The sequence below is a fragment of the Pleurodeles waltl genome, chromosome 4_2 (assembly GCF_031143425.1).
Source record: "Pleurodeles waltl isolate 20211129_DDA chromosome 4_2, aPleWal1.hap1.20221129, whole genome shotgun sequence".
Lineage (NCBI taxonomy): Eukaryota > Metazoa > Chordata > Amphibia > Caudata > Salamandridae > Pleurodeles > Pleurodeles waltl.
The window spans coordinates 127,865,331-128,153,688 of record NC_090443.1 but is presented as its reverse complement, the minus strand read 5'-3'; the positions used below and the strand labels follow the sequence as shown (position 1 = coordinate 128,153,688).

Genomic DNA, 288,358 nt, shown 5'->3' with positions numbered 1-288,358 from the left:
AGATGTCTTCTGCTAATGCTTAATCTAATCGCTGCTAAACTACAACAGACGACCCTTTCAGCATTAGCTGAAGACGTTCGTCTTTCTAGGATAATCTAAATATTAATCTTGTATATTTATGTTCATCATTTCAGCTATTTCCTTATCTAACATATGTTGTGCTTTCATTTCTGTAATATTTCTTTTGGTAGGCATACACGCAGTAAAACACATGGAGCAGAACATTGTACCACACTGAATACAGATACAGCATGTGAAAAATATTGCAATCATTACACACAGGATAGTCAGTAGTTTCCAGCCCCAGGCGGAAACAAGAGCCCAAAACCATCCAGAAAAAGTCCAAGTACCAGTCTCTGTGTGGATTTCTGCAGCAATTTTATGCAATTTAGATATTGCATCATATACTGAAGGTGAGTGATCAGGAATGAAAACACAGCAGCTACTACCGATGATGCGACATGCACCACCTCGGTCAGCTAATATCACATCTAGTACCATATGATTTTGGAGCGCTACAATCCTCGCAATTTGGAGCTCCTCAGTAATATTCCCAAGTGCCAGAGCTGCCTGATTGGTAACAGCTTCCACAACCCTTGTCAATCGTCTCACTTTCCTACTGTTTAATGCAGCACCCACAAAGGGGAACAACCCTAAATTAAAATCAACATATTGTTGCAGGCTAGTATCCGTTTGTTCTACCTCATTTGTACTTATTGCCCTTTTATATCAATTTTTAACGATGTAATTGAACAGTTTAAAATCTCGGTGATATGATGCAGGGGCCAAAAACACAGGGGGTAATAGAAAAGATACATAACACACACCTGACCACCCAACAGGTAGTTGGTAATATCCATAGTTACCACAAACAAAATATGTATTATGTGAAGCTGTAAAACTACTATTATTTACCACCCTCAATAGTTAAAATCAAGGTACAATCGCTTATCCCTACTGAAATTCGCCCAATGCTATGTATACATAAATCTGCTTTCGTTTTTGTAACAGAAATCACAGATTGTTCTTTCTTGTCAGAGTCTCTTATATTTGTGAAGACATATGGTATTGAAACATTGTCCGGTTGATACTCTTCCCATTCCCATTTAGTTCCTTTGGCTTGGGGATACCCATCTTTGTCTTGGTAGCATACTTTATTAAGGCGAAAAAGAAGTCCTCCCTCTGTACGTTTTCCAGATGCAAACAAAAGCGTGTACCAAGCTTGACAGGAGCCATTGTGTGAAACAGGAAGAGGAATGAAAGGTGTTCCTCCTTTCTTTTGATGCGCAGGTATCATTCCACATACTCAACAGTTAGTATTATTTGTAGCATTATGAGTATGATGCAACATCTGAATGAAAGTATTATTGAAGTACGATTGACGGTGCTTCTGCTCCTGATAGGGAAGCGTAAAGTAATAGTGATCCTCTGGTACTGGAATAGTGGCAACAAAAAACTCACGAGCAGGAGCCTTCTTTTCAACAAACCAAGTGATTGTTGCTGTAACCACCAAAACAACAACAAACCCCATAGTACTAATGATCAGTTTGTTATTCATTTTAGCAACAGTGATAATCGACCCTTTTAGAAATGAATTAAAAACAATCGTTGGAGCTCTTATCCCTGGGCAGCCGCTGATTTCTTCACCACAGGCCAAGACGGGTGTCACTACTCTAATGCATGGCTGATCCCCCCCCCTTGCCACATTGGCTCTCCGTTTCATTAACCCAGGGCGGTAGCTCAACCAGTTTTTCCCCAAAAAATTTCAGATTCTTTCCTCGGTCTCAAATTATATCGCGGCACTCTAGAAGTCGTATGGTCCGGGAAGACTTCTGCAGATTCGTCAGGTGATATAGCACGGCCTTTCTCCGTAGTCAAAATCTCTCGATGATCGGTCAGCACAGTAGGTTCCACCAAGGTAGGTAGCACTCTCTTGCAGTGAGTACTATAGACCCAATTCTTTCGGTTCATCACACGAACTGCTGGCCTTTTTCGCAAGGAGCACCTGTTCTGGGCCTCGCCACCTTGGTTCCAAGCTGCTTGATCTTTCAAAGGACTTAATCACCACCTGGTCACCAGGTCGGAGTTCATGGCGTTCACCTGTAGATCTGTCAGGAAGTGCTTCTCGAACCTGTTGATGAATAGAAACCAAATTGTCGGTTAACTGTGCCAAATAATCATTCATCAGGACACAAGGTACATCATATACAGAATTTGGCTTAGGAACTCCCCAAATATTCATTGGCCTCCCGAATACTATTTCATAGGGGGTCAGGCCTGTTCGAGAGTGTGGCACTGACCTAATAGACAATAATGCCAACGGTAATGCATCCGACCAAGTTAAGGATGTGGAAGCCTGTATCTTCGCTAACTTCAGCTTCAAAGTAGCATTATACCTTTCCACCAACCCTGCTGATTGTGGGTGGAAAACCGCATGGAACTTCTGTTTGATCCCTAATCCTTTCAGGACATACTTAATAACTTCCCCAACAAAATGAGGTCCGTTATCATTCCATAAAAGTCTGCAAACACCAAACCTAGGGAAAAATTCTTTCAAAAGCACCTTCGCTGTGGTAATGGCAGTATTATCCTTTGTGGGGTACGCCTCTATCCATTTACTGAAGGCACAAACCACCACCAAGACATACTTTACATTGTTGCAGCGTTCAAGCTGAATATAATCCATTTGTAGAACTTCAAAAGGTGCAGTTGGTGTAGCAAACCCTCCCGCAGGAGTACGTGTCCCTTTTCCAGGATTGTATTGTAAACAGATCAAACCAGACTGTACTACTCTCTTAGCTGTACTGGAAATTTCTGGATGCTCCCAAACTTGCGTAAGCAACTTCGTTATTGTTGAAGCTCCAACATGTGCCAGCCCATGTGCCATCTGAACCATAGGTTGTACAAAAGCTATAGGTAATTTCCATTTATCCATCTGCTTATTCCGCCGGCATCCCTCATCATCCAATTCTCCATCTTCAGACCATTGCTCACGTTCTTTCACAGAAGCAGATTTCTGTATATCTAATAAGTCTTGTCTAGCGTTATGCCAACGTTCAGCTTGTGACTTCACTACATACATAGAAGTAGTACTTTGCTGCATCCGCAAGAGCATTACCTTGCCCTATCTTATCGGTCACTTTCTTGTGTGCACTACATTTCACAATAGCTAGTTTCTTTGGATATGTCAATGCAGTCAAGAGGTTATGCACTAATTCTCTGTGCATTATCTGCATCCCGTGGGATGTGAGAAAGCCTCTCTCCTTTCAAAGCAAACCAAAATCATGAGCCACTCCAAAAGCATAGTGGCTGTCTGTATAAATGTTCACACATAAGTCAGTACTAAGCTCACATGCTCGTGTCAAAGCTATTAGTTCAGCTGCTTGAGCTGACTTCTGTGGTATACGAGCTGTCTCCACTACCGTGTGTATTGTGGTGATTGCATATGCAGCTGAGGTCATACCATCTGGCAACTTCAAACAAGACCCATCAACCCACAATTCCCCGTCTATATCTGGAAGGGGCGTATCTTGTAAATCAATACGACCCTTTGTCTGTTCTTCTGTAAGGAATATACAATCATGTGTTTCTTGTGACTGAGGCTGAGTCACCGGATATGGCAACAAAGTGGCTGGATTTAGTGTTGCACATCTCTTCATTGTAATGTGAGGAGCCAGCAATGTCAACTCATATCCTGTTATACGAGCGCTAGTTAAATGTTGTGTCTTTGTTTGATTTAAAAGAGCATCAACCGCATGGGGTACTAATACCAACAGCTTATGTGACAAAACTATCCCTTCACTCTGACGTATTGACACAGCTGTTGCGGCAACTGAACGAAAACACCCAGGCAACGCTCGAGCGACAGGATCAAGGGGCATATTTATACTCCGTTTGCGCCGAATTTGCGTCGTTTTTTTCGACACAAATTCGACGCAAAACTAACTCCATATTTATACTTTGGCGTTAGACGCGTCTAGCGCCAAAGTTCATGGAGTTAGCGTCATTTTTTTGCATGAACACCTTCCTTGCGTTAATGAGATGCAAGGTAGGCGTTCCCGTCTTAAAAAATGACTCCCAGGCATGTGCGTGGTATTTATACTCCCGGGCAAAAATGACGCCCGGGAGTGGGCGGGGCAAAAAACCCCGCATTTGCGCCTCTTTTTAACGCCTGGGTCAGGGCAGGCGTTAAGGGACCTGTGGGCTCAGAATGAGCCCAGAGGTGCCCTCCCCTGCCCCCAGGGACACCCCCTGCCACCCTTGCCCACCCCAGGAGGACACCCAAGGATGGAGGGACCCATCCCAGGGAAGAAAAGGTAAGTTGTGGTAAGTATTTTTTAAAAAAAATTTTTGTGGCATAGGGGGGCCTGATTTGTGCCCCCCTACATGCCACTATGCCCAATGACCATGCCCAGGGGACAGAAGTCCCCTGGGCATGGCCATTGGGCAAGGGGGCATGACTCCTGTCTTTGCTAAGACAGGAGTCATGTTAATGGCGTCTGGGCGCCAAAAAAAAATGGCGCAAATCGGGTTAAGACGATTTTTTTGCCTCAGCCTGACTTGCCCCATTTTTGGACGCCCAAACGCCATTTTTCCCTACGCCGGCGCTGCCTGGTGTATGTGGTTTTTTTTCCCGCACACCAGGCAGCGCCGGTCGGCTAACGCCATTCAATAAATACGGCGCCCGCATGGTGCTTCAGAATGGCGTTAGCCGGCGCTAATTTTTTTGGCGCAAAACTGCGTTAGCGCAGTTTTGCGTCAAAAAGTATAAATATGGCCCCAAGTACTGCTGAAAAATATGCACAGGGACGCTGCTTATCGCCATGTGTCTGTACTAAGACTGACAATGCACATCCATCTTTCTCATGTACGTAAAGTGCAAAAGGCTTCATGTAATCTGGAGTACCTAACACTGGTGCTGAACAAAGGGCTTGTCGCAGCTGCCGGAAAGCAGTCTCACATTCATCTGTCCATGGGAGGGGCATTGGAGTATCTTTAGTCAAAAGTGCTAGCAAAGGTTTGACAATGTGTGAAAACCCTAATATCCATTGCCTACAAAAAGAGGTAAGACCAAGGAATGCACGAACATCTTTCTGAGTAGAGGGTACTGGTGTGTCTAAAATTGCTTGAATACAATCTGATGTAAGTGCACGGCCCTCCTTAGACAAAAGGTGACCTAAATAGGTTACCTTTGGTCTACAATATTGCAATTTCTTTCGTGACCCTTTGGGGGTCATTCCGACCCTGGCGGTCATGGACCGCCAGGGCCGGGGACCGCGGATGCACTGCCAACAGGCTGGCGGTGCAGAAACGGGAAACCGGCGGTGTCCCGCCGGTTTCCCGCTGCCCTGAGGAATCCTCCATGGCGGCACTGCAGGCAGCGCCGCCATGGGGATTCCGACCCCCTTACCGCCAGCCTGGTCCTGGCGGTTTTGACCGCCAGATCCTGGCTGGCGGTAACGGGTGTCGTGGGGCCCCTGGGGGCCCCTGCAGTGCCCATGCCAATGGCATGGGCACTGCAGGGGCCCCCTAACAGGGCCCCACCAAGATTTTCAGTGTCTGCCATGCAGACACTGAAAATCGCGACGGGTGCAACTGCACCCGTCGCACCCTTCCCAGTCCGCCGGCTCCATTCGGAGCCGGCATCCTCGTGGGAAGGGGTTTCCCGCTGGGCGGGCGGCCTTCTGGCGGTCGCCCGCCCGCCCAGCAGGAAACTCAGAATAACCGCGGCGGTCTTTTGACCGCGCAGCGGTATTCTGGCGGTTCCCGTTTGGCTGGCGGCACCCGCCGCCAGCCAAACTCGGAATCACCCCCTTTATGATGGTGTGAAGCAAGAAAAGAAAGTAAGGACAAAGTGCACTTTTCACATTGCTCAGGGGTATCAGCCGCCAACAAAATATCATCAACATATTGTATGAGAGCCACACCTTCAGGCAAAACAAAAGAATCAAGTTGTTGTTTTAACGCTTGACTATAAATACTTGGTCTCTCCGTATAGCCTTGAGGAACTCTGCAAAATCTATAAGATCGTTTATTCAAAGTAAAACCAAACAAATATCGGCTGTCAGGATGAATAGGGATCGAAAAGAAAGCATTCTTCAAATCTATCACAGAGAACGTAGTTGCTGTCGGGGGAACCAAAGTAAGAAGTGTCGTGATGTCAGATACCACAGGATATTGTGGTATCACAATCTTATTGACTTCTCGTAAATCAATAATGAATCAGTAAATCCTAGTATCAGTATCATTTTTCAGAATAGGAAGAATCGGACTGTTACAAACATTATACAGAACTTCCTCAACAACTTCAACTGCAATAAGATCATGCACAATTCGTGTGAGTGCTTCTTCGCCCTCCTGTAATTTTTTGTATTGAGGCAAACGTGGCAATACAGCTCCCTCCTTGACACTAATATGTACCGGTAGAATAATAATTTGTCCCACATCAGTATCTGAAGTAGCCCACAAAGTACTAGGGAGTGAAGCTAATGCAATATCCTCTTTAACAAGACAAACTCTTTCCATCACAGGATGATTATCATTTAAAATAACATGCACCCCTTCAGGAGAGCATCGTATTGTAGCCCTGAAATACTTGAGCATATCAAGACCCACAATATTGTCTGGTGTATTTGGAGAAAGCAAAAATGGACATGGAGCAATAAATTTATCAACATAGAATGCAAGTGGTTGTGACAATGGGCTAGGGGAAGGTGTTCCATCAAAACCTATCGATGTAAGGGTTAAGCCAGTCAGGGGAGCCCTTGGAATCAATTGTTTAGACAAGGCGCTACGAGTAGCTCCTGTATCAACCAGAAACTGATCAGTAGAACCCAAAACATGTGCTGTAACATAGGGACCCCTCTGATCTACTGGAACTTCAACTGATTCCTTACCCCATCCTAGGCAATCCTATGTATAAGCAGAATCTTGGAAATCAGGCTGCACATGGTTAGACATCTGGTATTGGTTCCGTCTATCAAAAGTGTTAAACCCATCCTGCCCTCGTACATTAGCATCAAACCTAGCATGATCATTTGTGCTTCTTCTAGGTCCTGAATATCCTGAGCGATTTCTCATTTGTCCCCGACCACGTGAACACTGCTGAACACGTAGTGCTGGACAATCGGCAGCCCAATGCCCAAATTTCTTACAATACGCACACTGATCAACAGACAAATTCGAACGAGTGTAAAAAGAACCATAAGATCCACGTCTACCTCTATCACTACCTCTAAAAGGCGGACCATAAGCTTGAGCCAACATAACCTTCGTCTTTAATTCTTTAATCTTTTTATCCTCGCTACCTTTTGCTTCTAATTCCTGACGTTCATAATACTGAGCCATAGTCAAAAGAGAAACCAGAGTAGAGGTAGTCCATGAACTTTCACTAGCTTTTAGGCGACCAGCTATTCCTGGCAACAGATTTGTGACATATTTATCGACAAACAAATGTCTGCCCGTATCATCTGACAATAACTGGCCGCTAAAATCATGAAATGCTTCTTCAAAGCGTGTAATGAAATCAGAGACAGATTCATCTGCCTTTTGATTACAAGACGCTAAAACAGTCCAATCTATCTTTTTAGGGGGAATAATCGTTTTTAACTTAACTAATATGGCTGCAGGAAGATCTAGAATCAACTGATATGGCTTTTTCACAGGTTCCCTATCCCCGTCCATCTGTTCTAATTCTTTCCATGATGCCCCAAAAAGTGCACGATCATCAATTTTACGAATAGTTCTCCACATATCTGGTGGTAATATCAATCCAAAAAATAAATCAATGTCAGCCAAAGTCATAGTACAAGAACTAATTGCTCCCTCAACTTCCTCATAAAAGGCGGCTGGATTTTTCCCCGGGTCAGGTAATGATGTTTTAAGTGCCATTACATCTGCCCTGTTCCAAGGAGTATACACCCAATTATAAATAAAATAACCCTTAGCATCAACAGAAGTTTTATCATCACTTGTACCCAATCCATTAGGAGGAACATACAAAGGCGCGGCCTCCCGCATTGGTTTCGCGTGAACTATCATAGTCTTATCTGTTCCGAAGATGGAGATGTCCGTGTAACTACGTCCACTGCCCTTTTCTCCTCCTGCAAGCGGACTGCCGCAGCACATAATTTCACCAAACGCCTGATTGCATCAGCCACCTGGGAGAAAACAAAAAGACCATCACGCATTTGCTTGTAATCAGCTGCTACATCATCGGGCTCTAACTCATCAGAATATTTCCGATATAGTTCAATAACTTCTTAGCCAAATGCCTCAGTAAAATATAGCTGCTCCTTTTCCGTCCACCCTTTCATGTTGTCTAAAAGTTCAGAAGCAGAGACAACGCTACGAATTGTTTTACGAGCAATAGATCTAAACTCAGACGCACGGTCAGCAGGCAACATAGAGCGACTGTCTCGCATCTTCTGTTGCTCCGAACTGGAGACCTTAGCTAACTCATGAGGGGCAGAAGGAACGACATACGGAGGTGGAGGGCGATCTAATAACAATAAATCATCATGTGGTTTATTAAGGATAGGATAGAGAGGTTGCCTAACAGTGTATTGGCCAGTTACCTGTAATTTATGTTCTTTCTCTTCTAGCTCCTTTAAGTCATTTATTTCTTTCTTTCTCATTTCCAATGCTTTCACATATACATTCTTCCGCTGCTCTTTCTCAAGCAAGGCTTGCTCACGCATCACTCGTCCATGCACTTCTTTCTCCCACATTCGTACACAGTCAAACATATCTTGCCTAGACTTTCGCTTACACATACATTGTTCCACATACTCAATCTTTCGCAAATCAAATGACCCATGAATAGGCCAACGTAACTCAGGATCCGCACGGGTGTATTTATTCCATAATGTGCTGTACATTATAGAAGAAAGACCATGTTTAACATACATATCTCTATTGGGCGTCCCCTCAGGGGGTGCCGGTTGCGATTCTTCCAGTCTCAAATTGGTACCATTACAAAAGCAACACATCCTACGAAGTGCTCTAAAAACAGGCAAGCCAAAAATAGTGCAAAATATGCAATATTATAATCATAGTAGCACTTAAGGTGTCGCTCAAATCAAAATTAAATTGGAGAAAATTCTCCTCATTACCTGCTTATATAAATTGCAATTTATATATCAATTCAAAGTACACAAATTGACTAGTCACCCAAAACACGAGATCCACAGTAAGTAGTGCTAAACTACATTACCAAACAAAGGCATCAAAACCCACAGCAAGTGCCGTGAAACGGCTCTTACCAATCACAGGGTGTCCAGGTTCCAACTGCCAAGTTCTAAAATCGACCAAATGGTCACTGCATGACGAATGAACAAAAAGGATCTCAGTCGAGGACCGGCGCCACCTGGATGGTCAAATCAGAAAGAAGGGAAAAACGCTGTGGTTGCCAAGACTCGTGTCTCCTCAGGCATTGATCGTCTGCAGCGAGATCCCAATCCTTCGTCGCGACCAATCCGTTGGGCATCCGAGTCGCCGATGAGTCCCTGTTCGGGCGCCAATTTGTTGAAGTAAGCCTCAGCAAGGCCTACAAGTGCAAGAGGTTCACCTTTCTCTGCACAAAGTCCTCAGACCATGTAGGAAGAAGTTGGCACAGAAACTGAAATAAAAGACAAAGGGCCAGATGTAGGAAAAAAGCAATTTGCGACTTGCAAATTGCGAGTCCCTGCGACTCGCAATTTGCAAGTCGCAAATTGCTATGCAGTACGGTGTCTCAGACACCGACTGCAACTCGCAATGGGGTCGCAATGACCCACCTCATGAATATTCATGAGTTGGGTCGCAAATTGCGGCCCCATTTCGAGTATAGGCACTCGCTAACATGGAGGCCTGCTGACGTCAGCAGACCTCCATGTTAGCGACCTGCTTTTAAATAAAGCATTTTTTTTTTTTTGAAGTGTAGCCCGTTTTCCCTAAGGGAAAACGAGCTGCACTTAAAAAAAAAACGAAACCTTTAGTTTCGGTTTTTTTCAGGGCAGGGAGTGGTCCCTTGGACCACTCCCTGCCCTGAAAAAATATTTTGGGCTCCAGTCACAAACTGGAAGGGGTCCCATGGGGACCCCTTCCAATTTGCGATTGGGTTACCATCCACTTGAAGTGGATGTTAACTGCGATGCCATTTGCGACCGCATATGCGGTCGCAAATGGTATTGCATCCCAATGCGACTCGCAAATAGGAAGGGAACACCCCTTCCTATTTGCGAGTCTGAAATGCATTTTGCGAGTCGGTAACGACTCGCAAAATGCATTTCTGCATTGGGATACGCGTTTTGCGACTCGCAAACGGCAAATTTTGCCGTTTGCGAGTCGCAAAACGTTTGCTACATCTGGTCCAAAGTTTATTAACCTCATGAGGTGGTACTACAGTTCAAACAGCACCCTTCGGTAATGTTTGTAGTAGCACACTGAACTGAGAGAGCATGGTCCTTTTATACCCACGCAGGGGCTAAAAGGAGGTGGTACAATTATAGAAGCAAGACTTGCATACATGTAAGGTCATGTGGAAATGCACAGTCGACAGGTAGGAGGAGCTAACAGTTTTCAAGGACTAACAGCTGCAGACCTTACTGAGCATGTGCGAAAGTGGGAGATGCTAAATATAACTTGTCACTAGGCAGATTTTCAAGAGTAGTTAACAGAAAGGTAGGACAGAGCATATGGTGAGCACATGGCAGCATGTGGCAAAGAAAATGGCCGTCATGAATACAAAATGGATTCCGCGAAATGTTCACAATAGTTACTAAATACAAGATGTCTTCTGCTAATGCTTAATCTAATCGCTGCTAAACTACAACAACCGGGCCGGAGATATCAATCTCCAGCCCAGGGGCTGGCACAGTACTGCTGCCAACATTATGAGCCGGCCTACCGCCATGGTTTTTGTGGTTTTAGCAATGCCATGAAAACCATAGTGGTAGGCCCTACCAGTTACAGGGAATTATTTCCCTGTCATCGGTAGGCGGCTCCCCCACCCCAACACACACCTGACTTCCCCCCTCCATCCAAAACCCCCCATACACACACACACACCCTCCACCCCCTCCCGTCATCACACACACACCCCGAGCCCCTTCCGATCATCACACACACCCACAGACACGCACCACGCATACACCCAATTACTCACACTGGCATACACCCATTCATACACGCATACTTCCAGACATGCTTGCACATATTCTTACACACAATCACACTGACATGCAGACACGCACTCACTTCACCATTCTTACACGCATTCACTGACATGCATACATCAACGCAAACAACACAACACACACACTCACACACTCACACATTCACGCATACACTCAGACACACAAACAACAGACCCCTCCCTCCCACCCCTCTCTCCTGTTGGAAGCCGGACTTACATTGAGCAAGTAGGTGTTCCGTCATGGAACAGGAAGGAGCACTGCTACCGCCAGCAGCGCCCTGCCAGGCCGTATTACTTGTCATAATACTGCTGGCGGCGTTCTACTGGTGTGGCGTGGCGGTGCTGGTGATAGCAGCGCCACCTTCCCACCATCCGCCACCATGAACACAGCTGGATTTCCGCCCTTCTTGTGGCGGAAGTACGACAGTGCTCATAATATGGCGGACGGATGGTAGCCGCGTGCCGGTATTTTGGGGACAGTCACCGCACGGATAGGCGTTTTTTACCGCCAGTGTCAAAATGACCACCTAAGACTGTACACACCATTAGAAACTGTCAGCCAAATTCCTGGCTAGCTTACAGTGCCTCACCAAAACCCCTAAAACTACCAGAGTGGAAGGTGATTTTGCAACCTGAACGTGACACTCAGACTCCACGGGAAAGTCGTGGAAACAGATCACCTTTCGTTGTATTACTCATGCATGCCCACGTGAAGACACAGAAAAGATATATGAACTGAGTTTTCAATATATTTATTGAAACAAACACATTCTTGCATAAAGCTTATGAGCTACGATAATTAGAGGAAACAAAGCAAAGTTCCTACCTAACCCTAAGACTACACTGAGGGCATAGCAGGTGTACCTTCTGCCTGGCCCAATATAAGGGGTTAGCCCCAGCCCCATACCTAAAGACTGTGTCAAGAGTGGACTGCGGTGTAGATAGCAATCCTATTGGGAGCTGGTAGGTTATCACCAGCAGAGCTGCATGTAGAACATAAGAACACAGTATTCATCCCAGGACAGTCATGGCTGGAGTGCACTTCTGTGTCAGTGCAGTATTTATATAATAAAGCAATATTGCATTGGAAGTACAATTCTGATTCAGTGCTGTGTCTAGATGTTAGAAGATGTCTCCTGATCGAGCAGCACAAGAACTAGGAGATCATGTACAATGTTCCTAACCTTGAACAGAAAGTACTGATTACATGTTGTGCAAAGGATATCTAGACAAGCAACTCATATCATGCAAGAAATGTGTATTAAGTATCATTGCGAAAAGCAGTGCAGCTAAAAATGCATAAAATATGAAATATAAGGTGAAGCTAAAGGAAGGAGGAACCAACTCGGGTCCAAGAGTCCCCACGACACCCTCTCTTTGCCAGTGATAAAGATAGATTCTAAAATTAGACTCTTAAAACTATACTATATAAAACATTAAGGGATTAAAATGTTCACATCAACAAGTAGAGCAAACAAGCCATAACAATTAACCAATTAAAACATGTGAATTTGCTTTAAAAACAGTGGGCAAATTTAAAAGCCAGTGGAGGCCTCCATGATGTAATTGGTAATGGAATCCAGAATAGATCCCGCGTCCACAGACAACAGAACCCCAGAGCCTCCATGAGTAAGTCAAAATATCAGACATGTTCGAGAGCCTCAACCGCCACTGACGGAGCAGCATCCTGCAGTGAGTGAGCCAAACGGGGGAAATCCTGGAGCCGTAGCATTCAAATCCATGAAAGATGGCTCATAAAAGGCATCCTGAAGCAGTTGTAGTCTCATAGGACAAATCCGTAAATTAGCCTTCAACAGGAATGTTAGTAGGTTCATGTCAGTAGATAGTAACAATTGCATTGCAAGACACACATCCAGTGCACACTGAAAAGTCACCAGAGACAGGGGAACACATGCTGCACACAGTAGAACAATACTGCCCAGAAAGACAAAGACCAGTTGTCATGTAGTTCCTCCAACAAAGGTATGCCAAAGCACTTCGTCATGCGTTCATGACACAGCTGGATGTTCAGTAGTTCCATCACCATTTGGCTTTGAAATGGGACGTCCTTTGCAGAGAAGAAAGAGGACCAGCAAAATACCACCAATTAACAACAATACAAGCGGTATGCTTCCAAATACACCCAAGAACAAGAAGCGTACAAAAGATGGAATCACACCGAAAATGGTCTGTAAGGTGCTGACAAACCCAGACCTGATCATCCTAAAAAGTGCACAACACCCGCTGTGTTGGAAGCATTAAAAATATGACTCACAAGTTCACCGAAGTTGCTTGGAAAATTGGTGTTTAAAAGTGACTGTATTTTCAGAAGATGACCACACCACTTGTAATTTGGATTTGTCACGAGCAGATGTAAGCGACATATGTTTTTGAAACAATACTGCTTTCAAACTGCTCTGTTTGTCGAAGTAAAGGGTAGGAAAAGCAGACCACAAACTCGCAACCCCAATGTGATGTGTGAGGGAAGAATATGTTACCACACCACTATTTGAGAAACTGAAACCACAAAAGGTACACCTGCTCTCATCCCACAACAACCTTGATCATTCTGTATCAAGTAACTTAATTTTGAAAGTAATTGGCACTCAATAGACTGGAACTCACTTCAGTTAACATGCCAAATTTGCCACAGATGCATTACATCCCCTGTGTAATGTCACCTGTTTACCAAACATTGAGTGGCTTATAGAAGTTTCACAAATACTTTCGCTAAGAAAGACTTCCTTTTCCCCACTCATACATTTGGAATCAAAAGGTAATCTCATGTATACAACTCTCCCCTAAAGTCTCCAATCTGACTACTAGAAAATGTTTCAAACATGATGTAAACTGAAATGTTGAAATTGGCAGAGAGATAACTGTGTATTAGCCATACTGGTGTCGGTATTTTAGCCACTGTGAAAGGCAATTTTTCTAACTTTTCTTTGTTAAACATTGTGTATGTTGCATCCTTCTTTCCCATTATCCGTTCACTTGATGTTAAATTAAAAGGCAAGAATAACTCTTTTGACTTCACATTCTTCCAGGGCACACGATTCGATATAAGAATCTGCAATGCCCGACTCAACTGCAGAACAGATCTCAGTTGAGTGTCCATGCTTTAAAAAATATGTCATTTTGTATGATATCAATTGCAGAAGACACAATGTTGTTTAGTGTATAAATAGAACTGGACAACATGTTCATTCCCTTATCAACAGCAGACAATGCTTTCTCCAAATTAGCCTGATCTGTTTTCTTTAAACGAGCAGCAACTTCCATTTGAAAAAGCTTCCATATTTCATTGTAAATGTGGTATACAAGACTCTTTTCGAGCGTGGTGTTCTAGGACCTAACACGACCTAACAAGATGTCTTGCCAATCCATGTCATCAGAGAGGAGAGAAAGGAGCTCTTTTATAGCTGATAAAGTGGAATGGCATAGCCATTGCTAACATTACTTCCATATGCTGTAAGTAGTGACAACCACTGTGTATTGTATCGCGATATAACAAGAGGAGTTTATAAAACGTGCATGACAGCCATTTGTGTCCACTGGCCACAATAACCACATGTTGGGACCCAAAGTGCTGAATATAACGTACCATTCTAAACCAATCAATTGAGCTGCTCTTCTGTGTAATTTGCCAAGCTTTGCCAATTATTGTATCATGCAATTGAAGGGATATTGGCCACATTAATTTCCTTCATTTTTGGTAGAACTAGGCAAGTAGTCTGCTAAACTGTGTCATTCAGAAAAGTCATCTGTAATAGAAACAGAACACTTTAAATAAGACATCCATGTCCTGCACTTGTCAATTATTTGTTTCCCAAAATAATTTTAAATCAATTGTTTCTAACCAATATTCATAGCTTTTAATGGCTAGTTGGAAAACAACTAGCCATTTGAGTAAATACATTTGAGTATATTAATTAAGTAGCGGTCAGCATATTTTTCTTGCGTTTGTTGATGGTAATTTGAAATATTAGGATACCGGATTTGATGTATCATGCCCAGACAAATATGTGAATTTGTCTAAGTGTGTAGTTGGGCAATGTTCCCATTGTGTGTAACTAGAAATTGTACGTGGAGTATGTGTTGGTCTACTTTAAGATAAGAGGAAACTTTGCCAAAGAATGCAGCACTCTTAGTCTGAGTAATTAATGTATTAAGGCTCTTCCCAAATATCAAATAAAAGCACACAAAAATATGATCATCAGCATTTAACTTGAATGCAGTGTGTATATGCCAAAATACTCACAGCAGTTAAAGAATGATAAGCAGAAAATGTGCAATACATCAACTATGAATATATACAGTGAATATATATATAGTCAAGCTAAATAATTAATAATTAAAATTCTTCAGCATAGGGTGTGAATCCATCCTCCTTGTCAGCATCCAGCCGAGGAACCCTGAACAGCTTAGGCAGGAGGTCGTCCTCACAATTGGAATTTTTCCTGAACAGTGTGTCCACTTTCAGATGAGTTCCCTCCTCAGTGCCAAGTTTCCCCACCTTACATACCTTAAACCCAAGAGGAAGATTCTAGTACTCCCCCCTCCTTTTGGTTGTGAAATTCAAGCGCTGGCTGTACTCAGTCTGTGTCGAAAACACACAAAGGAACGGGCCCTGCCCCAATGCACATTCCAGAGACAGAGCTGTACTTTTCCTTGATGAAACCATCCCCAGCCTGAGACTCTTTTATCATGCCTACCTTCCACATCCCCCATGTTGTGTTCCAGTATGGTGTAACCCTGCACTGATAAGAAAAGTGCAAACTTGTGTGTGGAAAAATTATGCACCGCTGCTGTGACGGCACCTGAAGCTAAGCAGTCATTAGTTAAGATGGAGTCAGTGGTCAAATACACTTGGCATGACAGAGTAGTAATAGTGTGCATTATGATGGTAAAAAAACACATTTCACCATAATTAGCTGAGTCCATGTACATATCGTTATTTTCAAATACAGTATAATATTCAAGCTTAGTAAGTATTGACGAACCAGTTTTAACATCCAAATCATAGGTCACAACACCTGGTGTGATCACATCATCCATTGCAACCTTAAAAACTTATGGAATTTGAATAGTCTCTGTAGGACCAAAAAATATCATATGGAACCGTATCCCAAACAACCCCATCAAGAACTGACAGAGCAGAAATGTTCACCAGGGACATGTCTCGTCACACTTTGTGGGGAAACAAACAAGGCTTTAATACCTCATCTTCCAGTTCAACAGCAGAACGTTCACAAAGTGAATGACCATTAATAAACAAGAAGAAAACTGTCACAAATGCAACTCACAAGAAGAGAGCAAGCAAGGCAAGTGTAATCCACAAATAGGACAATGAACAGATCAGGTAGGTGTGTTTAAGCGGGTGAAAAAGCTTATGTATACCATGAAGAAAAGTGGTAGTTGAGTCTGAAGACACGTTATCAATGTCGACAAAGTACCTAGAAGCAGTCTGTGTAAAAACAGGAGCCTCAGAAGGTGAAAGAGAAGTGGTAGACACATCTAAAGGTTGTTCATCATAAACAACTCAGTTGCTTTGAGAAGTAGTAGAGAACTGTAGACTTACACCTGGTGTGTTTCTTGTTGTAGCTGTAATTGGAATAAAAAAGTTCATTCTCTGCCCTCCCCAACCTAGGGGAAGTGATGTTGGTGTGGCTCAGGCTTGAAGAGTTATTACCTTGTTAGTTGTGAGAGGAAATGGAAACTAGCCAGGAGTCCTTAAGGCCAACTCTGTAGGAGTGGCCATATGTTGAAGTTTAACTTGATCAACGGAGACAAACGTTTGTCTTTACAACCAGTTAAGCCGTGGCAAAATCACAGTTCTGGTACCTTGAATTCCAAGGACTTGCACCGGTGCACAGTATGATGGGCCAAATACTTTCTTCACCATAATCTTTTCTCAAACTGAATCCGTGACTTTCGGAATGCAGCTGGTAAGTGCTGGTCTGTCCCTCACTTCTGCAGTGGCAGCATAAGCAGTGGAATGCTCATCTCAAAAGTCTTGGAGTTTCTGTAAGACACTGAAGCGTTTATTTATGTCAAAAGGTATTTCTGCCGCCACTGTGCCAGGAATGACAAGATCTGGGACATACATTTAGATGCTAAACAAGACTAAATAATAGCCATCCAAAGATCTTCTAGGCAGATATTTTAGTGCTGTCTGGACTCCATAAAGGTGGTGGGCCCAACTGCGACCTGAGCTGAATACTCTAGGGGCCAGATGTATCAATGGACTTTGCATTCGCAAACAGTGCGAATCTGTAAATTCCACAGTTTGCGAATGCAAAATCTCCTTTTACGATGCATGAAAGGAATTCGCAGTGCAATTTTAAGGAATCGCTAAAATAGCGATTCCTTGCAACTGCGACGAGATAATGCGATTCGCATACTGCGATCCGCAAATAGCGAAGTGAATTTGCGTTCACAAATTATGAATATTCGCAGAATGTTTTTTTGCACGTGCAATTTACCACAAATTGAAATCAGGTGGTAAGTAGGTGCAAACTATATCAAGAGGCCCAGAATGACTCAGCCTCTTTCCCACAATGGCTGCACTCTGTTGTCATGGCGAGAAGGATGAGGATCCTGGTAGGTTTGAGGAGAGGGAGGAGGAGACAGGAGCGTATTTTCAGAGTGCACATTACCCTTTTTGACCAGATAGTGGGGAGATATATGATAAGTACAGGTTAAACTCAGCCATGATACTTGACCTGATAGCTGATCTACATCCCCTACTGCAGCGAAACACACACAGGACATACTCACCAATGTGCAGGTATTATGCTCCCTGCACCTATTAGCCTCAGGGAACTATCAAGGGGTCATAGCAGCAGCTGGAGGTGTCTCACAGAGTGTGCTTTCACACTTCTTCAATGCATTCCTCAATGCCATGCTTAGCAAAATCCATCAGCACATAAGATTCCTCAACACCCCTCAGGAATAGCTACAAACCAAATACAATTTCTACCAGATTGCCCAATTCCATGTCATTGGCTGCATCGATGGGACACATGTATCAGTCCACCATCGGCCACAGAGTATGTTTATCGGAACAGAAAGAGTACACATTCCATTAACATACAAGTCATAAGCAATGCCTCCAACGTTATAACGGACCTTGTGGCCAAATACCCAGGTAGCACACATGACTCCTACATCTTCAGGCACAGTGGAATACACACAAGACTACTTGCTGTGGAGTTTGTCGAAGGATACCTACTTGGTAATGTAATAGTTGACAATGTCGCTTTGATGTATATGTGATGTCACGGATAACAAATACTCATTTTACTCTCCTGTCATTCTAAGAGACAGTGCCTATGCAGTGCGCTCCTTCAGACTTACATCCTATCTGAATCCTGCCACACTAGGCAAAAGGAGGTACAATGCAGCACACAGGACAACATGCAACGTTGTAGAGAGGACCTTCGGCCTGCTGAAGAGCCGTTTCAGATGCCTGCACAAGAGTGGTGGTGCACAGCAATACAGCCCCGAAAACACCTGCAAAATTATGGCTACATGTGCTATGTTGCACAACATCGCAACAACAAGGGGCATACCAGTGGAACCTACAGAGCCTGACTCCGATGAGGATGACGATCCCTTGCCACCCCTTCAGCCAGCAGACAGAAGCTGTGCAGCAGAGGATAGACAAAGACGTGCTAAGATCACACGCAACTATTTCTGATGTAATTAGTGACAACACCATGTCAACATTTATGTATTGCTGTAGGTAGCATCTTTATTGCCTTGACTTCAGGTAATATATGTGTGATTAGGACATAGGTAAGCACTGTACACAAACATGTGCTAGTTACAGTGTCACACTATTAGCATCATAGTATCACTGCATTGCTACATGATATGCAAGTCCCCTGTACCTCTCAACATTGCTTTCTACGTCCATGCACTCCACTTGAGTGCTCAGTGGTCTCCGTGGCACCTCTTATTGTGGGTTCCAAGACATTACTGTGTCTGGTACTGCGATGCCTAGGATCCATCACGGGGGCTGTGAGACTGCTGGGGCTAGAGAGCTCCTCACTATCCCCACCACCCAGTCCGCTGTTTGTAGCACTCTGTGCTGTCTGCATTGTCTCCAAAACATTGGTGATATGCACCAATCCTTGTGCAACGTCCAGACTGCAATGTGCCATCTCCACTTGCATGCCCACAGCACGTTGTGATACCAAAGCAGTTGCTGTAGTGAGCTGATTGACAGATCTGCAGAACCCATCCAACCTGCCCATCAATTGGTGCCTATGGTGGCTGACATGCTCCTGCTGCATCACAGTGCAGAGTTCCCTAATGGCATTTGTCATCTCTTTTGCATGTTCTGCTGCTGTTTGCTGTTCCTCATGCAGCTGCACATCTTTTCATTGAGTGTCTCTAACTGCTTGTGAATTGATCCCATGTTTTCACTGAGTAACTCCAACTGCTTGTGCATTGATCCCATGTTGTCATTGTGAGACTCAAATGGCCTGTGCATTGCTCCCATGTGTTTACATTGCAGGCACTGCACTTTCAGCAAAGAAGCCTCAAGGCCACCAAACAGTGATGGGCCCTCACCTCCCTCTGTGCACTGTCTGCTTTCTTCGCGACACCTCCTGAGGGGAGTGGACTGAGACCGGGGCAGGGACTGCTGTCAGTGCATCCAGCCTCTGGGAGGGTGTGGGTACTTCATCCGGCCTTTCACCAGAGTCCAGGTTATACTCAGAGAGGGGTAGCACTCTTGCCCTGCATCTAGTTGGTGCTTGTATGAAGGACTCACTGGTGTTTGACTCAGACTGTGGCTGTCTTTCACTACCCCCCACATTTCCACCTTGTGCTGCGTCAGGGCCCAGAACATCTGCAACAGCAATGCGCAGCATGTAATTTTTGGATATGTACTCACACAGTTGTGTAATAGAATTAAATTTACCTGGCATAGTATCTCTGAGAGTCTTTTGGTCATGTATCTGTTTGGTCTTACATTATCTCGCTATTTATGTGGTAGTTACACTTTAGGGGTGTGGACTACCACGCCCATAATGCATCTTTGTGTTGTATGTAGGATGTGGCATGGACTACTTATCACACTGCATAGCGCCATAGCTATTTTCTAAGGGCCATTTGTACATGCACATATGGGGAAACACATCATTACTGCCCTTACCTTTGCTGGTGCTGGGTGTGCCTGAGGTCTCAATGTCAGTGACACCACTGACAGCTTCAAGAAACAGTGTGGACTCCACCATGTCTTCCATTGGTGTAGACGGTGTCTGGGTGGGTGGTCCTCCTCCGATGCTCCTTGCCTCCTTCAGCCTGCTTGCTAACCTCTCTTTGGCACATGAACGCAAGTCGTGCCAGCGCTTGCGGATCTCCTCGACAGAGCGGTGTGCAAACCTCACTGCGCATTTATTGGTCTGGATGTCTGACCACAGTTTTCTCTTCTCACTTTCAGGTACCTGTAGTGAGTGTTTTCCAAATAATTTGTCGTGGTTCCAGACCACCTCCTCAGTGAGCACCTCCAATTCCTGCTCACTGAATTTGAGTTTGCGCTTCCTCTCTCCTCTCTCCTTCACATTCCCATCAGTAGCCATTATCCTGTTTGGTCCTGGCTGACTCTCAAGACTGCCTCCCTGGTGCTTGGCTGGGTCCCTCTGCCTGCTCCTGTGGCTCCTGGAAACAGCATTCACTGACTCACTTCCTGTTTGTGATGTCGTCAGGCTTTTCCAGCCGTAACTCACAAATTGCGATTGCAATTTTTAAGAAATCGCTATTACCGACTTACAATTTTCATATATCCCATTTTGCATTTCTTAAATAGCAATTTCATGAAATTTGCTATGTAAGAAATGCAAACCGGGAGCTTGATACATCTGGCCCTAGATGTTAAGGATTGCTTAAGGATTCTTCCTCTCCACTATCGACTTCCCCCTCAGGATGATTAAGAGAAGAAAAATGCTCAGTTACACCAAGGGTTCCCATGTTATCACTGTATGCTTTAGAGGCAAAGGCAGGGCCTGAGTGGAAAGCAGCTTCTGCAACTGTCTTGATGAAGACTTGCAAATCTTTAAAAACAGTGCAACCGTCAGCCAGTCACTGTGGCCACACCCAGAGAAATCTGGAGCAAGAATCTACAGCAAGTAGGATGTATTTGAAAGCACCATCTGAATTTAGGGGGCTGCTGTGGTCTAGATATATACACTGCAGAAGCTTTTTGGAGACTAGGAGGGGTGTCTGCAGTAGGCGATTAACGGTGGAACCTTTAATTTGTTGGCATTGTCAGGCCCAATACCTATTGTAGGGGTGAAATGGACACAACGTAATTCCCTATTTCCCTGCAAACCAAACGGACTCTAGAGAAGTCACTCCTGACCCTCCGGGACGAAGGCACGAATCTTGACTAAGGACAACACCAGATTTCCACCTTGCGATGTCAGTCATCTTTTTCAGTTTCTAAAAACATGACAAACAAGCCTTAGAACTTAGAACATATACATTGTGACACCTTCTCAATTTATGTAACCCACTTCTGATTACCTAAAGTAAGGTTTGGTGAGTTAGATGTGGAAGCGGAGGGAAGAGCTTAGGCAGAGTTATTTAGAAGATGAAAGTAGTAGAATGGATTTGGGATGAGTCAGAGTGGGAATGGAGGATAGATTGATAGAGACATGACATATGGTGATGGGTAGATAAGTGTGATATAAGATGAAAGCAGGGATTCATAAGTATCTAGTATAATAACTTATCTAGGAGTTATGCAATGACCTATGAACATGTTAAGCACAGAATAACATATACACATATATATAAATTTATATATACACACACACATACATACACACATGAATACACACACATATGCACACATATATGTACATACATATACATATTTAAACCATGAGTAAATATACTTAGTCAAACAGGTTTAAAGAGTGTGTGTGTAGTTTATTGTTATGACATAGTAGAGATACATATTTTCTAAAAAACTATATATAACTAAAATATACACATAATCTGAAAAAAGGCATATGCAGTCCATAGTTGTTTGAATATGGTGGTTATGAAGGCTTCAACGCCTCGTCAGGGGTAGTAAGCGCTATATAAATACTATTACAATACAATACAATACCTAATGCCCCTTCTCCCTTTTTAGGTGCTGGTTCCTGGTAGGTTTGAATTCTTTAAGCTATAATATAGAAGATAGAACTCAAGACCATTAACCTAGTAGGTAAATTTCACACGTTATGTATAAGAATATAACAGTAATCTCATACACCTACCTACGTGTATAGTCTCTATGAATCAAGAAAGATAAATAAACATCAGTCCTTTTGACAGTGAATCAATGTTCATATAATGATTCTTAAGCTTAAATCAGCTTTCATCTCCTAAAATCATAAATGTACATAATGAAATCACTGCTCTTGCTATCAATCACTTTTCAATAATCAATGTCATGTGCGAGTAATATTATAATTACCTTAATATGAGACTCTGTTCAACTAGCAAAACTTGTACTGGAAATGAATAAATGTATTTCTTTCACGCTTGGAAGAACCAAGAAAATAGTTGAATTCACCAGTCGTTTCAACAAGACTCCATTAGATAAGTATTTTTTCCTTTGACCGTTGAACAATTCTTAAATGTTACCAGAATGCATAGATTGCAGCCTCAAAAATATCTTTTGTTTGTCTTTTGCAGGTTGTCAGTGGATACGGAGGTGCAGCACCAGGAGAACCGCGAACCCGATGGCAAGGAGGGACTTGCCGCAATTCCTGGTGAGGACGGCAAGCACTCGCAAAGTGATTCACGGAGAAAGCCAAAGGACGACGCTAACACGAACATCCAACAACAGGTGAGTACGGGAGGGGATGTGAACACTGACGACAAGCAGTCCTCATGGTGCAGTGTGTAACCTTAAAGTCTACGTGCTCCACCCTTAAAGGGGCCACTCACCACAATGCGTGCAGGGCGCCCGACAGGCATATGTCACAGCTAAGGACATACTGCTTTGTCTGTTTATACAGGCTATGCTGCCAATAGCGTTTTTCTAGCGACAAAAGTGTAGCCACCACACCAGCATGAGCAGACGCTACCCTTTTGTGTACTGCTGTAATTATTATTAACCTGCGGTCTTGGTTGGAGATCACCCACCCCTGGAATGGTTACATAAGGAATGTTTTGGGCACTTAAGTGGTAAGAGCATTTTGTTGGATTTGCTTTTGGTAAGGGGTGCTGTTAGCCAAAGCATTCACTGCAGTCAGTATTTCTTTATCCACCCTCATATGGGAACGAGTAATCGCAGCTACAGTAGCAGTAATAACTGTCGATTTGGCTGCTTCATCAGCCAGTGAATTCCCTGCAACGTGTATTTCAACATGTTGATGACTCAGGTGATCATTACGAGTTTGGCAGTCCCTGGACCATGGCGGTGATCCAAACAGAACACAGCCAATACACCACTAGTGCAGACGGACCGCCACAGACGGCAGTAGGTATCTCCAGGCCTGCGGAGACTATGGGGGTGATTCCAAGCGGGAACCGCCAGAAGACCGTACCGCGGTCAAAAGACCGCAGCGGTCATTCTGGGTTTCCCGCTGGGCTGGCGGGCGACCGCCAAAAGGCCGCCCGCCAGCCCAGCGGGAAACACCCTTCCACGAGGAAGCCGGCTCCGAATGGAGCCGGCAGAGTGGAAGGGGTGCGACGGGTGCAGTAGCACCCGTCGCGAATTTCAGTGTCTGCTAAGCAGACACTGAAATTCTAAGTGGGGCCCTCTTACGGGGGCCCCTGCAGTGCCCATGCCATTGGCATGGGCATTGCAGGGGCCCCCAGGGGCCCCACGACACCCCATACCGCCATCCTGTTCCTGGCGGCCGAAACCGCCAGGAACAGGATGGCGGTATTGGGGTCGGAATCCCCATGGCGGCGCAGCACGCTGCGCCGCCATGGAGGATTCCCCTGGGCAGCGGAAAGCCGGCGGTACACCGCCGACTTTCCGTTTCTGGCCGCGGCGGTAAGCACCGCCAGCCTGTTGGCGGTGCTCCCGCGGACCACGGCCCTGGCGGTTTTTACCGCCAGGGTCGTAATCAGGCCCAAAGTTTCTGTCAAACATATTACGAGGTTGCACACCAGCAGGATTTTCAGAGCGGTTGCACCGCCACGAAAAGCCTGGCATAAACGAACAATATAAAAGGAGACACTCACCTTCAGGAACACAGACACGTGTGCAGCCGCCATGGAACCCGAACTTGAAGTCTTCCCACTGCTCCTGCTGGCCGTACAACTCCAGAACCAGTGTTTGCGACTAGGCAACAACCATAAGTACACCCGCCTAACACACACTGGAGGGAAGGCTATTAGTACACACCCACACACAACACACACACCCGGCACACACACAGACAGAAACAACACACACCACAGCCAACATACACGAGCCATACACACACCGCACACACACACCCCACCGCCACTGTCAAACACATTCATACACAACACCACAGAGTCACAAAATGACAACACCATTGCAACCACACAAATGCATTGGCAGAGAGGCACTCCACACACCTTCACAGGAAAACACATAGTGGCAGCAACATGTAACAACAGCACACATCCAATCCAAACCAAAACACTGCCAAACTACGTGTCAGATCACATGCCACGTCCACCCAACACACAAAGCACATCACAGATGCATCACTACACACATGGACACACACACCACTACCACACAATGCCACACAACACCATCACAACACATCACAACTAGTCCATAGCACAAGTCCCCTACACAACTCATGCTGCTACACATCACATACAGAGAAGATACACACCAAATCACACAAATACAACCCATACATGTGGAAGGAAAGGCAGGACAGGTTGGTTACCCTCAACACCAACAGTTTTGTGGTGCAGATATATTCAAATAAATATGTCATTTGAAAAATAAACTATGAACAACATAGGCCTACTGGCCAGTCCAAACATTTTTAGTGCCACAGGCACACTGGGCAAAGTATCTGGCCCCAACTTGACTCCTGATTGCAAAGGGGCCTCCACAAGGCTGGGGCATCAATGGAGCAGGCAGGCAACCTGAGGGGTAAAGGCGGGGGATGCAGAGGTGGGGGCTTGGGTTTGGGAGGGGGTCCTTTGGCTTCATTTTTTTGTTGGGGGGTCTTTGGGTTTTGTTTTAGGCTTTGAGGGAGGGCCCTTGGCATTGGTTTTTTTGAGGGCTGACCTTCAGTTTGGTGGGGGTTGTATTTTTTACAGAGGCAGGGGCATGGGCAGTACCAGGGGGCCATGGGAGGACTGGGAGGTGAAAGGACTGGGTTTGGGGAGTGTAACCGGGTGCTTGGGAAACCACGGGCTGGGACAGTGGGAGGGAACAGGGAAAATTCATAAAGGAATCTTTTTTTTAGGGACACAAGGGCGGTCATGGGAAAAACGTGAGGAAGTGGATGTGAGATGTGTACATGTAGGTGTCTTGGGTGCAGGTGCCTGGGTATCTGTTGGGTGGGTGAGTGTGGGCGTTTAGGTGTCTTAGGAGGAGGGAGGAGGAGATGCAGGGTGGATGTGTGAGTGTATGTTGGGGTGGTACCTGCAGGTAAGGTGGATGTGCTGCATGTGGGAGTGTTGGTAGTCGTGGTGAGTGAGCATGTTGTGGATGTATGCAGGTCTGCAGTTGTGGTGACAGTGGGCATGAGGGGACTTGTGGCTGGATCTGAGAGTGTTGATATGGTGATAGCAGGTTTGAGTGATGTAGTGTCTGTGAGGGAGCAGGTGGTGGGGGAATCTGTGTAGGAAGTGGCTGTTGTGTCTGCCTATGTGTGTTGTCTGTGTGCATGGTGGTAGTGAGTCTTGTGGTGCCTGTGTTTGAGAACCGTGTCTGTTGAGGTGGATAAATGGTGGTCTGACTGTGTGCTCTGGATGGGTGTGGGGACAGGAGTGTGGGTCTGGGCACAGGTAGCTGGAGGGGGGATGGAAGATGAAGGGACACTGTCTGCCGTCAATGAGAAGGCCAGAGCCTGAAAGGATCTCTGCAGGGCAGTCAGGGCAAGGTGAATGCCTTCAAGGTCTGCTGCATCTGTACTGCCAGTCCCTGGATGGCATTCACGATGGTTGACTGTCCCACAGAGATGGACCTCAGGAGGTCAATAGTCTCCTCATGGAGGGCAGCAGGACTGACTGGGGCAGGGGCAGAGGTGCCTGTGGCGAAAGAGGCGCCCACCCTCCTGGGTGAGCAGGAACGGGCAACTGGGTGGGCAGCTAAGTGAGATTGGTGCTGATAAGGGGGGTGTGGCAGACAAGGATGGTGCTGGGCTTGTCCCAGATGGGTCCACCACCGCCAGGGAGCATCCGTCAGAAGAGGTATCAGGAGAGGATGTTGAACATCTGGTCTCCCCGTGGCACTCCCCTCGCCCTCTGTCCCACTGATCCTCTCGGCTCCGCTGGTGTCAGCCTCCTGGGTCCCATGGACTGCACCTTCCCCTCTCGCCAGTGCCCCTTCTCCTTTGCCTGATGATGCTGATGCACACAACACAGAGGAGGAAAGGGAGGGAGGGTGGGAGAGAAAGAAAGGGTGGAATGGGTCAATACCCACCCACCATTGACAGAGTAACAATGTATTTTGCTGCTGGTAAGCCCTGGCAGGGCATGCCTTTACATTGACATGCATAACTGTGGGAAATCATAGGGGAAACAACATCTATGCTGAAAAAACCTACTAATGTGGGAACATTGGCACTCATTGACTTGATGATGGGCCTAACAATGCACAGTTGCATAGAACTTGGCACATTCTCATGGCTGTTTACACAGACATATCCTGTATTCTTTACTCAACCGAATCCTACTTCGTAAAGTAGCATGCCCAAAAATCTTTTAACTATGTGGTCAGTAATTTCTTGGCCCTCTGCAGCCATCTTCACATTCTGTTAAAGGCAGCTGATTGAGAACTCACAAATTACCTCTGTCATAGTGACAGAGTAATACTGATGGCAGTGCCCTCACACCTCATGTATACTGATGCTGATGGAAGGAGCTGGTCTCTCAAAAGATGTGAAGGGTGTCCAGACACACCCATACATGGAATTAGTCTCTTCATAAGTCACTATCTGCATGGTATTGGTACACATAATCGATACAAATCCTGCCAGTGTGGCTGATACCCATAGTCCATGTGCATCTACAAATTCTCTACACTACATCTTTCCACTAGTAGGCTACCCAAACCCATACAAGCCTAACATAAACGAGGTGTGAGTGTGTACTTACCCCCTTGTGGGTGCTGTGCTGTCCTCAAGCACCCATCCACCTCAGGGTAGGCCACCGCCAAAATGCGGGCCATTACGGGGAGTCAGGGTTCAAAACAGGCACCCCTCCCTCTTTGGGAGGACGTCCCCAGCTGGGTCTCAGCGGTCTTATGGGCCCAACATCTCAGGTCCTACCACCGCTTTCTGCAGTGGGTGCTTTTCTGGCTATGGACCCATAGGGTCCACACTTGCTTGGCGATGGCACACCAAATCTCCTTCTTCTGGTGGGCGCTGAGCTGCATGGGTGACAGACAGAAAGAGAAAGTCATGTAGAGTGGCAACAAAGTAACAGCAGTGAACTTCACACATCGGACACATCTCATGCTCATACTAACGTGTCTTAACGGCACAAATGCACCAACTCTTTTGCCACCTACTTGCATCCACTACATGTGTGTCGTTCCAGTGCCTTTTAGCCTCTCACACACCACCATCAGACAGTACAGTAACATTGGTCTCACCTGCTGCTCTAGTGTCCCATACAACTGTCCGTACAGGGTTAGGACTCCGTACACTAGCTTCTCCAACTACTCCTGGGTGAAAGCAGGGGCCATATCTCCTGCAGGACGTAGCATTAAGGCTCCAAGAGGAAGTACACAGCAGCTCATGCAGTGGAGGTCTTGCTTGCACGAGTGTCAGGAGTCAAGTGAGCTATGCAACAGAAAATGTGGGTCACTACCGCTGCGTACATGACCGTCACCGCCGGCGGTGATTATCATTGGCTCCAGTCTCCCATAAGCAACAATGTTATCCAATGAGGAGTTGCACGGCGATTGCGACCTCCTACCGCCATGATGACTAACACCGGCGGAATGAGATACCTTCCATCTGTCCTGTACATGCAGGACAGGCGGCTGCCATTTTACATGTCGTTAGTTTATTGTAGGTGAATAATAAGTGCGTCATGGATGAATTGTAGTGACATGCATAGATCTTCACACATCAAAGCTGGGTTCACACGTGATATTCATGGACAGTGTAGTTAGATGGACTGATGACTATGACAGGACATGTGCAGTCACTTACTGCCTCGTAGATAGGCTAACCATATCTGTATGTTAAAAAGTAATATACACCTTATTACCTGGGGAAATAGGTTGTTGTTAAATGGAAGTGTCACATGTTTCGTGTGTGTGGCAAGATGTTTGTTTGGGGCTGCAACAGTAATCTACGATGGCATACACGTTTAGTCTACATGCCCAAATGGATTGTGTATACTTCAGCGTTATGTCCACAGTACTATTGTGTGCTACAAGTATAGTGTTAGGTAGCATGTGAACTGCTGACATCAACCTGTGGCTTTTCCTCTCCTATTCCTAGATACTAGACAGTGGTGAAAATGAGACATTCACCGGTGTACCGGCCCCTAGTCGACCTTGGTACCGTGGAAGAGAGACACATCATCCAGACCTATCGTCTGAACCGTCAGACCATCATAGAACTGTGTACCCAGTTGGAGCCGAATCCCTTGCCTGCCATACGTAATCCCTATGCCATCCCTCCCACAGTACAGGTCTTATCAGAGCTACACTTCCTTGCCTCAGGCTCGTTCCAGATTACAGTGGGTTTGGCAGCAGGGATGCACAGCCGATGTTCAGTACATAATTAAAGGATGTACAGTGTGCTTTACTCAAACACCTGGAAAGCTACATCAGGTTCCCCCAACATGCGGATTTGCCCACTGTTAAATGACTTCTATGATATGGGACATGCCCCTCAGGTTATAGGGGCCATAGATGGCACCCACATTTCTTTGGTACCTCTCAGGGCCAATGAACAAGTGAACAGGAAAAATGTTTACTTCATAAATGTGCAGGTGGTGTGTCTCGCTGACCAGTATATCTCCCAAGTGCAAGCCAAGTTTCCTGGATCTGTGCACGACTCCTACATTCTGAGGAACAGCAATGTCCCACACATGATGGCACAACTACAGAGAGAGAGGGCCTGGGTCATTGGTAAGTATCCAATAGTATGTGTGCAACTGTAATGTCGCCTCTCTTCACTTTCTGCCCAGTGCCTCTACCAGTATTGTGATAGGTCCAATCTTTGTGCACACAGGTAACTCTGGCTATCCTACCTTTCCATGGTTGCTGACACCAGTGAGATACTCAAAAACAGATGTTGAAAACCGCTTCAATGGGGCCACAGCAGGACGAGGCGTGTCATCGAGAGGACCTTTGGGCTACTGAAGGCCAGATTCCGGTGTCTACATATCTCAGGAGGTGCCCGGCTCAACAGACCACTCAAGGTCTGCCAGATCACTGTTGCCTGCTGCATGCTACACAATCTGGCCCTGAGATGTCACATACCATTACTGGATGTTGAGGAGGTGGCAGCTGGACAAGTGGCTGATGATGGTGACATAGAAAGTGATGAGGAGGCAGATGATGAGGATGCATGTGACTCTAGAACAGAGTTGATCTACCAATACTTCCAATGAAATTCAGGTATGTTTTAACTGCATTGTATGTGAACTGTACTCCTGTCTGCCTTGTGACATTGTTCCTCGTGGGGCATGTCATTATTGGAGGTGTTAAGTGCAGCTATCCCTTTGTGTGGGTTTGGGCCGAAAACATATTGCCCATCAGGAGAGATGTTACTATTCAAATGTCAGAACTGTTTACTATGTTGTTGGCAAGCATCACATCTGCAAAGGATTGAGCATGTTGTATGTTCCCAGTAATGCTATGTCAACTGCAAAAGGACTGCCAACCAAAGTAGTGTTATCAGCATTGCTACTTATCCTCACTGTACACAATGGACGAATATGGAACCTAACTTATACTGACAGTGGAACTTGCCTTTAGTTGGGTAATGTCAGCTGTGAGAGATCGACCATTGAGAATGCATGTCTTGACAATGTGGATCTGCCATGGTAATATGTTAACCTTCCACTTGCCAAGTCACAGTAGGGAGGATGACAATGTACTGCATGTGTGTTGAGTGGACAACATTGACTCCTATTGTGATGGTTGTCCCTGTCTTGGTCTATTTGCAGGTCAGTTAGGTGGTGCTACTCTGGTTCCTGGCTTGACCGGTGGCTGCCTTGACAAAGGATTTCAGAATATGTCAGTTCTACTATCATACTTCCTGCACATTGCTCCCACTTCTGTTCATACAGACCTTTGCTGGTCAATGGGTTAACTCGAATGACATTTTGTACTACAGAAATTGTACTTGTTCCAATAAACAAGCTGGTGGTGGTGGACTGACCAGTTGTCCCAGATGGGCCAGGTAAGTCGTCATTGTCCAGACATCCAGAGTAGTAGTCTTCACTAGGGCCTTCATCCTGGGGAGGTCTGTCTGTCTCTGGCATCCTCTGCAGGGTGGCAGTGGCAGGGGTACCTGTGAATGGAGAGGGAGAGAGTTATATTGTGGAGGTGTGCTTGTTTGTATCATAGTCTGATCCAATAAAGACATGTAAGCAGTAGCTGAGTTTAATGCTGTTTAATGTGATTTTCAAGTGCAGTGGGTGATGAGTGGGGTCATGGTGGATGAAATCATCTGAGCGGTTGGCCCAGCTGTAGGTAGTACAGGTCCAGTATCCAAAGGCCATGGGAAAATGGAGACATGACAGTGGACAGTCAACAGGGTGTGTCAGTGGCACACAAGGGAGAATGTTCAGGAGAGGGTCACTTCCTGGCAGTGGTTTTGGTCTTGGCATCAGGTCCTGCAGGATGTCTGGATGGATGCCCTACTTTGTGTGGGGGTTTCTCAGCTACAGAGGGAGGGGTGCTAGTGGCCTGTGGATCCTCTGGCAGGGCCTCCATTTCACTAGCTGCGACAGAAGTGGATGACTCAGTTGATATGTGGCTAGTGGAAGGGGCCTGTTGGTGGGTGGAGGACGCACGTAGGATGGTTGTTAGTTCCTTGAGCAACCCTGCAATAGAGGCCATGGTGGCATTGTGAGCCTGCCACTACTACATGCCCTCCTGGTGGTATTCCCTCTCGAGTCTGTGGTTCTCATGCATGGTGGACATCTGGCCCATCTTGTCCTGGGAATGCTGGTATGCTCCCAGGACTTGGGAGATGGCCTCCTGCCCAGTCATTTCCCTCGGAGGCCCCATCCCTTGCGCCACAGGTGCCCTCCCGCTGCTGCTGGCCCCCTGTTCCTGTGCCCCTGGCACGGTGTGCCCACTCCCAGTTATACCAGGACCTTCATCGTCTTGGGTGTGGGGGTTAGACTGGTCCCTGTACTGTGGGGCACACTGCTGATTGACCAGTCCTAGGGACACAGGTTTGGGGACGAAGGGTTGGCTGTGATGCTGCCACAGGGGTGGGGGCTCAGATGTGGGCAGGTTGAAGCTGGTGGTGGTGGACTGACCAGTTGTCCCAGATGGGCCAGGTAAGTCGTCATTGTCCAGACATCCAGAGTAGTAGTCTTCACTGGGGCCTTCATCCTGGGGAGGTCTGTCTGTCTCTGGCATCCTCTGCAGGGTGGCAGTGGCAGGGGTACCTGTGAATGGAGAGGGAGAGAGTTATATTGTGGAGGTGTGCTTGTTTGTATCATAGTCTGATCCATTCAGTGGCTTGACTTGCGCTGTTAGCCTTTTTTCGGTTCCACATACTCTTCTTGTCAGCGCTCTGACCATCCCGCTCTCTCTGGCCGTTTGTCGGATGAGTCCTGAAAGGAACAAGAAGGGCGTGTATCAGTAGTCTGATAGCTGTCACACTGTTTCAAATTATCATGGTTACATAAATGATAATGTTTTTCTGAACTCTTTGGCTGCGGAGATTCAACCTCTTATTTTATTTTATTTTTGTTTGTCCAACCGTTTTTTAGAAGACTCTTGTTCTTGCTTGATATTATCCATTTCAGAATTACCTTTGAACTGTGGCTTATTATCGTCTGGCCTCTCTGTTATTGCAACCTATGGATGCTTAGGTTTCGGTACCAAATTTTTGTAACTCATGCTCCTGATCTATTAAAGGAACTAGCGCAAGTTGTTGGCGAACTACCAATTCTGCTGATTTCTTTTTTATGTTTCCTAAATCAATTAAGGATACTGTGACAAAATTGCCAATTAATTTTGTCCCTAAGTCCAGAGTAATGGCAGCCCAGTGTGTCTAATGGGTGTATGTGTCTCAGGTGTCGGGTATTCGTACTGTTCAATGTGGTGATGGGTTCCGGTGGTGGTGATTTTTTGACTGCGGGGGTTTGCACCGCCAATGGCTTCTGCCATGCAATGACCACTGTGCTGATTTGTAAGTCGTAATATGGAGGGCGGAATGTTGTCGGCGTGGTGGTGATGGTGGTGGGACAGCCTCTCTCCTGCACTCGGTCGGCCTGGCATTCTTGGATTTGTGGCTGTTTTTGGGTGGTCTTCATTATGTGACTCGTAATACAATGGTTGGGATACCGCCAACACTGGCAGTCTTTAGGCGGCAGCCAACACAGTGGTCTTCCAAAAAGACTGAAAAACTCGGCCTCAGTGTATGTATTACATGAGCCCGTGGCAGACAATCTATGAGCTCTGCCACTTTCTGCCGCTTACGTATACCAGGAAGAGAAGTGGTATTTGAGTTTGAAGAAAAATGGTCAATGTCGATAAAATGCCCAGAAGCAGTATACATAAAAACATGAGCCGCAGCAGGTGAAAGAGAAGTGGTAGACTAATCTAAAGGTTGTTTATCATATACAACTCAGTTGTTTTGAGAAGTAGTAGAGAACTGCAGACTTAACGTCTGTTGTGTTTCTTGTTGTAGCTGTAATTGGAATCAATGGAAGTTCATTCTCCACCCTTCCCAACCTTGGGGACGTGATGTTGATGCTGTTCAGCACTTGAAGAGGTACTTCCTGTTTAGTTGTGAGAGGTCATAGAACCTACCCAGGAGTCCTCAAGGCTTACTGTTAGTTTAAAATAGAAAAGACTCTGCTCATTGGAACAGAGCCTCAATTTCTAATTCACCTCAACAATTGCTCAGCTTAGCCTACACCATGGAAAACTGGTTGGCGCAGTGGAGAATACTGACCGCTCTGTTTTAGTGCTAAGTGTTTGCAGCTTGTGATTAAAAGCTTAATGAATATGCACATTTTATATAAAGGTATTACACAGTACGAGATAGGCTGCCGCAGAACTTTAGTGTTCATTGTAAACCATCTGCTAATCTTCTATTTCAGCAGTCTTGCAGCAGTTTCAAGATACTTTTTAGAGCTTCTCAATGCTTAAAAGGGTATAATTTCTGGTGTTTATCTCTTTCTGTGCACATCATGCTTAGTTTCGCTTACAAAAAAGTGTCACTCTAAGTATTGCACATCTGGCAGATGAATGTCAATCAGAGGTGCACTGAAACCATGAAAATTTCACATGTAAGCGATCTAAAAACTAGGCAGCTAAGACTCGTATGCCAGGAACAGGACACTGAGAAAGGCAATTTTCTTTTCTTAAAATTGAATTTGTAGTCATGTTCTGCAAATCACAGAACAATGCAGTCTACTCTGGCAAAAGGAGTGTTTAAGTCATCATCCGTCAGATATATGTTATCAACATAGGGCAATGCTTCTGCATCAATACAATTTCATATTGATGGTACATGGGCAGATAACAGCCCTGGACTGTTCTTATAGCCCTAGGGGAGCTGGCAAAAACAGCATTGAGAGCCGGATGTGGAAAAAGCAGTTAGATTCCTGCTTTCAAGAGGTTTTTTTTCGCAGAACAACCTGTTGGGTATATTCAGGGTTGTTTTGTACCTTTCATGGACAATGTTGTTCATGAATGCTATACTGTGTGAATTTTGTGTGGCTATTTAAAGACTATTCTGTAGGAGTGATCCGGCTTAGCCACGGGGAACAAGGCGTTGTTCCTGATAGATACACAGGGTTCTATTTCTCTCTGGTACTCAAGCTGTGAGATAATTTTTCTCACTGGAGTTTTTGCTTAATGTTTTATTGGGTAATGTGGTTATACTTGCGGGCTGGACCTCATGGGTATTACAAGATAAGGCAAGTCATTATCCTTGCCCACATGGCTGCGGTATAGCGCAGGGCCTTGTGCAAGAGCCCAGTCTGCAGTGTATGCTTACTTTACTTGTACATCGTCCCCTTGTGGGAGAGTTCTAACAAACTCAGGTGGCCAATCTTTTTTAGCAATGAAAATGTCATAACTATGGCCCTCATTATGAACATGGCGGTAAACACCATTGACCGCTGTGGCGACGACGAACAGAAGACAGCCATTGGCGGTGAACAGAAACCCGCCATATAAAGATGAAAAAATCAGAAACCAACAAAAATCTCCCTGCCAGGACCTTGTCGGCGGAAATGCTGGACCTCCCACCTCACCACCGCCGAGCACACAAACACCTTGCCCTCCAAATAATGAAGCACAAATCACTGCAGCGGCCAGTGGGTGCCGAACAAACATTGGCGGTACAGATCACCACGGGGGGCAAGTGGACCCAACAACAAAAAATGCATACATTGGCAAGTTTGAAACTCACACATCTGACACACATCCACAACACTATAAAACACTCACAGACACATGCCACAATCCTTTGCAACGAAATTAGGCCAACTAATACAGAGAACCCCAGAAGCAGACACTGAATGCCACAATCCACAATACATACACCCAACCACACAAGTGCACCCTCACCTAGATTCACACAAGCCACCATTCACAACACTCACCATGACACCCCCCAAACACCCACACTTCACAGAAAGGGATCTAAGGACCATGGTTGATGAGATCCTAAAGGTCGAGCCACAATTATTCGGGGCACAGGTCCAGCACACACCCATCACCAGGAAGATGGAGCTATGGCAGACAATAGTCAACAAGGTCAATGCTGTGGGACACCATCCACGCACCAGGGACGACATCCGCAAAAGATGCATCGGCCTGCATGGGAAGGTGAGGTCCCCGGCATCCAGGCACCACATTGCAGTTCAGAAGACTGGGGGAGGACCTCCACCAACACCACCCAACTACACTGACTGGGAGGAAAAAGTACTGGCCATCCTGCACCCTGAGGGACTCACTGGACTCACTGGAGGAATGGATTTGAGTAAGTCATCTACAATTACCTCATATCCATCACACCTGGAATGGATGCACCACCTCACCCCTCCAACTACCACCACGACCACAACCCCACACAGGCCACAATCACTACATCCAGTCACCCTGCATGCCCACAAACCCACTAACAGGCCACACACCCCTGCAAGGAATCACAATGGCCTACAGCACCCACAATGCACCTCCATATCCTAAGCAAAAAGCAATGCTAACCTCACAAAAGCAACCTGCATTGTTCCAAAGTGTGAAAACCTGCACAAAACCGTCCAGTCCTGTGCACCCCATCCGATCATGCTAATGTAACAGACATGTCCATTCCCCCCAACAGGCACCACTACCCATGCCACCCTGACGGACAGGACAAGGAGTGGCAGTGCCCCACAGGGAGACAGAGGCACCTCCCAGGACACTGGGGATGGAACCCTGGACACTGACGATCACCCTGGCCCCTTACACTATCCTGGATTGTTACCATCCAGCAGCCCTACCAAGGATACCACTGACACCCCTACCACCCAGCCAACAACATCAGCCCAGGGCAACTGTCCCCACACCTGTGTATCCAGGCCACAGACTGGTGGAACACAAGTACAGAGGCCACAGTCACCCCCTACCAACAGGCAGGAAGACGATAGCCCCAGTACAAGTGTTACCGCCAGTCCTGTGCAGGGGACACAGGCACAGGGGGCTAGGCCCTGTGGGAGAGCATCAGTGGCCCAGGGCGGAGGCCACAGGATGGATGCTGCAGCCTAGGACGTGATCTCTGAGGTCCTGGGAGCTTATCACCATACCCAGAACAGATTGGCCCAGATAGTATCCACCCTGGAGCAGAGTCAAAGGATGCAGCTAGCACACCAACAAGAGGCCATGGAGCAGTGGAAACTGCACAATGCCACAATGGCCAGCATAGCAGGTGCGCTGCCGCACCTTGTCTCAACACAGCCTGAGGCCCACACAGACCAGGAAAGCCCCTACTACAGGCCAGGATACAGACCGGACAACAACAGCATCAGCAGCAACTGCACAAGTACCACCCTCTCAGGACACACAGGGGACATCCATCCCAACCTGTACCGGCCAACACCAGGTGCCCAAACAGACCCTCAGACCCAGATATGGCACAGGAACACCTGCCAAGACCAAGGCCCCCTCAAAGAAGTGACTCTGGCAAGAACTGTCCTCCAAGTGTCCCACTGAATCAACAACCAAACCGTGTGAAAACAACAACAAACTCTTGTAAACATAGATGGACCTACCAGTACTGCCAACAATGCTGCAACCATGTTGCCATATTGTACAACCACCAGTAGCCCACTCCCATCACTGTAATCTGCATGATTTAATCCTTGTACCAAATAAAACACTGTTTCACCTGTTACAATGTCCCCTGTCATTAAGTTTAAACAAAGTGAAGTATGGATGGAACTGTATGATAACTCTTTTATTATTATCTGAGTAGCAGGAAATGCACCACACGCATTACATGTTGTTGTGCCTACAGATGTGTTGAACTATTATACTACAGTATATTGTAACCTGTCCTATGCAGACCTGGTCACAGTGGCAATGAGTATTGACCCAACACCCCCCTAGATGACAAGGCACACTGACAGTATGATGCACAGACAGCAATCTCATCCATTTGTCCCACAAAGTTACTGGAAGTAGAGTTGTATCAGTTGGGTCCTGGTATTTACATCTTCCCCCTCCTCATCACCACCATCACTCTCATCCCCTCTCTGAGGAAGCTGGTCTGGTATACAGCACCTCCTCCTCCAAGAGGGGGATAGAATTTCTCACAGCCACGTTGTGCAGCATGCAGCAGGCCACCACTATTCTACACACCTTTTCAGGCCCATAGGCCAGGGAACCGCCAGAGATATGTAGGCAACGAAATCTAGCCTTCTGGAGACCTATTGTGTAGTCTATCACCCTCCTAGTAGGTCCAAGGGCCTCATTGTAATTCCTCTGTGCATCTGTTCCAGGATTCGTCACTGGTGTCAGGAGCCAATGCAAGTTGGGATAGCCAGAATCACCTAGAAAAAGGTGCAAAAGAGGACTGTCATTGACAAGCCTCAGAGGCAGACAGCCTGGCTGTCTGCTATGTGGCAATAAGTGTCAGAAACACCTACCTATGATCTACCCTCTGTCATCTTGTAGTTGTTCCATCTTGTGTGGCACACTACTGTTCCTCAGCACAAAGGAATCAAGGACTGAACCAGGGAACATGGCATTCACATTTGAGATGTACTGGTCTGCAGTACACACCAATTGAATGTTCATGGAATGAAAGTTCTTCCTGTTTCTGTACACCTGTTCACTGACTCTTGGGGGGATGATAGCTATGTGGGTGCCATTGATGGCACCTATCACATGGGGTATGTTGGCAAAGGCATAGAAGTCCGACTTAATGGCAGGGAGGTCAGCACTTTGGGGAAAACTCATATATGACTGTAGGTGTCGTACAAATGCATTCAGGAATCTTGACAGTATAATGCTAAACATTGGCTGTGAAAAACCAGCACCCATGCCCACTGTCACTTGCAGAGAGCACCTGTACTTCAGTAGGGATGGCATGCTGATTACGATTTGCTGGTGTCAGTGCTGGATCCAGTAACTAACAAAGTTCATGAATAGTTGCACAAGTGAATCTGTGTTTGATAATAATTTAACGCTTCACCATTATCTGCAAATCAACAAGTGGTCTGTACACAGGTGGGCCCTTCCTCGCCACAAGGGTCTGTACCTAGGAGGAGTTGAAAACACATGTGAGGAACACACATACATCTGCACACATTGTTTTTCATTCAGCACTGCTGGCATGATTGTCGACGACACAAATGCTTAGTGTGTGTGACATTACAGCAACATGACCACAGGACTGGTCAGGTGGGGTAATGTATATTGGTACATGTCTATGGGTGTTTAGGGGACAATAGGGCCTGCATTGTGCTGATGAGGTTTTTACAACTGCGTAGTTATGGCCAAAATGTCTGCTCCCTGTAATCCAGAAGTGTTGTGGTGGAAGTGACCTCATACCGCTAGCGGTTGACGTAATAGCGTAGGGCAGTGTTTACCACTGTGCGCAAAGTCATTGGTTAACATGGTTGTCAATGGGCATTCTTAGCGTATCATGATCGCTGGAGGCGGTGATGGTGCACATCGCCACAGTGCGTACGCGAAATTGTCACCCCAACTTCACTTGACTCCCTGATCTTGTGCATGCAGGTACTCCACTGAGTGTACTGCTGTGTCCTGCCTCTGGTCATGAAAATGGCACGTGTTACAGGGGAAAGGGCCCCGGCCTTCACCAACGAGGAATTGGAGAGGCTCTTGGACGGGGTCCTGCCCCTGTACGCCAAGCTCTATGGTCGGCCAGAGGTACAGGTGAGTAGGAGGATTAGGGGGGGCATGGATGTGTGTAGTGGTGGGTGTAGTCTGCATACATGTGTGCACTTGTGACACTGTATAGTCCAGGGTTCCTGACATGCTGCGTGTGTGTGCTGTTAGGCTGTTTGAAATGTCCGTCCCATAGTGGACGTATAGCCAGCTGTATTGGCCAGTGTCTGACCTCAGTGTTACTTTTCTTTGTGTCCCTTATAGGTAAGCACCCACCAGAAGAGGGGACTTTGGCATGCCATCGCCAAGGAAGTGCGGACCCTGGTGGTCTACAACCAGTGGAGCAGCCACAGCAGGAAGAGGTGGGAGGACCTGCGGTGCTGGGCGAGGAAGATCTGTGAGGCCCAGCTGTGGAAGTCCTCCCAACGAGGAAGAGGTGCCCATCGGGCACTGACCCCACTTATGCAACTCATCCTGGCGGTGGCGTACCCTGACCTTGATGGGCGCTTGAAGGCTGCACAGCAGTCACAAAGGGGTGAGTACATATACCATATTTTGGCTCCTTGATGGATGTGCGAGTTAGTATTTCTGCTATCTAGTGGCAGGGAATCTGACTGATGTCCATCTACATAATGGCCCTTGTGGGGAGTAGGGTGTTTGGGTCAAGTCTGCAGTTTGTCAGGTGTAGGAAAGTACCATCTTGCCTGGCATGTTACCCCCATTTTTCACTGTATATATGTTGTTTTAGTTGTATGTGTCACTGGGACCCTGGTAACCCAGGGCCCCAGTGCTCATAAGTGTGCCTGTATGTGTTACCTGTGTAGTGACTAACTGTCTCACTGAGGCTCTGCTAATCAGAACCTCAGTGGTTATGCTCTCTCATTGCTTTCCAAATTGTCACTGACAGGCTAGTGACCATTTTTACCAATTTACATTGGCTTACTGGAACACCCTTATAATCCCCTAGTATATGGTACTGAGGTACCCAGGGTATTGGGGTTCCAGGAGATCCCTATGGGCTGTAGCATTTCTTTTGCCACCCATAGGGAGCTCTGACAATTCTTACACAGGCCTGCCACTGCAGCCTGAGTGAAATAACGTCCACGTTATTTCACAGCCATTTTACACTGCACTTAAGTAACTTATAAGTCACCTATATGTCTAACCTTTACCTGGTAAAGGTTAGGTGCAAAGTTACTTAGTGTGAGGGCACCCTGGCACTAGCCAAGGTGCCCCCACATTGTTCAGAGCCAATTCACTGAACTTTGTGAGTGCGGGGACACCATTACACGCGTGCACTACATATAGGTCACTACCTATATGTAGCCTCACCATGGTAACTCCGAATATGGCCATGTAACATGTCTATGATCATGGAATTGCCCCCTCTATGCCATCCTGGCATTGTTGGTACAATTCCATGATCCCAGTGGTCTGTAGCACAGACCCTGGTACTGCCAGACTGCCCTTCCTGGGGTTTCTCTGCAGCTGCTGCTGCTGCCAACCCCTCAGACAGGCATCTGCCCTCCTGGGGTCCAGCCAGGCCTGGCCCAGGATGGCAGAACAAAGAACTTCCTCTGAGAGAGGGTGTGACACCCTCTCCCTTTGGAAAATGGTGTGAAGGCAGGGGAGGAGTAGCCTCCCCCAGCCTCTGGAAATGCTTTGTTGGGCACAGAGGTGCCCAATTCTGCATAAGCCAGTCTACACCGGTTCAGGGACCCCTTAGCCCCTGCTCTGGCGCGAAACTGGACAAAGGAAAGGGGAGTGACCACTCCCCTGACCTGCACCTCCCCTGGGAGGTGTCCAGAGCTCCTCCAGTGTGCTCCAGACCTCTGCCATCTTGGAAACAGAGGTGCTGCTGGCACACTGGACTGCTCTGAGTGGCCAGTGCCACCAGGTGACGTCAGAGACTCCTTGTGATAGGCTCCTTCAGGTGTTAGTAGCCTTTCCTCTCTCCTAGGTAGCCAAACCCTCTTTTCTGGCTATTTAGGGTCTCTGTCTCTGGGGAAACTTTAGATAACGAATGCATGAGCTCAGCCGAGTTCCTCTGCATCTCCCTCTTCACCTTCTGATAAGGAATCGACCGCTGACCGCGCTGGAAGCCTGCAAACCTGCAACATAGTAGCAAAGACGACTACTGCAACTCTGTAACGCTGATCCTGCCGCCTTCTCGACTGTTTTCCTGCTTGTGCATGCTGTGGGGGTAGTCTGCCTCCTCTCTGCACCAGAAGCTCCGAAGAAATCTCCCGTGGGTCGACGGAATCTTCCCCCTGCAACCGCAGGCACCAAAAAGCTGCATCTCCGGTCCCTTGGGTCTCCTCTCAGCACGACGAGCGAGGTCCCTCGAATCCAGCGACACCGTCCAAGTGACCCCCACAGTCCAGTGACTCCTCAGCCCGAGTTTGGTGGAGGTAAGTCCTTGCCTCACCTCGCTGGGCTGCATTGCTGGGAACCGCGACTTTGCAAGCTTCTCCGGCCCCTGTGCACTTCCGGCGGAAATCCTTCGTGCACAGCCAAGCCTGGGTCCACGGCACTCTAACCTGCATTGCACGACTTTCTAAGTTGGTCTCCGGCGACGTGGGACTCCTTTGTGCAACTTCGGCGAGCACCGTTTCACGCATCCTCGTAGTGCCTGTTTCTGGCACTTCTCCGGGTGCTACCTGCTTCAGTGAGGGCTCTTTGTCTTGCTCGACGTCCCCTCTCTCTGCAGGTCCAATTTGCGACCTCCTGGTCCCTCCTGGGCCCCAGCAGCGTCCAAAAACGCCAAACGCACGATTTGCGTGTAGCAAGGCTTGTTGGCGTCCATCCGGCGGGAAAACACTTCTGCACGACTCTCCAAGGCGTGGGGGATCCATCCTCCAAAGGGGAAGTCTCTAGCCCTTGTCGTTCCTGCAGTATTCACAGTTCTTCAGCCTAGTAAGAGCTTCTTTGCACCAACCGCTGGCATTTCTTGGGCATCTGCCCATCTCCGAGCTGCTTGTGACTTTTGGACTTGGTCCCCTTGTTCCACAGGTACCCTCAGTCAGGAATCCATCGTTGTTGCATTGCTGATTTGTGTTTTCCTTGCATTTTCCCTCTAACACGACTATTTTGTCCTTAGGGGAACTTTGGTGCACTTTGCACTCACTTTTCAGGGTCTTGGGGAGGGTTATTTTTCTAACTCTCGCTATTTTCTGATAGTCCCAGCGACCCTCTACAAGGTCACATAGGTTTGGGGTCCATTCGTGGTTCACATTCCACTTTTGGAGTATATGGTTTGTGTTGCCCCTATCCCTATGTTTCCCCATTGCATCCTATTGTAACTATACATTGTTTGCACTGTTTTCTAAGACTATACTGCATATTTTTGCTATTGTGTATATATATCTTGTGTATATTTCCTATCCTCTCACTGAGGGTACACTCTAAGATACTTTGGCATATTGTCATAAAAATAAAGTACCTTTATTTTTAGTATAACTGTGTATTGTGTTTTCTTATGATATTGTGCATATGACACTAGGTGGTACTGTAGTAGCTTCACATGTCTCCTAGTTCAGCCTAAGCTGCTCTGCTAAGCTACCATTATCTATCAGCCTAAGCTGCTAGACACCCTATACACTAATAAGGGATAACTGGGCCTGGTGCAAGGTGCAAGTACCCCTTGGTACTCACTACAAGCCAGTCCAGCCTCCTACATTGGTTGTGCAGTGGTGGGATAAGTGCTTGAGACTACTTACCACTCTTGTCATTGTACTTTTCATAAGAGAAAAATATACAAAACAAGGTCAGTGTATATACACAGAGCCAAAAAGTTTTGCATTTCCTCTTTTCACTCTTTTCTAAGTGCTGAAAAGTACTACTAAACTTTCAAAAAGTTCTTAAAAGTTGAAAAAGTTTTTTCTGTCTTTCCAAAAAGTTCTGAAAACTTTTTTCTCTTTATCTATCACTTTAACTCTCTCTAAAAATGTCTGGCACAGGCCAAAAAGTTGAACTGTCCAAACTTGCATATGATCACCTTAGCTGGAAAGGAGCAAGGAGTCTCTGCATAGAGAGAGGTTTGAGTGTAGGGAAGAATCCTTCCTTAGAACTGTTAATTAATATGCTTAGAGTACAGGATAAGGCCATAAGTGCCCAATCGGTAGAAAAAGTAGCTAATGGTTCTCAATCTGATCCAGGGACTCCCCCAGGAAAAGGTTCAGGAAAGAAAATTCTCAGCCTGCCCATTACTAGACAGTCTAGCATAGTTGGTACAGAGGTTGAATCACACCATACTGATGGTGTGCTCTCACATTATGCTGGTAGCCAAGCTGTTAGGGTGCCCTCTGTAAGGGACAGGTCTCCTTCTGTTCATTCCCATCATACCTCTGTATCTAGAAATGTCCCTCCCACCCACCCTGATGACAGATTGTTGGAAAGGGAGCTCAATAGATTGAGAGTGGAGCAAACCAGACTGAAGCTCAAGAAGCAACAGCTGGATTTGGATAGACAGTCTTTAGAAATAGAGAGGGAAAGACAGAAAATGGGTTTAGATACCCATGGTGGCAGCAGCAGTATTCCCCATAGTCATCCTGCAAAAGAGCATGATTCCAGGAATCTGCATAAGATAGTTCCCCCTTACAAGGAGGGGGATGACATTAACAAGTGGTTTGCTGCACTTGAGAGGGCCTGTGCTGTACAGGATGTCCCTCAAAGGCAGTGGGCTGCTATCCTATGGCTATCATTTACTGGAAAAGGTAGGGATAGGCTCCTTACTGTAAAAGAAAATGATGCTAACAATTTCCAAGTTCTTAAGAATGCACTCCTGGATGGTTATGGCTTAACCACTGAACAGTACAGGATAAAGTTCAGAGATACCAAAAAGGAGTCTTCACAAGACTGGGTTGATTTCATTGACCAGGCAGTGAAGGCCTTGGAGGGGTGGTTACATGGCAGTAAAGTTACTGATTATGACAGCCTGTATAACTTAATCCTGAGAGAGCATATTCTTAATAATTGTGTGTCTGATTTGTTGCACCAGTACTTGGTGGACTCTGATCTGACCTCTCCCCAAGAATTGGGAAAGAAGGCAGACAAATGGGTCAGAACAAGAGTGAACAGAAAAGTTCATACAGGGGGTGACAAAGATGGCAACAAAGAAAGGATGGTAAGTCTTCTGACAAGGGTGGGGACAAATCTAAAAATGAGTCTTCATCAGGCCCACAAAAACACTCTGGTGGGGGTGGTGGGCCCAAACCCTCCTCTAATCAGAACAAGGAAAAGAAACCATGGTGCTATTTATGTAAGATAAAAGGCCATTGGACAACAGATCCCAGTTGTCCAAAGAAAGGCACCACAGCTCCTACCACTACAACCCCTACTGCTACACCTAGTGTCCCTACTAATAGCAGTGGTGGTGGGAGCAAACCTACTAATAGCCAATCCAAGGGAGTAGCTGGGCTCACTTTTGGTAATTTAGTTGGGGTTGGTCTGATTAGGGAGACCACAGAGGCTACTTTAGTCTCTGAAGGGGCTATTGACTTAGCCACTTTGGTTGCTTGCCCCCATAACTTGGAGAAGTACAAGCAACTAACCCTAATAAATGGTGTTGAGGTCCAGGCCTACAGGGACACAGGTGCCAGTGTCACAATGGTGATTGAGAAACTGGTGCACCCTGAACAACACATACTTGGACACCAGTACCAAGTAACCGATGCTCACAACATAACACAAAGCCACCCCATGGCTGTTGTAAATCTCAACTGGGGGGGGGTATCTGGTCCAAAGAAAGTTGTGGTAGCTTCAGATTTACCTGTAGACTGTCTATTAGGGAACGATTTGGAGACATCAGCTTGGTCAGATGTGGAGTTGGAGGCCCATGCAGCAATGCTGGGCATCCCAGGGCATATTTTTGCTTTGACAAGGGCTCAGGCCAAAAAGCAAAAAGGACAGGGAAGCTTGGATCCTGGAACAATGGACCAAGTGCTCCCTAAAGCTAGGGCTAGTAGAAGCAAACCACTTCCTACTATCCCTCCCTCTACAGTGGATTCTAATTCTGAGGAAGAAGAATTCCCTCCCTGTGCAGAACCTACACCAGAGGAGCTGGAAGCAGACACTGCTGAGCTTTTGGGTGAAGGGGGGCCTGCCAGAGAGGAGCTGAGTGTGGCACAGCAAACCTGTCCCACATTAGAGGGTCTCAGACAGCAAGCTGTCAAACAGGCTAATGGGGATGTCAGTGACTCACACAGAGTTTACTGGGAGGACAACCTCTTGTACACTGAGCATAGGGATCCTAAACCTGGAGCTGCCAGGAGATTAGTGATTCCTCAGGAGTACAGAAAGTTCCTCCTAACACTGGCACATGACATTCCCTTAGCTGGGCACCTGGGTCAAATGAAAACTTGGGACAGATTGGTACCACTGTTTCATTGGCCTAGGATGTCAGAGGACACAAAAGAATTTTGTAAGTCCTGTGAAACCTGTCAAGCCAGTGGCAAGACAGGTGGCACTCCAAAGGCACCCCTTATCCCACTGCCTGTGGTTGGGGTTCCCTTTGAAAGGGTAGGGGTTGACATAGTTGGCCCCCTTGACCCTCCTACTGCTTCAGGCAATAGATTTATCTTAGTGGTAGTGGACCATGCCACAAGGTATCCTGAAGCTATTCCTTTAAGGACCACTACAGCTCCTGCAGTGGCAAAGGCCCTCCTGGGAATATTTTCAAGGGTGGGCTTCCCAAAGGAAGTAGTATCAGACAGAGGAAGCAATTTCATGTCTGCATACTTAAAGGCCATGTGGAAGGAGTGCGGTGTAACTTACAAGTTCACAACACCCTATCATCCACAAACAAATGGACTGGTGGAGAGATTTAATAAAACTCTCAAAGGCATGATTATGGGACTCCCTGAAAAACTCCGCAGGAGATGGGATATCCTTCTACCATGCCTCCTTTTTGCCTACAGGGAGGTACCCCAGAAAGGAGTGGGCTTCAGCCCCTTTGAACTTCTTTTTGGACACCCTGTTAGGGGTCCACTCACACTTGTAAAGGAGGGTTGGGAACAACCTTTAAAAGCTCCTAAGCAGGATATTGTGGATTATGTACTTGGCCTCAGATCAAGGATGGCTGAGTACATGAAAAAGGCCAGTAAAAACCTTCAGGCCAGCCAAGAGCTCCAGAAGCAATGGCATGATCAGAAGGCTGTTTTGGTTCAGTACCAACCAGGGCAGAAAGTGTGGGTCTTGGAGCCTGTGGCCCCAAGAGCACTCCAAGATAAATGGAGTGGTCCACACACAATAGTTGAAAAGAAGGGTGAAGTCACCTACTTGGTTGACTTAGGCACTGCCAGGAGTCCCCTTAGGGTGCTCCATGTCAACCGCCTGAAACCCTACTATGACAGGGCTGATCTCACCCTGCTCATGGCAACAGATGAGGGACAGGAAGAAGACAGTGATCCTCTACCTGATCTCTTCTCTTCCACAGAACAAGATGCTCTTGTGGAAGGGGTAGTTTTGGCTGATTGTCTTACTGCTGAGCAGAAAGATAATTGCATAAATCTCCTAGGACAATTTTCAGAACTCTTCTCCATTGTGCCAGGCACCACTTCTTGGTGTGAGCACACTATAGATACTGGAGACAGTTTACCTGTCAAAAGTAAGATCTATAGGCAGCCTGACCATGTCAGGGACTGCATAAAGCAAGAAGTTCAGAAGATGTTGGAACTAGGAGTGGTTGAGCACTCTGACAGTCCATGGGCTTCTCCTGTGGTACTGGTACCAAAACCCAATTCTAAAGATGGAAAGAAGGAAATGAGGTTTTGTGTAGACTATAGAGGTCTCAACTTGGTAACCAAAACAGATGCTCACCCTATACCCAGGGCAGATGAGCTAATAGATACACTGGCATCTGCCAAGTATCTAAGCACTTTTGATTTGACTGCAGGGTATTGGCAGATCAAAATGTCAGAAGATGCTAAACCTAAGACTGCATTTTCTACCATTGGAGGACATTACCAGTTTACTGTAATGCCTTTTGGTTTGAAAAATGCACCTGCCACTTTTCAGAGGTTGGTGAACACAGTCCTGCAAGGGCTGGAAGCTTTCAGTGCAGCATATTTGGATGATATAGCTGTCTTTAGCTCCAGCTGGGATGATCACCTGGTCCACCTATGGAAAGTTTTGGAGGCCCTGCAAAAGGCAGGCCTCACTATCAAGGCTTCAAAGTGCCAGATAGGGCAGGGTAAGGTGGTTTATCTGGGACACCTTGTTGGTGGGGAACAGATTGCACCACTTCAGGGGAAAATCCAAACTATTATTGATTGGATTCCCCCTACCACTCAGACTCAGGTGAGAGCCTTCCTAGGCCTCACTGGGTATTACAGGAGGTTCATTAAGAACTATGGCTCCATTGCAGCCCCTCTTAATGACCTCACATCCAAGAAAATGCCTAAAAAGGTATTATGGACAGCAAACTGTCAGAAAGCTTTTGAGGAGCTGAAGCAGGCCATGTGCTCTGCACCTGTCCTGAAAAGCCCTTGTTACTCAAAAAAATTCTATGTCCAAACTGATGCATCTGAATTAGGAGTAGGGGCAGTCCTATCACAACTTAATTCTGAGGGCCAGGATCAACCTGTTGCTTTTATTAGTAGAAGGTTGACCCCTAGAGAAAAGCGTTGGTCTGCCATTGAGAGGGAGGCCTTTGCTGTGGTCTGGGCTCTGAAGAAGTTGAGGCCATACCTGTTTGGCACTCACTTCATTGTTCAGACAGACCACAAACCTCTACTTTGGCTAAAACAAATGAAAGGTGAAAATCCTAAATTGTTGAGGTGGTCCATATCCCTACAGGGAATGGACTATACAGTGGAACATAGACCTGGGAGTAGCCACTCCAATGCAGATGGACTCTCCAGATATTTCCACTTAGACAATGAAGACTCATCAGGTAATGGCTAGTCTTATTGTCCTTCGTTTGGGGGGGGGTTGTGTAGGAAAGTACCATCTTGCCTGGCATGTTACCCCCATTTTTCACTGTATATATGTTGTTTTAGTTGTATGTGTCACTGGGACCCTGGTAACCCAGGGCCCCAGTGCTCATAAGTGTGCCTGTATGTGTTACCTGTGTAGTGACTAACTGTCTCACTGAGGCTCTGCTAATCAGAACCTCAGTGGTTATGCTCTCTCATTGCTTTCCAAATTGTCACTGACAGGCTAGTGACCATTTTTACCAATTTACATTGGCTTACTGGAACACCCTTATAATCCCCTAGTATATGGTACTGAGGTACCCAGGGTATTGGGGTTCCAGGAGATCCCTATGGGCTGCAGCATTTCTTTTGCCACCCATAGGGAGCTCTGACAATTCTTACACAGGCCTGCCACTGCAGCCTGAGTGAAATAACGTCCACGTTATTTCACAGCCATTTTACACTGCACTTAAGTAACTTATAAGTCACCTATATGTCTAACCTTTACCTGGTAAAGGTTAGGTGCAAAGTTACTTAGTGTGAGGGCACCCTGGCACTAGCCAAGGTGCCCCCACATTGTTCAGAGCCAATTCACTGAACTTTGTGAGTGCGGGGACACCATTACACGCGTGCACTACATATAGGTCACTACCTATATGTAGCCTCACCATGGTAACTCCGAATATGGCCATGTAACATGTCTATGATCATGGAATTGCCCCCTCTATGCCATCCTGGCATTGTTGGTACAATTCCATGATCCCAGTGGTCTGTAGCACAGACCCTGGTACTGCCAGACTGCCCTTCCTGGGGTTTCTCTGCAGCTGCTGCTGCTGCCAACCCCTCAGACAGGCATCTGCCCTCCTGGGGTCCAGCCAGGCCTGGCCCAGGATGGCAGAACAAAGAACTTCCTCTGAGAGAGGGTGTGACACCCTCTCCCTTTGGAAAATGGTGTGAAGGCAGGGGAGGAGTAGCCTCCCCCAGCCTCTGGAAATGCTTTGTTGGGCACAGAGGTGCCCAATTCTGCATAAGCCAGTCTACACCGGTTCAGGGACCCCTTAGCCCCTGCTCTGGCGCGAAACTGGACAAAGGAAAGGGGAGTGACCACTCCCCTGACCTGCACCTCCCCTGGGAGGTGTCCAGAGCTCCTCCAGTGTGCTCCAGACCTCTGCCATCTTGGAAACAGAGGTGCTGCTGGCACACTGGACTGCTCTGAGTGGCCAGTGCCACCAGGTGACGTCAGAGACTCCTTGTGATAGGCTCCTTCAGGTGTTAGTAGCCTTTCCTCTCTCCTAGGTAGCCAAACCCTCTTTTCTGGCTATTTAGGGTCTCTGTCTCTGGGGAAACTTTAGATAACGAATGCATGAGCTCAGCCGAGTTCCTCTGCATCTCCCTCTTCACCTTCTGATAAGGAATCGACCGCTGACCGCGCTGGAAGCCTGCAAACCTGCAACATAGTAGCAAAGACGACTACTGCAACTCTGTAACGCTGATCCTGCCGCCTTCTCGACTGTTTTCCTGCTTGTGCATGCTGTGGGGGTAGTCTGCCTCCTCTCTGCACCAGAAGCTCCGAAGAAATCTCCCGTGGGTCGACGGAATCTTCCCCCTGCAACCGCAGGCACCAAAAAGCTGCATCTCCGGTCCCTTGGGTCTCCTCTCAGCACGACGAGCGAGGTCCCTCGAATCCAGCGACACCGTCCAAGTGACCCCCACAGTCCAGTGACTCCTCAGCCCGAGTTTGGTGGAGGTAAGTCCTTGCCTCACCTCGCTGGGCTGCATTGCTGGGAACCGCGACTTTGCAAGCTTCTCCGGCCCCTGTGCACTTCCGGCGGAAATCCTTCGTGCACAGCCAAGCCTGGGTCCACGGCACTCTAACCTGCATTGCACGACTTTCTAAGTTGGTCTCCGGCGACGTGGGACTCCTTTGTGCAACTTCGGCGAGCACCGTTTCACGCATCCTCGTAGTGCCTGTTTCTGGCACTTCTCCGGGTGCTACCTGCTTCAGTGAGGGCTCTTTGTCTTGCTCGACGTCCCCTCTCTCTGCAGGTCCAATTTGCGACCTCCTGGTCCCTCCTGGGCCCCAGCAGCGTCCAAAAACGCCAAACGCACGATTTGCGTGTAGCAAGGCTTGTTGGCGTCCATCCGGCGGGAAAACACTTCTGCACGACTCTCCAAGGCGTGGGGGATCCATCCTCCAAAGGGGAAGTCTCTAGCCCTTGTCGTTCCTGCAGTATTCACAGTTCTTCAGCCTAGTAAGAGCTTCTTTGCACCAACCGCTGGCATTTCTTGGGCATCTGCCCATCTCCGAGCTGCTTGTGACTTTTGGACTTGGTCCCCTTGTTCCACAGGTACCCTCAGTCAGGAATCCATCGTTGTTGCATTGCTGATTTGTGTTTTCCTTGCATTTTCCCTCTAACACGACTATTTTGTCCTTAGGGGAACTTTGGTGCACTTTGCACTCACTTTTCAGGGTCTTGGGGAGGGTTATTTTTCTAACTCTCGCTATTTTCTGATAGTCCCAGCGACCCTCTACAAGGTCACATAGGTTTGGGGTCCATTCGTGGTTCACATTCCACTTTTGGAGTATATGGTTTGTGTTGCCCCTATCCCTATGTTTCCCCATTGCATCCTATTGTAACTATACATTGTTTGCACTGTTTTCTAAGACTATACTGCATATTTTTGCTATTGTGTATATATATCTTGTGTATATTTCCTATCCTCTCACTGAGGGTACACTCTAAGATACTTTGGCATATTGTCATAAAAATAAAGTACCTTTATTTTTAGTATAACTGTGTATTGTGTTTTCTTATGATATTGTGCATATGACACTAGGTGGTACTGTAGTAGCTTCACATGTCTCCTAGTTCAGCCTAAGCTGCTCTGCTAAGCTACCATTATCTATCAGCCTAAGCTGCTAGACACCCTATACACTAATAAGGGATAACTGGGCCTGGTGCAAGGTGCAAGTACCCCTTGGTACTCACTACAAGCCAGTCCAGCCTCCTACATCAGGTCCTTAAGTTAGTTGGGGAATGGCTGTAGAGCAGGGTTCTGGCCACTAGTCAGGGGCATGGCCTTGTGTATAGCGGTAGGTGCTGCCTGGTGGAATATTTTCTGGGTGAGAGTATGTGTGAACCAATAATGTACCTCCATTCAGCTATTTACAAGTGTCTTTCCTGTTTTGTCTCCCCATCCCTGTTCTCTTGTGTTGTCTGTGTACATCAGCATCATTTGGCGAGGGAGCTGAGGCACCGGCGAGTGGGGAGGCAGCGGCCCATGGATCCTCGGAGGCAGAGTTGTCTGACGCCAAGGGGACCAGTGGTTTGGAGGGCGAGGGGAGTCCCACAGGGAGGCAACTACCAGTGGAGGTAGTGACTCTGATAACTCCTCTGATGGGAGCTCCCTGGCGGTGGCGGACCCTAGTGGGCCCACCCCTACTGTGTCATCTTTCGTCACCCCCCATACTATCACCGCCCTCCCAGTTGCTCCCGACCGAGTTGCCCGTGCCTGCTCACCCAGGAGGGTGGGCGTCTCCTTCGCCCCAGGCACCGTCTCCCCTGCCCCAATCAGCCCTGCTGCCCTTGCGGAGGAGGCTATTGACCTCCTGAGAACCATCTCTGTAGGGCAGACAACCATCGTCAATGCCATCCAGGGGCTAGCATCAGAGGTGCAGCAGACCAATGCCTATCTGGATGGCATTCACGTTGCCGTGTCTGGCCTACAGAGATCTTTTCAGGCTCTGGCCTCCTCTTGGACCAGTGTCCCTGGTCATTCTGTCCCCCCTCCACCCACCTCTACCCCTTCCAGCACCCCACTCCCTTCACCTGTCCAAAGCACACATTCTGGCACGCAGGCACACACCTCAACACACAAGAAGCACACTTGAAAACACAAGCAGCACACCTCCTACCACAAGCATACACACAGCCAACATACACATGCAAACACACCAACCTCCACTTCCCCCAGTGTGTCCATCTCTTCCGCCTCCCCGTCTGTCCCGTGTACATGCACACCCACAGGCACTGCACCCTCATTCAATGTTGCTGTTGCCGACCCTATTCCTGCAGTCACCACAATATCACACATCAATTCATGCACCCCAGACACCACACCTGCACTCACCACAATGACTTTAGTTGACACATGCAGTACACTCGACAGACTTGCAGACACCCATAAAACATCCCTTTACACTGGCAGCCTGTCTTGTCCCACTGTGTCCACCCCCCCAAAACACTCAAATGCACCAAAACACCCATCCATTACACATCCAGCACTCCTCAGCATACTGCCCAGTCACCTGCAACCAGGTCACGCACACCTACACCTGTCATGACCACTCCCTCTACCTCTACTCCCTTGCCTTCCTCCAGGTCCACCCCAATTGCACCTAAGAAACTTTCCCTATCTCGTGTTGACCTAGTTGAACCCACTGGCCCACCACGTCTCGTCCCTAAATATGCTCACCTCCTTCCCCTGTCCACTCCTCCCACGTCACTGCCTGCCCCTGTCCACCCTTCCCATTCCCGTGCCCCTTCCCCAGAGAGGAAGAAGCCCAGTGCTCCACCAGGTCCAACAGACACCCCCCCAGTCCAAGCCCACTCCCCCACCTTCCAAGGGCAAATCCAAACCCCCTCCACCTTCCAAACTGAAAGCTAAGCCCCACCCAGTCATAGATCCCCACCCCCACCCCCACCACCCCCTGCCCCTGTTCCCTGAGGAGCCTGGATGCCCCATTGATGCCCCTATGAGGTGGAGTACCGTTGCACTTGTGGGAGTCAAGTTGGGGCCATTGTGGCCCATCGGACGTCTTGCACTATGGACTGGCCATTTTCCTTCCATGCACTTCTGTTGCTCAGTAAGCAGAATAAAGGTTAATGTGTGGCCTGTGTTGTTTGAAGCACACTCTGGATCCGAGGTCTCTCATTTCATTGTTTGGGGGTGTGGGGCACATGTATGTACTTTGGGCAGGTTGGATTTGCCTTGTGTTGGGTAAGTACCTCTTGCTGTGGGGTGTATGGCTTGTGCTGCTGTGAAGGGTTGTTTAAGCGTTGCAGGGTGGGTGGAGTGGGTGGGTATGTAACTGTGCTCTTTCTTTCCTTGTTTAGTAGGTTGTGGTACTTACCGTCGTCGTCTTCGTCGGCGGTCTCGGTCGTGGAGGTATATGGCAAGGAACAGGGCTAGCATGATCTGCAACTCTTTCTCCATGTCTGCTTCGGCGTGTTGTGTGAGCCTCCGGTGAGTGTTTCCTTATATTTGGTTAGTTTCCGCCTGGCTTTGCGGGGCAGTGGTTCCTGCCCCGGAACTGACGGCGGTCTAGTGCTTCATTATTTGATGGATTGGTAGCGCCTTTCCGTCGGCCTGTGGGGGGGCTCTGCCATCATTATCGGCACTCCTCTGCTGGCGGTGAGTGGTTTTCAGGATGCCTGTGTTTCAGTTGGTTCATTATTTGGCGGTTCGGACTGCACGTCTACTGGTGGTTGTTACCGCCACCGCCGGCGGTGCGGTGTTTACCGCCATGTTCATAATGAGGGACTAAGTGTTGGTCATTCCTAGAATATCACTTTAGTTGTGCTCATTATGCCCCCCTCAATCTGTATATTTAATTGGTATACTCTGGAGTCGTGACTCACCTGTCTGGGGTTTCTACTTCTAAATAGTCATTAGCTGCTTTCGCATCCAGAAAGTCTTGAAGATACTGGTGAACTATTGTGACCTGTACCACACTGACTAGCAGAGTCACTGCCCATGTCCTGTTCCGCAGTAATGTTCTCTGTATGTGTGGCATTTCTCCCCGAAATTCCGGCAGCCTTTTTCTTTTTGATTTGGTGTTTATTTTGAGGACGTTTCTCTTCCTTTTTTATGATGCTGTCAAACAAGCGTTGTTAGTCCTTTTTTGGTTTCACATACTCTTCTTGTCTGCGCTCTGACCACCCCGCGTTCTCTGACCGTTGTCAGATGAGTCCTGAAAGGAACGAGAAGCGCGTGTATCAGTATACTGATAGCTGTCCTTTTTTGGTTTCACATACTCTTCTTGTCTGCGCTCTGACCACCCCGCGTTCTCTGACCGTTTGTCAGATGAGTCCTGAAAGGAACGAGAAGTGCGTGTATCAGTATACTGATAGCTGTCACACTGTTTCAAATTATCATGGTTACATAAATGATAATGTTTTTCTGAGCTCTTCGGGTGCGAAGATTCACCACATTATTTTTATTTTGTCTTTAATTGACTTTTGTTTGTCCGACTGTTTTTTAGACTCTTGTGCTTGCTTGGTATTATCCTTTTCAGGATTACATTTAAGCTGTGGCTTATTTGGTCTGGCCTCTAAGTTATTGCAACCTATCAATGTGTAGGTTTCTGTACCAAATTTTGGTAACTCACGCTCCTGATCTATTAAAGGAACTTGGGCCAGGTGTTGGCGAACCACCAATGCAGCTGATTTCTCTTTTATGTTTCCTAAAATAATTGAGGATACTGTGGCAAAATTGCCAGTTAATTTTGTCCCCAAGTCCAGGGCAGGGGCAGCCCCGTCTTTATGTTGTATCTGTTTTAAAACATCTGGTAAAACAGTTAGATATGGTATACCAAGAGTAATGTTATATATTGCAGCAAAGACTGTACCCCATGTTGCATAGTCACCAATAGAGGGTACTATCCCAAGTAGAAAGCACACTGTGATTTTTATATGTTTGTCTTGGAGTCTCCTATGGGGAAACACTGCTTTAAGCTGGTTTTTGTTTTGAGCAATCCAGAACAGAATTTCCTCCCATCTGGTGGGTACCTGACCTATAATAGTATTAGTAGTTACTGGGTTAATCCCAGGTGTAACCAATTGTTGTTGGACAGTTGGAACAGTCTTCCCTGGGACAGTGTTAAAGGTGTGCATAAAGAATTGTGTTAAACTCTGTAAAAATTAACTAGAATATTGAATAGTGGGCGTAAATCGCCTGCTGCTAAATTGTGTATGTTTGGATATGATGTGTAGGCACCTAGGACTGGCCATAAGGTCCTGTCATTTTTGAGGGGACCCAATCTGACATGTTCAACAACGTGTGGTAGGGTGCCTAGGAACAACTTTTGATGTTCCTGAAATGTTAAAGGTATTTCTAAGTATTGATTTGCTCTGTATTGACCACTGTCTATGTAGGAAATGTATTTGTATTGGCATTGACTGCAGGAAAGTGACCCATGAGTAAAATACTTCAGTTCTGTACGCATCATGTGCCTCTACCACAAACGTAACATCTTTTACCCCATTAGCTAGCCCATTGTGGAGTAAATGTTGTGTAAGAGCATGTCTACAACTGACAAGCTTGAACAACCGACAGACAAATGTAGTCGTTTTATATACTGCTGATGAGGATATGATCCCTGTCACTGCAGACATCTCCGTATTAAGTGACTAGGGTACCTTGAGCACACAAGAGAAATTACTCAGGAGACCTGTTAAATAAGTACATGACCCTATTTACAATTCACAACCAGTGCAATGATATCCAACCTTCCCATTAACTAAGGAAAAAGCCACTGTCAGACTATGCACCTCTATTTGGTGTCACTTAGAGGCGGTGTTCTTCTGCACAACCTTACATTATACCTTCCCTCACCTTATGAAAGTGGCATCTGTGTTTCTATTAGATGTATGTCTCAGCACACAAAGTGTGATTTGATAAAAATGCTAGGACTTCCAAAGGTGACACATGACTCAGGGCAGTTAGTAGTACCCAGTGTCTTCTTATCCTATTCTTCAGCAAATTCTGCATTTTAAATGGGAGGGACACTGTCCAGCTCTGGTAGAACATATCATGTGAAATGAAACCATGAAGGCAAGTGGGAGATTGTTTCACCTGCCAAAATGTCTTAACTAGAGTAAACAGGTGCTGGTATTGAGGTAATGAGGCACAGAGAAAGTATAATCCAATTTTCTGGCTCAGTCTTATGCAATTGCCTTCCCTTTGAAGCACATATCCTTTCATTGACTTTCCTTACCTTCATTCACAGTGTTGAATTCTTCCATTCCTTAACTCTGCCATTCACTCCACCACCTATTCTTCCATATGCTCAGTATGTTTCCCACTTTGTCACCCAGTAATTTGATTAACCATGTTCCCCATTAACTCGTTTGTTCACTCACTCATCCACACACTAGCCATATTCTCATCACATTTCAATCAGTGCCTTTACCATAAACCAACCTCCGATAAACTACTTTTACTTACACACATGAAATAAACTCACTCATTTGACCATTCACTGACATTTAATGTTCATTTTTAGGTCAATATAGTCCCCTTCCTGTGCATTTCTTATTCTTCTTGTCCAGCTCCAATATTCAGCCACTCATTCTTGTATCTATTAAATGCCTTATTTAGTCTGTACATTAACTTAGCTGTGAAAGATGTAAACAGATTTGACTGCAGCCCCTGTTTACTGTTTCAATGGCCAGGGTCAATCACAGCCACAGAAACAGATGTTGTGCTATGGGGTCTCTGACTTTCAGAAGTGACATTCATGGGACCACCAAGACCAATAAACCCGTACAAGTGCACTGGTAAAGTTGTGTATTACACAATAGTGGATGGAAGTGCTTGATGATACAGCTGCTATCTCCTGTCAGAACACGGCATTTGGACTTCCAACTGCTCCTCCCATGTGGGGTAAATGCAGTGTCACAGGAGTGAGCAGTAGCAAACAAGCTTACTACGACTTGCTGTGTACTAATCGGGACAGCATAGTCAGGTACGTTTGGTTCACCTCTTTCTGTGTAGCTGGTGCACTCATGTCAGCCAGTCTGCTATAGTTATCATGTTTCTTCTTGTATAGGTGTCCCCTTTTTATCTACACATTTTACATACGTGATAAACATAGAATGCATGCTTGTTTAATGCAACATGATAATCAAATCTGCTCAAATATATTCACAGTATTTAATCTTGGTTGCAGTCTCTGTCTGAATATAATTATTGCTGAGTTGGTAACAAGATTTCATGAAAATTGATAATCTAATTTTTGTATATTGTTATCGTTTAAGGAGAACAGGTTCATAGAAGGAAAAGAAGTGAAGTAGTATCAGGCCACTTTCTGCTAATTGTTTATACTAAAAGATTCTAAAATGGCTAAATAATCTTATATAAATTAGAACTAGATTGTGAAAGGAGAGAGAGAACTTAATTGAGGATGACAAGAAAGTTCATGCAGAATCACGTCACCTACTTTTGCTGAGGCATATTCAGTCTTCACTTGCTGGGGTTTAGCAGCTTTCCTCCCAGTGCCGATGAGAATAGCAGAATATGCAATTATATTGAACACTAATGTCATTGTTCAAAAGAGGTATGAGACTGTGAGCCATCCTTGAAACTCAGATTAGGTTTTAATTTTGGTGCAGTGAGCCTTGTCAGCTAAAGCTATGAGGGTCTGACTGCTATAAAATTAAACATCCAGTATGTAGCAATGTTCCTGCTGTTCACATTATTCGTAAACATTGTAGCTACGAATGTGTTTGTTTTCATTATACTTACAGTTGTGTGCACTACAATAGGATTTTAATTTACAAAATATGCCTTAAAAATATATCCATTGTGTCTTATTGTGCTTGAGTGTGCCCTTCTAGCATGAAAGAGGTGCCCCGGTTCCATTAATCATCCTTGTAATATTTAACAAAATTGATTGTTACCTGAAATACACCTAACTCAAGTACAGCTCAATGGGTTGCGCAGTGGTTGCAGTCCACCTGTTTTCAAAAGAATCTCGAAAATCTTATCAAGTCATCAAGCAAAACATGTTCCAAGAATGAGCGACGTAGTGCTGTTAGCGTCAGTCAAACTCCTCCTTCACACAGGTTTTTTGTGTGTGAATATAAATGATCAGTTCTCACACGCCATTGACCACCTTCAGGAACTGTAAATGCAGCAATGCTCCAACTGTGCTGTTTCAAACAACTGTTCACCTTATGACACACCTTGTATATGGTGGGCTCAATATTTCTTTTCTCATGGAGGCTAGAGTTTGGTTGCTGCCTTAATGGCGTGCTTCTGATCGTAACTCTCTCTCAATGAACATGTGCGCATTGTTATTATAAGGTCGGTTAACTATTCGCTTTGTTTGCCACCACCATGGCTTCAGCAGGCCTAAACTACCTGAAGTCATTCAACACTAGATTTGGAAGGCCACACCATCAATGCAACCATGTGGGGCCTGCACAAACTTCAGAGTCTGGAGGAGGTGGGGTGCCAGCTGCGCAGCTATGCACCAGTAGTCTGGGCCTCGCGCAGGCCCTTCCCACCTTCGTCATGAATGTGGTGTGTTGTAGTAGGGACTAACTTTGTGGAGTAGTGGCATACAGGAAACACACCAGGTTCATTGGTTGGGTTGCAACACCTGGTCCGTGCCCCAAGCAGTTTTATTTTTTAGCTCTGGTGACCACACCCAGTCGCCAGAGTGAGTGTCGGCATACAGCAGAAGTGGTCAACCCTTGCCTCTTTTGTCCTAAACATTACAGCTGGACTGGTGAAAGTGCAGGGAAAGGACACTACAGGCCCCTTATAGAGGAGCTGTTGGTGACAGCCTGAGGCCCACATGCACCCCCATGTGCTGGCTTCCAGCAAACCCTCTCTGACCATGGGCTAAATGTGCCTGCCCAGTGGGGAAGGAGGGCAGGAAAGGGATACCGTTTGACTACTGACAGGTGTTAAGTGACCACCACATCTGGCCTCCAGTGAGGATCTGCACACATAAGTGTGCCCTTAGCCCCACATAACAATGGGGCCATCTTTGCAGTGTGCTCAGGAAGGGAGCTGCTTGACCCTTCCAGTGGTGTGGGTGGCAGAGGCCCATATGACTCTTCCAACAGGACACCAGCGAGGCTTCTCAGACAATACTGGGTTTTCAAAGGCAAATGAACAGGCACAGACAAGCGTCATAACCTACTCAAATTGTCCTTATGCTACCCTCAAAAACACCCCACAGATGGCCTTCAGAAACCAGTCCATCACCCGGCACCAGAACGCCTCCCCTAGCAATCTGAGCTTGCCCATAATCAGTGCAAAATTCTTTGCCCCGGGACAAGTAGGCCTAACCCCCGGCAGCACAAACCCATTGGCTGGCAGTTTACATTGCGCATCAGTGACAAAGCATTGTCTTCAGTTAAAGTAAAATTTGCATCAATATGTTTATGATGTGTGAACTTGAATTGATGATTGATGGAAAGCCTTAATTATTGGGGTGAGCACTCGAAAGAAATGCTGTAAGCTTGGATTGTATTAATTACAATGGTTCCAGCATAAAAATATTTACACGCGTTTGTAAAGTTTACTAATATGAGCCTACCTATAATCGTCACTGAATGCTCCCTGATTGGATGCAAATACTGTAACAGCTTGCAGCAATATTGAAGAGTCTCTGCTGCAACTCAACAAATAAGCAACTAGAAAAAAAAAATTTTTGCTAAATTACTGTGAAATTTTAGGTACCATTTCTTTGAAGCTCATTCAGTAAAACGCATTTGATACATGCAAGTATGTCCCAAAATTATTAATAAAAAATTATTGTAAAACCAGTTTTGACAAGATTATGGGGAACATGAAAAGAAACAAGCATTGGGAAAGCCAATAGGTCTAGCATTGGTTGTCAGCATTCGATGTTGTCAATATCTGTCTTGTCTTGTTTTGTGGTGGTAGCTGTCGGCCTTCACCAATAATACATATACATTAGTTAAAAGCAACAAAAAAAAATTCGGTCTCAAAGCTGCACACTTTGCCATAGCAGACCCTGGCACTGAAAAAAACGACTTTGTGGGCCAATATGCTCCTTGTGAAAGAGCAGAGAGTCGTCACTCATAGTGAAGTCAGACAAATATGAGATAGATAGATAGATAGATAGATAGATAGATAGATAGATAGAAAGATAGATAGATTTTGAATAAAAACAACAGGCCATGGTCAGCACCAGAACTAATTAGGGGTACCCGTGGTATATGTCCTTACATTAGTGTAGATTTATGACTTTCATGAATTTACAAGAATTTCCCGAAGTAGGTCTGAAAACTATACCCTCGAAATATTTTGTGAACTGCATTGTACCACAAGCAAATATGGAAGCGTATTTCGCAGCGTGCATGTCTACTTTCCGTACAACCTCTTTATTCCCACCTCTAAGAAGTTTTACTTCTGCCCTTGTCAGGAGTTAATTTTCAGACTTTCTCGGTATGGGGAGAGTTTAGAGAAGAGCATGCAAGTTTTTATGTTTGCGCAGACTCAGAAGGGCATTCTAAGCCTTGTACTACTGCTTCCTGCTATTTCTAGCCACAATATGTAGATTTGTGAAAAGGTGGTTTTCAGGTATTGTGCAATATGTTAACATCTCTAGGTAAACATACCTTCTATGTGTGAGTACGTGTATATATATATATATATATATATATATATATATATATATATATATATATATATTATTTTTGTTTTTCTTTTCCACCTACTGTGGAGGAAAATGTAAAAAACTTGTACATCTCTGCCATTCTTCTAGTCTCAGACTCACTCTAAGCCTCTTTCTGTCTATCGCCCTACCTCTATTCTCTGACCTATCCCTAAGCAACTAACAGGCACACATGTCCACCTCTCCCAATAAAAGTTCATATTTTACCTAAACTTATTCACCAAAATCAAATCTATCCCTTTAAAACTATACACTTAAGGCATAAAATCTCAATGGGCTTAACACAATTTCTACCACTAATACCCAAGAAGACAAAATAAATTGACTATTTTAGTATATAAGAAAAATTCTAACCTTGGGTTCTGGAGTTTGTGCTACTCACTGAAAAGGGCTTCAGCTCCTCGTCAGGGTTAGTAAACAATTGCAGTTACAAAACATGCTATGATATGAGTCTTGGCATAATGAAAAAGGCCTGTGGACAAGTAGATATTTTATTAAATTCCATATTCTTGTTGGTATTCTGTTAATCTTAATTTATACTTTTTAAAAATGAGATGTATGTAATTTAAAAAGTTTTGTATGTATGTCAATCAAGTTTTATATTTTTATAAACTTATTTTTTGTGATATCGTTTATTTATTTTTTAGTTTGATAAATGTTTATTGTTTTAATACTTATGGAATTAATATTGTTTTCTTTTTTTTAAAGACAAAAGGAAGTTCCTAAGGTGATTTTCTTTTACTTTTCTAATTTAAAACTATTTTAAATGTAAGTTATGTTAACTAGTGTATTTTTAATTGTTGCGTTGTATTTTTTAAAAGTACTACATTTTTAAATGTAATTTGAAATGTGGTTGTTTCAATGGTTTTTTTTCTGTGTAATGGGCTTGCTAAATATTCATTGGATGGTAATAATTTTCACAAACTGGGTTATTTCTTTAGTGTAACCAGTAAATTATAACTTCCTTTCAAAATGCATGACTTTCTACAATGCAGTTGAAGTTTAACAGGGAATAATATATTAAAATTCCCTAAATTCCAACACTTTCCCCAATGTAGTAAAGTTTGGAATGGCAATAGTAAGTTCAACCTTACCTACCCCCAAAGGTTCAAAACCTTCCCCTGTGCCATGTATGGGGGCACATTTCAGGGCCATAAATGTCACTTTAAAAAATATAATTAAATACCTACCTGTACTTGCCTGTACTTACCTGGGATGGGGTCCCCCATCCTCCGCAGTCCCTCTGGTGAGGATGGGGGTGTGGCACCATGAAAATAGGCCCACAGGTCCCCTAATGCCTAGTTACTGACCCTGTCCCAGACATTAAAAAATGGGACAAAGCAAGCTTTGCACCATTTTTTGACTTCTCCTCCCTCCCGTGCACCATTTTTGAACAGGAGTATAAATATGGCATTAAGGCCATAGAGTCATTTTTTGCACGGGAACGCCTACCTTGCATCTCATTAATGCAGGGTAGGTTTCCACGATGAAGAAATTACTTTAGGTGTGGATTGGGAATAGCAAATTTAATCAGTTCAGAGTCCAAACCTTTCTTCAATCTAGCTATATTTGGAGTGGGATAGTAAACCCACTCCACTACATCAAAAGTCCAGCACTTTCCCCATTGTGGATTAGTGTGGAGGGGGAAGAGTAAATGTAGCCCCTCCGAAGTCAAACAGTTTCTCCAATTTTGCTTTGTTTGGAGTGGTAATAGTAAATCTGTCCAGCACTTTTACCAATGTGGTTACATTTGGATTGTGAATATTAGGTTTAATTCTCCCAAAGTCTAACACTTTCCCCAATGTGGTTAAGGTTGAAGTGGAAAATAATTAATTAAATCACTTCAAATGTCAACACTCTCTGCAATTTGACTAAATCTGGAATGGGAATATTAATCCAACCTTCACCCAAAGTATAATACGTTTGTCAATGGGAATAGTAACTCATTCCAAATTCCAACATGGGAATAGGAAATCTAACCTCCCCCTATTGTAGAAAAGTAAACCTACCCCCCTCCAGCCCAATACTTTGTGAAATGTGGCTATGTTTCAAATGGCAATAATAAATGTAATACTTCCAAAGTTTGACACTTTCCCCATTCTGTTTATGTTTGAATTTGGAATAATAAATGTAATAACTCTAAAGTCCAACTCCCTGTGTGGTTAGGTTTGGGGAGGTAATAGTAAATATAACTTCCCCCAAACCCACCCCACCAAAATGTCCAACAGTTTGTCCAGTGTAGCTAAGTTTCATTTGGGAATAATAAATCTAACCTCTTCAAAATCTTTCCCCAGAATGGTTGAGTTTAGAGGAGGAATATTAAAATGAATTCCATTAATGTCAAACAGTTACTTTAATCTAGGTAAGTCTGGAGTGTGAATACTTATTATAACTTACAATTTTTTTTTTTTATTTGTTTAATTTGGTTAGTTTGAAGTAACACATATTTACATTTTGTTAAGTAAAATACAAAACTAATTTATAATTTTTAATATCTTTCCCTTTGTGAACATTGTAGATATGTTTATTCTGTGATTGCTCAAAATCATTGCATCAACAACATTAAAAGAGTAAAATCATAACAAAATCAATAGAAAAGAAGGAAAATAAAAAAGTTTCGATTTTAGCTACATAAAATTGTTTAAAGTAGTATACTGGCAACAAACTTTGACTGCCTAAAAGTATCACCCAAAATAAAAACAGTTCTAAAGAGTTCTAAAATTGTTAATTTATGGATATATACATATCAGCATTCATATTCGTAGAATAGGTATAAATAACTACAGTACATAGATAATATTTAACATTTCCCAGGATTCTAAAATTTCTAACGACTTTGGAGGAAGTGTACCCACAAAATGGGGCAGGAATGCATGGAAATTGAGTCCCTGTAAGGGTAAGAGATTAGTGTGGTTGGAGTAGCCATTTAACTGAAGGAGTGTTTTCCAAAACCAAGTTGCCCGTACCAATTGTTAACCTTTGTTGGTCACAAGCTTTCTGTAATGCCCTGGCGAAAAATGTCGCAAAACAGGCCAGCTCCACAGGGGCTATTAATAAGGTCCATTTTACATTCAATGTCCATCCTTACCACATAAAATTCCAGACATATCCCAGCCTACCTAGTAGAGATGGGGATCTGGAATATCTTCTTGTAGGCTTTCACCTGACAGTTCTCTAACAATGCAGTCAGCCTACCAGGATATGCCAGGTGCCAATACAAGATAGTTGGTATTAATTAAGCCTTGATGATTCTCATGATTGTCTCAGATGTCAGAGAGTAAAGTTGATGATAGAGTTTTGAGAGGACATATGTGGTTCTTTCCGTCTAGCACGGCGGCTAAAGATCATTACTTTAGTTTTAGTCACATTTGCCCCCAGAACATTCTTTTAATTGTAACTGTGTAATATATCCAAGCCCCTTTTCAGCCCTATCCGTGTCTGAGAAAGCATGACCAAGTAGTCAGCATATTGTATTATAGGAAGCACCATCTGTCCAAGCTTCAGGGGACATGTGTTTCCTTTGAGCAGTTCCACCCCCACATCGGCCGTGTAAAGATTAAAAAGAGTGAGGGCGATAACACAACCTTGTTTTAATCCTCTGTTAGTATAGATTTTCTTTGTTCCATGCGTTTGCGAAATCTTAATCTGCACCCAAGTATCGGAATAAAGCGCTGTTATCGATGCCAGCAACCTTCTGGGTATCCCCCATCCAGCTAGTTTCTTCCAAAGTAAATGGCACTCAACACCATCAAAAGCAGCTGTGTAATCGATAAAGCAAGCAAAGAGCGCCTAGGATAATGACTTCTGTGCTTTGTAAGCCAGGTATGAAAGGGCGAGTACGTTGTCTAGTGTGGAACCGCAGGTTCTAAAACTGGTTTGGTACATAGGCAAAATATTGTTTTCATTGATCCAGTTTTCAAGCTCTTGTAGGAGTACCTTAGCAAATGCCTTGCCATCCACATCCAATAGTGCTATTAGTCAGTAGTTCTCGGATCGGGTAATATCCCCATTTTTATGACTGGGTGCAATATTGACCCTTTCCAAGCCTCTGGAATCACAGAGAAATGAAAACAGTTGATGAATAGCACAAACAAAGGCTCAGCCCAAAAGTCAGGGTCATCTCTGAAAACAATACCTGGAAGGCCATTTGGCCCATGGGCCCCATCATGCCATATACTGCAAAGTATGGACTGCACAGTTTTAACTGTAGAACTTATCGCCCTATTGTCGAGCCCATCCAATACGTGTTGCAGAGCTATTGGACCTACAAGATCTGAGTCCACATGCAGTTTCTTAACATGGCATTACCATTCACAAGCAGAGATTGAACTGTCTTTACTGGCAGATGCCTGTAACATATGCCCACAATTCTTCCTTGGAAGCATCAATGCATGTAATCTTTTCCAGCATTCCTCTATATCCTGCGCGTTCAGTTTCCACGTTAATTTTTTGTGCTTTTCACTGCAGCCTACTATGGGCTTCGGTAACTGGTGTTTTGTTACTTTTGTATCGTGATTCTGCTTGCCTGCAAACCTTTTTACTATGCTGATATTCCCTAGATGCAAAGAATTTATCACAGACTCTTCTATTCACACCAGTGCGCCCATGCTGTAAAGAACTATTAAGTGCATCGTGCAATTTGTCACTGGCTAAATTGCCCAACGTGCCCCGGTTTCTGGTCTTAGAGGGCCATTGACCTGTTTCCAGGATTCATGCTTGACAGAGCGGGCCATACTCCATTTTATCTGTTTTCTAATGGGGCATTGAGTAGATGATATTAGCTTTCTACTAGCCTTGTAGGGCAAATGCCTCACTGCTCCAAGGTCAATTTCTATTGCTACAGGGTTATGATCACATTCAGGTCTGTTAATAACCTTGTGGCTTAAGCATCTACCTTCGTAAACATGTTTTTATAAAAACGTTACATGGTTTGTATTAACTTTTTAATTGAAAATAATATCTTTTATTTTTTAACAAAACATTTTATTTTGTAGGCATAAAAAATATATATTATAGTTTGTTGTCATAAAAAATACACATTTATTTGGATATACTGGAGCAGGTACCCAGGCCCAGCTCTTCACCTCTGTTGGCCCTCAGCCAGCTCCATGGTCCGCATCCTTCCAGGCCCTCTCTCCTCTGCTTTATTCTTCTTTCTCTTCCTCCTTCTGCGACACTCTTTTCTTGAGCCTCCTCCAGCTTTCCTTCTCGCCCTTTATGCTATTCTTGCTCTCTTTCCTGCCCTTTTTGCTGTTGCTCCTGTCTGTTTCCCACCCATTTTTATTATTCTCCATTACAGTCTTTTCCCTGTTGCTTTGTTCTCACAATGTTCCTTCATTCTTTTTTGCTCTCTTTTTAGTTTGAGTCTGCTTTTGCTGCTGTCCTTTTTTCCCTTTTCCTGCTCCTTTCTCCTGCTCCTGATCCAGCATTTTACCCTGCCCCACCCACCACCTCCTAGTGCCCCTCTCACCTCCCAGGACCTACTTAATGGTGGCCTCAGTGTGGCCTCGCTGCTGGTGCACCAGAGACGTGCCAAAGAAAAGTCTGTCTCTGCCCTTCAGCGCCTGTACTGTGTCCAGCACCTGAACCCTGGTCCTAATGCCACCTTTGGCTACACTTCTACTGCCCTCTGAACCCTCAAACCTGGATGCCACCATGAAGACTGCCACTGCACCGCACCACACTCCACTGTAGGACCTTTCATCTGTACCCTCTGCCACTTCACTGTTCACAACATGCATGCCCCAACCCTCTCAGCAACACCCAGCACACTTGACATGCAACACCAGCTACCCACTTGCAGCTTGCATGCAGCCTCCTCCTCAACACTCACTCACTCAGCAAACATGCCACCAAGGTCTAGGACCTCATCAACACTCAAATGCCCAACCTTGTCTTCCTAACCGAGACCTGGCTACACCAAGCATCAGCCCCTGACATCGCGACCACCATACCAGTAGGATACAGAATCACCGACTATGACCAAATCAACAAGCTTGGCGGAGAAATCACCATCATCTACAGAGGCTCCATCAAATGTACCACTGGTACGGACGACACCAACCCAGCAATGGAACACCTCAACTTCACTATCCAAACGTTGAGAATCACCCATTAGGGGAATCCTCTCATACCATCCACTGGGACCTTGTACCACCTTCTGCAACCTCATCACCGATTTCGTCCCCCCCTCACCATCGTCTCGAAATACTATGTTCCTGGGCAACCTGAACTTCCACCTCAACGACATAACTGACCCTAACTCCGCCAAATGCCTTGACAGCCTGAACAACATTGGCCCCACCCAACTTGTAAATTACATCATCATCGTCATCAAGAACCAGGAAGTACAGAAGTTGTGCCAAGCAAGCCAGCTGGTACACTGAGGTCCTCTGGACAGCCAGGCGCCACTCCCGCACCTTGAGAGAAGGTGGCATACCAACAAAGACCCAGTCAACAGAACCACCTACAAATCAGCACTCAACCTATACCACTGTCAACTATGTGAAACAAAAAAAGCTGTGGCATCTCGCATCAACGCTAACCTCAACGACAGTAAGGAGCTGTTCTTCATAGTCAAGGAATTTATCATCCCACCAACAACAACAAGCAATATCTTTCCCTTCCCGGACCTATGCAACCACTTCGCAGATTTCTTCTATGACAACATTGACAAAATCTACGGAAACGTCAACCTCCACACACACAACTATCCAACAGCTAACCACCTGGAACCACCTTACCACTTAGGACACCACCACCATCATGAAATACATCTAATCAGGGGCCACATTTGACTCATGCCCCCACCAGATCTTCAACCTAGAAGCAACCAGGATCAGCCTTGAACTTTCTACCCTACTCAACACCTCACTGGATTCTACCACCTTCCCAGAACACTGGAAGCACGCAGAACTCAAACCCCTGCCGAAATGATCTTCAGTGGACCCCAGTGAACTCAGCAACTACAGACCAATCTCTCTGCTACATTTCCTAGCCAAAGTCATCATAACAGCCATCAACCAACAACTCCCCATCTCCCTGGAACACAACAACTTCCTAGACACTCCCAATCCAGATTCTGCAGCAACCACAGCACTGATACAGCCCTGATTGCAGCCAGCTACATCCAGACCTCCCTCAACAAAGGAGAGACAGCTGCCCTTATCCTCCTTTATCTCTAAGCTGCCTTCAACACCTTCTCCCACCACACGCTTATCACCAGACTTCACAACATAGGCATTCAAGGATTACCCTCAGATGGATCGCCTCGTTCCTCACCAACAGAACACAAGTCCACCTTCTACCCTTCATCTCCGAACCCAAACCAGTCATCAGCGGAGTCCCTCAAGGCTCATTACTCAACCCCACACTTTTCAACATGTTCATGACCACCCGCCAAAAAAGTCATTTTCCACGGACTCAACATTATATTCAACACAGATGACAGGCAACTCATTTTCTCCCTCTCTGAAAACTCAGCCGCCACTAGAACCAACTTACACCAGTGCATGACCAGCGTTGCCAAGTGGATGAGGAATAACTGCCTCCAGTTCAACACGGACAAAACGGAAGCGCCAACTTTCCTTAGGACACCTCCTTGTGGACCGAAGAACCGGGACCCACTCCAACCCCAGCTGAGTACTCCGAAATCTTGGTTTTGTCCTGGACAGCAAACTCACAATGAGGACTCAAGTCAAAGCAGTGCCATTCTCCTGCTTCTTCATCCTGCACATGTTACGTAAGATTTTCAAGTAGCTTCCCCAAAAGGCGAGACACACCATCTCCCAACCCCTCATCACCAGTCGACTGGAAAAACATCCTCTACGTAAGAATTGAGACCCACCTAATCAAAGACTGCAGACCATCCAGAGCGCTACAGCAAGACTCATCCTGGCTCTCCCTCGTCATACCCACATCACACCCCACTATAAATAAAACTCTACTGGCTTCCGGTTCAGAAGAGATGCCCATTCAAGATCCTCATCGATGCGTTCACGGTCCTACACGACTCAGGACCACCGTCTGAGATTCCACAAACTCTCCAAACACCTTAGCATTGACTCCCGTGCACTGGCCCATACCCGCCACATACAATGCAGCTCCGTCTCCTACCTTGCAGCCAAAGCCTGGAACAGCCTCCCCCTGCACCTTAGGACCTCCCCTACTCTCAAGAGTTCCGTCGGATGCTGAAATCCTGGCTCTTCGACTGAGATCCTGGACCCTGCCAGCTCCTGGATACCCTAACGGGTGACAAGTCGCGCTTTGCAAATCGACAGATTGATTGATTGATTTTTGATGAGTTCTTCATACATTTTGACATGCATATTGTTGTTTAAATTTTTATTACAAAGGGTTTATATTTTTAATTTTAAATGTTTATTTTTTTTATTTCTATATCTTAGGAACTACTTAAAATAAATATATTTTCATTTATCTTACATTATTTGACATATATTTACCTAGTTTTTTTTGTAAGACGGTTTTTAAATGTTTTTTACATAGATTACCCATTTTTATACATTTGTTAGAAAATATATTAATTGTTTGCAATAATTGCATTGGTTTGTGTGGTAGGAAACATTTTTTTTTCATTTCCAGTATTGCCCCATTTATTATTTAATGCTTGCTCTGTTTTGTAGTCTGTTTTCAGTATTTTTGGATGCCGGCAACTCTCAGATTAGGGATTTCGCTTTCCTGTTTTCCAACAAAGGTAAGATTAACTTTAAACTATTTTCTATAACTACTGTATCTGGGTGGAGGCGAGAGACTGCTAGGCTAGTATTTGTGTTTGTATTTTTAGGTTATAGTCATTATTGGGTTTTGTTGTAGTTGCATGAGGGTCGTGCTGTAGGCCTAATGCTGTTTTACTATATATGTATTTGAATTGTGCAAACATATGCAGTATTTTAAATTATTTTTAGGTATTGTTACTTGTGTGTTAGTTTTTATGTGGGATATGTTGGTTTTGGTGGGTTGTTATGTATTTTCATTTACAGTTGTTTTTACTGAAGGAAAACCTCTATTTTTGGATGGTGGATGACTTTACATTTATAGCCAAATATTTATTTTATTTTTCTTTGTTTGTCCATATTTTTCCTGGAGTGTTTTTGTATTTTTAAAGTTGCTCGGTTTTTGTATGTTTCCCATTATTTTCTATGGATATATTGGATGGATTATGCTTTTTATTTGTATATTGGTCTATATTTTGTCCACATTTATAATTAATTATGTGCTTATGTGGATGTCATATTGTCTTTGTAGTGCTTCAGCTACAAAATCGTAATTGTATTATTTATTTTAATTATTTGTTGGGTAGGAATTGTTTTATTGTATTGTGTTTGCTCATATCTAGGTAGTGTTATTATGTGTCATTTTATGGTGTTATACTCCGTGTTGTTTGTGATCTATGTGTACTGTATATTATTGTATATCTGTATAAAAATATAATTTTTTATCATTCAGAAATAATGTTTTCTGTTCTTTAGGATTTTATTCTGCATGCTATAAATATATATAAATATATTAAATAAAATTTTGTAGGTTTTTATGGTTTGATTTATTTAAAGCCATCTTTTGGTTTGAATTAATTTTGGGTGTTTTTTTGTAGTAGTGCTGTGGCTATTTTTTCAAGGTAGGGTGGGTGTTAATAAATAGTCACACACGGCTTGCTAGCATTTCCTTAATTTGTTTGGTTGTTGGGATATTTTTGTTTTCAGTTGTGTTAGCAATTGTTCTAAATTTAGGTCATGTTATACTTGTTCTTGTTTGAATATTCTAGTAATTGGGAGCATGTAGAGTGGCTTCTTTCAATGGTTCATTGGAAGGAGTAGTGCAACCCTTCCACAGCATTGTTACTTTTTGCTTGTTAAGAGATAGTGTTACTTTAAGCATTCCACCATGGAATATAAAATAAGGGTGAGCGCTAGAGCCCTTATCGAAGTAGGCGACCAACCAAACTGTCTTTAAAATGTCACAATTATGGTTAGAGCTTGTGTTTCTTTTTTTGGTAGCATGTGGATTACTAACATGTTATAATAATAGTTCCTTACCACTGTGACAGCGATGTAGTAAAATGCTATATTTTAGCACTTTTGTGTATTGTATTCTAAGTATATATTGTTGTAGGTGCTTCCATATATTTTGGTTCAAGTGGTAGTAGCACTTTTGAACTGCTGTGTGTTGGTTAACTTTTAGAATGGTAGATAACATAGCTTGTTCAAAATTAATGCGGAATTTGTGTGAATTTTAATTATTTGTTTTTTGTTTTATTGGTGTTAAACTTTTGTTCAAGGTTGCACTTTGCTTGTTTGACAGTAGTGCATATATTAAAGGGACCTTAGTATTATGCTATTGACCATTTCTAGTTTGTTAATTTGTGTACAATTGAAATGTCCTGTCCATCATCTATGTATTGCATTGGGTTGGTTTCAGTAAATTATTGTTAGTTACATAGACAATGATTAATTTATCACTATTTTCAATGTCATGCTGTACAAAATCTCAGTTACAATGAGCTATTTTTAAATCTTGAGGTATGTGTATTTCTTCATATGATCTGGGTGCTCTTGATGTTTCCCTGGTTATCCTCGTTGTTATACTTATTTGTATTTTCAGATTTTCTATGGGAGAAAGTTGCCCAGTTGCTTCTTCAGGAACTTTGAAAATGTTATTTTTAGTCAGCTTCTGCTCACTTCTCTTAAAACCCGTAGGACATTCCTAACTTGAATTTCAGTGACGTTTGCAGATTGATTGTGTTTCCTTGTAATTTCAACAATATTTCCTTTGCTGGTGGCAGTGCTATAGGATGCATTGGAGAAACATTCAGTGCATTTCCAATTTATCCTTTCCCAATAAGTGCTTTCTTTGCCATCGGTAAATCTCCTATAATGTAATTGTAGTTTCCCTTCTGTGATTTGATGTATGAAACAGTTTCCGACATTATTTCTGTAGCATACAGAATTGTTAGAATGGGTTTGTGGGAGGGAATGGCGGAAATAAGGATTGAAGGCTTGATTTGTTTGTGAATCTTGGCTTTTTATTCGACAACCAAAATAAAAAGGATAATAGTGCATGAACGTTTCTCCTAGGATGTGTCTGTGATCCTTGTTGAGTCTTGATTAGTTGTGGTGTAGGTAGGTTTTAATACTTTTTCCCTCTTCTTTGAAAGGCGCTCGTTGAGGACTACCGCCAGTACCCTCGAGGCAAAGGAGAAGATACGCTGCGGTAAGTAGGGGTTCTTAGATGACACTTTGAAAACCACCACCATCACACCCATGCCAAGGGAGTATATTTTGAGCAAGGCTACTGTGAGAGGGGTAGCCCAAGGCCACATCTCTACTCCAAAGCGATATGGCTTCCCACCGGTAGTAAAAGAATGGAAGGAATGCTCAAAGTACCCAAGATAAATCCCCCCAAAAAACCTCACAGTATCACCAGGTCCATGACACCCCAACTCTGCTCTGGGCCTCCAAATACTTCCCTCGTGTGCGCATAACCCCCATTTGCCAGCAGCAACCAGACTAGTGCAACATGCTCACAAAGTGAGACCGACTTCCCCCATTCCCACTCACCACTTTAGCCACAACTCTCCTCAGTTGTGGCTGTCTGTGTCATTTTGACTGGAGGCATCCACCAGTCTTCAAACCAGGCTTCTTCGTCTTCTCCAATGTCTGCTTCAGTTTCCAAAACTCGGCAGCAGCTTGGGACACTTCCAGCTCCAGTCCCTATCCGCTTCATCGTCAGCAAGGCTTCGTTTGGGCTTTGGCTGTGCTCCTCTGTTGAACTCTTCATGGTTTCACACTCCACGTCTCTCCTGGGCCGGCTCCGCTTCCTGGTGCTCCCTGGGCATGGACGAATGCTTTAACCAATCAAGGCCTTCTTTAATACGCTCAACTCCATTTGCCCCTCCTAAAAAAGCAAGTCCTTTGTTACTTTCTGTAACCTGAAGCTAGTCGATATCCTGGTGTCACTGTTATTGTCTTTTTTTTCTTTTAATTGTTTGTGAGTGCGGATCAGAGGAGAACAGTAGGGAGCAATCACCACTGCACTGCCAGGAAAGGATGGGGTTGGGGAGGGGGCTTCCTCACATACCTCCACTTCTACTTTCTTCCTTGGAAGAAAAGGGCCTAAGGGATCCCTGGATAAGAAGTCTGTGTTACCCTGATCTTTTCCCTTACGATGAAGAGTGGTAAACCTGAAGATTTGCAAAGCCAGAAGCCATTGGACGATAAAGGTATTATCACTCTTGTTTCGGGACATCAACACCAAAGGAGCATGATCAGTATACAAGGTGAATTTCCGACCCTCTACATAATCCCAAAGGGCCTCCATGGCCCATTTGATGGCTAGGGCTTCTTTTTCTATTGTAGCATATCTCTGTTCCAGTAGAAGAAATTTCATACTTAAAAATAAGATAGGTCTTTCAACCCCCTCTTTATCTTTTGGGAGAGAACCACCCCTAGACCCACCCGAAGGCATCCATCTGCAGGATAAAGCGCTTTGTATAGTCAGGGCGTAGGAGAATAGGGTCAGCCGTAAGGACAAGCTTTATCTCGAGAAAGGCGTCTAGAGTGCTTTGGGTTGGATGCCTTGGTGCAGTCTCTTTTTTTCTTCCCTTTTTTGAAAGGTCTGTCAAAGAGGTTGCGGTGTGTGAACAATGGGGAATGAATCGCCTGTAATACTCAACTAACCAGAGGAAGGCCCTCTGATTTTTTTCTGTTGTGGGGAACGGAGGATGTAGTACTACTGCCACTTTTTCTGCTTGAGTTTGTATCAGTCCCTCACCTAAAAGATAACCCAGATAGTTAACAAATTTAGCCTCTAGATGGCATTACTTTGGATTTAGTTTCAGACCCTCAACCCCAAGGTCTGAAGTTCCTTCCCTAGTTTTTGAAGATGGTCTTCCCAGGTAGGGCTGAAAATGATGATATCATCAATATAGGCAGCCACCTACGTTGGATGTGGTGTCAATAGGGCATTCATCATTCTTTGAAAGGTGGCCGGGGCCCTGTGTTACCCAAAAGTGAGAATGGTAAATTGATACAACCCACCCAGGGTAGAAAATACGTTTTTGTCTTTGTCAGCTAGGTTAAGTGGGACCTGCCAATATCACTTACAAAGGTCTAAGGTGCTAATGTATTGGTTGTTTCTTAGTTTTTCGATCATTTTGTCTACTCGAGGAAGAGGATAGGAATCGAACTTGGAGATCTTATTTATCTCTCTAAAGTCAATTTAGAAGCGAGTGGAACCATCAGGTTTGGGGGCCAATACAAAAGGGAAGTTCCACTTGCTTACTGAAGGCTCAATAACCCCATTTCCAACATGGACTGAACTGCCTTTTTTATGGCCTGTCTTCTGGCACCTGGTACCTTTAAGATTTAAGTCTGACCTTCTCCCCAGGAGATGTGTTAATTGCATGGGATATGACCTTAGTCCATCCTGCAGTGGTGGAGAATAGAGCTCGATAAGGATGTAGTCGGGCAAGGAGTTCTCTTTGCGGGGTTGCTTTTAAGGCAGGTGCAATACAAAGGGCTAGTAAGTCAGGCTCTTCCCCCGAGGAAACACAAAGGACCGGAGATGATCCTACCCATTTTTTCAGTAGATTAAGATGGTAAATCTGGGTCTCTTTCCTTTCTTTGTTTATTTCTAATGTATATGTCACCAGGCTTATCCTCTCCAAAACCTTGTAGGGTCCCTGCCATTGGCACAACATTGTGTTAGCAAAGGAGGATAACATTAGTAACACTGTTAATTTCTCATATGGTTGTTTTCCTGTTGTACTGGTCTCTTTGAGCCTGCTGTGCACTTTCTAGGTTCTGCCTATTTATTTCTTGTATCTGGTTCAAATGGATTTTCAACCCCGTGACGTATTCCAACAACAGCTTTGACCTATCCGTTTCTTGTTCCCAAGATTCTGAGGCCATATCTAGTAAGGTGCTGGCTTCCGTTCGAAAACTAACTCAAAAGGAGAGAACCCTGTATTGCTCTATTCTTTACATCTGATAGCGAATAGGGCCAGAAGCAACATCTGTTCCCATTTCCTGGTTTTTAATTCCAATAGTTTCTTCAGGGTGGCCTTTATGGTGGCATTACAGTACTGTTCTAAGCCATCTGTTTGGGAGTGGTAAGCAGTGATGCGGACCTGTTTGAGCCTTAGTTGGCCACAAATTTGTTTGTTAAGTTTAGATGTAAAGGTGGTTCCTTGATCAGGGAGGATTTCCTGGGGAAAGCCTACACTGGAGAAGATCTCTATCAGAGCTTTTGCTATTAAGGTAGTGGTAGGATGGTGCAAGGTTTGGCCTCTGGATATCGAGTCTTGTAATCATTCACCACCAACACGTAGTGATACCCTCTCCTGGTAGGAATCAGAGGACCTATGATATCCATCTCTACTCTCAAAAAGAGTTGCTCTGTAAAGGGCAAGGGCCATAATTTCTGGATATTCTTTTGGAAAATGGGACATTCTTTACACTATGTCCTAAAATTACTATATATGCCAGACCAATAGAATCTGTCTATGATGGTTTTCTCTTGCCTGAAATGACCACCCAGGAGGCGACTATGAGCAAGGTAGAGTACTTTGTGTCTGAAAGGTGTGGGGACCAATAAGTGTTTTGGTTGGTTGGTTCCTCCCTTTATATACTATAATCCTTGCTGATAAAAAATGTGGGCCTACCACCTGAGGGTCCTCTTTTTCGGCCACTCTCCAGGCTTCTTGGATTTGGGTTCTTCCCTTTGCACAGCCCTGAAACTCCTGTCGGACTTCCAGACATACTCTTCCTTGCATAACAGTAATGCCATCGGCATGTTATATGTGTCTTTTCCTTCTTTGGTTCCTACCCTTACATATTTTGGGGCAGGCCACACTTCCTTCCCCAATTGAGCATACGGGGCAGACTCCCACCAGGACCCTTTTTCCTTACATCATTCCTGTACAAGGGTTTCCAACTCCAGATGAGCGGTTCCAACAATCAGCGGCTATAGAAGTCTAGGTATCATACTCACCTGAAGGGGAACAACAGGACTGTCTCCATGTTATAGAGCAATTTCAGATACAGGGTATTTATTTTTGTCCCCATGAACACACTGTATGGTCATCTCCCCCTTAGACTTTAGGCAAACTTGTCTAGTTTTTCAGCTTGTCCCATCATGGCTTTGTGTAAGTTTTTCCTATTTTCAGCCACAGCTGTTAGAAAGCGTTCCATAATGGCCTTCTGCCATCTTGTTTACCACAGCCTCCATTTCCTCCAGTCCTACTTCTGACACCACTTGTGGGAGTGAAGGGCAGAAGTAAGGCTTTGGAGGCTTGGCTTGTTTGTGAATTTTGGCCTCTTATTCAACCAAAACAAAACAGGATAATAGTGCATGAAGGTACTCTGTTTCTCCTAGGATGGGTCTGTTATCCTTGTTGAATCTTTGTTAGTTGGGCTGAAGGTACATCTTAATACTTCTTTTCCTACCTCTTTCATAGGGGCTCATGGAGGACCGCCGCCACTACCCCCAAGGAAAAGGAGAAGATATGCTGCGGTAAGTAGGGGTTCCTAAATGACAATTTAAAGACCACCACCATAGCATCCATGTCAAGGGAGTACCATTGGAGCGAGGCTACTGTGTGAGGGATAGCCCAAGGCCATGTCTGTACTCCAAAGTGATAGGGCTTCCCATGGGTAGTAAAAGAATGGATTGAATGTTCAAAGTGCCTCAGATAAAAAATAAAAAAAAACTCAAAATGTCACCAGGTCCATCACACCCCAACTCTGCTCTGGGCCTCCAAGCACTTCCCTAGTGTGCGTATTACCCCTGTTTGCCAGCAGCAACCAGACTAGTGCAACATGCAGACAAAGTGAGACCAGCTCCCCCCCCATTCACTGCATCAGCCACAACTCTCCTGAGTTGAGGCGGGTTCTGTGGTTTTGAGATGCGGGATCTACAGTCTTCAAACCAGGCTTTCTCATCTTCTCTGATGTCTGCTTCAGCTTCTGCAACTCGGCAGCCACTCGGAACAGTTACGCTCCAGTCCCCATCCTCTTTGTCAGCGAAGAGGGTACTTCCTGCTTGTGGTCTTCGGTTGGGCTCCTCTGTCAGACTCCTTCCGAGTTCACACTCTGCATCTCTCTCTTGGGCCGGCTCCGCTTCCTGGTGCTTCCTGGGCATGGACCAATGCTTTAACCAATCAGGGCCTTCTTTAATACGTTCAGCTCCCCTTGGCCTTTCCTGAAAAGGCAAGTCCTTTTTTACTTTCTGTAACACGACGATAGTCGATATCCCGGCATCACTGTTTTCCTTTTTTCTTTTAGGTGTTCCTGAGTGCAGATCAGAGAGGAACAGCAGGGAGCAATTGCTACTGGATTGCCAGGTACGGAAAGTGTTCGGACGGGGGCTTTTTCACAGGGTTATTTTTTTCTATTTGTTATTAAAAAAATATATATAATGTTTTTGCGTGTTTACATTATTTACTCGAGTTTTTAGTGTTTCTTCATCTTTTTCAGGTTAGTTGGTTCGGTGTTATTTGGAGGCCTGTTCTTTTTGTTCTTTAAATTAGTCTGCTTTTTATTGCACTGTTGAGAAAGAGAAATGTTTTAGTTGTTGATGTTTGCTTAATTTTTTGGCTTGTCTGTTCGATTGGCTATTTCTATAGTTTAAAAGGCTTGCTTTTGTTTAATTTTAGGGGTCATTCCTCATTTAGTTTTTTTATTATATGTAAATTCCATTCTGTTTTGTTGTAATATCATTTTACAACATTTTTGTTGTTTACTATTTCTTTTGGTTGGTGTTGTTTTTTGGGAGTCTTAGTAGCTGTGTTTTTTAGATAAAATTTTAAAATAGTTGTTATTTATTTATATGTTTACTAAAATGTTTAAGATATTTTTGTTAAGTTTAAGTTATATTATAATTCGGTACCTACTTTGTAAACATAGAGCCTTTATTTTGAAGAGTGTTGCAGGCTTTCAGGTTGTAGCTTCAGCTGGGCAGAATGATGCTTTCTAGCAATGGTGTCTTCTTCTGCAGCAGTCAGTTTTGTTTCTGTTTTATACTCTTTTTTTAATTGAAAAGTGTTTCTAATTGTTAAATGTTTTAAGTTTAATTTCATTGATTGCTGAGTTAGTTGTTTGCTTTAAAAAAAACACTAATTATGTTTTTCTTTTTGGTATTCATCTTTGTTTATTAGATATGTACATTAATTTTGTTTTCTAGAATTACATAAATATATGTTTTTATTTGTTTTTAGCAACATTTGTTTCACAATGTTTTTGTTACGGTCATGTTTCTTTTATTTTATTAATGATATTTAGTATTTATTTTAGTTTTTGATATTTAGGTATTTTAGATATTTTTTATTGCTATATTTTTGTAACCAATATTTGTGTTTTTAGTGAAGGATGGAAATATTTGTGCCCACAATATTTCTTTAACATAATTTTTGTATGTCAGTAGTATTTGTCTCAATACTACGTCATGGAAGCAGCTGAAAATTTGGATTAACAATGAGTCACTTGACATCAAGTCATAGCTCACAACATTTCACAGCAGCTTTGGGGGTGACGGCAAGGCCTTGTTAAACTAAAAAGGAAATGGGGAAATAATAGGAATATATTTTATAGACATATACACAAATATAAAATCTCAAAACCCAATACAAACTTTTCAGGTGAGGGATAGATTTAAAACCTGTGTAAGTAGTGAACCAGCCTAAGCCTACTAAATGGATGTTCTGAAAAAAACATAACTGTGGGTTCTGCAGAAAAATATAGGTCATAGTGCACATTAGTTTTAAGAAACACAACAAGAGATTTGAAAGCAGAAAATGGTTTTGCATCATCATTGAGCACAGGGTGTAAAGAAGGGTTGATTCAGCCTTAGCGCAAGCCTTTTAAGAATATATTAAAGTCAGATAGTCTGGGCTGGGCCCAATGACGTCAAACAAGAGATAAGCACACGCTAGCAGAAAACCCAAAATGTTTTTCTATGTTATCTCTCCTTTATTCTGAGAACTACAAAAAAAAACACAAGAGGGGGCTTCTGCTAAACATAGACACGTACACAATTCTTGGAAATACTTATGTAGGTTGACAATATCTTATCTGCCCAGTTTGCTATTTATGCCATATAGGAAGTTGTAACTCATGTTTTTTTGCGACTTTTACAATATCTATACCACTACTTGTAATCCAGAACTTTTAACTTCACACTTCGGTCTCTGTTTGAGACTGGCTGATTTTCCCAATTGACTAATGATAAAAAACATATTATTGTGTAAAATTATTCTGTCTTACTTTATTAATAAAATACTCCAGTATTGGAACTTTCATAGATTCACATGCTTGAATCATTCCCCGTCATCGAGATGGGAGCCCCCGGTACATTTAACCAAGCAGTGTTACTATAGATTTAAACCCAAGGGCCCTTAGGCCTCTTAATTTAACACTCTATCAGAGTCATTTTAAGAAAAAGGACCAAACTTCAGAATCCACCAATCAGGAGACACCACCCTCTAGAACCCCCCTGAGAGAAGCTCCAGAACCTCAGATTTTCTACCGCACATCATGAAAGGAGTCTCCTCAGTGCTCTGCCCTTGCTTCATATCTTTGGATTATCTCTAAGATGATTTTCTTCTGGTAATCCTGTTCTTACTGATTGTGGGTGAAGCCTACAGCATGTCTGACAAGGAAAAGAAAAGTTGTTCAGATCCTGCAAGACCTGTGGGAAAAAGAGATTCCCCTCTGAAGATCCTCATCAGGACTACATATACTGCCTTTACCCAGACCACTAAGCTAAGGACTGCAAGGTTTGTCGTATCTTCTAAGACCCTGAAGGATAGAGAGGGCAGATTATTGATATGGCTGCAAAAACTTAAATCTAGAGATAACCCAGTCTCTGATTCAGACAGTGATGACTCCTCAACATCATCCAGAAAGTTATCTAAAAGGGCTAGATTTCATTTAAGATCTTCATCAGAGCAGCCAAGAAAGGCCTACAAAAAGACCACCTCAGGGTCTTATAAAGGCTGCAGCCCTTCCACTTCCCCTCATAAATTCTCCACAAAAGGGGAAAGAGGTCATGCTAGCAGCTCTGAAAGGCATAAAAAATCATCTTCTGTGCCTCCATCTGCGTCTGCTGAACCTTTCAAAAGGCCCTCCTCTGCTCCTGTGGTGGACAGGTCCCTGGCAAAGACTATACCTTCAATGACAGCCTCATCGTCGACGACGACAGTGAGTGCCTTTTCACCGCCGCCGACGGTTTCCACTTTATCATCGCCGACGGGCGTGCCGACGACGACATCATAGATGACGAACATCCCACTGTCGACGAAGACAGCGTCAACGACATCCTCGTTGACGAGGATCTATACATCGTCATCGTCGATGGCAGTAACAATGGTGTCCTCATTGCCATCGTCATTGTCAATTACCTTGTCGACGGTAGCTTCCACTTTAAAGCTGTCGATGATTAAAATCTCCATGCGTTCGTTATCGACGATTCCACCGTCGATGAAGGCTATATCTGCGCCTTCGACAGTGGGAAAAATAACGCAGAAGTCAAGAAAAACTTACCCCACCGCATACTTCGCCTAGTAAAGTAACCCCTCTCATGCCAGTACATCTGTTGTAGGGTGATGAAGAATCGGATGAGTAGGGACCATTTGGAACAGCGCATAGCCCATCACAGTTGAATGTGAAATATCAAGATGAGGATGACGAGTATGGCGAAACCTATAACCCGCAGTACCATGGAGGGGATCAGGCATATCAGGAGGATGCATACATGTCAAGCTCTTTGCTTTTTGATCTGAGAGCAATGCTTGCTGACTACAGTAGGCGTTTTCCTCCTCCAGAACAGGGATAACCACAACCTCCTTCTTCGCCCTTTTCAAGGGTTACCACTCCACATCAGAGACCAACCTCTTTACCACTAGCGAATGTGGCCACACCGGATATGACCATACCACAGGACACAGATGTTTCGGATGGTGATCAAGAAGAAGGAGAACTCCTCGACACTTAGTCGGAGTGGGACAAATATGTGATTCCAACTCCTCCTTCTCCTCCTCAGCCAAAAGTGGATTCGCCTCCAGATGACATTGGTGGATTCCATAATCTTTTGGAGAGAGCAGCTAAACGGTTTGCTCTTCCAATGCCATCCAAACAAACAGATTGCTTTCTATATGATTTTAAAGAGCCTTTCCAGAAATCTGTACGTTCCATTCCACTAGTCGATTTCATATGGGAAGAGGGTTTGAAAGTCATGCACAACCATGCCACAGTCACGGCGGTACTTCCTCGATTGGACAAGAAGTACAAGGCACCAGAAGATGCCCCAGCATGTTTGACTGGTCACCCCTCTCCAGATTCAGTGGTCGACAAGCGGCACAGAGAAGATCCAAGAATCCCTCTGCTCCAACAAAGAGGGTACACGGTTGGATAACATCGGGAAGAGGTTTTCGTCAATGTCTAGCCTCATTATAAGAGCGGCTAACTCCCTTACAGTGTTAGCCACATATGACAGGCAATTATGGGCAGACATCACCCTGCATATTGACCAGTTGCCGGAGGATGTTAAGTCGGATGCAAAAAAGGCATTGCATGAGGGAGCGCGTACATCGGAGGAAATGATAGATTGTGCTATGGATATAGCCACTACTGCGTTTCGTCAGCTCGCAGGTTCGGCTGTCCTTCGGAGGCAAGGCTGGTTGAAGGCCACATTGTTTCGTCCTGAAGTCCAGAATAAGATCCTAGATCTTTCTATCGATGGCCAGGCATTGCTTGGTAAGCATATTGACAATACACTGCAGTCAATTAAGTCCAACACAGATACTTCAAAAATCTTTGGGAACTCTCCAGTTTCGGAAGCCTTCCTTTCGAACCACGAGAGGGCGTGGGATGCCTTCATACAGGGGAGGCTACCAGCAATACAGGTACTCGACGTAACCTTCCTCCTCTCAGCAGTTTTGTCGATACTACACCCAAAGTCAGCCGCCAGAAGCGGCCTACAGCAGATCGGGCTCCAGAGGACACTCAGCTCGTCCTGCTAAAGACTCAGCTCGCAGAGCATGATACACCCAAGGCTCTGGCTGCTCCCTACCATCCTTCCCCGGTTCTAGGCGGAAAGATATAGCTGTTTCTCTGACAATGGCAAGTCATAACATCGGACAAGTGGGTTTTACAACTCGTGAAGGATGGACACACGCTAAAGTTTGTCCAGATGCTTCCTCCCAATCCTCCTTGCAGGACTTCACCGAAGTATCCAGAACAACTCAAGAGAGAGGTCAACAAAATGCTCCTCAAAGGAGTAACAGAGAGAGTACCTCCATCACAGCGAGGAAGGGGTTTTTACTCCAGATTCTTTCTCATTCGCAAAAAGTGGAAGGACTGGAGACCGATCCTCGATCTCCAGGAGTTAAACACCTACTTGAAATAACAGTCTTTCCGCATAATAAGTCTACAGGATGTCCTCCTGCGATTGAACCAGGGAGATTTTATGTCTACACTACACCTAAAGGATGCCTATTTCCACATCCCCATTCGCCCAGCCCACAGACAATACCTGAAATTCATGGTAGCCGGAAGACATTTTCAATTTCGAGTCCTCCCATTTGGCCTGAAGTCAGCTCCCAGGATATTCACGAAGTGCCTAGCTTTGATTGGAGACTTTCTCAGGAGAAGAAAACACCTATGCAGGAGCGTGCAGGTCAACAAAAAGTCTGTTTCCTTGTTCAGCAGCTTAGGCCTGACCCCAGCTGGGAGAAACCCATACCCCAACCATCACGCAGGATCACCTTTTTAGGGGCAATACTGGACACTCACTCCACCAAGGCATGTCCCACTGGGGAAAGACAGCAGAAACTAATATCTCTAGCAAAATCAATTATAAAAAAGGACTACATTTCAGTACGCCTCTCCAAGTCCTTATTGGGCATCATGCATACCTCTAGTTCCTCTCTGCAGACTCAAGATGCGCACCTGCAAGAGCAACTCCAGCTACAATGGCTCCAAGTTTCAGGAAGCTTTGAGGATCAAATAAACATTACTCCGGCAATAATCAAAGCTTTGGTGTGATGGTCTCAAAAGCAACATCTGTCTGTCGGCCTTTCGTTTCTCCATCGCCCAGCGCCATAGACTATCACCATAGATGCCTCCCTGGAAGGCTGGGGAGCTGTTTTACAAGACCTGCGAGTAAGTGGCAAGTGGACACTAGAGTTGCAGACAATGCACATCAATCTGCTGGAGCTCAAAGCAGTTCATCTAGCTTTACAGGCTTTCCTCCCAAAGATTGCCGGTTCAGAAGTGGTAATAAGAACGGACAACACCACTATGATGCATTACCTCAACAAACAGGGAGGCACAATCTCTTCCTCACTCCAGGGAAGCTAAAAAAGTCTGGAACTGGGCGTAGCAGCAGGGCCTCCTGCTCACAGCAGTGAATCTTCCAGGCATACAGAGCACAATAGAAGACTCGTTCAGCAGGCGAAAATCAATATGTCACGAATGGGAACTGGACCAGTTCAGTCAACCACAGTTTTTCCCAGTGGGGAACACCAAAATTCGACCTATTGGCCAGCGAGTTGAACGCCAAATGCCAATACTTCGCAATCTGGCATCACCAAAAGGGAACATGGGGGAAAGCATTTTCCATAGCTTGGTCAGGAATATTTGCATACGCTTTTCCACCACTACCCTTGATCCTGAGAGTCCCAACAAAGATGAAGCGGGAACCGTGCACTCTGATACTAATAGCCCCGTACTGGCCTCGCCAACATTGGTTCGCAGAGTTTCTTCTTTTGTCAGTAAAGCCTCACATCCCACTGAGAACATCTCTGCATTCGCTAACAATGAGAGGCGGTCAGATCTTGCATCTGGATCCTCAATCAATGCAATTATCAGCATGGCTCCTGAGCACAGGGAATTTGCACATTTGAATACTCCGCAAGAGTGCAGGGACATTCTATCCAAGGCCAGAGCAGCCAGCACCAATAAGGCTTAATCTTGTAAGTTTGTAAGTGGAAGATGACTTGTTTGTGGTGTAACCAACAGCAAATTGATCCTCTTTCCTTATCTCTGCAGCAAATATTGCCTTACTTGTTGCATTTAGCGAATTCAGGACTTGCGCATTCCTCCATAAAGGTGCACCTGGTGGCAATTGCATCTTACAGACGCTCAGACTCTTCAACTTCGTTATGATCCTCTAGGTTGATAAAACGATTTCTGAAAGGGCTTTTCAGAGTGTTTCCACCATTCAGGCCTCCTGCTTCCTCTTGGAGTCTAAATATTGTTCTCGTGCAACTTATGAAGCAGCCTTTCGAGCCAATTCAGTGAGCTTCTCTGACATTCCTCCCCTGGAAAGTTGCCTTACTTGTTGCCCTCCTATCAGCCAGACGAGTCAGTGAGATATAAGAACTTTCCATACAGGAGCCGTTTTTACAGATCAGAAAAGACATACTAATTTTGTGCACGAACCCGCATTTTATACCAAAGGTCCCTTCGGATTTTCATCTGAATGAGCTCTTAATTTTCTAAAAAAAAATTCCAGATCCGACGACTCCTGCGGAGAGAGCATTGCACTCTTTAGACATTAAAAGGGGTATTAAATTCTATTTGGACAGGACTAAATCTTTTCGCAGGTCCAGTCAACTGTTTGTGGCTTACAGTGCACTCAGACACTGGGTCAACCACTCTCTAAACAGAGCATAGCTAGATGGATCTCCTCAGCAATTCTATTTTGCCATCAGGCAGCGGGCAAGCCACTAAATTTGTCTGTCCGTGAGCATTCGACGCGGGCAGTTTCTTCTTCAGCAGCGCTGTTTGCGGGTGTACCATTGCAAAACATTTGTAGAGCAGCAACGTAGAAGAACTGCCACACGTTTACCAGACATTACTGCGTGGAAGCACTATCTCAAGGAGAGGTAGCGGTGGATCAAGCAGTCCTCAGGAACCTTTTCCAGTGAAGGTGAGCCACCTCTTTTATCCCACTATCCTGATGTCAGGTATGCACATTATCTATGACTAGTCGTCTCAGATTCATGCTAAATGCTTATGGTGATGTGACTATAATGTTTAAAAAAAAAAAAACATTTTTTATATATATTGGTGTTTGTTAACACATTTTCAGTGTGTGTCTTGAACAGATTGCAGGATTGCAGGAGTGATACAATGTGCATATGTGCTGCTTTCTACTTTGATTCAAGTATGTGAATCTATTAAAGTTCCAATACTGGAGTAAGAAATTAGGGCAAGATGTAGCAAAGGTTTTTACCCATTCTGTATCTATGGGAAAAAGTGTTCGTACATATGGCCTTTAGTTACTTACCTGTAACTATAGTTCTCCAGTATTGGAATCTTTCATAGATTCACTCCGGGGAGGCGGGCGGGTCGCATGTGAATCTATGAAAGATTCCAGTACTCGAGAACTACAGTTACAGGTAAGTAACTAATTTTCTTTTCTTTCAACATATTGGCGAACCACAGCCTGCACCTCTGCTTGACTTCACCGACTGCCAGCTCAGAATGCTGCCTGTCCCCCAAGAAGTGATTTGCACACTTTTGAAAGGTAAAAGAGATGAGTTGTAAGGAAATGGCTCCCTGTTGCAGTTACCCCCCACTTTTTGCCTGATACTAATGCTGACTTGACTGAGAAGTGTGCTGGCACCCTGCTAAACAGGCCCCAGCACCAGTGTTCTTTCACCTAAAATGTACCATTGTTTGCATAATTTGGCACACCCCTGGCACGCAGATAAGTCCCTTGTAAAAGGTACCAGTGGTACCAAGGGACCTGTGACCAGGAAAGGTCCCTAAGGGCTGCAGCATATGTTGTGCCACCCTAATGGCCCCTCACCTAACACATGCACACTGCCATTGCAGATTGTGTGTGTTGGTCGGGAGAAAAAGGCAAAGTCGACATGGCATCCCTCTCAGGATGCCATGCACACAAAATGCTGCCTGTGGCATAGGTAAGTCACCCCTCCAGCAGGCCGTACAGCCCTAAGGCAGGGTGCACTATACCACAGGTGAGGGCATAGCTGCATGAGCAATATGCCCCTACAGTGTCTCAGTCTATTCTTAGACATTGTAAGTACAGTGTGGCCATATTAAGTATATGGTCTGGGAGTTTGTCAAAAACGAACTCCACAGCTCCATAATGGCTACACTAAATACTGGGAAGTTTGGTATCAAACTTCTCAGAATAATAAACCCACACTGATGCCGGTGTTGGATTTCTTAAACAATGCATACAGAGGGCATCTTAGAGATGCACCCTGTATTTTACCCAATTGTTCAGTGCAGGACTGACTGGTCTGTGCCAGCCTGCTGCTGAGAGACGAGTTTCTGACCCCATGTGGTGAGGGTCTTTGTGCTCTCTGAGGACAGAAACAAAAGCCTGCTCTGGGTGGAGGTGCCTCACACCTCCCCCTGCAGGAACTGTAACACTTAGCAGTGAGCCTCAAAGGCTCAGGCTTTGTGTTACAATGCCCCAGGGCACTCCAGCTAGTGGAGATGCCCGCCCCCTGGACACCCCCCCCACTTTTGGTGGCAAGTCCAGGGGAGATAATGAGAAATGAGGAGTCACCCACCAGTCAGGACACCCCCTAAGGTGTCCTGAGCTGAGGTGACCCATGCCTTTAGAAATCCTCCATCTTGATTTTGGAGGATTCCCCCAATAGGGATGTGCCCCCCTCCCCTTAGGGAGGAGGCATAAGGAGGGTGTACCCACCCTCAAGGACAGTAGCCATTGGCTACTGCCCTACCAGACCTAAACACACCCCTAAGTTCAGTGTTTAGGGGCACCCCAGAACCCAGAAAATCATATTCCTGCAACCTGAAAGACGAAGAAGGACTGCTGACCTGAAGCCCTGCAGAGAAGACGGAGACAACAACTGCTTTGGCCCCAGCCCTACCGGCCTGTCTCCCCACTTCAAGAAAAACTGCAACAGCGACGCATCCCCCAGGGTCCAGCGACCTCTGAAGCCTCAGAGGACTACCCTGCATCTAAAAGGACCAAGAAGCTCCAGAGGACAGCGGCCCTGTTCAACAAAACTGCAACTTTGCAACAAAGAAACAACTTTTAAAGACCACACGTTTCCCGCCGGAAGCGTGAGACTTTCCACTCTGCACCCAACGCCCCCGGCTCGACCTGTGGAAAACTAACTCAACAGGGAGGACTCCCTGGTGACTGCGAGCCCGTGAGTAGCCAGAGTTGACCCCCCAGAGCCCCTACAGCGACGCCTGCAGAGGAAATCCAGAGGCTCCCCCTAATCGCGACTGCCTGCTTCAAGGAACCAGACGCCTGGGAACCCCACTGCACCTGCAGCCCCCAGGACCTGAAGGATCCGAACTCCAGTGCAGGAGCGACCCCCAGGCGACCCTCTGCCTAGCCAAGGTGGTGGCTACCCCGAGGAGCCCCCCTGTGCCTGCCTGCAATGTTGAAGAGACCCCAGGTCGCCCCATTGATCTCAATTGAAAACCCGACGCCTGTTTGCACTCTGCACCCGGCCGTCCCTGTGCCGCTGAGGGTGTACTTTCTGTGCCTGCTTGTGTTCCCCCCGGTGCCCTACAAAACCCCCCTGGTCTGCCCTCTGAAGTCGCAGGTACTTACCTGCTGGCAGACTGGAACCGGGGCACCCCTATTTCCATTGAAGCCTATATGTTTCGGGCACCACTTTGACCTCTGCACCTGACCGGCCCTGAGCTGCTGGTGTGGTAACTTTGGGGTTGCCTTGAACCCCCAACGTTGGGCTACCTTGGACCCAACTTTGAACCCTGTAAGTGTTTTACTTACCTGTGAACTTAACAATTACTTACCTCCCCCAGGAACTGTTGATTTTTGCACTGTGTCCACTTTTAAAATAGCTTATTGCAATTTTTGCCAAAACTGTACATGCTACTGTGATTATTCAAAGTTCCTACGATACCTGAGGGAAATACCTTTCATTTAAAGTATTGTTTGTAAATCTTGAACCTGTGGTTCTTAAAATAAACTAAGAAAATATATTTTTCTAGATAAAAACCTATTGGCCTGGAATTGTCTTTGAGTGTGTGTTCCTCATTTATTGCCTGTGTGTGTACAACAAATGCTTAACACTACCCTCTGATAAGCCTACTGCTCGACCACACTACCACAAAATAGAGCATTAGAATTATCTCTTTTTGCCACTATCTTATCTCTAAGGGGAACCCTTGGACTCTGTGCACACTATTTCTTACTTTGAAATAGTATATACAGAGCCAACGTCCTACATGCGTTGTTCAGTAAAAGTCTCTGCATTTCTAAGGAGCAGGTAGGACTTGTGTGTTTTTTGTTTTTAAGGTAGAACAGTACAAGGTCTATTCTATTTTTATATACAAAGACGTTTTTTACAATAATATATAATTTTATTGTTCGCATGCAAGATTGGGTATTTACACAATAATAAGGGATCCTGGTGGTAAGACCGGAAGATACAAGTGATTCAATTACATAGTTGAAAGTGGTCGGGGCCAGCAGCCGATGGAGCCGCATGCGTAACGTGGAGCTCCTGGCGGTAGCCGCAGGGCCCGAAGAATCCTGTGCACATAACGGCCCCAAACATGATTTCATGCGGCGTCAAGGGGTGCGGAGTACCCGTGGCACCAGGTGCAGTGGCCGCCTGAAGAAAAGAAAGCAGCGCGCTGCTGAACGGAGCACCCGAGTTCCGAGCCGGGGTGAGCAAGATGGCGGCCGCAGCTCGGAGGTAGAAGGGAGCGGCGTTGCCGATGTGGAAAAGCACCGGAGAGGACTGGAGTCTAGAAGGGGACAGAGCCCTCGAACAGGTATGTCAAAAATGATGGCCCCACCCCACCCCGCGGAGAAAGTGTGACACGCTGTGTGTACTGGTGGGGGCGAGGGGCTCGCTCTACCATCGGGAGCAGGGCCCGGCAGCTTGGTGAGGGAGCGAGAACTCGTAATGTTGCCCCCCCTTCTGCCCTACCCTCGATACTGACCTTTTGGAACCTGGAAGTACAACAACACATTACTGCAATTTCCCCGTAGGGCAGTAATAAGAACAGAGGGGCGATATTGAGAACACAGAGACCTAGTGATCGGAAGCCTGGTGAGAAACACATAGTGAATATGGGTGGTTCCAACAAGCGAGTGTAAGGTGAGCTGGCGTCTCGGTGGAACTGCAGAGCGGTATCACTCCCCATCAACAGGTGCTGCAACTAACTGAAAGAGACCGGATCCATGGGAGTGGACCTCCCCCAGGCTGGACTGGAAGCTCACTGGAGGGGAACTGACTGAAGACCCTCCTGGCTTGAACCAAACCTAAGGTCTTAACTTTGCCGACAGCGCTTGGTCCACAACGAAGTAGGAAACTGGGCCGGACACAATGGGTAAACCGAAGAGGCGGGAGGGGCAGGACCCAGACGGTGTGGGTGCTACCAAACCTCCTGAGCAACCGTCTACAGCTGGAGCAAAAACTGAGGCACCCACCTTGGAGACTACACTGGACAAGATACTGCAGGTGATCCAGGACCCCCGTGAGACCCTGGAACAAAAAATAGATACTCCGACGGTGGATCTCTCGCTGCTGAGAGATGACCATCGGAGGTTGACGGACAGAGTGGACTCTAATGAGAAAGCCCTGAAACAGCTAACCCCGGGCCAAAAAGTTATATCTACAGACCTAATGGAGCTTACTTCTCCAGTAAAACTGCTGGAAGCACGGGCGGAAGGCGCTGAAAATCGCGCTTGTAGAAGCAATATCCGACTAGTGGGACTTCCAGAAAAGGTGGAGCCAGGGCAGAAAGCACAGAGATTTTCCTAGAGAATTGGATAAAGGAAGCTGTTGCACCGGAAAGCTTGTCCCCCTTCTTTGCCATCAAAAGAGCCCATAGGGTGCCACTCAGACCTCTTCCCCCGGGAGCTGGCCCTCGCCCAGTGGTTGCTAAACTGTTGCATTTTAAAGACAGAGATTTTATTCTAACACAGGCACGACTAAAGGGGGAAATAATGCTAGACAACCAACGGATAATGATTTTCCCTGACTTTACCAGAGAAACACAAAAACTGAGGGCCTTAGTCAAAGATTCCAAACGACGGCTCCGAGACTTGGGAATTCAATATGCTATGCTCTTCCCGGCTAACTGAGAATATCATATGGTGATAGACTCATTTCTTTACCAACTAGTGTGGGATGGCTGGAGACCCTGGATCCGTTGAAATCTGCTTCACAGCAAGGAACCCCACGGAATACAAACAGAAGGCGCAACAGTTCCAACAAGCGTGGAACAGACATAGCTCCTCCAAGACATCAGGCATTACAGGAAATACGAGAGGCAGAGTACACTGCAGCAGCTATGAGTGGGGGGGAGCCTGGTTTTGACTCAGTCCTCCGAAGTCCTCTCAGATCATGACTCCAATTCTGGTAGTATTTCCGTCTCATCCCGAGACACATCCGTCAGCATGCCCAAAGCAACCCTGAGATCATCAGAGGATCTTATTTGAACACCTCATCTGTGGGTATCTGTGCGTAGCGGAGAAAGCCCATGCCATGGCCCAGTGACAGCTCTTGTTAAACTATGGGGTTTGATGTGTCATGAGAGGAGCACAGGGCATGAGAAGCAAAAGCTGCTGATGCATCCGGAGTAGCTTTTGTAGGGTGATGGGGCCTCGTTACCTGAGGACGCAGCATTATCAGTTCATACATATCAGTGGCAATTGCGCAACGTGATAATTGATATGTGATATAATCTGACTGGGCCCTGGGGGAGCAGGTTTTCGGTTTCTGGTGTACTGCCCTACCTAAATGATGTTTTAATAGTTTGGACGGGGATAGTTTTAGTTACCGGTCCTGGGGATGGGGAGGGGGGTTATTGGGGTATTAGTTTTGTGTGTTATAAGAGAATTGCATCCAGCACAAAAATGCTAGCCACACTTCACATTGCGGAAACTTGGAAGAGGGTAAACATCCGGGTGTCGGGGTGGACCGAAGAGACTTTAGCTTTCTACTCTTGTAAGTTATGGGTTCCCCCTTGAACTATAAAATCGCTACCTGGAATGTCTGAGGCCTGAATAGCATGGGTAAAAGATATAAAGTATACAGTCAGCTTAAGAGACGGGGAATCCACATAGCCATATTACAAGAAACGCACCTATTGGAACAGGAAGTCCGAGCACTTGCGAAGAGATGGTGTGGACAGGTGTTTGCGACAACTTACTCGGCTTTTGCAAGGGGAGTGTTAATATGGGTATGTCCGGGAGTGCCTTTCCAAAAAACGCAGGAAGTTAAGGATAAGGAGACTAGAGGATAGAGACATACCAATAGGGGCAATATACGCACCAAACCAGGAACCGGGAGCCTGTCTTGCCACACTTTCGAGGGTACTGGGTCCCTATTTCACAGGAGACACCTTAATAGGAAGAGACTTTAATTGTATTGCAGATCCTACAATAGATAGATCTCACCCACCCCTGCCTCGGTCCTAAACCACTAAAGTGGCTAGACAGTTTTCTGAATGGCAGCAACGATGGGGATTTGGAGATTGCTGGAGGCATATCCACCCTATTATCCGAGACTACTACTTTCATTCTACAATACATGACTTGCATGTTCATCTGGGCACATTCATTGCCTCCCCTGAGATACAAAGCGTAGCGGGAACAGCAGAATACTTGTGCCGCACCATTTCAGATCATAATCCCCTGCTACTAACACTGACCTGGGGCAAGGAAAAACCTAGCATTCCAACCTGGCGTCTCAGAGCAGAGATGCTCGAAGATGAGGCATTTAAACAGTCAGTGTCAGGAGCAATTGGAGATTTTTTTGCCCTCAATACAGGAACGGCGTCCACTAGGGCGATTGAATGGGAGAATTTTAAGATAGTCATTAGAGGAATATGCATAACAGAGAGTGTAGGGGTTCGAAGGTCCTTAGAATTAGAAATCCAAAAACATGAAGAATCCCTTAGAGACTTGGAACGCCAGAGACCCAATCACCCAGAAGTGGCCCCTTGTCTTGCCGATCTCAAGGAAAAAATTGCAGTGGTAGCTGAAAAACTGAGCCGTTTTGATTATAGAACATTCTTGGCTAGACAACACGCAGAGGGAGATAGGGCAGGCTCACTTTTGGCGTGGCTGGCGCCCCCGCAGACAGTGATAACAGAAATTGAGGATGCAGCTGGTTGTCGTCTTTATGGGCAGAGGTCAATAAATACACGGTTTGCTGACTACTATTCCCAGCTATATGCCCACCCGTTGAGGCGCCGAGCTCCACCAAATTGGAGGGCTTGGATGAACTGGATCTCCCTCACTTGGGGGAGGAGGACAAACAGGTCCTCGCCAAGCCAATCTCAATAGGATATTAAAGCCACAGTCCAAAATATGGTGAGAGGAAAAGTCTCAGGAGCTGACGGACTTTCAATGGAGTTCTATAGTGTTTACCTAGACAAGCTAGCCCCACACTTGTGTAGCCTATAAGCAGAGGCAAAAAAAGAGTGTTGCTCTACCTCAGTCAACCAATGAAGCTATCATGATACCACTACTAAAGCCCAATAAACCGGCGAGAGATGTGCGCTCATGCCGCCCGCTGTCCATGCTCAACTTGGACTCTAAGATACTTAGTAGAATATTAGCTACCCTGCTGCTGCCCTATATGACAAAGTTGATACACAGAGATCAATCTGGGTTTGTCCCCCAGCATAGCACTGCACAGAACATCAGATGGCTAGTCTCTATACTCCACTCTGAATCTCCAACCTTGCAGCGGGCGGCGATTATCTCAGTGGATATTGAAAAGGCATTTGATAGCCTAAGCTGGGACTACTTGGAAAAGGTGATGCTGAAACTGGGCTCGAGTTTGTTGGATGGACGCAGTTACTCTATGCGAATCCCACCACACAAGTGCGCACGGGTAGGACTATATCGGACCCATACCAAATTGGTAGGCGCACTTGGCAGGGTTGTCCCCTGTCACCACTGCTCTTTGTGATAGCGGTGGAACTGCTTGCTAGAATGGCTAGATCAGGCATCTATTTTGATGGGCTTCAAGTTTGAACGCAGATGCACTACATTGCACTATATGCGGACGATATGCTGATCTTCCTGGGAGACATGGAAACTGAATTGCCGGGAGCTATGACCATGCTCGAAAGCTCTGGAGGAACATCTGGTCTACCGATAAATTGGCAGAAATCCTCCAACCTCCCCTTAACAGAGAGGGTCCCGAAAATGGTTGATACACGGGAGCTCCCTTGGACACCCTCTACATTCCGCTACTTAGGAGTTAACATATATCACAAAACAGTGGACTTACTAGAGGGGAACATACATAGGGCAATAAGGAGATTGAGAACTGATATGCGGTTTTGGGAAAACTCCAATTAGCGGTTATGGGGAGAGTGGCGTTTCTAAAAATGATAATGCTACCTGGATTATTGTACTATTACTCTACTTTTCCACTGGCCATACTGAAATCAGTATTCTGTACCATTAACTCCATGATATCCAGTTTTATATGGGGATCAAGTAGACACAGACTGGCATTGAGCACCCTCCAGAGACCCACCTCGGAAGGAGGGTTAGTGGCCCCGGATTTGGAAATTTACTACTGGGCTGGCCAACTGCAATGGTTGGCAAGATCCTTAAGTGAGGATTCAGCAGATCAAAATACGCATTATGACTTACGTGAACTACACCACGCCCTCCTGGGAGTGGTGCTGGCCCCAGGAGGGAAGAAGCAGCAACTGCCACCGGAGTGGCATGTGGTACGGGCATGCTGGGAGCGTGGTCTGGGGCGCTCCCGTACGGCTATCCCTTAAGGTCCAGAAATTCCAATGACAGGTCTGCAACAACTGGTGGGGGAGCAGGCTTTAGCTGGGAATGGGAGACTAGCTACATATAATATTACAATGCTAGGGTACCTGTATCATAATGGGCAATAGCGCACCTTCGCAGAAGTGAACAGTATGACATTCCATCTTTAATGTTCCTTATGTATAACGCCATCACTAGGATTATACAACGAACCTGGAAGCTGGGGTCTCAGGAACCTCCTATACATGAAGTATGCAGAATTATTTGCTCACGAGGGGGAGATAAGGGTCTGGTTTCGGCAATTTACAAAGCATTGCACAAGAAGACCTTTACCTCCCTGGATGGACTTAGATTGAAGTGCCAGACGGAGTTGAGGATTCCAATAGAGGAGCGGAGATGGGCAAGGATTACCTCACATATATACCCTGCAACTAGAAATGCTTGTTTTAAATTCATAAATATCTATGTCTATCATAGACCTTATCTTACCCCCCATAGAATTGCAAAGATGTATGCTACCGGAGGTGGGGGTTGCCCCAGATGCCCAGAACCAGCAGCAGGGTTAAGACACATGGGGGGTCATTCTGACCCTGGCGGCCGGTGGCCGCCAGGGCCACCGACCACGGGAGCACCGCCAACAGGCTGGCGGTGCTCCCACGAGCATTCTGACCGCGGCGGTTCAGCCGCGGTCAGAAGCGGAAAGTCGGCGGTCTCCCGCCGACTTTCCGCTGCTCGGGGGAATCCTCCATGGCTGCGGAGCGCGCTCCGCAGCCATGGGGATTCTGACACCCCCTACCGCCATCCTGTTCCTGGCGGGTCTCCCGCCAGGAACAGGATGGCGGTAGGGGGTACCGCGGGGCCCCTGGGGGCCCCTGCAGTGCCCATGCCCATGGCATGGGCACTGCAGGGGCCCCCGTAAGAGGGCCCCGCAAAGTATTTCAGTGTCTGCTATGCAGACACTGAAATACGCGACGGGTGCAACTGCACCCGTCGCACCCCTGCAACTACGCCGGCTCAATTCTGAGCCGGCGTCCTCGTTGCAGGGGCATTTCCTCTGGGCCGGCGGGCGCTCTTTTGGAGAGCGCCCGCCGGCCCAGAGGAAATGTTAGAATGGCCGCCGCGGTCTTGTGACCGCGGTGCGGTCATTTGGCGGCGGAACCTTGGCGGACGGCCTCCGCCGTCCGCCAAGGTTAGAATCAGGCCCATGTTATGGAACTGCCCGCAGATAGTGCCTTATTGGTAAGAGGTATTTAAGAGACTGGCAGCGACTACAGTTAGGAGACTGAGGCTATCTCCACTAACAGCATTATTAGGAGATTTTCCCCGCACCCTGCCAAAAAGACAACCAATAAATTTATTGAATTGGCATTGATTTTGGCCAAAAGAGAAATTACAAGCAATTGGAAGGTAGCTGGGGGGCCTCAAATATAAAGATGGCAGAATACAATGATAAAATGGGCTGAGGCAGAGGGAAATATACTACATCAGGAAGCAGCATGGGAAAGAGGGTCCAGGGACACGGCACGACAATGGGACACAATAGTGGATTGCCTCAAACACCCAGATAATACAATATTAGACTGCTCGCGGGGAGCATCGGACTCGGATTCGGACAATGCTTCTATCACATAAATGTCAATATCTACTAAACCATGTAGAATCTGTTGATTTGTTCGGATGTGTAACGGAAAGTGGGAAATAATCATTTGTATGCTGAATGCAAAGGGGGGAGAGTAGGGTGTAAGGTGTGGGTTGTTTTATACGGTAGATGTGTGTTTTACACAATTCAGTATAAAAAAGTTAATAGTATGAAATTTAGTATTGTTATATATGTACATGTATGTATAAGATAGAAATGTTGCCACATAATAATGTTAGTAAATAGGATTCTGATGGATACAACTAACTTTGGATTCCTCACCTTATGAATTCACCCATGCGCCAGCATCCGACCGAAAATCTTCTTCCCAGCTCTCCACGTCGACGAAGACGTCATAATTGCACAGCTCCAACCGACTCCGTCTGACGTCACCGTGCCAATAAGAGGTCCTCGCCGGCATGCTGACGTCAGTTCCCTTTTTTCCGTGCCTTCGACACTAACGTTTTTCTCCTAGCTCTCGCTACTGTTGGAGTTGTTCCATCTTGTTGCTAGATTCTATCTGGTTTCTAGTTACAATGTCTCCTCCTAGGAAGTCGGGATTCAAGCCATGTCGAGAGTGCGGGGTTGCATGTCGGTTACTGACCCTCATGACGATTGCCTTTGGTGTCTGAGCATGACGTCGAGGAGTGTGTTTCTTGCCACAGCATGAATCCAAAGGCTTTGAAGGCAAGAGAGGCCAAACTCTTTTTGACCAAGGCGAAGAAGGGGCATAAGAGCCATTGTAGATCCTCTTCCCATGCTTCTTCGAAGAGGCATAAGAAACAGCATTGTCATGACTCTCAGCGTCATTCGGCTCAGAGCCGATCAAGATCAAGGTCTCCATCTCGTCGGCGACGTGGGAGTTGAGTCCAGCGGTGACTCCACAACCTCAGAGCCCTGAGGCTTCTCCGGCGCAGTCAGTCTTTGAGGAAGTGGCACCTCCGAACAGTCCTCGATTTTCACCTGCTGCTCATGAGTCCGATGTTCAGCAAGCACAGGTGCAACAGGGAGATCAGCGGTATCCTACCTTCCTGGCTCCGGGAGCGGATCCAACAGCATTTTTGAATGCCATGTTCTCAATGTTCAATGCGATGGCCCCTGCTGGTGCACCGGCTGGTCCCACGGGTCTGTTGGCATTTTTGTTGGGCTCCCCTGCTCCATACAAGGCGCCGCCGTTTATGCCATTCAATATGGCTGAGGGTGCCCGACTGGCGCCGATGACGTCGCCTCGAGGCACTGTGGTTCCCATGACGTCGCCTTCCAGGCCTATGGCGCCGATGGTGGAACTCGCAAGTGTCCTTGGTGCCGCTGAGATCCGTTCGGCCGCCGGATCCGAGTGATGGATTCGCCCGAAGTCAACCTTCCTCTCCTGTTCCTCGTCAAGTGTTGAAGCCAGTGTCATCGACATCGGCCAATTCTTTGTCGACGCCGAGCTTGGAGGCTAGACTGAGGTCATGCAGAAAGGCCTTGAGACTCTTAGAAGAGGAAAAGTACCAAAGGCAGTTGTTGGAGGAGGGGGATATTGTGGAGCCCTTGGGAGAATATCAAGGGCTGGATTCGGCCAGTGGGCTTGACACTTCCCCCGAATGGGACTTGTCTTCACCGGGGGAGTTTACGGAGGAGGCAGCCTCCTTTCACACAGTGATTAGGAAGGCAGCAGAGTTTTTAGATCTTCCATTGCCTGCTGCAGAGGTTAAGACAAACATTTTAACGAAGGTCCTGCATCCTTCTTCAACTTCTGAGGATCCTTTGCTTCCGTTCAGCGTTGCTCTTAGGGAGCCCATGTTAGAGCTTTGGAGGAAGCCTGTGTCGTCGCCTGCTGTGAATAGATCTGTAGCACGAAGATACAGAGTTGTGCCCGGTGATCCAGATTTTTTACCAAAACATCCTACCCCGGGGAGTCTGGTGGTTCAGGCCTCTTGCTCTACATGGTCTGCTCCAGGCTCCTTCCCTGTGATTCCATCAGACTTTCTCGTCTTGCAGCATGGCTCTCAAGGCTGCAAATGCTAACTGTGTTCAGGGTAGATATGTACACACCCTGATGGACTCCACGAAGGCTATGGTTCCTGACCTGCTGGAGGATTTACAGAGACCATTTGGTGAACTCCTATCTGATGCGCAGGCTGCGGCAAAACAAATAATCCAGTCTGGTCTGGATTCCATGGACCTGGTGGCCAGAGCAATGGGTACGTCTATTGCTACCAGGAGGCACTCTTGGTTGAGGTCCTCTGGGTTTTCTTCGGATGTACAGACCACTTTATTGGATTTGCCCTTTGATGGGGAAAAGCTGTTTGGTTATAAAGCGGACTCTGCACTAGAGCGCTTTAAAGATAGTCAGGCCACGGTGAAGTCTTTGGGTCTGCAAGCCTCTTCTGTTACCCCTTTCAGGTCCTTTCGGAGGGTTAGGGGGTTTGGGCGTGGAGTCGTTTACCGTGGGAGACCCCAGTCCACGGTCCAGCAGCCTACCAGCCTACCAGCCTCCCATATCGATCCTTTAGAGGGCGGGGGAGGGTTAGGACAAGAGGGGCCACTCAGCAGCACCATGCATCATCCTCTTCCTATGGAGGACAATAGCAAGGGAAGCAGCCCTAGTTTTCTCCCCTTTATCAACCATACTTCTCCTGTAGGGGGAAGATTACGTCTTTTTCTCCACGAGTGGAAGTTTGTTACATCAGACTCATGGGTTCTAAACATTGTGAAAAAAGGATATGCTCTCCCTTTTCAGGAGTTTCCTCCTCCCATCCCTCCCCGTCCCTCGTTTTGCTCAGAAGACCATCTCCTGTTGTTGCAGCAGGAGGTTCAGATCCTATTGTCAAAAGGTGTGGTGGTGTTGGTTCCAGAGCAGGAAAGGGGTCAGGGTTGTTATTCAAGATACTTTCAGATCCCCAAGAAGGACGGTTGTTTGAGACCCATTCTAGACCTGAGGATTTTTAATTTGTTCCTCAAACAGGAAAAATTGAAGATGCAGACTCTGGCACGGGAAGTTCTGGCCTTGAACAGAGAGGATTGGATGGTGTCTGTCGACTTGCAGGATGCTTACTTTCATATCCTATACTCAAGTCACACAGGAAGTATCTCCGGTTTGTGGTGGGGTCGCAAAACTACCAGTTTGTGGTCCTTCCGTTTGGTCTTACTTCAGCACCTCGAGTCTTCACAAAGGTGATGGCAGTGGTGGCTCAAAAGGAAAGAGATATCGGTATTCCTTTATCTGGACCATTGGTTGATCAAAGCCTTGTCTCCAGAGCTTGTGTTGCATCACTTGCAGATGACAACTCAGTTGTTCAGTCTGGGTTTTTTCGATAAATGTACCCAAATCTCACCTGGAGCCCTCTCAACGCCCCCTGTTCATAGGGGCAGTACTGGATACAACATTGAATCAGGCCTATCCTCCGCCTCAGCAGATTCAGGACATTCAGGCGTTGATTCCAATGTTTCAAACTGGAGCGGTTGTTCATGTCCTCAAGGTCTTACGCCTGCTCGGTCTGTTCACTTCTTGCATTCTGTTGGTCACTCATGCACGTTGGCACATGAGGGCTCTTCAATGGTGCCTCCGCAGGCAGTGGTTTCAGCACAAAGGGGCTCTCGAGGAGTCGATACGATCTCCAGAGACGCTGCAGCGGAGTTACGTTGGTGGGCTGTGGACGGCAACCTTTCTCAAGGAAGGCCGTTTTCACTGCCGCCTCCGGTGGCCACAGTCATGACGGATGCTTCCACTCTAGGGTGGGGAGCTCATCTGCGGGACATGGAGACCAAGGGTTGTTGGTCTCCAGTGGAACAGATTTTTCATATAAATCTGTTAGAATTGCGGGCGATACGTTTAGCTCTCAAGGCCTTCCTCCCCTCCCTTCGCGGTCAGTCAGTTCAGGTCCTGACGGACAACACTACCGCAATGTGGTATATAAACAAGCAGGGAGGAGTAGGGTCGTATCTTCTCTGCAGAGAAGCTCTGCCTCTCTGGTCCTGGCTTCAGGACGATTGGATTTTCTTGATAGCAAATCATCTGGCCGGGGTGCTCAACGTGCGTGCAGACTCTCTCAGTCGACTTCTTTCGACCGATCACGAATGGCGTCTCCATCCGGATCTGGTCCTGCACATCTTTCAGATGTGGGGATCTCCAGTGATAGATCTGTTTGCCACTCGGGAGAACACGCACTGCCCGTCATTCTGCAGCCTCCAGTGTCTGGTGCAAGTAGCTTTGGGGGATGCGCTTTAGATCTCTTGGTGCAACCAGTTCCATTTCCCCCCCATACCCTTGATTCCTCGGGTTCTGAGGAAGATTCGCCAAGATCGGGCTCAGGTAATTTTAATAGCCTGGGATTGGCCAAGAAGGGCGTGGTACATGGACCTTTTCCAACTCTTGCTGTGCCCTCCGCTCCGTCTCCCTCTCAGGGCAGACCTCTTCTCGCAGTCGGAGGGGCAGGTTCTACACCCCCACCTCCAGAGCCTGCACCTTCATGCATGGAGATTGAACGGGGCAACCTGAGTTCCTTTTCTCTCCCACCAGATGTAGTGGATGTTATTTTATGGGCCACGCAACACTCCACTAAGACCGTTTATGCCATTAGGTGGGCAAAATTTGTGGCTTGGTGTGGAGGAAGACAAATTGATCCTTTGAAGGCCCACCTCTCTGATATTTTATTATTTGCTTTAGATTTAGCAAAGAAGGGTTGTGCAGTGGCTACGGTTAAGGGTTATTTAGCTGCTCTGTCAGCCTTTCTTTGCCTCCCGGATCAGCCCTCATTGTTTAAATCACCTATTGTGATTAGGTTTCTGAAGGGTTTAGTTAATAGGTTTCCTCCCACTCCTTTTCATGTGCCTAAAAAGACATGGGGTCTCTTTTGGAACACATGGTTAAGTTGTTCTCAGGAGCTAAAAACAGGATGAAGAAAAATGGCAAAGAATGGCGTAAAGCAACATTAAAACTCGCACATGCCTGGCCCGAAGAGGGCACCATTGGCATTACAATGGTAGAACACATGGCCGCCTTCCTACAGAGAAAATTCAAAGAAAGTAAACTAGAGAAAAGGAAGACCACACTAGTCCTATGGAAGGTCTTTTGCGAAACAAATATGAGAGAATCAAAGCTAAAGTCTCAGACTACCCCTTGGGCTCCTCCACCTCTCTACCAATATGTGCAATTAAGTTTAGATAGTGCAAAGGTATGGGGCATGTACCTGATGCAAACTGGCACACTGCACTCACTACTCACTTCTTCATACCCCCCTGCTGTGGGATGTACAGACCCTGAGTATAGCCCACCATCAGAGGTTTCTTCTAAGCATGGAGAATATGTTTGTATATATCTCCATGTCCTAGAATGGCTAGTACACCGCAGGAGATGTTGGGTGGGGACAGTACTAGATATGTAGGGAGGATAGGGATGATAAATGCCACATTTATACTTCATTTACAGGATGAGATGTCCCCCACTAGGAAAGATGGGGTTGCACTTAACAGACGGTCAAAGGACACACAGAGAATGGGTAGTGCTAGAAAACAGGAAGATTTTCTGAAGAAATCAAGTAAAAATGAGACAAGAAGGGTAACTTTAACACCAGAATATCCTTCCACAGGGTGCTGGAGGTTTATACACCCAGGAGCAGAGAAGATTAGTGTAGGCAAGTGGGTCGAAATGCAGGAGAATGGACAGGCAGGCGCAAGAAAGATTCAGTAAAGGGGAGATGGGCCCCTGGAACAGTGGAGGGCCACAAATAGGCTACATATGAGTGAACAAAGAGGACCAGAGGACATAGGGGGTCATTCCGACCCTGGCGGGACGGGGACCACGGAAGCACCGCCAACAGGCTGGCGGTGCTTCCCAGCCCATTCTGACCGCGGCGGTAAAGCCGCGGTCAGAAAAGGGGATCCAGCGGTTTCCCGCCAGATTTCCCCTGCATGGGCTGAATGCAGCGCCGCCATGGAGATTCCGACCCCCTTCCCGCCATCCTGTTTCTGGCGGTTTTTACCGCTAGGAACAGGATGGCGGGAACGGGTGACGTGGGGCCCCCTAACAGGGCCCCATAAAGATTTTCACTGTCTGCTTAGCAGACAGTGAAAATCGCGACGGGTGCAACTGCACCCGTTGCACCCCTGCAACTCCGCCGGCTCCATTTGGAGCCGGCTTCCTTGTTGCAGGGCCTTTCCCGCTGGGCCGGCGGGCGCTCTTTTGTCGGTCGCCCGCCGGCCCAGCGGGAAAGCCAGAATGGCATCTGCGGTCTTCTGACCGCGGAGCGCACATTTGGCGGTTCCCGCCAGGCGGGCGGGGCCAGGGTCAGAATGACCCTCATAGTCCTTACACATAGCATCCTAGGAGAAGAAGGTATGGGATCAGAAGAATCCTACGCAGGACCAGAGGAGGCATTAGATGGCATCACTGAACCAATAAACAAAATGTCTCTTCTTGAAGAATGTCACAGTATGCGTGTGTGGGAGAATTAAGCAATATGGAAGAACAAGCCTTACAAAGAGGGCAACGGGAATTGTGGAGATTAGCATTCAATGGTCTGCATGCATGTCCATATGGTAGAAAGGGAACATTTGGCATAGAAGGAAAGATGACACTGAGGAAAGATCTGGCACATGTACTCCTTGTATGTCCAGGCAATGATCTGACGCCCAATGAAATAGTAGCTCAAGATGAGAATAATTGGCTTAATGTTGTCCCTTTTACTGACAACCAAGCGGGTTGGACAAAGAGATTGACATCACAGATGACACCATGGCCACAAGAGGGTTTCTTTGAGCCCCTGAGATATGGCAAATGCAGAAATGTGCATTTCTCAGGGCATAGGGGATCCTTACATGGACTATCTTTATATGCAAGAAAGTCTTCGAATGTGGCAGAGGTATGTTGGTAAGTATGACTCTCGTCACCCTACTGGCCATATAACTACAGTCTTGACACAATTGCCCTTGATATTTAAAGGCCCATGGCTGCAGATGGATAAAGAAAATCTTAAAAAACAGTTGCCCAGGCTCATTGAAGGGGCTGGGAAATGGATAGCAGATTTAGAAAAACAACTCTTGCAATAAGGGACAGTAAAAGTTTACTAAGTTCCCATATAGGAACTGAGACAGACACACTATTCACAAAGGCAGGAGTAAAGGATGTGATACTGACCAACTCAAAATGTGATGGGGCACCCTTTAACAGAGTAAGGGGAATTGTTTGGAGGCAATAGAGAACAATGTATCCAGACAGGCCAGCCATTGGGTCTCATGACACAGACAATGCAGCCAAATGAGGATCCAGACCAATTCCTCAGCAGGATGAAGGAAAAATGGACACAAGAAGTATCGGAGAGTTGGGACGTGACCGGACAGAATGCAATACTGTTTTATAACATAGTGAAAAAGGGTCTATCAGCTGAAGTGCAGGACAAGGTAGAAAATATAGTGACCTTAGATGACAAACCATGGATAGAGAAAAAGGCACATATAAAACATTTCTGTAAGAAGAGACAGGAAAAGGAAAAAAGTTAGAAAGACAAATTAGAGAAAGTAGCAGCTAAATTGGTCCAGAAGAAGCTGACCAAGAAAACAGAGGAAGGAATTGCCACTGCCAGCACCCAGATAGCTGTAGTGTCCCTGGATATGCGGTCTCTGGGCACCCCAATGTCACTCAGCCAGTGTGCCCAGAGAGGCAATAACAGTAGTAATGGAAGAAGAGGGCATGGAAGGTTTTGGGGAAATAGAGTAAGCACATTTCAGAGTGGACACACATGCCACTATTGCAAGATGCTAGGACATTTCATTAGAGATTGTAGGTTCAAAAACGAAGATGAACTTAACAACCAGACAAGGTCAACATATGGCCAACAAATGGAACCACCTGGTGATATTGTGGCACAACCTGCCATGAATTCCCAGGTGATATACCTCCCACAACCCCAAATGCAATTGCTGCCTCAGTCACACATACCAACCCAGCAGTTACAGCAACCCGTACCCCAAATGCAGTATAGGCCACAACAGACAGTGCAGCCCACCTTGCAGGACCAGAACTCACAAGAATGGGTGACTGTCAGGGGAGGGAACCCGTTACCCAGCAAAATTACATGGGAGGATATGCCCAGTGAAGGTGTCCAAGGAGAAGTCTCATGTGTTCACTCTTATCGGTAACCCACAGGCCAGACGAGGAACCCACTGTGACGGTAGCCATACATGACACGGAGTACACCTTTCTCATCGACACTGTGGCCACTAGGTCCCGTATCCGTGAGAGGGGGCTCCCATTGTCAAATTCATCAATGGACAAAAAGCGTTCTCCGAGGCTGTGATGAGGGTTCCTTTCACTAAACCTGTGGAGCTGGAAATAGGGGGAAGGTATGTTGACAGTTGTCTCCTATTCTCCCCAAATGCCCCAGTCAACATGCTAGGACATGATCTCATTGCAAAGTTAAACATGACTATTCACTATGAAGAGGATGGATCTATGATATGTTCTACACCATGAGTATCGCATACACGCATCATGACTATGGCCACACACCTATTAGGCTGTGACCAGTTTAGGGCTACACCCACAGACCTTTTAACCTTCATTAGAGCAGTGTGCACTATCATGGCACAAACACTGGAATTGACAGGGACATTAGTTGAATTAACTAAGAACTTTCTCTTCCGATGGTATGGCCCACTATTCTGAAGCATTAGATCAAGAACTCTGGAAGTGTCTCCACCTATGGGACACTGATGGCAAGTGACCACACTGATGCAATGTGGGCATGTGTCATATTTTACGATCCCAGCATACAGATAGGAGACATATCAAATGACCAGTTGTTTGTAGATTACCCCAGAAGGATAGAGATTGTTTTCCAAGACAGCATACCCCTAACCACCAGACTGGAGGCAAGGCCTGTGGTACCAAGACACTTCTCCAGCCCTATCAAAGACAATGACCTTGCGCAGGTACCCTCTAATTAGTAGTCAAAAGACACCCATGATGTAGGCCTCATCCGCATAGCCGTACCAGTTAGAATAACCCTGAAGGAAGGAACAATACTGCCAAGAGTGAGAGAATACCCTCTATCCAAAAAAGCTGAGGAGGTCATTACGCCTGTTATACAGGCACTAGTGGAGCAGGGAGTCATATTTCCAGGTGTATGCCCCAGCAACACCCCAATTTACTATGTCAAGAAGACCAAGGGCAATTTGTGGTATATGATTCAAGACCTGCGCCCCCTTAATGACATAGTAATACCAGAATTCCCTGTAGTGCCCGACCCTTCTGTCATCCTCACCAGTGTACCCCAAGATGCTTTTCAGTCATAGATTTAAAGAATGCATTCTTTAGCAATCCCTTGCATCCAAATGGTCCCTATTGGACTGCATATACCTAATGCGGTTCTCAGTACCCGCATTCTTAATAACTTCAAGGGTATTATGAGTCCTCTAGCGTCTTTAATTGGACCATCAAGAATATTACCTCACCAATTTTCAGAGTGACAGCACAGTGTTGCAGTATGTTGATGACCTACTGATCTGTAGTCTGACAGAAGAGCAGTGTAGAAAAGGCACTGTGTCCCTGTTGTGCACCCTTGCTCAAGGAGAATACAAGGTGGACAGGGACAAATTACAGTAGTGTCAGAAAGAAGTACAGTACTTGGGACAACTGCTGTCAGCCTCTGACCGTTGAGTTACACCCAAAAGAGTAGCATCCATCCGACAGATGACAGATGACAGAGCCTGAAACAGTGAAAGCAATGCAGACATTCCTGGGCTTATGTAACCATGTGAGACAATGTTTTTTTGATTAACCTACTTTAAAATCCCCACTGCTTGCATCTATCAAACAGGCTAAAACACAGAAAGACAGGATGACATGGACTAAAGAGATGAAATAAACATTTAGCAAGTTAAAAACAGAGATAATTAATGCACCAGTGTTAGGAACACAAGTCTACAATAAAGAGTTTTTCCATTTTTGCCACCGTAATGACCAGGTAATGACAGCTGTCCTCACCTAAAAGTATCCTCTAGGCTACAAGCCAATTGCGTATTTTAGTGGCCTACTTGATTCTGTCATGTAAGACCATCACCTTTGTGAACAAGCATTAGCTATAGCAGCCTTTGCAGTCGAGAAAAGTGCCCCCATTGTTATGTGTGCACCTTTGACACTGTACGCTGAACATGCAGTGTTTGCAATAATTCAGGAAGCTAAGACAACATTGAAAACACCAAGAGTATCAGGCTATGAAATAATATTATCATTGCCATCCCTGAAGGTAGTTAAATGTCACTCAGTCAACCCTGCTACCTTCTTTGCACATTCTATTTCGGAATCAGATAATGATGTCCATGACTGCGCCACATATACTCGATAAGAGTGTAGCCAAGCAATTGAAGATCCCATTCCGGGTAGCACTGTATATTTTGTGGATGGGTTTCTCACAATAGAGTAAGGAGTAAGACATACAGGTGCTGCAGTGGTTAGAGAATGCAGCTTGATTCTTCAGATACACTACAGATAACAGAACAGATAACTTTGCCACCTCATTATTCAGCCCAGGCTCCTGCAATTAGTAGCGACCCTCAAACAAGGGGAAGGAGAAATAATAACAGTATACTTTGATTCAGCCTATGTTACCATGACAGTGCACTCTAACATGATGCGGTGGAGCAGATGCAGATTCCTTATGACAGATGGAAGTCCTGTCATGCAACGTCATCTTTTAGAAGATTTGATACAAGCCTTAACACTACCACATTGAAGAGGGGAAGTGAGCAGCCCACACTAGTGTTCAGGATTTTGTATCCTGCAGAAACGCCTTGGCTGATTGGGCAACCAAAGGTGTAGCAAAATGCCGCCTTAGCGACAACCACACCACGGTTTTGGTAGCTAGTGAAACATCAACACCAATGGACCCTTTGGATGCATCAGTACATTATACTGAGACAGCTTACCTGCACCTTAGAGAGAAAAGAAAGTGCCCCAGGGCATGAGAAACTTTTGTGGGAAGCCAGAGGATGCACACAGACAGGAACAGATTTAATATATAGACAGATATCAACAGGAAAGCCTGCCATGCCCCTAGCATTGTTACTGACAGCTCTAAACCAGTTACATCTTCCTTCACATACTGGCAGAGACAACATGTCCCTCCAAATACGGCAGAATTTGTTTGTCCCCAACCCACATGAGATGGTTACAATACCTACACACCTGTAGGGTGTGCCAGCAGTATTTTCCAAGTCCTGTCATTAAGGTAATAGCTTCCACAATACCCCGACCACAAAGACCTTTTAAGGAACTGCACATTGACTACATTGATATGATTGACAGATGCAATATTTATTGCCACCTTATAATTGTAGTCTGCCCATTCTCAAGATGGATCGAAGCAGGACCTTGTGTTCACTGTGATGCAAAGTCTGCTACTAATTTTCTGATCTACGAGGTAATACCCGGGTGGGGTGTTCCTGAAGAAATCAGATCCGACAATGGCACCCGCTTTGGCAATAATATCTTCTTCCATCTCACCACCTTGTTGGAAATAATACACAAACTATCCTCAGCTTATCACCCCCAAGGCAGTGCTATCGTGGAGCACCTTAATGGCCTCCTCAAGAATAAAATAAGTAAACTATGTGTGACACTGAAAAAGAAATAGCTATGCTTCCTCCTCCTTGCACTGTTTGCCTTGAGAAACACCCCAGGATCAGATCACCATTTGACTCCTAATCAAATCGTGACAGGCAGAACAGTGAGCACATTTGTGCCATTAACTAGGTATAAGTTGGAGACTGAGAGTTCACCTGAAGTTTTACAAACTGAAATGAATGTATATATATGTTTGAGTTAACAAAGATTGCAAAGTTCTTTTCTAACCAGGTCACACGTACAACCAACATGCACGCCCACACACCTCCTGTAGATGATTAACAGACTCCATTGACATTGGGAGCCTTAGTTTACATGTGAAATGTTGGGCACAAGTGGAAAGATAGCAGATTTAATGGACCCTTCCCTGTGACTGAAAGCACAATTACAGTGGTGAAAGTCCAAAGCCACAAACCATGGCTCCATTTGACAGATATCCACCTATCCCAGACCATGCCAACCATTCCTTCAGCCATGAGCAGGAATAAGAGGGAGGAGAACAGCAGAAGAAACCGGAGTAAAGCCTCCCTCTATCGTTCTAAATGATAGACAATACTTCTTTCAAGTTATATCTTTTTTGTTTGCTTTTCATTCTTTGTGCACTAATACTGCTATTCTTAGCCCTAGTGCACTTTTATTCCTTTGATCCTACATCAACTATTACACGCATGCGCAGAACTGTTGATAATGATACTGACCATCACCCTCTCCATGCTGCTTTATTTGAGAATATGTGGTACCAGCACATGCGTTGTATAGGCACATCCACATCCAATATCAGCTGTTATGTATGTTCCCTCATCCCCATGCTGCTGCAGTAGACAGACTGCATCTCCGTAAAGAGGTATCCCCAAATATTACACACTGTCTCCTTTATCTCATTTTGTGCAGAATAAAGGCCCGGCTATAATCAATTCATATTAGTCAACTGCACAAGTTAATATAACTAGTGTTGACACTACCCCTGAAGTCCTACAAATCCTGACAGAAAAAGAAGAGATAATGAAAGAGATATCAAGAATGAAAAAGGCAGGGCAACAGAGGGCTCACATAGAGTGGGGAAAATTGGGAATTACACTGAAGCACTTTGGAAGGTCTTACCCATCGTCCTAATATAGTAACTATTTAGCTACCCTCTACCCCCTGATTGTGCGAGCAGACCAGGTCTTGACATCACGGGATCAGTATTTGCCCATGACAAATGGCACACTAGACCCAAGTTCACATGTCAAGCAATAACGTTATGGGATGGTTCCAGGGCAAATGGTCAGCGGGGATTTGATAATATAATAGGCCAGTGTAAAAAAATATAGGATGCAAACATACAGAGATATACATGGAATTTCCACAGACCCTAGAATAGCAATGAAAATAATACAGTTTTCTCTTTGTTTCAGAGGAAATGGGACAGTAAGGGTGGGGAGTAACCTCAACTGCAAGATCACCACATACATAGCCCATATGCAGGGCGGCACCTGCAGCCTGATGGATCACAATTGGATATGTGGGGCCCTGCTCCACATGCAACTATCACCGAATTGGAATGGCCTCTGCTTCCTCGTGACTTTATTAACCCCCTGATGATACCAGGTGGGAACATCTCCCAGTTACAGGATCATCCGATGTGCGTTCCAAAAACCTTCCTTGATCAGTACCAGACAAAAGAACTGCAGAATACTATGATACTACATTTTCGGATGAAGTCCCACAGGAAAAAAGAGTATTCAATGATGCCCAGCTCTTGTTTGGGAGCATTCTATCATTTGGTCAGGCAAAAGCAACTGCCCGCTGGCTCCAAGTGATGGGCTGGGAGTTAATGAAGACAATCAGTGCAACTGAGGATGGATTCAGTGCTATCAAAGAAGAACTCCAAGCCCTTAGGCTGATGGTAATGCAGCACAGATATGTATTAGACTTAAAGATGGCCATGGAAGAAGGGGTGTGTAATAAGATCGGGTTGGTCTTCTGTACTTATGCTTATGTGCCAGCCAATGAGGTGGACAATGGGACATTGACTGAGGCCATTCAGACATTGCATGACCTACATAAGAAAATGGTCAATGAAGGGGGTGCCCCTGAAGGGTGGTTCGAAGGCTGGTTTGAATGAGTGCCGCCCTAGGAGTTGGGGCTGTATAAGGCCTTGTTGCCTTTTATAGTTATATTGCTCTTGACATGTCTTATTTTTCAGGAAATCATAGCATGTTGTGAAAGGATTACAGCTAAAATGTTAGGAGCCTTTTTGGTTACGAAAACCGATATGAATGGCAGGGGATAGAAACGTGAGCATAAGGTGATCCCCCTAGTAGATGAGAAGGTGAGAAAGATTGATGAAGAATCAGAGGTGGGACTGATGTAGGGAAATAATAGCAATATATATTAAAGACATATACACAAATATTACAAGCCCAAACCCCAATACAAACATTTCAGGTGAGGGATAGTTTTAAAACCTATGTGAGTAGTGAGCCAGCCTAAGCCTAAAAATGGATGTGCTGAAAAAGGTAACTGTGGGTTCTGCAGAATTATAAAGGTCATAGTGTGCATTAGTTTTAAGAAACACAACAAGAGATTTGACAGCAGAAAAAGGTTTTGCATCATCATTGAGCACAGGGTGTAAACAAGGGTAAATTCTGCCTTAGTGCAAGCCTGTTGAGAATATGTTAAAGTCAGGGCTGGGCACAATGGCGTCAAACAAGAGATATGCACTCACTAAACAGAAAACCAAAAATGTTTTTCTATTTTATCTCACCCTTATTCTAAGAATTACAAAAAAATCCACAAGAAGGGGTTTCTGCTAAACATGAACAAGTCCGTAATTCTTGGAAACACTTACGTAGGTGGACAATATCTTATCTGCCCAGCTTGCTAATTACATCATACAGGAATTTGTAACTTGTTTTTTGTGGCTTTTACAGTATATATACCTCTGCTTGTAATCCAGAACTTTGAACTTCAGACTTTGGTCTCTTTTTGAGACTGGCCGATTTTTCCACTTGATCAATTGTTTAAAACAATATTATTGTGTAAAATTGTTCTGTCTTACTCTATTGATATTTTTTCCTCCAACAGGAAAAAAGTACTGAACAAGCATTTCACAGCAAGTCTGATTCTAATTCAGTGTGCATGCTAAATTCTAAAAAAAAAAACCTTTGTTTCTACCTACATCTACGGGCTGGACTCAAACCAGCCGCATCATCATACTACAAAAATAATATGGTACTTGTTTTTTTTTTGGGGTAGAACTGAAACCAGCTCGTCAAAAACTTATATTGGCAGTCTGTATTTAACACATATTGCTATGTTAGTGAGCTATTAGAAGAGCTTGTAATAAATCTCAGTGAGTGCACCTGTAATTGTGAGCAACCTACTGGTATGAATCACTACTAGCAAGGCAAAACCAGCTTTGTAGCCTGATGAGATGGATACACTAAGTACCACTGAGATGGGTCATTGTATACCCACCAACTCACCCTCATACAGTGGACATCACTCTCTTTTCAGCAATATTTACCTCCTAAAAAGTAACGTTTCTCTGTAGACCACTAACTACTCTGCATCACATTCTTACAGAGGGTTAATGTGCATTCAAGTCAATGAAATCACCCTCTTTAATGTGTGACTTAATCCGTTGGGGAAGTGACTGGTATTTAATATACTTGACAAGTCAACTGATTTAGTCAGAAGCTATAGATTTTCAACAGCACAATAGAGTTTAGTTACTAAAGAACCAACCTACTAGTTCAGATGAAGGGGAGGATTCATCCAATTAAGAAGTTAGAGTCAGCTGTCTGAGCAGATTGAAAATTGCCAGCGGCCATCCAGCCATACAAACAAACACACTTTTGTTTTAATTGAGTGTGGCAGCAGTTACAGGAGCTACAAACGTGTTACAATACACTGCACAAGTTTGATTGCTGGGGAAGAATTATGTTCACCATTTTACTGCATGGCACTAGAAGAGACTTACCACTTAAAAGCAGCTTTTTCTGAAGTTTTACAAACCCCAATCTATGTATCCATCATTTACCACTCTTGAATGTCATGCCCCTTCTATTAAAGAGAAGGGTTGTCAGAGGGACATTTCAGTAGACCTGTAATCTTTTTTATGCAGGTAACCTGTGACAAGGGTCTTTGTATAAGTGTCCTACCTGATTTTATCAAAGTTTCTCTTGAACAGTGGTAGACTCTGTGAGGTGACTGAGGTCAGCTCAAAATGCAACTACCTTGCTTGAAACTCATACCAGAAAGTAGAAACAGATTTGGTTGTTCATCTTGCCTGACCTAAATGGTTCCACCAAGTCAGTGTGGGACCTGGCCTGATCAACAGCAACGCAAAGGAAAGGCTTCAAAAGGCAAAGACAGGCTGCATCCCTCTTTTAGCGAAGGTGGGCTGCCTGCCTGTTTGCATACTGTGCTTTGTGTTAATCGGGAACAATTGCATGAGTTGCAGTACACAGCATGTGGAAGACAGCTTTACATGAAACAGGTTGGTACAGAGAAATGACACGTTGAAAAGAAAACGCACTCTGAACTAACTGCCTCCCTGCCCCCAAAAGTTTGGGATTATCTTTGAACGCAGCTGGAATGCTGGTTTGAGGGAACGCTCACCAGCACTGTATATGAGTTTTCTCCTCCAGTATGTTGACCATCTCCACATAGGAGATCTGTACACATTTTTAGAGTGTGACGATGAACAGGAGGCAGAATTCTTAGAAATAACTATACCCAGCAAACTGAAGAAGAAACTATGCTGCTGCAGAAGAATACACACCCAGAGTTAAACTGTTTTGTGTGGAGAGCACCTTCCTTGTTCAGCTAGAAACTCGGTCTATATATACAAAACATTTTTGGACGTGGCCATTTGTGACCGCAAAAAGCATTTTTATTCTATAAAAGCCAAACTTCGATTTGGTAACTTTGTACTGAAACATGCAGTTCAGACACTTGTTACCGAATCACAATTTGGGTTCAATATAAGGTATTTGGAAGTGGCGTGTTTAGGGTGTACCCTCCAAATACCAGTTTGCAATGGTACATATTGATGTTTTGTAACCGAATTACGGGGTCATAAAACACTTTTTTACCAACTTCTTACTTAGGTAGTGGTAACCATTCATAAATGGAAAGGGGTCCCCATAGGAAGTTTTCCCTTTCAAGAATTTAAAAAATAAAAAAATTTAAGAGCAGGCAGTGGTGCCACGGACCTCTGCCTACTCTTAAAAAATGAAACTTAAAAGTTTTATTTTTCTTTTGAAATTATCCCATTTTGCTTTTAGCACCATACTGCAAAGATGCACTACTTTATTCGATTTTTTATTGCAGTCAGTGCTGTTTTGAGGCAGCAAAAGTCAATACATTGTCAATATATGACATGCTTATTTGCTTCCACAAAACTACTTTAATCGTTGCAGAAAAGGAAAAGTAGGAAAATACAGTGTTACTGTATGTAAAATTGTACTACACATCACTGATGTGCAAATAGTCAATTCACTGGCATCTAGCAGCCGCCGCACCTCAGAGTTCTTCTTGTTCTTTCCCTCTTTAGAAGCAGTCTTCTACTACTGCAATTGTGTCTTGTTTTTCAGAACTACGTGACAAAAATTGCATCAAAGGAAAGTAAATACATGTTACTAGTCCTGCAGGTCGAGTAGCTTGAATAATCTACTTTACCAAACTGTAATGTACTTGACCTGGAAATGGGCCCCAAAGTGTGTGACCCTAGGCAAATATTGTATTTTACAGTCATCTTTTCTCTACATTCTCACATATGAGTGCACCTTCAAATATGTGAGTTCAGCATTTCTGCTGTAAAAAAAATCCTCTTTTGTTTGATTAAATACACTAAATGTTTGCTCTATGTATAATAAATCTAGCCCACTTATAGGGTACACATGATCCATGCAGGTCTTGCCTCTTAGTTTACAGACAGCTTTGCCATCAGGGCAGGAGTGTTTCTCAGTTTGAACACTCACTTTTAATAAATATATTACTAAAGCATGATGTGGTAGCGCACCGTCATTTACAGACAGTACATTTCCAAGAAATGTCCAAAAACCTTCACACTAACCTGCAGACTTACTGATAAAAATATATAGTGTATTAACAATAATCTGTGAAAATTGAGTTTCAGAAAACATTTATCATTTGCACATCACCAAGTAAAGTGTTCGGACTTTTTTCATCCTATTAAAATATTTTTTTCATCACACAGAAGTACAAAATATGATCTTTCACAGCTACTGAAATATATTTTGAAATGTTTGTAAAGTAGTTATATAAATGTTGTGTGTCAGAAACAAACCTGATACCAACAGCCTTTCATTTCACATAGGTCAGACTGTTCACTTTACAAAAGCCTGAAACTCTGCAGTCACAAGGAAAAGTATTTGCATTGCAAAAATACAAACTGACTTTTGACCTCTGTCTCTGAACACAAAGCGAATGTGACAGGAATAAAATGTAAAGGCATCTTAATTGCTAATTCAGTTTCTGACTGAACAGAACACCTATTCTTTGTCCACCCAGCAGAAGGGGTGGGTTGAATCTAAAAATAGCTTGATCTCATAAAATAAAACTCGCCATAGCGAGTGGTCAAGTAGTTTTTTTGAGCCCTGAATGAGAACAAGTGAGATATTCTCTGGTAACCATGGAAACCAGGTGTGAGTACAGCTGGAGTACAGCTGTTTACACCCCCGCCTTGAGGCAGTACTTTTACTTTTATACCATGTAAATAATGAGAGGTTGAGACAGTGCACCTGGTTTATTGGCTGTGCTTTTATTTACGTATTTATTTATTTTGATTGCTACACATCAAAAGAGTAAGGAACACCCTAGCCTGAAAGGTGGTTTAATGTCTATAGAGCGGGACACATCTGAAATGATGAGAAGTAGGATATCAGGCTGCTTTAAGGAGGGGAACGCAAAAAAAAGACTTTAGATGTGCTAGTCCAACCCTAAAATGGAATTATTAATAAAACATTTTTTTTTGCTTTTTGCCGACACTGCTATGGCCACCTTGCTTTGTTTGTCTGTCTCTGTCTCTATCTATCTATCTATCTATCTATCTATCTATCTATCTATCTATCTATCTATCTATCTATCTATCTATCTATCTATCTATCTATCTATTTGTCTGTCTATCCCCTATATGTCTAAGTAATCTGGTTAACAGTGGCTGCCTTCACTGTTGATCTGCCTGCAGTCAGGCCAGCCAGACCTAGCTGTCCGTTCGGTCCATCCTCGGTGTCAGCATATGCGCGTAGCAGTAACTTGTGTTATTCAAGTCTTACTTGAGAACAGGAACCAAGGTCAAAAGCACATTGTTGTCTGGCTATGTCGTCTGTGCATCCAGGTGCAGCTCCTGAGAACCCGTCTGGATACATCAGTACGGCCAGCCATAAAGAGCCAAAGCCACTTCATTGATCTTTTTGTGTCACACCCCTACAATGACTCTGGCAACCTGTATAGGATAGAGTAGTGGACAAGACCAGGGCAAGCTGGCTGCAGCATGGCAGTCACAGCGCAGGGTAGCTTGAACAAAGAACTGGCCTTTTTTGAGTAAGGTGGACTTCGAAGCAGTACAGGGCCCAGCAGGTACATATTCTTAACCCTATCCCTAAATACAAAGTCACCACGGAGCCAACATTTCTGGCAGAGAAGAAGAATCTTGTACACCATTCTCAACATAAGCCTACCTGCCACATCTCAGCCGAAAGTCATTTTATGGTTGATCCTACTAAAAGTCAATTACTGAATGTTTTTTTGATTGTGTGGAAAAATGATACAAAATTTGTATCTTTTCCCTGTAATTTTATGGTAGGGCAGAGGTTTCTATCATTATCCCTTAACTTGCACTGGCATAATCAATAGATATGGTTTTAATGTGGTAACACATGCAAATAAAAACACACATCAATACTTTTTGACTATGTTATCACAATAAAGCCAGACATGTTGACTTTGTCAACGTGTGTTTTGTAACCTAAGGCTATGTCCCCCTACGGCTTCATAAATTTCCAAAACAGGAGTGTCGACATGGTCGTTATCGACGGAAGTGCGGTAGACGGTGATGTTGTACATGGGTGCACTGTCGACGGTAGAAGTGAAGTCGTCGGGCCTGTGTCGATGGCTTCATCGTCGATGAGTTGTCCATGGACTGTAGCGTTGTCGCTGTAGAAACCATGGGATGTAGAGGCAACGAGGATGTGACTACCGTCGACGAGGATGCTGCAGAGGCTGCCGTCGACACAGAAATGGTTACTACCGTAGGTATCATCGCCAAAGCGTGTGCCATCGAAGGTGACATCATAGACAATCTCATCATGAATGGTGCCAACAATGGTTTTTTGAAACTGTGTTTTACCTGTGAAGGCGGCGTTGGGGGCTCAGATTGACACTGCCTCTGTGTTACAAATACAGACAATGTTTTAGATTTTGTATATTTTGTAGAATGCCTCTTGAGAGGGCTTTTAGATTTCATGGAGCTCTCTGAAGACTTTTTGACTGCTTTTTTAGGAGGCCCATCCGAGTTGTCCTCCATATGTGGTTTGACAGGGGTTTTGGTGAGTGACCTAGAAGAGGAGGCACTATCATCCTCCGAAATCGGGTCAGCTCTTGTTTTCAACTTCTGTAGCCACAGAAGAAGACGGCCCTCCCTGTCTTTCAAAGTTTTGGTAGAAAATGTACAACATACCTTGCAGTCTCTAGTTTGATGGTTTGGATAGAGACAGTAGCTGCAGTCATCTTAAGGGTCATCAATATGCAGCCTTTTTTTCATACAGGAAGCACACGGTCTGAATAGCCCCTTTTTTGGTGTCTCTGACATCCTGGACAGTTTGAATCACCTATTTGATTGATGTTGTAGAGTAATTGTCAAAAATTACCTCGGAAAGAATGTCTGTGAGAGAAAACTGAGCAGAGCTTAGTGGAGACTCACTTAGCACAACGTGTGGTGGAAAATCTGAGGGAAGGAAGCTCCTCACAGGAGGGTTCTAGAGGGTGGAGTGATATGATACAGTGCATTCTGAAGTTTGGTCCTTTTGTCTAAAATGACTGTGATATGTTACTAATCTGAACAGCTTATACATGTAATGTACTTCTATGTTAGAGAATTATATTTTTTTTATAACACCGAGGACTACCATCTCAGCAACAGGGAAGGATTCAAGAATGTGAATCTATGAAAGCTTCCAATACTGGAGAACTTCAGTTACAGGTAAGTAACTTATTTCTTCTGTGTGCCTTTACAGGCAATAAGAGGAGTACAAAATGCATTTTTGTTAAATTGACCTTCAAAATGTAAATCTTTATGTTTAAATGGTCCTTCTCACAACCTAAGCATAAATGAGATGCTTTTAATGTAATTTACAAAGAAATACAACCAGGACATCACTACCAATGAAAATATATTATAGAAGATGGCTAAGCAGAAGGTGCAAGGATTAAAGGGCACAATTTAAGAACTGCACCTATTTGTTGTCATTATATAAAGACATCAACAGTCCTCATGGCTTGAACCTTGCCTTAAAATACGCCCTTGACATTCGACTGTGAGCTGCTAGCAGGCTGTTAAAGTGCTGATAGAATCTAAAATCATGAGAGGAGTAAAACTTTAGATTGGCGATTGGTGGAGGGAAGCAAGATCTTAAATGGATGAATATTCAAAGGCAACCTCAAAATCCAGTACAGATCGTATTAAAAAGCATTACGGAGTCAAAACAACGCTCTGTTTTACGGGTGCCTAATTCAGGAGCAGAATGGCTGGGTCCATGACAACATTTCAAGAAGTTCACATAAAATATTCCTAAAACAATTCTAATGGAAACCACTGATATATAACTAGCACTCCTTGATGTATGTGGCACGCTCTTTTCTATTCAGTCTATTAAGAAAGAACATGTATGATCCTTGTAAGAGAGAACATTACTTCACTCATGTTTATTGAATAAATATTGTTATAAGGAAATCAACCATGAATTACGGACTGCCACGAGGGCGTTACAAAATATATGGTCATTTGCCAGTATCACACACAGGGATATATGTTAAATATCAGTCTGCATTCCCAAAGACTCACAGTTACTGTGGACCTTTAGGTCCTATATGTAACAGCATTGAATTTTAGTTAATGGATATAAAGCACCAGTGTGAGCTGATTATCAGGAGATGGATATCTCAGTAGAGTTGGCAGTGCACTTCTTGGGATTACCCCACAACTCATCTTCTATTGGAGAAGGTGGACTCAGTATTTAGGAGCTCTCTGTTTGCAATGTCTTGGGACTATAATATGGCAAGGAATTGGCCAGTAGTGCATGTAGATGACTTATACCAGAAAACCTGGTTAGTCAATGACAGCATTTAGGATTTCAATGTATGACCCATTGGTAGATAAGTCAAACCAGTGGAGTTTGTTAAGATAGTCCCTGGACTTCATGTGGAAGGTGAATGATACTTCTTTGCCTTGAAGGTATTGCAGCTTCTATGTTTGGTTGGATTGCCTAAATACTCCATGGCCATTTTACCTAAAGTTAATTTCTTTTATCACATGATGGATCTGGATAAGAAGGTGCTTCGTTGATAAGGATGACATTCTTTTAAATTTTAATGTGCCAGACTCACCTCAGGTTTTCGGTCATGAACAATGGAGTTTCTTGAGGCTTGTTGCTAATAATTAAAACTTTCATATAGTTCCATTTAGGGATAATTAAGTTTTACCCAAACGTGAACTTGAGCAAGGCAACTCCAAATGTTTTTCATGTGAAAGAAGGAATTTGTGAAGCAAGAATTACCTACGATTAATCTACCCCAAAATACAGTCTTGTCAGCATATGCCTGAAAGTTACTTTCTGCCTACGTAAAATTTCTGCCACTGGGTTCATGTAGATGTTATATCAAAGAGGATATTAGGTGATATACTACAATAGTAACTTTGTTGGTAAATGAAGATAGAGAGTTTCACAGTTTCATGTGTTTGTTATGTTCCTAGGAATTGGTTTCAATCAGTCAAACGATGTGTGGAAAATTCTTGCATATCTTTGTTTGGACTAAATTAGCAGTGAAAAATAAAGTTTGATGACCGGTTTTCAATGCTGAAATATACTTTCACAAATCCTTTTTCAAGTTTGCTAATCCACAAAGCATTTGTTTAAATCTGTTAAGAGATAAGATCTGGAAGAATTATGTTCCTGTGAAATGCATCATTACACATGCCATTGAAGAGGGGAACCTTCACATAGCTCTTTGTATGAAATTACAGAATAGGGTAGCCTTCACACAACTCCATGTATGAAATTATTTTTCTGACCTCAACTCTGGCAAAGACTGCTAACTGTTGAGGGTCACCGTGAGGTTATTAGATTTCCTTTGGCGAAGCTGCCAGGGTCCCCCCCCCCAAAAAAAATAAGGAGTGATGAAAGAATCACAGCAAAGAACTGATGAGGAAGAAGCAGTTACAGGTCCACTCCCAGACGCTCAATCTCATCAAGGAAGAAGGTCATGTCACCCTCTGTCAGCTCTGGGTTAATCACAATCTGGCGAAAGAAATTGACATTATCACCATTGGGCTGATAGCCAACCATCATGGACCCTTTTCTCACCATCCGTTCCTTGATAGTGGGAGCAACCTGCACAGGAGAAGAAAGGGATATTACGAACTTTCCTATGGACTGGAAAACAAACATTCATATATCAAAACAGTCTGTTTAAGTATCATCCACTAGCTGAGCTGGTCAACTTGTAACATATGTTAATGGATGCTGAACCGAAAAGACAGGGATATAAACATCCATAAAACAAATTATTTACACAGCAATGACTCGTGTGCAACTAATCACTTTCAGAGGAAGTGATGTAAGTAAAGCTGCACTACCACTATCAGATGATTTTTTTTCCATTCAGAGTGATTTAACCACTCATAGTGATCTAACCAATTATTTGAAGAAATTGTGATGTATCTTGCCATTCACTGAAAAAACGGTGTGACTAACTGTGAATAATTTGTTATATAGCTTTCTTAGTCAATAGTTCTTTGAATTTCTGAGTAAAGTGTAAGTGCACTATTCTCTATGAATGGTTAGTTATATAAACAGCTAATTGTCTAGGACATTAGGTAGATGACGTTTTCAGAGGATATTATGTTCCTAACAATCCAATATGGAAGTCACACAAATAACATTCACTCATCATGTAAGCATGACAAATGAGAACCTTAAAAAATTGACAGAGAAATGTATTAAGGAACCAATCAACTGGTATCCAAAAGTTCAAAAAGACTAACAAAAATGTTCATAATTGTTAATAAATCACTGACATGGTTATTGTTAACCTCTCATCCAGAAGTCTAACTTGTAATATGTTATTCAGAGAGATATGGCATTGATCGTTCACACTGAAACTCATGCAAACAATCAGTCAGCAATGATGTCATATAGTTAATCATTTAAAAAAAGGTATACCATGCAAGTAATTTAAATAACTGATAAACTTAGCCACTAAAGAATCAATAACATTCTTGTTAGAACCAATAACTTGCCTATTTAACAGGCATGGATGTAATTAATCAACCATCTCATAGTAATTTACCTTATTATGTCATGAAGGCAGTCTTAGAAACAATGTCTTGCATGCTCAAAGACAAGTTACCCTAGAAAATCACCAGCTGGTTCTTGAGATCCTTTGCACAATGCCGTGTGGGACCACAACTGCAGGAAGGTCATCAGACTTCTGCCCATGGAGTGCCACAAAACAGATGGATTATAAGACAACTACCTTTACTCATGAGATTTAAGATTGGCTCATTGTGCTAAACGTTACTCAGTAATACACAAATGCTGCAGACCCTAAAAAGTATCATTGGTTGATTCATTTTCCAGTCCTAGAGCGAAACTTAAAAAATAAATTACAGAATCAGGATAAAGGTTAAATAGTTTAATAGAAAATTGGTAAGATGATAAAGAACTCAAGTTGCAGATTTTGTTAAAAAAGGACTGGGCGATGCTTCCTGTGAGACTTTATCAGGTTATTGATTAGGCAGTTCACACATCAACCTAAATTTGTGAGGAACAAAATAAGCAAGAAGATTTTTGTCTGGTGTGCAAACAAGCTGTCTTCAGACTGAAAGATTCCCCCAACATTGCCTTGTTTCAAAAAAGGACTCTTGCAACGACTACATCCTTAAGGTTAGGCCTAGCTGAAACAGAGAGATTATGGTTCTACTGACCACTTTTTTAGTTTACAACAAATGGATAACTAATAACTAGAGGCAAATCATTTTTCAAAGACACATGAACAAATGCCACCACTTACTCACTGAGTGCAGCTTATAAAGAGGTGCTAAACACAACTAAACCATAGCAATAAAAACATCAAGTGTATAAGGGAGATGTGGTTTGGCACCGCAAGATGGCGGGCAGACTCTGAGCGAGCTGCTGGTGCCTGACTCCTGATCCGGTAAACCACGCCACTGCCTGGCGATAGAAATTGGAGAGGGCGGCGCGATGGTCTGGCCCGGAGGCGGGGGCACCTGAAGAGCTCGGGGAGAGAAGTGCTGCTTCCCCGAGTGCTAAGAGAGCCGCAACGCACCGGCTGGCCATCACAAGATACGCATCAGTGAAGGCAGACTGTGCCTGAACATAGTAGAAGGGCCTGCCTTATGGTGAGGAATGGAGATAGCAGTGCAAGCTGACCTAAGGCTCAGGGACAGAGTCAGAGGGTGCACACAACCAGTACAGGGAGGTGTTGGCCGTGAGGGGAGCGGGACCGCAAGAAGGCCGGGCAATGGACGCAGCCCCATCCCCCCCACTTTCCTGATGTCATTTCTCTCCCCCCTTGCAGACTCCCACAAGTGCACAGAGGATGGGAGTCCACAGTCATTGGCTGGAGCTGAGGCCCAAGGGAGAAGTGAAGGTGGTGGAGAGGGGCCCCGAGTGAGAGGAGGGTGACTGCTGGGCGGGCCCTCCAGTGTGGCAAGAAGATTAGTGACAAACTTGTAGGCAGCACACTGGCACTATGGTGGAGGACCTCCCTGGCAAGACAGGGAATCATATAGAGAAAGAACAATGGGGGGGTGCTTTGCCCCCCCCACCCCACCATCTCCCAACTCTGGGCAGGCCCCAGCTCCCACCATCCATAATGACAAACTGGACAAAATCCTGGAATTCATTGAGGCTACTGCTCAAGACCTTGCGTTACAGGGTGGATGCAGTGACGAGAGAGGTCAACCTACTCTGCAAGGACCAGAAAAAACTGTCCGCAATAGTGACAAGCGCGGAGAATGATCTCAGAGACTTACGACCATCACTAGCGGATATGGAAGAGACAGTTAGGTCTCTCATTGACAAGGTCAGGGAACTGGAGTGTAGAGCAGAGGATTCAGAGGGCTGTTCCAGGTGGAATAATATCCGCGTAGTGGGGTTCCCAGAGGGGGGCGGAAGGGTCAGACCTCGTCCAATTCTTCGAGTCTTGTCTGGCACAACATGTGGGAGAAGAGGCCTTATCCCCACACTATATCATGGAACTTGCACACAGAGTGCCGGCTCGCAAGACACTGGCTGGAACGCCACCCAGACCGGTACTGATTCGCCTTCTCAATTACAGAGATAGAGAAATAATACTGCAGAAAATGTGTTCGGTGATGCCACTCCAGTATGAAAACTCCCGCTTCTACCAGTTTCTGGACTATACAGCCGCGGTCCAGCGTCAACGGGCCTCCTTTGCAGGAGTCAGGGAATGCCTACGCCACGCCGGCCTCACATACTCCTTACTGATTCCAGCTAGACTCAAGGAAATAGCTAATGGTGTCAGCTTCTTCTTTACTGAACCCACTGATGCCTGTGACTGGGTGGAGCAACGCAGATATGAGGTCTCCATTGCGGCATCACCAAATGCACCCCCTGATCAGTTCAAAAGAAAAAAGCGCAACAAGAAAATCCCACAATACACCAGCACAAACAGAATGAAAGTTGCTCCCACCCCCGGCCACGCACATCTAGAACAGAGACAAATGCTATCAGCTGCATCAGTGCTGTGGCAGGACGAGGGACCGGCCACGTCGCAGCTCAGTAACAGACGACAAACTGACTCCGAGTCTGAAGTCTCTGTCAGTGAGGCCTTCTCGGACATCCTGCCAGTGGTAATGCCACAGACGGCAGATTTGCTGATCTAAGAGGGAGCTTGTTATTAGTATGAATGGTAGTGCTCTAGACACTCCCCAGCCCATCAACCTACTTGTCCCGCTGAGTAAGGCTAGTGTAACTAAGTGATTGAAGGAGGATATAGCATTTAGAGATATATCATGTACTATGAGTCAAGCGGCGCGCACATAATGGGTAAAGCACAAGTGCAACACTACAAGCCAACCAGCCCCCCACCCTACTCCTGGGTGCCCGCAGGTCACGCTGTAGGGCAAAATGGATGCCCCATTGTTTGGGATTATGTTTGTATGGTTTGGGTGCACCCCATTGTTCAGGGCCGCCCTGGGATGGGAGTTTTGGGTATATGTTCTAGCTATAATCAAGGAAGATGCATGAAAGGCACAAGCACAGGCATGGACCTGGCCCAGCAGCAGGAAACGGTCAATTTCCCTCTTACCCTCCGTATAATTGTGATTAAATGGCAATAATTATAGTAGTAACTTGGAATGGCCGGGGTCTGGGCACTGCCTGTAAGAGACATCTGGTGCAAGAATATATAAGGCGACGTGGGGCACAGATGGCGTTGCTGCAGGAGACAAATATAGCTGGGGGTGAGGAGATCAGGCTAAGACAGAGATGGAGAGGACAATGCTATTATACCACATATTCAGGGTTCGCACGCTGAGCTATGGTGTGGGTCTACGCGGGTGTCCCGTTTCAATCCATCGACACAGATATAGATCCAGGTGGCCGATACGTTTTTGTGGAGGGGTCTCTGGATGGCAGACCCGTGTTACTGGGAAGTGCTTATGCCCCTAACGTCCAACAAGTTGCATTTTTCGTGCGCCTGTCGGCTGCAATGGTTAAATGGGCGTATCTCCCATGGATAGTGGGTGGGGATTTCAACAGTGTACTTAACATAGACCAGGATCGTTCATATCCCCCGCTACTGATGTCACCTGTGGTATCAGTGGCCGCGCAGTTCTCCCAGTGGAAACAGCAGTAGGCATTGTGAAACTGCTGGCGGGTACTACACCCTGAATCTAGGGAGTTCTCCCACTATTTGTACCACATGGCCTACATATCAGGATACATTATTTGTTGGAAGGGGGGCTGGGAGCACACTGCCTCACATCCCAGCACAGTTTGCCCCTTTGCATCCTAGTAAGTGCAGTTCACAGTTAGCACTTACTTGAAAATTATCTATAGTTTTTCACCAAAGTTGGTGCAGACATTGCTGTATATCTCTAGAGACGTGTTTCTGGGTTTAGCCCTTCACCAGTAGAGAGTAGAGGACAAAGAACGTTAATCTAGGGTCGCTGGAAACGCAGCCAAAATCCTCTCAGGTCAAGTACCACTCACAGGTACACAGGTGTATCTCCAAAGCTCATCAGCTCACTGGCTCAAGGGAGCCTCTTAAATAGGAAGGGGGGTTGGGAGCACACTGCCTCACATCCCAGCACAGTTCGCCCCTTTGCACCCTGGTAAATGCAGTTCACAGTTAGCACTTACTTGAAAATTATCTGTAGTTTTTCACCAAAGTTGGTGCAGACATTGCTGTATATCTCTAGACATGTGTTTCTGGGTTTAGCCCTTCATCAGTAGAGAGTAAAGAACAAAGAAAGTTAATCTGGGGATGCTGGAAATGCTGCCAAATTCCTCTCAGGTCAAATACCACACACAGGCACACAGATGCATCTCCAAAGCTCGTCAGCTCACTGGCTCAAGGGGGCCTTTTAAACAGGAAGGGGGGTTGGGAGCACACTGCCTCACATCCCATTACAGTTCGCCCCTTTGCATCCCGGTAAACGCAGTTCACAGTTAGCACTTACTTGAAAATTATCTGTAGTTTTTCACCACAGTTGCTGCACACATTGCTGTATATCTCTAGACACGTGTTTCTGCCCCTAATGTCCAACAAGTTGCATTCTTCGTGCGCCTGACGGCTGTAATGGTTAAATGGGCGCATCTCCCATAGATGGTGGGTGGGGATTTTAACAATGTACTTAACATAGACCAGGATCGTTCATATCCCCTGCTACTGACGTCACCTGTGGTATCAGTGGCCGCCCAGTTCTCCCAGTGGAAACAGCAGCGGGCATTGCGCATTTGCTGGCGAGTACTACATCCTGAAGCTAGGGAGTTCTCCCACTATTTGTACCAAATAACCTACATGTCAGGCTAGATTATATGTTATGTCAGAGCCCCCTCCCCCTACAATTGCTGGTTATTGCAGCAGAGTGCCTTGGGAAAACCTTCTCTGATTATAATCTGTTGTTGGTCAGCTTCAGATGGGGACAGCCACGACCGCCAGTCCCTACATAGAAGCTATAGCCTATAGTACTGGAGGACCAAGTATTTCAGGAAGGCATGCAAGATGCTCTAAGGCATTACCTGACTGACAATTGGGGTACAGCAACCACACACACAATGTACTGGGAGGCGCTGAGGTAGTGATACAAGGACACTGCATTCGCACAACAGTGGGGGTTCAAGCAACGAAACACAGGGAGTTAGCGAACTTAGAAACTAAACTTAGGGAGATAGAATTGCAGTCACAAGGCTCCCTAGAAGGAAAGAGCCACCTGCTTACTGCCACAGAGACATATGCCCACCTCACAGAACAACTCAGCTGTCTCGACTTTAAGGCGTATCAGGTGAGGATGCATGCTGACGGGGACAAATCGGGGCACCTACTGGCCCGGTAGCTGCGCAGTTCAGCCCCCATGTTGCAGACCACGACAATTAGACTATCTCCTACCCACTTGCTCACCACTCAAGTGGACATCCATGATGCTTTCACTGCGTACTACAGAGACCAGTATAATTCCCCGCCAATTAACAGAACCCAGAGAATACGGGCATTGCTATAGTGAATGACCTTACTAGTACTGCAGCCTGCTGACGCAGAGGCCCTAAATGTGCCCTTAACAGCCCAGGATATAGGTGAGGTGGTGCGGGCGTCAGCTACCGAAACGACCCGAGGATGGACAGATACCCTGTCCAATTTTATAAAACCTACCTACCGATACTAGCACCTAAACTATTGGAGGTTTACCAGATAGTGTTGCAGGAGGGTAGACTCTCTCAGTCTCTGCGAGAATCCGCGCTCATATCTCTTCCTAAACAGGGGAAAGACCCGCAGGAGCTAGCATTTTACCATCCCCGGTCAATGCTTTGGTCAGATTATAAAATACTGAGCAAACTTATATCCTCTAGGCTACTAGTTCAGTTGCCCTGGCTAATACACATAGATCAGAACGGATTTGTCCACGGCAGATCGACGACACTTAATATAGATACGTTGTATGGAATCATGGAAAAGGTCCTGACACAATGGCCATATGCTGCATGTCTAGTGTTAGACCTTGAAAAAGCATTTGATACACTGGACTGGAGCTACACATTCTCTACCATAGCTGCCTTTGGCATAAGTGGTCGCCTGCATAGCATTATACAACTTTTATAAGTGGATCCTACGGCTCGTGTAAAGGTAGGACAGTGCATCTCCCCCTGTTTCCTGGTGACAAGCGCGGCATGCCTGGGCTGCCCTCTGTCTCTCCTATTGTTTACCTTGGCCATGGAGAGGTCCAGAATGGGGGAACTCCGCTAGACGGAACCATGCACGTAGCTTCTTTGTATGCGGATGACATACTGATTTATATCCGTGATGTAAGGTATGGCATAAATGCTATAACTAAGATATTATCTGACTTCAGGGTGGCGGCGGACCTATGGGAAAACTCGAGACATATGCTGTGAGGCTTCTACCTTTCGCTATTTAGGCATAAATACCTACCGGGCCACGCAAGACCTACTGGATGGTAACCTCACAAGAACTATTACAACTATATGCTCTAAGATGTCCTTCTGGAGCAGCTTGCTGCCGACTGTGCAAGGCAGGATTGCGTTATCTAAGTGGTTGTACTACTGCCCCTTTTGTATTTTTTTCATAATCTCACCCTAATTATTCCCTGGAGGGTCTTTTGTATGTTGCACGCTTTATTAGGTGCCTTTCTTTGGAACAAAGGCAGACGTCGGGTGGCACTCCTTTAATTGCAACTCCCGGTTGAGAAAGGAGGGTTGGGAGCCCCCAATTTTGAACATTATTATTTGGCAGCGCAACTACAGTGGCCGGCACGATGGTTAGTGGGCAGCCTGTTAGACGAGCTGGGACAGTGTTCCAGTGGTGACACACACCACTTAGTTCGGGAAACCTTCCTCCCATCTGCTTTACCACCCCCACATTGCAGTACACTGCTGTCAGTGGCTCCTGCCAGCTATAAGCGTATTATTAGAATAATGCTTGCACTCCCGATGTATTCCCCCGAAATTAGACTCACGGCGTTTAGACCATTTTGGACAATGCTAGGCCAGGCCGAAATACAATAATGGGAAGCAGTAGGGATTGACCCATTTGGTGCGTTATTCTGGGAGAAAGTACTTAAGTCCTTTGACCACTTGCACAGTGAGGAGTGACTCCCGGTAGGTCATTTCATAGCACAGGTTAGATTAACTGCCAAACTAGCTATGCAGTGGCAAATCACGGACTCGGAACCAGATCTTAAACTGTCAGTACATGTTATCCACATCATGGGCAGCGGGAAGAGCTTAATCGCTTGGTTCAACCGGGTGCAGGTGCACACAACCAGGGACCCTCTGCAGGTGCTGTGTGATAAATTGGAACAGAATGTGGGTGGAGAATTTCAGGATAAAGTATGAGACAGGGTACTGATATACCACAAAAAAAGTGTCTAGAAATGCTAAGTTTCAATATATATACAGTACAATATATTACACAGGGCATAACCTTACACCAGACACGTTGAATAAAATGTTTGGGACTTCATCAGCATGCCCCCGTTGTCATGATCCAGTTGCCAATATGTTACACATGTTCTGGTCCTGTCCTAATTGGGTCGTTTTTGGCAACAAATAATGAGAACTATTGCAGAATTGACCCAGCATACAAATGTACATACGGCAGTAAGCGCCCTATTGGGTCTCTTCCGCCGCTCCAGGCAAGCGATTGTATTGGTCGATTTATTGACCTAGCACTCATTATAGGCAGACGAGCTATTGCTATAAGTTGGAAGTCGCCCACGCTCCCGACACTTTCTCACTGGAGAGCTGCTTTGTTGAAATGGGGTAGAGCTGAAGTAGTTGCACTTAGTCAGGAGGAAGCCAGGGGTTGCGTAAGGTCCCAGTAGCTGGTGGCTGGCACATGTATATGCAGGAGCTGCATAATTATCAAGAACGAATGATGCCCTAAGGGATGTGCCATAGCGGCCAAGTGAATGGTTATATAGCCCTGCTTAATAAAGATACTGGTCCCTTCCCCCCTCCCTCCCTCTGGCATCCACATTTCAGTATGGCATGTCTACTCCTCATATCTGGAATTGTGGAAGGTGGATGGCTCACTGTTGCAGACTGTAGGAGGTGGAGTATTAGGGATACTAGGACGTTATAGATATATCGACATGTCACTATAATGACACACAGTAATTGCTGCGGGGCGTTGTACCTCACCCTCCTTTAAGAAATGCAATGCGCTTGTTTGTAACTCTCTTGCCATTTACAGACGAGAATCTTCTAGTTTGTTTGTTTGACTTAAGTTAAGAGGGCTTTGAAGTTAAATTACTAAACCAGTACCTCCTGTCTCATCATTGAAGCATATGTATAATACTGCCCCTGAGCACTGATATATTCATTGAAAGATGCATACAGCAATATTTTGAATGTTTTGTACGTATGCTATGGAAAATTAATAATAATTCGTAAAAAAAAAAAGCATATGATGGGGTAATGAGAGTACTGCTTACAAACTATATAGAAAGGGAATGCACTACTATAAACCTGCACTGTGAAGTTGGATAATATACTTTGCTGAGGTTTGTACTTTACGTATCAAAGTATGTCCAGAGACGCTCTTCCAGTATAGATCTCATGTATTTTCATTGAGCCAGTTCTTTCCATTAACTTATAGACCTCCACATTCCCTTGGTGGGAGCACACAGAAGGTAGAAGTAAAGGTTGTCTCAAGTAATCAACTTCTAACAATGCCATAAGGTTTCCTGACCGCAGTCTCTGTTTCCCCCCTCATCAAATGTGGGGTATTGGGGTTCAGGCTCGGTATTAAGCCAGACCTCAGGTTTCTGTTTCATGAAATGGAGAATACATTGAGGCTGCTTGTGGTGTCTTTTTGACAAATTAGATATCCGTGTATGTACACAGTTGGTGAAGCCCGCCTCCGAAATTTTCAGTATATACATAACAACTTTCCCAATAAATGTGGAAAATTCCTAGACTGTTTAAACCGTGATGTCATTACACTTAGAGAAGTGGTAAGTGGAAAAGATAACTTTGAAAGAGCGAAAATAAATATACAGATACAAATAAAATTAGAGTGCAAAACGCGAAATAGCTCCTGTAAGCTGCCTCAAAAGCAAATAGCTGATATAATTCTGCTCAGAAAAACACAAAATCCTACCCTGTGCAATATAGCAGCTATTAAGCAGCAACACAAGAACTGTTAGAAATACTGCCTATCTTTCCCAGAGAATAAAACATTTAAATAAATAGTAAAATCACAACAGAGTGATGATTTTCGGGAGAAAAAAAAACAGATTTGGAGCCAGGATGACGTTTAATGTAAATTCTGTGACAATAAAGTAACGCTATATGACTCCATATTTGGACTAACATGAGGTCAGTGTGGAGAAGAAGTGGGTTTTTTCCACAAAATGTTTACCAAAACTATACATAGACTTTTTTTTGTTTTGATGTGCTTTGATACTGGAAATGAAAGAAAGAATCAATGTCGAACCAGACATTAGGGGCCAGATGTAGCAAAAAAAAAATTTGCGAGTTGCAAAGTGCGAGTCAATGCGACTCGCAATTTGCAACTCGCAAATTGGTATGCAGTACGGTGTCTCAGACACCGACTGCAACTCGCTATGGGGTCGCAATGACCCACCTCATCAATATTCATGAGGTGGGTCGCAAATTGCGGCCCCATAGCGAGTATAGGCACTCGCAAACATGGAGGCCTGCTGTCGTCAGCTGACCTCCATGTTCGTGACTGCTTTAAATAAAGCAGTTTTTTTTATTTTTTAAGTGTAGCCCGTTTTCCTTAAAGGAAAACGAGCTGCATTTAAAAAAAAAAACGAAACCTTTAGTTTCGGTATTTTTTCAGGGCAGGGAGTGGTCCCTTGGACCACTCCCTGCCCTGAAAAAATATTTTGGGGTCCATTCACAAAGTGGAAGGGGTCCCATGGGGACCCCTTCCAAATTGCGAGTGGGTTACCATCCACTTGAAGTGGATGGTAACTGCGATACCATTTGCGACCGCGTACGCGGTCGCAAATGGTATTGCATACCACTCAGACTCGCAAATAGGAAGGGGACACCCCTTCCTATTTGCGATTCTGAAATGCATATTGCGAGTCGGTCCTGACTCGCAATATGCATTTCTGCATAGCAAAGAGGCATTTGCGCCTCGCAAACGGCGATTTTCGCCGTTTGCGAGGCGCAAATCCTTTGCTACATCTGGCCCTAGGTTCCTTTGCATGTATAAGCGTATATGTCAAAGCATATTACTGTTTTTATAAATTTACGTATGCATATTATCAACTTTATAGCAATACTGGTTAAACCCCCCTAATAGGAAAGGTATAAGATTACTCACGAACCACACATTGATGGTGGATGCTCGTAATAAGTCCCACCAAAGGTAATCGTTCAGGGTAGCATTCCAGCCCATCGATCTTTTTAAGTACATCATATAAGAGGCATTAGGCTGTCAGTCTGTAGTCATTTTGATCCAGCTACAAATTTTAGTCTGTTACTTTCCACTAAATGAAACTTTCATGGACATGAAATAAAGCGAATCCCAAACTCCTTACTGCCATTATGCCTTCCCAGGCCTCTTCTTACAGCAAGCACATCCAATTCAGCAACCAAATAGTGCACAAGAAAGGTTGTGGAGGGTTTAGGGGCGTAGGGACAAGCTCAGTTTACAGCCAACTTTGATGTATTTATGTCCTACAGGGGGCATCAGTTCCCACATTTTTGCAACAAAGATCCCATCTAGGATTAGCTGAAGGTTGGGAGGGACAGCAACGGGGAAGTGGATTTAGTCTTTACTGTAGTATCTCCCCTTCAAGTACAGATTGGTTGGACAAGTTTTTTCAATTTTTGGCTCTTAAAATGTTTAATTTATGCCCTTGGTAGCCAGGGAAGTCTGATGCAACCGTAAACTGCAGGAGGAACAGCAGGACCTGTAGGAGGATCTAATATAATCTTCATCAGTTGTGCAAATAGAGAAGCTACTAGTAGCTCCAATGGCTGACCAATGCAACAAAAGGAGGGCCAAACAGCAACACCAAGAAACAAACAACAAAGGCTCCCCTTGTGCAGCCTTAAATAACTGAAGGGACAGTCCAATGCAGCAAGAGTAGAAATTTTGAAGCAGTGTTTAGCGTCTTCTTTTTTAATTAGGAGGTTTTCCAACTCAAGAATGTTCTGGACAGCCAGTTTCAGGACAAGAAATGTTCAGGACAGCTTCTTCCTTTTTAAGTAGAAACTGACAATAATCCCATACAAAACTGATCCCAGCAGACTTCAAGTGCTACCAGTATTTTCTATTTGCCATTGAAAGCACTTTGAAGCCACCTCCCCTGCTACAGCCCATATACAAGACTATGGGGGTGATTCTGACCCCGTCGGTACTAGACCGCCAGGGCCAGGGTCGGCGGGAGCACCGCCAACAGGCTGGAGGTGCCCCGCAGGGCATTCTGACCGCAGCGGTTTGGCCGCGGTCAGAAGAGGAAAACCGGCGGTCTCCCGCCGGTTTTCCGCTGCCCTTCTGAATCCTCCATGGCGCGCAGCTCGCTGCGCCGCCATGGGGATTCAGACACCCCATACTGCCATCCAGTTCATGGCGGTTCGCCCGCCAGGAACAGGATGGCGGTATGGGGTGTCGTGGGGCCCCTGGGGGCCCCTGCAGTGCCCATGCCAATGGCATGGGCACTGCAGGGGCCCCCGTAAGCGGGCCCCACTTTGAATTTCACTGTCTGCATTGCAGACAGTGAAATTCGCGACGGGTGCAACTGCACCCGTCGCACCTTCCCACTCCGCCGGCTCCATTCGGAGCCAGCTTCCTTGTGGGAAGGGTGTTTCCAACTGGGCTGGCAGGCGGCCTTTTGGCAGTCGCCCGCCAGCCCAGTGGGAAACCCAGAATCACCGCAGCGGTCTTATGACCGCGGAGCGGTGTTCTGGAGGGGGGAACTTTGGCGGGCGGCCTCCGCCGCCCGCCAAGGTTAGAATCACCCCCCATGTATGGAGGAAAATGGAAAGATGTTAACCAATGGAATTAATTCTTGCTTTGTATCTCGGTAATCTGCTACATTTGGGGCATTTGCAACAATTTCTCGCAATTCACCACTTCCTCAGTCCCCTATCGACCACGGAGGTTGGGCTCGGTGTTCTTCGTCAGTTACTTCAACTTTTTTTTTAAACTATTTTTAGCAGGAATTCTGGTTATTCTTACCTTCCTGAGCTTCTCCCAGTAATCTGCAGACTCTGGCATCCCTCGCAGACTTGGTGGGATGAACCAGAAACATAGATTGATAAACTCAGGCTGCCAAAATAGGAAATCAGAAATTAGATTTTAAGCGACAATGAAGGCTGAAACAGTAGAATAGTACTTTTTAACTCAACTCAGTCTCAGGACTCTTCTGAGAATTCCTAAAAAAGTTCAAATTTTTACATTCAGTATAATGCTAACAACTTCCCGACAGGGGGCTGCACCATAAAGGAAACAAATTCCTTCGAACTGGATCTTAGGTCCTATGATCCAAAGAAAACATGAAGACAATGGAGTTGACAACTTAGAAATAAAGATACCGTGGCACACCTAAACAAAATTTGACCTTCGAAAAGTTTTTCCAGCAAGTGAAAATTAACCCTCCAAGAAACCCTTCACATCATGAGGCCATGCTAATGGTAGAAGTGTGTTCTATAAACACATAGTGTAAGAAATTGGGTTTTTAGTTGAGGGGATTTGTACCTACATCAAGTAATAATCCAAACCTTTGACGGGGTGAATCACTAAAGTCACTAACTAAACCTGAGCTCAACACCCTGGTAGCTATAGCACAGAGAAGCCAGACTTTATTTAGGGGCAATGTGTAGATTATGTATATAGTAGTAAAACAGTAATAAAGTCGAAATTCAACACAATAAAAATCCCAATATGGATTAGAGAAGTAAAGAAAAATTTGATAAACAAAATGACACCAAAATTAAAAAAAAATCCAATAAGGGGAACCGAAAATCTAAATTATTAAAGGTTCAAGTAGAAATAGTGCCAAGATACACAAAGTGTCAATGATAGCCAATGGTCATGGTAGAACTGTACCTAGGTGTAATTTGACTCTGACTGGGATGGAGCCAAGGTTTGATATGATAGCCAGGTTCTCCTGGTCAAAGGTTTCACCTTCTGACTTTAGTCTTTTGCGTTACAATCCACCACAGCACTTCTAATACCGCACAAGCAGGACAAAGGGAGGCCATAGAGTTGCACAAGGGGGGCATGGCCTACCATCGATGAAGATGTTGGCGAGTTGAGGAGGCTACCTCACATGCCACTGGCCCCTGAGATATCCTGGAGCCCATTTGACCGACAGCAGACACTAAGCCCCACCTGCAGACATCGGCGGGCACCTGCAGAGTGGCTCAAAGGGAGAACAAAAAGCAGAGGAGCCCAGTGCAGGAGTCGCCTGTGCAGCAGCGGCGCGGCTTGCAAGGTAGAAGTTGGCGGCCGCAGGCAAGGCAGCTAGGACAGGCTGTGTTGGTTGCTGCAGAGCTGGGGGGTGTATTGAGGGAGTTCCTGCGCATGCTGCCAGCCCCTGTGATACTCTGGAGCCTGGAGGTGCCTTGGCTGACAGGAGACACTGGGACCTGCCTGGAGACATAGGTGGGCGCCAATGGAGTGGCTTGGACTCCTTGAGGATAACGACATGACTCGCAGGATGGCGGTCAGAGTCCCTGTGTGTGGCAACTAGGCCTGACAGTTAAACCCTGAGCTCAAGGACCTGGCTGACGAAAAGACTCCTGGGGAGTAAAGAGGTGATGCATAGGACTTTTTTCTCCCATCACGAGAGATGATGACAGCGAAGGGGGTGCCTTGTGAGACTGGGCATTGCTAATGGATACCAGTGGAGGACCTGCATGGCCCCTGCAGACAGGTTAGTGAGGAGTGTGCATAGGGGGATTTCTCTCCTTACTGTGGTACTGGGCAGCAGCAGCCAAGACAAACGGTGGGGCCGGGGGCTACAGGCAGAGGGCTGCCTTTGCAGTCTCTTGTAAGTGGCTCTCCCAGCTGTCTAGCCCACGCTGTGCAGAGCTTCTTGCCAAGAGGGGGGCTTGCACCTGAGTGGAGGGGTGCCACATTCAGTGAGTGAGGCCCGGAGTGCTGGCTTGCGGAGCATCCAGGTGACCCAGGAGAGGCACCAGACTGGGGCCCTCTGCCCGTTGCAAGGCACAATGATAAGAGCTGCCCTCCTCTAGGGGGGGCACAGGCTACCCCCATGTCTAAGAGGACTATATGGGCTTTGTTGATTGTGCCACCTGGGCCCAGCAGATTGTGTAAAAGACGTTCAGAGGGGAATGGTGTAAAGTCATGGGGTGCACTAAGGCATCTAGAGAAAGTACAACTTGTGAGCACCCCAGGGCCTCCAAAGGGGTGCTGGGGGTGGTGCTGGAACAAACTGCCACCCAGGATAAGTTGGACTTGATCCTGAATGCTCTGACTGCTACACAGGAGGTGTAGGAGGGTAAAATTGACAAAGTCTCTACAGACTTGGGCATACTCCAGGATCAATCAAGCAACCAAGAATTTGTAAAGCATAGGTAATTTCCCATAAGGTTTCAAGGCGCTGAATGTAGGCGTGCTGCTCTGTCAAAGAGCCAGGTCTTGAGTTCCTTCCTGAATTGCTTCAGAGATGTGGTCTGCCCGAGCTTGAGGAGCAGTGTGTTCCATGTCCGGGCTGCTAGGTACGAGAAGGATCTTCCTTCTGCTGTACTTTTCCGTATCTTAGGTACGGCTGTAAGGGCGAGCTGGGAGAAACGGCTGTTGGGTACGTAGAAGATGAGGCGGTGATTGAGGTATGCTGGTCACATGTTGTGCAGTGCCTTGAGGGAGTGGATCAGGAGTTTGTATATGATGCACTTGTTTACTGGGAGCCAGTGTAGGTCTCTTAGGTGGGAGGAAATTCAGCTGTGTTGGGGGATATCCAGGATGAGTCTGACTGCTGCATTCTGGACTCGTTGTAGTTTTGATTGAAGTTTCTTGGTAATACCGGCATATAGTGCAGTGCCGTAGTCTGGTTTGCTGGTGATGAGTGAGTGGGTGACTATCTTCCTCGTGTCGGGGGAATCCATTTGAAAATCTTCCACAGGAGACAGAGGGTGAGGAAGCTTGATCAGGAGACATTAACTTGGCGGGTCATCGATAGAGTGGAGTCCAGGATAATGCCCATGTTGCGTGCATGGTCCGTCAGGGCAGGGGCGTTACCCAGTGCGGTGGGCCACCAGGAGTCATTCCAGGTAGAAGGGGTGGAGCCGATCACGAGGGTCTCTGTCTTGTCCGAATTGAGCTTGAGGCAGCTGGCCTTCATCCAGGCGGCAACTGCTCTCATCCCATTGTGGAAATTCCTCTTGGCTCGTGCAGAGTCAGGTAGAGGATCAGTTGGGTGTTATTCAGCGTAGGAGACTATGTTTAGCGCGTGTTGTCGGGTGATTTTAGCGAGCGGGCCATGTAGACGTTGAAAAGTGTCGGGCTGAGTGAGCCCGCAGCAAATGTCTTTAAGTTCTGATGTGAATAGTGGTAGTCTGACCCTCTGTATTCTTCCGGTGAAGAAGGACCTGATCCAGATCAAGGCTTGTCTCAGATGCCGGCGCCGTGCAGTCTGTTGCAGATGGTGGAGTGGGAGACTGTGTCAAATGCAGCAGAGAGGTCAAGGAGGATGAATTCGGCAGTGCCTCCTTGGTCCAGTATGATGTATATGTCATCGGTGGCTACTAAGAGTGTGGTTTCAGTGCTGTGGTTGCTTCTAAAACCGGACTGGGAAGGGTCCAGGATGCGGTGTGTCTCGAGGAACTCAGTGAAGTGCTGATTGATGGCCTTCTCTGTTACCTTGGCTGGGAAAGGGAGCAGAGAGATGGGTCTGTAGTTCTTCAGCTCCCTAAGGTTGGCGGAGGGTTTCTTGAGTAGCGGGCTGATTTTGGTGTCTTTCCAGTCTGAGGGGATTGTGGCAGTCTTGAAGGATAGGTTGATGGTTCGGGATGAGCACTGTAAGCTGGCAGACAAGGTGAAACTAGGCACAGAAAGTCTTGAAGAAGGAGACTCCACTGTTAGAGGACTGCAAATCAAGGTGGCTGACCTGCTGCTCAGAGTGGTGCTCCTGGCCTGCCCAAGGAGGCAGAAGGATACAGCCACCGCAACAACATGCAGATCGTTGGTCTGCGTGAGTTGGTGGCGGGAACAGACATGGTGGCTTTCCTCTGGGCCTGGCTGATGAAAGAGGTTGTGTCCCAGGGACTGTTGCCATTCTTTGCCCTGGAAAGGATGCATAGGGTGCCTGTGAGGCTGCCGCCATAGGGAGCACCTCCTCGATCTGTAGTATCATAGCTCATGCATTACCAGACAGGGACTTGATACTGCTGAAAGGCTGGGAGGCACGTATCTTCCAAAATGACAAGGCTTCAGTGGCGATATTCCCAGACTATATTGTGCAGATTCAACAACAGCATAATTGCTTTATTCCCGTGAAAAAAGAGATGAGAGAGGCTGGAATCTGGTTTATGCTGTTGTTCCCTGCCTGCCTCAAAGTTATACTTGGGGATAAAACACTGTTCATTGACCCACCTGCCGTGTTAGACTGGCTGAAATCTTATAAGGCCAGAAAATGCAGAGAGCAGAGCATGGAGCTGCCAAAATGGAAGCACCGGCGGCAGGTATGCCGGGCAGAGACCAGTGGCTCTCATCAGGCTGAGGATGAGAGGGAAAGGGCAGCTGCACTGATACAGCATCCTCTTTGAGAGTCTTATCGGGACGATCATTGGCGGATGGCAACGCAACAGCTTCACCAAACATTTGGACTCTGACACTTTACTGAAGGAACTTGCAGATGGGCTTCAAATCACCCGTAGGATTGCGGATGACCTTTAATGGGGGGGTAGCTGCCTTACTGTATGATGTTTCTTGTACACTCTTTCTGGCTCCAAGGGAGTGGTCCTCCATGTGGGGAACACCTGATGTAAGGCTGTCTGTGGAGGCCACACGAGCAGCTGCTCAGACAGATAACCTGCGCATTACTGGGGCATATTGGCCCTTGATTCATATGATCCTGCATCCTATTCATAAGGTGGGGTCGGGGGATCGGTGGAGCATGTTGGCATTGGGAGTTTGAGTTCTGCCACTGTATATGACTGTTGGTTTTGGCCGGGCCACCATTGCAAACTCTGACCTGGTTGAGGGGCGTTGGAAACTATTTTACTATTTATGCTCAGTATGTATACATAGCTGTACTGTTGTATTTTGTATTTTGAGGGGTGGGGGTGAGACATAGTCACTTACACCCACTATGACTTACAGAACAACGCGTTACACATTTCTTACATGGAATGTAAGGGGAATGGACTCGGACAGTAAAATATATAAAATCCTATCCAACCTGAAATGCAGGCGCATGGACGTGGCTCTCCCCTAGAGGAGACCCCCTGGGACAGATACAGAGAAGGTGTTGGGTGCAAACAGTTATTCTGCTTTCCTTAGGGGTGGGTGTTAATCTGGGTCAGACTGGGAACCCTGTTGGAGGCTCTGCAGACACATGCTGACAAGCACAGTCACTATGTGATAGTGGTAGGGAGGCTCAATGGGCTTAGGATAATGCTTGGCAGCCTCTATGCTGCTAATGTAGGCCATATGCAGTCTTTTGCCACACTGTTCCGAGTCCTCTTGCAAGACCATGGTCCTCCAATGCTGCTGGAGGGTGATTATATAAAAAAAAAACATAGGTGAAACATCTTTCTCTGGTCAAGCAGTCAAGCTATGGGATTCATTATCCCCACACACAAGATACACTGATAACCATTTTATCTTTAGTAGATTACTCAAGAGCTGGCTCTTCCTTACATAACCATCATATTCACTATTCACAATACAAATGTACAGCAATAGTATGCACAAGACCCCAATGGGGCATATTTGTGTGTTTCTAAACATATATACATCCATGATTATATGTATGTATTCAGATATCTGCATTTGTCCGTACAAATGTACTTAATACTTAGTAATAAATATATATATATATATCTATATATATATATATATATATATGTATATATATATATATATATATATATGTTCTTATATTTGAGCGTAACAAATGTACAAGTGCGTATATTGCTTATGGTTAAAATATATGCATTCCTCATATTTATGAATGTATGTTGGTCATTACATAAATAACTTAGGTATTTGATTACATTCTTATGGGTCTCTATTTATTATGATCACTTATATCACAACACATACACATGATTATACAGAAAGTATGGGTAAATTGTAACTATTCATTACACTTATTACATAAATAAATCATACATCAAAAATAATAAAGTAATAAAAGCAAATACTAATTAATTAAAAATATACACACACGTACATTTATGTATAACTTTGTTATTATATCCATATATAAGTAGATCTATATATACATCAATAATATATAGGATTGTGAGTGCATCCTTATGGGTTTTCTTTTGCATAATAACAAATCTCTGTCACAATGTGTACATTTGGTTATAACAATTGAATCCGTAAGTGTCTCACTACTGAAAATATTGGGGGACGAATATAAGTTTAAAAAAACAATAATAAATACAGTTTAAAAAAATTGCAGCAAAAATGGAAATCCCAAGTTTGTAAATATTTATCCATCCATGTACAGATGGGACTTTATCTAGATCAATTTTATATCTCCTGATTATTTTCCATGTGTGAAACATGTTAAACTCTCTATGCATGTATACCTCATGTGTGATTATGTATCAACATATTTATATATTTTCCTGCCACTGCAGAGGAAAAAAGTTAGCTAATCTCCTCAAACCTGACCAAACCCCCACTCTATGGCTCATCCTATGTCTCTGCCAAAATATCCCCTACCTCTTCTATCTGACTCATCCCAAACCTCCTTTATTACTCTGAACTCCCAAATAATCGCTTGTAAACTGTTCCCTCCTCTAGCCACCCTTTATCCTATTGATCCAAATAACAGACTCATATTCCTGCCATTCCCAACAGAAATTTATATTTCCTCCTACTAATTCACCACTAATCCACCTTTAGGTTCTGGAGTAGCATGCTAGTAGCTGAAAAGAGCTTCAAAGCCTTGTTAGGGGTAGTAAGCGGTAAATAAATACAATTATAAAAATTGTGTTACGAACACAGTGCTTGGCATATCTGCTCCCCTCCCTGGTTAATTCCCTGTTGTGCGACTGGCACAAAGCCTATGAGACTGGCAGGAACACTGGTTATTATGGGATGTGGGACACAACCCCACTCGTGTACTGAGTGAGTAATCCTTTTACTCCCCAGTGCATGACCTATATATCCGGCTGTTCACTGTGTTTTGCTCTGCGTGCCGGCTCTGCTGGTTATCAGCAGCTGAGTACCTGAGTTGGGCACTGTCTGACAATAACCCCTTGCGGGTGGAACTGCAGAAGGGGTGCAGCAAAGTGCCTATACCTACCTGGTGGCTAATACCTGGCTACTTATGCAAACCCACATTTAGGGATCCCTTGGCTGAGGGGATTGTGAATTATTTTGCTGTGATTGCGAGTGAAGCCTACCATACTCATGTTGAATAGGACACCTTTGTTGTCGGTGGGCATTCCCTCAGCCAGTCAGTGAGAGTGGAGTGGTCACTTCAGACAGAACTATCCACGCTGTAAGAGAACCTCCGGCGACTGGAAACTGAGTGTGATGCACTCTGAGGCCCAGCAGACTCTAAGAGAGGAGCGTGAGAAGCACTCGAAGGTATAGGGTAAGCTCCACTCTCTGAAGTGTCGGGAACAACTCAATATGACACATGTGGACGGTGGTGTGCTGGTCGGCTACTGGCATGACTGGTCCAATCAGGGGACACAGGAAGCCTTACCACACAAATTATTGACCAGACGAGGGCCACAGTTTATTCTCAAACAGAATTCCATACTGTGCTTACAGACCACTATAGGGATCTGTATGGAGTTTGCAATGCAAGCTCGGAAGTGATGCCAGATGTATGTTTACCTAGGGGACTCTCAACCATTTGCTGGGAGGGAATCAGGAAGCATTGGAGAGCCTGAAACTAGAGCCGCCATAAAGGAACTGGACTGTGGTAAAACTCCGGGAATGGATGGTCTTCCAGTCAAATTTTACTAAACCAATGTCTCCCATTTGGGAGACTGGCAGAGATGTATGCTCATGCGATGGTCTGTGGTCACCTTCTGGAAATTACTGTGGAGGCCATCACAGTACAGCACCAAAGTTCACGAGTGATGCACAAATGTGACGGATATCCCGTCTGCCATATTAAGTCTCCATTGGATATATATCTGGATCGTAATAAGGTGGACAGGATTTTCCCCTCCGCCAAGTTCTAAATCAGCCCCATAGTTTCACTCTATGCAGATGACATGCTCATCTATTTGAGTGACGCAATCTCGGGTATCCTGTGGAGCGTGTCATGCATGGAGTATTTTTACCAAGTTTCAGACTTGCATACGAACTGGCAAATGTCTTGTACTTTCTCTGTGTCCCCTGGACCTGTACAGGCCCGAAAGGCTTCAGTGGCAGCCTAGGGTCCTGAAGTATCTGAGAGTTAAGATATATCACTCAGACAGCTACATCAGGAAGGGCAATATGGGAGGAGTGCTGCACGCCCTCCGAGGTAATGTCGCGTTTTGGAGGACACTGAGGCTGACAATTATGGCTTGGACTGTACTGACTAAAATGGGCATGTTCCCAAGGGTTTCTTCACTCTTTGTAACTTGCTTATCTGGATACCAAAGGTGTGGTTTTAGTCTGTTAATGGCTTTCTTAGGGAGCTGATCTGGGAGGGGCAGCATACCCTGGTGTCCCTACGCACACTCCAGAAAAGGAATGCGAGAAGTGCACATGGGGGTCCCTGACTTTGAGCTCTACTATTATGTGGCATACCTGCAATGGATTGCTCGCAGTCTAGCGGGCCTTAATCTGGCTGCACTGGGGGAATTTGTGACGAGGCAAAGAGAGAGGGCATTACTGGCCATGATGCTGGGGCATCAAGCTGATGCCCTCCTGCCCGATGCGTCTCCTTTGTTCTCTGGTGTTGAGGAGGGGGCTCACAGTGGAGTGGGGTCATCTCTACACTATGCACCAGCAATATTAATAGTAGGGTTTCTGACATATAGAGGAGGGTATTTTACTTCCCAAAGACTATCTGCCTGGATGGAGGATGACCCTGGGGGACTGTTGCGCTAAGGGCTTCTTTCCCACACTGAAGGTGTTGAAGCACGGGGCGCTCCATATTTAAGATAAAGGGCACTGATGTTTGCAGTGTGACAGTTGTATAGGATTTTGGGGCCAGAAACCCCTGTTCATGTCCTGCCATGGACTTCGCTGACTTGTGGAAGGGGGGGGAGGGTCATCGGATCTCCCGGCTTTACAAAACTGCACTTTCCATGAAGAATGATGATCTGCCCACTCTACGAGTTAAGTGGGAAACTTTGCACCGGGAAACAATGGGACGAAACCTTAGAACACTCTTACACACACACCCACAACATGTGGTATAAATTCAAGCATTCAATTACTTGCACTGCATATATCTCGCCCCACACAGATTAAACATTATGCTACACACCACAGGCTTGGGCTGCCCCAGATGCTCCCAGGTTGATGCAGACTTTTTCCAAATGATTATGGAGCTGCCCAATCATTGGGTGGTTCTGGGTGCAGGTCACAAATGACCTGGAGCACACTTTAGGTCGCCAACCTGTTCAGGCAGCAAACATATGCCTGCTGGGGTTATATAGGCAAAGAAATTGCGCACAGAGATCTTGCATGCCATTGGAAATCCCCCCAGGGACCCCTGCATAGTCGATGTCAAAAAGAAGTGGAGACCTGGGCCTTAGGAGAAGAATGGAGTTGTATGCAGACATTCTGGACCACAGCCCTTAGGCTGAGGTGAGCTACAGTGCTGACCTGTTACAGGTATATCCTTTTATCAGTGCAAATGCTTGCCTCATCAAACCCCACTCCCAATACCTTGTGCACCATCCCTTTCTTGCCAAGCATATTGCCAAGAGGGAATCTGATGATCCATTTACTGACTAAGGCAATCTATTCCATGATAACATCCACCGAGCAACTTTTTGTGTTACTAGTTATACCATATGTTTATTTCTCGTTACTTGGAGAGAGTTGACAATATGGAGAAATAAATTCTAATTAATCTTCGGGGTGAAATAGTAGACACATGCTAACAGTGATGATCTGTAAGTAGTATATTGGCAAACACAAACATAGGAGTATGGATGGAATGCATGCTGTGTCATACAGTCTCAGCTCGACGGCACATGGTGTATCAAAACATATGTCTTAAAGCATGTACCTAAATTGACATTAATGCTGTATGCCTAATAAAAACAATAAAGAAAAGTAAAAAAAAAAGTTTTACAGGGTGGAAGACAGAGGCCAATAGGAGGGTCCAGTTGCCGCTGCTGGGCAGTTGCAGAAAAAAGCATTTTGTAGCTTATTTTTTCCCTATAGATTTAACAGGAGGTCAGACTTATGACCCTTGGAGTCCACTTTTTTTCATGGGTACAAGAGGGTGAGCAGGCCCAGTATTCTAGGCTCTTCTCAAGTCTCAGACATCAAGTTCAGTCCTCTAGTTATCTTCCACAAGTTTAGGAGTGTTCTGAAGTGGGTGGCTAGAGATGCCACATAAGCTAGTGGGTGGGACTGACCCCTTGGGATACTCTAAATAGTTGTGTAAAGATTCCTGGTGCTAAGCCTAACCACAATGGTCATTTTCAAGATGGCCAAAGTCCTGCCACACTAAATTTGTGCTCTGAGGGCTGGGTGTGTGTGGGGAGTATACCACGGTAATCCTTGTATATTCCCAAATCTAACACTAAATTACAGTTTTAGGCAGTTCCTATACACTCAACAAACTCAGATACAGAGGTCTTGTAGGACAAAACAGAGCTTTCAGTGGATAGAAACAAATTGTTATTGCATTCTGTTTCCCTCCTTTGAAGCTGCGCCCCCAATGGAGACTTGTCAAAGTGTGTCTTGACACTCCAACAGGATCTGACACTGATGTCAACAAAGGGCCCACTGTAATGGAGGCCGATCTTGCACGAGACACAAAAGACAGGTACAGGCATGGGTGTTAGCTACATCTACGTGTGACAGGATATGCCTCTTTAAAATTAATCAAGTCCTTGGGTCCGTCCCACTAGCCAACCTGTCAAGGACAAAACAACAACTCCACACTCCCAAGTACTTTTGTCCCTGTTCTGGAAGCATACTACTACCTCATTTACACTCGTTGAAATGCTAACTACTGGCTGGCAGATTCAGCTTCCACGGCCTTCAGGCAGGGCAAAGGTGACTTTTTAAAAGTCATCCTTCCACAATATTTATTGAAACGTCTGACTTCACCAGTGAATTGGGCTTGTAAGAAATATTTGAAACAGTCAAACATAAATTTGTTTTTGTTTCCTAGGCTAAGATAACAATTATTAAAATTAATATTGTATCCTAATGCTTTCCTATGGAACAGCCAATCCCATTACAGTGAAAATAGCTCTGAGGTGAGGTAATAGGCACTCTAATGACATGTTCAACATTAACATTACCATTAACCTTTAAATGTTCTACTTTTAAATGCCATGCACCATGCCTTGATGGGCAGTAAGGCTTACATAGGGGTTTATTGTAAACATTTTAGAGGAGGGTTTTATGCCTGCAAAAAGTGGTTATTTTGACTGATCAAGTTTGCAGTACAACCTTTGCAGGCTAGTGGTGGCATACCTGCAGTCATATTTACACGGCCACTGTAGTAGATGGCACAATGAGCGTGAAAGTCCACTTATGACATTTAAATTACAAGCCCTGGGTACCCCTTGGTACCATATACTGGACACTTAGAGGTAAGTTAAAAATGCCAATAAGGAATACACCAATTCTACCATGTTCAAAGGAGGAGCACAAGCACTTTACCCCTGGTTAGCAGAGGTAAAGTGCACAGGGTTCTACAGCCAGCAAAAATAGGGTTCAGCAAAAAGGCAAACCAAATTCAGAGTGACCCTGCAGAAAGGGCAACATTTCCAACATTTAGAGCCTGATTTAGAGTTTGACAAAGGGGTTACTCCATCACAAACATGACGGATATCCCGGCCACCGTATTACAAGCTCCATAGGCTAAAATGGAATTGTAATACCGCGGATGGGATATCTGTCACGTTTGTGACAGACTAATCCCCTCTGCCAAACGCTAAATCAGGCCCTTAGTAATGTGACATACAGCCATGGGCAGACCTTCTCGCCCACTGTTTTGCTCTTAAAAACGTGTTATTCAAAAGTCCTCTGAGGTGCATTAGCAGTGCAGTCTACTACACTGCCTGCTTCCATTTTGTTGGATGGTTATGTTACTACATTTGGACTGTATCTATGCTTGAGTTGGCTTCCTTGGGGAGTTTGCACTGCCTCTGTCTGTGTATATATCATGTATGACACAAGCCCTTATGATGTCTGTCCATATTCTCTGTTTTGCATGTATGACAGAAGATTGCACTACTGCTACTAATGCTGTTCCTACTGTGTGTGGGAATTATGTTCTGCTGTTGCAACTTTAACTACTGTTTGAGTTTGAAAATACAGCACTGCACCCTGGGATGAAAGTCGCTCACTAAGTATTGGCTGCGAAATCCTCTTTTTCATGCATTTAGGACTATGTTGTGCTTTATGGGCTGGTAGTCTTTAATCTTGATTCTCGTGAGAGTTAATCCACATGTTTTTTTCATCTCGCTATAGCACAGTGCCTAATGCCCTTTCTGCACTCTTATCTGTGTGAAGAACATTAGGAGCCAAATCTGGTATTATGAGCTGTGTCTGGTAACTCTATGTTACATCAATGGAGCAAAATGTTGCCTGTACAGGCTAAAATGATAAAAGTATATTGTTCCCATGAAGTCTCATACTGCTGATGTTTCTCTGCAAAGAATGGTAGACATTATTTGAGCTTGTGACCAGAAGATTACAATAGACATTAGCAGCAAGCTTTATCCAGCAGGGAGCCATTTATCCACCTAAAGATGCAGTCCAAGTTTTTGGTGTCACCCAAGAACCCCCTTTCCAGCATGTTTGTAATCCAAGTTCACTTCTTTGTGGTATATTACACTGAATTTGGTCTTGACAGCAGCAGTACTGGATGACAACCACTGAGCTACTCAAATCTGGGGAAACTACAACAAAGGACACTAGGATCACAGTCTTGAAACATGCTTTGTTATGTTGGGTCTGACACCTAGGCCTGACTGACGCGAGATCGTGAGAACCCAAGTATAGTAAATGTCATCGAAAAGGGATCTGAAGATTGTAGAGTATTTGCAGTCTCCATCCATTTACTAACATCTTGACGCTCAATCCATGTTAAAGTTAATATAGCACTAAGACTCACAGGGACCTATTCAAGTAAATTTACAATGATTAAACCTATACCTGTAAATTTACTCTCACATATTAGAGTAAATTAACTACTTTTGGCTATGCTCCATTTCTGCGTCAAAATGTTCTCCAAAGTGTACACTTACAAGATACCAGGAGATGTAGCCCAGTATACAAGTGTAAAGTTACTACTTGTAACTTTCATACATTGGCAGAGATCTACATCATGGTGGAGATCTCTGCCACTGTGGGGAGGGACACCCTATGGGAAAGAATAGGGACATTATTAAGGTTTATTAGTTTTAATTTATTAAAGTTTATTCATTGTTTAAACATAGTTTATTTATTTTATTGTAAAATATAAAGGCAAAATAAATTAGAACATATATTTTACCCAAAGAACAAATAAAAATAGGTGTTAACACACAACGCCTCTTTAAAATAGATGTTTATTAATTAACTTATACATTCTTATTTATTTAAAAATTATTAACTTTCACAGAAATTAAAATAAAAACTCCATCTATAGCAACTTTAGTTTTTATTAATATTTAGTACATTTAAAAGTTGTATTTAATGTAAAGCATATTTTAATTTGTAATAAACGTTTAAGGATGTATTTGTTAAATAAGTTAGCTATTGACATTTAAATTAATAACATTTAATTAATAATGTTGCATATCTTTTAGGATAGATAGAATGTTACATTAAATCCCATTAAGCCCCTGTTTCTATTATTTTCTATATATTGCTGCAGTATCTGAGAGAGGCCTTGTGTGGTGCTAGACTTACTCCAAGGCTGTAATATCAATATAAGTGCACTGTTCCACAAGAGAGAGAGAAACAAGACAACCAATCGAGTTTGGAAGTGGCGAATAAGTACTGAGTATACTCAGGAGAGCCCTCAAGCACCCACTTGGGTGACAGGTATCATCATCTGGCTTACTCCTCGCCAGATTGGTGCTGCAATGCCTGGCGGGCTACCCAGCATTCTGGGTGGCACTCAACCATTGTAAAATTGCTAACAACAAGGTTCTGGGAAAGAAACTGAGTAAGAAACGGAGAGTGTAGAAAAAGAGACAAAACTCTTAAAATTAGCTCTGAACCTGAGCCATTATTTTAATGCGATAGGGATTGGGTCCAGGCCAAGATTAAAAACAAAAATATAAGAGTGTTGCTGGAAATAATGTACCATTACACTCTATAATTAGGGAAGGTAGTTTACCTATTACTCCAAGGCTGAACTGGAGTAATGTACTACTGTATTGTCACCTTTAGGAGAGTAGTAACTTTAGTATGTAGTTTGTGAATAGCAATGGTCCCATTTATTAGATGATATTCTCTGTTTTCCCATCAATCCCTCAGTCATTCCCACATTTACTACTAAGTACACATGCAGAGATCTCTTCATAGAATATGTAGGAATGTTGGAACTGAAGATTTCCACCTGTCAGTTTGTGAACTGAATTTTGTAGTAAGTAAATAGTACTACAGAAGTACTACATTAAGAACTACAAAATGCAGTTTGTGAATCAGGCCCATAATCACTAGACTAATATTTGTGATTGTATCTTTGCCCCTGAAGATTTCAGGTTCTTTACATTTTGAAAACAAAGGTGCTCTATATTTTTTTGTTGAAATAAAAAAATTTAGGACCTCATTATGAGGTTGGCTGTCCGACAACGGGACCGCAAAACTCACGGGGAGGACATTACCGCCCCGGTGGTAATGTACTGCCCACCATATTACAATGTTCCTGCCGAGGTGACCGGCAGGAACATCGCATTACGCCTTCCTGCCAGGCTGCCTGGCGGGAACAGTGTTAGGATTTTGGCCTCTGCTTCTTTAAGGAAGCTGAAGCCAATATCCCAACACTCCAGCGCATTGAGTATGTACACTGTCTGCATAGGTGCTGGGCAGGGGTCCCCATTTGCTGCTCATACCGGAGGCATGGGCAGTGCAGGGACCGCCCAGTGGCCCCTGGCACTGGCTTTCCACCATCCTTTTCATGGACGGCTTCCTGCTATGAAAAGGCTGGCAGAAAGAGGGGTTGTAATCAGCCAAGCGGCACCGAGTTCAGTGCCGCCATGGCTGGTTACAGGCACGACCGCTGTCACCCTGTCTTCATCTTTGATCCTGGCAAGGACAGTAGTCTTTAGGCAGGTCCACCCACCAATCCTGTAATGTGGTGTTTGGACCACCACAGCTGCTGCTACATGAACTGGGGTAAATTGAGGTCATGTTTTCCAAGCCCCTAAAGGTCTGAGAGATAGGATGACATGAATATAAAGTACTGGATTACAAGTATTTAGTAAGCAAAAGGCAAGAAAAAGTATGTAGAAGTAAATGCTATTGAGAAAGTAAGCAGTTTGTAAGGACCACTTCTCTATTGCACACAATGGAACAAAACATGGCTTGACACTTCATCCATATGCATGTCCACTTACCTCCATCAACAGTCGGAACCCATCCCTCTTTTTAATCTCTTCAATCAAGAATCTAAGGAATAAAAACACAAGTCAGTTCTCCAAAGAAATTAAAAATTGCCTCTACTATATTCTGTCTAGACCAAGTGCCAATACACGACCAGTCACAAATACACTGATCCAACATGTGCTGGCAGGGACCTTTTCTGTTTAGATCTTCTCCACAAATGACATGTTCCATCCTCATCAGCGTCCTCAATAAGTGTAACTGATTGCTCTTAACCTGTCAACGCATGGCTATTTTATTATATGCTTTGTCTCAATGGAGGGCACTAACATCATATGTTGTGCCTTTCCTGAAGTGGAACCTATGCACTAGCACTGCTCTGTATGAAGTCTCCTTGGCTGTATCTGGAAGTGGTGAATGGTGGGACTGGGAATCATACAACTGCCCCGTAGTTCTGGTTGAACAGGACTATAATGATTCCTTTGTAATGATAGGAAAAGACTTGGGTGCTTTGCTTCTCATATACTTTGATGGCCATTAAGGTTAATGGTGTTATTTTTATGTGGCTTGAAATCTCATCTCAGCCAATACTATAAAGCCTTGAGGCCAAACAGAAGTCTCTTTGGAACATCTTGTGGTAAAACTACTGTGTGTCCACTTGTTGGGATACTGTGCTCTTGTAGGGTACGTTTCCTCTAGTACCATTGTTTCTACCAGTCATTTGCCCTATTTGAATTTCTCTTTTGTTTATTCAGTGCCTTTTAATAAATCCCGGAGTTCAGTCTTGTGCATAATTCCCAGAGTTCAGTCTGACCTTTTGATTGGTTAGTCTGCTTCTAGTATCCACTAGCCCTGCTTCAATTGGAGTGCTTGATTTCCCTAGATCAGCATTGCTTAGGCTTTTTTTTATAACTTTTTTTATTGGTTTTATACTGAATCAACATAGTCAATACAATACAAGCATTAAGCTCAAGCTGTGGGGCCACAACATAAACATCAAGCAGTTCAGGTATTCTACATAGGGACATACACAATGGCAGTTAAAGGCAGCCATCACTGCCGCAAACACTTAAATAGTCATAATCATTACAATTGGGCACAGTCATTAGGGGTCAGGCTTCTCCACCCATACTCCCCAGATTTGGTGCAACTTTTGCGTGACGCCCCTCACCTAATACACCAGTTTTACAAGAGCTGCAAATAAGTACATGCCATGGATCCACTCCTGAAGAGACAGGCCTGAACATCTCTCCATTGCCTGGCAAGATCCCTCTTAGCCACCATTTGTGCCATCGCAAGGAGTGAGCAGGTCTCCCAGGAGTCTTCCACAGATTCCATTATCCCCAAAAGTATGATTTTAGGATCCAAGATCCAGTGGGATACTGACCACCCACCCCATGTGTCTGTTGACCAAGGACCAGCATACCTTCACCTCTGGACTAGGCCAGATAGTGTGATAAAAGGTACCTGGAGAGGAACTGCAACGCAGGCACACAGGGTCATGGGCCCTACCCATGCGACAGAGACATTAAGGGGCATAATAAATCCTGTCAAAATATTTAAAGTGTATTAGGCGTAGTCGCATTGATATCGCCAACTCCCTTGGGGCCATCATTACCTAAACCCTGTCATTGTCATCTAGGGTACCAACGTCTTGCTCCCATCTGGATCTCAATGCCCCTAAGGGGTCGGGTGCATTTGTAATCAGGTATGTGTAGAGCCAAGATATCTCACCCCTATCTAATCTGTCGGCCACCTGCTTACACTTAGGTGGGCTGAGTTCAGGAAGGGTTGTGATCCTATCTGTATATCGCTTTAAGGCATACCACAATTGCAGGTAGTGAGAAAGTTGGGAGGGATGGAGGAAGAAATCATTCACCAACTCCTGAAAGAAGCGCATATGGCCGTCCTTTTAGACACCTCCCAAAGTGGAGATAATGATTAGGTCCCAGGGTTGAAATCCAGCTAGCCTTGTCGTTTCAGCCACCCACATACCATGCCACAGGGGGGGTAGCCATCGTAAGGGTATCCTGGCACTATATATGGTGAAGTGCTGAGTACCAACAACTACTTGGGACCTGGGTTACCGGCGGAAGAGAGCGTGGGGGCCCCCGGACGTATAACAAGGAGAGCAAGCAGTGGGGCTGCAGAAGTGCGATTTCAAGTCTGTGGGCCCTCTGTCTACCCGAAACCTGTCTATTGTGACTAGCTGCGAAACCCCAATAGTATAAACCACCAATCCCAGCCCCCTGTCATATGCAGAGCGGCTGCACTTCGCAAACGATACCCTAGGGGTCTTCCTGGCCCAGAGAAAGGTGGATACATGTGACTGTTGTTCACTGAAGATTGAAGGCGGTATCTTGTAGGAGTAATGCTGTACTGCATATAGAAAGCAGGGGAAAGCTGCCATTTTGAATAGGGCCCCCAGCACTTGTTAGTCTTTTGACTTTTGTGGCCCTGCCACATTATTACAAGCAGGGGACCTCTTCCTAAGCAATTTCTTTGATTTGAATCTGCAAACAATACACCAAGAAACAAGTATAAATCAAACAAATACACAAATTATGAAATATTTTATTTTGTTCAGGAACAAATAGATATGCAAAATCAAAATTTTAAATTTTAATTTGAAACTTAAATCTTTGTAAAATGTTGCTTAATTTTAAAAAAATGATGCAAAACATGCTACATTCTAGCACATATTTTATCGAAATGTAGGCTCTCTTATTTTACGGCACATACTAGTGATTCAATAGAGGCACCAATCGACCATACTAGTTTCCATTTGTTGTACTTGCGCTGCTCCCACGAATCATAATAAGGATACCAACTTAATTTTTAGCCTCCAATTTCGAATTTCTTCACATTTACAGAACATTTAACATTTTCTGTTTTGCTTTTATGGATAAATATTGTATTAATCTGCTAATATTATTTAATTTTCGAAATAATCACTGAGTTGATGTCACAGACCCAAAGCTAAGAACCGGTTCTTGATTTAGCCTTTGTCTCAATGGATGACCAGGTGCTCTGAACTCTCCTGTAATCAATGTGCTGTGCTCCCATGGTTATGTCCCCTCCTGGCCTGTATGATGTATGCCACTGTTTGCCTGCCTGTAGAAACTGGAAGGAAAAGTATTAGGGAACAACCAGGCTCAGAGTAAGGCCAAACTGGCCATACCGGACATCAGGCGTTTCCCTGTGAGGCTGGAAGGATGGGGGTTGCTTATGTTACTAGGGGTCAGTTTTGTAGCAGTGCGGTAGTTTTGAAAGTACTGCAGAGTTGCTTGTATATCCAACAGTTTTCAGGCAACAATAAAAGTGCCAAGATAACTCTGGGACTTAATGTACCTGCTGGAGAGACATCAGTGTTTTGTCTAGTGGCAGTTTTTGTCATCCCAGGGAACGCAGAGGGTTAATATGCCTGCTGCAAAGAAAGTGTACTATGTAGATCACAGAACAGTATTTTATGTACATAGCTCAGTGAGATACTGCTGTCGTCAGAAAGCTCCCTCTGTTACTGTGTAGTTCATATGTTACAATCATCATCTATCACAGGGAGCTCTGAACTGCCACAAAAGAGCTGCATACAAACTGCATGGTACAGGTTAGGTTAGGTTTTTTCTCAGTCTTTGATTATCCCTATTTCTGCTAAAAAAGGTTTTGTTTGGGTAGAAATAAATTGTAAATTGGTAAAGTCAACCCTAAGCATTGTGTTACGTTCGGAATCCTGAGTTTATGCTTCCCCAGATCAAGCACTCTTAAAAAATGGCCACCAGTATGGATGACAAGTGAATTCTACACGTTGTAGTCACCTTTGTCGACATTTTCTATGCACTGATTTACACACATATGATTCATTGTCTCTGTATGTGTGAGTAATGTAAAGTGCTCCAGCACCTTATGCTAGTAAGGGAGGTGCTATTAAACAAATTAAATACATGTGAGAGAGGGGCAATGGAGAGATGAGAGGCACTTTTAGAGGGTGACAGTGAGGGAATCATTTAAGGACCCCTATAAAGATGGCTACTGGCGCACTGTAAGGTCATCATAAATTATTCTTTAAAAACTAATACATTTGGGTACAATTGTTTTTTTTTAGACTTACCTTACAGTGGATGGGGTGGGGCTTTGTCTCCCAGCCTCCATCTCACAGAGGGCTGGCCCTGACGCACAAATAAAGCGTGGTCGCCTCCCCGCAGTGTGGGGGGCCAGGAAGGAGCGATCGCCACCTATCTTGAGGGATTTTGGGCTTACCTTACAGCTATTGATACTTTGTAGAATTTTAATTTGTGTGAGGGCAATATTCCTAGAAACTAACAATGGATGCACTGACTAGAGTACGAGGCGATACAAAATTGTTACCTGACGAGCTCTATAATTGGAGCAGGAGAAGAGCCAATCATCGACATGTGAAAGACAGTTTAGTTATATCTTAGATTTGAGGTTCTACTTTCATTGGACTAAATGTAAAAGTATGATTGTTTGACCAATAGCAATGTGGGAAGATGACCTAGTGAATCTAACTTAGCCAGACTGTACCAAAAGGAGACACCACACTTTTTCCTAAGTGCATCAATAGGAGACACACTCACTTTTTTTCCTAAATCTTTACTGAAAAGTACCCTCCCTATTGTGCATGTTCCTGTGACATTCCTATCTTGAACTTTATTGCTGAGTCCCGATTGCTTTGCTGACCGAACCGATGTCCAATTGACAAAGCAGCTAGCTGAACCATACTGAGGCAGGGTATAAGACTATGTTACTGATTGTCATATCTACTTGTTTTAGTCTTTAGGTACCAACCGCTAATTTTGATAGAGACATAGCTAGATGTTTTCCAAATTTGTGTTGACTAAATTGTTTTGCATGAAGCCCAAACATGCTATTATAATCAGAAGATTAGTTAGGAGACTAACTGATGATGCTTGCTAAATATTAACAACAGTTTATGTATTTTCTTTGCTGAATTTAAATGTATATTATATCGTTTGCGCAGTTATTCTTGCTAATAATTTGCACTGTAACTTTAGAATGTGTAGTAGCTCAGGCTTTGATTAGATTGCGATTGGATAGCCAGTATTGTTTCTGTATGATTATCATTTGATATTGAGACTAGGTTGTGTGACATTAGCATTGTTAATATAGGGAAATAAACATTCTAACTTTTACATAAAGGTGTGGTTATTCATTGCCAAAGGGATTGTGGTGTGTGAAATTACTGACTCCCAAGATTATTGGTCCTATTGATTGATATTGTTATTGATTGGTATTGAAATTTAAAATTATGGTGGGAATTACTCTAAGCGCAGTCAAAAGGTCCATCAAACCTCTAACGCGTTCCCTTTTAAATTAATGAGCAGAAACCAAATAAGGCCAGACGTGCTAACAGAGATGGTAGCAAAGTATGATGGTTAGTCTCCTTAAGAGCCCATCATAAAGTTTAGAGATAGGTAGAGGGTATAATGGTTTGTCTCCTTATGAGCCCATCATAAAGCATTTTGCCCCCTAGAAAAATAAGCGAGAAATAGCAGGTACCCAGAGTCATAGATTGGGTACGAGAAATTGGTGAAAGTTTGGATTTTCAGATTCGATGATACAAAGGGGAGAGAACATGTGTCCCTAAGAAAGTAGAAAGAGTTTGCCAGAACCCTGGAGCTTGCCAATGATTGTGTGAGGATGTTCTCGGCGTTCTAGTGACAGTGTGAATGGAATAGGTTTTGCACTTGCACAGCTTATGCAAATTGCAGGTGAATTGTGATGTTTGTGAGGGTTTATGGAATTTACGTACTCCAAATGAAGTTGATGAAGGAGTTTGCGTACTCCGAAGTGTGAAAGTAGGGAAGTCATCGAACTTCACATGTGTGTGGCACTTTGTGCTCAAAAACTGTCCACGTGGTTGTTGGTATACAGGCCCTGCGAGGTCTAAGATTCAGGAGTATATTGAAAAGTGTATGAGACACTTGGTTTTTATTGTAATTTGTCTGGTTTAGTAGGTTGATCAGGCGTGATCGACAAGTCACAGTGTGAGTCAAAGTGAGCAAAATAATTTTTCGACTGAGATCTGGCGAGTCCTATGTGCACCAGGACAGACCCATTGATCAGTTGAGAGTAAAATTTGCAGCTCAAATTTTGCTTGCGAATCAGGGAGATTAAGAACAAAAGAGTAGCTGCTAGAGCGAAACGCCGTCAGTGAAAAATCCGTAAGGTTTCTGAAGCAATTGTGTTACCCTATCTGTAGTAAACGGACAAACTGAGGTTTTGATTTTCTTTAGTGCTCACAATAATTTTGCATTAGTTTAGTGCAAATCTGAGTTTAGGAGGACAAGCCACAAGACTTTGTCAGCCACTGTACGTGTGAGTGTGACATCATTGGAGCCGCAATAGGATAGGTTGGTTAGTAAGAATGGTCACACATGGATTGGCGGACAACCCTGAAGTGCAGTTGGTTGAGAAGGTTGGCGAAAGGGATTCTGGGATTGAAAGTCACTTGCTGATTTGATTTAGAATAACATAAAGGTCACAGAAATTAAATTTTTCAAAGCTGTAAAGAGTGCCCAAAGGGACATACGTATATTGCAACAAGTATAGGAGACATTGTACCGCCACAAGGTACACCTTCTTACAATGTATTTGAAGAGAAGTGTGCTGTGTCATCTCTTTGGCTGAAGGAATGGTGCAAAGTGACAGAGAAAGATGTGGGTTTAGCGTTTCCTGCTCCTGGAACATTTAGTTTGAGGAGCTTAGAGAATTTGAGGAGGGTGCTATATGATTCGAAACCTCCTCCGAGGCCAGCACAGTTTGAGGCATTAGCAATAAGGGAACTAGTAGCAACAGAAATTTGAGGAGAATGAGAAAGACAGAAAAGACAATAGTGGAGGCTAGATGGGACAGCGATTTTGGAGAACCGAGACTTTACAAGGAATTAAGTTGTTTCCTGCAATTACACGGGACAGCAAGAGAGAAGAAAGGAAAGCTACCAGAAATACAAACACACGTCCCTCCAAGAATATGGAGTGGAAATCAAAAGAGTGTAGGAGATCTTCAACACTTGATGAAGAGTCGGATGATGATGAGTTCATTTTACAGTTACTGAGAAATCGTCCCCCACCATATGCAGCACAAGAGAGCAGTCCGAGCACTAGTGTAAACCTTTCAGCCCGCACCGGTTAACATGACAACAAGTCCAATACAGATTAATCCTAAACTGACACAGAGCCCAATGCAGAGCAGTCCTAATCTGTCTACTACATCGGCAACTCCAAACCAATGCCACAGTTAAATATCCCTAGAATTTACCCTGATGTACCCATTGTGGAAACTGCAACAAACTTAATAGTGCCACAGGACAGGTTTTCCTGAAACCAGCTTTGGTTCAGACAGAGCCAACTCCACTCCTACTGCCTCAAGTGCAGACACAAACAATTCCAAAGTACACTCCTATAACAGGAACACAGATTAATATGTCCTTACTGATGAGTCAGAATACGGGAATCATGCTACTGCAAAACCCAAATGAGAGAACAAGCCCAGATGCAGTATCTGTACCCGTCACCATTGGTCCAGTCATACCATTGTTTGCCTAGAGAAATAGCAGTGCAAACGGACAGGGAGTCCTCAGTCAGAATTCAATGAGAGGAGGACTCAATGAGAGTGCCAGAGTAGCCTCTTATGTGGGACAGACCTTTGATGGAACAGGATCATTGTTAGACCTTAATCCTTTTGGAGTTCCTCCGAATACTGGAACAGGGTCAAACGTCAGTCCTAGCCTGAAGTTACTGACACCGCAATCTCCAAAACTAACTGTACAACCGTTAACTTATACTCAGCCCAACAACATTTCACTGCAAGGATTGACCTCCCAACAATTAACTGAATGGTTAGATAAGCTGAATAGCCCACAAAGTGCTCCTAGGGGAGAAGAATACTGGAACTTTACTAGACTTGGGATAGAACCGGGTAAACTTATTGAAGGAACTATGGGTGTGTGGCAGTGGGATAGCGATAGGGATGAAAGAGACACTCCGTTGTTGATTTTTATACAAGAGGTTTTATTTAAAGTGTATAGGTGCCTTCACACAGTCTCTCTCTTTTTTTAGAAGTTGCGTATCTACTTTGTTTTCTTCTGTTCTAGGGTCTCCGGCGTCTGAGGACATGACTCTCGGCGATGGTGGTGTCAGGTGGACCGGGAAGGAAAAAAAATTGAACAGTAGGTAAGTTGTAAGTTTGGGGATTCCTGGGATGGTGTTAGTAGGGGAGAGGGCCTAGAGAGAGAGAGAAAGAGAGAGAGAGAGAGAGAGAGAGAGAGAGCGAGAGAGAGAGAGAGTGTGATGCCGTGGGAATGGTGATGGTCGAGGTAGTGGTCCAGAACTGGGGTAAAAGAAAAGGACTCTAATGGAGGATAGGATCCTGTCTCCACTTTCACCCTGGTGAAGCTCAAACTTCCTTCCTTTATCACAGTTAGAGTGCCTCCGTGGTTGTGATTAGTGCTCCCCCCCTTATTGGTGTCCACCCCAGAATTATCCCTTCCCAACCTCCCTCTGCTCCCTCTCTCCACCCTCCTCCCTTCCCACTAGAGCGTTCAACTTTGTTTTGAGGCAGGACCGTACCTGCTGCAGCCACACCCCTCCAGGGACGTGTTGGAATTGTTGCTCCTCGGAGTCTCCTTCTCCGTCCTGTTTCTCGTCTCGGGTTTCCAAGGGTCTTGGATCGATGTTCTCTTACTTGCTTGCAGGCAGGATGCTTTCCGCGGCGTCTTCCTCCGTGCTCCCGACGTTTGTGGTCACGTTCTTCTTCCTCTCTCCGGCGTCTGTCTCCTCTTCTACACCAACGCGCCACGCGCTTTGTCCTTCGACTATTTTCATACCTTTAGAAGCCCGGATATCCGGGTTCCTAGCAGACGCAAGTCCTTCGTCCATGGGACCCCCGGGGCACTCTGTGTACGAACGATTCTCCGCGTATATAGCCAGGGCTTCCGACGCCCAGCTACAGGGTGTAAACTGACTCATATCCTACACAGAAGCAGAACTGCGATACTTGTGCCCGAAAATGACAAAGGAAGCGAGTGAGGTACATCAAAGTCTAGCAGATTTAGCAGAGAAATCCAGCATAGAAATTGAGAAAATAAAACACTTGAAGAGGAGTTATAGATTAGATTTTGACACAAAAGATTTTGAACACATGAGATTCGCAGGAATGAAAGCACACCTTAGGAAATCCTTCAAAGCGTTCAAACATGTGGAGCCTTAGACAAATGGAAAGGCAGATGGGTGAAGAAAAGAGATATGAAGAAAAGGGATTCTGCCAATCTTACTGCAAATGTGCAGCAGGTTGGGCACCCAGTAAGAATTCTGCCAATGAGAGAAATTCCAGGAGGGAATTTTGTTCATGTCCCTTGGAGCAGAAGTGGCATTCTGTCATTTACCAACGATTATGCCAGGTTGAGAGAAAAACCAGTAGAATAGTACCAGCAGACAGGTGTGTGAAACTCGCAAAATGCCTGTGGGAATATTTGAAAACCCTTTTAGAGATAGTAGTTCCAGCAGATTTATGGATTGAATGCAAGAGGAGTGTAGATTGGCCGACAAAGGAACCAGAGAGAGACCCAATTACAGGTGCACCATCTCCAGAGGTGATGAAATATTATAAAGTGATTGAGTTTTTGAGAACCAGAATTTTGCCTAAAAATATTGATTGGCAGCGTATAGACAGAACATCATAGGAAGCTAAGGGGTCAATTCATGCATATAATGAGAGATTGTTGCAGGCGTTTAAACATTACAGTGGTACAGAAACAATTGAGCTGAAAGACATGATTCATTTTGTTTTCAGATTTGTGGAAGGATTGAGACCTGAAATTGGACAGATGATAAGAGTCATTTGAGTTTCTGGCAAGCGAAGGTGATCGATGAGGTTTTGCAGTATGCAAAGTACGGTAGTGACAAGATTGAGTTAAAGCTGAGAAAGCTAAAAGACAACGCAATGGTGATACAGAGTCAAGCAGCACAAACAGGGATGCAGGGAAATTTTCTGCAGAAGCAGCCACGGGAAATGTGGTATTTCAGAATGAGGAGAGAGGCAGAGGTCGCGGAGGAATTGGAAACGGAAGGCGTAGTCCCGATTTGGGTACTGTAGTGGTTCAGAATGATGTGCAGGGAGTGAAGAGATTGTTGCCATGTCACGCTTGCAGAGGGATTGGACGTTGGAAGCAGGAGTGTCCGATGTTGGTACAGTAAGGTGTCGTTCAGCAAACAAGTGACATCAATTATTTCCAAAACATGAGAGGACCTTGAATGAGAGGTCATAATCCACATTTTCAAAGTAACGTGAATCAGATGCAAGGCTTTCAACCCATGCAACAGGTACAAATGCCACATATGCAGATGACCCAGTCGCAGCATATGCAAAAGCAGGTTCAAATGGTACCTAGACGGCAAATTCAAATACCTCAAGCCCCAATGGGGCAGCAGCAGGTGAATCTTCCTCAACAGGTCCCCAGTCAAAGGTTTAACCAAAGTAATAACACAGTACACCAATTCCCGTTACACAGTGAGAATGGAATAAATGATTATTGGGTGAATGAGAGTTCGGATGAAGAAGAAAGCATGCTTGCATCCTCAAATTTGTAGTTTGTGACTCAAGTCCAGTATCCTTACTGGCAAGGAACTTGTTGTGTAGAACAAGGGGTTGATCACCTGCTCATATGATGGAATTGAAATTCAGACAAACATTGATGATGATGATGAAATAGCTCCAGAGACAGATTGCAAGAAAATAAATGAGGAATACCCTTTGATTAGTTTCTTTCCAGTTTTCACAGTAAATGATCTTCCTCCTGATTTGCAAGGAACAATTAAAGTGAAAGTGTGGGATGTGACAGGAAAAGACACAATTTTTCCCAGATTCCCCAGTACCACATGACACAGGACACCATTGAAACAATTCCACCCATAATTGCAGAATTTGTGAACCAAGGGGTTTTGAAAGAAGTGTTGAGTAGTCCATGTAATTCACTGATAATGGGATTGAGAAAGCCCTGTGGGAAATTCAGAATTGTTCAAGATTTGGGGAAAATAAATTACATTGTGTTTAAATGTTGTCTTGTGGTGCCAAATCCAGCAGTGATTTTGTTTCAGATCCCATGCGATGCCGAATGGTTCACCGTAATACACCTGTCACAAGCATTCTTTTCTGTACCTCTTCATGAGGATAGTCAATTCTTTTTCTGTTTCAAATTTTTAGATCGAGTCTACTGTTGGTGTAGAATTCCTCAAGGGTTTTCAGAATCACCTTCCATTTTTCACCAGATCTTGAGAAACAACCTGGAGTCATTGGAAATGCCTTTCGAATGGGCATTGGTACAGTAAATTGAATTTATTGTGTGTAAAGGCGATGTTCCTAGGAACCAACAGTGGATGCACTGACTGGAGTACAAGACGATACAAAGTTGTTACCTGACGAGCCCAACGATGGGAACAGGAGAAGAGGAGCCAATCATCGACATGTGAAAGACAGTTTAGTTATATCTTAAATTTGAGGTTCTACTTTCATTGGACTAAATATAAACGTACAATTGTTTGACCAATAGCAATGTGGGAGGATGACCTAGAGAATCTAACTTAGCCAGACTGTACTGATACCACACTTTTTTCCTAACTGCACCGAGAGGAGTCGCGCTAACTTTTTTTCCTAAATCTTTATCAAGAAGTATCCTTCCTATTATGCCCCTTCCTGAGACATTCCTATCTTGAACTTTATTGTTGAGTCTCGATGTCTTGCTGACCGAACAGATGTCCAATTGAGGAAGACTGTCGCAGCTTGCTGAACCATACGGAGGCAAGGTATAAGACTATGGCCCTCATTAACCCAGGCGGACGGGGGAGAAGTGGCGGTAAAACCGCCAAGAGGCCGGCGGCAAAAAACAATTAATTATGACCATGGCGGTTACCGCCATGGTCATCCGCCACTTCTCCACTCCGACCGCCACAGCGGTGACGACCACTGGGCTGGAGACTTCGGTCTCCAGCCCAGCGGCCTTCACCACACCGCCGGCGGTATCAGGACCCTGCATACCGCCATGGATTTCGGGTGGTTTGGAACCACCACGAAATCCATGGCGGTAGGTACTATCAGTGCCAGGGAATTCCTTCCCTGGCACTGATAGGGGTCTCCCCCACCCCCTCCCCCACCCTGAGTCCTCCCCCCCACCCCCCCTGCTACCCCTCAAAAGTGGCAGCCCCACCCCTACCCCCAACATGCACAGACACACACCCCTACACGCACACATACACTACAACAACACATACCCGCACACATAGAAACAGACATGCACACAGACCGACCCGCACACATTTCCCATACACACAACCCCCCTGCATGCATACACGCACTGACACACGTCCTCTACATACTCACACGCACAACCCCATGCACGCACACAACACACAACACCCCTCCACCCCCTCCCCTAACGGACGATCAACTTACCTTGTCCGTTGATCCTCCGGGAGGGGATGGGATCCATGGGGGCTGCTCCGCTGCCAGCTCCCTGTCACCAGAACACCGCCACATTGAATCATGGAACTTGATTCGGTGGGCGGTGTTCTGATGACGGGGCGGTGGAGGTGGAGCAACCTCCACTTCCCTGCCGACCGCCAGTATGGCTGCTGGCGGCTCTCCATCCGAAAAAGGACGGAGGGCTGCCAGCAGTCATAATACGCCGCGTGGAAAACCACCTGCACGGGCGGTCTTCAGCATGGCGGTACCTCGGCGGTCTTTGAAAAAGACCGCCGAGGTCGAAATGAGGGCCTATGTTGCTGATTGCCATGTCTGTCTGATTTTGTCTTTAGGTACCAACCGCTAATTTCGATAGAGCCATAACTAGATGTTTTTCCAAATTTGTGTTGACTACATTGTTCTGCATGAAGCCCAAAAATGCTATTCTAATCAGAAGGTTAGTTAGGAGACTCACAAAGGATGCTTGCTCAGTATTAACAACAGTTGATGTATTTTCTTTGCTGAATCAAATGTATGTTATTTCTATTGCACAGTTATTCTTGCTATTGATGTGTGCTGTAATTCTAAAATGTGTAGTGATCCATGCATTGATTAGATTGAGATTCTTTAGAAGATTCGGTCAACCAGTATTGTCTCTATATGTTTATCATTTGATTCTGAGACTGAGGGCCAGATGTAGCAAGCAGTTTGCGCCATGCAAAATGCTGTTTGCGATGCTCCTTCACAATTTGCGAGTCGGTACCGACTCGCAAATTGTGAATGCGACTCGCAAATAGGAATGTGTGTCCCCTTCCTATTTGTGACTCGCATCGCTATGCTAAATTGCTTTGTGACCGCAAATGCGGGCGCAAAGCAATTTGCAGTTACCACCAGTGTCACACTGGTGGTAACCCATTCGCAAAAGGGAAGGGGTCCCAATGGGACCCCTTCCCCTTTGTGAATGTTGCCAAAAAGGGTTTTTCAGAGCAGGCAGTGGTCTCTGAAAAACCGAAACCAAATGGTTTTGTTATTTTTTTTATTTTTCAACTCGTTTTCCTTTAAGGAAAACGGGCTGCAAAATAAATTAAAAAACTGCTTTATTTAAAAAGCAGTCAGACATGGAGGTCTGCTGTCGTCAGCAGGCCACCATCCCTGTGAGTGCAGGGACTCGCTCAATATTAATGAGGTGGGTCTTTGCGACCCCATAGCAACTCGCAGACGGTGTCTGAGACACCGTACTGCATCCGATTTTGCGAGTCGGAAATTGCGAGTCGCACCGACTCGCAATTTCTGATTTGCAAAATCAGAAAATGCTACATCTGGCCCTAAGTTACGTGACATTAGCATTGTTCACATAGGAAAATAAACATTCTAACTTTTAAATAAAGGTGTGGTTACTGTTGGCCAAAGTGGTTATGGTGCATGAAAGTACTGACTCCCAAGATTATTGGTCCTATTGATTGATATTATTATTGATTGGTATTGAAATTGAATCTTATCGTGGGAATTACTCTAAGCGCAGTCAAAAGGTCCATCAAACCTCTAACGCGTCCGTTTATAAATTAATGAGAAGAAACCAAATAAGGCCAGACGCGCTAACACCGTCGTAGCCCGTAAGAGGCCGGGCAGGGCCCTCTCTCACTGGAATGCGGTCAGTGGTTTACTGACTCTAAGGTAATTTTAAACATGTAACTGAATTTTGACTGCTGTTCCACACCATTTGCCATATTGATCGATGGGAAAAAGCAAACTGCTACAGGTAGGATAAAGTAGTGCGTCTGGTTGTGGACTGTTGGTTACACTTACCTATTATCATTGTGCGATTTTACTCATCTAACTTTTTATCTGTGAGACCATGGGGAAAAGGAAAGCAATTCCGGTAGGAAGGACATAATTGCAAAAAGACACCTGTATCTAACAAATGATAATTTTTTGCTAAGGGCTGTTGACCTTGGAGCAAATTAAATTAAGCTGGCAGAGCGACACCTTTCCCTTACTATATAGTTCCTCTTGGCCCTCCCTTTCACCTCTTTAAACTTTCTCACCAAGGGCAGCTGGAATATCAGGATTGGCTGAGATCACAGCCCAAATGCAGGCCCCAAACTCTGAGTGAGCCACTGGGGCTGAGCCCTAAGGGGGCAGGTTACCCATCTCTGTTCAGCAAGAGGATTGTAATCATACAAATGATTAAGTCTCTGTTTCTGTTCTGAGTCCCCTGGAGATGGTGAGACCTTCTAAGTGGTGTAAGAGAGTCCCTAAACCGAAACGGGTGCAGGAACCAGGCGGATTATCTGTTTCAGTACAGACCTTCCCCTCTTCAGATGACTCTTGGGGTCCTTTAAAGACTTTTATAAGTGATTTATTAGATATGTAATTGCGCCAGATATATGCAAGTCTTGAGGACAATCGAGCCAACCTAAGCCAACTAAGTCAACAAATAAACTTGCGTGAAGACTGTGCAAAACAGAAGGAGATGATTTAATTGGCCAAATCTGTCATTATGTCCCCTGCCCAATTTCTAGATAGTGGCCCAAACAATCTAGCAGGTCCTCCCTTACCTCATTCTACCGCTTTAGGATCGGTATCAGCAGCTACACAACCCACTGAAGCTGCAGCTTCTCAATCTTCAATACACCAGAATCAGCCCCCCCCCAATGCAAGTAATAGGGATTCAGGGGTGCTCTCTAATACTAGTTCGCAGTCCATTCATCCAATAGAACCAATGATCTCTCCCAAGTCCTTTCCTTAAAGGTCTAGGCCCCTAATGCCTGTACTTAAGAAGTGACCCCAGAGAGATATTATTGCCTCAGACCAAAATACCCTATCTATTGTTGATCTCCTGCCAGCCTCAGGTTCATCTATCATTATACTGGCAAATGTACCCTGCGTACCTCCAGGCTCTCTGGAGTCGGCCGAACCCTTTAAGAACAAGGCTCTGTTTTAGCTAAATAGTAATATGAACCATAATTGTGACCATGCAAGTGAAATTCTCTTTGTAAGGAGTGTGGGTGATATTGGTCCCTTAGAGAGTATCCTTGTGGGTGACACTGTGATTGTGAAATTCCGCAGATCTATGATAGTGGGGAACATACTGTACCAAGCACAGGCGGGTATGATAAAATCCAGCCCCCTGAAGATCTCACCTCCTGGGTTTTTTACAGGCTTTTACATCTAGTTCTCCCACAAGAAAATAAGTTGATGGGCCTAAAGCATGCCCAAGACACTTTGCAACTGACTTTTCACTCCTGCTTGAGAATCGTTTTAATGTATTGTCAGAATTAGAGTCAAATGATTGGCTCCTCTTTGGAGAGAACAACGGGCCTTCGATTTTCTGGACCAGGGTACACATATCCACTTCCAAAAAATTCCTCCCCGCGATTGCCCCGGAGTTAACTCTCATATGTTAAAATCCAATGGGTCAGAACATGGCATGGCGTTGTTATCTTGGAACGTTGCAGGGATTTGAAATAAGTTGCACAATGTGGATTGGTTGACTTTTATCAGGACATTTGACATGATTTGTTGTCAGGAAGTGTATTTTTTTACACCATTACTATTAATGGATATAAGTCATATTGTACTAATGCGATTCTCTCAGTTGCTGTTGAAGGTACGGGAGGACTAGCAATTTTTGTGGCAAATTCAGCCAGGAACCTGGAATTCAAGTTAGATGAGTCAAGGCCTTGTTTTCACATTTTAAACATTTGTTTGGCCAGACAGTTTAATGTCTTTTTAATTAATCTTTATTTAAAAATGTTTAAGCACATCCTATTTGTATTATTGAAGAGTTGGGCAGGATAGTTATGAAGTGTGTGGACAAGGGGAATAGTCCCAGCTCAATCATTTGGGTGGGTGATTTCAAGATCTACAAATGCCCTTACGATGGGGGAAGTATAAGGCAACTTCTTCAGGATTCATGTACTAGAATGCACTTCTCTATGAATGGAGATTGTACAGCTCCAATGAGGGCGGTTAAAGAAGGAAGGCAGGGCTGCATATTGCCCCTCTTTCTTTTCTAAATTTATATAAATTCTTTAGGAACAACTTTAAGAAAGTGTACTGAAAATGTACCTAGAACTGGTGACCAGCTAGTGCCAGTCTTGCTGTATGCGGGTGACGTGGTTCTCTTGGTACACACACAAAATGGTCTGCAGAAACTTTTAGATGGGTTTAATGATTTTATGCTGGGACTGAAGCTTAAATTAAATCAGCAGAGGTCCTAGATAATATTATGTGGTCCTAAAACTCTTAAATCTAAGCCTTTTTATATTAGGGGAAGGCCAATTGAAAAAACACCAACTTTTAATTATTTAGGTTATTTCTTTTATGTGAACACTAAACGGGACAAGTTAATAAGTAGCAGGGCACAGAAAATGTAGGCAGAAGCCGGTGCAGGAGTTGGTTCACCTCTACAAAGGTAAGTGCTTAGCAGTAGGTACTTAAGATGCAGGAGTATGGAGCTATGCTGTATCAGGGAAGCTCCAGGTTGTGGAAAATACATTTTTGTGCAGGCTTATAGCTACTTCTAGATCCACTGCGAGTTTCATTGTACGTTCAGAACTAGGAGTAGACTATATAGAAGATTGCATTAAGTCGGCACCCATATATCTATGGCTAAAGATATGGAGCATCCCTCAAGCCCAGTTCTCTAGACGATTGTTGATGACTGTTTAAGCCTGGATAATATGATATTAATTCCATGGAGAACATATGTAAAAACCACTCTCCATAGCTTAGGTTGTGACATCTTTTTGACTACTCTGAACATATTTTTCTTACCTCCAAAGCAAAGCTCAAACAGTTTTACGAATCTACTAGAGATTAATCTAGACTTGAGGGTAATTAGGACATGCCCTCAGTCGGAAGATATATGCAAATTAGCGCAACATCTAGCATGGAACCATATCTGTCATGGATATGTAATCCAGAACGTAGATTTTACCTTACTAGGTTAAGGTTGAATACAGTCCACTTTTTAGTGGCCTTTATGGTTGGTGGCTCTTCTATTCCACCATGTCCCTGCGATGGGCATACAGATCAATCCACTCTGCACTATATGCTTTTTTGTACATTATATGATTCCCCTATATTGCGCTTTTTGCACCCTATGTTATTGCATAAGCACTTTGTATTCTGTAAGAAGGAGTTAATTTATTTACTGAGCCTGTCATCCTTTGATATTTGTTTCTTAGTGCTTAGTTAAATCATTTGTGCTAGACCATAAGTAGGACCTATGCACTTTAACCCCATTTAATTATTGTTTTATTATGCACGATTAGGCCTTTATTTTTTTTTAAAGTATGAGTTTTAGCTGCTATGTATATATACCAAACGTATGTATCTTTAGGATGTTTAGTGGATGAATTATTTCAATGTTTTAAATTGATCTTAAATGATGAATATTTAAAATGTTGTGCTTTTATGGCCATTTTATTGGCCAAATAAAGTTATTGAATTGAATATATAATGAGAAATGTGGTGTAGAATGCACAGTTCTTGCCTTTTTTCCCAAATCTTCTTGGTGGGGGGAGAAGCCCCCATTCTAGTGGTCACGCTCACTTGCTATGCACCTATGGGGGCTGAGGTGACAAACTTTGCCAGGGCTGCTTTGGGTTCCTAGTCCGGCCCTGGCTTAGAGTTCCTGGAATACCGAGCTTTCCATGCCATGGAAAGCTCAACAATGTTTTCGAGGTGCTAGAGGATGCTGTCACACCCACTCTGGAGACCCATACATGCCATGAAAAAAACATCTTCCCAAACCATTTTATCCTCAGTTACATTTGCCACCAACCCATATTTTCTCGGGAAATGTGGTTTTGTATGGTTCATTGCAGTCGAATGCCTTCATAATTGCAATCATGCAGGTCTTATTAATCAATTACGATGTCGTTAGTACACCAGCCTAAAGTTTTCTAAAGCTTAAGAGTTATTGCACATTTACACATATTTTAAATGCACTACCATTTTGGGAACCCATGTTGTATATTGCACATTTTAGCTGAAGAGTCCTAGTACGTGGAGTCTCGTTCTGAAGTTGACACAATGAAGCAAATATTGCAGAAATTAGTAAAGTCATCTGTGCGCACAAGAAAATTATATCAGACTTCCAAGTTCTTCTTGCATTCTTCCCACAAAGAGTCTGGCATCTACTAATTAGTCCCAGTTTGTAAGTTTCTAGCTCTCACATCTTCATGATTTCATTTACTTGCATTGAAAAAGTGTATAAATGTAGCACAAAAATATCTAGATTTTAGCACTACATCCTCCAAATGGTCAGGGGATGAAGTTCTGGTCTGTTCATTTAGTGTTTTAAATTTGCTTGATTTGATGTTTTGCATTAAACACCCTGGTTGTCCGTCTGCTTTTACACAGTGGAGCAGTTATCGTCTTTTTATACCAGTTGTCATTCAGTGCACATAAACTGCAAACAATTTCATTGTTTGGTGCAGCCAAATGACAGAGATTAGTGAAAGAAAAAAGAGGGTTCCAAATCCTGTCTTCAACCGCAGCTATGCAAGAAAGACCTTTCACTAGAAGTAAGTGAAGGAAATGATTTCAGGAATACCAGAAGGACAATAGGAGACATCAACAAATGCATCAGGTCTTCATGACAGATATAGAAAATAAGCCGTATTTTTCATTTCTCAGTATGCTATTTATTCTATGTGCACAGATGGCTTGCCATTTGTACTAATCTTGACCTTCTGCAGGCCCCTTAAGGTGTGGACCTAGATCTGGGATGAGGCCAGAGAAAAGAATTGAGATGAGAGGTACGTTTAGAAGAAATAGAGGTAATACTAAAGCATGTGGAGACAAGAGGGAATTCTCAGATAGATGAATGGGGAAGAGGAAAGGAGAGAGGTAGAAAGAGAGGTGGGGCAAGTGATTAGGACCGTGGTGAGAGAGCATTTAGGGGTGATGGGTGCAGAATCAGAGAGAAGAAGGTGACAGGACAGCACTGGGAGAAGAAGAGAGCTACCCTTTAGAGATTGAGGGGAGAAAATGAGAGTTGTAAAGCTGACACGGAAACAAAGATTGAAGAAAAATGAAAGAGGTAGGGACAAAGGTTCTAAAACAGTTTATGAGAAAGTTGTGATCATGAGAAAAGGGGAGAAGTAGAAGTAAGAGGAATACTGTTATAGAAAATGGTCAAAGTTATCCTAACGAAAAAGGTCAGAAAATGATAGAGATTGGGGAGAGATAAACTAACTAAAACTAGTGGTAAGAAAGTATGGGACGAGAAACTAGGAGCAAAATCATGAGACAGAAGTGGAAATAAGACTGGTAGGAAAAGAACTAAGAATGAGTTATGTAGATGTGAAAGAATTTCCTCAGATGTTTTCCTGAATAGCGGGTCTGGCATTTTGTTAATGTGGTATTTAAAGTTAACCTTGTGCTTCTCACTTACTTCTCAACAAGAATATTCACTAACATAGTTAGAAACATACTCTAGGATTCTTCTGTGAGAGCAAAAAGTAATCAACAGGCAGGTGTTAGACACCACAGGGGACTAGAGTGGATCCAGGCGGCTGTACTTCATTACTCAAAAATGATAATTGAATGCAGTGGTGTCTGTGCTTTGGTCTTGCTTGATCCATAGGCTACTGAATTTCACACAGTCAACAATTTCATCTTGCTCAACCACAACTTCAGGAGGGAAGGGTTGCAGGCATAGCTCTGGATTTGTCCTGTGTTTTCGGAACACCATTGGGTTAACTGTGTCCCTTGGTCTTCCACTGGTGCTATGACCCTTTACTTTCCTTCTCTTTTTCAGTATTTTGATACAGTAGCACCATGCGTTAGGAAAATAACATCCAGTTCCAGAGAGTGTGCAAACTAATAGATAATCCCTACACTGTTGGTGTGGTTAATGTTTTAAATTGCAATCTTTTGTTGTTTTACTCAGCCAGTACATCTGCATCAGATGCTAAAACATAGGAGCTACTCGGGGGTTAGTCTGTGACATAGTTGGGCAGTAGAATTCTGAAGGCATTTGTAGACTGTTAATTTGGTATTCAGGGAGACCAAGATACAGTCCAGTGCCCTAATCAAGTCAAGAACCAGCAATGGTATGAATAGCCAAGAAGTCGAAGGTGGCTGGAATAGATGGTAGGATCTTTTTTGCTTTTTTTAACCAATCTAAGATGATAAAAACAGGTAGATGTACTTAGGAGATTTGCAATTCTTGATAGAATACAAACCCCAGGTTACATACAATTGTTAGAGTTGGTGGACAATCAACTAGATTGGAGGGCCACCAAGCAGACTAAGCAGACTTAAGAGAAAACTGACCTCCTCTAACATCAAAACTTTTTTTTGTATTATCTGAATTTAATTTCAATCAGTTTGTCTTCATCCATGAAGCTAGGATGGAGAGGCATTCCTTAATTTCCCCCTTGAATCCTTTGGTATTCATCAACCCCTTAAGATCAACTGAGTGTAATCGGCATAGCAATTGAAGAATATGCCATGGTGTCTAAAGAGCCTGGTATGACATACAGATTGAAAAGGGTGGGACTAGGAGATGATCCCACAGTAGATGGCTTTAAGGATTGACTGCTAAGATCCTAAGCAAACTATTTGCAAACTTACTGTTAAAAAGGAGAATAACCATTCCAAGGCCTTCCCTTCAAAACCGGCTTGCCACAGTCTGGACATCAGAACAACATTGAATATGGGGTCAAAGGCTGTAGAGAGCTTAGGCAGGATGGTTCATTTAGTATGGCTACTAACAGTACTTCGGTGCCACGCTGAGGAGAGAAGCAGGCTTGGGCTGCTTCTAGGAAAGACTTTTTCTGATAAAATTAGACATTTGACCCACTTCAAACATGACTCAGGCCTGCCTTGACAGAGCCTATGTGAGCAAATTTAAACTGCCATGTCGACCTCACAAGTTAGGCCCAAACCTTTGTTTTAAACACATATAAGGCACCCCTAAGGTAGGCCCTTGACAGCCCAAGGGCAAGGTGCAGTATATTTAAAAAGTAGGATATGCACTTTAAAGTTTTGCATGTTCTAGTAGTGAAAAACTCTTACATTTGTTTTTCACTACTGAAAGGCCTATCTCTCCCACAGGATAACATTGGGATTGCCTTATTACATTGTATAGGTGTAGTTTCCAATTGGGAAGAGATTCGACCCAACCAAGTTAGGTGTCTTTGCAATCACAATTTAAAATCATAACTTATGGTGAATTCGGATTTTAAATTGTAATTCTGAAAATGCCACTTTTAGAAAGTTGGCATTACCTTACTTTAACTATCTGGTGCATTCTGCCTGTCTCTGAATACATGTTTGCGTGGGTGACAGCTGAGTTCTTGTGCATTTCCTCCAGACAGCCACACACAAAGAGAGCTTAGGTGTGATTGATGGGCCATTCACAGTCTGATTGGCCATCCTGGATAGGAGTTGACACACCTTAATGAGCTATGTCCTGATCCCACATAACCCCTGTAGTGAGTCTGGAGCCAGGGCAAGAAGGGCAGGGACTCTGTGCACTTCGAAGACACTTCTCTTTGAAGTCTCCACCACTTCAAAGGTACAACTTGGTATAAGAACTGGACCTCAGACCCCACAAACTCAGCTCACTTCTGGACCTATGGATACTCTGCTAGGAAGAAGGACTACTATGCTGCTGAAAGGACTGTTACTCTGCAGGACTCCTGCTCTGCTGTCTTGTCCTGGTCCTGCTGCCTATGGCCCTCCTTGCCTGGTAGTGAGAAGGACTGGACCTGAATCTCTACAACCCAGAACCAAAGTGACTCCAAGTGCTTGCTGGCTTGCCTCCTGTTTATCTGAAGTTTCAGGGACACAAAAGACTTCCAACACACCTACTACAGTTTTCCTGGACCAGTCTTCAACCAGCTCCTGACCCCAGTAGGCCTTTCCAGTTCTGGGCCAGTAGAAGTGTTTTTTGACTCCTGAAATCAAGTTTGTGGGCTCTTTGTCACCGCGAATTGGCCCGCTCACACCAGAAATGCACTGCTCGCTTGAAGAATCAGCACGAGCTGCTGCAAGTTTGTCTTTGCACACCAAGTATCACCGCTCGTGACCGCAAGGCTTCAGTCCACCCATCTGCGACGCCCGGATGACTCTTTGCACCCATGGACCACCACCAGCGATGCTCTCCTTGCTCCCGGCAAACTTCTTCCCTTGACTCTTGGCTTAGTTCTCCAGCAGGACTTGTCTGAGACTGTATCTGACCCTCCCTCCATCACGGCCGTCCTGAACTTTTGGACTTAATCTGGTGTAGCGTGAACAGATAGCCCCGGTTGGCACTTTATGCTTTTAAGCACTATATTGCATTTTATTCTTTAAAAAAATAATATCTCGACTTCTACTTATTGGATTTTTGTTGTTTTGGTCTTGTTTTGTTTTTGAAAGTAAGCTTTATTTTTCTAACCATGTGTGATGTCTGTTTGAGTGGTATTTCTACTGTTTTACTGTCTGAAGTGCTGCACAAATACTTTACACATTGCCTTTTGTGTTAAGCCTGCCTGCTCTATGCCTCTACCAGAGGGTGAGCACAGGTTAGTGTATGGTGTGTATCTGACTTACCCTGACTAGGACTGTAGGGTGCATACCTATGCCAACTAGAAACCCTATTTCTAGCACATTGGAACATTACAAATAAATTGATGACAGGACAAAGACTGTGGTAAATAAAAACACCAGAAAAAGTAATCTTAGTATTTACAGAGATGGTAAATGCAATATCCCCTCTGTGTTTGAAAAATTATTGGTAAGTATCTTGGCAAATATTAAATGCTTTCTGCACATAAGAGATATACAACCTCCAAATTGACCGTGGTGATCAACGTGGCAGATTTTATGGAGGGGGCGTAGCGCCTGCAAGATTCTAGGTGCAGAAGTATCACTAATCATTTTTTTTCTGATAGAAACAACACATCTAAATTATGTTCCATAATAACGTCAGTAATTTCTTCACAGTGTGTGAGAAGTAATCATTAAGAATAGTTACCATTGGCATATTGTAAGTGTCTGGGTTACTGATGGCAACTATCTTAAAAAAGCAGGACTGTTTGTGAGTGAGCTCTTGACAGATTAGAGGCTTATATGTAAATTTATCTCCATTTGCGGTAAACAATGACTGCAGTTGGTCACGTGTAGATCATCTGGTCAGTGCTACCAGAGATAGGGGTGTGCCCATGGCTGTCTTTGGGTTGTGGAAGGATGGGCATAGAATGGCTTATCTTTTGTGTACCTTCAGTGCTGCCATGCAAATGACAACCTTCAATAGCTCTTCACCATTGCCATCCAGGAGCAGATTGGGCCTACGATGTAGTTGCCTAGCAACGTAGCGGCCATAGAAACAAAGAAAATATTACTTGTGGAGAAAGTAAAAACAAAGAGGAATCCTGTCATGATCGAGATCTTCCACTCTGCACATGACGCCTTGAGAAATAAAAATACACTAACCAAAAGTTTCAAAACACAACTCTACATAAACGAAAAAGGTCACGTCTAATATGTAGATGTAATTGAAACTATTTCTATTTACCTGTTAGCATAGCATGCTGTAAAGTTACCCTGTAGCATAGAAAACCTGAGTTCAATTGAGAATTCTATAAAAAGGTATACAATATCATAAAATACCTTGTGAGTGTAAAGGCCTTATTCACTCGCTTTTCCAGCTCTTCTGTTCCATTTGCCTTCCACATCAACCACAGCTTCAGGCAATCCACCCTTCGTCCACATTGGATGGACTTGTCCCCAGTGTCGTAGGATAGGTCATAAAACTTGTCTGTCTGGAAAAGGTAGGAAGCACTGGCACTATGACACTTCTTCATCAGACCCTGGAAGACACACGGGTGTTGGAGATCAGTGTAGGCAGAAGTAAATAAACTTCAATGCATAATTTGTGTTAGTGTTTTCAGGTGGTGGGCGCAGTACTCATACTGAGTGAACTGAGACTTATTTTTCATCATGGGACTTTGACCCAGAAAAGGAGGAAACAGCCCCAAAATAAGAAAGAAGGAAGAAAAAGACAGAAAAACGGTGAAGAATAGAGAAAGGAGGTGTGAAAAAAGAACCTGAAAGAGTGAAATAAAAAGACAGGGATTATAAAGTGGTGGTTGAAAGAGGCATGACTTGGACTCAAGTATAGATGGCCTTAGTATTCGCCAAACGCGGCATTGTGCAGTGAACTCCTGGGCCCATACTCTTACACACCAAAGACTATGTTACTAGAACCAAAAGCCAAGGAAATGTGCAGGACAATGAGTATGGTTAAAAACTAAAAAGCTAAAACCTGGCTTCTGCATCATTGGATCTTCATTGAGAGTCATACAAAATTGAATAATTCTCCACTGCTTGCAGGGCTCCCAGAACACCTTTGCACCTAATGCTTGGAGAAATTAGCACTGAAGCATGTTCCATATTCAAATTACTTTCCTCTGGATCCTTAGTGTAGTCTGTCAGCGATGTCATTTTGTTTCTGAATACTGGAAAAAAAGTTGGTGACACCGAGTAGCTTTTTAAATGTACATCACCTGTAATGGAAAAAGAAGCCTGTTCTTTTAAGGACCTAAGAAGCAATCCTAACTACAATGCCTTGTAGTTGCAGTTTGCCTTTCAGAGTCAGTTCTTTCTTCCGTCTCCTTCACGCAGGATCTCTGAACACCTAGGTGTTTTCTTCACATATTTAAAACAACTTTTTCTAGATAAAAGGCTTTTTCCAAACCATTTTTACTCAATGTTTTAACATCTTTTCATTTGAGTAAACCTATTGTTACTTTGATCTGACAATTTTTGTTAGTCAGAATGCCTTCCCTTTTCATCAACCGCCCTTCCTCCAGAAGAAGGAAGGCAAGTGCCTGATGTGCAAAAGTATAGTTTTCCCGTCCCTCGTCTCATCAGACAAACGGATGGAACATTTGTCGTAAAATGTCAAAAATGACACTTAAGGTAAGGGAGGGCATCGGATTAAGAGGTCTGATGCAGAACATCAGAGCAGAGCAAAAGAAAAGTAAAAAAAAGCAGATTGGAAAGATCTTTATCTCGTCCTTCCTTAGACAAAACATGCAAATCTGGCAAAGAGTCCTACAGAAGGCGATCTAAAGATAAAAGATCACCTCCAAAACATTGACATTGATGTCAAGACCACAGACGTCGCCATTGAGAGGTTCAGCACTGACATGCTCTCCCTTTAAAGAAGGGCCAACATCTACACATCACTGTCACCACTCAACGTCAAAAACAATATCAAGACGAACATCAACATTGACGCTGGAGATCATTACTGCACCAACTCCACTGCTGTCAAACACTCAATCGATGTTGAAGTCACAACATATGGTATCTATGCCGCTGCAGTCCACATTATTGGCAAAAAGGGCTCCTACGACGTCGTTTTATCCATCTTGACATCCAGGATCTCTCAGTTTAGACTTTATTCTTCTCCAGAGTGGTCTGGCTCTCCAATCCACAGCTTCTCAGCTATCTGAAGATCCAGTGTCTCAAAACTGATGAACCACTTCATCCACTTAGAGCTATACTAACTCTAGACAATCCCTTGAAAACACCATTAGATCCCTTAGTTCTTTCACCAGTCAGAAGGGCATCAAAAAGCAACCACCATGTCTCCTATCTGAAAGTACAAGCCTCCTTCACCTATTAAAACAACGGCACCCAAAATGCCCTCTAACACGAGGGGTATGTCTTATTCATGTTACAGATCAAGATCACTGTGTGCTTATTCCATGCGCTCCACTTATACTCCAATGTCTCCACCACAGCCACCATCTAGAATATCACCAATAGATGATATTCTTAATTTTTCAGGATGCTTCTGTCGCGTAGGCTTTCATCATTCTAATGAGTCTACTGGATTTTGAGCGGCAGAATTGCTTGCGGCGTGGGAGACTGAGTCTAACCCATTGCAGGTGACACCTGTCGTTCCAACCCGGGGTTTGCTCTGGCCAACTAGCAGTGCCTCATCAGTGGTCACTCAGGTCTCATCCGTTTCTCTCAGTTACCTTAGTCTCATATATAATACATATATAAATGACAAACAGAGGCAGTATATGTTTTAATAATGATTTTAATAAAACAACTGCATCTTAGATAGCAAAGCATAAGCTGCAATAACCAGGACGACACTGCATGCAATATTAAAATGGTAATGAGGAGAGTGAACCATAAAAATAATGCTATCATATTGTCGCTACAGTTAATGGACTAATTCCTACCTAAGCTATAATAGAGCACAACATATTAAGCTCTAATTCTGCCCTTCAGATTCCCCTGGGAAGACATCATCCCCCATACCTGAGCAAAGGCCTGCAGTTTGCGTAAGCCTCTGTAGCGAAGCATTCAGCAATCAGCATACAGTCGTTGTGGCTGGAGTCTCCCTCTAACGTGTAAGGGACAGGGAAGTGTTTTTATAATAACACAGCTGATGTTCTGAGAAAATGTCCCTACGTAAGGATGTGTATTTCCTACGAATGTCGGAGACTAAAGTTATACCACGTTCACCGGCAATGTACCGTGCTGTAGCCGTGGAAGAAGCACAGAGTGAGCAAGAATGTCTTGTTTGAGAACATTTTGCTGGCTTAGGAAAAACAATTAGATAAACAGAAAATAAAACAAGACCGTAAAAGTGGCTACTATAACAAGAAAATAAAGCCGAATAAAATATATCTAGGTTAGAGTGCACAGCAGCTTGGCCTAGTGTGTTAAAATAACGTGCACAGAGCTATAGCTAAAATGGCTACACTACACTTCGATTAGGGGGGCAACATAGACACTACTCAATCAACAGTTTCAGTAATTCTTGAATGGGATAACTCTGAAACCTCTTCTCCTCTACTACACTACTAAGTCCACTAGACATTGCAGAACAAACAATCCTCGACTTGGCTACTGTTAAAACTGCTATGCCAAGACTGCTTAAGAAATACAAACCACCCTAACAGGATCCTGTTTTCTCTAAATAAATCCCAAACCGGATCCAATTAAAGTTACGCTATCAATATCCTGTTCTTCCATGCGGTCTAAAGTCACCTCCTTGAAACTTCTCAAAATGTATGACAGTAGTAGCTCACTTGAGAAAAAAGAGGGATATTCCTATAACCCTATCTTGACAAGAGGACAACAAAGATCGATTCTATGTGGAAAGTGAAGAAAGACTTTAACATCACAGTTCAGACTAGGCTTGCAAATAAACTTCAACAAATCGATGTCAACACCAGTACAATGCCTGACTTTTTTAGGTGCTAAAATAGAACTTTAAAAGGAAAGAGGAAACCGTTCAGACCAGAGAGTATTATCAATACAAAAGAAATGTGCAGACCTAATTCAACAAGTCAAGCCAACTGTTTGTCAAATGTCATCTCGCCTAAGATCCATTGCATTTTATATATTCATAGCCCCAAATGCAAGACTCTTCATGAGACCTCTTCAATATTGTCAATATTGTTTTTTGCCAATGGTAAAAGATGGTAAAAGAAAACAAGGAACTGGGAAGATCGCACATACTTAACAGACAATGGGGATCATTACAACATTGGCGGTAAAAGCCTCTTAAAGCCGTGCAAAGACTGCCAACACACTGCCGCGGCCGCGGAATACCACTACTGCCATTATGACCCACAGCTCGGAATCTGCCAAAATCCAGACACCCACACAAGTCCGCCACACCAAAGGTCAGTGATAAACTGGCGATAACAAAACGTCCACCGTCACGCCAACAGGAATACGCCCACACTATCACGACCCACGAATCCACGCAGCGGTCTTTCAACCGCAGTACTCCATTGGTGTTCAAAATACACACACTCTTACAAAACACATCCACATTGGACAATTCCAAATACACACACCTGATACACATACACACACCACTCCCACACATCCAATACAATATAAAACACACCCCCACATCACCCATAAACCCTTACGACAACAATTGCGACTGAAGGCCAGAGAGAGACACCACCAGAAAGAACAATAGCATCCACAGGCACTCAACACCATCACTCACACAACATCCACGCACCTCACACAACACACCTCTAAATATCACCCCACACATCACAACACACACCACCCCACACATCACCCACACCACCCCATGGCACCGCAAAGACACCCCAGGTTTTCTGAGGAGGAGCTCAGGGTCATGGTGGAGGAAATCATCGGGGTCGAGCCACAGCTATTCGGATCACAGGTGCAGCAGATGTCCATTGCTAGGAAGATGGAGCTATGGCGGAGAATCGTGAACAGGGTCAACGCCGTGAGACAGCACCCAAGAACAAGGGATGACATCAGGAAGAGGTGGAACGGCCTAAGGGGGAAGGTGCGTTCCGTGGTCTCAAGACACCAGATTGCGGTTCAGAGGACTGGCGGCGGACCCCCACCTCCTCCCCCAGAACTCACAACATGGGAGGAGCAGGTCTTGGCTATACAGCATCCTGAGGGCCTCGCAGGAGTAGCTGGAGGAATGGACTCTGGTAAGTCAACTCTTAACTATTACATCCCCCACCCTACCTGCATGCTATCACATACCCCCACCCTCGCCCTCACCCCCATCACTCCAACTCCTCACATATGTCCCAATATCACAAACCACACATCCTAAACCCAAGCCCTGCATGTAACACCAAAGCATGGACACCCATCACCAAAGCATGTCCACTGCACATACCATACACCCCCCTAAACCATTATCACACAAGGTCCCACTCAAGAATGCAAGCCCTGGGCTACAGGGTCACCCACCCATTGCACACCATGGCACACACAGATGCAAAAATCATGCTTTTACACCCCTGCAGGACCCCTACCCAATGTCACCAAACAGGAGGGTCCAGACATGTCCACTCCACCCACAGAAGAGGCCCACAGTGATGACAGCAACTCTGTCCAACTGGATCTAGATGACCAGCCCGCCCCATCTGGGACCTCGGGACAGTGGGTTCCCCTCACACTGGCACAGGCCACTAAAGAGCTTACCCCCTCTGGAAACACCAGCACAGCAACCACCCAGCAGGCCCATACCTCTGTCCCCACGACACGTCAAGCAGCAGTGTGTCCACCACTACATGGAACCCAGGCTAACCCACCACCCCAACAACACCAGGGACCTGGGGGCAGTGGTAGTGGGCACACAGTTCAGGGGACAGAGGCCCAGGGAAACAGGGGAACTGGGAGGGCTGCTGTGCGACAGGGGGAGGACAGGCCCAGGGAACCCACTCTCCACGAGGCCCTCTCCAACATCATGGGAGCATACCACCATTCCCAGGAGACAATGGCAATGGTACTGGCCAAGTTTTAGGAGACCCAGCGGCTGCAGGAGGAACAGTATTTGTGGTTCAGGGAGGAACTCAAATCCATCAATTCCACCCTGGGCACCATTGTAGGGGTGCAGAAAGAACTCGTCAACACCAGGAGGGACACTGTGGCACCACAAGGGGCCCCTGACACTAGCCTGGGCGATGAACTGCCCACCACCTCCGCCGGCGCTAGTGGACAGGAGGCACCGCCACAGGACCACGACACCAGCACCCCACCACCTGCAGATGGAGAACCACCCCGCAAACGGTCCCTGAGATCCAGGACAAAGACAGAGAACAATGCGAAGGCCCCTGCCAAGAAATGAGACCACCCTGATTGTCATCCTTTTGTCCCACTTTGTCACCCTGTCCATACTTAAACTGCCCCAGCTCCACTTCCTATGCCCCTTTGGACAATGCACCTGTGAGACTAATAGACTGGACTCTGCCATGGACATTCCTCCACCATCACCCCGACCATTTTACAACCCCCTCCAATATTTAGCACTTAAATAAACACCCTTGAATCACAAACAAATCTGGAGTCAGTCTGTGCTTTCACAAATGTGTATTTGCAATAACTGAGGAAAATAGCAATGTCCATTCTATTGTCAACATACCTATGTCACACAGCTCTAGTCCGTGAGGTAACATAGCAGAGGTCACACAGTGGGACCCACATCTGTGAAATTGAAAGGGAAAGTGACAACTCAGGGTCCATACACTGGGTGAAAGTGACAGACAGATGAGAGTTGGAACAATTAGATCAGATGTAGCAGGCAGTGTTGTCTTCTTACCTGTGTCTCACTGGAAGTATTGCTGGATCACCGTGTTCCTGTTGTCTACGTCCTCTTCTTCTGCTTCCTCGTCTTCACTGTCCACAGGCTCCACAGCTGCCACAACACCTCCATCTGGACCATCCTCCTGCAGAAAAGGCACCTGTCGTCGCAAAGCCAAGTTGTGAAGCATACAGCAGGCCACGATGATCTGGCACAACTTCTTTGGTGAGTAGAATAGGGAACCAACTGTCATATGGAGGCACCTGAACCTGGCCCTCAGGAGGCCGAAGGTCCTCTCTGTAACCCTCCTAGTTCGCCCATGGGCCTCATCGTAGCATTCCTCTGCCCTTGTCCTGGGATTCCTCACTGGGGTCAGTAGCCATGACAGGTTGGGGTAACCAGAGTCACCTGCAAATGGCGAGGGACAACTGTTAGACACACACTAACTCTTAGTGACATCCCCAGACCCAGACATCTAGTCACACTGTATTGGGTCCATGTCCTCACCTAATAGCCACACACGGTGCCTCTGGAGTTGCCCCATCACATAAGGGATGCTGCTATTCCTCAGAATGTAAGCGTCATGTACTGAGCCAGGAAATTTGGCATTCACATGGGAGATGTACTGGTCTGCCAAACACACCATCTGCACATTCATCGAATGGTAACTCTTCCGGTTTCTGTAGACCTGTTCACTCCTGCGGGGGGGACCAAGGCCAAATGTGTCCCATCAATGGCACCTATGATGTTGGGGATATGTCCCAGGGCATAGAAGTCACCTTTCGCTGTAGACAAATCCTCCACCTGAGGGAAAACAATGTAGCTCTGCATGTGTTTCAGCAGGGCAGACAACACTCTGGACAACACGTTGGAAAACATAGACTGGGACATCCCTGATGCTATGGCCACTGTTGTTTGAAAAGACCCACTTGCTAGGAAATGGAGTACTGACAGCATCTGCACTTGAGGGGGGATTCCTGTGGGATGGATAGCTGACATCAGGTCTGGCTCCAACTGGGCACACAGTTCCAGGATTGTGGTACGATCAAGTCTGTAGGTGATGATTACATGTCGCTCCTACATTGTCGACAGGTCCACCAGCGGTCTGTACAACGGAGGATTTCGCCATCTCCTCACCTGCCCCAGCGGACGTGCTCTATGGAGGAGAACAGCAAGCAGAGAGTCAACCAACTCTGAGGTACGTAAACACAACCTAATCGTAAAATGTTTTCAAACGACATATGGCTGGATTAGTGTTTAAGCAAGGCCTAGACATGTGTGACGCAGTCAAAATTAATGCCATGTGGCCCCCTAAAATGGCGTCTGCCTGACCTGTAATGTGGGACAAGGGGATATGAGGTAACTGCGCTGGCGTTGTACACCGTCGCGGTAGGCGGTCGAAGACCGCGGTGCAATCCTGCATTGGTTAACATTGGACCCTATGGGTCCCAGGAGCCAATGACGATGTACGCCGGCGGTGACGATACACACCGCTGCGGACGTCACCGCCATTTTCTCTCTGTTCACTCACTTGATACCTGATCTTCGACAGGAGAGGACCTACACTGCAAGTGCTGCTGAGACCTCAGTCTGGAAGAGAAAATGGCTCGTGTGTCTGGGGAAAGGGCCCTTGCCTTCAGCACGGAGGAGTTGGAGAAACTAGTGGATGGGGTCCTCCCCCAGTACACGCTACTCTACGGTCCTCCAGACAAACAGGTGAGTACACTGTGAGCATGCTGATGGGCAATGGCTGCTTGGCGTGGTGTGGATGACAGATGGGGGGGAGAATGAGGCGTGCATGAAACAACGGTGAGTGCATGTGCGTCATGGCAAGGGTAGGGATGCGGGACAATGACTGGGACGGTGCAGACGGTTATATCTTCTCCTTTACCCCTGTTCTATTCTCCTTTTCCCCTGTTCTATTCCTGTAGGTCAGCGCCCACCAGAAGAAGGACATTTGGCATGCCATCGCCAAGGAAGTACGGACCCTGGGGGTCTACCACAGACGGAGCACCCACTGCCGTAAAAGATGGGAGGACAGTCGCTGCTGGAGCAAGAAGACGGCGGAGGCCCAGCTGGGGATGGCCTCCCAACGTGGGAGGGGTGCCCATCACACCATGACCCCCCCTGATGTTCCGGATCCTGGCGGTGGCGTACCCGGAGTTGGATGGCCACTTGAGGGCATCACAGCAGCCACAAGGGGGTGAGTACACTCTGATTCAGCTGATTCAGCTGATTCAGCGCGCATTGTAGGTGTCTGGGTGGGGGAGGGGGGCTGTGGGTTCCCCTAGGCCAGGGCGAGTTTAGTAGGCAAGGTCCCTTCTTAAGGCAGGCCCTGTGGCACCCCACCCCACCTGTGTACAGAGCCAACTACACCTAGTCAGGCTCCTGTGACTTCCATGTGTGCAGCAATTGGCTATAGCCTTGTAACCCATGTCCCTGTGATTGATTAGGGAACTCCAAGTGCACGGCGTAGTGCAGAGGGCTTCTGTGTCTGTAGTGTCTGCCAACGGTAGTGGTATTGCATGCACTCAACATATCTTTCTTCTGTCTCCTCCCCCCTTTTTGTGGTCTCCCTGTGCTTGTGTGCATTAGCATCATCAGGAGGAGGAGCAGTGGCACCGGAGCAGGAGGGAGCTGCATCCCACATGGCCCTGGAGGGCGACTCAACGGATTCTGAAGCCACCAGTGGGACGGAGGGCGAGGGGAGCTCCACGCCGGGGACAGGGGCAGACACCAGCGAACGAGATTCCTCCTCTGATGGGGGCTCCCTTGCGATGCCGGGGCCCCTCTGTGCCCACCGCATCTACAGGTACAGCCGCCAACCCTCCTACCAGCACCACACTCCCAGCACCCAGGAGGGTGGGAATCTCCTTCGTCCCAGGCACCTCAGCCCCTGCCCCTGTCACTACTGCTGCCCTCAGTGAGGAGGCCATTGACCTCCTCAGGTCCCTCACTTTTGGGCAGTCTACCATTTTGAATGCCATCCAGGGTGTAGAGAGGCAGTTGCAACAGACCAATGCATACCTGGAGGGCATTCATTCTGGTCAGGCAGCCCATCAGCAAGCTTTTCAGACTCTGGCCTCAGCACTGATGGCAGCCATTGTCCCTATCTCTAGCCTCCCCCCTCCAACTTCCTCCACCCAAACCCAAACCCCTGTACCTCAGCCTATCCCAAGCACACCATCAGACCAGCATGCACACATGTCAACACACAAGGGAAGCTCAGGCAAACATAAGCACCACACATCCCACAGGCACTCACGCAAGCATCATACACATGCAGACATACCAACAGCCACTCCCTCCACTGTGTTCCCCTCCTCCTCGTCTCCCTCCTCCCTCCCAGTCTCGTCTCCACCCACACCTGCATGCACTACATTGTCAGCCACTACCTCCATCACCAGCACACCCACCACCACACCCCGCTCACTTGCACTCACCACCCCCACTACCATTCACACATCCCCTGTGTCCTCTCCCAGTGTGTCTGGGAGCCCACCTCCCAAGATACACAAACGCAGCAACACACCCACCCAACAGCCATCCACCTCACGACAGCCTCCAGCCCATGCACCTTCACCCAAAGTCAGCAAACGTACACCTCCTACAACCACTACCTCTTCCTCCACTCCCAAACCCCCTCCATCTACCCGTCCCAGTGTGTCCAAAAATCTTTTCCTGTCCAACCTTGACCTCTTCCCCTCACCTCCCCCACCCGTTCAGTCTCCTAGAGCCCACCTCTCCAGGTCTCAACCCAGTGCCTCAGCCACAACATCAGCGGGAACAGTGGTGCCAGTAGTAACCGGCTTCTGGAGTGCGCCAGGCAGCAGGGCAGCCAGTGTGCCAAGGAGCCAGGGCACGGACAGTCCCCAACCTCAAAAGCACAAAAAGTTGGCCAGTGCCCGGCGGGAGAGAGGAAAAAATCTTCCACCAAAGCCGCTCCCAGGGGTACAGTTGGGAGTGTGGTGCCAGCTGCGCCACCATCCAAGGTAGGGAAGGGGCACAGTAAAACAGGGAAGTCTGGGAAAACCTGCACGGCAGACAAGACCGCCACAAGCACCGCTGCCAAGGACACCACCGCCACAAGCACCGCTGCCAAGGACACCACCGCCACAAGCACTGCTGCCAAGGGCACCGCCGCCACCAGCACTGCTGAACAGGACACTGCCGCCTCCAGCACCGCTGAACAGGACACCGCAGCCACCAGCACAGCTGCCAAGGACACCGCTGCCACAAGCACCACTGCCAAGGACACCGCCGTCACCAACACCGCTGCCAAGGACACCGCCACAACAAGCACCGCCAAAGATTCTGACGCTACTGAGGCCGCCACGAGCAGGATGAAGCACTCTGGGCACAAAGCCCCCTCCAGAACCAGTGGAGATTCACATCCACTACCTCAGTCCTTGGCAGGATGAAGCACTCTGGGCACAAAGCCCCCTCCAGAACCACTGGAGTATCACATCCACTACCTCACTCCTTGGCAGGGCACAAAGCCCCCTCCAGAACCAGTGGAAAAAGGCATCCACTACCTCAGTCCTTGGCAGGATGAAGCACTCTGGGCACAAAGCCCTCTCCAGAACCAGTGGAGATTCACATCCAGTACCTCAGTCCTTGGCAGGATGAAGCACTCTGGGCACAAAGCCCCCTCCAGAACCAGTGGAGAATCACATCCACTACCTCAGTCCTTAGCAGGATGATGCACTCTGGGCACAAAGCCACCTCCAGAACCAGTGGAGACTGTTATCCACTTGAGAGACTGTGGCTTTGCACTCACCAGGATAAAGCAGTGGGCAACCCACCCACTGGAGAGACTTGAGAGACTGTGGCTTTGCACTCCCCAGGATAAAACAGTGGGCAAACCACCCACTGGAGAGACTTGAGTGACTGTGGCTTTGCACTCCCCAGGATAATGCAGTGGGCAAACCACCCACTGGAGAGACTTGAGAGACTGTGGCTTTGCACTCCCAGGATAATGCAGTGGGCAAACCACCCACTGGAGAGACTTGCAAGACTGTGGCTTTGCACTCCCCAGGATACATCAATGGGCATGGAGCCCCCTCGTGGATCTGGCGTCGTGCACTCATCCGGCTGAGGTGCCCCCCCTTCCCTTCCCCCTGAGGTGCCTGTTTTATTTCTATCTGACGCCCCAGCAGTGTTCTCTCCGTCTTGTTCGGGTATTGAGTGTGGGCCTCGCCCATGCATTCTGGGCCAAGTGGTCCACGGACTATGATGGTGGAATACCTTGGACTTGTATTCTTGGTGTATATATTAGTTTATAGTTTGAATATCTTTATATATGTATATATTTTTGATTAATGTATTTGAAAATATTACAATCGTTTGACTCATTTCCTTTTGTCCTTGCATTCTTCCAGTGGGGGTTGGGGGTAGTTAATGTAATGTATCAACATGTACTTGTGTGTGTGTTGTAGTGGGTGAGGGTGGGGGTGTTGCGTGTTGCGTGTCTGTGTCACTGTTTTTTCCATCCCCCCTCCCCTGTGTCGTAGGTGCAGTACTCACCATGGTCTTCGCCGCCGTCTTTGTTGTTCCTGGTAGAGGAGCAGGAAGATAAAGGCTGGAAGAATCTGGAGCTCGGGTTCCAGGGCATCCTGGTTCCTCGTGGGGTGTGCAGAGGTGAGCATTTTCCCTTCCAAGTCCTGTTTCCGCCGTGTTTTTATTCGCTCTGAATCCGCCCCGGAAAATGTAGCGGATTGGTGGCTTCTAATAATGTGGGCGGTACATTGTCTTCCGTCTGTCTGTTGGCGGTTACCGCTGCGGTGTTTGTTTGTACCGCCTTGGCAGTCAGAGAGTTAAAGTGGCTGTCTATGTTGGCGGTTTTCGCCACGGTCGTGATTCCATTTTTTTACCACCGTCCTGTTGGCGGTTTTACCGCCGCTTTAACAGCGACCCCCAGGGTTGTAATGACTACCAATGTGTGGCAAGCTCCGACCTGGTGGTCCAAACCTCAGAGTCTGCTAGTGGAAGTTCCTTTTCTCAAGGAACCACCTTTTGTCCCTGAAGCCTCCTTCTCAGGACGGTACGCACACATGAACCACCTAATAATTCAGGGCCTATGGTCACAAAAGGAAAGGTTGTACCATATAAACCTATTAGAGCTGAAAGCAGTGCAACTAGCTGCTTTCTACAATCTCTCACCTCCAAGGACCTGATGAGTCAAACAGACAACACCATGACAATGTATTACATCAACAAACAAGGAGGAATTAAATCGAGACAACTATCGCTACAGGCTCAAGCAGTGTAGCACTAGGCACTAGCAAGAAGATTTTCACTCACAGCCTTTCATATACCAGGAATTCAAAACGTCAAAGCAGATTTTCTCAGTTATCCTCACTAAGAAAATCATGACTGGGTTATCAACGACAAAGTAATACAAGACACTGTCGCAAACTGAAGTACACCAGCATTAGATTTATTTGCATGGCACAAAACAAAACAATGCTGAGACTTCCTATCTAGGGTGCCAGAGCCACACTCTCTGGGCAATGCCCTTTTGATCAACTGGTCAATTCCATTAACCATGCTTTTCCACTGATAACACTGATACCGCTTGTGATTCACAAATTACAAAAATCAAACCTGAAAATTATTTTAATCATATCAGATTGCCAGAATAAGTGGTGGCAAACAGATCTTCTCCAGCTAACTATGACACAACCCCACAGACATCTTCCAGTCAGACCAGAACTTCTATCCAGACTTTAGGGCCTCATTTTACATTCAACTCTCCAATCCTTGATTGTGTCAGCATTGCTTCTGAAATCACATAATACAGTCATTTAAATTTACTTGTGGAATGCATCAATAAAAGTCCACATCACAGTGTTCAAGAAATCACCACTACCACTATCTTTATTCAAGATTCCTGTGAAAAAATATTTATTGGAAGGACTTAAAATGTTCTCTCTAATGAAAGGATCATCACCTCCATGGGAGCAGAACCTAGTGCTTTCCAAACTGATTGGTCCATCCATCAAACCCATTTATAAGGCAACCATCCAGCATCTGACATAGAAAACTGCTTTTCTAATAGCCATTAACATTGTACATAGAGTAAGTGAACTACAAGCACTGTGATTTCTTGAACCTTTCACAGTCTTTCATAATATTAGAGTAGTATTACATACACATCCTTCTTTTATAACAAAAGTAGTATCAGAGTTTCACATTAATGAATCAATAACACTCCCTACCGTCTTTCCTAACCCCTCTACAGCAGCAGAACAATCTTTACATTCTTCAAGATATTAAAAGAGTTCTCGTTTTTTTTTAATTACACAAATCAAATGATGTCAGAAAAACACACCAACTCTTTGTAAACTATGGCACTTTATGGCAAGGTTAGCTGCTTCGAGTCAAACCGTTGCAAAATGGATAGTTTCATTTATACCTTCATGCTATCAAACTGGCAACAAACCTCTCCCAGGTAAGCCAAGGGTTCACTCAACAAGAGGAAAACCAGCAACCACAGTGTGGATTAGACATGTCCTGATTCAAGATATCTGTAAAGCACCTCATGGAGGACAATACATACCTTTAAGAGATATTATTGTCTAGAAACAGACAGTGAAGCTGACACAAGGGTTGTTCAAGAAACTCTTAGGAACCTGTTTTAATAAATGAGTGTTTTTTCCTTGGAATGGACCATATTTTGAGATTTCCTCCTACATTTCAGTATGGTCTCCTTTACTTCTTATAATATATGACCGACAGCCCAGGATTTGATTTATATGTAGCTTGCTACTCTAGTCAATGTTTATGACTGAGAAGGGGAATCCAGGACGGCCGTGTAGGAGCTCCCGTCATGCTCCGCGGCTAGCCTCAGGCTCATAGGGAAGGACGCGCATTGGGAATCGGACACGTTATGGCTGCGCCACGTCTTTGAACGTGGAAAGGAGTTTGGAGGCCACCTAGCTCCCTGAGGAGCCCCCCCCTGCTTCCTTTTTTCTATGTTTGACTTGATTTTGGAATGCTGCCCCTTCCGCCTGACTCCTGCATGCAGGAATTTGCTTCGACTCTGCTTTGCTTGCGCTAAAAAGGCTCTGCAAGTATCTGCCGTGACTGTTCTGCCCTGAGAAGAGGGGAAAGGAGGTCGGCGCTTTGTAAAAGGAACGGAGGTGAGGTGGGGACCGCAAAATTACAATAGTCTATTGACAGCTGGGGCAGTTTTCCTTTTTTTCTATCCTCTTTTTTCTGCTTTTTAAAGCTCTGTGCGCTCTGGCTGAAGTACACCCTGAGCGCACTGCGAGTTTCTGGAAATCCCTGGACAAAAGACACTCTTCATGGAGTGACTCTAGCGCAAGTCTGGCACATGGCCAGTATTATATATATTTTTTCTATAAATCCAGAGTCAGCTGCACAGTGGGGGAGAAAATAGGGAGCTGGATACCGCTTGTCACAGCAAGGACAAGGAGCAACGTTATATAATGCCCTGATCTCCACATCATTTTCAGGGGAGGGGGTGCCCTGCCACTAGGGCTCCTAAAACAACACGTGCGGTTAAAGCAGAACACCCAGCTCCATCCCACAATCACCTGAATATTGATGTATCTGCAAATATCCCCCTTCCGCCAACCACTGACCTAGCGCTTAGCACTATCTCTCCTCGCAGCTTACCACCCTCTATGACTTGTTTGGTGGATCAGAATCTTGGCTCTGAATCTCTGCTTGAAGAGGCTAGAAACCCGGACTCGGACTTGGACTTAAATTTGCAATTAGTTAATAAAGCTAGCCCACCTCTGAACCAATCATCCTCCAGTTGTAACTCGGAAGCTAATCACAGCCAAGCTCTAGATATGGGCGCAGCTCCCAAGTTGTTGTATCCCTTTTTTGGTGGATTGGTGAAGGGTCAAAAAGATGTTGCTCCCCCACTGACTAGTGACTCTATTTCTGCTCCCCAGGCAAACAGCTCCCTACTTGATTTATCTTGTGAGCCTATTTCTCTATCAGGGATCAGTATGGCAATCGGGCCCCCTCCGAACTCCTCTGTCAATGGACCCTCCGAGCTGGCCCAAGATCAGTCGAACTTACAACCAGGCTTCTCTTCTCGTGCACTCAGAGACAAGGCAATCACCGATATCCCCTCAGAAAACCTGCTCCTTCAGATCTTAACTGAGCTAAAAACTTTGCAAATTTAGCAGAATGAAATAAACCAGAGAACGGAATCGCAATTAAATTTAATTTGTAGTAATATACAGCAACTTAACTCACGTATCAAGGAGGTTGAACAGCCGGTGTCTGATCTGGAGGATGTCCATGTCACTTTGGAACCATCAGTGGCAAAATGTCAAGCAGATCTGTTAGACTTACAGATTCGGCTAGATGATGCGGAGAATTGCTCACGCAGATCTAATTTGAGATTTACTGGAATTCCTGAAGGGCGTGAAAATAGCCAGACTGTCACAAATGTAATCACTGACCTTATCCTACATCATGTTCTTCCAGAACCAGCGGATAAACATCTGGATCTTACCATCATGCGGGCCCATCGGGTCCCTGCAGTACAACTGCCCAATGCAAAATATCCTCGAATGATTCTTGTAAACTTTGGCGACTTTTGTGTCAAGGAACGCATCCTTTGACAGGCGATTAAGAATAAAAAACACCAGGTCCCTGACGACTTTGCATCCAAATTGTTCTCAGATATGTCGGTGGCGGCTGCACATCGGAGGAGAGAACTAAAGGGGATGATTCTGGCATTTCAAAAAGCCGATGCTCCGGCAGGACTTATACAGCAATCCAAACTCAAAGTGTTCTTTCAGGGACATTCTAATTTAGTTCATACAGTTGATGCTGCTAAAACCTTTTTGCATTCAATTCAAAAGCAGTTGTGGCGGGGGTAGTGGGGAAAAAATATGAATAAGGGACGGGGAGAGGTTGGCACATTATGCACTAAGAGGGGTAATTCTGCTTGAGAATGGTGGTTTTCACAGGGTGTAAACATAATGCGTTATCATGGCACTTATACTCCAGTCCTTTGTAGTCTATGGACTAGGGGGCCATGCCAAGGCACCCGATTAGGGAAGGATGGGGTTTGGGGGGGTGGCCCTGGATTGCCCAGACAGGAGGGCTCCAGGCATCCGCTACCTGAGGGTAGGGATCAGGGTTTGGAGGGGCTGTAGGGAGGGGTGGCGAGGGTCGCAGGTTCCTTTTCTTCCATACTAAAATATAGCTGTGTGCAATACAGAATGATTAAGGTAACAAAGTGGCTGATATTATTTGGACAAGGCCAAGGCTCAAACTCTCTGGTGGGTTCAGGTCACTTATTTCTTTGGCGATCATTTAGAAAAACTCAATGGCAAGGCTGAACTCCTCATTAAGAATAGTTTCCTGGAACGTTCATGGGCTAAACAATCGGAGGAAAAGGTCTGCAATTGAAGAGAGGGTAATTGCTCTTAATCCCGCTGTTATTTTACTACAAGAAACTCATATCCCTGTTAGAAAAGTAGTGGGCTTCCACATGTTTAAAAAATTGTCCGACTTCAAGGTGGTTGCTGCAGCACCATCTGCTCACAGAGGAGTGGCGGTCTTTTTAGCTAGAGGCCTAGATGCTCGGGCACTTGATTTTCTCTGCGATCCCGAAGGACACTGGTGTTGGGTGCACTGTTTAATTGCTAAAGAAAGATTTATTTTTGTTAGTTTTTAGGCACCTATATCAGATGTCCCGGCCCCTTACGTGGGACTATTTCAATCTCTTTTGCAACTTTCAGGTAAAATTATTATTGGTGGGGATTTTAATTTTCCTCAGGATCCAGCTATGGACACCACTGTCAGGGGTAAGAAACAACACAAACCTAGAGTTGCCAAATATTTTAAAGAATATGCCAAAGTGCTGATGCTTTGTGATCCTTGGAGAATGAATGCCCCAAACGAAAGAGAGTATATGTGCATCTCAACTCGCTTTAAAAGTGCCTCCCGTATTGATTTTTTTCTTATATCTAAAACATTGCGCTTTAAGAGCCAGTCATTGAGGCACTATGGCTTATCTGGCCATGCCTCCTTGGTGCTGGAAGTGTCTCTTTTTTCAGAACTCTCCATGTCTCAGACCAGAAGGTGGGTGTATAATCAGCAGTTCCCACCAGGCGAGGGATGGGTATAGATCTCTAAAGTTGAAATAAGTTTATTTTTTAAACGCAATCATGGATCTTCAACTCGAGCTATGGTGTGGGATGCGTTCAAGGCCTTTTTCAGGGCTTTGATAATCGCTAAGGAGGCAGCAGATAAATCCTCCCAGAGACAACAAGTCAGGTCTCTGGAACATGCAGTGCAGAGGTGTTTAACTACTTATCTTCACACCCCCACGGAAAGCAATAGACAATCTTTCGTATTAGCTAAAAAGGCACTGTCCAACAATCTCTTTAAGAAGGTTGACAGGGGTTATCAGACCTATAGACAAATGGTATATGAAGAGAGTAACTTTTCAGGCAAAGTTCTGGCCTAGCAAGCTCATGATCGAATTGCTAGCAATATGATTCATGCATTGAGGTGCCCTTCCACCGGGGTTAGGCATACTGACCCCAGAGTTGTGGATAAGTCATGCTAAAACATTATAGACAAATTTAAAGCCATGCTCCAGATATTGACCCTAGGACTATTAAGGATTTTTTTGGGGAAACTGGATATTCCTAGTCTTACAGAAGAAGACAGTGACTCTCTAATACAGCCATTTATTAAGTTAGAACCCCTTGAGGTTGTCAAGAACCTTCCCCTGGGGAAGGTTTGTGGACCTGATGGTTTCCCGGCTGAATTTTATAAAGGTTTTATCAAAGTATTTATCGATGATTTTTTGTCTTTAATTAGTGGCCTGTTTAAGGGTGAGCAGATCCCCAATTCTTGGCACTCAGGGAATGTGGTTAGCTTTCCCAAAAAGATTAAGCTCAGGGAAGACCCTAATGCATATCACCCAATTTCTTTGCTAGATACGAATTATAAGATTATCACGAACCTACTGGCTAACAGGCTTATCGGGGTTGTCGATAAACTAGTGCACCCAGATCAGAACAGGTTTATTGCTGGCCGGCAACTTTCACGCACTATTTAGATGAGGCCCTAGATTATTTTGCTTCTAATAAATTTTCTGCCATCATCCTTTTCTTAGATGCAGAAAAAGCATTTGTTTTTGTTGTGTGGGACACACTGTTTGCAATATTGTCTAGCTTTAAGGTGCCCTCTCAGGTCTCTGCATTATTTCAAAGGTTGTATCTAAACTCTGAGGCCAATATCATAATTAATTCTGCTTGTGTTGGTCAACTTCAAAATCAACGTGGGACCCGGCAAGGGTGCCCTCTATCCCCTATTGTCTTTGCTCTCTTCATTGAGCTTTTAGCGATTAAAATCAGACAAAACAATCGTATTCATCCCCGTTGAAGTCAATGGGCAAAATCAAACTTTATGCAGGTGATATTATCATGTTTTTAGATGGAGAGCGATCCTCTCAGAAAGCGGCTTTTAAGGTGTTTGCCGAATTTGAGCAAATTGGTGGTTACAAGATTAATATGAGTAAGACCGATATTATTCTGTGTGGTACTCCTTCTATTAGACTCCTCCCTGAATTAAAGCATTGTGTGAACACTAGACCAAAGAGATACATTGGGATAAATATTTCAGCCAACATAGGAGACCTCTACGATCTTAATTAGGCTCCTATGCTTCTGAAAACTCAGGCCTTGTTTTCACATTGGGGGGTCTCTCCCCCCTCTCTATCCTAGGCCGAATTGCATTGATCAAAATGTCAATATTACCATCATTTAACTTTCTGTTCTCGGCCATCCCTTGTGTATTCACATCAATTTTTTTTAAAGAAACTGGAGTCTATGTTACACCCATTTATTTGGCAAAATCAGAAGGCACAGGCTGCATTAAGTATATTATATGCTGATAGAGAAAAGGGGGGCTTAGCACTACCCAATTTTAAAGATTATTATTTTGCCTTTTTCGCACATTACTTCACTAATTTTAAATCTAATCAACCTATAGGCTACGTATTTGCTAAAGACTTTTGTGAATTAATATGCAGAGAGCACAACATTCTGCATCCAGCACTATTGGTGAAATCTAAAAAAAAAGTTTGCTATAAGATTCTCAAATGGCTCTTTAAAAGAAAATACGATTTTTTTAGAAGATATTCAATCTCATATTTGCATTTTCTTACTCCCCTCACACAGTTTACGCTACGTTCCGGCAATCAGCTTAATTCAGAATTAGTAAGGAGATGGGATCATGCAGGATTTAGTAAAATTGGGGATTTTCGTTTCAATGACAACTGGGAAACTCTCTTAAACATCCAGATGGTCATCCAAAATGATTTTCTCTTGGTGGGATCCTATAGTACTATGCTTCATAGTTTAAGGTATCTAGACATTGATCCAATTATTAATACACAGGTGTTAGTTGCTGAATTGGTTGACCCCCCTGATATAAGGCGTGCAGGTGCATGTTGAAGGTTACTCCTAGAGCAGGATAAGGACGATCTCGGGGCAAAGGGGGCGAGAAAATGGGCTCGCCCACCAAGGGAGAGCTGGGAGAGGATTAATCATTTAAACTTTACAGTACTTAGAGGTGCGAATAGGCATCGGATGATATTTTTTAGTAAATCGCTATTATATCGAACCCTGCAAGCTTTATCCCGCGTGGTGCAGAGCTGTCCGGATCTCTGTTTTCGCTGTAAGGCAGTAGGGGTGGCTGGCTGGATACATGTGACTTATACATGACATGCCGACTTATACAGGAATTCTGGGTGGGAGTATTCAAGATACTAACAACTACTGCTCAGGTCACTATAACTCCCAATACTTGGTTGATGTGTTTGGGCTTCGATCCCGAGGCAAGGCTCCCACCCAGGTGGGAAAAACTTGTCTTCATTGCTACTGTGATGCCAGATCTCTCCTGTTAAGAAATTGGCAATCTGATCTAACTCCCTCCCCTCAAGAATGGCTGAGTAAAATGGTGCAAGTTAGAAATCAAGAATTGAGATACGCTAGGAGAGTGGGCGTGGTAAGAAGTTTTCTCTGATTTGGGGCGAACTTTTTTTAGACAACCATAGCTAATCTGTTTTAGGCCAAATCATTAAATTAATTTGTGTGTTTACTTAGCCTAATTCTATTCATTTAGAGCTATATTTGTGGAAATCATTGGGAAAGTTACTTAAGATAAAGTATGGAATTGTATTTTTTGTGATCTTGGTGGAACCTGAAATATATTTTAAAAAAATGATTATGACTATAAATGAAGATTCTAGAATGCAGACAGAGTAGTTACATACATGTAATCCAAATTCTGCATCGTAGATATCTTCATTGAAGCCATAAATGACCCACTCTCGTCCTTGGCTGTCTAGACAGACAAACTACCACCACTCGGGATTATGGGTCAGGGTGCCTCTCAGGTCCTTAAAGGAACAGGCTCTTTTTTCTCCTCTCTCAGTGTAAACTGATCAGGCTGCATTTTCTCTTCAGCCCCAGATTTGATTCATCTGTAGCTTGCTACTTTATTCACCGTTTATGACTAAAAATGAAGATCCTACAATGCACAAGGAGTAGTTACATACCTGTGGTCCTAGTTCTGCATCGTAGGTATCTTCATTGAAGTCATATACAACCGGCCCTCCTCCTTAGATGTCCAAACAGGCACACAGCAATTACAAGGCATTGTGGGTAGGGATGACTCTCAGGTCCTGAAAAGAACAGGCTCCTTTTTTCTTCTCTCTCAACGTAAGCCGATCAAGCTGCATTTTCGCTGCATGCACTTTATACTAAAGGTCGCCTTTTTCCATGACAAATGATGTACATTTAAAAAACTACTTAGAGCCATCAACTTTTTTCCAGCATTCAGATAGAAAATAACATATCTGGCAGACTACACTGAGGATCCATAGGAAATTAAGTTAAATGTGGAACATTCTTCAGTGCTAATTTCTCCAAGGATTACTTATGCTAAAAGGGTGTTTTGGGGTCTGCACAAACAGAATTATTCAATGTGTTTGACTTCAATGAAGATACCTACGATGCAGAAATAGGACCACAGGTATGTAACCTTTTTTTTTTTCCTTCTTCTGTTGCTTTTTTCGATGAAGAGTTATAAGTAGAAATCAGTTCATTCTGGCAACATGTTCATTTTTTGCATGCTTTATGTAATTATAGCGTGAGGCCCCGCTTCCCAGGCAACTTTTGGCCTCAATGACCTCTCCACCAGGGCTTTTCTCAGGGCCGCCATGGGGACCCCATGCCCTAGGAAAGACTGATTATTTTAGGAGCCTGTGTATTGCCCAATCCTCTCTGCCGGTGTCTGGAGCAGGGCGGGTCATGCTGGCCACACAGTGCCATGTGCACTGTCAAAATAGGCAGGAGGAACTGTATTTTGCTCCCAACAGGCTTAAGAGAAGACAAAAGCCTCCTCCTGCCCATTGGGATTACAAAGGAAATGTTGCTAGCTCCCGCTGGGCCAGAGCTTACATCAAAAGTGGAGTAAGCTTTGGGTGTCCGGGGTGGAACCAGGGCACCCAAAAAAAAAAATGAAAGCACGTGAGGCTGTGAAAATTGATAATACATAAATTGCCAGAGCCACCCATTTATTATTCACTGTTCCCAGTGAGGATGCTCTTGAATGGACTTTGTGAGCTAATTTTCATATTTGTTCATCTTTATGGTGCCCCAATTTGGGTAGGGGTACCATCAGTATGTTTTCAGAATGTTGTGTGGGGCTGCAGATAGTGCAGCTTCCCCATAGAAATTATTTATTAAACGTAACCCTATGTTTCCTGAAGCATTTGGAAAAATACCGCTGGAAACGTTTATAATGATTTTAAGCATTCCCAAGGCTACAGCTGAGAGTTGAAGGGGCTCCTTATGATTGGTTTTATGCGTGGATTATGTGGTTTAAGGAGTGTAAAAGAAAAACCAATGTTTTTGTTGTTTTGAATACAGATGCTTTGTTTAATGGATTATAGACACAAACTGCAATGTGTGTTATTATTAATCAATGGTTTGGACATAGTTTTGGATTCTATTAGTTTTCATGTTCAGTCGTAGCATGTGATTATTGATTTATTATGATTGTGTTTTTTTTACATGACCATGTCTTTATACATTGATGTAGTGACCCCTTGACAAGGCCAATAGGCCTGCACTTTATATATTGATGTGTCGATCCCTTGACAAAGCCAGCAGACCTATCATATTTAAAATGGCACCTCCCTATATTGTGATGTTGCATCTGAGATAGTTTGGAGGATGTTAATATGGAGGGGTCAGGACCCACTAGAGGTCAAATGTAATTTGAGTGTCATTGAAGATTTCTACATGTACATAAGGTACATATTTGTTTTTTTTAATGTGTACTATTGAGTAGTGTGTATGTGTAATACATGCCATTTTATTTTTTTATTTTTATTACTTGGTAATCATTTATTGAGTGTTGGTGATGCGTATCAGTGAATGGAGATTACTAATCCATGTCACCTCCCCTCCTAGGTCATGAAATGCACTTCTTTACTAGCCTTTGATACCCTGAGAGAGTGAAGTGCTACAATCAGGTACTTAGTTCCCAGTAGGGGAGGAAATGTGGACTTATTACGTATAATAAGATCTTACTTTACATGAAAAAACCCTTTGAGATATGTAAATAAGTATTAAATGGCACAAAACTCCTGCAGAGCATACATTACACAAAAATATGTGCACATATCAAATCATTAGACTGTAATACACCCCCTCTAGACACACAAGCCCTTACTACGCACATCCTTTGCAATGTGCACAAATGTTCTCAAGGATCCACTACGTGCAGGCTTCCAAACCTCATTATATGCCCAAGCCCCTCCTACACCTATCCTTCAGCCTACTCAAAACTCTTCATGGAGAGCCCACTCCCTCCAAAAACCCATGCAACATTAGGTGGTCAAGCTTTTACTATGCACAGCTTTCGTTTTGAGCAGTGCTCTTGACAGAGAGCCCATTACCTCCAGGCATTAGGTGGTCAAGCCCCTACTACGCATAGCTTTGGCATGTATGGAATTTTTCAATGAGAGCTCACTACCTACACACCTTCAAACCCTGTTACGTGGTGATGGCTCTACTACACAGAGCCTTGGTCCTGTGAACAACTCTTCAAGGAGAGCCCTTACCCTATACCTAGCAGTCTTATTATTAACATTTCTTCCACAGTTGAAGATTTAGTTAATGAGGGTGCTAATTGGTGGGAGAAAAAAATAAGAGAGACCTCCAGAGATCTTATGTGTATGCTTATAGATCAGGCAGATGCACAAAGGTTGAAAATCATAAAGGAGATAGAAGAAATTAAACAAGAGATTATAGCTCTTAACTGTCAAGAGAATACAGAAAATAATGTTGTTATATATGAAGAGGCAATGTGGAAATTTCAAGAAGAGATCAGTAATAGAAAGAAATCTACGTTTTTATGCTATAAAAGGGACTATTTGTCCGGCAGAGCATATACTTATGCATGTAAATATGACCGTACCATTGTAAGAAGAATGTATATAGTGTTGGAACAAACAAACACAATATTGAATGTGAGAGTCAGTACACTATCCAGCACAGAAGGTAACGTAAGTGGATCACACCCAGATATTTCAGTTACCAGTGATCAGATGGTTTCCAACAGTGTTAATACCTTGATGACATTGTTTGCTCTTTCAGAGGAACTGAAGCGGATGAGACTGTTGAAACAGAGAAGGCTTACAAAAGAAAAGACGGGTCAGGGCTCACAAGGACAACAACACAGGCCATGAGAGACGTAAAAGAGTAGGTTAGAGTAGGAACAACAGAAGAGACTTCTAAAAAAGAGGGAGTAGGAACAAGAGTTCAAAGGAGAAAGTATAGTGACAAACGTATCAGATAGATTTTTAGACAAGAATGAAATGGATCTTTTGAATAGAGGACAGCGTTTTGCCCCTTTTAAATATCTTAATGAGTTACAGGTTAAGGTTGATCTATTGAGATTTGTTTACAGATTAAAACTTAGAAACATTTTTGACAGGATGCCTGAACAAAGGTCACATGTAGAGAATAAAGAGGTTGTAAGTGAAATATCTATAAATGATTTGATGGATATAAATATATGTATGAGTTTAGAGAGTGGCACACAAATAGATATTGAAGATTTAGCCACACAGTTGGAAACACTTGAATCCAATCCAAAGGAAAGTAGTATCAAATGTAGATCGAGATTTACTCCTAAAATGCAAACTGACAATAGGATTGATATGTTTTATAAGTTGGTACTGAAATATTTTGATGCATTTACTTATCAAAGAAGTTGTTTAGATTTAAATAAAGATGATTTTGCAACATTGAAAAGGCTAAAGTATAATACTTCAGTAAATATCATACAAGCCGACGGGGTGGTACTGTTGTAATGAACTACTTTTATTATGACTGTGAAGCTAACAGACAATTGAATGATGTTGAGAATTATATGCCAACCAGTGCTTCTGTCATAGAAAAGTCCAAACTGAGGTTACACATTAATTTGTTGGAAGATTTTATTAGATTACTAACTGATGATGATTATATATTATTATTTTGGCAACATTATCAGATCCTTAGATGTTAAAAATGCTAGCATTCCAATAATTTATTTCTTCCCTAAGACTTACAAGGGTGGCAAGGTACCTTCTGGTCGCCCAATTATTTCAGGTACTGAATCACATACAGAGAGAATCTCCCAGCATATAGATGTCTATCTGGCACCTTTGGTGTCCACTCTTCTTTCATACATTAAAGATACCAAGGTTTGCTAAATCAAACCATGGACATACAATGGGATCATAATTGTGTCTTAGTCACAATAGATGTGTCTAGTATATATATCAGCATAGAGCAAGACAAAGGGTTAGAAGCAGACAAATCTTTTCAGCTAGCTATCTAGCACATTCAAGAATGCTATTGGATCTTACATAATATATCCTAGAAATAATATTTTTCTTGTACCACAAAAGACTGTATCACCAAAACTGAGGTACAGCAATGGGTTCCAGGTTTTCTTCTTCTTATGCCAACCTATTTATGGGTCGGTATGAGAGGGACCATACTTGGAACAATCATTTATTTTTTCCTGAAAAGATGATATACTAGGGAAGATATATTTATGATATTCTTATGATTTGGAGAGGGGGTGAATTGGAATTGAAGACATACCATGAATATTTGAATCAGAATGACTATAATGTGAAGTTGAGGTTGGAATATCATCATAACAAGATAATGTTTTTGGATTTGGAGCACTATGTTGAGAATGATATTCTTCAAATTGGAATTTTTCAGAAACACACTTCTGTTAATACTTTGCCGCATGCACATTCTGCATATGTGCAGAAACAGAAAGACAGTATACCGTATGGAGAATTATTAAGGGTGAAGAGGAACTGTAGTGATTAATTTGAATATAAGAAAAAGGAGTAAGCCATCACTAAGAAATTAATTGAGAGTGGTTATAAACCTGAGGTTGTCCATAAAGCTAAGGTCAGGGCAAACTTGAGAAAGGTTCAGATCTTTTTAAGAAGCAATCAGAGATCATGTAATACCAAACTGGAAAACGAAAATAAAAGGTTTATTACACAGTACAGTTCTGACAATAATTTCCTGTACAGTTGTCTTGTCAGATATTGGTTGATACTTGTATTAGAAGAGGATTTAAGAAAGTACTTGTCAGATAAACCATTAATTACTTGTTTGAAGGCTCCTACCTTGAAAAACATTTTGAGTCCAAGTTTTACTATCAGGTTTAAAATATTATATATTGAGTGGCTGCCAAATACTCCAAGTGGTTGTTAAAAATGTGGTAATTGGTGTATGTATGTTTTGGATAGAGCTAAGGAATTGCTGAAAAAGGCAAGACATATCAGATTAATTATTTTATTGTTTGCAACTCTAAAATGTGCATTTAGTTATTTATTTGTATTTGATTTGATGGTTAAGATACATGTTGAATCCACACTCAAGAAACTCAGGAAAGATGGAGGGTGCACTTGAGAACTTTTGAAAATTGAGACAGAAAATACCTTCTGGCTGTACATTCGCAAGAACAACATGAGTATGTGATGTGGATACCTCCAATTAAGTTATGAGGCATGTAACACATTCAAGTGAATAGATGTGGTGGTGATGGTGAGCTGCTTTTATGATCCAGGGAAATATTCTGGATAGATAAACTAAAAACTGTTACTAAGGGTCTCAATAAGGACTGTGAACTTTATACTTTATAGTAAGTGCCTCACATTTGCCTATTCTCAAACACTGTCTCCATCTTTCCTTTAGGAAGGATCAACTATATATTAACAAAAGGACCTTGATTAAGCATAAAGGCAGAGAAGTAGCCTAATCTAACACAAGATGAGTGGAGGTTCTAACTTGCAGCTAACGATTATGTTCTGTTAAAAATTTATGAGTTTTTCCTGTAGACATAATGGCAGCACAGGTGCAAAGAATGTAATTGAATAGATTAGTAGCATACCTGGTGTTCAGAGAAACCTTAATGGGTGATTTTATATGGTTATTGTCATCTGAGAAAGATATTCATAATTGAAAAATCACTCAGAAGATAGAGGAAGGAGCCAGTACCATAGGGGGTATAAAGAAGATTTGTTAATCACAGAATCATTGAAATGTAAGGTTTCAAACTCTACTGTGAGACCCTGTTACAGACAGTGAAATACATTCAAATGCTCTTGGTGAGTAAAGATAATGTGGGTTTTTCTGCATAGCGAGTTGGTTATATGTTGTGATAAAAATAATTATAGAGTCTTTATTTAGATTCCAGATGCCTGGGGAAGCTGGGGGAGCGAATATTCGGCACTTGTTTATGGATTAGGTGGGTTTTTGTGCTTAGCGAGCTGGATGTGTGTTTTGGAAAACAATTTATAGACTTTCATTTGGATTTCAAATGCTAGGTGAAGCTGGGGGAGCGAATATCCTAGGACCTATTTATTGATTATAAGAATGAACTGAGGTGAGTGATAGTTTAGTAATATATGGGGTTTCTGAATAAGGATCTAAATGTCAGATGAAAGTGAGGAAGTTTATGCTCTGGGAATTGTTCTTTGGAGTGGAAAGATGATCAATGACGAATGAGTGAGGAGAATGAAGGCCAATCTAAGAAACTGGGTTACTGAAAACGGTTATTTAATTGACTTTAAAGTCTAGACACAAAAGGAGGACTTTGGTGCGCATGACAGAATGGTTCCGGTGCACTGACGCTCATGTGTTCATCACACAAGCTACAAATCCCTCTACTTTAAACAGCAGATGGATTTCCTTTTTTGTTTTTTTTAACTCTAGGAGCAGGGAAGAGCTTCCCCAGCCGGCGAGGCATTTTTTAAAATCAATTTAATGACAAGCATCTGCATGGTGCACTGACTTCATTACATTGAAAGTGAAAGTGAAATTAGCCAATTGGCTCATTTCACTTTTACTGCATTGGTGCTCACTGGGCTATCTCAGCCCCCCAAGCACCAAAACACACAGGAGAGGTGTTGTTAGAAAGGGAAGACTCACCCTTTTTCCAATGGTACCTGTCCCAAGTAGATCCCTGCTTGGCGATCACCCAACAAGGGAATGCCCATGCGGGGATCCACCCCACACCAGGGATTTTTTTTGGGAGCAGTCCCTTAAGCAAGGGCTGGTTCCAATATTTGGGAAGTAACTTTGTCTGTTTCCTGCCCACCCTGGGGTCAGACTGGCCTTACTTGTAGGCCAATGTGCCCCTGAGGGTGGGGAAAACCACGAGACACCAGAGATTTTAAAAAAACGAAGTTGGGGAGTGGCCCCCTGGGCAAGGGCTACTCCTCATTAAGGAGTGATTTCTGTGGCCATTTTCTGCCCCCCAGAGGCAGATTGGCCTTATTTTCAGCCCAATCTGCCCTACAGGGGGCAGAATACCACTAGACACCAGGGATTTAAAAAAAATAAGTTGGGGAGAGGCCTTTGGGGAAGGGCAGCTCCCCATTATATGGTGATTATTTATTTTGGTCATGTCCTGCCCCCCAGGAGGGGGGACGGGGGAAGCAAACCACTGGGCACCAGCAATTTTTTTTTCTATTTGTAGGGGTGGGGGCTGTGCAGCATGGACATGGCCAGGCCCCACCCACCCCCAAAAAACTACGGTCTTTCTGCCCCCCCCCCCCGGATGGAGTGGATGGGGCAGTTACCCCCGTTTACCCTCTAGGGATACTTTTTTTAAATTTGTATCGGTGGAGGCAGCATGGAGATGGGCATGACCTCCAACCCACCAAAATCGGGAAACAGCCTTTCTACCCCTCCGGGGGTGGATGGGATCAATTACCCCCATCTGTTCCCTTGGGGGAGGGTAGGAGGCACACTAGACACCAGGGATTACTTTTTTATCTCTATCAGTGGGGACTACCCAGCACCGGCACGGCCATGTCCACTCCCCCACAAAAAAAATAAAAAACAGTCTTTCTGCCCACACTGGGGGCAGGTGGGGCAATTACCCCCATCTGCCCCCCCATGAGGGCAGAAATCCCACTATATATCAGGGATTACTTTTTTGTTGGGTCAGTGCTGCCTAGCATGAGCATCGCCATGCCATCATATCCTCAAAAATTGGTAAACATTCTTTCCGCTCCCCTGCAGACTAAAGCATCTCATCCAATGGCAAGCAAGAGGGTATTTGATTCTTCTGCATGTTGTTTTTACACGTGGGCCAGGAGAGTTTAGCTAACTCCCAGTATCATCCCACTTGCAATGGGAAACAGCTGCACTCTTTAGGCTTGTGTAGGCTGCCACCTGGAAAAAGTTACCAGACCCAGACAGTTCTAAAAACTAGACATCTGGGGGGTCCAGGGTGGTGTGCTTCGCATCCATCCCACACCAATTTCTTACCTACAATGCTCTGCAAACCTCAAATGTTGACTAAAAACACAAATGTTTACTCACATTTCTATGATGGAAACTTCAGGGATCACCAGGAATCCACAAAATTCCTACCACCCAGCATTGCCTCACTTCTGCCGATAAAAGTGCTGCGTCACTTGTGTGGCTGGGCCGGCCTAATGCCACAGACAGGAAAACATCCAACCAATTTCATTGAAGTCCCCAAGCAAGGGCTCCAATTGCCCTTGGTTTAATAAGCTCCTGTCACTGGCACTAGGCCCAGCCACACAGATGAGCTATCATTTTTTTTATCAGAAGACTTAGGAGAATGATGGGTGGAAGGAAGTTTGTGGCTTGTTGCAGATTCCAGAACTTTTCATCACAGAAATGTGAGGAAAATGTGTTTTTCAGTCAGATTCTGAGGTTTGCAAGGCATTATGGGTAGCACAACCTGGTGAGAGCCATGCAAGTCACCCCATCCTGGATTCCCCTAGGTATCTAGTTTTCAAAAATGTACAGGGTTGCTAGGTTTCACTAGATGCTGGATGAGCTAGTGCCCAAAGATCACAGCTACTTTGAGGACCTTGAGCGGGAGTATGAGATGGGACAGTCGGAATGCTATAGGCTGCTACAACTTGGCCACGTGCCACACAGACACATAGTAGGGAGGGAGCAGCTACCAGAGTGATCGCCCCTGGAAGATAGATTACTGACTGAGCTATTGACGAGTAAGGATATCTCCCTGATATACAAGAAAATTATGAACAACTCCCCTGACCCTCTGAAGGCTTTGTGGGCCACCTGGGAAAATGATCTAGGAACGCTTGAGGATGAGGACTGGGTGGAGGCGGTACAGAGCCCCAGGGTGGTGGCTATAAGGACTTGTTTCTGTCTCATACAGTTGAGGGTTCTACCCTGAGCATATTACTCCAGAACATTATTGCATAAGATGGGCCGCACTGACTCCGACAGATGTGCCCGGGATGTGACGTGGCGGGTTCCTTCTTCCACACCCTGTGAGGATGCCCAGTGATTCAGGAATACCGGAAAAGGGTAGCTCAGATAATGGATACTGTAACTGGGCTGCACATAACCCTAGAGGCAAAATGGTTGCTGCTGGGCATTACGGGTGATGAGGGGTGACCCAGACAAGCGAAGACTTGGCTACAATTGGCGGGTGGAGTGGCTAAGCAAAATATTGCACGGGGATGGGGGGGCGAGGGACCCTTCACGAATTACAGACTGATAGAGAGACTTAGGCCAACATAATGAACTTGGTGGGATGCCCTGCCTCCAACCGTGCCGGTAGTCAACGGAAGACCGCCAGTGGCGGCGGTCAGCATCCCGCCAAATAATGACGCCTGGAGCCCCACCGTCATTGATGGCGGTGAGGGCCGCCAGGCCCCATGCTGGCGGTCGGTGGTGGGGGTGGATGCTGCTCCACCCTCACTGCCACCTCAGTCCAGACATCACCACGCATATAATTATGCATTCATAGGCATGTCGTGCATGGAGAGGCAGCAGTGGTGGCAGAGCAGCATCCAGGGAGCCTGTTCTCTCCCAGAGCAGCGCAACAGAAGAGGGGAGTGCTGTCCGAGAGGGAAGGGGGGGCGTGTGTGTGTGTGGGAGTGCATGGGAGTGTGTGTGAGTGTATGTGGGGGGATGTGTGTCTGAGTGTATGTATGCATGTGTGCATGTAGGTGAATGGGTGCATGAGGATGTGGGGAGGTGGGGTTTGGGGAGACCTGTATGTAGAGATGGGGGGTGGTGGATGGTGAGGGTCGAGCTGGGGGGGCCTACATGGGGTTTTCGGGGTGGAGGGTCGGTTTTCAGGGTTTTGGGGTGGATCTAGGGGCTTGGGGGGTGGGTGTTTGTATTGGCAAGAGGGGGGCTGTCGTGTCACATATAGGTGACAGGAATGGGTATTCCTGTCACCCGTATGCTTTCTGCCAGGGATTACCTGGCAGGGTATCCTGCCAGGAAATCCCTGGTGGAAATTGGATCAAAATCCCACCGCCGGTCCGCCCTCCACCGCTGCGTCTAACGTGCCTACAGTCGGCCCGGTGGTCGAAACTGGCCTGGCGGTGGGTGGTACTGTGTTCAGAATATGGCAGTCTGGACCACCATGCCGTTCGCAGTAATGACTGCCACCGCCGGCATGGCGGTCCAGACTGCCATGTTCATAATGACCATCTTAGACTGTTGCCAAAGAGTGGAACAAGTGATATACAAAAACAGGGGATGTGTGAAGAAATATGAAAAAATATGGTCAAAATGGGAGGCATTTAGAGAGACAGTTGATTAGCTAGGAAGAAGGGATTATCTCCAGGGCTCTCAGGAGGGGAGGAGAGGGAAGAGGGACTGGGCAGGCCACGAGAGATAATTTAGGATCAATGGTCGTGTAATACTGGTTGATGGCCGGATGCTATTGTGTACCTTGTCTGAGCTACTATGCCTATGTAACTGATATGGGTGGATTGTATGCTGAGCTTTGTTTACAATAAAAAGAGTAAATAGAAAAAAAAGATCACAGCTACCCACTTTGAAAAAAGTGGGTCAGTTCTGCGTTGCGTGGAAAAATGTGATATATCCATGTTGCGTTTGGGGCGTTTCCTGTCGCGGGCACTAGGCCTACCCACACAAGTGAGGTACTGTTTTTATTGGGGCCTCTTACGAGAATGCTGGGTGGAAGGGATTTGGTGGCTCTGTGCAGAATCCTGGACCCTTCCATCACAGAAATGAGAGTAAAAATTGTTTTTTAGACACATTTTGAGGTTTGCAAGGGATTCTGGGTAGCAGAACCTGGTGAGAGCCACAAATGTCATCTCATCCCGGATTCCCCTAGGTGTCTAGTTTTCAAAAATGTGATTTGTCCATGCTGCGTTTTGGGCTGTTTCTTATCACTGGCATTAGGCCTACCCACACAAGTGAGGTATTGTTTTTATCAGGACACTTTGGGGAAAACAGAATAGTAGAATAAGTATTATTATTAGTAGTCTTTCACTGCATTTGTACCTTCCAAATGTAAGACAGTGTGTAAGAACGAAGCCATTTTGAGAAATGCCCTCTAAGTCATGTGCTGGTATGGGTACCCACAAATTCAGAGATGTGCAAATAAGCACTGCTTCTAAACTCCATGTTTTGGGCCCATTTTGGAAATCCATAGGTGTCCCTGACACCTATTTCTCACTCTTTATATTTTACCAGATGAATTACTGTGTACCCTATACACAATAAAAAACCATTGCAAGGGCAGCTCAGTTATTGACTCTGGGTACTTCGGGTTCTTGGTGAACCTACAAACCCTACATATACCCTCATCCGGGATCAGTGCTTAATTTGTAAATAAAAACTTGCCGGTGCCCAAAGCCCTCCTCTTGCACACACGGCTGCTGCAATTACACGTGGGAACACAGAATACTGAGGCGGCGTAATCCTGAAGCCATCTCGGGCCTCTTCAATCCATTTAAAGCCACTCCCTACCCCCTCAGCTCACTCTAGCAGCTTCCTGCTTTCTCTCTTTTTGACGCTTTTTCGTTTTTCCCTTCCTCCGTCTTACCCATATGTGACTTTTGCTTGCAGCAAATGCTTGAGGCAGAAGAATAAGCCCCGGCCCTCAAAAATAAGTGCCAGTGCTCAGCACCGAAAACAACAAGCATAAATTAAGCACTGTCCGGGATCCAACATTGGTTTCACATCTATTTCTACCACTCACTGGAAGCAGCCTGAAAGCATGAAAATAGGAAAAATGGGCTGTGTCCAAGTAAAATGCAAAACTGTGTTGAAAAATCTGGCTTTCTGATTCAAGTCTGGCTGTTCCTGAAGGCTGGGAAGATGGTGAATTTAGCACAGCAAACCCTTCATTGATGCAATTTGCAGGGCACAACAAGACATTTTCTTCTGCAGCACTTTTTCCCCATTTTTCCTGAAATCCCAAAATTTAGTTGGATTTTGGCTATTTTCTCGGTTCCCTCCAGGGGAATTCACAAACTCTGGCAACCTTTAGAATCCCCAGGATGTTGGAAAAAAGGACGTAAATTTGGAGTTGGAGGAAAAGCCATCAGCTAAGGGGTTAAATCTATTCTTTGTATGTAGCTATCTTGAGTTGAGTTGTTTGATGTTATGAATCAAATGATATGTATTAACACAAAGCTTTATTGTGTCGTAAATGTAATGATTTTGTTTTGTGAATTAATATATTGAGCCTTTCACACATCATAGTAAATGCTTTTTGAATGGGTTATGAAACTCTGTCATCTTTGTGATTCATATGTTGTAGGAAGAATTGAATTATACTCCCCAGTATTGAGATAGAATCCCTAAATGATGTATAGAAAGTCATGATGTGAATACTGACTTTGTTAGGTCATATAGTTTAAAACTGTGGTAAATACACTTATTTATGCATTATTTGTTATTTTTATTAATCTTAAACTCATACATTAATTTGTATGTTTATTGCAGCCTTGAAAAAGTGGTGGTACTTTGAAACACGTGTTGCCTATGTGGATGCATTCTAATTCTTGATGCTTGATTGATTTTGAACTGAAAAAGAAAAAAGGAAATATAATATATATATCTATCTATATATATATATATCTATCTATATATCACCCAGTGGTGGTCACAACTGGGTAGTTGTTATTCATTTCATTTCATTTCATAAGCTTTATTCAGTTTGAAAGATTAACCATAAAAGCATACATAAATATAAATAATCAATAAAACATTAAAGTCAAACTACATAAAAACCCCTTCACATTTAAAATACTAAAAGCCACCCAGCAATACAGTACATCACCTGCCACCTATGGTGAATCAAATTCACACTCCATACTATTTCTTAACCTCGTCACACCCTTTAGAAAGTTAAGAACATACATGACCACATCCCCCTTCAACATATGTAAGAACATAACAGCTGGTCTAACTTGTGCAAAATTAGCCCTTTACAGAATAGGCACAAGGTAAACTTTACGGGGCAACTTGTAAAACACACAGAGCATAACAAACTGCAAGGTATGCTGTGGAGAAATATGATCACATCCACAGGGTGCCAGTTTCAACCCCGAGGAAATGCCAACAACAGATGAAATAGATCTATCCTAACTCTTGAAAGAAGGAAACAATCCTGCCTGTTCTTTACCCACTGCAAGTAGGGTTCAGTAATAGGAATGGTCTTAAGCATGATGTGTTGCTGTACAAATGGTTTGAAAAGTGCCAAATCCTCCCTTGCCACATTCCTAATCCTAAAATAATTCTCCTTAGCCCAAATAAAATCAGTTTTGCTAATTCCCTCTGGGTGGCAGAAAGATTACTTCTCAGCTGATGTAAAGTATCCTTAATATATTTAGACCTGGGAATATGCAGGACGCGATCCAAGGACAGGCAGTCTATGAGAATGGCCTTAGTTAATTTAAGGTCCTGCCTAAACCCAACTTTCAACTAGAAAGCAAGAGGCCAGAAAGCAACCCGTTCGGACAGGAAGCCTGCACCTAGTTCCTTGTGAATTGACATAACCGAGATACACTGAGGAAGACATAGGAGCCTACGCAAGAATCTGTTTTCCCCAAGAACCTGTAGTTAAGAGTGATCAACGTATCCCCAGACCCCGCTACCATACACCTGGCTATCACCAAGCCCTGTGGCAAAGTTGGGAATAGCCACATTGGCTCACCCCAAATCCTTACACCTCTTGTACAGAAGGTGGTGCCAACTCAAAGCTGAATCAAAAAGAAAACCCAGACAAGAAAATTCCTTGTTCTTAGGTAAGGTGCATGCCACTATCATAAATTGTGCCGTTTTAGTAGTGTGAGGGCCTACTATCATCACAAAAGATTTCTTATCATTTATAGACAGATCCAACTCCTCCATAAAGCAGAAAAGGAGTTGAACAGGGACTACAAACCTCCAACCGTCTTGGCCAAAAGAACCACATCATCTGCGTATAATAGCACCAGTAACATATGCACGCCTACACATGAACAATCTGCCTCCACCTCTCTAAAATGATGTTCTAACTGGTTAACATACAGATTGAACAAAAAGGCACCAAGATAAAGCCCTGTCTTACCCCTCTCTTAATACAAAAAGAACAAGTACACTTCTGGTCTTTGGTATAGCATATCATGTTGAGGGATGATATCTCGGAATCAACTGTGGCTCATTAGTGGCCAGTTATGCCAGGTGCACCGTGTATGAAGTTGTCACTAGATGATGTTTACTTTAATTGAACCTCTGTGAAAACACTGAATTTGTTGCTCTTACCTGTGTTTGTATTCTTGCTACCTGAAAGAATGTGATTATATTTACTGACTCAAAATGCCTTGGAGTCGCACATGATTTTGTGCTCTTGTGAATGCAGCAGGGTATCCTCAGTTTACAGCGAACCCAATTTAAAAATGGGGCTCATGCTAAAGGATTACTTGATACTCTCATGTTACCATCTAAACCTGCAATTGTAAAGTATGCTGCACATCAGTCCCTTCAAGATGAATGTCTAAGGAAAACAGTTGTTGTGACCTAACTACCAAAAAGGCTGCCTTGTCTCCAAGTTCTGAAGTCACTCACTTTTCTCAGACTGTCAAATCCTTTATGCAAACTCTGTGCTGCTGAGTAGGAAAAGCAGGATTGGATGCATCATAACTGTAAAATGGATCCCAATGGAGTGTGGAGGACATACAACCTACCCATTTTCACAACCCCTTGTCCACATTCAGAAGAACTCTACCCAAATGCCTAAATGCTGCTCATATATGTTTGCCATGGGTTTTAGTCTGTATGTTTTTAACTGGATTAAAGCTTACACGTTCCTATGCTAACTACATTTCAGGTGCCAAAGGCTGGGATTCTATTCTTAGGGTTGGCTTCCTTTTCCAATACAAAGAGTGAAGGGCATTCATTTTGTGTCTACCGCAGCAGAGGAGCTGTGCAGGACTTATGGATCAAATAACAGTTTTACTGCGCTTACCACCAGGAGTCTTCCAGTAAAGTTGAGCACTTCAACTCCACTTTAAAAAACAAAATAGCTACGTTTTCTGCTGAGATGGGATTCAAGTGCCCCAATGCTCTTCACCTGGCACTCTGGTCATTCAGAGCCATCCCTAGACAATGGTCCATGCTAAGCGTATATGAAATAATAATGGGACCACCCTTCTACTTGTATCAAATCCCCCATGTGTCCCCAGCATCTCTTAGCATGGACCTAATATAGTCCTCGAGTACTGCAAACAACATAGTTACTGTCTCTACAGCTTCCGTTCTCATTTCCATGCTGCCTTCCCTGTCTGTCCAACTAGAGCCTGCAACAGTCTGTAAGCAGGGAAATGGGTCCACGTCAAAATCCATCAGGAAAAATCTGTCCCTCCACCCTATAAGCATAGTGCATTCCAATTCCTGGTACTCTACTTTGAAGTGCTGTGGAATACCACCTTGTGCACATGCCAGTCACTTCAAGAGAACCACCAAATCCAAAGGGAACAGTCCTGCAGTTGCCTCTGTGCCTATGAGCAAGTTCTCTCTCCCACCCATTCTGCTCCAGTGAACAACTGTTCCTCACCGACACAGGAAGAAGTTTCTGCTGCCAACTTCACTCAGCTCCGCCATCACCAAGATGCAGCTCATTCTCCTTCCCACAGATTCACCTGCTGGCCTATGTGGTTGGAAGACGCCCTGCTACATAATCCCCCGATGGGTCTGGCTGGCCTTCTTTGCTTTAAGCCTTGTTATTTGGCTCCCTGTGTGACTCTGCTTAATGGAGTATGATGGCGGGCATTGGAATATCAACAAGGCCCTGCCTGATGCCATTAATTGGGACAGGTGATCCTTTTCACTTATGACACCCTTTTGCAGTTTCTAGAGCAATACTGACAGATCCTCAATTGTGTCTGTTGCTGAATTTGTACCCTTCTTTTTGAGTAAGTACAGTGTCTTGAATTATATCTATATGGACATTTCTCACTGAACTGTGAAACTAGAACTATGCCTACTATTCTGGGGCCACTTATCATCAGCACCACAGATGTGTACAACTATCTGGGTGTCCGTCTATCAGCCAAGAGAACGCCCAAAGCCCACCTTCACCACCTAAAGGCAAAAGCTGGTTACATAACAACTAGAATATGCAAACTAAATAATCTAATAGAAAGTCCTTCAGCAAGATTACTCTCCAAATTCTCAAAGCTGCATTCCCTCCAGCATTGAACTATGGTCATGAAGCCTTCCCTGGCCAATTCACTGCCTTGACAGAAAATCTCCATATAATAAAAATCTATAAAAGAGAGTTCAAGCTGCCACAATACATAAGGAGTCATCTGATAAGACTGGAATTTAGACTTGAAGGACAGCACTGGGATTGGATTAGGGACCTTCCTGAAATACTATCACATAATAGTCATGGCCCATCCTAAAACCTTGAAATCAGCTCTTCGTCACATCTTTGAAACAAAAATGAACCCCTGGTCACAATATCTAACAGCTTTAAACAAACTCCAAATCGACCTAGCAGTACTGATCAAATTGGCACAGTTGCATCTTTCAATCAAATCTGTGCTGAGAAGACAGACAAAAACGCTCTCCCATGCAAGTGGCTTGGAAAAATTAAGTAGTACTCCCATGCAAGAAGCACTGACAGCTTCTTATACAAACACCTCACAGCATTTGATACCACAGCCATTCCTTACCTGCACCATCAGGAAATCCTGCGTGACGCAAATCGCTTTTGCAAGACTGCTCGGCTCAAGGACAAAGGAGCCAAATCCAAATTGGAACTCCCTCAACAACATAATGGTTTGCAAGCTCTCCGAGTATAAATCTGAGACTTTCATCCATCTATTGTGCTGCTGCCCGGCACTGATGAACGCACAACGCACTTTATTAAGACCTCTCTTTCTCCACCACGGTATAAGATCCTGCATTGCAGCCAGATCATTGGTATTCGCTTTAAAAGAACCAGCTGACCTGGCCAAATTTGGGAAGTGTATTATGCAGCTCCAAGCAAAATTGACAGACACTCAAAGCGTATTTAAACTTTCTTTTAGCTACAAACTGCTTTTAAAACTAACAATAATACTATGATACTATCATTTCTTCTTAAGCTCAAACATGTATATATGGCTCTTTTTTTAATCCTTTTTGCATTTTGGCATGCTACCTTCAGTACTAAGACACTCTATGAAACTTCAATGGGACTATTGCCTACTGGGCTGTATTTTCTTATATATTTATTTTTATACTTATTTTATTGTGCACTTTTGCAATGATTTAAGTAATCACGCAAAAAAGGATGATGATACTATGCCTACCCTTTAAAGGTGATGACTGAAGTTTTCCTAAAAAAGACACCATGCTTCCTGCTATTCACCTTGCTGTCTTACTGACACTGCCAGTAGAATGTCTCGTGAAAAGTTAAATGACAGCCTCTATGTGGGCCACAGTGTTAGTCATTTAACTAGCCCTATCTGAATCCAAACTTTATTGTTATAATTTTGAACTTCCCTCAGAGGTCCTTTATTTCTGCTCCTGCTCTCAAGAGCAACCTGGTACTTACTTTATGGCAACAAAACCAAAACATGGCTACCCAAAGATTATTCTGGATCTGTTTTCCTGCCATATGATGTGCTCCTGCTGAATCCATGTTCCAGAAAAGACTGCACAGAGAAATATTAAAATTTGCCAATTTCCATGCTATCCTGTTCCCTACCCATGGGATACGAATGACTATCCATGACATTCAAACTATGGCTAAGCCTTTAGAGGAAGTTCCCAATTGCACTGCCATGACATTCAAACTATGGCTAAGCCTTTAGAGGACGTTCCCAATTGCACTGCCGTAGCACTACGGTTAATCTCCAACCAATCAAATGCCCAAAGAATAGTCTTTTACAAAACGCAATGGCTCTTGATTTTGCCTAGGTTGCCAAAGAGTCTGTGATAATTTAGGGTCCGAAGGCTACTCATTTACACAAAATATTCAAATGGCTATACATGACAAGATTGGCAGATCCATATTATTGTCAGGGAGTTACGCCAAATAAATGGTTTTAGCTTTGATGAATGTACTATATGGGCTTTCTTAAAGGGCACATTTTAGGGACTGAGAATAAAGGTAATAGAGATAGCTTTGACTGTGTTTGTTGTGCTTATCCTACTCTACGCGTAAGGGTTTTCAAATTCTCCCTTAACCGCTATGCTAGACATAAAGAGTCTTCTTTGTTTTAACTCATACTACCAGAAATGGATGATGACATAAACAAAAAAATCTGATAATGGCTCACCTGCATGTTTCAAATATGATATGTCTCGAGGAGTAAACAAACTAATGACGATTATTTGCTTCGAAGTTGCACACTAAATATTACAATCACAAGGGATTACGGAACTAGAAATATTGCCTTAGTGTAACTGTAGCAGCCATCCTGTCACTTGGTGCTTCCCAATGCTACCAAATTGTGCTGACGTCTAAAACCTCACTCTCATGTCTGCCATCATAGATGTGAAATTCCTGAATACCTTGCTCAACTCCGAAAGCTTACATTTTTGAACCAGTTTAAAGGTCGTCTGTGTACTATACCACGATTTCAGTTTATAGGTCTTTTGTTTGTTTCGATACATGTTCCCCACTGAAGTCCTGTGAATGTAGGCATATAAATTTGCGTTCTGTATTTGTGTGCTTTACTTTAAATGCTCAAGGGGTGCTAAGGGATCCCACTGTCAACCAGTTCTGTAATTCACCAGTTACTTTTCTTTTGTGCCAATAAACATTATTAGATATGACCTCAAGTGTGAGCATATATGTATTTCACACTAAGATCCTAGTACAGACCCTAACAGATGAATGTGTTAATGAAAAAGGTGCACTATTCTAGCAGCCTAGAGCCTCTGTTAGTCCCAAAATGTTGCAATAGGGTGTCTAAATGCAAGGGGGTTGGTGTAAGAGCATCAACACACTTCCGTACAGTTGCAACCCGTCCTTTAGGGTGGAGGGACCATGCCCCCCACCTTTTGCCCCTCATGAAGAGTGCCTGCCAGGCTAAGCAAAGGTCAGCCTGACAGACACTCTTCATGTTCAGCTCAGGCAGCCAGGAACGAGACATGCACGATTTGCTCAGAATCCTGGCTGCCTGAGTTGAACTTTGCTGGGCTGAAGAGGTCACAGCTCCTATGGGTGTGACATCCATGGCTCAGCAAAGGTGTCTCAAGCCCCTCCCCCAAGGTGACTAAGGGAAGCATCACCCATTGACTCCGACCTGGGCGCTTCAGGTTTAAGCCCTGAAGCGCCCAGGGTGAGTGTCAATCAGTGACACCTCATCACAGAGTGGGGTGGGGTCAGAAGTCTCACTGACCCCATCCCACTCTGTGACGAAGTTGGGACTGTGCGGGAAGGCAGCGGTCCCAACCCTCCCAGGATCTCCGAGGCTGAAGGTAAGTGTGTGTTTGTGTGTTTTTTTAATTAATGTTTGGTGTGTGTGTGTGTGTGTGTATGTTTGAATGTTGATGAGTGTTGTGAATGGATGTGCATGCATGTATGAATGAAGGAGTGTGAGTGTGCTTCCCGCCTCCCCCCCTCCCTCCTAAAATTACCGGCCGCCGCTGCTTCCGTACCACCCTCCATGAGATTAGACAAGCTGTTAGACTCACCTTCTAAGCTTGGGATGGGCTGCGACAGAAGGCTGTCATTTACCTAAAAGTGTAGTAAGTTGTGAATGACGGTGAAGTAAGGTTACAGGGGGCAGATAAATCACAGCTTCGGAAATCTTCAGCAAAATGGAGTACTGCCCATGTGAAGTATCACCAGTATGGTAACAGCACATACAGGTATGATGAAGTTTAGGTTAAGTGCACTAGCGGTGAAGATAAAAAGTATTTTCTGGAAAACAAATTTGACAGTGATTGCTTCAATAACTTTAAAAAACAATTGAAAGACCCCAAGTATAAATCTAGTCCAGAATAAGGGTCAGTCTTTCTAAAATGGTATGAAGAAGCTATGAAACAAACACAAGACTCTGAGGTGTGAGGACTGATAGACAACCATGAGAAACTGAGGTATAAAAAATAGTCTCTTGGGGGATAAAGATAGGGCTTATATTCTGACTCCTTACTGTTTACCTTATATGTTCCCCATATTACTAGTGAGACCGCAGGAACTCTAGAAGAAAAGGAGAGGACATATTAGATGTTCATAGCTTCCCCATATCAGAGTCAGATGCCAGTGGTGCATCATAAGAACTGGTCAATGAGCTGGCGGGAGGGGCACATGCAAACCTGTGCATGCCAGCACAATGATTAGATGACAGTGTCAAGCGTGATCAATGCAAAAGCACAAAGACAGGCTGACACAACGACACTCCAGTTTCCACCTCGAAGTTGATCTAATTAATTACCCCATTATTCTGAAGTAATGCAGTGAAGCGGTTGTGCTTGCAGTTTAGCAATCACCCAGGATAGTCTAAGGATGACAACGGGATATAGAGCAACAGCAACTGAAAGGACTTCCTGACTAAAGCAACATACTCTGTCGGTTTGAGAAAATACAGTGACAACTCCAACAATATTAACTATGTCCATACAGATGCCATTCTACCCACATGGGAATATGGGGGATGTTAATGCTGAATTTTTAAATAATGATTATTCATGTATTCTGAGTGTTGAATCTATATAGAAAATGAGTTAACGTAGAAAAATAATGCACACATTTGAAATTGCGCCTATTTGAGTGGCCACCAATGATCACAAAGTGCACTTATTAACAGCTTATTAATGTAAAATGTTGAGCTCATGTTTGGATTAATGTAGTTGTATGTCATATTAATGATTATGTATTATGTATTTGCTTTATTAATCATAGGCCTTAATTTAGCGAGGTCTTGGGCCTAGTTGCACGGCCTCATGTCAAGATGCATTGCTTAGGTGATTTATAAGGTGGCTGCTTAGAGAATTAAGTTGTGATTTTCCACTGCATTGACCACATGGTACTAGATGAATTTTTTTCCCATGAAAATTGCTTGCTAGAATATGTTGTACTAGCTAGGGATACATTGTATAACTTAGTGTGTGTGAAGGTAACCTTCCGAGGAGCAGACAATGGATGCACTGACTGGAGTATAAGCTGATACAAATTTGTTACCTGACAAGCCCAACGACAGGATCAGGAGAAGAGGACCCAATCATCAACATGTGAACCGTGGAATTGGGGGTTCTACTTTCATTCGACTAAATGTATGACCAATAGCAATGTGGGAAGTAGTTTTTAGGAAATCTAACTTAGCCAGACTGCACCAAGAAGAGATACACCATTCTCCCCATTTTTCTTGAGTGTTTAGTTATCATTCTTTCCGAATTGCTTGGAGACTTTGCTTTCCTAAACTTCAATGTTGAATTCTGATACCTTGCTGACCGAAAAGATGTCCAATTGACGAAGACTGTCACAGCTTGCTGAACCATACTGAGGCAAGGTATAAGACGATGTTAATGATTGTTATGTTTATTTGCTTTTGTCCCTAGGTACCAATCGCTAATTTTGATAGAGCCATAGTTAGATGATTTTCCAAATTTGTGTTGACTAAATTTTTTTGCATGAAGTCTAAACATGCTATTCTAATCTGAAAATTAGTTAGGGTACTCACTGAAAGAGTCCACTGAATGTAAACAAGTGCTTTATAAATACAATATTTCTAACAAACGGTCGAAGACAGACGGTCTAGGGAATAATGGGATGACAAAATGATTTGGGGTGGGAAACAGGAAGGCAGGAGGTTTGGGACAAGCAAAGGGTGTGGAACAGGAACATCAGCACTGCCTGGTGGCTCCTCATGTTTTGATAGGTTAATTTAGGTCACTGGAAACTATTTTATCTAAATGTGCCTTAAAATTCACATGATGGGGGCGTGGCCAAGATGGTGGCGTGAGTAGATGTGTGTTCAGGAGCTCTGCCGCCTGGGCCTTTGCAGCTGCAGAGCGGCCACGGGCCCCCACCAGTACGGGCGCCCGAGGGTCGAGGGGGGCGGAGAGGACCCGAGGGCAGAGCCGAGTGGTCGGTCGGGTGTCCGCCGGACGGCAGGCGGGAACTGCCGGGCCGAGAGTCTGTGTGGGCCCGGGCCGTGCTTGCGGTCCGCGGGCGCGGCGGCTGGGAGTTGCGGCCGTGTGGAGCGGCCTCGCTGGCAGTGACTGCTCCGCGAGCCCAACACAGGCGCGGAGCAGTCGGCGGCAGCAGTTGGACCGTGGAGGTACTGGGCCGGGGGGCCACAATCGGGAAGCGGCAACACGTTGCCTCGGCGTTCCGGGCCCGGTGGGGACCACCTGGCCCCGAGGGGGCTCGATTGTGACCCCGGCGAGTTGGTGAGGGAAAGCTGGAGCTCCCGCGGTCCCCTTGGATTTTGAAGGGCAGAGGGCCCCGCGGTGCACAAGGGAGAGAGTGGGTCCGAAGCTCGGCAGGACATTTCGGCCGGCGGCGTGACCGGGCTAGAGGCGGCCCTCGGGAACTCCGGTCGTCGGAGGCGGGGCTCTGGAGGGCGCCGCAACAGAGACAGGTCATGATGGGTCGGCCGTGACGGAGCAGAGCAGGTAAGGACGGCCGCTTTCCTCTGGCCGGATCAAGTGCACAGAGCAGGAGCGGACTGCCCCAGTGACAGGTGGGGACCCAGCAAGGGAGTCAGTTTGTTGTGCAGCGCTGAGGACCGCAAGAGCTGCGAAGAGACATTTCCCAGGAGATGCAGTATATGCGTGCAGACATCACGTCACTAGGGGAAAGGGTGTTGAGCATGGAAGACAACGAGATCTCCCGGGGGGAGAAATCGAACAACTGCAACAGGAGGCTTGCGTCCTCGTGAGCAACAGGAGCTTCAGCAGATTGCAACAGAGGATTTAGAAAACCGCTCTAGAAGGCACAACATACGTATCAGGGGAGCCCCGGCCGGGGCGGAAGGTGAAGACATTAGAGATATTGTCACGGCGCTGTGCCGCTTCCTCCTGGGTCCGGATAATACACAAGAAATCACATTGGACCGAGTCCACAGAGCAGGTTGGATGGGGGGGCCAGTGAGCACCCTCCTGACATCTTAGCGTGTCTGCATAATTTTATGACTAAAGAAAGTATCCTGCAGAGAACGCGAAACCTCCCTCAGGTCCAGTTTAGAGGGCACATGCTACAGCTACTCCAGGACCTCTCGCTGCGGACATTGCAGAGGCAAAGAGAACTTAAGCCCATCACAGAGCATCTCCGGGCGCAATCTACGCCCTACACCTGGGGTCACCCCTTTCACCTTGTGTTCCGTTGGGGAGATCGGCTGCGTCAGGTGAAATCGCTGCAAGAGGCTCGTCAGATCCTAGGCTTGGAGGAGACGGAGCCGAGTGCCGGGCCACGCGAAGAGGCTGCTGCCGAGGACCATCCGCAATGGCGATGGAAAGAGAAGAAACGAAAGCAACCGAGGCCGTCTACGACCGAACAAGCCCTGTAGAGACAATCTGTATTGAACAGTCTTGCGGCGGGGACCCGTGCCTAGATGCAGATAGTCCCTGAGGGTCGTTGCAGTGGTCAGGGGTCATTTTAGAGTGTTAGTGAAGCTGCTGGAGTTAGGCCTGGGCGATGGGGTCTCTGGACGCCAAGTGACAACCTCGTGAGGTGATATCTGGAACTTGCCTCTTCTTGGACGTTCGATAGAGGACTTGTGTGAGTTAGATGTGCACCTGTTGTGTACCTTTGTTTTATGTCGTTGTGCTTCCCCTGAAAGTTTTAGGTGCCCGTGTCATGATCACTGTTCTTTTGTGGGTAGGCCCCCCCTCGAGCTGGCTTCAGAGGCGGCCCCTGGGCAGAGGTCCCCGGCTAAGGAGCTTCATCCCCTCAATTACTCATGTCCTTTAAATGTCTAAGCCTTAATGTCAGGGGGTTAATAGCCCCGCAAAGAGTTTGGCGATTCTCTGTGCCCTTGAGAGATCTGAGAGCCATACCTGCCTGCTACAGGAAACGCACTTGCTATCTACAGATACTTATCGCATGCGCTCAAGGTGGTTTCCTCCATGCCAGTTTTGGTCCTCTGCTCCTACGAAGCATGCTGGGGTGGTGCTCTTGATATCGAGAGCCTTTCCCGGGTAGGTAATTGCCAAGATACATGAGATTAGAGGTAGGTTCCTGGCCATTAGAGTGCGCGTCGAATCATTCCACTTCACAATTGCCACATTATATGCCCCTAATGTACAGCAAGATTCATTCAAAGGGCAGGCTATATCCCCCATGCTCACTACACCGGACACGGCTATACTTATAGGGGGGGACTTCAATATGGTCATGGACAATGAATTGGACCGCTCTGGACACTGCTGCGGGCAGACGGGGACGCTGACTACGGCGAGGCGACAGTGGCTGGCTGATTGTGACTTGGAGGACGTCTGGAGGAGCGCACACCCAACTCTCCGGGACTATTCATTCTATTCGGCGTCCTCCAAGACTTACAGGAGCATAGAATTTTTCTTGGCCTCTTCAGAGCTTAGTTCTCGAGTCAGGGAGACCGCGATTGAACCTCGGGCTCTGACAGATCATGCCCCTATTACATTGGTGATCCACCTTGATGGTGAGGGAGCCTGGTTCCTGTGTTGGCATTTTAGGGACACCATACTGCAGTGTCGGTCGGCGGAAGAGGCGCTGCGACGAGTGATCCTTGACTATCTTAGTCACAGTGACTGATGGGAGAACTGGTCTAGAGACACTTTGGGAGGCACTGAAAGTTGTTGTTCGCGGGGAGGTGATCTCACTCTCGGCCAAAGAAAATAAAGCCAGGAGAGAGCAGAGAGCGGTTTTAAAACACAAAGTGTCGGCATTAGAGCGCTCCCACAAGCACACGGGCGTCCCCAGAGTGTGGAGGGAATTGGAGAAGGCGCATCACCAGCTGAAACGGCTGGATTGGGATCAGGCGGAGTATGCGGTAGCCCGGCTTAAACATAAATTCTATATAGGGGGTAACTCCTTTCCCATAAATTGAGAGCTCAGCGATCGGCCAATGCTATAAAGATGTATGCTGCGGACGTGGGGAGTTGTGCGGACCCTGCCTCTTATCTCACGGATTGACGGATTGTCCCACTCCGTGAGCAAGATGCGGCCTCCCTTGACCAGCCTATTAGTATCAATGAGGTGATCTCGGCGATTTCTCGCCTTAGAGTTGGGAAGTCGCCGGGGCTGAACGGCTTCACTGCACTTTTCTATAAGACCTTCTGACCAGAGCTGGCCCCGCTTCTGGTGCGGCTCTTTAACTCCTTCCTAGTGACTGGAACACTCACACCCAGCATGCTGGAGGCCACCATCACGGTCATCCATAAGCCTGGGAAGAATCCGGAGGACTGTGGTTCATACTGGTCCATCTCACTTCTAAATATCGATCGCAGAGAGGACAGCAGATGGCTCTGGCTCTTAATGCAGCACAGCAGGCGATACTAGCTCTTTGGGGATCAGACAGGGTCCCAACTCATACCTCCTGGCTTCATAAGCTGTGGTTCATCTTGGCAATGGAGAAACTAACATGGGCGTCTAGGCAGAGGGTGGGAGACATCTGTAATCTATGGAGACCATTCATTCAGATTCTGTCCACGGAATTCAACGAATTGACTTGCTCTGCATATTTAAGGGTTCTGGGGCTGCTGGGGGATGCCTAATGGTGGGAGGCTGACCAGTGAAGAGGGGAGGTAGTGGGGCCCGGGCCTCTCCTGGGGAGTGGGTAAAGGGGGTGGGTCAGGAAAGAGAGGTACGGTGGGAGTTGCAAGGGGAAGCACAGTTCTGTATTTTGTGTTCCTGTTTGCTTTGGGGTTTTTAGTTCCTTCATGGACCGGACTGTCTTCACTCACAAATCTCTGATGAAGGGCTCTTTTATTTATTTGAATTGTACTTTATTCTGTACTAGTGAGGATGTCTATTTGAAAGGCCCCATAGATAATGAAAATGCTGTTCTGGCGGTTCTGTGCAAAAACAATAATACATAAAACTGATGATACAGTGAAACATCTGCCTCATTCTGTGTGTGATGTGCTTGATGATGTGCTTTCCATTTTACAGAACAAGCTAATGTTGTAAGCTGTGTTATAACTGCAGAGCCTGTAAAGATCACAGTTAACCATATGAAAAAGTTTCCCTAAATACAGAACATACACTACGCTTAGAGACGGGGACTCATTAAGTCATTGCTGCTTTATTGAAACAAGAGGTTTTAGTATCAATTGAAAGCATCTGTAACACTCCTGTTTTGTCAATCAAAAAGCCAAGTAAGGAAACTAATTGGTTTGTGTAAGATTTATGGGTCATAAATAAGCTGTTTTCCAGCTACACCAAATTCTGCCACTTTTCTGTTATAAAGCTCTGTCAAGAGTTGAATGCTGTGGAGTGTTCTTCAACCTGGCTTTGACCTGATCGAGGTATGGGTGATGCCCTTCTTTAGCCACCATTGCTTTGTACACTATGAGAGGTGAAGGAGCCAGTGCCTGCGAGAAGGAATTCGGAAAGGGAGAAATATAGGGGAAAAACCTGCAATAGGCAGATAAACTTGGACAAAAGGAAGGTAGTCACTTTTGGAGGAAAGCAGAAAGGAAGTACAGGATGGAAGGAATAAAATAGAAAACTGGAGAACATGATTTCCATTGGAGCACAGGAACATAGTGAAGAAACTCTTTTTACAGTGCTGAAACAGGAAGTTGTCAACAGGACCTTCTTCCCTTTGGATTGGAAACTAAAGGAAGGTTCTGGAATTTCCTGGAAAGTTAGAGAAGGTTTTGCAATATTCTGGAAGGAAAGTTTTCGAGCTGTCTTGAAGGTGAGGGAGTGGTTTTGCATACATTGCAAATCCCCATTGGCTATTTAAATGCACACCTTTCTTCAATATATAGTATTTTATTTAGAGTTTGGCAGCTGGGACGCTCTGTCACAAATGTGGAGGATGTCCTGTCAGCTATTTTACAAGTGCATTATAGCCTATGATTATTGTAATATGGTAGATGGAATATCGTTCACATTTTGACGGAGAACTCCATCTGCCAAACTTTAAATAAGGCCCGTGGACATCTGTTCTTTTCAAGAGAGCTTCAGTAGTTGGCTGCCCCTAAAATAGCGTGGGCACAACATAATGGAGTTAAGGGACAAATCTAGAGCAGCGTGAGAAAGCTCCTAATGAATTTAGCCTCAAGGTAGAACTAACTGCTACTGACATCTCTCTGTTTGATCCAAGTGGTACAACAGTATACCCCCATTCAGAGCTCGTGGTGGCTATGAGAATGTACCGAAACATTTACAGATTATTGCTAGGGCGTTAAAGGAAGAATCAGGAATCCAAGGTGTTTTACTAGGAGTATATCTTTTCTAGCGAATTAGATATTGAAGTTGGCCTTGAAATATTTGAAAGTAGCACAATTCTTCAGCTTTGCATTCTAGATTATCATCAACCAGAATCATCGGAGAATGGCCTCATTTGTTGAAAGGATCTGGTAAGGTTTTAATTGGGAAATGTGAAACGTTAGATAGACTTTCCAGGAAGATAGTTATCTCAGATAGTGACTGAGTTTATCTTTCTTTCAATAAAAACATATTAAATTGAGGTCTCAAAATGAGAGTAAAATGTCATGAAGGCATAAAACAAGAGAATACACATATTTTATCACTAGGTTTCAATTCAGCTGCTGGTCTTTGGTGTTGATCTTCCTGACTTTTCATTGTCTGTCCTGGCTTAAGTTAAATAGTTAATATGCAGATCCCTTTGTTCTCAAAGTTGTCTTAAAAATTCAGAGACTGCAGGGAGCAAGGAATTTATTTGTGGAGAAGAGGGAAATGAATAAGGATGAGTACCATGAACAGACAGAAAAAGGGGATACTTTGGTAGCTAAGTGAGTGGTGTTATGACAGGAAAATGCAGACAAGGGTATAAAGTCATACCAATTATTCTGTGTAGCATTTCTGTAGTGTCAAAGATATTGCTCAAGGCACTGGCTCACCGTTTCAGTTTGTCTGTTGATCCACATCCTGAAACCCAGAAGATAATGTTTCTTAACTAACTTCCAAGTGTTGGACATAAACTCCTCAAAATTAGACATATATTGTGATCCTCTATCTGATATAGCAGTAATGAAAAGGCTGTGTAGATGAAAATATCATGGCTGGATCATTTAGCCATTTGGATTGTAGTTGGAATAGATTAGAAAAGTGAGAAGTGAGGCATCTTAGAAAACCCTTGATGGTAACCATAGTTAGAGTGGTGCTAATGTCTGTAAATATGGTGTGCCAATGCGGTAGAGGGACCTAGAAGGGCTTGCAGGAAACCAAGTGGGTTGTCATTAACAGTCTTTCCTTGAGCACTTGCTGGACAACCACAAACATTATCTTGAGAAACTGAAGACCACCAAAAAGATCAACGAACAAGATCTAAAGTGGACTTCACTCCTCAATGACAACAAATGGCTGGATCATGACACTTTCTTCAAGCTTCTTTCTGTAAGATTTAGGTGGATATGAACAAGGCTTGTTGGTGTAAATATAAGCACTTATTTGGTATCAGAAGTGTTTAGCAAAGGATCTTATCAAGCTCTTCATTATTCATCATTTTTTGTTTGTCAAGACCTTTTTGGAGGAAGCATCGGACAACTACCAACACTTTAATAAGTTGTGGAGGAACACAGCTCTGGAGAAGGTTTTCACTAAAAGGCGTATGCTAGAATGTTTTGTAATACAGGAACATAGGTAATTTGAAAGTCATATTGAGAAAAGCGTAAGCCCAACCAGCCTGTACAGTGGCATAACAAAGGCCCCTGTGGTGCGGGGGCAAGCTCCAACGGGCCCCCTCAGCACAATACCCTTGCCTGGGGGCTCTTGAGTTAGTTCAGAGGGGGGCCCTCCTTGTACTGTTCAGGGGGCCCCTTCAAGTTTTATTACGGCACTGAACCTATTGACTGTTTAGACACTGTGATTGGAAGAAACTGCAAATTTATTTGGTCAGTTCTTACTTCAAAACGTTCCCTGAAGCCCATTCATTACCAGATGTCTCCACTCCACGCTGGGGTTTTCCATGTCCAACAATTCCTTTTCTAAAAGTGAATAGCTCGGCTTGCAAGATAACAATACCTGACATAGATAGGCCATTGGGTTTTCTGGTTCACATCAGGATGTATTTGAAGTAGAACTGCCCAGCAACATTCTCTGAAGTGTCGACAAGACAACATTTTCTGGTAGGATCTGGATATTATACACTGGGGGCTTGGATAACAGCCTTTTAAAAATCTTGAATGGCTTCTGCTTCTCAAGCCCAATACAATCCAAGCGAGAGAGACTCTTTATTCAGAGAATGAAAACTATGACAGACTTTCTGTCCAAAGCCTGAGATGAATTGAGATATCCTCAATAAATATCTGACCTTTTTCATGGAAGTTGAAGACAGCCAATCACAATAGTGGAGATATTATTTGGATCCATGACCAAACACTCACCAGAAAAGACATAACTCAAATATTCAATGTTAGTGCTTTCAAATTCGCATTTTTCAGGTTTTCACTGAAGTGTATTGTTGAACACCAATTATAGATGAGATTACATGTTCTCGATGGGTGCTTAAGTCTTTGGAAAAAAACAAAATACCATCTAAATATACCACCACATGCTGGGTCAACATAGCTGAGAAAATATGGTCCATAAATCATTGGAAGACTGTGTGGCATTGCACAGCCCAAAGGGTATTGCTCAATATTCAAATTGGTTGAATGGAGTTTGAAATAATATTTTACACTCATCTCCTTCTTTTATTCTCAAAATATGGTAAGCCCCTTGCAGATTTAGTTTTATAAGGAGTGGAGCTCGTTGTACTGCTTTTGAAATGTCCTTAATACTCTGTAGAGGATACAGGTCCTTCATAGTGAGTTGATGCCGGGGTGAAATTCCTTTGATTTCTCAGGAACAAAGAATAAGGGAGTTCTGGCAGGAGAAGAATAACACAATTTTCCAGATTTTTTCCAAATATTGTTAAAGAATTTCATTATCTGGCTGAAACAGAGTACATTCTGCTGCACAGGCAAATTCTCAATGTGGAAGAAAAGAATACTGGAGGTGTTAGAATATATATATATATATATATATATATATATATATATATATATATATATATATATATATATACTGGTGACCAGTAACATCCAGAACAGTAACAACCTTCATGACAGAATTGAGATTGAGATACTAATGAGAAAGTCCTGGTTCCTAAATGAATATATGTGCTATGCTGCCCCAAATAAGGTAACCCAGAGATTACTGGATAACTGGGAGAGGCAATATTAAAGGAGACAGTCTCACAGTGACTTTCAACAGACACCTTTATTGAAAACAGATATCCCATTGACATTTAATTGACTGGGCCAGTGGAAATCGGGAACCATCAATGGCCTGGATTTGTTCTAGAATCTTGTTTGGTTGAAGGGGAATCTGACAAGAGTGGGGCCACTACTTGTCCAGAAACAGTCCATGGGCTCTGGAGTCTCCAATAAAGCAGTAGCTATTATCTTTGCCAGCAACTGGGAACTAGGAGTTGGCTAGAACCAGAAATAGTGCTGAAATAACTCCTGTAGAGAAAGAATGCCCAAAGCTAGGTTTTGTCCTGTTCCCCCACAACTGTACCTTGCAGTGGACGGAACCTGAAGTTTTCCTTAACTTCTGATGGTTGAACTTGAAGTCTTTAAACAAATTATTTTGACTGGCACAGTACAAACATAGCCCTGCCGTCTTTCTTCTTTCCTTCTTAGCTGCAGAAAGAGGCCCCTTACTTTAGCTATCTGGGTGGGCTCCTCTGTGGAACTAGGAAATTAAGAACTCACTAGATTAGAACGTCTTGGACGAAAGATTTGAGGTCCCAATCCAGAATCAACTCCTTTGGCTTTTAGTCTTTTTAACTTTCCCTCACAGGAATGATGCTAGACCTTCAAGATCTATTCAGTCTGTTCTGACAGTGACAGATTCTTAGAACTTAAAGATCTGACCAAAACATCTTGTATTTCTTCTTTAAGCCCCCGACGAAACATAAATGTCCTCTCTAGCAGGTGGTTTCAGTACTTTCTGGAGACAGCAGGTAACATACGAGATGGCATCCATTCCTACCTGTGAGATATCGGAGAGGGCATCATCAGCCTAAACACTCCTTAACTGTACCCACAAGAATGTTTCTGATCAAATTCAGGAAGAACAATTTACTTACCTGAGGTAACACTCTTTCTGGTGGATATGCTATTTGACCGCACATTCCTCACCTTTAGGTTCAAATCTGTTTATTATTTTGCAAAAACATATAACAATCAACTGCCTCATAACAATGAGCAAAGGTGGCTCCAAGCAACATCAAAAGAACAAGCAATCCCCACTCTCCCCACCCTTCCCGCAAGTACTCACCCCAAGGAGATTCCCTGCCTCCAAAGAGTTCTGTTACTAGGCGACTGTCTGAAACCTTAGTCACTAGCCACTTTTCAAAGGGGGTAAGTGGGTGCAGAGCCCATGAGCGCACCATGGGATGAGTGACCCAATGACGGACCAGCAAGTAAGTCATCCTCTCTGACTCTGGCAGTCCAAAACCCTTGTGAAGCTGCTCAAAGGGGACAGGGCTCTTGGAGTCGATAAGGTGATGAATTGGTCTGGAACCTGCCCTTTGCCATGCTTGATAAGCAGTTCAGTCCAACCCCGGTGTAAATTTGGCATTACTCATAATCGGAATCAATGAGGTTGGAAGGATGTCAGAGTCTTTCACACAGGGCCACAGTCCCACACCACTAGGGTGGCCCTAATGACGGGGAAAAAATATAATCCTCAAGCCTTCTGTGCTCATCGTAAAAACAGGATTTTCCACAGAGGATCACCCGCCAACGCTTTGTCCATAAACAGACAATGTTTCTTAGACTTTTCCACTAAGTACCGAAGCTGAGCCGCTTGGTAATAATGTAAGCTGTTGGGGACTTCCAGGCCCCCCTCCAGGGCTGAGCGATAGCTGTGTTCCCTGCTCATATGGGATCTCCCCCCTGCCTAGACAAAGTGATTGAGTTCCCCTCGTAGGGACTAAAGAATGCCCAGCTGGGCCTCTAGAGGGAGAGCCTGAAAAAGGAATAGGACCTTCAGAAGAATAGTCATCTCTATAGCCACCACTCTACCCAGCCAAGAGAGACGATAGTTCTTCCAATGGGTCAAGTCCTTCTGTACCTGCAGAAGCAGACTTCGATAGTTGATAGCCACTGTCTCTTTCACCATTGGGGCTATCTGGATCCCCAAATATGAGATCAAGATAGACACCCTTTGAAAAGGGTATTGCGCAACCTGTCAATGCAACATAGCTGGTGTCACCATTAATTTGAGGGCATGTGCCTTTTGGTGGTTGATTCAAAAGCCCGTACTTTCCCCAAACTCCTCAAGCACAATGAGAAAGGCCAGCAGAGCCCTTATAGGTTAATCAGCAAAAACAATCACATCATCTGCATATAGACTGAGAGTATGTTTCTTCCTCCAAAGTGCATCTCAGTGATATTCGGATTGTCTTGCACTCTCTGGGCAATAGGCTCCATGTAGAAAGCAAAAAGGAGGGGCAACAGCGGACACCCCTGTCTAGTTCCTCTACCAATAAGGAATGGGGTAGATGTTTGGCCTTTGACCCGAATCATCACTTGTGGCCCATGGAGTCTACTGTGCCCTGAAAGGAGTGAAAATCTAGAATCATCACACGTGCTTTTTGGGTGACAGCATAGGAGGAATACTCTGGAAAGGCCCACGATTTGAGCCTGTGCAAATCTCCAGGTGTAAAATGTGTTCCTTCAGGAGACAGAGATCTTCCCCAGCCTGCTCCAAGTATGATAAGACTGCTTTGCACTTGACCAGGTTATTAAGATCTATCAAATTAAGGGTAATAAGCTTCAGACTAGCATGAGGGGAAGGGATGGTGACAGAACGCAGTATCAGTGGGCCTGAGCTCAAGTCAAACCTCCCTACCCTGAAGTTAGAGGAAGCCAGGAAGGACCATGTATGCTCATGGACCCAAAAATTCTTGAACCCATCTGCAGTGTGAATACTCTCAAAAAACAAACCCACTCCATATACTATGAATGAACTCAGGCACAGAAGGAGTCTATGCACCGTCCGTAGCCAAAACTGTCCCATCAAAGTCTTCGGTAAGGGGGTCACCTAAAAGTGTCTGGAAAGACTGTATTTGTGCATGGATCAAAAGCATATGGGAGCCATTTGGAATGTGAGCACTCACCCAACAAAAACCACAACTGTGAACCATAAAATAACTTACTCCCACATGAACATAAGACACCAGGCAAGTCCAAAAATGTGCAGAAGGAATCACGGGTCAGGGGCCCTATTAGAGTTCCTCCAACTCTTTCAAGATGAACCAGCCAACCAGCCCCCTCCAGCCCCGGGGGTCACCTCCCACACCCACTGCTGGTCATTGAGAAAATCAGAAGGTCCTGGTGCCTCTCAAGATGTGTCCGGTCGTTCAGGTTTGCCAGCCAGTGTCCAGCACAGCCTGTCGTTCCATGGCTATAGTTGCACCATCTGGGTGTGACTATAGCTTCTATGCCGGCGGAAACACTTCCTGGCCCAACGATCATAAGGGTTGCTCAGCAGGTCTGTCTTCTCTCTGGTTTCAGTGTTCAACAGATGGCATGCCTCCGACAAGGAGTGTAGCTGATGCAATTTTCCTTCCCATCAAAAGATCAAGCGGAATGGGTGCCACAGAAGTAGGAGATACCTGTGTCCTGGATCGAAGGTATTCACTGGCCATAATGCTCTGCATTCCTGGAGGGTGAGGTCTGAAAGTTCTTGAAAGAAAGCCAGCTTGTGCCCACAAAATTGCAGAGAAAGAGTTTCTCTGGCTTTACGAAGGATCATCTCTTTAAGTTGGAAGTCGGGAACAGACCAGAATGTCAGTAGGATAAGTATTTTCCTGACCTGATGGTCCTACCCTGTGGGATCTGTCTTTTTGGATCTCTGTATCAGCCAAGGCGTGAGGATCTGGAGGAATAAGGATCTCACATATTCCCCAATGTCTGTTCCTTCCGCTTTGGTTGGTGCTCCTGTAATGCAGATATAATTACTTTGTGGTCTGTTCACCAAATCCTCTGCATGAGCCTGCAACACAATCTGTTAGTCACGGAGGTGTAATACCTCCTGTTGACACTGTTCAAGCTCCTCCTCTCAGCTGTATTTGTGACCCGTCAGGGCAGATACCCTGTCTCCTACCTCTGTCAGGTCTTGGCGAACATCTTTCAGGTCTTGGAACAGGTCTTTTTAACCATCTGCAGGTTTTCCAAGAGAGAGGCAAACAAAGCCTTCAGGAAGGATTGCATCACTGATCCCTTCCTCTGTATCTGCCTTCTTGCTCCAGCTGTGAAGGGGTCTCTCTGCTGTTGATCCCCGGGGGGTCTGGCGAGCATCTCTTTGAGGGGGCTACTACCATGTTCAGCAAGCTCTTCCTGCTATGGGTAGCAATTCTGTTAGGTGTCGTAGATCTTCTCTCAGGTAGGGGTGATCCGGGCGAATGAAAGGGCCCCAGACTAATCAACCCCTCTTTATGTGATGGCTCAGCCCAGCCCTGGAGCAGTGAAGTCTAGGCTCCACTCAGCCTCGTCTCCAGGGGGCGGGCTTCCTGTGCAGAGGCCCCAGAGAGGCAAAAGCGGTGGGAGCTCCAGGCACCCCTTGGAGTTCAGTACGAAGGATAGGCAGCAGGCCCCCTCCCCAAATAAGGCGAGTTACACTGCACTTATTTGTTTTGTAGGCCCCTCCTGTAGAGCTTCTCACTAACTTATTGCGTAATGGCTGGATGCACCAGGAAGCCTTCTCCAATCTCCACTACTAGCTGCAGACCCTGATATATATTGCTGCAGTAGCTCTTAATGGCAGTTCCGTCTGCCAAGCAAGTGTGCTGTGTGCTAGTGTGCTTGTGTGGCTGGATTCAGGCCGGGGTCCAGGCAGCATGCAGAAGCTCAGCAGGATCGCCCCCTCATTCAATAGCTCACTTGTGCCAGCGCCCAGACCTGCAGCTGCCCGTACCGCTCACTCAGTGCAATGGGGAGGCCCAGTCTCAGAAATCGATCCACTGGCACTGCCCACACTCAGAAGTGGCATCGCAAGAAGCTATCAGCACACCAAGTCTTGCATCAGCCTCCATTCGCTGTGGGCTAGAGGGTCTATCTCTAGGCCTATGCGCTCCGTCTAGGCGCTGGGGGCTATCTGGTGATGCTGGCCAGCAGGAGCGCATCAAGATGTACCCACTCCCCGTCTCTAAAGCAAGTTCTTTTTCCCATGCAGGGTGCTGGCACCAAAAAAGGAGGAGGGGAGAGATCCCTAGGCTCCTGACCCCACCATCTGGTTTGGGGGCAACACAACAAGGGCAATGTCCACACCTTTCTCCGGGGAGCGATTGAGGTCAGCTCTGCTGAAACCTCTCTCCCGCCACCCGCCTCTTCCTGCAGGTGGCGCTAGCCAGTGTCATCAGTGCTCTGCAGCCGCAATGCCCAGTCCAACGCCACCGACACCACTCTGACCTCTCCCGTGTCCTCTGGCGTCCAAGGAGGGAGAGATGTCTGTCTCGCTCTTCAGGCCACTAGGCCTCGACTGGCTGCTTCTTTGATCTGCAAGGCCTCTTCCAGCTGCCACATGCAGCGATCAAGGGCAGCATTCTCTTCCCCTGCTGAAAGTCACTGGGCTCCCAGCTGGCTACACGCACTCCCCAGCAATACGTAGCTCTAGCCGAGGACGAGCCACACTGGACCAGCTTTCCTCACAGTGCACCCTGATTGCCGTCACTTTGTGGAGTCACCAGGTGGGCTCTGGTTCCTAGTTCACACCCGACAGAGGGTCTGATGCTCTTCAGCTGGCAACCTGGGATGCTCACTGAAGTGACTTTGCAGCACCGCACCCGCGGACCACAAGCTTTGATTAAGGGTGCAGGTATCAGGCCCCGAACAGCAGCAGGCAGCTGAGGAACGACAAGGCACTTCCCAGACATCCTAGACACCGCCCTCATTTCTCACTTTTAAAAAACACCCTGGCGCTAGACTGAATCCAAAGCATTTTCAGGAGTACTCCTGAGTGCTGGAAGGTGATGTTGTGTGTCTCTATGTTAGATACATACTGCCCCTGTAGTGACAGAGCACAGCCACGTATAAGCAACATTCCTGCACAGTAACATCAGTTTCTTGACTTTTTCCCCATTAGTAGCCTCAGATGCAGAACGCCGAACAATTGTTGGTGGAAGTATGGTAATTTTAACTTGGTATTGTTTTTAGATGTTAAAGAGGTCACTCCGGGGGCGTGGTCTAGCCACAGGAAAGATGGCTGACTGATCGCCGAGCTCTGTAGCCAGGTGTGGGCTTGGGGGTGGGGTGGAGCTGGCGGGACATTGGGGGAGCCTCATTCCTTCTCCCTTCCCCCCTGAACGATAGGGGCAACTCCTGACAGAGCCAGAGGCCCTCGGTGGATCTGCAACGTGGCAGTAGAACCCGCAGCCTGCAATGTGGGAAACAGTTGGGGCTCGATTTCGGAGCAGACGGCACCTCAGCAGCGTGCAGTGGCAGGGACCTAATGGGGAGGTCTCACGCGCAGTTGCTGCAACCCTCAGGGTACCAAGAGAACCCGCGGCCTGCGCCGCAAAGAGCAGCTTCGGGCTCGATTTCTCCCAAACTCCCAGGATTACCAGCATTTCAAGCACCTTTTAGGCACTCCAGGACATACAGGGCTTTTTGCTTCTTCCAGAACTTCGCCATTCCCTGCGCTTGTCAGAGCTCTTCAGCACCTTGGGTAACAGCGGCAGCAGCAAGTACTGGGTGAGCCTTGTCGGAGGGGTCTCACGTGCGGCTGTCGGGTCCCCATTGACTCACACCACCTGCACCTTCCTGCACACCCCCTTACTATCTCTTGCACCTGGAGGGGCCCACCCGACTTGTAGCAGCGTGGAAGGCAGTGGGCTAGACTTCTTGGACTTCTACCCATGCCTTCCTCTCTATCTTCACCCACTGGACGCTGCCTTTGCCCAGAGTGAAAGCTAGCAAGGCGGCTTTTGGCCAGAGGGGCAGACTGATGATTCAGAGCACCCTTCCACCTTACTCTGACCCCTCCCTACCCTCTCCTCCCCGGTGGGCCACATTGATCAACGGACTACCACTCCAGTCACCCCGAGAAGATCTCTCATAGCCCTGAGTCAACGGGGACACACCTCGCTAAGATCACCCTCCCTCCCACACCAGGGACACACAAGTTACTCCACTGACAGCCTCAACTGAGTAATTGACAAGCCAACCACATCAAGATACATTTCAAGGAAGTGTTTTCCTATGCCTTGCTCCTCTCTTCCACCCTCAGAAGAAGGCATTCTGGTAAGCCGTCCTACCCAACCTTTTAGAGGTAGGACAAGTGCAGATGGGTGACGAGGCTGTTCCCTGCAGATGTGACAAAGTTGGGGTACTTAAACAACCATCGGGCCCCCACTGAAGCTACTGCCCCTCCGACACTGGGCCTCTGGCTCTGGGCTTCGTCGGCCCTCTTGGTGCTATTAGTCCTCCCCTTTGAGGAGATGCCCTCCGGCAAACCTTCTGGTAAATCTATGCAGCAGCTGCTCTTCTCAGAAGCATTCTCACTTCCACGACCAATGTCCTCATCTGCCGTCACTCTTGGCCCCAGCTCTACGGACGCTCTAGTGGACTCTTGCCCAGACACTGCCATGGAGCGTATTCTGCAGGAAATCTCCGCAGTAGGCCGTCGCCTGGAAGCCACGGACTCCAAGATCAAGGACCTATCTGCAGACTCCAAGTCGATCCGGGTGAATGTTGCTGGTTTCCAGGACAAAGTCACAGATTTGGGTTATCGCCTACATACCGTTGAAAGTAGGTTAGCAGCCTTGCCGGATAAGGAACAGGAACTGCAATTCCTCCGACACAAACTCACGGACCTAGAAGACAGGAGCCAGAGAGAAAACGTCAGATTTTTTGGCCTGCCCGAAAAAGAGGAGGGCGGATATTTGTTGGCTTTCCTTAAAGACTTTGGGGGTTATTACAACTTTGGAGGAGGTGTTAATCCGTCCCAAATGTGACGGATATACCACCAGCCGTATTACGAGTTCCATAGGATATAATGGACTAGTAATACGGCTGGTGGTATATCCGTCACTTTACCGTCACTTTTGGGACGGATTAGCACCTCCTCCAAAGTTGGAATAACCCCCTTTATCTCTACCCTCACGGGCCTTACTTTTTCTCCAATGCTGGAATTTCAATGAGACCACAGGATTGACCCCCCTCCACCACCCACCCCACAAGAACACTGCCGGGAAGCCCCATCCCATCATAATGTGCTTTCTACGGCATGAACAGGTCTGCCAGCTGTTATTGACTGTGAGGGCACATGGCCAATACCGCCACGATGGTCATGCGATTCGTATTGCTGCAGACTTCTCAGTGAAATGAATGAAAAAAGAAAGGCGTTTCTCGCAATTAGGCCCCAACTGCATCATTTGAACATTAAATTTGGACTCTTCGAGCCGGCCTGAATGTGGATAATGATGGAAGGTAAATCTAGGGTTTTTTTTAGCCTACGGACCTGCGCTCTTTATTGGATAGCCTTTACGCCCAGCCCATGGACCACGAACCCGCGGACCTGATGTCAAGCCACTCCACGCTAAGGGACTCTATTCTACACAAGGACGCCGACCCTGGTGCCTTCCGCATTTACTATGCAGCACAGAAAAGGAGACGATTTCTGGACCGCCCACCGAGATCTCAGGATGGCAGAGACATGGCCCTTCAGGCGGTGGCAAACATCACCTAGGGGCTGCACAGAGACAAATCGAGGTCCCCTTTGAAGCCCCTGCCCCCTGCTAACTGATTGACTTGCATGATCTCTGGGGACAATTGCTGGACCATCTGCTACCAACCTACGGGCAACTAGAATGATCATCCGTTGAGCGCTAAGTACCACGCCTGTTTACCTTCACTACCATATCATGGTTATCAATTTTCTTATTGTTGTTTTTGTTACTGATGTTATAGCTACATCAATCGCCTTGCTGGGAAAGCACCCCCCTGCTCCCTCTCTGGGCATTCTCAGACCATGACATAGTGGTCATAGTGAGCCTACCGTTTTGTTTGACACAAATCTACTGTTTATTATTGTAATATTGTACTGTTCTCATATAAGTACTATGTGCTCCTATGATCAAGGGTCTGTTTTCATATAAAGAACGGTACCCCTCAATCCGTTTGCTCCCACTGAGCTACCCATCCCATTCTCCTACTCGACCGGTGGCTACTGAGAGCTCCCCCCACCGTGTATTCCTAAGAATTTTTCTCCACTCCCTGCCCACCTACCCCTGTCCACTATCACCATGTGTCTAAAAGTGCATCAGAGGCGTCTAGGGGGAACCCTTCGGGATACTCCCTTTTTGTCCTGATTTGACATACCCTCCATTATTGCTAAGACCTAAAGGCACACCTGTGACCAAATTAGGGTTCCACCCTCCACTCCCCCTTCCCCTTTAGACCCCCCCCATCCTTGTCACCTCCCTGATAGTTTCACTCAATTTTGCCACGTCACCGCTACCCCTAGTCTGTGTTCTCTTCTGACCTCCTCCCTCCACTAGTGCCATTGTCTCTGAGAGAGACCAGCGATCGGGCCTTCATACTCAGAACACGTCCCCCCTCCCTGTCGTCTCCCTCCCCTGCCGGCTCTCTCCTTCTTCTTTTCCCTCCCCACTCTTCCCCCCACCCTCTTGGACTGTTAGCACCCCCACCCTCATTCATTCTGGTTTTGATATGTCCTAACTTTCTTCCCGTTGGCTCCCTGCCTCCTCCGTGCACGCCCGGCCGCGGGTTTCACTGGATTAGACCCTGTGTGAGTTTATCTCACACAAGGTACCTCTCCTGATCCCAAAGCGAACCTAGATTACCTCCTCCTCTCTCTCTGTGAGCCTCGTAATTTTCTCTTTTTCTCTCTCTCTCTCCTTCTCTCTTTGCTTCTTTCTGTACTCTCTCCTCTTCCTCTCCTTTCTTTTCTTTGACTCGTCCTTACCTCCTGAGTGCGACCACGGATCCCCCCGCCTCACCCCCTCTCCTCCTCACCCCCTCTTCTCCTCACCTCCTTTCTCCCTTGCCCTCTACTCCGACACAGATAGTCCGAATTGCCACGGTGTACCTCATAGACCCATTGGTGACTATCTTACCCCCGCAGACCCAGACGGCAGCTCCCAGAATGGGGACTGCCCTCCCATTGATGACAGTATCATGAAATGTTCATGGCCTCACGCACTTTATCAAAAGAAAGAAGGTCCTATCCTATTTACAATCCAAACGTACAGATATTGCCCTCTTGCAAGAAACGCATCTGTCTTCCTCAGAATCCGAAAAACAATGCAGAGACTGGGTAGGCCAAGTGCTCTATAGTGGTAGTCCACCGTCCACATCGGGAGGCTCAGGCTCCGCGCACAAGTGTAGGGTCACGATTCTTCTTCGCCATTCCTTACAATTTAAGGTCCTCAAGTTATGGTCCGACCTGGATTGTCGATACATCCTTACCAAACTCAAAATTGGAGATCGGACATTATGCGTAGGGTCCGTATATGCCCCTACAGGTTCTAAACATTCATTCTTTCTACATCTCAACCGTCTCCTGACGGAGATCGGACGCTCCCAATATCTCCTAGATGGAGGCTGGAACTTGGCTAGCAACGCGGTTCTTGATCGAACAGGCAGATTGGATATCGGTCACAAAGCGGACAGAGCACTGTGGGAGGACATACTGGTGGACCACGGGTTGGTAGATGAATGGCGCCTTTCACAATCACTTGATCAGGAGTATACCTTTATATCGCCGGTCCACTGGACACGGTCCCGGCTGGACTACTTTCTCATTTCCCATAAATTGTTTTCCACAGTTAGGGAATCTCAGACCCTGGAAGCAGCATTATTCGACCAAGCCCTGGTTTTCTTAGCGCTAGATTTAGGCCTTGCTTCTCCAGGTCGCATGCCATGGTACCTGAATGTATCGTGATACAGCACGCCACAGGTCAAGGATCAACTCCGTGCCCACGTCTCTACCTACACGACTGACAATAAAGGCTCGGTCTCTTCTCCTCATGTTTTCTGGGCTGAAGCGAAGGCAACAATCAGAGGAAAACTTATGAAAGACACAGCCCTCACAAACGCCCAGAGACGCTCTCGTCAACAGGAACTGAAGGGAATAATAGAAACATGCACTCGCGACTACACTGCGACTCCCTCCCTGGCCACGCGATGTTGCCTTGAAAAGGCAAAAATTAGCTTAATGCCCTCTATACCTCCCACGCAGAGTACGCACTGCAAAGGATGAAGGCTAGGCATTAAGAGCGGGGAGAAAAGGCAGGTCAACTGTTAGCAGCCCAACTATACCAGCAGGAGGCAGCGCTAGCTATTCCTGCCATACAGGATATTGATGGTACGCTTCTTACACATCCACAGGACATAGATAGTGCATTTGGGCGCTTCTATGAGACCCATTACACCCCTGAAACGGAAGTAGATCACGACAGACTTGCTGCGTTCTTTGAGGAGGCCCGGGTACCTAGTCTCACAATGCAGGGAAGAGGATTACTGGGGGGGTAGCAAGGAGGGGATAATCCAAGCCATATCCAACTTACCATTCCACAAGGCCCCTGGAGAAGAGGATTCCCGGAGTACTATTACAAATGGACAGGAGCAGAAACAGTGGACTCCCTATATGAAGCCTTCTGGGGTGCAGAAAGTACAGGCTCTCTCAACCCTATTTCCAACAGGGCTTCCATAGCAGTCCTACCGAAACCAGGGAAGGGCCCATTATTGTGCAGGAGCTATTGGCCCATTTCCCTCCTCAATGGGAATGTCAAGATACTGGCTGGAATCTTATTCATCACAACCATGTAGGATTTGTACCCGGGCGGTCATCTAGGAACCACAAGCCGCACCATAGCACATAACCTCTGGACCATTAGAGACTCTAGAGAAGAAGCCATGGCTCTCTCCCTTGATGCTGAGAAAGCCTTAAATAGGATAGATTGGCGGTATCTCTTTGAGACCTTGAAACGCTTTGGTTTAGGGGTTGGGTTCATTAACAAAGCCCGTTGGCTGTATGACTCGCCCACGGCACGGGTCAACTGTGGGGGATTCCTTTCCAATGTGTTTTCCGTTTTCTTTCTTTCTCTTCCTTTTCCAGGAACTTGATTCTAATCCTCACCCCTCCCCACTTTTCATCTGTTGCACAACCTTCTCCTCTATCTCCATAATAAGATAAGAGCTCTCAACGATGGATATTGCCCTTCTGACACACCCACCCCTTTCATCGCACTGCTGTACTCCACCGCAATCCCCACCTACCAAAGATTCTAGATCTGTCAGTGCCACCACCTCCCATTGGGTAAGCAAACTAGAGATCCCTTGGGTCTGCTGTCGATATGAGTCCTGGTGCTGAGCCTTGTTCTGCCCCCCTCCCACCTACGGTCGGCATTGACATCTTACAGTTCCATGCCCTGGAAAAGCCTAGGGCCTGGCACGTGCAAACATATACGCCTACGCCCACACCGTTCAATTTTTGTGAAATTATGGCACAGTATATCACTGCTGAGGTTTTGGTTATTGCTAAAATTCTTGGTTTACTGATGGAGAAAGCTCACTATGCTCCTTTGAAATGTCAATGTTCTGCATGATGCTGTTTCCATGTTTAGAATCTTCAATAAAGAATTGTGAAACAAAAAAAAGAGATCACTCCACAGAATGGGGCAGAAAGAAGGCAGTGAGGAATCTGCAGTTTGACTTAGTATCCACCACAAAGACCATTACCAAAGATGAGTGGTTTGTTCCTCTGATGGAAATTTCTAACCAATGATTTCTCACGTTTAGAATGGATAGCAAAGCACCTCACAAATGTGGAGGTTCTGTGGAGTGAACTCAAACCAAAAAGTCCTGCAGAACTGTGTAAGTGAAATACCCTTACCTCTGGACCTGCCTGTTTAGGCATTAGTGCTTTGTGAAAATGTGCACTGATGCCCACATTGCGGCATGCCAGATGTCAAGGATAGGCACTTGTGCCACTGCCCTCAAAGGGGCCTTGGTCTTGGTATAGTTGGGTCTCAGAGCTTCAGGGGACTATGTCTTGCCTAGTGTGTTTTAGAGCTTGATGCAGGGAACAATACACATCAACAAAGTCCTCTACTGCACAGCCTTCTTTCTCTTCACTCCAAAAAACTTCACATAGAGCTGATCATCCACTGCATGGGCCATGGAACGATCATTATACTAACTCAAAGCTCTTTGGGGAGGGAGGAAGAGTGAAGACTGCTTGTATAATGACTCAACTGCCCAAAGTAGAAGGGAGTCACACCCTTTGGTCTTCAGCACCAATCTGTCCAGAAAGTAGGTGGTTAGGGCAGTTGTACTGAGGATGTCTGCACTTCAATCAAACAACAAGCTGATGTGGTCACAATGAGGAAGATGGGTTTCAGGGTCAAGAGATGCAGCAAGCAACTACACATAATCTCTGAAGGCATACACATACAAAATGTGAAGACCCAGTTAAGGTCCCACTGGGGTATCACAAATGGTTTGGGAGGGAACATCTATGCTGAACCTTCAATAAACAGCATCACCACTGCAGATTTAAACAATTACTGCTGGTCCGGCAAACACTGAAAGGCTGAAAAATAACCTTTTACAGTGCCCACTGCAAAGCCTTGCAAGACTAAAAAACAAAAAAATGTTTGAAAGTTTAACTTATAAGGGGTCAGTATTTACATCACACCAGGCAATAAATTTGTCCCGGAACACAGCATAGATGAAATACATGAAAGGGTGCATGGCAGCAAGGATGACATCGACCACTCTGGTCAGCAAATCAAATGCCAACAATCAATCTCCACACATGGAGGTGCAAGTTGCGTGGGTTTGGGTAAAGGACCCTATTCTCTTGCTGAGATAGGAGATCCTCCTGAAGAGGTAGCCTGATCGGAGGACAGGTGCTCAAGCTCAGGGCTTACAAATACCTCACTCTCCTGGTCCAGACCGAGTGTATTAGGATGCCCCTGGTCTAGTTACTCTTGATCTCATTTGGAACAGGAGAGGTAGAGGCAGGAAAGCTTACAGAAGCCCCTTGATCCTGTTGAAACTCCAGTGCACAAAATCATTGACACTACATATTCTTGGTGACTTCAGATAGATCTAGCCAGAGATCTGCCCACAGATCGAATATGCCTTGTACCACTCTGTGATGCAGACAATACCTTCTGAGTTCACCCGCTCTGGCATTCAGGGATGCTGTCAGTCAGTTGGCCTCTAGAAAGATGTTCTGTTGCTTCGGCCAGCTCCTGAGACTTAAAGTCTTTTGGGCACAAGACCCAGGACCACACTAATGTCTATAAGAACCTGCACTGTCATCCGCTGAAAGTCATCATGAAAGCCTTCAGGGCCAATAAAAGGCTAGGAGCTCCAGCAGATTATTGTGGAGCTAGCTCTCCAATGGAGACTAGAGGCCTCACATCTCCATGTCTCCTAAGTTATAGCCCCAATCCAGTACCAGTGCAGCAGTCACAACCGAGCACTGGGTGATGAAAAGGTAATGGTGTGCCAGAAGACATACTGGGATTGGTCAGCCACCACTGCAGATCTTGGGCCATCTCCCTAAAGTTTTGAATGGATTTGGAGAGGCAGTCTTGATGTTGGGCACACTGGAATTTCAGTTTCCATTGCAGGACCAACATGTGCCACTTGGTGCTGTTGATAAGAAGATCAAGAGAGTAAGAATCCTAAGAAAAATCTTCATTGATACTCGGGACCAAATTCAAAACATAAGGATCATAGGAAATAGGAGGTGGAGGAAAGGCCCTGAACTTTGCTGTGTTCAGGTTCTCCCCAAGTCTCAGTGGGAGAATCAGGTAGGGCTTTGGTTCATTTATGGAGAAACCTAACAATGTTAAGAGTTTTGCTGCTGTCCGGGATGTGGTCTACGATCTGCAGTGACAGACTTACCTTTATTTGTCAGGGCATGGAAATACAGGAACTCCAGGCATCAGAAAATCTGCAACAACCACCTCCATCACTTTTGGGAAAACCTGAGGGGCTGAGGTGACAATGAAGAGGAACGGGTCCACCATAAACAACAGGTAATGCCTGTAGGGCTGCAGGACGGGGTATAAAACGACATGTCTTGCAAGTTCCAGGGACACATCCCATCTCTTAGGGGCACAGCAAACAGAATTTGAGCCAATAGGAGCATTTTTGTCTTTCCTAAGAAAGGTATCTAGTGGACGAAGGAATAGGATAGGCTTGAGGCCCTGTCCTTTTTTTGGAGCAAGGAAGTAACATGACTAGCACCTCACCACTCCCCGAGTCTGGTACCTATTCAAAGGCATCCTCTGCAGCAGGATGGACAGATAGTCTACCAAAATTTGATCTGGTGCGAGATGAAGGTGGGGGGAAATGTAAACGTTCTTGGTACAAACAGAAAGTCGCCTTCTTCATTTCTCATAATCTCAGTTTCCGGACACCTGTATGCTCCCTTTTCAACTGTACTAAATGCCCCATTTGCAGAACCACAAATGAAATTATAAAAATGTGTTTCTTGCCTTCATACAATAAGAATGCTCCATTTCAGCTTTCTATGGAAACCATGTTCTATGGCAACCACTGGCTGACTGGACTTATGATTCACAGGTTATTAGTTTTTTGTTAATAAATCCCTTCGTACTACAATTGGTATGTGAGCAGATTTCTGTGATAGCTCCTTTGTTATATCATTTACATATTGTACTATCAAGTGAGTTATTAATGATGGAACTCTTTTGGCTCCTGATGGACTCAGTAGAACTGTAACATAAGTGTTAGAGTGTGGTGAAGTGAATGCAGGTTTAGAATGTTGAGTTTGTGGTTACTTGCAGACGAATAAAAACATATACTACCTAGCTCCGTTTGTGGCTGGTACCCAGACGGGTACCCAGGCTGGAGAAGATGCTAAACCTGGCAACAAGTTAGGGGATAAGTAACCCAAAGATTGACAGTGCTCTCCCAGAGAGCTTGCCGTGGTCCAAGAAAACTGCTTGCCAATCCATGCTGACTGCCACCACAATACCGCCGCGGATATCCGTTCACCATCTTCTGACACACACACACCAATCCGTCACTATTCAGCCACAGACACAAGTCTGCTTCACCAAAGGTCAGTGATAAACCCACACCGTTACGCCAACAGAACAAAGCCCACATTATGACCAACGAATCACCACAGCGGACATTCAATGGCAGTAAACCATTGGTGGCAACATAACGCTGCGCTCAAAATACACACACACATACAAAACAACACCACATTGGTCAATTCAAACTAAACACACTTGACACCCATACACATACCACACCCACACTACTATAAAACACACACCCACATTACCCACAACTCTTTACAACTACAAACCATTGCCACCAGAGAGAGACAGCAAGACCATTCACACAACCAGAGCCACATACCACCATCACCTATACACCACCCATGCACCTCACAACACACAACCCAACACATCACCCTACACACCCTCACCCACAATACTCACAAAACACCCATGGCACCACAAAGAAACCCCTGATTCCATGAGGAGGAGTTAAGGGTCATGGAGGAGGAAATCATCTGGGTAGAGCCACAGTTATTTGGAGCACAGGTGCAGCAGATATCCATAGCTAGGAAGATGGAGCTATGGCGGATGATCGTGGACAGGGTCAACGCCGTGGGACAGTGCCCAAGAACAAGGGATGACATCAGGAAGAGGTGGAACGACCTACGGGGAAGGTACGTTCCATTGCAGCAAGACACCAACTCACAGTACAGAGGACTGGCAGTGGACCCCCACCTTCTCCCCCACAACTAACAACATAGGAGGAGCAAGTCTTGGCAATCATGCGTCCTGATGGCCTGGCAGGAGTAGCAGGAGGACTGGACTCTGGTCATTCAACTCACTGTTTCTATCACCCCCTACCTGCATGCCATCACATACCCCCATTCTCACCCTCACTCCCATCCCTCCACCACTTCCCACACACCCCACCATCACATCCCACTCACCCCAATGCCAAGCCCTGCATGCTCTACCATGGCATCAACACCACTCACAGCCCTGCATGGACACTCATCACTAAAGCATGCACACTATAGAGAACTAATCATCCCACCATACACCAACGTACACAAGTGAAAGCTGCCAGGTCAAAAACAACCATAGAGGGCAAACCACCCATGCACAATATGTCACACACAGAAACAATAACACTGCATTTACGTCCCCACAGGTATCCCAGCCAATGTCACTGGAGAAGAGGTGCCAGCAAAATCCAGTCCCCCCACAGAAGAGGCCCACAGTGATGACAGCGACTCTGCTTGCCTGGATCTGGATGTCCAACCTGGCCCATCAGGGACCTCCGGACAGTCAGTTACCCAGCCACAGTCACACATTACCACAGAGCCTCTCCCCTCAGGAAACACCACCACAGCACCGACCCAGCGTGCCCATACCTCTGTCCCCAGGACACATCAGTCAGCAGTGTGTCCACCACTACAGGGCCCCCAGGGCACACCACAAACCCAAGACAATCAGGGAACTGGGGACAGTGGCAGTGGGCACACGGCTCAGGGGACAGAGGCATGGGACAACAGAGAAGCTGGGAGGACTGCTGTGCGCCAGGGGGAAGACAGGCCCAGGGAACCGACTCTCCAGGAGGCACTCACCGAGATCCTGGGAGCATACCAACATTCCCAGGATACGCTGGTCCAGATCCTGGACAACGTGTAGGAAAACAGGCGGCTGCAGGAGGGACAGTACCAGAGGATCAGGGAGGACTTGAAAGTCATTAACACCACCCTGGTCACCATTGCAGGGGTGTTGGCAGACATGGCCAACATTATGAGGGAGGCAGTGTCACACCAGTGGGCCCCTGCCACTAGCCAGACTACTGAACAGCCCTCCACCTCAGCTGCCGCTAGTTGACAGGAGGCCCACCACAGGACCAACAAGCCACCAGCACCCCTCCCCCTGCAGAAGGAGAACCACCCCGCAAACGTTCCCTGCGATCCAGGCAGAAGCCAGAGACTATTGCCAAGACACCCACCAGGAAATGAGACTCTCCTGATTGTCACCCTTGTGTCCTTCTCTGTCACCCTGTCCACCTTGAACTGCCATTGCTCCCCTTCCTATGCCCTCTTGTCAATGCACCTGTGCTGCAACTAGACTGGAACTATACCCTGGACTTTCCTCCATCATCACCCCAGCCCATTGCACTTCTCCCTTTTCTTCATAGCACTGCAATAAATTCACTTTGAAAAAACACAAATATGGAGTATCTCAAAGGATTGAAGTATGTATTCATTTAGCAAGGTTTAAACATTGCAATTCAAACGTACAGTAATGTTAACATAGGAAAGACCCGTAGTTGGCTGCAGTGAACACACCAGTAGCGATAGTGGGGCACCAACATCTGCAAAAAGAGTTGCCAAAGGGTACAGTGAGTGGCCATAGAAGTGGGAAATCACAGCCTGCCAGTGACAATGTGAAACAAAAAACTGACAATGAAATGTGAAGTAACACTTTGTGCACTGTGTGCAATTGGATTATTGTCTAATCACTGTTGTCCTCATCCTCATCCTCTGCCTCCTTATCTTCACTGTCCACAGGGTCCACTGCTGCCACACAGCCATCTCCAGTCTCCTCCTCCTGCAGAAAAGGCACATGGCGTCTCAAGGCAAGGTTGTGCAACATACAGCATGCCACGATGATCTGGCACAGGGATCCACCAGACAGATGGAGGCACCGAAACTTGGCCTTCAGGAGGCCAAATATACGTTCAATGATCCTTCTTGATCACCCATGTGCCTCATTGTAACGTTCCTCAGCCCTTGTCCTAGGATTCCTCACAGGGGTCAGTAGCCACGATAGGTTGGGGTAACCCGAGTCACCTGCAAATATCATTGGACAGCTGTTAGCCACACACTATCCCTTATGGCCCACACCATACCCATATACCAATATCCACTGGGTAGGAACCACGGCTCACCTATTAGCCACACACGGTGCCTCTGTAGTTGGGCCATCACATTTGAGATGCTGCTATTCCTCAGGATAAAGGCATCATGCACCAATCCAGGATACTTAGCATTAACATCGGAGATGTACTGGTCTCCCACACACCATCTGCACGTTCATTGAGTGAAAACTTTTTTGATTTCTGAAGACCTGTTCATTTTGCTGGGGAGGAGGGGGAACAAATGCAATATGTGTTCCATCAATCGCCCCTATTAAGTCGGGGATATGTCCCATTGCATAGAAGTCAGCCTTCAATGTGGGCAAATCCTCCACCTGGGGGAAAACAATGTAGCTGCACATGTGTTTAATCAGGGCAGCCAACACTCTTGTCAGCACAATTGAGAACATTGGCTGTGACATTCCTGCTGCCAAGCCCACTGTCACTTGGAAAGAACCAGTTGCCAAGAAATGGAGCACAGATAGGACTTGCACAAGAGGGGGGATCCCAGTGGAGTGACGGATAGCAGATAGGTCAGGCTCCAATTAGACACACAGCTCCATGATTGTGGCCCTGTCAAGTCTGTATGTGAGGATAATGTGCCTGTCTTCCATTCTTGCCAAGTCCACCAGGGGCCTGTACACGGGGGTGTCTCCATCTCTATTCATCTGCAGCAGTTGCAATCTATGGGGCAAAAGAGTGAGGAGCCGGTCATAAACTGTACATTGTAGCCACTACATTTCAATGCACGATGTGAATTTTAAATATATTAGTGGCATATGTCCTGTATGTACAATTGTGATCAGTGATGCAGTTATGTTCCATGCACTGCCCCCCTCCCTTGAAATGGCGTCCACCTGTTCTGTATGAAGAGACAGGTGGAAGTGAGGTTATTCCGCTGACGTTGTGCGCCGTTGCGGGAGGCGGTCGGGATCCTTCGTGCAACGCCTCATTGGATAATATTGGGCCCTATGGGGTACAGTGGCCAATGATGATGTACGCTGGCAGTGACGGTATGCACCGCCGTGGACGTCACTGACATTTTCTATCTGTTCACTCACTTGCTACCTGACCTTCAACAGGAGAGGACCTACACTGCATGTGCTGATAGGACCTGTGTCTGGAACCTACCATTGCCCATATGACTGGGGAAAGGTCCCCTACCTTCACCTCGGAGGAGTTGTAAAGACTAGTGGATGGGGTCCCACCCCAGTATGGACTGCTGTATGGGCCTCCAGAGCAACAGGTGAGTACACTGTGAGCACAATGCATGGCAATAGGCCCCGGGCAGCGTGCAACATGTATGCTGGGCCATGTCTGTGCCAGAGGGGATGGGAAGGGCTATGGTGGGCCATGAGTGTAACAGGCAGGACGGTCTAACTAATACCTTTCCCTGTGTATATTTCCTCTGCAGGTCAGCACCCATTAAAAGAAGGGTATATGGCGTGCCATCGCCAAGGACGTGCGGACCCTGGAGGTTGACAGCAGGCGGAGCACTCATTGTCAGAAACGTTGGGAGGACCTGCTGGGCACGGAAGATGGCAGAGGCCCAGTTGGGGATGGCCCCCCAACGAGGAAGGGGTGCCCGTCGAACCCTGACCCCCCTGATGCCCTGCATACTGGCGGTGGCCTTCCCAGAGCTGGATGGGCGCTTGAGGACATCACAGCAGCCACAAGGGGGTGAGTACAGTGCCCATCATTACAACTTACGCCTGGTGTGGTATCCGGGTGGGGGATGTGTGCCTGTGGGTGCCCCTAGACCAGGCCTAACATTGCAGAGTAGGTCCCATGTTGGGCAGGGATCTGATGTGAAATTCCTCCAACCTAGCTACTAGGCATCCACTACTGGGCAGGGCTGTGTGGGTCCTAGGTATGCTGCAGTTTGCGGTATGTGTTACTCCCCATGCCCTGGTGACTAACATTGTTACCTGTAGTGCATTGCATAGTGCGTAGGGCTGTTCCCTGTGTCTGAGGGTGGTATGTATGCCAACAGTGGTGTTGGTGCAGCAATTGACCCAATGTATCCTTTGTCTCTCCCCCCCTTTTTGTTTGCTCACCCTGTCCTTGTGCGCATTAGCATCATCTGGCAGAGGAGCAGAGGCACCAGCGACAGAGGGAGCTGCATCCCACAGGACCCAGGAGGCAGAGACCACCAACGGTGAGGGCACCAGTGGGACAGAGGGCGAGGGGAGCACCACGGCAGAGACTAGAGGAGACAGTTCGGACATGGATACCTCTTCCGATTGAAAGCTCCCTGTTGGTGGTGGAATCCTCTGTGCCCACCCCAGCTACAGCCACCACCCCCCATACCAGCACCACCCTTCCAGCAGCCCCTCATCGGGTTACCCGTGCCTGCTCACCCAGGACAGTGGGCATCTCCTTCGCCCTAGGCACCTCAAGCCCTGCCCCAGTGAGCCCTGCTGCCCTGAGTGAGGACGCTATTGACCCCCTGAGATCCATCACTGTTGGGCAGTCACCCATTATGAATGCCATACAGGGGCTGGCAGCCCAAATGCAACAGTCAAATGCATTTCTAGAGGGCATTCTCACTGGCTTGGCGGGCCAACAGAGATCAATCCAGGTTCTGGCCTCCTCTTTGATGGCAGCCATTGTCCCTGTTTCCACCCTCCCCCTCTTCCCAATTGCTTTCCCCTCAACCCCAACCTACTCCAAGCTCACAGGCAGACGAGCATGCACACAGGACAATACACAAGAGTGGCACAGGCAAACAAAGGCAGCACACTTCATCCCACAGGCACTCACACAAACACCAACCAGATGCAGACATACCAACATCCACTGCCTCCACTGTGGCCCCCTCCTCCTTGTCTTTCACCTCCCTCCCAGGTGCATCTACACTCACACCTGCATGCACTACATCCTCATCCACCACCTCCATCACCAGCACACCTATCAGAATACACACCTCACTGGTAGTCACTACCCCAACATCCATGCACACGTCCCCTGTGTCCTCTCCCACTGTGTCTGTGTCCCCTCCTCTCAAAGTACACAAACACAAGCACTCAGATACCCAACAGCCTATCACCTCACAACAGCATCCAGCCTATGCACCTGCACCCAAACACAGCAGACAGACACCTCCTACAACCAATCCCTCTTCCTCCACTCCATGACCTTCTCCCTCTTCCCTCCCCAATGTCCCTAAGAAGCTTTTCCTCTCCACCATTGACCTCTTACCTACCCCTCCCGCTGTCCTTCACGTCTGGCCAGGGTGGCTAAAACCCAGGCAAGCACCTCAGCCACCCAGTCCATGGGCCCAGTAGTGTCCACAGCAACTCGTGGTCGAAAAGGATCCCGGGCACCAGGCAGCCACACGCAAAGGGTGCCTGCCCCAAGTGCTACCAGGAAGAGCAAGGTGCCTGCACCAAGTGCTGCCATGAATGGCAAGGAGCCCTCCCCAGCTGCTGCCATGAAGGTCAAGGTGCCACCCCAGCTGCTGTCAGGAAGATCAAGGTGCCATCCCCACCTGCTGCCAGGAAGGTCAAGGTGCCACCCCCAGCTGCTGCCATGAAGGCCAAGGAGCAATCCCCAGCTACTGCCAGGAAGGTTAAGGTGCCACCCCCAGCTGCTGCCAGGAAGGACAAGGAGCAATCCCCAGCTGCTGCCAGGAAGGGCAAGGGGTCTGCACCAGCAGGCAGAAAGGACAAGGGGCCTGGTGCTGGAACTCAGTCAGAGCCCCCACCACCAACCATGGTGGTGCAGCCGTCCAAAGCTGCAGGGGTGGGCAGGAGCCGCCCCCCTCCACCAGCAGCAGCAGTAGCACCACCACCAGTACCACCAGCAGTGGGCAGCCGTCCGAGGGTGCAGGCGATGGGCAGGAGCCTCCCTCCACCACCACCAGCAGCACCACCACAAGCACCACCACCAGCAGTGGGCAGCCGTCCGAGGCTGCAGGGGATGGGCAGGAGCCTCCCCCCCAACACCAGCAGCACCACCACCAGCAGTGGGCAGCCGTCCGAGGCTGCAGGGGCTGGGCAGGAGCCTCCCCCCACCAACACCAGCAGCACCAGTGGGCAACCGTCTGTGGCTGCAGTTTCCCTTCTGTGCAGTGTTTTCGCAAAGCTTTTGATGTCATTGGTACCACCCCGGAAAAGGTGGTGGATTGGCCTGTCATAATACAGTGGGCGGAACATTGGCTTCCATCTGACTGTTGGTGGCTTCCTGCGTGGTGCCTGTTGATTCCGCCCTGGCAGTCGGTGTGGTAAAGTGGCTGTCTGAGTTCTTTCTGCCATGGTCATAATTTGGCGGTATTTACTGCCAGCCTGTTGGCGGTATTACCGCAGATTTATCACCGACCGCCAGGGTTGTAATGAGGGCCTAAGTATTTAATTGGAACTTAGCCACACAACAAAGCTATGGATGCACTTAAATTCTGTGGCAGCAAAATCAGAAAGTTTAACTTTGCCAAGAAGCAGAAAGAATTGAAGTGCATATTCTAGAGCAGGGCCAATGGGCAAAGAAAGTGGTACCATAAACTGAAGAAGAAACCCCGACTAATGCTGCAATTCATTAATACCACCAAATTAACTTTTCTTTCCAACACAAATTACTGGTCTTAGATATTCAGAAAGGGCAGTCAAAACCTTGATAACTGGCTGTAAAAACAGGCATTTCCTCGTCGGATTCCATGGAGCATATTTTTGCAGTTGCATAACAGTGTTAGTGTTGACTTATGGCATAAGACCATTGGGAGTGGAAGTGGACAGTGTCATAAAATTGCAAATTTTATGCAATATCATACGATGGCTTACTGTGCTACGTGATATTAAATCAGGGTGAGCTTCACTTGCTCACTATCTTGTAGAATAGTTCATGACGTTAGTAAAGAAGACAACAAAATTAAACTGAATATGTAGTGCATTGTGCTCACAGTAGATTCATAAGTATTCAGATTCTATTTCCATGTTCCCCATAAGTAAGATCCTTACCGTGGTGTCCTTCAGCAGGAGGGCAGAGCACTGCAGGCCAGCCATCAACATCTTGTGTGGATTCCAAGCTACTGAGTCTGCCCTGCAGAGATCAAGCAAGAGTCTAGAGATGGGCTTTCAGCACGGATAACAACCTAACCCAGCTTCTTTCTGAAGTAGCACCCACCTCTCAATGCCATTCAAAAGATGTCTGTGATGCTGCGAAAGTAGAGCACTCCCTCCCCAAGCTGCCTATCGAGAGAGAGGGAGAAAGGGTGAAAGTGAGATAGAGAAAGAAGGAGGGTATTTACATGCTATTCATCTTAACTTTTTGAAATTCCAAGCTAAATGTAGTTTCGTTCATAAGATTAGCATTCAGCATATATGTTCTGTAAGGCAATGAGGAATGGCGATTTTAACTTTTAGGCTGCAAGTACAAGACCGGCTCATGCTGATATCCATCCAAAGCCGACAAGGTCTGGGTGGTGTTTGGTGGGCTCCTTGATATAAATCTAGTAGCCCCCCACACTCACCGTACTTATGTACCCAACTCATTCATTACCTCAGAAGTCCATTTTTACGTGCAACACACAGTTTCTTTAGTGGCAAAACTTCATGCAACAAGCCAATACAGGGAATGTATTAATGTTGTGACCACTACACTTCTGACATGAGCCCCTCGTCTTTTCCTCATCCTTCACCTCAAAGTTGTGGGCCATGCCTAGAAACAGTTGAAAAAGAGTGTTGCATGAGTATTATAAGCTTATTGTGTATCATTTGATGAGGGCGAGTCTAAGTGGAGCCTAGTGCTACACCCATGTTAGATACTTTAAATCGTGCTGTTCTTATGCTCATCTTTTTGAGATCTTAGCTCCCTCTCAAACCTAAATTCCCTGTTATTCTCAACATTTCAGAATTATATAACTTTCCTACATTTGGATGGCCTACACCAAAATTGCAATTCCTTGTATTTTAAGTTTACAAATTACATCTAAGTAATTACATCTGTATTTGACACTTCAGTTGGAACCATCGGTGACTATTTTTCTGTTATAGGAATGAAAGGTTTACAATGAACAAGGAAAGAAAAGGCTATTAATAAGTGCTGTTGACCCGTTTACAAGCCAATATGAAACCTGATTTGTATCGACCATTAAGCACCATGCTTGTGAAGGCTTTTGATATAGTGAAGTACTTCTCAGAGGAGGAACATTTGAGACTAAAATATGTATTTTGCTTGCTTAAAATAGAAATGTGCTATCACTAACCACACTGGACAGCTGAAAGAGACTGTTTCAGTCCTTGCAACAATGTGACATCATATAAAAACAGAATGCAATTGCATGCTAAAGCAAGACACTGAGGGTCATCAATTACCAACATGTACTCAAACGTGTGTAGCCAACACAAGAAACATATTCCGGTGTCTGCAGTGCATACCAGCACCTTTATGGTTTCACCTTTCCATTCTCCCCATGGCCCAAACCCTACTTACGTCAACGTGGAGCCAGGTCCCGTGCTTCTTGCACAAGTCCGCAATCTCACTGATGGGGTCAAAGGAACCCAATACAGTGGTGCCACATGTGGCGCTCACCAGAAAAGGAACAGCACCCTGAAAGAGAGAAAACAGGTCTGCAGACCACAAGTGAGGAAAGACCAGTTTCAACACGGAACTGCACAATTGAGCCGGGGAAGAGATGTCAGTTCTTCCATTTCCAATAGTATGCACAGAGGGGAAAGCAGTGATAGACTCACTGGGTCTGGGTGTGATTCACTGTGTGGTGTAGCTTAACATTTGAAGAACCATGCATTTTCATAGCTCTCAGGTGACCATATTTCTGTGTGAGCCCCCGAAAATCTTCATCCAGACCAATGCATTTCCATAAAAACGTCAAGCGGGACCCTTTTTATAATCTTGATATGATGAGTGCACACTTGCCTGTAATTCAAGTGGGTCTAGACCGAGTAGTCATACTAGTTACCTGCGATTTTGCTCCCTGTATCCTTTTCTCCAGTTCCTCAGGAATCATTTTACCCCTGCAATGAAAATAAACAAAAGACACTTAGAAAGCGACTCCAGTGGTTTCAGAAAAGTACACACAGCACTAAAACAGGAAGTACTTCTGCTAGTTTATAAAACGCAAAGAATACAACATCTCATACCTCAATCAGTGCCACGTTTTAGCAGATGAAACAACATAGGTTGCTGTAGGAGGGTCGGGAGTGCAGAAGTGTGCTATTCATGAAGTCCCAACCTGTTGCATCTGCCAATGCTATACTGTTACATCTGGCATCTTTGGTGTAGTCTCCTCTATCTTTTTTGCCTCTGCTTCCCATGCTTTGACTGTGTGCTGGAATCTGTTTTTGCTGTTTTTGGTACTCTAGGTACTTTACCACTGCTGACCAGTGCTAAAGGGCAAGTGCTACTGTGTAAATTGTATGTGTAATTGGCGGTTCCATGATTGGCATATTTAATTTACTAGTAAATCCCTAGTAAAGTGCACTAGAAGTGCCCAGGGCCCAGAAATCAAATGCTACTACTGGACCTGCAGCACTGGTTGTGCCACCCGTATTAGTATCCCTGTAAAACTCGCTCAGACCTGCCACGGCAGTGTGTGCAGTTTTAAACTATCAATTCAACCTGGCAAGTGCACCTACCTGCCAGGCCCAAACCATCCCTTTTTTTACTTGTAAGGCACCACTCAAGTAGGCCCTAGGTAGCCCCAGGGGCAGGGTGCAGGGTACGTTAAAGGTGGGACATGTACTGATATGTTTTACATGTCCTAACAGTGAAATACTACCAAATCCGGTTTTCATTGTTGCAAGGCCTATCTCTCTCATAGGTTAACATGGGGGACTGCCTTTTAATATCTTTTTAAGTGCAGTTTCCCTTTGAGACCAGATAGAGATGTGGTGTTAGGGGTCTCTGAACTCACAATTTATAAAGACATCTTTTTGATAAAGTTGGTTTTTAAATTGTCTGTTTGAAAATGCAAATTTTACAAAGTGGACATTTTCTTGCTTAAACCATTCTGGGGGTCATTCTGACCCCGGCGGTCATGGACCGCCGGGGCCAGGGTTGGAGGGAGCACCGCCAACAGGCTGGCGGTGCTCCACAGGGTATTCTGACCGCGGCGGTTCAGCCGCGGCCAGAAAGGGAAAACCGGCGGTCTCCCGCCGGTTTTCCGCTGCCCTGGGAATCCCCCATGGCGGCGCAGCTTGCTGCGCCGCCATGGGGGATTCTGACACCCCATACCGCCATCCTGTTCCTGGCGGTTCGCCCGCCAGGAACAGGATGGCGGTATGGGGTGTCGTGGGGCCCCCGTAAGAGGGCCCCACTTTGTATTTCAGTGTCTGCCTTGCAGACACTGAAATGCGCGACGGGTGCCACTGCACCCGTCGCACCTTCCCACTCCGCCGGCTCAATTCTGAGCCGGCGTCCACTTGGGAAGGATGATTTGCACTGGGCTGGCGGGCGGCCTTTTGCCGGTCGCCCGCCAGCCCAGTGCAAATCCCAAAATACCCTCAGCGGTCTTTCGACCGTGGAGCGGTATTTTGGAGGGGGGAACTCTGGCGGGCGGCCTCCGCCGCCCGCCAGGGTGAGAATCACCCCCTCTGTGTCTCTGCCTGCTTGTGTATTCTCTGTCTGGGTCAGACTCACAGTTAGGCTGTTTGTGATCTCCACTAGACAGTGACACAAAGGGAACTGGGGTGTAGCCTGCATACACTGATGGGCCTTCTGGGTTGGAGTGGAGGGAGGAGTGATCACTTACACCTGAATGGTCTGTGCCTGCCCTCACACAATGCAGTCTCTAACCCCCTGGTGTGAGTCTGGAGCTAGGCCTGGACAAGGCAGGATCTTGTGAACAACAGAGGCTTTCCTTTGAAGTTTGCCTATGTCAAAGGCAGAAAGGGGTCAGAGTAGCAGACCCAAACCCCAGATTTTTAGATTTGCTTCTGGAACCAAGAGGAACCTCTACCAAGGAGAAGAGCTGAAGAGCTGAGGACAAGTGCTGCCTGTGACTGTGCTTTGTTGGGCTATCCTGCAGTTGCTACTTCTGCCTGAGGAAGGCGACAAAGACTGGACTTTATGGTATATTTCTGCTTGTGAAGAATCTCCAAGGGCTTGGACAGAGCGTGCCTTCAGTTTTGAAGTCTCAGGGCCATCAAAGACTTCCTCTGCCAGCACCTGAACTCTCTGCTGAGACTCCTGCCCTGCCAAGTAGTGCCCTATCCAGTCCCTGGGCCCACGAAAGGTGAAGCTGGTAGAACAAGGACTGAAATCCATGCACAGGAAGCCGTGCTGGGAAAATGTTGACGCACCACCTGCAACGCTGCTGAAAAATGACGCGCCACCTGCTTCAAGGCTGATTTTTGAAGCACCACTTGCATTGCAGCTGGGAAATCAATGCATTGTGGCTGGGGAAATTATGCAAAACACCCGCTTACGGCTTTGATAATGACGCAAACCCCCACACAGTGTGGTTGTCCAATACCAAGCGACCGGATTTCTCAAAGTCATCATGAACCTGCGTGGATTCAAGGTGCACTGTCCGGAAATCGACGCATCGCTCTCTTGCGGGAGAGAAAAACAACGCAGCGCCTACCCGACTGGAAAAGAAACAACGCATGGCCTCACTTGCGAGTAAGGAATCGACGCATCGCTGACTTTTCCCGACACACGCTCGTCCGTGCGGCTTTATTTTTGACGCAAACCAGGTACTTTGTGTGAAAACAACTTTTCCATTGTTTCCTATGGAGTAAGACTCTTTTTTTACTTTGAAAATGCATATCTTGACTTGTGTATGTTGGGTTTTGTCGTTTTGGTCTTGCTTGATTTACAAAAATATTGCCTATTTTTCTAAACTGATGGGGTGTCCATTTTGTAGTGGTTTCACTGTATTACTGTGTGTGTTTTGATACAAATACTTTACAAATTGCCTTTAAGTTAAACCTTCCTGCTTATGCCAAGTTACCAAGGGGGCGAGTGGGGGTTAACTGGGTGTGCATCTCCCTTACCCTGACTAGAGTGAGGGTCCCTGCTTGGACAGAGTGCAAACAGACTGCCAGTTTGAGACCCCATTTCTAACATATATGGATTGCATCACAAGCACTGGTTTAATTAGAACTCACAAGTTTTGCTTTTCCAGACTTTCCAATTATGAGATATGTCAGGAAATTTAAAATAAGCACTGCTTTTAGGGAGCTCATATGTCCTGCTGTCCCTGTCTATGGAATGGAGATACATACATGTGGCAGGAGCAATGGTCTTGTGGGTCCAAACTGGGGTGGCATGGTGAGCAAAAGAACAATGGATTAAACCCAGATCTGTGACTGGGGGTGAGTGCTTGCATTGTTCAGCACTCTGTCGATCATTCTTTTGTGTTGCTAAAGTTGCCCTAAGTGGGAAGGGTATGCCCAGACGTGGGTCCCTTGCTCACTGTGCCACTGGATTCGAGCTAGCCTGGCTGATGAAGGGTGAAACCCTGAAACTGGTCCCAGGATGCTTGTTTCCAGTCCAGGGAGGACCTGGCTTGGCAGTTCGGGTTGGACTGTTCCCATGAGGGAACAGGGTCAAGACTGATTTGCATATGGCTGGGTCCAAACTGGGGTGGCATGGTGAGCAAAAGAACGATGGATTAAACCCAGATCTGTGACTGGGGATGAGTGTTTGCATTGTTCAGCACTCCGTCCATCATCATTTTGTGTTGCTAAAGTTGTCCTAAGTGGGAAAGGTATGCCCAGACATGGGTCCCTTGCTCACTGTGCCACTGGATTCAAGCACTCCGTCCATCATCCTTTTGTGTTGCACTCACAGACTTACCTGCCCCAGAATGGAAGACAGTGTCATATGCGTAATGAGCCACCTGACCTTGTCTTGACTATCATGATGTCAGTACGCAACCGCTCGGCCGGGCACGGCTGAGCTGATAAATAAAAGGGAAGCTAACCACTCGGGATTAGTCCCGCAATACATATATTGTTCCACCAGCTGCGTATGCCACCAAACCTCACCTCTAGACTCATTCAGCCCGAAATAGTACACTGGTGATGAGGCAGGACAGGGCAAGCAGAGAGTAGCTGCTGAGGGCCGTGCTCCAGCGCAACCTCACGCAGCCACCCTGGATCACTTTGGGCACCCACCTATGGAGCCGAGATCCAGGAAGACGCAAGGCAAAACCAGCCATACTGCCCAGATCTGTCGATTTCAGGGAACAGTGAGCTCAGAGCCACCTGGTGCGCTACGTGTGATACCACAGCCAATTTCTAAGGCCTTTCCCTGGCATTCATGCTACAACCACAGGCCTGACATGGACACAAGTGAGTGAGTGCAGTGCAGTGGAGGAGGGGAGATTCCTAAGGCCCTCTGTGCTCTGCAGGAGCCCGGGCACGCTGGCCAACACCATGTGACCCAAAAGAAAAGCAGCAATAGCAGAAAATCACAGAATAAGGAGAAAGTGTGGACCTGCACACAAACAACAGCAACACAGCATGAAAAAAAAAATCTGAGAAAGAAGTGACGGAGACTGGACAGGGCACAGGGCAGTAGAGTATTATGTGCTCAAGTGCAACCCAAAACTAACAAGTAAAGCAAGAAAGCAAAATACATACACAAGAAACAGAGGAGGGCAGCAGGCCCAGGGAGTCAAACAACCAATATGGTAGACGACGCATCAGTACCTGGAGCACAAGTTACGCAGCCAGCGCACACTGCCATAGGTGACCTAGCACCATTTAGTGAACTGGAAGACCCTTCCACTGTCACCCCAGATGGAGAATATGGGTAGGCAGGCTGGAGAACTACTTTAGGGTGACAAGAGAAATTAATGATGCAGTTAAGAGGTCACTGTTACTACACTTTGGAGGTGGTGAGATCTATAAACTGTTTCCGCATCTCTCTAACACAGGAGGGGTAGCTGATTGCAGTGTTGGCCATCACAGCCCTCAATGCTCACTTTGACCCCCAACTCAATCTGGAGTTTGAGAGATTTAAATTATGCAGGCGAGGCAGGGAGAAGGAGAGACAGTGGATGCATTCTACGCTTGTCTAAGGGCATTAGTGAGCATGTGCACAGATGACGACCAGTCCAAGAAAGTCCAGGCCCAAATAATACAGGGGTGCCAGTCCGCACACCTCAAGCACTTGATACTATGTCAACCCAGGATCATTCTAAAGGACATGCTCATTTTAGCCCATGCATACAACTTATCTATTGCAATGGCAGAGAAAATGGAGGGGAGGCACACAAGCAGACTGCAATCATGGCTGAGATGGTAGATAAAATACACAGCATACCTTTCAACCTCAGAGGAAGGGCAACCACAAGCTTCGACGCATCATGCAGAAACTGTAGCCTGGAAAGTCACCCCATGGAGAGATTTCCAATGGCTAGCAACATGTGCTCAGCATGTAATAAGCCAAACCACGTTGTGAGGGTCTGCAGAGACAGCAAAAGAGGATGCAGGGGTCGGGGTAGATGACCACCAACCAGAGCACCCCAACAGCTATTGCTCGCTGATAAATCGGCCATCGCCACCAGAAGGCAAGAGTGATACCCCTTAGATGTTTCCGAGGATGAACCAGAAGAGGAGGAAGAGATGTTCCTCATCTCCTACACTGCCCCATCCGGTAAAAGCAGGTGACCCTTACCCTGCTGTAACAAAATGGTCACAGGCATTACATTACTGGCCCTGATCGATGCAGGAGCTTCGGTGACCGTACTCATTCATTGGCAATACTTGTCACTATGCCCTTGCCCACTTCTCACCCCAACGCAGACTCAGATATACGCCTATGGAGGAAAAGAGCCACTAGCGCTAGTAGGTGCCATGGAAGCGCTAGTAAAACATGGAGACCAAGAAGTGAAAGCACGTTTTCACATCACGGAGGAGGAGGAAAGCACATCAACGGGATGTCACACGTCTGAAAACCTAGGCATGGTGTTCTTTTCTAAAGAGATACATATCTCGCAAACCGATTACATCCTTGAGCAATTTCCAAAACTGTTTATGGGACTAGGTGTTGGAAGGGCTCGCCCATCAAGCTACACATAGACAAGACAATCCAACCAACTGCACTAAGACACAGAGTATTCCATTTCATTCGCACCAGCAAGTAGAAGCAGTCCTTGAGAAACTGGAAAAGATGAACATGACTAAAAAGGTGTTGGGCCAACCCCATGAGTGTCTCTGCTCGTGATCATCGAGAAACCCAAGCAGCTAAAAGTCATCAGGCTGTATATAGGCATGAGGCTACCCAATAAGGGCAGTAGAGTATTATCTACACCAGCGCATAAGACTATTCGCCAAGAACGTCATATAACACCAATGACAGCCGAAATCACTGCTGACCTTAACTGGGCAAAATGGTTCTCCAAACTGGACCTAAATGCAGGGTATCATCAGTTGGTACTTCACCCTGATAGTCGATATATAACCACTTTTCAACACACCTAGGGCTTTGCCTCTACAAAAAACTGAACTCTGGCATCTCATCAGCTGCCAAAGTTTTTCAGGATGTAATAAGAGAGACCCTCTCTGGCCTCAAGGGAGTAGTGAATATCAGTGATGATATTTTGATATTCTCATCCACTCTGACAGATCACCACAATAGACTGAAGGCCACTCTACAAATACTGAAGGAGAGTGAATTGACTCTACACAAAGACAAGTGTTCAATTCTTGTCCAATCTCACCAGCCTGTCGGAACCATTCAGGGCACCCACCAAGGCCAAAGTCAAGGGGTCATGGGGGCACTTGGAACAAGAGGCTTTCGATAACATCAAGAATGCTTTCTTAACTGATGCCACAATGGCGTACTTTGATCCAGAAAAGGCCAGGGAAGTTGCGATTGACGGCAGCCCAGTAGGACTAGGGGCTGTCCTGATGCAATAACCAGGAATCTGGGCACCCTTTGCACTTGCGAGTGGGGCGCACACTGCCACTGAAAGCCATTACGCCCAGATTGAGCGAGAGGCATTGACCATAAAGTTGGTGTGCCACCATTTTCATCAGTACGTTTATGGCCATGAATTCAAAGTAATTACTGACCACAAACTGTTGGTGAGCTGGCTTGCAGGGGCTGCTCCTCACTCTCCCCCACTAATTGAAGCCTGTGCGGTGCAACTGTTACCGTTCCATCTCATAGTGGTCTAGAGGCCGGGAGCGGGAAACCCCATGGACTTCCTATCGAGATAACCCTCGGTGGAGTGAGGAGGTGATGAAAATGATGAATTGGGGGTGGAAGAGTTTGTCCACATGGTGACCATGGCAGAAATCAAGCAAGCTGCGGCTAGGGATGATGGATTGAAGTGAGTAGAAGAAGCTAGCAGAAACAAAGCCTGGAGATTATTCCTAAAGAACGGGAATCAGTGACAACCAGCTGAGAGGCAAGGCTCTGGAAGGTGAGGGACGAACTCAGACTCATGGTGGAAGGAGTTGTCATGAGAGGCCAGCGCATTGTCATCCCCAGCAAATCTGAGGATCGCAGTCGCCTTAGCCTATGCAGGCCACCAAAGAGTGGAGAAAACAAAAACCTGAATCTGCAGCAAAGTCTCAATTCCCTGGGTGGATATCAAGATAGAGGAGGTCGTGAGTTCCTGCCCAACATGCCAGCTCCTAGGAATCCCAGTGGCACCGCCCCCTATACTGACAGAAGCAGCACTGGGGATACCATGGGACACAGTGAGCATGGACTTTGGTAGCTTCCCAGACGCGAGGCTGACCATTGTGATGGTCAATGGCCGGTCCAAGTACCCTACTGTGGAGTTAGTGGCTACCACACATCAAGCCATTACTGGGAAAAACGTTTGCAGCATATCTGTTACCTACCAGTATCAAGACCGGTAACAGACCCACTTTTCAGGGAACAAAATGTACCATTACCTGTCAACACCAGGCATCAGACATCAGAAAATAACACCCTAATGGCCTGAGGCAAATGGCACAGTAGAGAGGTTCCTGAGGACATTGAACAAGGCGCTGCAAGCTGCAGTTGACAAAGGCTAGGACTGTGAATGGGAGCTATATTGGTTTTTACAAGCCTACCACATCACGCCCCATTCAACAACGAAATGTACTTCGATGTACCTGATGTTCCAGAGACCTACACAGGATATGATCCTGACAGGGCCAGGGTGGCAACCTCCACCCATCAATGAGGAGGAGGTGCAGAACAGTAGGAAGAAAACCAATGACCGGGCTAGCAAGAAAAGGTGAGCCGTCAATCATTCCCTGAGGGCAGGTGACCAAGTTCCTATACGCGATCGCCACCCTGGGTGAAAATTTCATACTATATACGAGAAGGGGTCATGAACTGTTGTGGCAGTCAAGGGGACCATGATCACTGCTCGGAGAGGCAGAGAACATCTTATGGTTCATGCATGCACAAGGCAAGAATCAGTCAGAGGTGGCACCAGAAGGAGACATGGACGTATACTTTGTGTCATCTACCTCTAAGGAGGAGAGTGTGTCCCCTCAAGAACAACAAATAAAGAATGTTAGCCAATTAGCCCAGAGTCTGGTCAAGCACTGACAGAACCCTTACCTCAAGGGCAATGTAACAATTGAACTGTGGTTCCCCAACGGTACACTGGACATGAGCTGAGTAATGAGCTGAGGACAAACCCCACACCCAGTAAGAGACTACATGATTTTGTATGTGCCCAGATAAAACTGTCTGCAAACATCTAAGGTTGGATGGGATGCAACGAGTCACCCGGCCTTGTCCTGGCTATTGTGATATCAGCATGCAACAGCTTGGCCGGGCGCGGCCGATATGATAAATGAAGGGGAAGCTAACCGCTCAGGGTTAGTCCCGTAATGCATATACCTCTGTATGCCTCCAATTTGTTGTACATGCGCTGCATACGCCACCAAGCCTCACAACTAGGCCCTTTCAGCCAGTAATTGTACAGTACGACCATTGGTTTTGGAGACTTTTAATGACCTTTTGACGAAAATCCCTTCCAGGAGGAGTCCAGGGATTGAAAGAAAAAGTTGAGAGTCTAGAGCGCTCCCTACCATGAGATTTGTGGCCATTTTGGATTTTGAGAAGAAAACACAGATTTGCCCCTTAAATGACCAGTGATGTACTAGTCCGAGATGGCCATTGATGCTGGGTGAGTGTGTAGAGACTGAAGTGAAAGTGTCTCTACCTATGAAAATGTATAAAGTAGTGCAATGATATGGCGCTATGATGCAGAACTGGGCAGAGGGCAAATGATCGTTGATGGGACATGAGATGGGAAAACCCACCAAGGTTCCTTTAAGATAACAGAATGGTAGTGGTCTGTTAAACTGTTAAATGATCATGTGCCTAGCACTTGTAACAGCTCTAAGAGTGTATGTAGTCTCTCGAAGAGTGCACGGATGTGGATGAGACTCAAACACTGATTCTGATGATGCATTTCCATGTCAGAGCCATATTTAGCTGCAAGGCACTCAGGCCCCCCCACTACAAGTGTTGCAGGAATACCACCTCAGTATCTCTACACCACAAAGTACCAATAAGCAAGTATCAACATTTCCAAGATCGAGGAATACTGGGCCATTCCAAGATTGTCCCTGAGATTAAGAAATAAAATGGGCGACTTGGTATTTCCCAACCAATTCCCGAATTTTATTCAATAGGGAGCCGTTTTCACCCCAACGTTTTCCCTGATTGGAGGAGGTGAAGTGCCCAGGTAAAAAACTCGGGAGTCGCAGTATTCCACTTACAATTCCTGATGCAGGTGATAACTCCTGTTATGGACTTTTTGTAAGCAGAGTCAAGAGACCTCAGTTTTGCAATGTGTAAAATTGTTGCTGAATTGGTTCTCTCACTGGAGTCCAGCTAGAGTTTCTTTCTGTGTTTTCAGAACAGAGAGATGCCTGTGGTACTCTAGGGCTGTTAGATGGAGGATTTTTAGTCCCTTTATTTAGACAGGGACCACTTATGGGCTTACAGTAATTGACTAGCAACTGTCAGTCAAATGCATCCTGCAGTGGGAAATCATTCCGGGTCAAGACATGACCATGAACACAAAAGGCCATTCTTGTTCTTGGTCATAGTGTATGAATGGTGTACTAACTTGGTATGAAGAGCCAAGTTGATATGTTATCTTATCTCTAACAGCACCTGATGTGGTATGGAATGTTATAGGCGAATGCCACGTGGAATGCTGAAGCCTCTGCCTTCCTCGGCCTAGCTACTGATGGGTTGGGGAATACAGAAAAAGCCCTTGTTTTGGGCTCGTTGGTTCACATTTTTTCATCAGGCGATGCAGTCTTGAATGCTGATTGCAAACTGGTAGGGAGATCACGGGACTTGCTTGCACCAGTCTTTCCCAATGCTCAAGGCTGGTGAAGCTCAGACTTCTCCACTTCTAACTTCTAACAACAGAGTAAGCATTAGGTAATGGGTCAAAGAGCTGGGTGTGAGCAGTTGTGAAGAGGAAAATGAAGAAGACAAGCACCGAAACTACTGCAGTCCATAGCGTCCCCTCAGATTGTCACCTGTTATCAGCCTGGACCACAAAGACACTGTCTGTCCCGATGCCTAGGAAAGCCGCTCCCTTCATGACGGAGTAGTGACACTGCAAACGGACGACAGAAGCAACATAAGTTACTTGACCCAGACCTCAGGTACAAGGAGCAATCGCCTCGCCACTCACTGAGTTTTCACATAGACCTATGAGATGCTACATATTTATACCTACCTCGCTGGAAGTAAACACCGCCAGTCTGGGCAACTCCTTCATGCCCTTCTGCTTGCTCTCTGGAAAGAGGTGGTACCGGGCCAGGTTCATGGCGTACATGTTCGAGATGGAGCCTCCTACAAGGTGGCAAAGATGAAGCTGTAGTAAAATTGCAGGAGCTTTAGCATTCCAGCGATTCATGTGTGCTGTGGTTACAAGTGATGTCATGGGCAGAAGCACTCAAGTTTGGAAATCTGGACTTCTTTCTTATCATCTGACTTTGGTCAAGAGCAAGAGAGAGAATATAACAAAAGGAAGAAGAGGAGAAACATAGGAAATCGTGACAAATAGAGACAGCAAGGATGAAAAGAGTCTGCAATAGAGAAAAAAGCAATAGAAAGTGTAGGGTTGTGAAAGAAAGGAACATGAGGAGAAATCAAGATTTTGTGACCTTGTTATTTGACAACCCCGGCATTTGGCTGCTCTGTAGCGGGCTACTAGGAACAAATTGGGCCTCTACACTTAGTAACATGTATTTATTTATTTTTAACAAATGAAGCCCTATAATTCACAGATGTACACACCGGTGGGCTCATCAAGTGAGAGAAAAGATCACACTGCAGGAACCCCAGCGCCAAAAGGTGCACTCTGTACTGGGTCCAGTAGCTCCAGCAAAGTGATTTTAGACAAACTGTACCTGGGCAGAATATACCATCTCCAGTCTGCCAACCGATCAGCTGTCTCAGCTTCTTCAGCACTACCTCCTCCATCAGCACAAACACGGGTGCCGTCTCATAGGTGGCTCTGGAAGACAGGAAAAGCCAATGCCACAGTAGAAAGACCCAGCTAGTGATGGAACAATGCCACATGTAAGATAAAAATGCAATGACACTGAATGGGCTGGCTGAAGTCATTATCCACACGTGAGAAGTCCGGTCTGGGAGATGAACTAGATGAATTACATTACATAGACTGTAAAATAACAAGCCTTGGTAAAGTCAACACATCTGGATTTATCGTGCTATATAATACAGCGTTAGCACATTAGAGAAACGCACTGAAGGGAGACAGGAGGGGCATACAGAGAGGACAATTGTTCAAAAGTAGTTCCTCATGCACCTCAGAGCCTCGGCCTATGACTGAAAGTGAATGATCGAAAGAAGCTAATGTTTGAAAAAGGCGGGCTGAAACCTCACATTTTGCATATATTGCAAGGAATGAATCTATTTGCAGTAACAAATCGGGCAGACTAATACATAAACATAGAGAGCTCTCAGAGACTAACACCAATTTTCTAGTGCCTTATTCTGGCCAGGATGGAGGAAGCTGCCATCTAAAAGGGAGCATTAGTGCTGCAACAGTTTCACGTGGTATGTGTATTGAGGAATGCTGCTGATGGCAACATCCAGAGATGCAGTACCAACATTAAGGATCTAATAGGCTGCCTGTTGGCTGAGGCTGGAGACGCTGCTCCTAAGGGTTACTGTTAGCCACGTGCTGATCCTATAGTACCAGGCTAAGAATGAACTCACTGGATAAAGCACATCACATCCTGAGAAGGATAAACTGCTGACTTTAGAACCTGTGTTCTTGGATCCAGCACCAGACATAAAATCGTGCGACTTTGGGCCAATCTCTGAATCGCCTCATGTCTAAAATTATAAATTTGTGAAATGTGATTAAATTGTGGAAGTGTTAATTCTGTTATAATGTAATTTTAAAAGTGTAAATCTTAATGGTGAACACAAACGTTTCTCAACAACCTTCCCCAATGATGTTGAGCGCCACGTTGGTTCTTACCAAGGTTTGCGATATATAAATATACATGCAGGCACTGCAATTTCGCCACCTCAATAGGTTGAAGACGCTGGAGAGACTTACTGACTGGTGTTGAGTGCCTCTGTGATCATCCGTCCGGCCAGGGCATGGCAATCCAACCCAGCAAATAACTGGTTAAAGAAACGTGGGTGCCCTGCAAATAAAAAAAAATTGCCAGAAGATTCTCATCAGCTTTTGGCAAATCCTGACTGCCTCCATGGCTCCTCTCCTGTGTACCTCTCGCCCTTCAGCTACTTGGGATTGCTCCTCTACCTCGGAATTCCATGCTCCTTTTCTCCCTCCCACTAGTTTACAAACATCCTGCTCACCAATACCAACTGGCATTCTGCTCCTCTCCCAGCTTCTACCCCTCTACCATTAGCTGCGCAGCTCCAGTGGATGTTCTGTGCACAACCATCTGGTTTCGAAGCCACCAGCTTTAGGCCCACTTATTCACTGTCCACATCCTCTAGAGAGGCGAGGCATAGAAGAGTTTATGTGGCTCTGAAATAATCTCTAAACAATACACAGTGCCGGTCTTCAAGAAAAGAAGTAAACAAAACTACTGAATATTCAGAAACAGCCGCTGCAATAAAATGCTACCAACAGCTCTAAACAAATCACCAGCATAAAGTTAGACACTTACATGTCTTTCTATGACAATGGAAGCAGGTTCATAAACAATTAAGATTATGCTTTTGAGGGCTCTAACATGTTAACATGGCTGACAAAACAAATGCAGTTGTTATATCATAGACTTCCAATTTTTTTTTTTTAATAAAAATGGCTACTTATCAACTGAGTGGAAATTATATGGCAAATCATGAGCTATTAAGAACCTCACAATAGTCACGTAGGCACCTGTGTCTTCCAATTCTATTATTTCCCCCTCCATTGTGCAAGAGGTGTTGTTACTGTGTTTAATGGGCCGCCCATGAAAGAGACCTTCAAAGCACGACTGGCTGGCAAAGGGACTTCCAGGAATGGAGCAGAAAAGGGTGAAAATATGAGTGAAGGTATGATCTACACTCGCTGGGGATGTTCTTGGAGTATAGGAGAGGGGTATCTCCTAACCATGATCTGGTGGGGTTGGTTTCATAGTACACAGATGTAATGAAATGGTCAGCTTACTCTTCGAAACCTACCATCCAGCCTTTGGATATCTGGAGTGCCAAACTCCACACAGTTGTCTGAGTTTAAATCAGAGGTTTTGGAGAAAGCAGAGCGGTCTTGATGTTCAGGGTAAGGGAACTATTACTTCATGTCTTTGGATCACTATTTTTTCCAGCCCTGGGATCTCCTTTTAAAAAACAATGTATTCTAGTACTTGATGTCAGCCTCTTTGGTCCTGCTACTCCCCGCTCCACATAGCCCTCTTGTCTGTTTCCAGTACCTGTTTTCACACTGTACCGGATGATGTCTCTGCAGTGATCCAGGAGGCTCCTGGATGACTCTCCATTGCTTTTGAGTTCTAGATCCAGTGTGTTCTTCAGGTCCTCTGGATCTAGCCAGTCACAAACCTGCCAAGAAGAAAAGAAGCAGATCTCCTTAGACTAAGAATATTTAAAGCTGCATAATCTCGCAAGGTGGTTGGCAGATCCACAACGCTCAATCGGGTTCTTTTACTGAGACAATGGGACTAGAAGACACTGCACGTCCCACATCTCTCAGCTACCCACAAGCATGTTGTATCATCTTTTCTGAATTGCCTACGTGAGGATCAAGAACACAACATATGGTGGTCTGATATAACAATTCATTGGGACAACCCTAAAACTGCACATCCTTTTTGGGCCTCCCCAGCCCTCCAATTCATGAGTAGACACTAATGTGATTGTGTGTGTCCAACAGACAGAGCGCACATCCCCAGTGGAACATCAGCTAGTGCAATACTCGGACAGGCCAGTGTGTGCCACTGTCGTTTTTGGTCTGTGTAATCCTAGTATAATATATATCACATCCCAACTGTCAGACGAGGTTACTGTTGCTGAATGGTGTGTCCTGAAAAAAATATGGAAAAATCAGTCTCTTGTACATTTTTTTAAAAACTTCTGACCCGAAATCTATTATTTTCAAATATGAATCGTGACATAATGAAAGCTGTTCTCATCATGAGGTCTAGGCTGCCTATAATGTCCATGACACCTTTCTTTTTCTCACCTGTAAGTTACCCTTCAGATATACTTTATTAAGGCATCGGGTGAGAAGGGCTGCTGTGGGAAATGGAGTTCACCGCCGGGGTAAGGATGTTAAAGTTGGATTTATTTTTCATGTGCCTAAGATGCCATGATTTTCAGGAAGGAGGTGTGGGCAAGCCTCATAAACTCTCATTTCTAAGATTGTGTCTGTCCAAAGAATTCTGAGGGTCCTCACCCAAGATGAAGTAGAGTGTTTTCCTGTGATGTCAATTCCTGTTTGAATCACTTAAAAGGGCGCATTTACAGGTGATAAATGTGTCACAACACATTCATTACCTTAATGTTCTTCATATTCTTCACCCACTCGATATTACATTTGTGTCTAATTTTTGGTTCGTCCAGTTAGAATTTCAGTCAGATATCCCTGCTTGTCTTTTTCCTCTTCCCTGCCCTCAAATTGAGTTTGGATCCTTGCTATTAACTTCTCTATTAATTTTCATCTTAAATCAAGAGTTACAAAATTGTCCAGCAGTTTTTTTGCCCTTTCAGTTTTTTCCTCCTAGCCAGGCCCCTCTTTAGGAGCTGCTTGACACTGTTCAAGTGTGCTATTAAGTGGAAAATGGCATTCGTGTTACTGGGAGAAGTCACACTTTCTTCGGGCAATCAAGAAGGAGACTCAACAGGCCTTGACACACACCCTGGAACGACCTGATAGGTTGAATGTAGAACTAGTGCATGTACTGTAGGGACACCTCCTGGCATCCGTATGGAAATCTTTGCATAGTCAAGTGAGGTTAGTTTAGACACAACTTTAATGAAGAACTGCTTGACCTCACATGAACCAATCTCGAAGACACTTATGCTGTGACTAAAGCTACCTACTTATACCTCTCTACCTTGAGAATCCAGTTAATTACTTAGTATCTGTATATAGTTATCCTTGACACGAGGCTTCTCATGGGCTCACTGTATTTAGTTTCATCTTTGTGTCAGCCTTTCCACACATTAGTGATTTAGAACATTACTCAGTTTTGATATTTTCCTAGTCTCTTTGTGCTGCTGGACACTGAGCTTGGCTTGGAACCTCAGAAAATCTAATTCAGTATCAAACACAAAGCACGGTGTTGGTGAAGATAACTTGCTGATTGTCACCTGGACGCAGAGAAGCCCAGAGTATTCTGTTAAATTATGTTGAATTGAGAAGAACCCATCCAGCGCCCACAGTCTATGGGATAGTCCACCATCCTTCTGTTCTGCTACGGGCAACACTAACTCGCAGCCCTGAAACAACAATCACAGTCATAAATAAATTACTTTGTATTAGTACACATAAGGCCCTCCTGCACCTACCTTTCCAGAAGCATCTGTTCCTTTCTGAACAACCTCCTCCATGATCATACGAAAGATGTCTTCTAAGAATTGGTCCCTATCACCTTTCCTTTGAGAGGGTAGAGTAATGGCATCTTCTAGTTCTGTAGCAATGTTATGCACACCACAACCAAGCCCTGTGTGGGGATCCACACCAGTGCTGGATTCAAACAATGATGCCTGCAATCCTATAAGAAAAAAAGCATGAAGAACACATAGTTTGCACCTCGTCTATGCAGTATATATTTATATGTCTTATTTGCAATACTTTGCATCTGTTATGCACATACATCACTCGGATGCCACGTTCAGCATTGCAACTTTAGGGCAAGCATCATTCACAAAAGCACAAACATCACTAAGACACATAAACTAAACAGCATGGGAAGCAGAATGTAATATTCTACAGGTATATTTTTACACAGGGGCTATACAAAGTACAAAATTCACAAGACACCAGTGCTTTCAAATTAAAACCACTGCAACATGACTTACTATAGACTGATCAAAAAAACACCTACTTACTAAACCAAGTGAACAAAGTCTGTCTGGACCTAAAGAAATTCAAACGTACTGTACCAGCAATGAAGGCCCTCCACTGGATCACAGAGGAGCTCAACTGGGGCAAAGGAAAAGGTCACCTCCAGATCTCAGCACCATGTTTCAACCAAATCAGAAATGTATGATTCAGTCAATACCAGAACATTGTGTAGCCCAAAATCATCAATGGATGAAATTTGACTGAAAAACACCTTAGCAGGAGACCCCTAGATCACTGGTATATGCTAAACTCACCTTCCATATCCAAACAAAACTTCCTTGCCTTGAATCAGGGTATGACGATCATAATTTTCAGGCAACCCTTTAGGTTCTAGGCTACTGTTTCCAATATGACTAGCTAACCCAGAAGAAATGGGCCCGCTTTGAAAAGGCACATGACAGCCACAGGTCTAATCATTGGCCCAGAGTCCCCTATGATCAGTTGAGATACTACTTCTGATGTTCAAGGGACCACCCACAGGATCGCATGACTATTCAATGCCAAGCAAATTTATGTGAAGTAGTGCACCCCACAAACATGAATAGGGAGTAGCTCCATGGAACACTAGAGAGACAAGGCCGCTTGTGGTGCTCTACAGAATATATAAATGCATAGAGTGAGTTCATGAGTGAAGGTAATGCAAGTTTCCACTATACATAGAACAGAGACCTGCTAGACAGCAGCAGAGCAAGGTTCACTCGCACACTAAAGAAGTGAGCAAAGCAGTTCTACTCCTAGCCACCATCACAGGTACGGCACTGGCAACAGAAGCACTGCAGGATTCCGTCACCCCATAAAAAGGTACCATCCAAGAAGCAATGGGGCAAGCTTATCTGCACACATAACATGTACTGCACAAACAATGTGAGTGCACACTTCCTTCACATACACAGACGTTGGGACTACACATGCAACAGCAGCACACGATTCCCTCATACTGAGAGAGAGAGCACTGGCAGGGGCTGAAATAGTGGTCCATGTTTCCCGCAACTGGGCACCAGATGACCCTGAATAACACAGATACATGTTTCCTTTCTACATAGCACCTCACTTCCTTCAAGACAACAAGGTATATGCCTGAATTGTCCTGACCAGACACCTGTCATCTAAGAGACACTCTGGATCAACCCATCCCACCTTACAAACATTCCAACCTCCTGCAACCGTGTTGCCTGAAAATTTGTACCATCTGAATGGTACGCCCAGTATGCAAACTACAAAGGCACACCAATGCTGGAGCCCTGACAAGCAAAATAAATAATCAATCATAACAGGCCGATTTTTCTGTTCCACAGGCAGTGCTTAATTTGTCAATAAAAACGGACCGGTGCCCTAAACTCGCCTCTGAAGCACAAGGCTGCTGCAATTAAATGTGCGAGGACAGAATACTGGAGCAGCGTAATCCTGAAGCCATCTCGGCCCTAATCAAGTTACAGCCACTTCCTGCCTCATCGGCTCACTCTTGCAGCTTTCTGCTTTCTCCCTTTGTGACACGCTTCCGTGCTTGTTCTCCCTTCGTCTTTACTCGCAGTAAATGGTTGAGGCAGAAAAATAAGTGTCGGTGCCCCGCACCGGAAGCCACCTGCTCAAGTAAGCACTGGCCACAGGTTCTAAAAGTCCATCGGCCACCGCACAAAAGGCTAGCTAACTTCACAACGTGAAAAAAAGGCAAAATTCAATAAGCAGATGCCAAAAACCTTAACACTGAAAGGCCAAACATTTGGTGGGAATCCTTTCAAGTATCATGAAATGTACAGAATACTAGGCCAAGTCGCCGTCTATTATGCACATTAATGTCTATTGCAGGAATCAGAAAACTGCCCTGCAGGATGGGCTAGCACAGGTTGCAAAATATAACCCCCAGTTCGTTATTATCTGACAACACGAAAAAATTCAAGAGAGTCAAGGGTACCATGTAGCCTGAAACGATAATAAAATCGCTTCAGGATCTAGAGTAGTTATGAGCACCTGCTTAGGTCCTCTTAGGCAGGGTGGATCTAGTCCAGCCTCCACGTTGTAAAAACCTGTCAGAAATTCAGCCTCACTACTGTCAAATCATCAGATATACCAAGAATCTGGGGTGTGGCCTCAGCTGCCAAAAGGGCTGTACTGTAATTTGTAAACTCAAGCTCAGAGCTCTCCAAACCCAGATATTTCTGCCCTATCTGACTGTTTTGGAGTCCTGGCGTGAGTGGGGTGGGTAAAATCATACCCTCTATGGCGAGGACCCATCTTTTAGCACCATTAGATGGGCTACAGACCTTGGAGATCCCTGCAGCCTACTATGGCTCAGTGAGAACATCCTCCTCGGACTGCCTTTTGGGTGCGGGGGGCAATCCTGAGGGACCCGGGGGGTCTTTGGTCTAGCCTGAGGTCTGCTGTGCACCGAAGCAGGCCACAACCATTAACTGCAGCGGGAGCCAGTCTGCTCTCCTGACCAGTGACGGCCCAGCTCTGTGAAGAAACAGTGCAGGGACAAGTCGAGGGTACATGCGGGTAGACGGCATCTACCCACTCTTTTCACAGGGAGGACACGTCTACCCTGTCAGGTGATTTGGCCCCACAGAAATATGTTAAACCTGTCCCAATGTAATTTTCAGACACCCTACACATTCAAAAGCGCCTGCGCATTGTCTGCATTGGTTCCGAGCAGGGCAGGGGGCTTCTCAAATTACAGCCCATAACAAAGGACGAAATCAAAGGGCCATCAGGACTGGTTTTGATGTGGTATCCTGCTGAGAGTTATGGAGCCTCACACCTAAATCCAATGGAGGGGAACCAAAGGCACTCATCTTATCATTTCACACCTACTGAAGAGAGGCATGCTTTTGACATTGTTCAGTGCTTCATATAAGAGATAATGATACACTATAGGAATGTCAAATGTGTTGGTCTCTCCACATATTATACACAAATAACAATTTAAATACCATTCTTTTGTTTTATTTCTTTTATAGTGCTTTAGAGCTACTCATCCCAGTGCAGGGTATCAGAAAGCTTTACATCACACGTACACATTATACATTGACAACTTTGTAAATCAACGTGCAGAATGTTTTACATAAGAGGGTGACAATTTATTAACTGCAAGTAATAAAAGGACATCTGTGTTAAAAGCAGTAACCCACTTCACCCATTCACATAAAATAAAAATCTGCCATCTGTGTGATACATAATGTGCTTTGCAGGAGACATATTAAACCTCTATGCTACTTTTATTCATAACTAGGACTAGATAAAAACAGATCTTTCCAGCAAATCTGTTAACCTCCAGTTATCTTACCATTATTATTTTCCCCTGAGGTTTATGTGGCACACAAAGATCTCTGCAGCAGGTGACTTAACCCCATAAGGCATTTTAAAATGCGGACTTTTCAACAAATTAAGCAGACCATATGTACGGCCTTGTTTCCCTTTGTTGCCATTTTATTTGTGGCAGGGTTTTAAAAAGTAAATGTATAAGTTGAGGCCTGCATTTTGAGTCGGGGTTGTGCCACTTTTTTTGGCACAACCCTGAGGCAAAATCTGCTCAAACGTACTCATGATAGACCTGCTAAACATTTATGTTAGGTTTTAAGATCTGATGTCACTTTTTGTTATGTCACTTCTTGAGAGGTCATGGGTTATGATGTAACTTCCTGTGAAGCCATGTGTGTGGATGCGCCATGATGTCACACACTGTGATGTCATGCCCTTGATACATTAGGAGAGACTAGAGCTCCCCACAGCGCCTGCCGCTTGGACCAGCCCTGGCATTCTGAACTTAGGGCCAGATGTACCAAAGGGTTTTACCCATTCTGTGTCTATGGGAAAATGTGTTTGTACATATGGCCCTTAGTGAAGACGTTGTTTCAACCGAAATAGAGACTGAGATACTCCCGCCACCGGTGCCATTGGTTTGGAACTCCTGTCTCTCTCTCTCTCCACTCATGCCTGATGAGATTTTCAGCTTCTCTAACAGGGACGCAGGCGTGGCTGACAAGGCATGAGTTGCTCCATTACTGCCCCGCAGCGATGTAAGGTTTCACCTCTTCAGGCCAGTGTGACTGCAGAAGCACAGCTCTACTTGGTTAGTGAGCCCCTGAGGAGAGTTCTAGCAGACTGTGCTCACCGCCTCAGCCCCACTCTGGAGGCCCCCTAAGTACTTAATTCTTCCACTGTCCTGAGGAGGCCCATAACAAGGGCCCTAACGCATCTACTCTTGCTGACGGAGGAATCAATAAAATCACGAATACATCAAGTAATACACAGGACACATTAAAAACAGAGGACAGGACTGTCCTTCATGTAAATGCTTATTCACACGCCAGGTACTAACAACTGAGTAATGGTTTTTGCACTATTTTGATGAATGGAATAAACTGTTTTTTTAAAACTTATCTAAGAATAACAATGATAAATTTAAGTATTCACTGTGGTAGCAATGCATGTATGATCTTTCCCCTTATTACTGTTGTGTTCAACCTGTTCTTTTGCCCAGGTACTGTGAGGCCACTAGGGCACAACCTCTTATGTGGATACCAGTCATGCTCTATAATGCCACTTGCATACTGCCTACCTTCTCTTTTTAGGACTTGTGCCCAAAAAACTGTGCAACGATATTGAGGCAGGCCCCTGGCACCCAACCCGTGGACATAGAGACTGACAGTGAGTGCGGCACCAGGGGCGATAGCGTGCCGCCTGACACAGAAGATTGCTGAAAGTGGTCAGCAGGTGGCATAGAGCTCATGTGGCCCTTCCTGACACTGACAGCAGCCCCCCTCTCAACAGGCTGCATGCTGATAGCAAGGACACTTGAATGGGAAGTCTTCATGACATTGGCTGTCCGGGACCCATCTATTGAAAGTCCTACCAAGCTGTGCCTTCCCTGACACTTGACCTCGTTCCACTTTATCTCAGACCAGACACACTACCTGGGGAACTTGGAAAATTAGCAGTGACACCTAAAACATGAGAGGGTTGTCAGTAACTGGGAAACACCCCACCTTCTAACCGCAAAGGTCTAGCAGATGGCTCACTGCCACTGCCTTCATACTCCTCCTTCAAGACATTGACTCCCGCTGAAAGTCACCACCCCAAATTATGGACAAGCTCTTATAATACTTGTCACTGTCCTGGCCCCTCACTAGGCACCCTATTGTATTCCTTATTCATCACCCATCTGCCCAACTAGAATCAAAACTACTGTGGTGACCTTTGCTATACCCTCCCTTACCCAAAGCTGCGGCCAAACAAATTTCCTATCACCTTGAGAGCTCCTACGGTTGCTACCCAACTGCTTTTAGGATGTCACCCACACCACATGCATAATTGGGGGCCTTACTTTGGTGTTTCAGATGGTAGCTAACCAATTGTTCCTTGTATTGCCTTTGGTTTTATAGACTGGGCTTTTTGTTGATTGTGTTTATTGAACTGGAGAGAAGGTCACAAGATATCAGGTTGGGCCCTAACATTCTCTTTCACTCGTTTAAATTATGGGTTACATTACCACAATAAGGCAGCAACAGAAATATCACATTATTTCCTGGAACATTAAAGGGATGCAGACACCGACTAAGTGTTATAAAATATTCTCCTTGCTTAAAGGTAGAGAGGTCTTTATAGAGCTCCTTCAGGAGGCACAGATGACCCAGGCGAGAGGCTCCAAAAGCACTGGAAAGGTTGCTTATTTACCTCTGATTACTATGCATATGCCAGAGGAGCCATCATCTGGGTGAATCCCGGAACCCACTTTGGCTTTCTATCCACTGATGTAGATACTGACAGATTTGCCCTACTAGAAGCCAATCTCAATGGCATAATCTCTAGCAATGTTTACATTTCCAAAAAAAGAGTACCCCACCCTTCTTATGCAGTCTACTACCCGACTGGACAATAAGCACACATCCCATGGGTACTGGGGGGAACAGGCTCCCAGCCCCCAGGCACTCCCATAGTTCATTATGCACGGGCACCGGTCTCATGGCTTCCACAACTGTCCCTTCAAGATGCTTAGCACCACCATAATCCAGGAATAAAACTTTATTTGTTTTACTCACTAGTTCATGACCTATCTCTGTGATTGAACAGAATAGTTTGTTCATCCACACTTAGTCTGGCAGTCTCCTCCTCTGATTACCTGGGTGGGGAACGTTCAAGTCATAACCGACTGCTGATTCACCTTAACTTAGGTAAACTCTTCTTCCCTAGCCCCAAAAAAGATGACCTTCGAAGACCCTGACTTTCGAGGCTTAATGGCAGAGAATATACTAGAGTACTTTGAGCAAAATAGATGGCATCATCCCTGATAGTAAAATGGGAGACATATAAGGTCATGGTCAACAGGGTGTGTGCATCCAGGCAGTGGTGGCAGGCTGTAAGACATTGGAACGGGATCTGGCCGGGTTAGGGAAAGCACATATTACAACTGAAAGAAAATTAGTAGATGACCTGCCTCTGAGAAACGCCCTAACCCATGTTTCTTGAAGAAAATGTAGCTCTGGTGTAGTGCCTACTTCTGGTTTAGTGCCTTATTCTGTTTTTATGACCCAGATGCATTCTGAGGGTGACAAGTCTGGCTGTCTTCTTGCGTCGATAATAAATGCAAACTCCGATCACGGCCCTGTGTGACATGGACGAGGAAGCTGAATCACTCGTAGCAGGCGATCCATGAATTGTTTGCTACATTTTATTAATACCTGTATAGACAGTCACCACAAGTCCAACTTGGTGACGACCGATGCCTGCTAAGTGACTGCCCGTCATCTAGAATACCCCCAGAATTACTAGAAGAAAGAAAGGCTCCTATAACGGCCCAGGATATTAAGGAAGCAATTGCTATGTTGACCCCTGTAACTACGTTGACTGACATGTATCGGGCAGCTCTAGCCAGTGGGCGGATCTCCTCATCCCTCAAGGGAAGCCATCCCAGAGCTGGGCTCCAAGCAGTTGGCCTCTTATCGACCTATAGATTTTTTAACACTGATTACAAACTTATTAGTAAAATCCTGGCTGACCTCATACAGTGAGCACTGCTGAAGCTAATCCATGTGGACCAGAATAGTTTTGTTCTTGAAGGAATACCCTCTTAATATCAAAGAACCACATAGTTATGGAGGCAACCAGACTGATTGGCCTCAGGATGCTTCCCTCGTTCTAGACCTGGCGAAAGCACTTAACACCCTGAGAATTTACCATTTATTCCAGGTTCTGACTACATTTGACCTAGTGCCTAGTTCACTCCAGCTTGTATGGTTACTCTACATGGACCCATGAGGCCGAGTCTGGTTAAAGGGGCTGACATCAGATCCTAGGAAGGGGTGTCACCCCTCCTTTTTGCCATAGAGCTGCTTGCCATTCGGGCCGGGGTTATTCGCTTCCCAGTCATTCAACGCAATCTCACTTTATACAGATGATTTAGGCAGATGATGTGCTCCTTTACTTGAAGGTCCTGTCAGGAAACCACTTCACAGTGGCTCAGTTACTGGTAGAGCTCGGAGTGTGCTCTGGCCTGAAAGTTAATTGGCACAAATCCTTCCTGTTTCTTCCATGCCCTACCTTGGTACCAGTGCTGATGAACTTGGGAGTGGGTTCTATCCAGTGGAGGGCACCTTGTTTCAATAATTAGACATTCCCATATTCCACACTGTTCAAGATCTTTTAGAAGATAACCTTACAAAGGCAATGACTGCCCTTAGAGCCCAAGTGACCTTCTACTGAACCCTTCCTTTATCAGTCATGGGCTGCACAGCGGACTCAAAAATGGTGATGCTGCCCTACTTCTATAAACTTCGCCAACCTATGGTTATTCTTTCCCCCTACATTTTTTCCTAGGGGATTTTATTTGCTATACTTCTTGCTGGAGGTGGGCTCTGTTGAACCTCTGACTCTTGTTTGACCGGGGAGGGGAAGTTGGGTGTTCACAATTTTGGACCTTATATCTTATCATGCAGATCCAAAGGCTGGCCTTTTGGATAGTAGGCCAATCCCTTGGGTAATTGACCAGTACTGGACCTCCTGTTGGATGGGCTGGCATGTTAATGCTATTAATACCGGTGTTAGAAATGGGGTCTTTGGTTGACAGTCAGGTTACCCCCTGTTCAAGCAAGGACCCTCACTCTAGTTAGGATAAAAGAGAATCACCCTCAGCTAACCCCTGCTTACCCCCTTGGTAGCTTGGCAGAGCAGTAGGCTTAACCTCAGAGTGCTGGGCGTAAAGTATTTGTACCAACACACACAGTAACTTAATGAAAACACTACAAAATGACACAACACCAGTTTAGAAAAATAGGAAATATTTATCTAGACAAAACAAGACCAAAACGACAAAAATCCAACATACACAAGTCAAGTTATGATTTTTTTAAAGGTTTAAAATAAAAAGAGTCTTTAGGTAGTTGTAACAACACACTAGCGCTGCTAGCGTGTAAATGTACCTGGTTTGCGTCAAAAATAACCCCGCACGGGCGGTGTGCGTCGAAAGTAACCCTGCACGGCTGTGTGCGTCGAAAACAACTCGGCACGGCGGTGCGCGTTGAAAAAGCCAGCCACACGACGATCCGAAAGTCCCGCGGCGCAGGGTGCGATCTCTCAGCCTCCGTCAGCGATGCTGCGCGTCGTTTCTCCTGCTCCGGGCGTCGGTTTTTCGGTCGTGTTTCCTGCGGCGTCGTTTCTCAGCTGCGGAACCGGCGTCGCGTCGTTTTCTCAGCCGCGATCGGATTCACGTCGATCTTTTCTCCGCACGGTGCTCGGTGCGTGTATTTTTGTCCTTAGGCTGCCAGCCTCTCCTTTCAGGGTCCCAGGAACTGGAAGGGCACCACAGAGCAGAGTAGGGGTCTCTCCAGAGACTCCAGGTGCTGGCACGAAGAAGTCTTTGCTATCCCTGAGACTTCAATAACAGGAGGCAAGCTCTACATCAAGCCCTTGGAGATTTCTTCTTCAAGATGGAAGGCACACAAAGTCCAGTCTTTGCCCTCTTACTCTGGCAGAAGCAGCACTGCAGGAAAGCTCCACAAAGCACAGTCACAGGCAGGGCAGCACTTGTTCCTCAGCGATCAGCTCTTCTCCAGGCAGAGGTTCCCCTTGATTCCAGAAGTGTTTCTAAAGTTTGTAAGTTTGGGTGCCCTTCTTATACCCATTTTAGTCTTTGAAGTCACATTCCTTCAAAGGGGACTCACACCTTCTTGTGAAATCCTGCCTTGCCCAGGCAAGGCCTCAGACACACACCAGGGGGCTGGAGACAGCATTGTCAGAGGCAGGCACAGTCCTTTCAGATGAGAGTGACCACTCCACCCCTCCCTCCTAGCAGAGATGGCTAATCAGGAAATGCAGATCACACCCCAGCTCCCTTTGTGTCACTGTCTGGTGTGAGGTGAAAAACAACCCAACTGTCAAACTGACCCAGACAGGGAATCCACAAACAAGGCAGAGTCACAGAATGGTTTAAGCAAGAAAATGCTCACTTTCTAAAAGTGGCATTTTCAAACGCACAATCTCAAAATCAACTTTACTAAAAGATGCATTTTTAAATTGTGAGTTCAGGGATCCCAAACTCCACCTGTCCATCTCTTCTCTAGGGGAATCTACACTTTAATCATATTTAAAGGTAGCCCCCATATCATCCTATGAGAGAGAGACAGACCTTGCAACAGTGAAAACGAAATTGGCAGTATTTCACTGTCAGGACATATAAACCACATTACTATATGTCCTACCTTATCCATACACTGCACCCTGCCCTTGGGGCTACCTAGGGCATACCTTAGGGGTGCCTTACATGTAAGGAAAGGGAAGGTTTAGGCCTGGCAAGTGGGTACACTTGCCAAGTCGAATTTACAGTGTAAAAATACACATACAGACACTGCAGTGGCAGGTCTGAGACATGATTACAGAGCTACTTATGTGGGGGGCACAACCAGTGCTGCAGGCCCACTAGTAGCATTTGATTTACAGGCCCTGGCACCTCTAGTGCACATTACTAGGGACTTACTAGTAATTCAAATATGCCAATCATGGATGAACCACTTACATACAATTTAAACAGGAGAGCATATGCACTTTAGCACTGGTTAGCAGTGGTAAAGTGCTCAGAGTTGAAAAGCCAACAGCAACATGTCAGAAAAAATATAGGAGGCAGGAGGCAAAAAAAAGTCCGGGGATGACCCTGCATAAGCAAAAGTCCAACACGACCCCCTACCAGCCTAAAGCCAGGGGAGAACAATCAATACCTTGATGTACTTCCCTGATTGGGGCGATAGAACAGGGACCCAGGTCCACAACAGCAGGGGCATGTTCCAGTTCTACGCCTTCCTGACTCCAGTTGGATCCCTCTGTCCATACTCTCAGGGCCCACTAAGCTAACCCAAGGGGAACCCTTCTCCACATCTACAGACACCATCTGTGCAACACCTAACTTTACTTTGCTCACAGATGTATTGCAATGGGCAGATAGTACCACTAGGGCCAACACAGTGGTGTTGCCCACTCCACCCCCGGGGTGTGACTCTCGTCCTCCCCCCCCCAGGGGCAACTCTGTCCACCAGGACAGCAAGCCACAGTGGCCCCAGACAACTGTCAGGGATGAGAGCCCGACCTCAGGCCTCTCTAACCACTGTGACTGTGGAGAGTGGGGGGTGGTAGCCCCAGGTGCCTGGCACCCTTTGACCACTCTCTCTTCCACCAGGTCAGGGATGACATCCTGACCCTGGTCCTCCCCTCTGGGGCTCTGTACCCTTCCTGCAGAAGCGGTACCCCCAGAGTCAAAAACTGTCAGGGTGCTTGTAGAAGCAGTCCTGCACAATTCTTCCATCAGTGCAGGGATGTTAACCTGCAACTGATCCTGCAACCTGGGGTCTGTACCTTCAGGTTGGACCAGGGCCAGGGGTGAGGCTTCCCTCCCCCTGCCCTCTCTTCTGGGGTCCTGAACCACCCAACTAGGAGTGGCCCCCCCAGAAGACAACATGGTAGGGGCACTGTTAGCAGTAGCCCCTTCCTCCAGGTCAGGGGGGACACCCTTAACCTGGCCTCCCAATCCAGGGCCTGTACCCACAGACTGGATCACTGCCTGGCAAACCAGGACTTCTTGGGGGGCATACCTACCCCCTACCAGGTCAGAGTTTACCCTCTGAACCTGGTCATCCAACCCAGGGTCACCACCCTGCGGTTGAACCACTGCCTGGCACACCAGGACTTCCTTGGGAGCACACTTACCCCCCATCAGGTCAGAGTTTACCCCCTGAACCTGATCATTCAACCCAGAGTCACCACCCTGCGGTTGAACCATTGCCTGGCACACCAGGACTTCCAGGGGGGCACACTTACCCCCCTCAAGGGACACACTGTCCCGAAGGGCCACACAAGAGTCTGGCTGGCGCAGGTCTCCTGACCTCTGCCCATCTGACAGAGTCTGGATTCCCCCCAGCCCAGAAATGGTCTCACCAAGGTCATTCATGGGGGGCTCTGCTCTCAGAGCTGACCCCTGACCCTCCAGGTTCTCCACTGGGGTCCGCAACCCCCTCTCAACCCTCTGTCTGGACTTCTGCACCCCCTCACTAGGAGTGGTACTGCCAGACACCAGAACTGGTGGGACGCTGGCTACAGCCGCCCCCCCAAGTTCTCCTGACACTGTGGGGTCTCCCTCAACAGATGGCCCTATGGTACAGGCTAGGCTCCCCTCCTGGTGTTCCCGCAGGGAACCCTCCAGGACCTGGGACCGGATCTCGGGCACCTTGGGCCTCAACCCATCCCCATTCCCTCTCCTCTGAGACTGGACATGGGGTCCCTCACCCATCCCACTACACTGGGACCTACCTGGGACACTACAATCCTTCCCTACCTCACCTGGTTGGGAACTACCTAGACCACTCCTCTCAGGAGCACCCCCAAATGCCTCTTCAGACTCTCTGGTACTCACCCAGAAGTCTGCCTCCATTGTAAGCTCCCTGGGGTCAGAGAACTCACACTCCACCTGGTGTTGGCATAGCTCTGGAAAATAAGGACTAGACATATGCTCTCCAGCAATTACATCACTCAGCCCCTCACATGAATTAACCAAAGTACCCTTCACCCAACCATCCAGTGACTCTGCTTTGAAAAAGCACCCCACATCACCCTCCTGAGACCGGTGAGACAGTACCTGACTGTCCCTGACACTCAACCCACACTCTTCTGGGATGTCTTCACACTCCATAACCAGGACTTCTACCTGGGGGGAACCCCTCTCCCTGTCACTCTCAACTAGAGTCAGTAGAGTGTCCCTCCCACCAGTAGGAATATGACTCCCCATGCCAGTTCCCCAATCTACCTCAGAGACCCTGTGCATCACTGGAGCTACCTCATACCCCTGAACCTCCTGGCGTGTGTTAACTCCCTCCTTCAAGTAGGGCACCACCTCTCTGGGCATGTGCACTTCTTCAGCAGTACTGGATACAAGATTTTTGCTGCCACCATCTGAACTGGATTCAGCCCTCATGGCCTCCAGCTTCAGCTCTTCACAGCTCAGCTCTTGAGCTGCAATCCTTTCTTTTTCCAGGACTAAGGCTCTCTGCTCCTCAGCCCTCTCAAGCTCTGCATCTAGCTCTTCCAGACTCCGGATTCGAGCTAGGAGCCAATCATCTCTTTCTGTTCCCTCCTCAGAGCCGCTGCCCTCCTCTTCGGAGTAGTCCTCCTCCTCAGAGTCATTTGGTGGTGTTGCCTGACAACGTTTCAATTCATACTGAAACAGGGCTGACTCAAGATCCTCCCTTCTGGATTTCTTGTTCACAGCCAGTCCCCTTTCCATGCAGAATGCTTTAAGCTGCCACTTTTTATACATAAATAGGTGCCAGAAATTGACTTCCATTCTGCAAAGGCTTCACAACCAAAAACCAAAGTCCAAAAATATTAGCAATACTTCCAGGAGGACATCAGAGAACAAAAAGCAGAATCACAAGACAAGTAGTATGTGGTCACGTAGTGGTCTGAGATCAAAACAGTAGTGTACACTTAATTACTGTATGTCAAGTACAAATACAAGTCCAATCCCGACCGCTGGTCACCAATGTTAGAAATGGGGTCTTTGGTTGACAGTCAGGTTACCCCCTGTTCAAGCAAGGACCCTCACTCTAGTTAGGATAAAAGAGAATCACCCTCAGCTAACCCCTGCTTACCCCCTTGGTAGCTTGGCAGAGCAGTAGGCTTAACCTCAGAGTGCTGGGCGTAAAGTATTTGTACCAACACACACAGTAACTTAATGAAAACACTACAAAATGACACAACACCAGTTTAGAAACATAGGAAATATTTATCTAGACAAAACAAGACCAAAACGACAAAAATCCAACATACACAAGTCAAGTTATGATTTTTTTAAAGGTTTAAAATAAAAAGAGTCTTTAGGTAGTTGTAACAACACACTAGCGCTGCTAGCGTGTAAATGTACCTGGTTTGCGTCAAAAATAACCCCGCACGGGCGGTGTGCGTCGAAAGTAACCCTGCACGGCTGTGTGCGTCGAAAACAACTCGGCACGGCGGTGCGCGTTGAAAAAGCCAGCCACACGACGATCCGAAAGTCCCGCGGCGCAGGGTGCGATCTCTCAGCCTCCGTCAGCGATGCTGCGCGTCGTTTCTCCTGCTCCGGGCGTCGGTTTTTCGGTCGCGTTTCCTGCGGCATCGTTTCTCAGCTGCGGAACCGGCGTCGCGTCGTTTTCTCAGCCGCGATCGGATTCGCGTCGATCTTTTCTCCGCACGGTGCTCGGTGCGTGTATTTTTGTCCTTAGGCTGCCAGCCTCTCCTTTCAGGGTCCCAGGAACTGGAAGGGCACCACAGAGCAGAGTAGGGGTCTCTCCAGAGACTCCAGGTGCTGGCAGGAAGAAGTCTTTGCTATCCCTGAGACTTCAATAACAGGAGGCAAGCTCTACATCAAGCCCTTGGAGATTTCTTCTTCAAGATGGAAGGCACACAAAGTCCAGTCTTTGCCCTCTTACTCTGGCAGAAGCAGCACTGCAGGAAAGCTCCACAAAGCACAGTCACAGGCAGGGCAGCACTTGTTCCTCAGCGATCAGCTCTTCTCCAGGCAGAGGTTCCCCTTGATTCCAGAAGTGTTTCTAAAGTTTGTAAGTTTGGGTGCCCTTCTTATACCCATTTTAGTCTTTGAAGTCACCTTCCTTCAAAGGGGACTCACACCTTCTTGTGAAATCCTGCCTTGCCCAGGCAAGGCCTCAGACACACACCAGGGGGCTGGAGACAGCATTGTCAGAGGCAGGCACAGTCCTTTCAGATGAGAGTGACCACTCCACCCCTCCCTCCTAGCAGAGATGGCTAATCAGGAAATGCAGATCACACCCCAGCTCCCTTTGTGTCACTGTCTGGTGTGAGGTGAAAAACAACCCAACTGTCAAACTGACCCAGACAGGGAATCCACAAACAAGGCAGAGTCACAGAATGGTTTAAGCAAGAAAATGCTCACTTTCTAAAAGTGGCATTTTCAAACGCACAATCTCAAAATCAACTTTACTAAAAGATGCATTTTTAAATTGTGAGTTCAGGGATCCCAAACTCCACCTGTCCATCTCTTCTCTAGGGGAATCTACACTTTAATCATATTTAAAGGTAGCCCCCATATCATCCTATGAGAGAGAGACAGACCTTGCAACAGTGAAAACGAAATTGGCAGTATTTCACTGTCAGGACATATAAACCACATTACTATATGTCCTACCTTATCCATACACTGCACCCTGCCCTTGGGGCTACCTAGGGCATACCTTAGGGGTGCCTTACATGTAAGGAAAGGGAAGGTTTAGGCCTGGCAAGTGGGTACACTTGCCAAGTCGAATTTACAGTGTAAAAATACACATACAGACACTGCAGTGGCAGGTCTGAGACATGATTACAGAGCTACTTATGTGGGGGGCACAACCAGTGCTGCAGGCCCACTAGTAGCATTTGATTTACAGGCCCTGGCACCTCTAGTGCACATTACTAGGGACTTACTAGTAATTCAAATATGCCAATCATGGATGAACCACTTACATACAATTTAAACAGGAGAGCATATGCACTTTAGCACTGGTTAGCAGTGGTAAAGTGCTCAGAGTTGAAAAGCCAACAGCAACATGTCAGAAAAAATATAGGAGGCAGGAGGCAAAAAAAGTCCGGGGATGACCCTGCATAAGCAAAAGTCCAACAACCGGGAACTAAACCCTGAGGAGTTCCTTCGAGTCTCCAGTTGGTAGCTCTCCCAGGGCCACAAAGTCACGAAGGGTTGCAGCAAAGCCACCAAGAGAATTATTTTGAATATTTCAATATGTGAAAATGTAAAATTAGACCCCGACGCAGGTCTTCCTACCACAAATTAACCCTCCAATCCACACCTAAAATACAAATCATCTTCACTGACCCATGTAGTTATTTCATGGGCCTGCCAGCAACTGACACAGCCAGACATAATTGTGGAGTCAGTGATTGCCACAACACCCAAAACCCCAGGAATAAGAACAGCTAACAGCAATCTTAAGGTACGATCTCAGCCATTTCTTGGTATTTGTTCATTCCTTGGATGTGCACAAAATTGCCAAAGAACCAAGTGCGTAGTTAACATTGGTGCAGCTAGTGCAGTGCACCAGGGCCCAGAAGTGAGAGAGGCCCCGTCTGTCCTGCACCTGCTGATGCTATTTCAGAGGTTTGAATTTTTTGTTTTTTAAACACAGTGCATGCCAGGGGCTTGTCAATGCTGGCTTTACAGGGTGGGGGAGATAAAGAGGGACAAGAGAGAAGGGAACTATAAAGAAGAGAGGAAAGGGATGAAAGGAAAGGAAAGTAAAAGAACAGGAGGAGGGCAGGAAAATATAACAGAATAGGAGAAGGAATAAGGTTGAGCGAGAAGGAAACGGAGATAAGAATGAGCAAAGTGGGCAAGGGAAAAGGAAGAGAAAGTAACCAGAAATCATTAGAGAAGGGAGGAAGAAGGTGAGGATGCGCCAGTGACAGAAGAATGGGAAAAGAGAGAGACTGAGAAAGGGGATAAGGAGGAGAATATTAAACGGACAAGGGAGACAAGGAGGTCAGGGTGGACCTAGGGAGGTGAGAGGGAAAGATGGGTAGAATGAGGAACTCAGAGACCTGTAAATTACAATAGTGTAGCAGGTGCAGCAACACTGGGGTCCAGAGGCACGATGGGTGTTGCACCTCAGTTATAGCAGTATTTTAATACTGACTGGAGGGCCTAGTTCCATTGCTTGCACTAGAGCCCACGACCCCCAAGCTACGCCACCACAAATAACACAAGTTTGATCGCCGGGTCTGGATGAACCCATATATGTGCCAGGGGTTACCTTCAGAAGCACCAGAAAGTATGAAATAAATGGTGGGAACCTCTGGCCTTTCATGATGTGTTAGGAACCAAGATGAGCGTTGTTGATGGGAAACCACACACTGTGATGGCATTGTATGTTCTGTTGCATTTCTTCCACGATTGGAATGTAAGATATCATGGAAACATGTTTCTCAAAAAACCTCCTCTATCTTCACTCAGTCTTTGTAATTGCTATTTAGCACATCTCTACAGTCCCCGAAGCCTAAAAAAACACCAAGGTTGTACCACTCCTAAATTAAGACCACACCTGGTCCCCACTTCTGTGGTACAGATTAGCACCCCTTTCTCTTCTTTTTTTTTGCCTTCCAAGAATAAAAAGACATACATTTCGAGCTCTCTATCTTCTTGGAATCCAATGTCCTATTTGATCCTCCTTAGGTCAGTTGTTGCCTCGGCCGCAGGACGAAATCTTTCCTCGTGTCCTTCCTGAGCAACATATTTATGACTGCGGATTTTCACACCATTTCTCCCCATATCTTAGTGCAAGGAGTTGCTGACGGGCAGAGCATTGGCCTGGGGGGTCGCTCTTCTTCAGATCGCCTGCAACCTGACTTTCACTTTCAGATCATTGGTGTATTTGGCTCCTCAGTGGCTTCCCCAAGCATCACTTTCGCCGAGGTAAGGCGTATGCACTGACCTGTGAAAGTATTTTGAAGGCCACCGATGATGTCCTCCTTGCAGCACTAGTCCTCCTAGATTTATTAGTCAACTACGGCTTGGTGTATCGCCAGATTCTATGTCATGGCTGAGGCTTTGAGGTATACATTCTCTTCTGTTGCCTCCCTGTTAACAGAATTGAAATAATATAACAATATTCAGGTAGAGGTGACCGGGGCCGATCTGGATTGGTTCGAATCTGTCCTCTTAGACCACCACATCCACGTCAAAAGAGGTTCAGCACTTAGCAGACCTATCTACCCAACAGGTTTTAACAGGCTTTGTCATTGTCGACCAATACGACCACCATTTCCAGAACCATGTTAAAGACACATAGCTCTATCTCCACATGAGAAACCGATCAAGAAACATCAATACTTGGAGCACCTCTATTATTGGAGGTTATATAGTTTGCTTGTTTCTAAAAAATGATACTAAAACAATTGAATTCAAAACCTTCACCTTCTCAGATGTGCTGTCTCAGTTACCTATTAATATTCTCTAGATTAGGGTGACCACCCATACATAATTTTCACAGACTGCCTGTAATTTCGCCCTGCCGTCCATTGTCTGTGATGAAAGGCTTAACGGATAGCATTTATCCGTAATTCAAGCCTTTCACCTAAAGGACAAAATGTTATTAGGACAGATCAGTTTTCCCAGCTAGATTGAAAGGCAGGCGGTCTCCTGTGCTCTGAGGGAGGGCGGGGCAGACAAACAAGAAACAGGCCTGTTAGGCAGTGTGTTTCCTTCCCTAAATAAATGCCTATGTGCACAACTGCTAAATCTGCAAATGCAAAGGGGCTTAGAAACCTCCATTGACTTTACTCAAAGGAGTCACTTGAAGCTTTCTGATGACATCTGAAGACATTGTCTTTTAGAGAGGTACTGTAATGGTATTCCACAATGAGCTGTGGAGTGTGTGGTTTTAATGGACTGTTATAAAAATTTTTAGTATTAGGTATAAACTGTGTATTATTCAAATCTGTATTTTAGGAGGACTTTTTTTATTTAACCAAAATATATTTGCCATTTTGTAGCAGCCTATATTATGATGTGTGTAGTGCATGATTAAAATAAGGGCTTACACATTCACAGTTCTTTCAGAGATCTCGGTACCTCATAGTACTAACAAACATTGGTAAAGCCAATAGGTCTCATCTATGCAACAGTTATTCGCTTTTCTAATGTGTTTTAGCCATGTTATACACCAGAGTGGCTACTGTTCAGCCTGGCTAAACACTAAAAGTGGCATACAATAGAGTGGCAGAGAGTGCAGTAGTGCAGAATGGTGCAGTGGCATAGAGTGCAGAGCAGACTCGAGTGGCCTAGAGTGCAGTGGCATAGACTGGTGCAGAGTGGAGTAGGGTAGAGTGGTGCAGTGCAGAGCAGAGTATAGTGCTGTAAAGTGCAGTGATGTAGTGATGTAGAGTGGAGTTATGCAGAGTAGAGTGGTATAGAATGCTGTGGAATAGAGTGTATTGGTGCAGAATGCAGCAGTACAGAGTAGAGTGGTGTAGAACATAGTGGCGGCCAGTGCAGTGTTGCAGAGTAGAGTGTCAGAGTGCAGTGGTGTACAGTGCAGTTTTTGTAGAGTGCATTGGTGTAGAGTGCAGTGGTTTAGAGTGCAGTGGGGCAGAGTGGCATAGAGTGCAGTGGCATAGAATAGATTGTTTCAGAGTAGAGTGCAGCGGCATAGAGTGGAGAGTTGCAGGGTAGGGTGCAGTGGTACAGAATGCACTGGCGCAAAGTGCAGTTGAATAAAGTGGATTGTTTCACAGTAGAGGGAAGTTGTGTAGAGTGGTGAGGTGCAGGGTAGAGTGGAGTTGCGTAGAGTGGCATAGCGTGTGATGGCATAGAGTAAAGTGATGTAGAGTGGCATAGAATGCAGAGTTGCAGAGTAGATTAGAGTGATGTAAAGTGTATTGATGTAGAGTGCAGGGGCGTAGAGTTGAGTGTTAAAGAGTACAGTGCACTAGCATAGAGTGTATTAGCATAGAGTGCAGTGGCGTACAGTGCAGTGTTGCAGAGTGGCATAGAGTGGCGTTCTGCGGACTAGATTGGTGTTGAATAGTGTGCAGAGGCATACAGTGCAGTGATGTAGAGTCGTAAAGTGCATTGGCATAGAGTAGAGTGGTACAAAGTAGAGTAGAGAGGCGTAGTGTGAAGTAACAGAGTGAAGTGGCATGGAATGGTGTAAAGTGGAGTGATGCAGAGAAGGGTGCAGTGGTGTGGAGTGGAGCAGAACAGAGTGGACAGGAGTATGCATGGTGTGGAAAGATACTGCCATTACAGACAACACGTTTTTGATTGAAATGACCATTACATGTGCACAGATATAGTTTTTCAAATAAAACTATACATTGCACAGATGATGATGTGTGGAAATTGCACCACCTAATGCAATGATTTATTTTAATCATATAAAGGTACTTGTTTCCAGCACAGTTCAGAATAAACAAAAATGTGCTGCAGTTGTACTCCTACTTCTGATATATTCTGAAGTTTATGTAAATGTTGTCATGTAATAAAAAAAACTCTTTCAGAACCCTAGTATCCAACAAGATCATTGCATAAATCCTCTCACTTTGAAGTCAGAGAAAGAAAAGTAAACACTAAGTTCCCACCGAAGACAGAGCCTGACATATGACCTTGTTCTTTGAATGCACAGCAAATGTGATGAGATAAGAACAAGATTTACAGGCCTGTTTATAGAAAGGGAGCACTCGGAAGGATGCTGTAATTAAGGTTTGGGCAAGGGAAGTGACAAACTCAAGCTGCTTAGCCTAAAAGAAATAAAGCTAGCAAACTGAAAGCAACGGAATGTGAGTTACAAACCACAAAGCAAATGGCAAGCAATGGGCGGAATGCATTCCCAAGGAAGCTCTATGAATGTACTTAAAGTGACAGCCTTGGGATACTTTGTGGGAAAGGTTAGGATTTTAGCTCAGTCTGTATCTTGCAGAGGTCTGGCCACATCAATCACCCAGGTAGTATGACGAGAAGACCTGGAGTGGTCTCCATGTTGCAGGAAAGGTTTGTACACGCATCCGATCAGTTTGCTACCAGCTCCTTATGTGTAGATCTTCTGGCACACCTCTTGTGGTATTAGTGCTAGGTGACAAACACGAAAAAGGGCATTTAATGATTGTTTAAGGTGGTTGTGAGTAAGCCGTTGACCGGGGTGAAGCTGGTAGTCTGACACAAGGGTTTAGAAATGTAGTAGCTCGCCGTTCAGAAACAAATCCCCCAATTTTAAGACACCTGCGGCATGCCACTGATGGAGTTGCTCTGAGCACAGCCGTCCTGTGTGAGTGGGAAGGTTTAGCAAAGGTAGCGCAGGAGCACAGGGTTTCTTCGTATAAGTGAGTTTACTGGTTCTAACAAGGCAAGAGAAAGCTCTGCATGATAACCCCGGATGGTGATCCGTAGAATGGACAGTAGGAAACAATGAGCAGTGCAGTAAGCCCTCCTTAAAAGTCTTTACGGATCGCAAGCAGGGCGGTGGGCAAAAAGCCAGCAAGCCACCCATTGGACCTGTGCAGCTGAATAATAGCGTTCTAAGCCAAGAGGGCCTAATTCACCCGAATCACAGGTAGCTTTAGAGTGGAAAGAGCTACTCCACGGTAACCCAAGCGACCAAATCAGATGTGTGGCATGTCTGAATAAGGAATGAAGGAAGAGTAGGGGAAGGTTTGCAAAATAATTTTATCATCTGGGTAGCCCACCATCTTCACTAGTGCCATGTGGCCCACTACAGAAAGCAGAAGAGAAGACCAAAAAGCAAACTGGGCTCGTAGGGACCGTGACGCTCTGCCAAGATGTCCATCCTGCAAATCAGTGGGAGAATGGTGGATATTAATCACTAGGTATCGAAAGGTAACTGGTTCCCAGTTCAATCTAAGGTCTAATTGTATATAAATGGGAAAACAGTGCCATATGCTAAAGGAACACTAATTACATTTTAACCTTTTGTTTGTGCAATTTACATCCCAAATATTTTGAAGATTCTATGTGTAGTTGACACTTAGGGATAACCCAGATCACTAGTTTGGCTTTTGCTCAATTTCAAAACCATTTTAAGACATGGACAAAGCAGACAATGCTTTGCACAACCTTGCAAGGGGTCTGGCCCCTGCTCACCCTTCACAAGCACTAACTGCAGACCATTGCACCAGAACAGTTTTCCAAGGTGGGTGGGTGCTGCTTGTTCAACCACTTGACAGTGCCTCTTCTGTTTCTCTCCTGTCTGCAGAGGCAACTCCCCAGATACCCAATACTTTCCAAAAGTCTTGGTGGACCCATCTTGTCTGATTTTAGGAATTGTCCCACTTTGTTCTTCTCTTCCTTATTTATCCAGTTCTTAGCAACAATCAGTTGCCATGGATCTCCCACTTGATATCAGTTTCATCCTCCTCTTTTATGTTCTTTTATTGGTAGTCCTGGCTCCCAGTTCTGAGATAAATGTACCATCCCAGACATACACTCTAGAGCTGTGAGACTACAGACAAGTTGTTGGTACTTCACATCATGACATTAGGTGTGAGACTCTCGCCCACACCATCTGCCCTGCCTCATTAAATTTTTTTAGGTTGAAAGTCCATGGGCGGTTGGGGTGAGCCAGATGTTTTTGTTCAATTTATTTAAACTAAAATAAGGTTAATTACCTTAATGTTTCCCAAACTGTTTGCCAGGGGTTTTAAAATGTTCAGAAACATAATCACAATTTTGCTGTTACTTTCTCTTCAAGAAAGATTGGGTAGATTTGGGTAGGGGTGATGGCCTTGACACAGTGCTGAAGGACATTCATTTACTACTGAACAAGGACGTAATGTGATACCTGAATGTAGCATACCAACAGGCAATCACAAAAAGACGACAGTGAATAAATAGTGCTATGTTAAAAAAGGGTAAATAAATGCACTGATAACATAGAGAGGCATGGCTTCGCTTGGTCTCTAAAACTGACATTTGTTCTTGAATTTTTGTCCTGAATTTTGACCCTTCGTCCTGAATTGTTCACAGTTGTGTCCAGAATTTGCCTCAATGCCAGGTGGTCACCCTACCCTAGATACGAATATATAATGTGTTCGACATATAGTGAGAGAGATATATATGTTGAAGCACTGAGCAATTTCTGACATCGTGTGTCTAACGTAGAGCGTCAAACGATTCTGACTTTTCTTTTCTTCTTTTGGTCTCTTTTATTTCCTCAGATAGCTATCAAGAGCTTTCATTTTTATTAAAATAAGTTTGGGACACGTTTTATCTCTCTTGTATCGAGATAAAAGTTGTGTTCGTGTAGACGTTGTAAGTGATCTGTACCCTCTTTTTCATGGCTCATATGGAAAAATAATGAGAAATATCATTAATAAAGACTGAATTTACGTATCGATAAAAATCTGAAACTAAGCCGCCAAACTGTGATATAGGGAGCCAATGCCAGAGAAATGCCTTAATTTTCATGGGCACGCACTGGAGGAATTCTTTAGTTCAGGAAAAAGGTGGACAACGCACAATATTGGCAAATAAACAGAAGAAACTGTGGAGTGCTCTGTCTGACTTCGAGCCATGCAGAGGATATCCATGTCAAATGTCCTCATTTCACATATGAAGACAACGGCCAATTCAGGCTTTTTAAGTACAACTTTCTACACTGGAAGGCGTGGCAACAAAACTACAAATCCCAGAATGCCATATCGTGGCAAGTTGCTTGTTTTTTACCTGGCGCATCAACAGTGTTGAATGAGATTCCGTGGGCCGCGGACCCGTCCATACTTCTTTCGGCAGTTACCGAGCAGCACACACCTTAGATGTCAGAAAGTCTTCCGTACAGCCTCACCTTAGGGCTCAGAGGCATGTGACCTCGGACAGAACCAGGATGCAGAGCAAAGTGCAGCCAGGGATAGTTCTAAAAAAAACAAGCTCTCCCCATTTATGTCTTAAAGGCACAGATACCTCGGAAGGACCCAGTAGGTTGCTGGATATGGACTCTAGCCGTCGGAGCCCGCCTACCGGGCCTCATTTGGAAGCAAACAGCACGTTTGCAAAGGGCAGATTTCTGTTTCATCAGGAAGTGGGGCAGGACGCTAAGAGTATGTAGTGGTTCTATCTTCATGGGGAGGTCATATTCATGTCAAGCATGTCCTTGCCACAGGAATGTCCCCTACATGGTAAAATTGCACTGGCCTGAGTACTCCATTGCATGCATATCTGGTGCACTTTTATTGGCCTTCCAAGTTCCCTAGATCCATGCCTGGTGTACTGCCCCAGGTTTTTACTTTGATTTCTTGATTTCTGGAACTTGTTGTCTTGTTTATTCTGTTATAGAACAGGCCTACAAGTTCCGGAATTTAAAGAAAAAAAACAGAACTGGAGCAGCACATCACGCATAGGCCTGGGAAACTTAGCACCTATGCTTTTGAGAGAGCATAGCTTAAATCATCTATATTAACATGAAATGTTTATGAATTAATGTGTGATAATGCCGCATAGAAAACGATGTAATGAATTTTTGTTTAAACGTGCACTTGAAATGTGACCACGGGGAGCGTCCGCCAATGTATACGTAGACTAATAAAAATGACTAGTGTTATAATTTACTATAAAGAATAAGTTTTATACTAATTATTAACTATTTGCGCTATTGAATTTGTGCTGAAATCCTTGTAGGCCTTAAGTTAGCATGAGCCGAAGCTGAGCTGCTTGGCTCTCATATTAAATGTATTTTTCCTATCTTGCAGTGTGCTGACTCGCAAAAGGACATGACCTCTTGTTTTCTTCAAACTAGAAGCTGAATGTAACCATAGCAGATCCGTTCCCATGAATTCTTCATTGCTTGTAGAAATTATTAGGCAAAATGCAACAGTGTAGATTA

The 288,358-nt window shown here is 45.5% G+C and overlaps 1 protein-coding gene across 1 annotated transcript; it reads right to left on the bottom strand.

Annotated features, from left to right (window-relative positions):
- Positions 1–115,614: 115,614 nt before the first annotated feature.
- Positions 115,615–287,311, bottom strand: CSAD (cysteine sulfinic acid decarboxylase). The gene is made up of 15 exons (XM_069230940.1): positions 287,206–287,311; positions 263,936–264,141; positions 261,841–261,967; positions 260,511–260,601; positions 259,327–259,433; positions 258,651–258,766; positions 258,448–258,527; positions 247,935–247,989; positions 247,448–247,564; positions 246,140–246,204; positions 245,974–246,055; positions 170,660–170,859; positions 146,563–146,614; positions 130,895–130,984; positions 115,615–117,837 (listed from the first exon to the last, which is right to left on the bottom strand). Exons 1-15 carry the CDS (start codon positions 287,255–287,257, stop codon positions 117,664–117,666), a joined length of 1,614 nt encoding a protein of 537 aa, XP_069087041.1. The 5' UTR covers positions 287,258–287,311; the 3' UTR covers positions 115,615–117,663.
- Between the last annotated feature and the right edge of the window lie 1,047 nt (positions 287,312–288,358).

Bases quoted from the DNA above. Each gene is read 5' to 3' on its own strand.
- CSAD (XM_069230940.1), bottom strand. From the start codon at position 287,257: ATGGACGGGTCCGCGGCCCACGGAATCTCATTCAACACTGTTGATGCG. The intron at 260,602-261,840 runs GTACTGGAAACA...TTTTATTTGCAG, and splicing joins CCGGTACAGTGTGAAAACAG to GGCACCCACGTTTCTTTAAC. The intron at 117,838-130,894 runs GTAAGAATAACC...TCTCCTGTGCAG, and splicing joins ACTGGGAGAAGCTCAGGAAG to GTTGCTCCCACTATCAAGGA.